Raw genomic sequence first — 237,051 nt, 5'->3', positions numbered from 1 at the left:
ACAATATTGAACTGAACAGCTGGCTGAATTACCCTCTGTAGCAACACATTACAGGAAAAATCATGAGAACTTTAGCTTCAGCAAGGTGACATTAGTATAATAGGAAGCTCTTTTCTTGCATTAACAAATTACAATAATGGTGCCTGGCATTCTTTTAAATAAAATTCACATAACAGCTTTATATATCAATAAATAATAATAAGCATCTTCAAGCATAAGTGGACACATCCCCCTTTATTGAAAAGTGATATTAGCTGCCTAATGCAACCCTAATAATATCTCAACTTACAGCTAATCTGCATCAAAAGCAGTCAGTCATACTTGGCCCGTGGTGATGATTTCTCTCCTTGTTTCAGAATAAGGCTTTCTTCTAAGCTTTCCAACTTCATTTTTTTCTCCCTCTTTTCTCTGTTGGATACGTGCAAAGAGGTAGCTTCACATGAGTAAGAGAGTCCCACCAGGTGTTTGGTTTTTTTTTTTTTTTTTTTTTTTGTAGTTAATGGAGAGAAGCTGGGAATTTAATGCAACGATCTTAACTGGGTCTTCTGCCTCATCCCCCAAAGCTTCCTGTACTTCTCAGGCCCCCTGTGGTGACCATTAGCTGCTGGGGCTGTCTCTCGAGGGCTGTGCTGAGGAACAGAGTGCTGCTGGCTGTGGAGAAATCCTCTGCTTGCAGAAGAGAGACAGGCCCTGGTGCTGGTGCAGAGACAGGAGCTGTGGTCCAGCAACGAGGGACACCAGGAGAATTACAGAATCATAAAGGATTCATAAAGGGAGAAAGCTCTGAAGACCTGAATTCATATCCCTGAAGGCGACATGTTGAGTGTCAGTGACTTTTGGCAAAGGTGTCCTCATCTTACCTGTTTCAGAAGATGAAACACTGTTTTTTCTCTCATATGAGAGAAAAAGCAATAGTTCTTCCTGCAGTCCTCAAGGACAAATACCTCAAGCCCCAGCAGACTTAGGCTACAGGAGGGACAAGGTGAACCGCTGACTTTACAGCTGCTGTGCTTCCACCCACCACGTTTAAGGACCACGGGGCTGCCCAGCCTCCATGGCTCATTCACTTGTTGGCTCTCCTGCCAACAGTGCCAGGTGTGATGCGGCTTTTGATGTCCCCAGCCCATTTCAGCGATGCCCACTGACCAGCTGGCAGGAGATACGGGGGGATTTCAGACGCCGCTGGCCCAGGAGCAGTTTCATACTCCATTACCAACGTCCTCTGCTCTGTGCTTGCAGTGCCATGGTAGGACTATGTTACCAACCTAAGAACAGCTATCCCAAACCAGCCTCCAGAAGCGGTCCATAAAATGAGTAGAGCATTTAGCTGAAAAAGAGATGTTTCAGCAACAGGTTTATTCTACCTTAGTAGAGCGAATAAAACATAGCATTTCTGCTAAGTAAGTTTTCTGGTCTTTTTATCAGTACCTTAAAACAGGCAACAATGTTGTTCAAACTCTTTTTTTTTTTTTTTTTTTTTTTTTTTGGAAAGGCTGTAATCAGCCTTATTTAAATTGGCTTGGTCTTTTGCCTCATGGCATCACCTCAGAACTTCTGTAATGTGCAGGATGATTTTATGAGAGATGTACGGGCAGACACCTTGGATTCTTTCAGTTTTCATTAATTTGATTCCTTCCAGGCAAGAAGAGGCTGTAATAATGTGATAAAATGAGGGAAGTGGTGACATTTAATATCATAAAAGAGCACAGAGAGGGGTTTGGTGTTTTTAAGTGTCACTAGCACATTTTTCGGAGACAGCCCAGCCCTGGGAATCAGAGCACTGAAATAACTTAATCCTGGCCTGATAAAAGGAATCACTAGAAATAATTCTTTCCTTGTCTTATTGCATAAAGGCTAATTTGGGAGCTCATTATTTATTTGGCAAGTATTTAGCATAACAAATCAATTTCTAGTGACATCTCAGATGAAGTAATTTAAACTGAAAGTCAAAAGAAGATGAGAAAAGGAAGATAAAAATTTGTTAGTTTATAAGCAGATGGTTTGGGTCCTGGTGTGCTATCCATTGCTTGCAGCAGAAAGGACAGGGGGGCCGGGACCTTGCGTATGCCCCTGCTCCTCCTCAGCCCCGTAGCAGGGCAGAGGCAACAAGCCCGGGGTACCAGCGAGCCAGCTCCGATGCCAGGTACAGCAGTGAGGCATTACGTGCCTCAAGCTGTACATCCCCCTAGGAGGAAAATCCCGTTAACTCCCAATTAGGCACCATCTCTTTTCACCTACTGCCACCAGCACCCAAGACTGAGCCATCTGAACACGCTGCCCAAGAGAGAATATTTGCCTCAGGGCAAGGCATGCGTCCTCCAGGCACACCATTTCACAGCTCTTTTCCTGCTTCTGGCGGGAGAAGTCAGACTACTGAAAGCAGTCTTCTGCATGTATAAAGTTGTTTTAAGGAAGTTTTAATGGAGACTAAAGGGTCTGCTGTAGGTGACGTTCAGATATCTTCTGAATTTGGTTCAGCAGTACAGGAGAGGAGTGGTTTCTCAAGTGCAGACCCCAGCAGTTTTTCATGTACGCTTGCACAGAACCACGTTAAGGGTGGCAAGAAGATGGACTGGGGACATCCCTGAAGGTAGCAGCAACACGTTCAAGTTTCATTGTTTGCTGCTGCTGCCAGCACAAAAGAGAGCATGAATCTATGGTGCTGGGGAAAGAGAGAGGGAGATAGAGTTGGAAGAGAAAGAGGAGACGAGTTTGTGCATCTGCTTCTGTGTTTTTCATTGCTAACAGCCCCGAGCAGCTGCAAGCAGGCAATACCAGAGCACATGGAAGCACAAATTCCCCGTCTGTGCTTGCACACGCCTAGCTCAGTGTGCAGGGAAGGGCTCAGATCCTCGGCCAAAGAACCACATCAGAGCAGACCAACTCACCAGCCCACCCTGCTGTGCTGCTACAGCCAGGAGTGAGCCATGGGTTTTTTGCCCAGTTGCAGGCAATTCACTGAAAGTCAGGTTTTTGCAAGGATCAGTGCCATTTGGATTTGCATTGTATTGGCAAAATGAGAGAAAATGTTTTAAACTAAAACTTTTCATGTCAATGTTATCTAACAGAAACTTCTTCCATTTTGTTTTGGGTTGATATTTTCAAATTAAAAAAGGAAGACTCCAAAATAATAAAAAAAAATCTTTTAGAGAACACAGAACACTTTGGGGGTGACATGAAGTGCTTTTCAGAAGCGTTCAGAAGCAGGTATTTGCCTTTTAATGACAACAGACTGTTTTCTGGTTTTCTTTGACCCAAACCATTTTTTCTCCGATGTCTCAGTTTGGCCACCAAAATGGAAGAAGAAAACACCTGTATCTGTCTAGCTTTAGACACATCTGGGAATTCACAGACAACTGCAAAGTGTCTTTTGCCCAAAGATGCTTACAGGACAATATTCCTAGAGAGCGAAGAGCACGGAACAGGTCTTCATGCAGCCCAGCTCCCTGCTGGCAGGGGACGACCAGGTCACAGATGAAAACAACCTGGAAATGTTCAGCCGTGGAAAACCATGGATTTCTCTGTCCTGTTTGGAGCCTCACATGTTGACAGAGAGCTACAGCTGCCATTACCCAGTTCAGTAGCCTGTTACATTATTTAAAGAAACGCAAATTCTGCAACCATCATGCAGACCACCTAAACGTGAAGTCAATGACGCCTCACGCAGAAGTGATGGAAGGAAGCAGGAGTGCTGCTCTCTTTATGACAACACATAATTTGTGGGTCCAGCTGAACTGAAGGACTAAATTGGTCATTGGTCTAATTAGGTGGTGAGCCCTAAACTTAACTGCAATAATCAGAATATACTTTGTGTTAGATTTCCTATGAAAACTTCAAAGATGGCTTCACTTGACTTGGAGAGGATCTGTTGCTTCCTCAGTAAAATACAGCAGCACTTGCTGTCTTAATGAAATGCCCCAAGATATCTCAGTTGTATTTTATTTCCACAGGTGTATTTTCTTTCCTGCAAGGTCTCGGAGTGATCAGGATATCCAGACTATGCCAGGGAGACACAAATGGTCTCACCCAAGTCTCTGTGTAAAGGACAACTAAAACCGACTCTGAGATGGGACCAGATCTCAGAGTGAACCGCTCTGAATTTGGGTTAGCTTGAATCCTGTGTCAGAAATGGCTTTTGGCCCTTGTCTTCTCTGATGAAATTGCTCCTCCTGCTTAAACATCCCCTCCACTTGCCATGAACCCCATGTGCACACTAACCCCACCGTGCCTTGGTTCCCAGCACAGTTTGGGAACCTTGGGAATCCTTAGATCCAGATCAGTTTTCACCAGATGCCTCAGTGACTACAGCATCATGTTCCCCAAAAGCAAGACCCCCTCCATTGCCAGCAACCCATGGGATTAAACTCCTTACGGCAGGTCACCGCTGCCAGCAGGGACACCTTTGGGTCCTGCAGGACAGCGACGGATATGGGGGGAGCAACGTGTGTGCATGCACACAAATGGTGTGTGTTCTTGCCTTCTCATATTTGCATCCAGTTGTTAATTAACAGCCACAGAAACTCTGCAAACATTTAAACAGGCTTTAAATAGCCATGAAAACGCAACTGCAATGTAAAGCGTGCCCACCTAATTAATGTAATTAAAGTATCAACCTCTGAGCCTGCATGGAGGATCGCTGCAGCTCCCCCCGAGCCCAGACCTGCCCCGTGCATTAAGCAGAGTTTAGCAGTCCTGACGACAGGTTTCCCAAGGGATGGCTCAGCAGTGGCAGCAAGCCCGGGCTGCTTTGCTTCATTGGAGAAGCCAGCAGGCACGGCTCAAAGGCGGGGATGCGCCTCCTGCACCCGCTCCCACGTGCTGCCCACCTCCTCTCTCTCCTCCAGATGCTGGCACCGTCCTCCACCTCGCCTGCTCCCTCAGCGCAAGCTGGGGACCACACTCTCCTGTCCTCCTTGGGAGGGATTCAGGGCTTCTGTCCCAGGGCATCAAAACCCTGAAACCCTGGAAAAACCATCAGGCTAGCTTAGTATTCAGGTGATCTCTTTTTAAGTGGGGATGGCTTATAGTTGCCTCTGATTTCTGCAGCAGCACTGTATGTGGAGGACCAGACTCAAGATTTTTCCAGGAAATCCCGGGAAAAGATTAAAGAAATACTCTGTGTTTCTTTAAAAAAGTCAGACCAGAGGAACACAGAAACAGGACTGGAGAAGCGTGCCCAACCTCACACATTGTGAGAAAGCCATGTAATGACTACGTATGGTTAACCTTGGAATAGATAATATCACCCAGGCTCTCCTTTTTGAAGGCAAAATCAAGGAGTAGAAACAAATGCAGTGCTTGATTTGACTATGCCCTTGAGAGAGATTTCTCTGTACTGCCATTGAGCCAGTTACACTAACAGTTGCAATAAAAGTTTTTCCAGCAGTAAATACCCCTGTTCTGGAACAGCTAACCCTGATGCTCCCTTATATCAGCTATCTTCTTTAGTCAGCCAAGACCACTTCATATGAGGTTGCTAAGCATCCCCTAACAACAAAAGCTTGTGCTTGTCACTAACTTGGATTAGGTTTAGTTTTAACTACCTCAAGTGAAATAAATTTGACCCTAAATCTCATTGTTAGTCATCTGGATTATCTATGTCCCCCCAGCTCTGCAGACAAATCGATCACCTGAAAACCCACATAACCTCCAGCAGGCACATGTAAGGAGACCTAGAGAGCCACTCCTGTGTCATTATCTCTTTGGAATTAAACAAACCTCCACCAATAACACTTCTGAGAGCCTTGTCTCTTTGTTAAGACCTATGCTATTTTCTTATACGTGTTTATTTGTTTAGTCATCTAAATTCAGACCACAAACTTCTGCCTTCGCCCACCCTCTCTTTCCCAATCCCTGGGACAAAGTCCTGCACAGGAGCAGAGCCAGGAGCTCTCTCAGGACTCTGTCCTCCACCTACAATAGATTTACAATAAAAGCAAATGTATAAAAGCTGATCCTGCAGATCAGCTCTTGTGCCCAGGGATCCCAAATCTCCTGACAAAGCCAAAAAACAGTTCTGAAATATTTCTTCCCAATGCCAGAAGTTCCCATTTTTTGCATGCAACGGTTGGTAACCCCCAAACCCAAAAGGGAAAAACATCACCATGCAGATGGTCAAACAGTGAAACAAGGGCCCTGACAAACTGGGATCTACATCCTTAGAGATATTCAAAACTCATCTGGACAAGGCCCCGAGCAACCTGATCTCGTTGGCTCTGATGGGTCACTGGAATGTGCTTGGACTACAGACCTCCTGAAGTCCCTTCCTACCCACCTTATTTTGTGTTTCCATGCATTTTGTGATTCTGTAAGGAGTTAAACAAACCCCCACTTTGAGACCTTGTCCTTAAGCCTCCAGATAACACTCATTACAGCAGCTGATGGACTTGCTGATGGAGTGAGCTGATTGATATCACTGACAGCAGCACCCGAGCATCTGATTTGGAGCAGAAGGCTGAAAGCAGGACTGTGTGTGGAGACACACCAGCAGTGAAGAGCTCTTATATCACATGGGCAGACATCAGTGGCAGTATCAGCCACATCGCTTTGGTGGCCCTGCGGTGTCAGTGCCTGCAGAAGAAGCAAGGCTCTAAACTAAGGACAAAAAAAGGAGGCTCAGCTCTACACTCGGTATCCTGTGTGTATAGGGTAATTAATCACACCAGATATTAGTAATTAAGAATAACTATCATATGTCTCCTGGTAGATAAGTATGCATACTCTCTGTGTCTCATTATGCCTCCCCTACATTGTGGCAAGTACACTGCCATTAACAGCACTACTTCAGACACAGTCCAAGTCTTCCCAAAGTGACAGGCAAGCAGGTTTTCCATGGGTTTCCATCTTCCTTGTAAATCACTTACATCCCTTACTGGAATGGATTTAGCAGCACAACCGTGCCTTACCCCAGGGTCTGTCCCCATTTCTGTCTTTGCAGCTCAGAGCACTGGATAATCACGGTTGGCTATGTTAAATGTGCCACTACGAATGTCAGTGCTGGGACCGCGAGGATAATCCCATGCCAGTCGAGCTTAATTAGGTAAAAGAGCAACATGCAGAGGGTTATTTCATTACATCCTTAGTTGTTTGTGTGATTAATAATGTAAACTGACACCTCATCAGCTTCTGAAGAGGGAGAGGATAGGTGCAGAAGTCTATCTATTAGTGGGAGATAAAAAGGAGCAGTATCATTTCAAAAGGCAGCAGTATTTATCACAATCCATTTGAAGTTGAAATATCTGAAATGCATGATGTTGTTCTATAAAACTACAAATGAGTATTCTTGCAATTGTAAAACACATCAGGGTCTTCGTGCTGCCTTTAATTTGTCAGTTCACCTTCAAGAATTTAATGAACTTGTCTAGGTTACGAAATGTTTTATTCAAGATGAAGGCTGATATTATCATTTAAGATGCAAATCCTAAACTAATAGAAGCTGAAGTTGATAAAATAGCCATTAATCCACACTGAGAGTAACAAAAATTAACAAACTGATGTTCAAATATTTATAGCAGGAAAGTTCTGTTACTTGCTCATTGATACTGTTTTGAAGACTGACTTTGAAAGTACAAAACCTGGCTTTCTGTCAAGCAGAGTGCTTTCCCATATGGAGCTGCCTGGCATTTACTGCAACAGAAACAGCCCCAGCAACAGCAACACCCACTTCCAGAGGGGACTCTGGGACCATTCATTTCTAATCTTCCCAATTTTCCTCTTGCTGTTTGCTATCCTGAAAGTTTAACCTCTTTTTCATTATAAATGGAGATCTGGGATGGGAAGGCTCAAATGATTCACTGAAGAGCTGTAATACTGCAGCTGGGGGGTGCCATACACACTTCACTGCACTTGGCTGGTCTGATTTAAAAATTTGATATGTCATATATCCAGAGCAGCTTTCTGACCCCAGAAATAGACTTTTTTCTCTCCTGAGCTTTGTAGACTTAGTGAAAAGAAAAAAATGCCAAATGTAAGCCTAGAAAAAGCTGCATGTTTCTTTACAATGAGGATCTGATCTATGTCACATTATGTTGTTCAAGGTGAGGCATCAGCAATACATGTAGATACCAGGGATGTGAATGCATATCAAGAAGACCACACAGAGTGGTAGGGCTAGAAAGGATCCAGTTTCTCTCCGTAAGGCAGGTACTGGCATGGACCAAGAGGAACCTTCCTGCACAGAGCAGTTACCCATTTCGGACCATCAAGCAGCTTGCCAGAATATTTGCACACCAAGCTTGAGCCTGGAAATGGCTCCTTTGGTTACAGAGGTGGGTTGTGAAGCTTCATGGCCTTGTTTCAATCACATAGCAATAGCAAGACATGCTGCACCATTAATGGGAAAGACAAAGTGAAAAGAGAGGGGAAGGCATCAGTCCTGTAACCCTACCCATTAAATCTGCCCCCAGGTAGATGGACCACCAGCCTCAGCTGCTGCATTTATTCTCTTCCTCCATCTGGATTACAGACTGTTCAGTTAAGATCTCCAAGGAATTCAAAAATCAGAGCTATACTTCCAGCCCCTTCCACAATTTCTCTGCTGGACCCAGATACCTAAACAAAGAGGAAAAAGAAGGTGGGTGCAAACATTTGCAGGTGGCTGCTCATCAATGCATGCAGTCATTTTCATCCCAGCCAGTTCTCTCAAGCCAAAGTAAAAATTAAAGTTGGCATTTCACTCTGCAGGCAGATGTGTTTCATAATGCATGGGCAGGATATATTTTATTAATTCTGTTTTTTTGTGGATCTCTGTTTGCATAAGTTTCATCCTTCCATGACGCTGCTTGGCTCCACGGGTTGTGTGTTTTTTCCCCTCCTGTGGGATGTTGTTAGAGGCTGATGCAGGGAGCTGAGCAGGTCCACAGAGCTCTGCAGGTGGGACAGCAGCAGCAGGGTCCTTGGGACAGAGGCATGGGAGTCCCAGCCTCCCGAATCCAGAGCTGGAGGTTGCTCTTCTGGCTGTGTAAGTCTTGTGAGTACAGAGTCACCTCTACCAGACTGCCAATTTACAGAGCTCCCTTGATATTCACCTAAAGCCTGTTTCACAGTGTTTTGTATTTTCCTTTAATAAGTTTTTTTGGAAGTATCATTTGCTTATAGGATATAACTGGTGAAGGGGAAGAAAAACAAGCATGGAGATTTCAGTGCCGAATGCTTCCTCTCTGTGGTGACAGATGTGTGATAAAACCCAGTTTCCTAGGAGGCCACGCTGCTCTCCCAATCCCCCTGCCAAACACATTCATTATGTTCAGGTAGTTGGCAGCGCTCATTGCGTGTGTCAAACTTCAAGACATTCAGCTGCTGGAAGCAGAAGAGCAGCTGGGGGGGAATTAACAGTGGTGGGGCCAAGGGGGAATTTGGGCAATGCTCTAGCCCTGTATGACCCTTGTCAGCTGCCCTTTACATCACTGCATTGCAGCACAGGCTCTCACAGCCCTGCGCTGGTGATGCCAAGGATATTTGCTCACTTCAGCCATCCCAGGCTTACTCTGATGTGAGCATGCAAATGGAGAATCCCCTCCCATTTCCAGTGAAGCACCAAGCTGTTTTCTCTTGTTATTCTGATTCATTTTTCTAAGCAAGGTGCCATAGTCCTTCTGAGCAGTTTCCTCCACTGGGATTTACTGTCAAGGGAACCCAGGGATGTAGGCATGAACCAGACACTCAACAGAGGGTGACCAGCACACAGCCAGTGCTGATAGTGAGGCTACGTGGGTTTTAACCTCTGTCTCTCCCACGCTGGAGAGTAGGCAACACATGGGCACCATCCCTGCAATGACTGTCTGCCTGACCTGGGCAGCTCTCCCTCCTGTACCCTTCACTTCCATTCCCACTTAGAGCTGTTTTTTGTTGTTGTTCTTTTTTTTTTCCTCCTGCAAGTTAAAAACAAACAAACAAACAAAAAATAAAACAGAGTCTGGAGGCAGGCAAAAGCACAAGTTAATAATGTACAAGTCATTTGGAAACAAGCGCAAGACCATCCACTAATGGTACCAGCTGGGGACCTGCACTTACTTTACATAAAGCAGCCCCAGGGCCAAGCTTTTGTGAGCTGGGGCTACTCAGGAGCATAATACAAACAGTTATTTTTGGAGCAGTATTTCTAGGCTGGTCTCTGAGTACTGTTTAGTTGTTGATTTTTGTTTGTTTGTTTGTTTCCCCTCTCTCTTCTCCTTTTCCAAAATCTTTTGGGCCATCTTTCAGTATTTCTCTCAGAAAGCAGTGCTGAGCACTGTGCTGTTCAGCTTTTTTTTTTTTCTTTTTTTTTTTTCTTGTGAAACTGCGCCATTTCACAAGGTCAGCCTAGAAAGTGAGTACAGAAATCTTCATACTCTCTCTTTAGGGACATGTTACACCAAATAACAGAGGAAGAATGATATGACGTTTAAGAAAGACACTCTCAGTAAGAACACATTGCATTAGAGAACATGAACAGACTCAAAGTGCCAAATCTGTGCTTGGGGCAAGCCAGGATTTAGGGAGACAAGTTGTCTTTCTGACCCAGAAGATGTTTTCAAGGTCAGCTTTTTAAAGCGTTTCTGAAAGAAACTGGAGGATATTTCTCAGAAGAACATGCCATACTTGAGATCACTGACATCTTATTTTGGTATGTCAAATCAGATCTCCCCACCCCTTACCTACTTTGACTAACTCTAATTATCAAATCAGTAAAACACCCTAAGGAGTTGAAGTGGATTTCCCCCCTACCCCAGAAAAAAAAAAAAAAGAATCTACCTTGGATTTTTTTATTTTTATTTTTTTAACCTAGACATCATTGGGAAAGATGGAAGAGTACCACAACCTATCCAGTTCACCACAAATCCCCTTTATGGTGTTGAACAATTCAGATCCAAAACATATGGGTTAAACTAAAAGAAAAAAAAAATATATGAAAAGGCATGATAAATAAAATACAAATAGCTATTGAAAGTTCATACAGAAATATAGAAATATGTATATTTTTCTCCTACATACATATACACTGTACATAGAAAGATTTGAAAATGGAGTTCCTGAGACTCTATACAAAACCTCAATATTTGCCAGTAAGACAAACGTTTTGGGAAGCATGCTGGATGACCCACAGCGCTGAGGAGCACGATAGCTGCAATGCTGCATGTTTAACAGATGGGATGTTCCTGCACTGGTCTCACACACAAAAGTGCAGGCAGCCCAGCACAAAGCCAGCATTTAAGTCATTGTTGCCAATGACAGGAATAAATAAAGTAGATTGATTGCTCTTTCCAGGCTTGTCCTCTGTGATTGTGTGCAGAGAGAACTGCTGAGTAACGCCATATACCTGCTTCTGGAGAAAGGGATTTTCAAGTTTGTGCCTTTTGTGGACACCTCATGGATGTGGCACTTAAGGGACATAGTTTAGTGGTGGACATGGGTTAGGTTGATGGTTGGACTCGATGATCTTCAGGGTCTTTTCCAACCTAAATGATTCTATTATTCTAAGCTTAATTTAACCTTCAGACAACTTCACACAGTGAACTCAAGGACTACTGTGCAGACAGATTTCATCTGTGCGATAAGTAGGGGCACGAAGTAACAACGGGTTACAGCAATCCATACTCCTCCTTGCCATCTTGTCTTTGCCCTTGAAGATGCTTGTAGTACACAGATAGGAAATACAGGTATTTCTCTGCATGTGTTCAGCCCCCTCTATCAATTAAGGTAGGAAAGAGTCCCTCTCTGTCAAAACACAGTTAAATTTTGGCTCCACACACTCAAAAGCCACTTGACTGTTTCACTCATGTTGGCATCTCACAACATTTTAAATGCTGCTGTAATATCCAGGTGGCAGAATCAAGACTAGGCAAAGCAAAACAACATCTTTTACTGTGATGAGCAGCAGGCATACTTCTAGCAAAGTGCACATTTTCAAGATGGAAAAGACATTTTATATTTTTTTTTTTTAATGCAGAAAGTATTGCTTATGCTATTATTTTGCATTTAATATTGAAAAAGTAAGGCTAACGTCAGGCCTCAAACTCCCCATATTGCCAGTGCCAGCTGTCTTCATCCCTTTAGTTAATGAACTTGTGATGAAAAAAATACTGGTAATCAAGTGTTAAGGCCAAGAGGCCATCATCTTACAAGAACAGAAAAAAATATTGAATAAATGAAAGTTCCAAGACACAGTTCTGATTTAAAAAGGCAAAATACTTAGTATTTCAAGCTTCTAGATAACCTTGACTTGGAAAAAACACAAGACAGTGAGAAAAAGGTGCCAATCAGCCCACATCACGAAATTGTAAAGAAAATAGTTTTACTTGATCAGAATTCAGCTTTTTTTTTTCCTGCCACAGAGTTTACAGAGTTTTTCTTTTTTTTTTTTTTTCAAAGAAACAACTTCTTGTTCTGACAAGACCTGTGCTACAAATAGATTATTCACAAAGTCTATTTTGAAGATCCACCCCAACAGGCCACTTGAATTTCATTTTTATGTTTAAGTAAGAACTTATCTACACTGTGTATTGTCCCAATATTCTTCACATAGAATATTTTTAAGTAAACAAAATTGTTATAGAATTGAAAAAAAAAATAGTAACAACAAGCTTAAGCTTTGAGTTAGAACATAAACAACAATAGACTTAAATAATAATAAACTCAAACAAAGAGCAAGACATTGGGAATCTAAATTTCTTCTTTGCATCACGTGCTTTTGGTATAAGTTGAATCAGTGCCTTGGCATTTAACCTGCATTTTGTTGTTACCTGGTAACAAAGGCAACCAGCCTTTTTTCACAAGGTCCAGATGCACATGGAAACATCCACTTTTCGCAGACAGATTTCACTTGTCCATCAGCCACACACATATACTATTAACATACAGATTTAATTTACTGCAAGCACTACTTGACAGGTGCAACAGGAATTAACCAGCACAACAGGACTATTTATGTGGTGTTAAATGAGACCTATTTATCAGCATGGAGTGTCCTTAAAACCTTTATGTTTTTCCTAATCTTGTTAAACTCCTTTCACTTGTGACAGCTCAGATGTGCCTGAGGTGTGCTAACAGAGCTGCCTGGTGCTTTACACCAGCTGGGAAGCAGGGTTCAGATTATTCTGAAAAGAAAAAGCACAACCCCACTCTTTGGGGTTGCAAGGGGAGTTCCATTTCCTGGCTAATATATTCTGCTTGACTTGTAGAAACTAAACAAAGCATAGTCAGTCATTGTTGGCAATCAACTGAATGTGAATGTTAGGACCACATAAGCAATAGCACCTTCATATCCTCGCTCTGCCTTTGAGCAGTGTTCCTAGCTGGGTGCCTGCTGGGATGGAGGATGGCCTCCTCAGCCCACTCACTCTTATTTTCTGATGGCAGCAATTGCATCCAGTCAGCTTCATGCTCAATTTGGCATCATTAAAATGACTACAAGAGAAATGAAATGCTTGGACATACATGTTTTCATGCACTCATTTGCTAATGCACCATACAGACCTGGCTGCTGCAAACAAAAGGCAGATCTAAGAGGCAAGTATTTATTACAGAAGTTCAAGCTCCAGGATCTTCTTTGCCTACTTCTATTCTTTCTTTAATTACTTTATTTCAGTTTATCAAACAGCCAAGTTGCAGAAAAAAAAAATCCTACAGAGAAAAGAGTTTCTGATTCTCTCCAAAAACCTATGCACTTCTCAACACTCACTCTGTTACCTGGTAAAGCGGAGGAGAAAGTTGAATTTATCTAATAATTGCAAACATAAATAACAGGTTACTAACCTAAGTGGAGATTTCTGCAGAGCAGTTACTCCACATTCCCGTGCAATTCCAGATTTAAAGAGCATCTACACATAAAACCATCTTGGGATGGGGCCCCTCTACCTGTCTTCTTCAGTTTCTATCTGTAATTCCCCAGGGAACCCCAGATCAGCATTTGGTGCAGATTTTGGAGAATTAAAGCCTCCTGCAGAGAAGTTACAATGTTCAGTTCAGAAAAATGGACTTCTGCTTGCCTGAAATTTCCTTTTTCCTTTGAGAAACGCAGCATGCAGGTCTTTTATAGCAGGTAGGTATGTTAGTGAGTGGAAGGAGAGTGACCAAACCTTGTCAATATGGGTCAGATGAGAATGTCTTTCACCCTTGCAATTCTTCTTGGCATCATGGCTTTTGGAGACACAGAAATGCGAACCCATCTCACACTGAGGCATTGTGCTAAAAGTATTTTAAAGAAATATGTAAGAACTTGTCCTGTTAGAGCCTTTATCATTGAAAAATGCAAACTTTCTAGTATCACACGTAGTGTGTCCTAATTTAATGCCTACCAACTCATTCTAAGGAGGGTTTATACCTACAAAGCCACGGGCAGCATCAAAGTTAAGTCAAGCCCCACATCTCCCCACCACCCTAGAAGCATTTCCTGGTGTGTGAGGATCCAACTGAGGGCAAGGACTTCTCCAGGATCCTTACAGGACAGCAGTTTCCAATATTAGGGTGTGAAGAACAGAGCCTAGAAAACAGGGGAGGACAAAGGACATGCAGTGAGAGTCTCCTACAGGACACATGGCATGCAGAAAAAAACGACAAAAAGAAGCCTGTGAGCTGAGAGTATGTTTAATCCTCAATGTCACAGATAGTCTTCCAACAGCTAAAATAAGAAACTATTAGCAAAGCTGCCAGAATTAGCAAAGGGAATGAAGCAGGGAGTGCGGCATGGCTCGCAGGAACTGCGCGTAGGTGGAAATGCAGCCTGTGAGTGAGGAGCAGTGAAGAAACACTTTGCTTTGGTGTCCAGCCTCAACAGGGCCTTGTTATCCTGAACAACTTAGCTCTAGCAAGCTGGAAGTGAAGGCCACTGCAGGAGACCAAAAGCCAGCAACCAACCCTCTGGAAGAGGAGATGACAGACCAGTTTGCCCTGATTTAGGTGCCAGGGAATGTTATCCTTTTCATCTGCCTGTTGGATTATTTTTCCCTTTAATAGAAATGTTTATATTAAGTCCTGTGGTTCTTTTTTTTTTTTTTTTTTTTTTTTCAAAAGGGGTAAACTAATTCCATGACCACAGGAAAATTAGATACACTTCTGCCAGGATTCTGGGTAGGTGCATTGGAACCCACTCATTAACGTGAGTCCTTATGATCCTAAAGAAATGAATCCTGAAGAAAAACCTTGCAAGGACCATCCACAGCTCCACCTTGTCATTGACTTCCCCACCAGGGTGGGTCTGTGTTTCTCTGGGGAACCTCATCGCTGTGTGTTCCCGTCATTGTTTGGTTTCATCTGAAATACTGCACAAGAAGAAATACGTACGTTTCCTACTTTAAAGTCAAAAGCATTGCTCCCAAAGCCCTGGGAAAGGATATTCAGAGTACATGTGATATCCAAGTGTAAAGACAGACTTTGGAATTGTATTTTTTCCCCGTTCATCTACAAATAGAAGAACTGCCCAAGACAGTAAAATGGGAACTTTTTGTCGTTGTCAGACAGCCTTCCCTGGGATGCTCATTGGCTCCTGAGGGTAATAGCAGGCTCCAAAGCTGCAATCCCAAATGGTTGGCAGACAGTTTCATCCTTCATAAGCATTTTGAGGTTACTCAGACCCAGAATGTAAGAAGCTGTTAGCATGAATCTGAAAGATAGTCCTGTCCCCTTGCACATACCAAGTAGCCAAGGCTTTAGATCATTTTCACTCCTACACCATGTTATTAGAAGGCAGTGACTGAACAGCTATTGCTCTTAGAAATGAAAAAGCTGGGAGCAACCAACTCAGGTGGTAGGATAAGGCATCCCATAGCAATGGCTTGTCCTTATTGGGAAGAGGTAGATCTCTTTCTTCGAGCACGCAGCCTCAAGGACCACTAAGAGGGCTAGAGTACGAGCCTATCATTTCTGCTAGCCTGCTCTCCTGGGTCCCTCACTGCTGTGGTGCTACAGCCCATGGAGGGCACCAAAGCCTTCCAGAAAGGGAGCTCACACCCTCAGGGTCATGTTCTTCAAGGCCTTCATTGCCCAAGGAGGAAGTCTGCTGTCCAGAGGAATGGGGAGGTGACATGGGCTCTTAGCACCAGTCACAGGGCCGCCTCCAAAAATGGCACTGACAGTTTCATTTTGTTCTTCTTTGAGAAGGAGCACCCAAATCCTACTACAGAAGGGCTGTGAAAGACAGCTCCAGAGACTGGACATGGCCCTGCTCTGCACAAATAGTTTTACCGTCTCTCCTCTCTGGCAGCAGCACTTCTTCCATCCCACAGGTAGGCATTAATTAGATAATCAGAACAGGGCTCCCTACAGTCTTCTCCCTGCACACGAAGTCCACCTGGCCAACTTCTGGCATCTCCACTGGCTGAGGAAGTGCGACACAGAGGTGGAAGCAAGGACAAACCCCAGACATCATAGAAAATGACAATGTGCCTCTAAATCAAAGCTGGCCCAGGAGTGAGGCTGGGAATTCAGTGCAATAACCAACAGAAGCAGGGTTCTAAACCATGAAAAACTGTTGGGGTTTCCCTCCAGACAGGCAGTGTGCAGAAAAGTCAGGCAGAGACCCCCAGCCCCAAGGAAGCTGAAGACACTAAAGAGGCAGAGGTGGGATGTACCCCAGCTTTTATCAGCTCCACCAAACTGCTTTGGCCACAAGCTGCAAGCAAAGCAAAGCACTTTTTGCCAAAGGATTACTTGGAAAAAAAAAAAAAAGGAATTCCCATGACAATATGAAGGGACAAGAGAAGAAATCCTCATTTTAATGGAGAAAGGTGGAAAAAAAATAGGATAGTATGATAAGAAAGTTTCTATTCAAACACAAATACCTCTTTCAGGAAGAGAAAAGAGTGGCAAACTCAGCAATTGCTTCTCCACTGCTGCACAGTCATTCACATCGTGAGCCTGAGCACCTCCTTTGCAGAAACACGATTAGACCATATATCCACAAGCGTAAAGCACTGGAATGAATGAGGATCCTATGGCAAGTGCATGGAACGATTCATTCCTCCCACAAAAGTGACAAATAAGGATAATCCTACCTCATTTCCGAGATGACTTTTTGGCCTGGCTGCAATATAACTGTAACAACTGTAATAGCATGGACACACAAATTATCTTTTGTGGAATTACGAATTAGGCATTTCAGTGCATATATCTGCTTGGGATTTATTTTAGGGCACTGCATGCAATACACAACTACCAGCCATTTGCAAGACAGTACACACAAACCAAGTAAGAGCAACCACATTTTCCAGAGCAATTGACTCAGTGGCAAAAAGGACCTGGACCACAACTCAGTCTTTATTAATAGTAACTTCAATCTTTCTGCCCCAGGAAAGATTTGTGATAAGGTTAAAGATACCTCGGACTCTTCTTACCTTCCCTTCACATAAATTTACAACCCCAAGGACACCTGTTAAGACTAGTGGAGATAAGAAAGGATAGTCATATTTCCTTATCTGGAGCTCTCTGGTTTATAGCACTTCAGTTTACAATATAGAAGTGGTTATATTCCCGGAGAAAAAGTCCCTGTGAACTTCATGAGCAGCTTTCTAAACATTCAGTAGCCTCTTGAGTAGATAGTATATGTCATTCATGCCTTTAAAAAAAAAAATAAAAAGGGCTCTTACCTGTCAGGAACACAGATACAGACTGAAAAGACTCGAGACTTTCCACCTTCCCCTAAAGAGAGGTTTTCCCATTGGATATAAGCACTCAAGCTTGTTTTGATCTCGGATACTGCCAAACCCTGGAGGGCCCATCCAGGCTCTCGTGGAGGCTTCCACATGGGATGCAGAGCATTAAGAGCTTAGCTGTGATTTAGCATGAGCAAGTGCAATAGCAAGCCAACAAGTCCTGCCGAGCCTGTCACTGTGTAACAGAATTAAGGTAATAGGAGCAACAACCACACAGAACATAAAGCCATATGAATTCCTCCAGGGAGCTACATAAGCTCCCACCTCTTTGCACAGATTTTTTCAATTACACCTATTTGCATGGCTGTTTGATGCCGTGCTTAATATATTGTTCTGAACACAGGTTAGCCTTTCTTTCATTATAACTGTACCACTGATTATAACTGTATTGTATAAATTCTTACAATTTATCCAACAATTTACAACAATCCAGTCTATCTCTTAGTGTCTCTGACTTTTGCTAAATTTGGTTTGGGATGCGATATTGAATTAGTTCTTTAGCAAGGCTTGACAAATGCTGAAACTTTAAAATTAGATGGCAGAAAAACGGGATTTGTGAAGACAATCTCAAATATAAAATGTTGGAAAGATTCAGATTGTGTTCAAACCCTCTTAAAGATTAATCTGCATGAGTAATTTCTTTTTCTCTGCAACAATAGATGAATAATTAGAATTGTCTCTTATGCTGAAAACTGCAAGGTTTCTTTCCTAGGCAGTATGTCCTGGTCTTACTGCAGGTATGTTCTGGTATGTCAGGAATGGGTGCAAGGGATTTTTCTTTTTCCTGGTGTACCAGTACAGCTGTGATTTGAATACACACACACACATGAAACTCAGCCAAGTGTTAAATAAAGTGCTTGCCTTAGCAATCCAGTGACCGTAGGTTCCCCAAAAGCTCCATGAATAGAGAAGGGCCTTCAGGAGGCAGTACAGATTTTGGGCAGACTCTCCATGTGACCCACTGGAGAGAATTCTTTGTCCACAGACTATCACAGCTGCTGAACTCAATTACATATATGTAACAACTAGGTCAGATGAATTACTCCCTAAAATGAGCTGTGCAGAACAGAACAGAACACCTCCAGTTGGAAGGGACCCCCAGGGATCACCATGTCCAGCTCCTGGCTCCGCACGGCACCACCCAGAAATCAGACCGTGTGTCTGAGCGCGGTGTCCAAATGCTCCTGAACTCCGGCAGCTCGGTGCTATGAGCACTGCCCTGGGCAGCCTGTCCCAGTGCCCGACCACCCTCTGGGTGCAGAACCTTTCCCTAACATCCAGCCTGACCCTCCCCTGTCCCAGCTCCATGCCGTTCCCTCGGGTCCTGTCGCTGTCCCCAGAGAGCAGAACTCAGCGCCTGCCCCTCCGCTCCCCTCGTGAGGGAGCTGCAGGCCGCCATGAGGCCTCCCCGCGGCCTGCTCTGCTCTGGGCTGATCATTTAGATGTGTAGATGCTTAAAGCTTGGTGAGACCAATCCCACTCTTGAAACGACTCTGTGCATATTGCTCAGACTTCTGATAAAGTGCGTGCTGTGACCGCAGCTAGGGTCAGACTCTGCAGCTCTTGGTCGTGTTGGACAGGACTTCAACTTATGAACCATCCCCTTGAACTCAGTCATGTTCTACACTTGGAGCAATTTCATCCGAAAAGCTGGTGAAATTCCTCCCCCAAAAAAGAACAGTGAACTGACACCATCACAAGACAAAGGCAAAGATCTGTGAATAAAGCCACTGTGCAGCTTCCCAGCAAGGCTGAACAGAGCCTCGAGCACGCAGCAAACCTGCAGCAGAGCTTTCACTTGTCTCTACTGGAAGGTGATGAAGAGATGCTGTTTTGCCACCCGACACCCACAAGATCTTGGGATTTCTCACAGACCTCAGAGGGGAAAAAAAGGCTATTTGCTCTAATCTGAGAATAAACTGCCCCTGGAGAGAAGCTCTGTGCTGTTGCGAGCAACCACAAATACATAAACACCAACTGGATGCAACGGGCTGGGACAAGAACCCACATTTGGCGGTTCCCAAAACAATACTCTGTCAGCTGAAACCCCCAGGAAGATGCACTCTGGGACTCTGATTTCCCCTATGGACAGATCCACCAGAGAAGATCACCTTATATTTCTGTCAATACAGCCAGTAATTTGTGTGTGTTTTGCTGCTAAGCAGATCCTGAGCTGTTTAACCCCAAACTTTGCAGAGAATAGGTCAGCTTCCGCAGAACCCCCATGATGAACAGCTTCTGAAATGCAGAATAAAATTTCTTATCAAAATCAGAGCAAGATTGACACTAGCGAGACATATGAGACGCAGATTCAATTCCCATTCTGCCTAAAATCACGCTTGCTTACTCCAGCTGAGATTTCCTTGTTTCTTCTAGTGTCATTCAAATTATTGCTACGAAACTCTAGGTTAAGGCTGCCTTATCTCTCCTGGCACCCTGCAAAAATATCTAAAAATACATACTACTCCTAAGAGAAATTGTATGTTTCAGAAGTAAGGAGTCTTGTGGCAGAGGCAGTGACCAGATCTCATGGTGATTTAGCCACTGGGCTGATGACCATTCCAGATTTTCTCATTTATGTAGGTCTTGGTGACTGGAGAAAATGTTTCCCATCATTTCTGCATCAGATCATCCCCAGCTCATTGATTTGCTCATAGATATTGTCAGTTGATCACTAGCTTGAAAATGAAGTGCTTTCTAAGGCACGGTTTTTACAGATACTTAGCAAAATCACTCTAAAGTCTTCTAACTCTACACTGCCCTGGGGAACCCTCCCCAGGACAAAGTTGTCTAAAAAGCATGCAAAGGTGAAGCCCAGAGCTGCAAAGCTCTGTTTCCAGGACAAGTAATTTTCATAATAGTCTGCAGGCAAACGTTCTTACAATATCTTGTCTGATTGCTTTAAAGTACATGAAGATTCAAACAGATGCCCTCACCTCGTACAGCTCTGGTTTTCCAGCTGGGCTGACTGATCCACCATCACTGCAAAAACTCCAAGCCAGCCCCTCTTCAAGCAGCTAAACCTCTTCTCTTTCAACTTCCCTGTGTTTCAGGTGAAAAGGGTTGGATCAGGTTTGCAATGTTGGAAGAGAAGGAGGAAGAAGGAAGGCAAAAGATAAAGGGGAAATCTCTGCTGTTTGATCTGCTGAAAAGAAAATGTCTAAGAGCTGTTCCTTGAAGTGCATGAGGATGAAAGGAACAGGAGCACAATTTGGTGTGCTTGTTTGCTTGCTTTTCAAAATAAAACTGCAAAGAATGGTGAAAAAAGAAAATGCCTTTTGCTTCATTTTATCTGAGGACAGAATGCAGACAGCAGGGTTCATATTTACCTCTCATTTAGACTCAATAAATGTGTCCTGTGAATACATTTTTGAAAACTATTTTTCTTAGGGAATACATTTTTTATTAGCTATTATTGCTCAATTTGTGCTGGTTTTTAAAGAACTCATGTGGCTTGTGGGGACAGATGAAGAGGAGTGATTCATGACTCTCTGCAAAGATCTCCTTTTTTATAAAACCTCATCAGTCAGTCATTTCACAGGTTTTTAAGCCCATATGAACACACTGGTGCAGCTGTGACCTGCCTGGAAGTGCCCTGGGAGGAGACATGGGAACACAAAACCAGTTTTTTCACAAATGCAGGAGAGATGATGGAGGGTGGCAGAGCCAGTAACACTGACATGACACCAATGTAGACACCCAGAGCTTGTGCAAATCCTTTAGCTGTCTTTAAACCAAAAACCAGTGGAGCTTTCCTTCCCTCCTGCTCCTCTATCCTCCCCTTCCCCTCTCTGTAGCCCAGCGGCTTACAGGATAAATTCAACCGCGTATTGGTATTTAACTAGCTTATTCACAGGGACATTTGATGGGCAAGACCAAGATGGAAGCACCAGAGGAAAAAAAAAATACCAAAAACAGCCCAGAAAGTGCTTTAAGCTCCCTGGTGCACTCAGAGTCAGGATATTTCAGGCTGTACAGGTTCCTCAGATTTCTCCTTCAGTGACAATAATACAGTCATACTGATGCATAAGTAGATGCTCTGCAATGCATATTCTCCATGCAAATACATTTTCTGTGTAGGGATATATATGAAAAATATTCTTATGGGAAATATGTATTTCTCCATCTAAAGATAACATTCTGGATGGCAGAGCCATTTTCTTGGTCATGCTAAATGACTTAACACTGAAATAAATCTTTAAGTTAAAAAAAAAATCCATTTTATTTTCCCATTATCCAGTGGAGAGGGAAAGGGAAAAAAAAAAAGGAAAAAAGAAAATCAAGTGAATAGAACAACTAAAAGGAAACAGAAGCAAAAGCCCCTCCTGCTCTGGCTACTCCTACTCATCCATCACCTGGAAGCTGGACTTTTCCAAGTACTTTGGCAAACAGGCTACCAGTACACACTGAGGTCATGGAAATGGCTTCTGGAGAGCTATCATTTTCTCCAGCAGCCCGAGGGAGTCTGGGCCGCTGAGGGAAGTGTAAGGTTTCCTTAAGGGACAATGACCATCTGCGAGAGGAGACACCACAGGTCCCAGCAGCCCTCCCCTTCCCACGCAGGGATGGGGCAGAGCACGGCACGGATGCAGGAGTGGGGGCAGATTCTGGCCGTAGAAAGTAGAGGACCTCTGCCATTTCTCCCAGCCTCTGAATTATGAGATTGAGAAACACATTTCTCTCTTTTTTTTTTTCCTCTCTGAAATAATAACTCAAACCTAGAGACAGTTTAGCAATAGCTCATGTACTAAATTGCTTCCATTTCCTGTTCACCTTACTTCTAATGTGTTAAAAAAATTGCATCTGAGGGATGTTTTTTGTTATCCTCTGCATTAGTTTGTGCAGGGGTGTAATATACTCTCATCTTTTACTGGAGGGAAACATAAATGAAAGGAGCATTTAGAGAAATACAAATTTGTACAACAAAAATCACCCTATGTGAGGAAAACTGCAAAATATTAATTAAACAAACAAACAAACAAAGAACTACAGAAGCAGGATACAGTCTGCTGTAGAATTCAGTTATCAAGAAGCACACCTGCTCGGTGGAGGACCAATTATTTTCCTTTTTTCTAAAGACTTTTATGGTATTGTAATTAAGGAGCTTGAAGAGTTAGGCGCACATTTTAATTGCTAGATAAATAAATGAAAGGCAACCATACTGCACTCTGAAGGTTGAAAGACTGATGAAATGGGAGGGCTGGGGGGAGGAATTCTATGTTACTATTTCAGAGAAGATGTAATATGAAAAGCCAGGGCTGAACCCAATAGTGCCCAACTTCCCTGCGCAGCCACTCGGGCCTTTAAAGAACAAGGCTCAGCAGGAGCAGATCCCAGCCCGGCAGAGACGGTGGGGATGGGCTGACACACAAAGCCCGCTGCACAAAGAACACCGCTGCATTTTATCTGCCTGTTTGTGAGGCAGCTGCAATCATCGGTGCTTTTCACAAGCAACAAATGTAGAAGTTGTAGGTGTCTAGCCAAGCAGGGGATTGCATTTTATCAGCTCAGTGGTACTTCAGTCAATTCTTGTGAATGAACATGGAAGCTTATTCCTCTAGTCACTGCAAACACACTGAAAATTTTTCAAGAGTGACAAGAGCACTCTTCAGTGGCAATGGCATCAGCAAAACAACCTGAGTAAGAGATAAGTATTGTGACAATGTCACTTCAGAAGACAGAAGGGGCCTAGATCTCCTTCCTGCTTGGGTTCTCAGAGTCTGGGAAGGGGACGACACACTTCTCTAAATCATCATGGCTGCACTTAAGCCAAGGGAAATAGGACACTGTCCACCAGTTGAAGACCTGCCCTCCCATGTTTAGCACTTGCTAAGAGCAAGTACAAACATTTAACTTAAAGAACAGGCTAGCTGAGGATCTATTTCATAGACTCACAGAATCACAGAACCATATGCCGAACTGGAACGGACCCACAAGGATCACCGAGGCCAGCTCCTGGCTCCACACAGGACCACCCAAAAATCAGACCATGTGTCTGAGAGTGGTGTCCTAAGGCTCCTTGAACTACAGCAGGTTCGGAGCCATGGCCACTGCGTTGGGGAGCCTCCACTCCCCCTCAGGAGGAAGCTGTAGACTATGATGAGGTCCTGAAATACATAGGCAGCAACAGATTAGAAGTAGGTGGAATTTCACTCTAAACTTTATATCTGTCATTTAGATGCATGAGCAAAGCATCCATAAGTGGTAATAAGAGAAGATATCATCAAAATTGCCCTACAGCATCAAACGGCAGGAAATCTGCTGGGGGTGCTGTCTCTTGGAAGCAAAAGGTATTGAAGACTTCAGGAAAAACCTGCATTTCTTCTGTTTCTGTCAAATATGTTGTTTTTGAAGCCAGCCTTGACAACTCCACTTCATTATAGATGAAAAATCAACAAAATCTGAAAATCATACACAGTACCTCCTAGTTGTATGGAAACATTTCCTTCAGCCTGTGCTCCATAAAGAAATCTGAGTGAAAGAATAAACTGTTCTGTAATGCAAGTAGGGGAGTCATGGTCTCCCATATCCTCTGTCACTCACTTTTCTCAAAAATATACCACAAATCAATGATAAGTCACAGCAAATCAGCACAATTTGCCCATTAAGGATGATAACGGATATGGAGCAGGATGGGCTTTCCAAAAGCTACACTCCAGTTCTACATCAAGTTATTGTTCCCCTCCAGCCCAGAAAAGTCTAACAGCATCTATCAGACGAAATTATTCTAGTAAGGAGTCATTTTACAGCCCACGGTGTGTAAGACCTTTGGCCATGTTGATCCCGAAAGATGGCATGGCTGACTCTTCCTTTTACAATTGCGCTCTGGCCATTAAAACCAGGCCGGAAGCTCACAAAATTTGCTCATCACTGATCTGAGATAGTGATTTTCTCCATGGATGCATTTCTTCATGGATACACAGCATAGTTCTGCTTATCCCCAGGCTCTGTCAAAGGCCAAGCCTGCCCATACCTTACATGTGCATTCTCCTTTTTTCTTAACCTCTTAGTATCTTCTTTTTGTGACTCTTTAGGTCCTGCCAGCCCTTTCTTCTAGCTGAAGAGAGACCTATTCAATGACATTCTTGTGCAACTACCCTGAACAAATGGTTCTCAGTTCATTTTTCTTTGTGCATCATTTTATTCAGAGCAAAGCTCATGTACTTGAATTGCAGATGTTTTAATGAGTGCATTCCATCAAGGATGCTCATAGGTAGCTGTCTAGGACAAGGCTGCTACCTATATGGCCTCGAAGAGGGTCTCCAGAACCACTTGTTAATAAAGATTGCAACTCAGATGTCCACTAAAACACCAATTCTTACACTATTGCATGCACCAGTGAGCAAACCTTCCAGGTCAAGAGTCCCTGCCCAGAGGACTTGGTACCCCTTGTAAATCCCTTGAAAGCCTTTGATACTGAGTTATGAAATGCTTCTACCAGCCCTGGTCTTTCTGCTTGAATGACTAATACCTCACCAATGCCAGATGGCTATGGCCCCAGTTACCCAGAGGCAAGATAGAAGAAGAGGGAGCAGGATAGCTAGCACTCTCAGATGGACAAATGTGCACTGTTGGTGCTGGCAGAAACTCCAGAAGGCTTTAGCTGGGTGAAACATGAGGAGAGCTCAGCTTTAGTGTCCTCTGAGTATTTCAGTCATGGGGCTGGTCAGCTCCTCAACAGGAAACACACAGACAGGGTGTGGGGAACCTGGCACATACCCATGCCCTAGCCCATGGACAGTATCCTCAGTCAGCCTCAGGTGGTAGACGAGCACTAAGCAATACTCTTGCTAATTCAAGATGATGATCCCAGAAGCCCTTAACCCATTTTCTGATGTTTCTCCAGTCTTGTACCCTGCAGGCTACATCTTCAGATAGGATCAAAGATGCTTTACGTACTTTAATTTTGCTCCGAGACATGGAAAACCAAGAAAAGAAGCCAGGACAAGCTCTCCTGTTATCACTAAGTGACAGAGTTAGACTGTCTTGAAGCACAGGAGGTACATGAGCTTTTACCTTGACAGAGCAGTGTTTAATTTTCCATAAGGAAGTTGCTGAGAAATGTCTCAGGGAAGATGTAGCAGATGAAGGATTTATAAAGTCACGTTTTTTCTGCTTCAGTTGCTGGATGCTTCCCTACCAACCTCTTCTTTGCTCTCCTTTGTGCACAGCTCTGCAGCTTTGCCAGGAACTGCAGTGCTGAGTTAACATCCCCAGTATGCAGCAGCAGAGATAAGCACCAGTATAACACAATACAGTACGGAAACAGGTACATGTACTACTGTGTCATTGCTGGCCTAAATGGGGAAAGGCAGAAGTACTGTGCAGGGTGGGAAATTTAAAAAATATTTTCTTCTGCGTTACCAAGCATTTCAGGAGCCCTTGTTCTGCAGCACAGCAACCAAACAGCACAGCAAGTGAGCTATGAGGTTTAGCAAGCCAAGATGCCTTATGTGGAGTTAGATTAACTTCTGCCCATTTATCCCTGTATGACTACTACATTTAACAGGATTAATTTATAAACATGTCCCTCTCCTCCAGGGACTCTGAATGCCAGGCTCTCTGGAAATTTTTTGCTCTGTTGTATTGAATTTTCTTCAATAGGTACAGATATGGCACAAAAGGATGGTGAAAGGCTTTAACTGGCAGGAGCTTATGCCATCACAGGAATTATTTTTTTTTTTTGATCATGGGGAAGTTTACTCGGCACCTGGCCTGATGGCTGCAGATGAGTCCCACCTGTCTCAAAGGGGGAAACGGATCCTAGCCCAGGTGCTGGCAGGGCTCATTGAGAGGGCTTTAAACCAAGTATGAAAGGGGATGGGGATGAAATGAGTCTCCATAGGGGTGAGCCTGGGGGAAGGGTCCCAGGGTTGTTGGTGAGGGCAATGGGACAACTGAAGTGCATCTACACCAATGCATGCAGCATGGGCAACAAACAGGAGGAGCTGGAAGCTGTTGTGTGGTAGTCAAACTATGACCTAGTCACCATCACTGAAATGTGGTGGGACCACTCCCACGACTGGAGTGCTGCAATGGATGGCTACAAGCTCCTCAGAAGGGAAAGGCAACTCAGGAGGGGAGGTGACGTGACTCTCTATGTTAGAGAGTGTTTCGATGTTGTCGAGCTTGGGGTTGGGAATGATAAGGTAGAGTCCCTGTGGGTGAGGATCAGGGGGTTGGCCAACAAGGCGGACATCCTGGTGGGGGTCTGTAATAGACCGCCAAACCGCGATGAAGAGGCGGATGAGGCGTTCTGTAAGCAGCTGGAGGAAGTCTCTCAGTCGCCAGTGCTTGTTCTCATGGGTGGTCCTTGTCTTGGGCAGAGGGACCACGAAATGGTAGAGTTCTCTATTCTTGGTGAAGTCACGATGGGGGTCAGTAAAACTGCTGCCTTGGCCTTCCAGATGGCAGACTTTGAATTGTTCAGGACACTGGTAGGAAGGGTCCCTTGGGAGTCAGTTCTGAAGGGCAGAGTGGTCCAGGAAGGCTGGATGCTCCTCAAGAAGGAAGTCTGAAAGGCTTAGGAGCCTTTCAGACTTCCACCACACACTAGCTGTGTCATTCCAAATACCATACTCAGACATTTCCTGGTCTATCTTCACTGTGCAATTGCCCCTGCCTGACACATCACACCATAAATGTCCTCTCTCCAGTAGTGCACCTTCTGTGCACCTTCCTTCCCCATCCAACACCCCTCAGTCTCCAGCAGCTATTCACACAGATCGCTCAGATCCTTTTCCAAAGGACCTACGTGTATGTCTCACCTCTGAAGGACAGAGATCACTGTCAGGTCAGGGAGATCTAAACAGGGACCATGACCTGCACAGCTGCATCACTGGATCATTTTAGTAGGTCTTACCCTTGACTGAAAGCACTGCGTAGCCTACATCCTGCCTTCCCTGAGAAAGGGCAGCTGGTGCCAACACAGCTAGCTCCAGAGAGTCAGTGCAGACAAGCCGCTCCAGTTTTGCCTTCGACATCGCTCATTCAGGTAAACCCCAGCGGTGGATATAATGCTGACAGGAATGAACCATGCCCTAAACACGATTTGACTGCTGATTAAGTTTGCTCTTCTCTGACTCACTTTTCTTGCCCTTAAAAGCCTTCCACTCTCCTCTCCCACAGGAGGAGCACTTCCAGAACTGAGCTCCTGGGGTGTGACCTCCTGGTCAAAGCCCAAGGCAGCCCAAAACATGTACTTCAGAGGACCAGCAGCAAAGGTCACGGGGAGTGGACTTCACTTGCCTTTTCACAAATAATTTCTGTCTTTTTAGTTTTCAAAGACCTTATCATAGCATTTTGAGACTGAAAAAACAGAAGGCAGAGAAGGCATCAAAGTCTTAATCAGATTAGTCGTCAAATCTCAGAATTGTATCATAAATAACAAGAAATCATTTTTCCTTTCTTGAGATTTAAGAGACTGAATAAACACTTCAGCTTTTAATAAAACATCTCTTTTCTAGTCTTATGGTAGCAGAGAGAATTTGGAATGATAGAAAAACTCAAAGCAGCCAACTTCAAGGTTAAATCAGGTTATTAAGTGCCCTGCTAAATGTGTTCTGAAAACCTCCAAAAATGAATATCCCACAAGCGCCGTGGGCAACTTACTCTGGTGCTTCACAACTCCTGTGACTGAACAGTTTCACCCAAGACTATGTAAAAGGATCAGCAACCAGCAGGTAACTAACTGAAGGAGCATAGAGAATGCTTCCTATTCTGGGAGGTCCTTATCTGTCTACCCATCATCGCAGAGCCTCTGTGGGGAGTGCAATCCAAAGCCCAGGAGCATCTGCTGAAAGGCTCTCCTGGCCTGCGTGATCTTTGCAAAAGCTGCAGTAGGCAGCATTGGACCAGCAGTCATCCCCCAGTGCAGTCTCACTTTTAACGTAGTGCCACACTCAGCAGGCCTTTTTGATGCTCTTATGGCTTTGTTCTTTCAGTTCTCAAGCTGACAGTTCATTTTCCTTCCTACAAGTTCCTGCCATCACACAAGAGAATATTTACAGCTGTCTAAACCCTGTGCCCAAGCATTCTTCCAGAAAACCGTACATGGCATGTGTGTTCTCATTGAAAGGAGAGACAGGGAAATGTAATTTACATTGAGGATGAGGTTCTCTGAGTGTGCAGTTTCCTTGTGGTTCCCCTAGTCTGCTTCCATCCTCTCCAGTGTTTTGAAACTAGATCCTGCATTACAAGAGTTCAAAAATTATATATAAAACTGATCACCTTGTGTTCAAAATCTGGAAAATTATGGAAAAAAACAGTTTGGGAGTTCTTTTAGTTAGCTTGATGATGTTTATAACACAAGGCTTGGGTCATACTTTCAAGCCAGTTTCTGCAAGGCAGATGGCCTGAAGCTTGTCAGGCATGCACACGGCCAACAGCTTGAAGAGAACACCCTGATGAGAAAGTCAAGAAACACCAGCGAAGGCTGGGAATCCTGCTTAACTCCAGAGGTGGGATTTTCCACGTATCTGTAGAAGATCTGAGGCAGTGCTTCCCAGTGGTCAGGACACCTCAGCCCATATCCCAGCCTCTTCACTTCTGCAAGCAAGAAAGCAGAACTGCTTCTTTGTACTCATAGAACGTTAATTTTGCCGACAGGGTAATAATAAGGCTACTAAATCAGTACTAAGATTTCTTACATTGCATACACTACTTAAATTACATGTCATTTTTACAAATTGTAAACTAGATAAATGACTACTCACAAGTTTACACGTGACTTGCAATTGAGATTTTCTAGCCATGGAAGTGGCATTACTGAAGAAAATTGTGCTGGACATAGTGGTAGTCCTCAGAACACAGCAATGGGAGAATAGGATAATTCACTCATGCTGAATTGGAACTATGTCTTTTGAAGTGTATAAATGCTAAGATCAAAATATGATCTCCTGAGCCAAGGTATAACCTACATCAAGAGGTGGAAATTAGGAAATCTGCTTAGAAAGCCTACTTTTTCTTTCTGGAAGCAATTGACCCCTCCCCCCAACCCCCACCTCCCTTAATTATGACAAAGCCCCAGTTTACTGGATTGCTCTACATCTGAAATGCCAGATTTTGGATTAGATCCCTATACATAAAACCACAATGATCAATGCAAAGCTAAATTCAAGTATTTACTTGAAGTCTATCACAGCCTTACTGCAAAATTAAGTTAAACCATTTCTGGACACACTATAGCTCTGGTCATTTTCCATTATTTTGCTATTTGTCAGAACCACAGTGTACAAAACAGTGCAAAATGCAAAACAAACAGGAAAAAAAAAAAAAAGCAACCACTTAGGATTAATTTTTAAGACATTTTTCATCAAACATGGAGAATGGAATAAACAACCTTGGGGACTGTTTCTTGTTTTTTACCTCCTAATATTATTACCTGAGGGAAATCATAGTTGAGAGAGGTGTTAGGTAAACAGGAAAAAAAAGTATTTTTCATATTCTTTCTCTAATAAAAATAATATATTTAGGTTGTTCTCTTCTTCAGGGATTTTAATCATTTTAAGAGTATTCAAACAGCTACAAAGTTATACAAAAAAAGGTTTGATTTTTAATTGCCCAAAATATACCAAGTAAAAGATAAATTAGACTATAGCTTACAAAAAGATACGTACTAAAAGGCATACACCCCAGTACCAAGAGAGTAAGTCTCCTGGCCTCCCCTGCTTCCTCTTCCAGACTGCCTGATCTCAGAGCTTTAGCTACAGCATATGGCTCTTGCTCAGTCTTGAAGTTATCACTATTAATATAGCATTTTAATATATCATAATATATCACTTGAATATATCATTTTTAATGCCTCCCCCCCCCCCCCCCCAGAATTCAGCATCAATCTGCCTAGAGCACAAGCAGCTCAAGCTCATTCTAGTAAATGAGAAAGTGGGGGACAACAGAAAGAAGACAAGGAAATGGGTGGAGAAAACAAAAACAAAACAAGAAAACACAAAACAACAGCTTAGATAGACAGATACAACAAGAAGTGTATCAGCACCAGCTGCCTATTCCTAGTCTAGAAAGCAATGCAGAAGTTCAACACTTTTTTTGGTTTTGATTTCCTGGGTTTTGTTTCAGAGCCCCATGGATATTTCAGGCCCCAGCAGATGGTCAAAGACAGGAAAGAGACTGCAGTCAAGTTCTGCTTGGGGTGTTGATGACATGCAGAGGATGAGCTCCTACTGAATATTCACAGAAACACCCCTTCCTTTTCTGAATGAATACATCCAGGGAAATCCTCCTGCAGGGAGGTGTCTGTATGAGCTGCCACATGCAATGGCCCCATCAATTCCCAACACTTTAGGAACTTCCAGTCTTCCTAAATCTGGCCAGTCATGCCTACAGAAGCCAGGAGAGCTCTTGTGCTGCAGCTCTGTAGTACGCAGTGCCATACATCCAGAAAACACCTGAAATACTTCTCTCCATCATGGCTTGGAAACTCTGTTCCCTCCACTAGTTGATACCTGTTTTACAAGCCTGGCAACGGTGCTACGTAGATCAAAGCTCATTCAACGAATTCCTGCAGAACCGTCTGGCCTAAATCCTCCTGCTCTTGATGTTCATCCTCCCTAACCTCCCAAGGCAATTTGGCTAACAATCTATGCTCTTCCAAAAACCATGGCAAATACAGATTACTGCAGCTGGCTTACAAAGCTCAGAGCATCCAGCCACAAGGTGTCAGCTCCACCTCTCCTCACCACCAAGTATTTACAACAACCAGCATCATTCTCTAAGTATACTTCAACCTCTCTTCAGTTGCTTCCCAATGGATGGGCTGGCTTACCAAAAAGCAGAAGCTGCACAGTATGTTCCAGAGAGAGGAATTATGGCATTAGGAGTTGTTGTCCAACATCTCAAAATTGTTCTGACCGGTTTCTGCTTTGCATCAGAGCATGTCTTATGAGAAAACTACCCTGTAGAAGGTCCAGCGACCAGGGGAGTACAGACAGAGGTCCCAACACACCACGCCCACCCTTTGGGCACAGGACATTGAGAACATTTCTGTATGCCAGGCAAGGATTCATGACTGTCAGAGGAACCACAGCATAACTGTATGATAATGCACCCCACCCTGCAAGCGTAGCCCAGGACAGGCTAAGGGAGCACACACATAAGGACTTATCCCATCTCTTTTGGTGAGGTCAGGTGTGATTTTTCATTCTGTTGTCCTGTGGCCAGCTCTGAATTGTGAGCAGGGCTCCCTGTCTGCTGGGCTTGCCAAGAGATGATTTGTACACATCAACCTAGCTGACTTTTGAGGTTGTCCCTACCCTGTTCAAGCTCGCCTTACCATCCCCTGTGCCTTTCTGGTTCTCCCAGGAGACAGCAGTTTGCTTTCCACAGGAACAGGTCCTTATGGTCCACATGATACAAGTAAGAAAAATTTCCACTCTTCCCTGTCTGCTGGACCACCGGCTCAACTAAATGACAGGGAGTTGTGTCTGGGCTGGCATTTATTCCTCTTAATGTCTGTGAGCTCTCATAAAAGATTTTGCCTTGATATTTCTTCTGGTGCACTTGGAGGGCATTAGATCAGATCTTCATGGGGCAGCACAAAGTCCTTTCCAACTGAGTGAGATTTCTGTCTATTTAGCAGCTCAGCCAAGTATTCCAGGGGGAGGCTTGCTTGAAAGAAAAAGATGTTTCTTTCAAGCCTCGCATCTTACTCTGTATGAAAGCAGCAAATGCAGTGAAAAGAGTGACCTGCCCCAGCAAGCATGTGTTTGGTAACAAGGTTCGGAGTTCAAACCATTTTGGCAGGGCATGAACATGACCTACGGCTAGCAGGTCCTGCTTTGCATCCCACACAATAACCATCATTTCAAGATTCTCAAGTGGATAACACCTATTGCTCAGTTTAAAACACTTAGAGCTGTCACAGAGGTAAGAGGGAATCACCTCTGGGACTAGAAGTTACTTACAAATGATTTCTTGGCTCTGCTGAAAGGAGAAAGATTTAGAGCACATGGCTAGACCTACTCTGTGAAGCAAGTCCTGACTGGAAGTGCCTGAGAGGCCACAAGGCTGTTCCAAGGGCAGTGGTGGAGCATCAGGATAGGGACGGAGATGGGCAGAACTGCGTGCCCAAGTGAAGGTGAGGCAGGAGGGGGACCTCCCCTCTTCGCTCTTCCCTCCCTATCCTTGCAATTAGAAGCAGAAGCAGCCTGCTGGCTTTGGGACAGACCCAGGACATGAAGTCCCCTCTAGTTTTCTGCCTGGCTCTGCCACCTCCCCAGGTGTGACCATCCAAAAGTCGCCATCATTCCCGCGCCTTCAGATACCCTTCCCCATCCCGCACAGCACTTGGACTATTCATAAGCTGAGCAAGGACTGTCTCAAACATACAGCACCACAGGGACACAGTCTTAGAAGGCGTAATCTTTGGCTGCACACAGGCAGATAAATCACATGGGAGTTGCTTGGTGGCCCCACTCTTTGCCAGATAAAGAGATTCTTACATGGCTGCCTCTTCTGAAGGAGAGGAGGCTGTGAAAGTGGGTAATAATGTGCGCTCATATAGACTCTGTCTAAGAGCTTGCTGTTCTGCTATCAGTTTAAACTTTGTCTCTATATTAAGCTACATATCTTTGATTCACCAGCCTTCCTGGGAAGTTTCCAAGGCTTCTTGCTTCTGAGCTCGTGCTATGGCACTGTTCCTGTTCCCAGCCAGAAAGATCTGGGAGTTCAGAGAGAGGTGAGGTTACACAAACTGTATTAAAAGAAAACCCACCACAGCAACAAGCTCTATTCTCTCAGTCCCAAGGACAATCACTCAGTTCACTTCTAGGAGAAAGTCTGGCTTAACTTTTTTGGCTGCATGAGCCTGAGCCCCTGGAGTTCGCCACCAGCTCTTCCCAACCATGGATTTCTGCTCCTTGCCGTGGCTGGCTGTTCACAGAGCAAAGTGGCTCTGATTTTTCGTGACCACTTGACTGCTGTGCTCGAGTTGCCTGGAAAAGCACAGCACACTGACTGGGACATGAGCCCACTTCTGTACGCGAACCTCTCACCTCAAAAGTTGTCTGCAGTGTGGTGGCCACGAACGACACATGGAGCTGTATTTGGGCAATGCTTAGTCCCAGGGGAGCACCTTGCTCCCAGTAAACCACAGGGAAGCTGAAACACCTGGGTAACAAAACCACGCACATACACACACTAAAAAAGGAGCAAGATTTCTCTTGCTGCTCTTCCACAAAAACAATGCAGCCTCCACGCAAAGCAGATGCAAGCATACACTGGCTTGGTCAAAAGATCTCCTCATTTCCTTTGCTTTTTTCTGTTTTTGTTTGTTTGTTTGTTTGTTTTTTATTTTTTTTTATTATTTTATTTTTGTTTCCTCGCATGCAGCTGTTTCACTTTAACAAACACGGCACAGCATGTGCCTGTCCCAGCACCCAGCTCAGTCCAGCTTGCTTGCTTCATGGCATCTCTCAGCCTCCCCAGACCTCCGTCTGCCACCAGCTGCTCCCCCTACATGGACCAGCACATTCCCCAGAACCACAGGATGAATCGGGCCGTTACTTACGTGAGCATCGTGTTACAAGCATTTGCAATGGGACCGCTGGCACCACAGCTGTTGCTGGCTTAAAATAAGCAGAGTTGCTAGGTCTGATCGCTGCTGCGACTGTGGCATACTAAAGAAAAGGTCCCAACAAGGTTTTGGTTCTGCTCTCAGCAGAACACTGAAGGAGAGCTAAACTTCAACATAATTTATCAGTGCTTTATAGACCTCTTAAAGCACCATGAAAGAAATACTTTCTGTAGTCAAGGTGGTGCATTTTATTACGCTCATCCAACAGCATAACCTTTGTTTAAATCCAGGTTAATGGAACTTATGGTAGTACTAAAAGAATAAAAATTACAAATGAGCAAAAAGAATCCTAAATCTACATTTTTTTTTCAGAGATCATTTAAAGTTGAACAACCTTAGATTTGACCTTAGGAACAGAGTTGCAAAAGCTTCTCTGGACAGCCCCAAATTTAACTTACCGGTGCAGAGGGCACTCTTGGCGTAGACTTGTCTTTTACTCTGCAATGAGAAGCTCATGTTGAAGAGTGCAGCCCATCTCTCTCACGTCATGGTGGCAGACAACAATTCCGCACCAAACTTGGAGCAGATTTCTACTGCACAGCTGAAATGAAATAAATACATCTACTCATCCTCCATTAAAATATGCCAGAAATACTATTCTTAAGAAACACTTTCATGGCCATTTTTTTAAATGAACAAAATTCATGAGAGACATAAATTGCTACAGGGGTATACTGGGAGTTAGAAAACACTTGTTCATTCTTGGCTAGGCCACGTGGTAACCTGAAGAGTTCGTAGCTGAATGCACCGAACCTTACGGTTGAATCTCCTCTCTGTGCCTCTCCCACAGCTGCTAAGTGGGTACCTGCTCAGGTGTAAGACCTGGCGCCCCACGCCAGAGTGCCCAGAGCTACTGAATTTCCAGAAGCAAAATAGAGGCACACAGCACAGGGAAAGCAGTCCTTGTCCTTATGCTAGATCCCGGGTACATCCTGAGACATGGGACTGTCCCCGTGATCTCCATACCAGCCATTCCTGCCCACAGCATTTAATTCCCCACATTTCTCCAACGCAGTCCCTCCCTCATCCTCCACCTCAGAGACTGCAGACTCCAGAGCCCTCAGCTCCCCACTCCTCTGGTCCCACATAATCCTCTCAGCTCCTTGTCCACTGAAGAGCCCAAACTCTACCACCCAAACTATCCATCCTACCTCAGATCTATCCTAGAGCTACTCCTGTCCTCCCCCTCTACCCCGGACACCTCCACTGTGTCCAGTGCCTGGACTCAAACCCGTATGTGACCAAAATAAGCTCCAGCCAGCCAGCTGGAGACACCAGCACCAGCTCCACTTCACAGCCCTGCCCAGATGTGCCCTCCTCCTAGGAGCAGAATGGTCATGGTCTCCTGTACCTTAGGCCGTAAGGACAGTGTGTACAAGAAAGGGACACGAATTCTAACATACTTGGCTTGCAGCTAGTGTCCCCAGCCCCGTGGCTGGCTGCGCACAAGTATCATTCGGCTGTCCCCCACCGTGACATTTACTGAGCGCTGCAGGAATGCACGGCAGACCTCTGGGCTCAGCTACACTCATCAGGCTGTAGGGCAGGTGTGATAAGACAGTTTGGGTTCCTGCAGAAGATGGGAAGAAATGAGAGAAAGCAGGCAGAGACAAGAGTTTTTGCCCAGCTGCTAGGCAGCTCTGCAGGTGTTGTCGCAGCTTCAGCTGACGGCAGGCACCACGGGACAGAAGAGGGATCCAGCTCCGACGTGAAGGTTGCTGTGCTGGGCTCTGGGACTCCGTCATGCTGTCTACTCAAGCAAAAACCCCTTACAGAGCAGTGGGGGCCTGCAGCAATCCATCTTTCTATTTAAGTCCTACCAATATATTTATTTGCTCTTGCCTTACCAGCCTACGACCGAGCTAACTACCACAATCCCCCCACTAGCCTTTTGGTGTATTTTTGTTCGTTTGTTTGTTTTGTGGGTTTTTGTTTGTTTTGTTTGTTTGTTGTAACGGGTAAATATGAGCCACCCAAGCCCCCCTATCTGGGACGCATGCTCTGCTCAGCAATCAGTAAACACTGCTTGGCAGGGCAGGACCGGGCTGCTGCAGCCACCTGGCACCCTGGCAGGCAGCGATCTTACATCGCCGGGCTGCGCTGCTGCGGCCGTGAGGAGAGCAGGGGCCAGACGCCACGTAAATCAGCTGAGCCCTTCAGATCAGTGCTGTGGCTCAAGGCCTGGGGGATACAGTGAGGGTCCTGTTGGCACCTCTACTTCCACAAAGTGTACAGAAAACAGGCAAAGTGAACTGTTTGCATGAACGTGATTGTTACTGTAGCTTGGCAGCATCTGTGAGCAAAAACCAAACCACAGCCATAAAGTATGGAAGCATCTGGCCCCTTTCTCCTGCTGTTTACATTTTTAATTTTGCCTGAAATGTCTTTCCAGGCAGTGGGAATCAGCTTTCCTTTTTCCCATACATGAGCAGTGGAAGCGCAAGGCATGCCACCTATGTGAGTTCCTGTATCTGTGGGGTGTTCACAGGCTGTGTTCACCTCCAAATTACAGAATACCAACCCAAATCAGGGCTCTGTTGTGCTAACAGTAAGAAATAAATGCTGTCACGCAGTGTTTGCTGCCTTTAGAGGAGAGAGAGTGCATTTACAATTTTATAGACTAGAAACACAGTCTGAAGAGCCTATTTAAACCACATTTAAGTTCCAAGAAAGACTCTCCTTGACTTCCCTGGGTTTTGGATCATGCTCAGGGAAATTAAGCAAGTTGCCAAAATTCACACAGTGAGTTTGTAGAAAAGCCAGAGACCAAAAGCTAGATTTGCCGAGCTCAAGCATTCGTACTCAAGCCACTCCACTGCTGGAGGTGCTGGAATGGCAACAACAATCTGCTCGAGTGTGAAATTCTAGCTGCCAACCTGGCAATGTTTTTATTTCTATGACCTATTCCATTGCTCATATCCAGGATTTTCCTTGAGCAGAAAAGAATTAGAGAAGACTCGGCATCATCACTGGACAGGCACTAACATGCCCATGATAATTCATTAGCCACAGAGGAGAAGGAAAGAAACTCTCATTTTCAGGAATCAGGACATACATCTGGGGCACTGGGCTGCTGAACGGTGAATCAAGGATGGAGCTTTATGTAGCTCAAGTGCCCAGCTTTCTGGGCTGCAAGCTCACGGATGCTTTTGCCTTCCTGGAGGCTGCTTGCAGGGGACGTTTGCTCCTCTGCTTGGCCACAACAAGCATGTCTAGTCCTGAGTGGTCAGCTGTCACTGCTTGCTCTGGTGACCCACATACTCAGCCACATTGTGGTAGAATAAGGTGATGGACATTACCCAGAAAATACATTCATTTTACCACACCAATTAAGTCCTGAGATCCTCCTCCTGTTTCATCCAGAAGTGAGTCTGGCATTGCTTTTTGTTTGTTAAGCTTCACATTCTGGCTAAGGGGCTTACTGTAAAGAAAAGCAGTTACTGCCATGGACAAGGGATCGTTTGGAATCATTTCATGTATCAACCAAATGCAGCCTTTTATGTGGGGAAATGCAGCAGCAATTTACCAGCAGTGGCTAGGGATGAAGACAACGACACCCAGTGAAAACTGCAGAGGAAACTGTATAGATATCTGCACGTACAGACACCTGATTTTGGCTAAGGTACTACAGTCAATTGTTAGAAAAGTATCACAAAAGGTTTTCTGAGTAAATGTCCTTTAGTTTCGGATCTGATAAAAGCATTTTCTGGAGAGAAAGAGAGGCTGTGAATCTATTTGAAGTAGGAAACTTGAAAATAGAGTGTTGTATTCTGAGGGGGTTTATTTAAAGATCTTCTTGCCACTGTTCTAAGTTCTGAAGATCTATTTTTATGCCTTTGTTTTCATTTGAAAGAGAACACATTATTCCAACTGCCCTATGACTAGCAAAGATGGTTATGAAAAGGAAAAGAAATGATCATTTCCTTCTCTTCATAGCCAAGGAATTTGCATCTTATAATAATGGGTGTAAATTTAACAGACTTTAACAAAGCAGAAAGCCTATACATCTGCTGAATGTGGTGGTATCCCCCCCATACAAGTCACTCTGTATGGAGGACACGAGATCAACTGGAGCACTTGAGAAAGGACGTGTATTTGGGGAGGGTCTCAAACAAGGAAATGCAGCAGAATGACAGACGTGCTTCATGATTATAAGTCTTTAATACTCATTTTATAAAGATCTGGACCACATCACAGATTTCAACCACCGCTCAGGGCCATGCCATGCTCTAGGAATGACATTTTAATTTGGACATGGCTGCCCTGTGGAGAGTCACATTTGAGATCCAGCTTTAAAACAAGTCATTTGTATGGTGTATATCAAATACATATTATTTTTACAGGGTCCAATGCTGCATTACAAATTTTAACATTTCAAATTTTCATCCTTGAGACCAATGGGAATTTAATGCATGTAACAAATAGCAAATATAGTTAGCAGTGCAGTATTTCCAGGCAAAAGAGTGGCTTGACCTCATCTGGACCTGCCTGGTGTCCAAGCACTGCAGAACAGCTAGTAAGACTTGGCAAAGAACCGAAGTGCAGTAATGGGAATGATTTTTTCCACTCCTACGGAGAGAGAACAAAAACACAAATTTACCTTAGAAAGGGAATGAGCAGGATAAGCAAAATCCTGAGATCGAGGAAGGGGAGAGCAAGCACTTTTCTTTGCTATTTCCCAACACTGGAACAAGCTAAAAACTGGTGAAACAGCATCGCGCCAAGTTCCAAACTCACGAGGAGACTGCCCTGCCCCTTCCCACACCATCGTGACTCCGTGGGAGCCTCCAGTGCAGGATGCCCAAGGCTTTGAACTTAGGAAACAAGAAGAGACTTGACATGTTAATGAAGTATGAATATTCCACACTAAAGAGATTCTTCTAAAAGAACATAAAATCTAGTTTACAAGATGTAGACAGACCTCAGCTATTAAAATGAAGGGCTCAGGGCTTCGTAGGGTTGGATTAGCCTCTAACACAGACAGTGAGGGAGTCTCAGGCTTTCCTCTTTTGCCTCAGAAAAGGGAGATGGAACTGAAGAAGGCTCAGGACTTACCATATTTGACCTGACCCATTTCTGGCAAAAAGAGGCAAGAGCCAGGTGAGATGGTAAGAGATGAAACTGCCAATCAGCATTTAGATGGCAGCAGGGTGCAGGACAGTGATTATGTGGCTGCTTGCTGTCAGCACATGCAGCTCTTTAGAAGCCATTAGATTTCTTTCATGGGGACTCTGTCGTGCTGCCTTCATAGCAAAATCAGCCTAATAAAGTATCTCAGTGAAGCAAACGAGATAGCCAGCAATGTATGGCTCAGTGTGAGCTTTTCACCAGTTGAGGTAAGCAAAGAAAAAAAGGCTAATATTTGGGAAGAAATAATTTTCTGACCAAACATGCTGTTTTAGAATAATCAGACCTACATGGATTTCCATTGCATCAGCAGCTAGTCCTCTAAGAAGGAGAATGGGGGGATGGATAAATTAGTGTCAAGTTTCAAGTTTTTGTAGATTAAATATTTTGATTTTTCTAAAGTGGTTCAAATAATCGTCTTGTATTTGACAGACATTGTCTGTAAAAAAGTACTATATCTGCTCCAATTTGAAATGTATGCTGTCAGTAAGGCAAGTGAAGAATGGATTCCATTTGTCACCATCAAAATACTCATGTTTTTGGTCACAGAGTTATAAAGCCAGCATCTCCACAGAACTATAGTTATAAGAGTGTTTAGGGAAGATTTTCAGAAGATTTTAACACTTGCTTTTCCCTTCCCTAGTACAGCCTTGCAGAGCTGACCTTGTGCATCGTGTGCACAACTGGACAAAAATAAATGTTTTTATCCACCCAGATTGTTTGCAAAGTGATTTGTCAAAACCAGCCTCCCTGCTCACCCATTTGTATCACATTATATTAATTTGCCTCAATAGTCCTAGCACGTTAAAGACCTCCGGAAACAGGCTGTTCTTCTCATATGGCTCAGTCATGCCAAAATTGAGCAGCTGAAGCACTGTAAAAAAAGGGGAATTCCCAAGTCTGCTTCACTTTTCTCCATGGCTTTGCTTATGTCTCTTAAACCTGAACCCTGCAACTAGAGACTATCATGTTCCTCCAAGAGCATCCCCCAGCCAGCTTCTCAGGCCAATTTACACTACTCACCATGACCAAGCGTGACAGAGTAAAGGTGCTTAATCCTTCAGGATTATCTCCTTGGACAATAGAACTGCACGCTTTAATGGGGCAGAGGAAAGCCACACAAACGGCTGTGAGTACAGGTCTTGCTGTAGGTCAGAGGAATGTAGCTTAAAAGGCAGAACTGAAAGTTGTTGTGCACAACCACTATACACACACAGGTCTGAAAATCTGTCCTGGGGAGGGCTATAGTACGTCCCTTCCAATGTCCCCTGAAGCCCACCCTTGCAGTGAAGCCCTGACGCTTTCCAGGGCACAGTTTGACAGGAAACATAAAAAGGTACTCTTTCTCTTGACTTTCAAACAGGCTACTTTCAAAGTAGCAAACTTTGAAAAAGCTGATAAAGCACAACTTAAATGATTCATATCTTCCAGTTCTGCAGGTTGGGTAGGGCTTCAAAATGCATCTGCTGCTGGTCCTCTTCTGCTCCTCTCCTGCTGTTTCATAGCTGGATAATCATCAGAAACTAGAGCTCAGTGCAGAAATGGGACCATGTCGATGAAAAGAATCAATCTACATGAAAACCACGTAGGATAGTGTATTCCCCAGAGATGAGAATAGCAAGGGGCCTTATCAGGAAAAAGAGGAAATGGACAGATTTAATAAGATGCATAATGCTGAAGCACAGCAGTAAGGAGCCGGACCAGATCCCAACAGCACTGAGCTCCGTCTTTTTTCCAGGAGTTGTCAGGAATCACTCTATGCTCTTTTCCTTCATTCCTCTCATCCCTTTGCTGGGATTGTTCCAGGCTGAGGACATGTGTTTTCTCTTGTGCAGATACATGGCACTTGACAGCTTCACTTGGGGTGACCTTTCAATCGACACTGCTTGTTTGCTTGTTCCCACTTAGAGTGCTCTTCTGCAGCTCCGTTTCACCATGAGAGAACAGTATTCTCTGTTCTCTGACCAGTTCTCTAACTCAGCTTCTGAAATAGGGGAAAGCGGAGATGTTTCAGTATGTAGTATAAAGACAGATGATATAGGAGAAAATGAAATAATGAGAATGTCCCAGAGCAGAGAAAGCAAGTTGAGACCTTCAGGAGTCAGAGAAGAATAGATAAGACAGAAAAATCAGTTAACTTTCTCAAAGAAACTATCATGCTTTTGGACACAGTGATGTTAATGTCTAAATTAATACTATAATTATTATATATAATTGCTCATGTGCAACGGTCAGTGAGAAGAAGCCAGCCCTTCAGATTTGCTCAGTTACTTTGTACTCTGTGCAATTCTGTTAATACAACAAATAGCTGATTTCAGTATTGCCATCCAGGCTTTGTTTTAAGAAATGGAAAGTCTAAAATGGGACATACAGAGGACTTTCTATTCTGCTTCCTTTCCTCATTCCCTTCCCTTCCCTTCCCTTCCCTTCCCTTCCCTTCCCTTCCCTTCCCTTCCCTTCCCTTCCCTTCCCTTCCCTTCCCTTCCCTTCCCTTCCCTTCCCTTTCCTTTCCTTTCCATAAGTCATTTAGCAGAGGGCTGCCTTGCATGCCCAGGACAGATGTCAGGCATGGCAGAGGAGAGAGGTGACTGATCTGCTCTGCAGTGTCTCCACAAGCACCGTTTATTTGCTGCACACACCCGATCTACTTCTGTACTCCATCACCACGGCAGCTTATTGACATCCAGACATCCTTGCAGACACCCTCACAGCATCTTCCCATGACTGCAAATGAGGGAAACACAGATGCCAGAAGGCATCCTGAGTGGGAGACAGTTCATAAAGGAGGGAATGTAAAGTGGGAACACATCTGAGCGGGTACTGAGAATTATCCCAGCACCTACAGCAAACTTCAACAAACACAGCTGCTGAAAGAGGACAAGGCCTGGACATGCTACAAGCTCCCTAAAATGCAAAGAAATCACAGCATTGTGCTTCCATTGCAAACACTGCACTCAGATCAGGCATGAGTTCTCCAGAGACTGGTGCAAGGACTAGGACCAGCGATGTCTTTGGTGACATCTGTCCCATCACACACATGAGCACATCACTCCTGTGGAGAAAAAGTGAGATGGTGGCTTGGGAAGGGTTCAAACACAGCACTTTTTGACCTTTCCTCTGAACATCTTGTATCAAGAGATGAAGGAAAAAGAGCTGAGCAGAGCCATGAAAAAAGAATCAAAAGAGATCTGCCTGCAGGTTGGCTTCTTTTGAACAGTCAGACACAGCCACAGAAATTTCCATTCCTAAAACCACCAGAACAACCAGAGTCTAGAAAAACAGTTTTTCTGGTGACACAACAGAAGCCAGTTGAACTTGATAGGAAAAAAACAACCAAATCTGGTTGTCCAAGCTGCCATGTCAAGATGACAAAGCCCCATTTCCCACCAGATCCCAGCTTCATCTTGTCAGTAGCCAGCAAAGCCCAGATTTATGAACACTAAAGGGACTGGAACAGCTCAAAATGCTGTGCTCACACCCGCAGCCCAGTCTAACACCTATCCTCTGCTGCTGGATACAGCATGGACAAGTCCCAAGTCCTTCAAGAGCCCCTTTTGGAGCCCTGAGAGCCCTGTTTGGACTGCTGTGCTTTGACAGAGGGTAGCACATTGCCAAAGAGGCATAACAGTACATCCACAGAAAAGCTAAAGAGCAGCAGACCCTTGGCTTGGAAATCAACACTACACCCCCTCTCACTCATCTCCGGCAGGGGAAACATGCCCAAACACCTCGGCCTCTGGGATCAGTAAGCAGCGTTTACTAAAACAGCTAGACAGGTTTTGCAATGGCATTGTTCACCTGCTCTCCGTGAAGCTATTTTTAGTAGGTCATTTATTTGAGAGCCGGCTCTGGGAGTATCAGTTTCCTAGTCAACTGGGCAAATTGGGCTGTGTTTGCTGTTTGCTGAATTTCTATAGGAAAAGCACTTAGGGGAAAGGAGAAACATGAGCGAGGCAAAGGGAACCGGCCTTCCAGATCTCACTGATAGCACAGAGCTCGCTGTGGCCATGCCATTTTGACCTGCTGCCCTCCAGCCACCTGTGCGTGAGCTTTGCATGGCCACTGCCATCGCTGCGTCGATGCTGGCATTGCGCTTTTTGACAAAGAAAGCAGCAAGGATTGTCCACGTGTCAGTAGAGAGATCATACATCAGTTACAGCCTCTGACCCAAATCCCCCTGGTTTGGCTCAGACTTGCTGCTTTCCCGGATCAGCCTTCAGCTGGAGGAAAATGGCAGCCATGCAAACACCCTGCACTGCATCGTGGAGGACCCAGCCTTTCCCTGTAGCGAAATTGTTCCTGTTTTGACTGATTTTACACATACAAAATAAGGGGAATGAAGGGCTGGTCCTGCCGTCTGGAGTCCTCCCGGCCCTGCTGCTGTTGCAAAGCTGTGTACCACGTACACCATCTGCAGCTCTGCACCGGCTGCAAGTCACGCCAGCTGCTCAGAGCCGCTTCTCGCTCAGGCAGGGTTAAACCTCAGCATCTGCTGCGCTGGTCCACGGAGGAGACCAACCGTGAGCCCCTTCGGATGCTCCCAGGGTATGGCACAGAGACAAATGCCCCACGCTGCAGCTGTCCAGCAGTCAGCTCCGAGCAGAACCGAGCCTGGCACAGCCTGCGTGAGCAGCAGCCCCAGCACGGCCAGCACACGCTGGTCTCCTGTTCGCACTTTGAAGCGACTGGAAAGGAGGCCCCCACTGGCAGTGCCCTCTGCTGGCCCCTCACAGACCGGCCAGCTTCCCCCTTGCACGCCACCAGCCATTACCCTGCCCGGTTTATTATTTCTCTCTTAATAGCCCTCCTCAGGTACCATCTGAGGATAGCACCACGGTGAACGCTTTCGGCTAAACACCCCCTCTATACCCCCATCCACCATCCCACTGGGTTACAGCCCACAGAAGGACAATCTTCCCTTACTATTTTCTCCCTCCTCCCCTTCAAAAGAGCCTTTTCTTCTTCTCCAGGCCCTCCCCAGCCCCTCTGAATTTCCTGAAAGGTCGCGACAGTCATTTCTCATGGCAGCCAAAGAAGCAGCCCTGTCTCAGCGAGCCACCTCTGTGTCCCCAGGCGCTTGCATCCTCCCGTGCAGCTGCCATGGGGCCGGAATTTGGGAGCCCCCCACTGCCCCCATCGGCAGGAGGCCTGGGGCACTCAGGGCACCCCCTGTGTTTCACGGGAGTTGCTTCTGCTGATCTTTCACTCCCCTTTAGTTCTGCAGCCCATTAGTGTAGTGAATGAGGCACATTTGGGGGCATCTTTGCAAGTCTTTGTGGGGGTAAAATGGAGAGTAGAAAAAGGCCTGAATCTCAGCCATGTTCTTCTGATCCTGTTTCAACACTGAAACCAGTGCAGTGGCATGGGTGTAATGCTCAAGCCTCACTGAGGATCAGCTCTCCATCCTCCTCTTCCATTTTGTCCTCACTAACATGGCTCAGCTCGAAAGTCTGGTGCCCTGGGTTCCTTCGGGTTGGCATACACAAGCACCAACTTCCAATTAGTGTCTCTTGCCTCGCTACCATTTCTGCATTAGTAGTCATGAGAATTAGGGGAAGACAAACGTTTTCGGACTCAGCTGATGGCAGAAGATGTGAAGGGAGAAAACCTCCCTGAACCTTTCCAAGGCAGAGCCTGCTCCTCAGACACCACCGATCTTGACAAGACCTCTGGTCTTTCATGCCTCGTGTCTCCATGGTCAGTGTCATGTTGAAAATCAGGTCAGCTGCCCTGCTGTCATGCATACCGAGTCCCTGCAGTCACCTTCAGACACTTCCCAGCCTTACCCCAGCAGAAAAAAATTGAGGTAAGCTTTCAGACAGCCTGTTTGAATAAAACTCAGTGATCTTTCCTGCTTTCATCGCTGCTCACTTTGTTCCATGCTGTGTGGCACATACGGCAGGCAGAAGTTCTGGGCAGGGGCAGCAGAGCATCTTGGTGGTCACACAGCCCAGCAGGTACCATCTGAGCACAGCACAGCAGTCTCCGCTGCCACATGGGCTAATTGTGGCCACGCGAGCTAATTGTGAGGACATGAGTACCTGGCCTAGGGAAAAGATCCTGCCTAGCATTTGCCTACACTTAGCATCCAGAAACCATTTAAAATGTCAGGGAAAGATAGAGTAATGTGGAATTTGCAAATACAGGCCCCTGACCTCAAACCAAAATGTGAGCAAGAAGACAAGAAAGTCACTTGCAGGGAAAAGGAAATTAAGAGAAAAAGATGGAATTTACACTTAATCATGTTTCCAGGGACTGGAACTTTGAAAAAAAAAAAAAGGAAAATCCTATAAAGAGATGAACAGAGCCAACACGGTGGACCCAGGTATATTTTGGTCTCCAGTACTCCTGCAGCACGGCTGTGGTGAACGTCCTCTCTGGGCAGTGTTTGCCAGCTACATCGTCAGTCGGTTGCCTTCCCTTTCACAGAAGTCACTCCAGAAATGTAACTCGACTATTCCTGCTCCAGCACAGAAGGGAAGACCAGATGCTAACCTGTTTGTTTCAGAAGCTGAGAAAGCAATGGAGAGAGAGCGTTACCCAAGGCAAGTCCGTAGGAGGCCCTGCACCGCCTGGCAGCTTCCCACTCCCCTCCCGCGTGAGCGTGCTACAGATAGCATTAACGCACCACACAGCGTAACTCGCCCACTCATCCAGTCGATGGCAAAAATACACCAGGAACAGAAAGAACAGGCTCAGCAGAAACTGCTCAGCCACTGCAAGAGGAGCAGCTCTGGCAATCAGAAGCAGCTGCAGGGCGAGTGATGAGCACGGAGGGGCCACCTCGGTGGCCGCGCACGGGCAGAGGAGCTTGCCGCAGCGTTTGCCTGGTTGCTGCATCCCTGTAGCTGTAGCCAAGCAGCATGGAGCTCAGAAAATACCCAGCTTTTCCGTCCCATCCGTTCTCTTCCACAAATGGAGGGCAGTATAGAAACCATTAAACAAGACATGGCTAAATGGGTGCTGGTGTGGGTGCTCGGGTCGTGGCAGTGGTGGAGGTAGAAGCCAGCTCCTTCTTGCTGGGACCGACCTCGTAGACGCTGCACGAGGACTGACTTTTCTCACTGTGATAAGTATTTCATCCAGCAGGCAGAGGCTCAGACTTACAGCCCTGAACCCATGACTGCTCCATGGCACTTACAGCCCACAGGCGCACAGCGTCCTTACACACGCAGAGACCATCCCATGCCGATGCACCCACAGGATCACTCAGACACGGTGCCAATCGAGCCGCTTTTACAAGCGAACCCTGTGCTCTCCCTTTATACACCTGAGGAATAGACCTGCAAATCCTTCCCAGCACGTACGGCTGAATTCCGCTCCTTGCAGACTCGTGTGTCCCAGCAGGAGATCAGTGCTGAATGAGCAACTCCCCTTACGTTTAAATCTTTTGATGAATAAGATGCTCGCCTGCAGCTGCCAGTCAGTACATCAGGCTCCTCATTATGTTTTAAAATATGAAATGAAGAAATTGACTGAAATGTCAGGCAGCAGCCTCTTGTCCTGCCTTTTATGAAAGAGTAAGTTTAAAATAATAAGAAGAAATAATAAAACCCTGTCACCTCTGCAGTTCTCTCCATTATGCAGGACTGAGTGTGATAAGAATTTACTGGAAGTAGAGGCTGCGTTGTCTCCGGCTGGGTTTACCAAAGGCCCTCTGGCAGCCCTCTATCACAAGGGCTTGCAGAGAAATACTGCAATGTCCCTGGGACCTGGGCAGACGGAGGCGTGCAATTTTTGCTCGAGTCCCCCAGTCCTCTCTCCGTCAGCGAGCCAGCTCAGGCCATGCCCCTGAAATGCTCACCAGGCAACGTCAGAGCAAGAGGAACTGCTGGCATCGGGGAGAGATTGAACTGATGGACCTCTCAGCAGCAGAAATTCAGCAGCACAACGCTTACAAATAGCCATGCTAATTACCAGCTACTGAGACAATAAATCAGGTTCGCTGGGTCTATAGTTCAAAATTTGTACCAATGTAGATTTGGCAGAACCCGCCCTTCTTTGCTTTTATTTCAGTTTAATGAGATGAATAGTCCAGCCAGAAGGACCTGGGGCCCAATCCTGCGACATTGCTCAGGAGGAGCCTGGGGTCTTTTGCAGAGTCAGGGAAGCGGTCTGGGGTTTCGACATATCTTCCTTCAGACTTCAGCTGTCCTTGATTAGCCTTGAAAGAGGAGTTTGGTACTGGAGGTGTTGGGAGCAGATCTGAAAGACCCTGAGCACATCAAGACCTCTGAGTTTAGCACATTAGTTTAGAATTCAAAGCCGTAAATATCTTCAAATACCTCAAATTACCAGAATGTTTAGATCAAAAATCAAAACAGACAGTGGAGAAAATTTAACTTCTTTTACACTTCATTTCAAAGCGCTGGGTTCTTCAAACTGATAAAATTTGACTATTTGAAATTTTAGCTTTGTACAGCACAGCAGAAACCCATGCCAATTAAAAGATGAAAAAGGTTTTTGCTGTTTTCCTGAAGATAGCAGAGTGGTAACTTTCTAAGGAGAAGATGATCCGAAACAAAATATTATCAAAATGGCAGTGTGGTGAGGCATTGTAATTTCAGCAGGACTGCCTTCAGCCGTAAAAAGCAAAGCACCAGAGCTCCTCCTGACCAGTTCTGTTCTGGGAAGTTTGCGTTTTTGAGATGTTCAACTCCAGACCCAAGGTCTGTGAGGGCAAGGAACGACTGAGTAACAGATAGGCTTCTCTTTGGAATTGAAAGTCAAAATTTTTTGACTCAAGGTAAATGATGACAAGTGCCGACCACAAATTCACCATTCATCTGAAGAATAAAAGACTGAAAATAGGACTCAGAGGCAAACACTATTAACCAGTGTTTTGTGTAAGCGGCGTCTTTCACATGAGTTCCCTGGGTCTTCTGCCTTCGGTGAGAAGATTCAGACTTGCTTTGGTTTAACTATTTCATCAAAGAAAATCAGCAGTATTGCCAGCACTGACAGATGCCCACACAAAGGCTGACAATTGGTAAGATTCGGCCAGACATGACAATGGTACAGGCACAAAGGAAAGCAGTGGCTGAATACAGAAGGAGAAATTCCAGCTTAAAAATTATTAACATTTGCAGCACCTTGCATGAAGCTGAACAAAAGCACTGCTTTTGAAAGGAGGAAAGCTGCCAGTGCAAGGAAGCATCTCTTTCATTGGAGTCCTCTAGTACTGGTTGGGCTTTAGTAAAGCGGGAAACATTTTCTTCCCCAACTATATACATATCCCATGACATATATTCTTTACAGCATTTTTATGAGCTTCTTTAGCTTCTTTTAGCATGGTAATTGTGTTGGCTGCATGTCCTGTCACTTAATTATAATCCTGTCATTGTCATTTGCCAGCTTATCTAACAGAATAACTTTGCCATGTGGATGACATCCAATTAAGGAGAAGGGGGGAGAAGGAAGGAAAAATATATAAAAATGTGATATCGATCTAAAATACAATTGCTTGATGGCCTTGTGATAAAGTCCCTAAGTTACAACTCTGATAAACAGTGTCCATTTTCATCCGCAGTGCTTTTCACATGTGTTGTGTATACAAGAAAGACTTAGCTTTCTGTAAGTATCCTTTTATTTATTTTTTCTGGGCCAGCACAAGCCAAGCTCCTGACTAGCTCTGGCAAATATTTGCTGCTGCTGCATGAATGGAGCTTTTCCCCTTCACCAAGTGTGTGCAGGTACAACTCCAACCTTAAAACAACCTCTGCTTGTGAAAAGAGCTGGCAGAAGGATTGGAAGGGAAAGTAGGGGCGGAGAGCAAAGAGACATCTCAGAGAAGTTTAAAACTCGGTCAGAAGGCAGTAATTAATTAATCCTTAATCCCTTGTATTTTTTATATGGGGTTTCTTTTCTATCTATCCATCCCTGCCTCTGCTGACTAGCAGACTCACATCTGATGAGGCTGACACCCTCCTCCACTGCAGCCTCCCTCACCAGCTCCCACCCAAGATCCAGCAGAGAAAATCTGGCAAGTCCTGCAACACCTCATCCACTGCCTCCAGGACGCTCGATATGTTCTAAGACCCAAACCAAGCCTTGAGGCAGTGTCACTTAATCAAAGCATTTAAAACACCGAACTAAGTTTACTTTGGCTATCCTATCTGTCCTTTCTAGCATGGGTGTCTCCAGTAAGCTGTCTCTACAACCACTTACACAAGCAAGTAGCAAGTAACGGTGCATTGGCTGTGCCACTTCACCCATCCGTGTGTGCTCTTAGCTCGCACATGGTCTCTTACAACAGCTCATTTCACATGTGGTAATTCATTAAGACTTTTATTTGTACTTCAGATATTAGCTGCAGAAGCCCAGGATATCCTCTTTAGCACAGATAAGGCAGTCAGATACATTTTGTTACACACTCGTAGCCATTAGAGGCTTACATGCATTATTAAATGATCACTACCCATACTTGAGCATCCCAAGAACTAAGGAGACATTACCACTGCTTCACTGCCATAGAAATTCCACCCCTAGAGACCTCATGGATTCCCTGCTGTATACTCAATGTCCTTTTCCACAATGAGTATGTAACTACAATTAACAGGGAGACAAAAAGCTCCCGACAAAGAATATACCAATAAAAGAATGAACTGTAGTACTGTAAGACACCAGGATTTCTTGCCGCTGAACAGCTAGGCAAAAGCTGGCCCTAAAAAATTTCCATAGCTCTTTAGGAGAAATTTTCCTCTCTCACCACTTCTTTCCTTTCTAAGCAAGAGGTTTGGGCAATGATCCCTTCCACATGCTCCACTTGCTGTTTTCTCCCCGCACCTACCACCTCTCAGCACCACTGTGTCCCCGGGTCGGTCTGGCTCTTGGACACAGGCAGAGGAGTACCCTGCGAGCAGTGCAGCGCTGCAAATCACTGCTTAAAGGCTTAGTAATTTGCTGTGGCAGTGTTTACTCTTCCCAGACTGCTTTGGCTGAGTAACTGTAAGAGATAAAATCCTGAAAGCAACAGGAAAAATGGAATAAGAGTGAGAACCAAGGGGTTTGGGGTAGGCTGTTTCACCCAGCTTAGCCATTGTACTTGGCCACGTGGAGAGAGAATTGCTGGAGTGTCTCCAGGTGGGAGCAGGAGCAAACAAGTTTTCTTTTTTCCTTCTTTCCTGGACTGATCACAGCTTTCTTCTGAACTCCTGCTTCTGCTCCCAAGGAGCTGCAAGAAGCCACACAGTGTGCAGAGTGCACGGGCTGACGGGGCCAAGAGGGAAACTCCAAGCAGGGAGGTTTGAGTTAATGGAGCATGGCAGAGAGAAGAAAGGCATGTTTTCCTCTTTTCTATCCAGAAAATCTCATGAGGATAAAATCAATGAATCAAAGCTGGACTTACAGGAGACTCGGGGTGAAAGCACCAGAAGCTGGGGAAGAAAAGGTAATCCCCAGCTGGCTTTGCCCAAGGCAAGGCTGACATTGTCGCACCTGAGAAGAGGGGGGAAGAAAAAATCTGCTGCTTTAATGCAGGTTACGCTAAGAGGGGACAGCGTGCCTTTAAATTGATTTATGAGTACACACACTGAGGTCTGCATCAACTTAACCAAAGCAATTAAAAACCTGATGTTAGCTTAATCAGTTCAAGGTTTACTACAAGCAAGGCTTAAATGCTGAGATGTTTCTCCAGAAGAACGGCACATTGAGCTATTTGTCAAGTGCTTCAAAGGCACAAGTCCATGTTAATGTCCTTTGTCTCTCTTGAGCACACCGGTACAGCAATTGACCTAGACAAGACATACTTGTGATAACTGAGGGCTCCTCCCAGGGTGATCAAAGTCTGTAACACCAAATTCACATTTTTCAGACAAGATCCTTGTGCCTCCCTTGGAACCTTTTCACCTAAAATGTGACCGTAAGTGCCTTCCCTTTCTATACGAAAACCTATCTGAAAATATATGAATATATATGAAAATATATATATGAATATATGTGAAAATATATGTGAAAACCTCAGATAAATAGAAAGCCAGTGTCAAAGTCAAATGTAACTTTGTTTCTGTAAATACAAAGCCAGGAGATGGTTAAGATATCCACAGATGGTTCATTAATACCCTCAATCTTAGCATCCAGAGGCTTCAATAAAAGCCTTTGATTTAGGCCATCTTAGCTGGCAACTCGATTTTCTTGTTCATCGTCAGTTCTTAGTGTCCTGTGAACAACTTCCCGTTCCCTTAGTGCAACATAAGTACCTTAATTAAATGGATGCAAACTGAACCACATACCTGCTAGCAGGGGTGAGCATGCCAAGCTGGGAGAAATAACATCTCTTGCTCCACTGATCTCATGTTCATTTGCAGATCTGAATAGGAGCCAAGTCTTTCACAAACATGCGTTCGCTGCTATTTCACAGCAATTGCTATGTAGCATTATAATAAGTGAAATCACTAGGTAGGCATTTCTCAACTACAACAAAATATTCTTCGGCTTAAAACGTTTTTGTCCATGTAGCTAACATACAGCCTGCACGTAAGGCCATTTCCCAGCATGAAATGCTCTCCTTTGCTAGTTAGAAGTATTTTCCTGGAAATGGATGATTTGATGCTAAAGGTGGGAAGGAAGAAGCTCTTAGTCTTGCTCATGTGAAAATCAAGGTTACAGAAAACTTTACTAAAGCCAAATTTTACCTTACCTCTTTAAAAAATTCTCCATGACTGCTGTCTGGTGACTATTTCCTTTGCCTGTGTTTCCATGCCATATGAGAATCTTGTCTGATTGAAATCTGCTTTGAAAGACAATGGTAGCATGCTGGTGAGAACAGGCCTTTTCTTACATCCAGACATGCTGGAACATGAACTACATCCTTAAGGGACCACTTCTCCGGGTACTTCTAGAAGTCCTTAAAAATCTCCAGCTGTTCTAAGATTGCCCATCCAAATTATACAATCTCAAATAGCTTGGAAAAAGAACATGCTTTTCCCATACCCTATTTCGTGTTCTGATCTATCTGGTCTATCTATTTAGAGATCTCATATGCAAACGCACACCCATCCTCTAAGTACTCCTGAAACTGAGCTGCAAATTTGGAATGAGTCACCACATTTTCCTTGGTTCCATACATCTGCTAGCAACCGGGAGCATTAATTAAACATCGGTGATATCAACACACATATTTTGCTGGCCCAGTTTATGGGCACAGGTACAAGGAAGAGGAAGAAGAGAACTAAAGCAAGCAGGAACAGGAGCTGACCACGCAGACCTGTCTGTCCTCAAGCAGGTCAGGTAGGTGAGGACACAGCCATTAACCACCACACAGACAGTGCTAGGAAAGGACAATTGACCTGTCCATAATAAAGAAGTTTGGCCATTACTTTACGTTGTCTCGCAGCAAAAGCAGAAATGCAGTTCATGTCCAAATAATTATCAACAGTAATTGTTTTTGCAACTACCATTCCAGCTTTTGCACTGGGGTCTGGTCTCACACGGTGAATCAGCCTCCGTGTTCAGAGAGCTCTCCTTGCCTTAAGCTGGTGTCGAGGGGTTATTCTGCTTCTATCCATTTGATGTGGGAAGTATTACTAGCCCCCATCACCCATGTGTTTTTCTTCATCCTCAGTATTTAAGGGAGCTTTTTCCACCTGATCCAGGCAAAAGCAGCTGGAGATCAAAGTTAATTTGCTCATATCAAAAGGCTTCACAAAAGCACAGTTACAAATATATCCTCCTAATCATAGTGGCCTTCTCAGAAGTGCAAACAAGTGAGGCAGGAGCAGAGCAAGTATCCCCTATACTAGATTTCTATCAGATGCCTCTCCAAGGTTTGGTCCCTGCCACCTGCCAAGGCCAGCACACAGAAAAAGCAGAAGAGACCTCTGCTAACAAAAGTGGGGGAGGTCAGCTCTTCCCCATGAATCTTTGGTCACCTTCAGTTATTCCAGCTTTGTATTCTCAGACGTGCTATTTCATATCCACTTTTCAGAATCACAGAATCACAGTATCATTAAGGTTGGAAAAGACCTCCAAGATCATCTGGTCCAACTGTCCCCCTACCACCACCATCACCCACTAAACCGTGTCCCTAAGCACCACGTCCAACCTTCCCTTGAACACCCCCATGGACGGTGACTCCACCACCTCCCTGGGCAACCCATCCCAATGCCTGACTGCTCTTCCTGAGAAGAAATGTCTCTTCATTTCCAACCTGAGCCTCCCCTGGTACAACTTGAGGCCATTCCCTCTAGTCCTATCACTAGTTACCTGTGAGAAGAGGCCGACCCCCAGCTCCCCACACCTTCCTTTCAGGTAGTTGCAGAGAGCAGTAAGGTCTCCCCTGAGCACCCTCTTCTCCAGACCAAACAACCCCAGCTCCCTCAGCCGCTCCTCACAGGACTTGTGTCCCAGGCCCCTCACCAGCTTCGTAGCCCTTCTCTGGACATGCTCCAGGGCCTCGATGTCCTTCTTGTAGTGAGGGGCCCAAAGCTGAACACAGCACTCGAGGTGCGGCCTCACCAGAGCAGAGCACAGGGGGACGATCACCTCCCTGCTCCTGCTGGCTGTACTATGCCTGACACAAGCCAGGATGTCGTTGGCTCTCCTGGCCACCTGGGCACACTGCTGGCTCATATTGAGACGAGCATCAATCAGCACCCCCAGATCCTTTTCCTCTGAACGGCTTTCGAGCCACTCTGCCCCAAGCCTGTAGCGCTGCATGGGGTTGTTGTGGCCAAAGTGCAGGACCCAGCACTGAGCCATGTTGAACCTCATCCCGTTGGCCTCTGCCCATTGACGCAACCTGTCCAGGTCCCTCTGCAGGGCCTTCCTGCCCTCTGGCAGATTGACACTTCCCCCAACTTGGTGTCATCTGCAAGCTTACTGAGGGTGCACTCAATTCCCTCATCCAAGTCATCAATAAAGATGTTAAAGAGGATGGGACCCAATACCGACCCCTGGGGAACACAAAGAAGTTGCCCTAAAAGATGTTGCAGTGAACAAGAGGTGCCATATCTTGACATCTTTCCATTCTCTGGGTGTAATTTCCTATCTCACCCACGGATCTGTTTCACTTGTTTTACTCTCTGTCTTTAAGTGGCAGGAACAGCAGCCACTATCTGCAGCATGTATATCCCACTCCACCACTCATTCTTCCTAGCCTTGTGCCTTCTAGCATTATCACCATTATTTTTTTTATTGCTGCTATTTAACTTAAAGGAAAACTTACAAAGCAAATCTTGTCAGGTGTCCTCAACTGGGGACGCTGTCCATCAGCACCTTTTCATTTTGGAAAGGCTTGAATTCCTTCAGCATCCCCAAAGCTGACAGACGCAGTAGTTTTGCACTTTCTTGGGCACAGCCTAGGTATGAACTTGGTGACAACCATACCTGAGCACTGGCTTTTTTTTTTCTTTTTATTTTAAACTACCTTTTGTGTCTTGTTTTGTTTGCTGTTATGCCATCTGAGAGCAACTGTGCAAGGAAATCTCTATACGGGAGAGAAGAGAAAAGCTTATCAGAACTTGCTTATCTATTTATGTCACAGAATCATCAAGATCCTCTCCATAATGTGGCTCCCTTTGGTAACGATCCATATAGCTGGAAGGCAATTTCCAGGCTTGAGTCCAAGCACAGAAAGCTTAACACTTTTGTATTAACCTTTAGCACAGCTTTTACTATGTTGCACTTCTCAACTAGCACAGTTTTCCACTGAGAGTCACAATTCTCCTGCATCGAGAAGGAAAAAGCCAACAAACTTGTTTTCTGCTTTCTTTCAAGCAAAGCCTGGGACTCTTCCCACTCATTTCAAAGGCAATTTTAGCATTGTCTTGAGATTTACAACCAGGATTTCATAGATTTCTTTATCATTCATGGTTGAGAATGATCTCAGGGTAGTTCTTCATTTTTGTCTGGGGTAACCAATGAAGTATTTTCCACTTTATCCTTTAAAAAGGACTGTAAATTCTTTAATTTTTAAGCTACTTTCCAATTTTGTTCTGAATGCTTCAAGTAGTAGCCAAGAGAAGAGAAACACTCTGCACAGATTTTTTACTTAAAGCCTGCCTACTCCAAAAAATGTTTACGTGTCCAACTTGACATCTGGTGTTTAAAGAGCTGCCTTGGCAGCATATGAATCAGAGGAGGAACTATAGATTAGGAGATGGGCATTGAAAGAAAACATGTCAACAGTACATCCCTAAATCTGTGACACTCTACCAAGAGAGACTTTGACAACTCAGCTTATGCCAAAATACACAGTGAAATCCCCTTCAGAGGTTTTTAAGAAAGGATAGTTAATCACTGTCCATCAGTGCAGACTTTGCTTTGGGCAATGTGGGTTGATGAACAGTTAGTCTTTCCGGAGACAAATTCAAAGGGGAATTTGATCTACTTAGTTATGCTGCCTGTGTTGCTCCTCCCAGCCCAATTTTCCAAAGATTTTCAAACTGGTTGGCTAAATTTTAATGAAGGGGCAAAGGAGAATCTGGTTTGTAGAAACATGATTATCTCACCAAGCTCCTGAAAGTCACAAGCAGGACAGAGGGAAGAGACCTAAATTGGCACCCACCAGAGAAAAAGCTTCAGCCCCCTTGTTACCCCATTTCATTTCACCTGCTGACCAGCAAAACCTCACTCAGAAGCAATGTGCAGCCGCTTGGTTTGCCAGTAGCTACAGGATGAGGAGAGTGCCGGAGGAGTCCGGAGGATGAGACTGTAAGGGATGTTGAGTGGGGCAGAGTGGTATGGACAACCCCAGAAGCACTAGGCTAGATAAGCTTCCGTGTTTCTACTGCCCTGTGGTATGGTCACTCTGTAATAAACCAGAGGTCTTACAGAGTCACGTTATCTCCAGGACCAGTGAAACATCAGATATCAAAGGGCTCACCAAAACAAATCACAGGCACTGGCTGGGGCTGATCTATTTGCTTACCTGCTTATCTGCATGTGTTTTCCTCCTTCTGCCACTTTCTGAAAAAAAATAAAATCCTACGGTCTACCTTGCATCAGCTTCAGGAGAGGAGCCGTCAGTTTAACAGCACTCCAATTAACCTTTATAACTGTTCTTTTCACTAAAGCGCAGGAGGAAAAAATGTATCAGGTGGACTTCAACTTGCATAACTGACAATCTGGCCGTCAAATCCCCCCCGCACCTCCCCAGTCAGGTACATGTTAGCTACCAAGTCGTTTACTAATTAGACCTTCAGGAGCATCCATCAGCATGGGGTAACAGCTCACAGGTTGCAAGCACATGCCAGCGACCACCTGTGCGCCCCACGGCACTGCAGGATGAGATCCCACAGAGGACAGCCCTTCCCTCCGGGCGGTGGAGGCCATTTGCTGTGCCAACGTCACAGAGCATCAGGAGAGCCCTGGCCCAAGGTCAACTGCTGGTGGACACCAGCTGGTGGAGAACATCAATGGGCAGGTGAAAAGGAGGACACAGGAGAGGTAAGCTACAGCTGATGGAAATGTTTGGAGCTGGGATGGCTCGAAGCCATTCTCTCGTTCTTCCTAAAAATTCCATTTTTAGCCAAATCCCAGCAGCCTGTTTTTAAGTGCCCCCATTCTTCCTCCATAAAATGCTTTATGAACATTTTCCATAATCAATACAATTCTGTTTCTTTCAAAAAGGCTTAACCAGAACTGCAATGAAAAACTGAGGTCATTTCACAAAGTTCACTATCCATAACAGAAAGAGATCATCCTGGCTAAATATTAGTGTGCAGTGACTGCTCTGGCAACCTCTGTTGAACTACCACAGAATTTACAGCATTGATTTAATTTGCAGGTTTGTCCATTTTCCCGTAAGGCTTTTTTAAATAGGTATCTAATATTTATATGTGCATATACAGTACTTTGCTGGAAGTGATTAAGCATTTATAATGAGACAACAATAAAATGCATTTACTTTATTTGGTGTACTAACTATTTCATTTTGAATGATTTAGTACATATTGTAATATCTGTTTATAAACACTGCTGTCCACCTGGGAATTACCACAAAACGTTTGTTCATCAGTTACAACATGTTACCAGCAGGTAGAAACAGGGATTTTGAAAACACTCCCTGTGTGCAGCAGGGAGAAAGAACAAGGTCAATGTGCTGTTAGAGGGCTTCTTCTGCAAAAATTACACTGGTTTATTAAAGTTGCGATCCATGCTGTGAACTTGTATCAGCACAGCTCTTCAGATACACCAGCTCTTGAGTAAAAATAAAATGCCCCTTGCCATGAATTTGATACTGCGTGCACAAACATTTGTGCATATCAGCATTAGCAGAGTTCTGGCCACTTTGTGGGCAGAGGTGGAAAACCTCACCCTGCAAATATTTTTGTTGAAAGTGCATTGTGACTCACCAGGCCACTGCATGAAACTATGACTCAAATTGTGCCTGTGATTAATCCATCGAGAAAACATCTGAAAATAGACTAAAATAGAAGTTGGAAAATAACTGAACTTGAGGCAGGATGCAAGTCATTCAGGTATACTGGCTTAATTCACTTGGCTTCTCATCTCATAGAATCATAAAATCATTACAGTTTTAAAAGACCTCCAAGATCACCTGGTCCAACCATCCCCCTACCACCAATGTCCGTCCTCTTGTGAAGCAGAAGGGATTTAGGGCAGTGGGCTTTCGTGGATCTGGAGGAAGAAAAGAGCCAAAAAGGAAAAGGTGATCCAGGAGGGCACTACAAGGCATGAGCAAGACAGAAGGTGACGTCTTCTAGTGATGACAGACATGGAAAGAGGAGAAAAGCATCGGAGAGGAAGAACATAACCAACAAAACTAAAGGAAGAGCTATATTGCTGATTTATAAGACAAGCTGCAGGGCTGGAAGCAAACTTGATTGAAGAAGCTGGTCAAAGAACCGGGTTTATTCATGCCTGGTGGAGTTTTCCTGGTATTTCCTATGACGTGACAGCGTCAGCAAGGGGTTGCCAGCCAAGGCATGCTTGCACAGTTCACCCAGGCACACCGCACCAGCGAACACGTTGCATGCAGCTGCAGTGCTTCCCAGACTGGGACATGCTCTAAAACCTGTCTGGGGACAACCTGGCCATTTCTTCCCCTGGCCTCACTCTTTGTATGGTAACAGCATTATACAGGCACAGGGGGGAACACACCGATGGCCGCTGCAGTAAGTGCCGATGTGAGATAACTGCTTCATTCATTTTTTATGAGGATATCTGCACAGGAGCGCTTAGTCTAAATAAGGCACCCTTAGGAGCAAAGCTGCAGAAGCATATGGTCAGTGTACAGCATTCAATGTTTGTTGATGAAACATCTGTATAATGACCACCTTCCTCTGTCCCGGAAGCCAGCTTAGCCCAGTTACTTCTGCCCTGAAAGAAATATTCATTTAAAAATGTATGGTAAGGGAGCAGAATTTTAATGGCAACCTGCAGTCAGGTACCAGAGTCCCACAATACATCGCTAGAAGATGGGCTTACAGTGCCTCTGAGTAGTCTCTGAATTTGCCTTTATGATCTAAAAAACATGCACTTTTTTCATTGTTACTTTTAAAAAAGGGCAGCGCTCACCAGGAATATGGGAAAGGGAATAGACTCAGTATTTTCTCTAATCTAAGTTTCTGCTGACCAATTTTTAAAACCGCCTTTTTCATAGATTTCAGGTGTATATTCAGCCATTTTGCAGTTGAACACTTCTCAAGGTTCCCAAGGACTAAACTTTTAATTTAAGTAAAAAAAAAAAAAAAAAAAAAAAAAAAAACAGATCACAACAACTAACAACAGTAACCATGTCTTCTACCCACATCCCAGCAGGAAACTAGAAAGAGACAGAAAAAGGAAGAGTGGAAATGATGGTGTAGACATCTCAGGCACAGAATATGTTAAATGTTAGAAGAAGATTGGCCACAGGGTATACAAAGAAAGAAAGAAAATTAAGAAGTTAAGATGTTCCCTTTTCCAGCTACTCTTACAACGAATAGCTGTAGGATGTTCAGAAAGCTGAACATGCCCTCTTTGGTCACTCCAAGGGAGGAATTACAGGATTCAGCTCCTGGAGTCATGTGATTACAAATGCCATTGCTGCCAAAACTAATTTTCCAGTGCTTGCAACTGCAAAGAAACCCTTAAAAAGCCTTTCATTTTTTTCCAGAATACTGTGTCTGCCTTGTTGCAAGTCCATAAAGAATTAGAAAAAAAACAACTGTTCTTTGTGCCAACAGCTATATATAAATGACGTATGAGTATTTATATATGTGTGGTCAGGTTTTTCGGGGACCAGCAAGCAGCTGTCCTGCCCACAGAGCTTTGAGATCCTTCCAGATGATAAGTATTAATAAAGCAAGGTATAGGAGCATTATTTTACGCTTTATTTCTTTAATTTAATTTCATGCCTCACTTTTGTTTTGTTGGTGTTTTGTGCACTGCAACATTTGTACTCATTCATTATTCTGGTTGATAGAGAATGCATAATGTTTTAGCAGTGATATGACATTTACATTCACTTATGAGTTATTAGATGTCTTCTTATAAGTGATGAAGAATGTCAGATCTTGACATCTTCTATTTTGCATATCAACTAAGATTCCTTTGTAGCTTCCTCTCAGTTGTTCACTGTCAGGACTCTTACCCTGAGATAGAAGCATTTATGCTGAGTTCATAATATGTACAGAAGTAATAATTACAGCATCCATGCAATAACTCACATGCAGCATGTACAATACGGATACAAGGCATGATTCTGCATCCTTACCCGTGTGACTGTTGCGTTATAGTCGCGGAACCTACTCCTGTAAGAAAGCATGACTCAAAGTTGCAAAAACAGGTCTTGAACGTATTGTAAAATAGAATTATAGCACAATTTAACTATCACTTATAAGCTGGAGCCTGCAGAGTAAAGAAACGGGTAGCTTTCTCATTTATTAAAATATTACTGTCATTGCCTACCATGAAAATGGTTATTAAAAACCTCAGATACCCGGTAGTTATCCACAGCCTGCTGCTCACAGCACTGCCACGGGCAGGAGGAGCCAGCAGTGCCCCCAGGTAACAGCCCCCGGCACGCTGTTCTGTGAAGGATCAGCTCCCAGCACAAACCAGAGCCCAGTGCTGTACTGGTGGGAGGAGGGCATCAGACATTTCCTGATAAAGGCACTGCCCCCACTCCTACAAGGTCCAGTAACGAGGGATTAGATATCCCTATGGATATTTGTACGCCCAACACCAACCTCCCCTCCCAGCTTCTGGGAAGAGACATCACGGGTGGCATCTCTTATCCCCTCATCTCTTGTCCCCTCTAAGAAGTTACTCATGAAAGGAAGTGAGATTTCTGGTTTGTTCCCATGTCCTCTCAGCTAGGCAGACAAACACTGAAAAAAAAAATCCTATGCTCTGTCTATACAATCTCTGTCTTTTCCTATGCATTAAACTGCATAAAATTTACACCAGAAGCATTTAAACACATTGTGGCAGGAGGTAAAACTGCATGTGGATGCCATACACTGTCCCCTTTATCTCTGTCTCTGTCTCTGAATGGCGCACAGAGGAAGAAGCAGTGTTCCAAGTCTAACTGCATATTACCGCTGACTCTTAGCAAGCCTGATAAACCAGCTCACTCCTCACCCAAGCTCTAGAGTGCTGGGAGACAAGCAACACTTAGACACAAGTCATTTTTCCATGTCAAGCAATTTTCCACAACCTGCTCAGCTGCTATGTCTTTGATTTAAGCCACTGCACCTCCAAAAAGAAGCATCAGAGCATCCTTTCTCAAGGCTATGGGATGCTGCAAGCAATTTCATGTTGCATTCATCATACATACAAACATGACAAACAATGGAATGAAGACTGTTAATGAAAGCAACTAGCAAATAAAGAACAGGCAGATGGAAAGACTGCACAAAGGAAGGAAGAAAAAAAAAAAAAAAAGCAAACACCACAACAGCTACGTGGAATAACATTCTTGCTAAGCAGATTATGTCCAGGTAATCTTTTCACTGCTATTCAGGTACTGAAAAGACATTTCTCTCTTAGTATTGGCAAGAGCTCTCCCTAATTTTGTACCAAAAGGTGGCAGCACTCTAACCACCTTTAATTTGTTTGTCCCTGTTCCTGCTTCTATTTCCCAAGACGCTGTAGAAAAGGACCTATGAATCACAGCTTTCACAGTCAAGCAAGTATTTCCAAATGTTCCAATGAACTTACACCCCAATAAATTAACCTTTGCCCTTTCATAGTTTTTTTTTTTTTAATTTTAAAAAACATTTTACAAGCAGCCTCATTTAAGCAGAAGTTACATCACATCTACAGAAAACAACTTTGGAGCCTGTAGGTTCAAAGAATGCCAGAAGCGTAGACCATTCAATAGACGAGCAGGAACAGCAATGCAGATAAGCTATTAGCACTCTTTTGAGATGAAATGAAATGAAACAGTTTCAAACACTTTGTCATTCAATATGAAAAAAGAAGTCAAGGGCAAACACAGTTTGAAAAAAAAAATACTTAGGAAATGATACTAAACAACACACTCCATCAATGGGAACATGCACCAAGCAAAGACCAGAGAGCAGCTGGTTAAGAAGGAGAGCACTACAGATCCATCTCTACTTTGGATTTAGCTAGAAGCTCAGGAGAAACTACGTGTAATACTGCAACTTAGGGTAACAGGGTTAATAACACACTTGTTCTAGCATATGCACTGTAACAGCACCTCAGCATCAGCATAATCACCCCACTGACTATCTGGGAGATGGAGGGGGAGTGAAAGTGAAATCATAAATCATAACCAAGATAGGCTGACACTGAGAGGTTACGTATTGATTCAAAACAGGAAAACAGTCCTGAAATCTAAAACACAGATTTTTATATATATTTATTGAGAGAGCCATTGCTTTGCCCTATTTTGTTGCTGGTTCATAATCTACTTGAAAGCAGCAGAAAAAACAGTCCAAGCCCAAGTATAAAATTCTCCATAGATGTTCAGTGACAGGATTAAGTAATAAATTCAGCTCTATTTTGTTCGCAAATTCAGTTCACAAATTGTGCACGAAGAATTTAAGGTAAAAACCTGACCTTCTTGAAGTCAGTACCTGTTTTCTCCACTGCTTACCCTAAAATCCTAGTAAAATATATGTATATTTATTTATTAGCTAAATGTTGGAAGCAAGAGAAATCTGAGCCAAAGATTTGCCCAAATTTCATTTACTTTGAATGTGAGCTACTTAGTGCCTGAAAGGCTTGATCAATCACCTGGTATTTGCACCCCCATTTGTTACTAGAGATGCTGCTGAGCGGTGCAGACACTACCAAGATCACGATGGGCACCCAAGTGCTTCTCATACTGATTTTGCACGTATAGTTGCATGTCATTTTTTGTAATTTCTATAAATATTCATGTGCTCTTTTCCTTACAAACGCTCTCACAAACAATATGTACTTCTGTGAATGCTGATGAGGAATGGACAGAAAGGATCAGAAAAAACTTGCTGGAAAAATTGTTATTTTGATTGGAGTAAGTGTTCACACACATCTCTTCACTTTCTTCATTCAAGCATATACTTTCATCCTTTTCATTATTAATTGGTTTTAGTTTCCTGATTTACAGAAGCTACCTTTCTGCCTAGCAGTACAAGACGCAAGTCAACGTGACACCATTAGGAATAATTACATCTCAGTTTTTGCAGTGAAATAACTTATAACCGTGGCAGCTGAAGCAAAATACGTCAGTCAGACAGTTTTACTTCCAAGACACTGAAACTTCCCTTATCAGAAGTATAACAGGCAGGATCTGATTGCTGTTTGCAGCCTATGACTGGCAAGGGATTCGTGTTAGCACTTCAGTAGCAAGTGATGATACACTGCAAAATACCTACCCTATTCTATGTCCCTCTGAGACCGTCACCCAGCCACTTCAAAGCAAGTCACTGCTCTCAGGTTCCTAACACTGCCATCAAAGGCTTTTGAGAGATCACTCTGGAATTAGAGATCCAGTGCAACAAAATCATTACAATGCGAGAAATCGGAAGGAAGAAATTAGAGACTGATTAAGAAAGATCGTCAGCACTTCTAGGCAGGGACCTCACCCATGTGCTGGGACCTCACCCATGTGCTGGGTAGTCTTACACTGTATGTCCAGAAGTGAGAGATGCTGTTCAATCATCTCTTGAATAACTATCATTTATGTCAACTATTTTGCTCACCTGAGCATTTTTTTTTGCTCAATCTGAGAATTGCTCACATCCTTTGGAACTCCAGTTCTGACCTACCTTAGGATATGATTCCCAAACACACTTTAGCGCATGCTGAAATAGTTTCCTGTCAAGGAAAGGTATATTGAATAACAGTTAATCAGCCATGTAACCTCTTGTTGCCCAGCCCCAAAGGAAATGGAGGATAACCAAACACCTGCAGGGGCTATGCTGTCAGCAGCACAAGCAGATGCAGGTCAGCCCTTGGATGCACACAAACAGTTCATTAAAATAGATAATATAATGCATAAGCAGAGAAGCAAATTCAGGCTTTTCAGACAGTGCCTAAGTTTTGAGATCTTGACATTGTCAACCTACTAATGCCCTCAGCTCTTTTTTTTTTTTAAAAAAAAAAAAAAAGTATTAAAGGCCAAGGAGAAGAACTATCCTACAGTCCAGCTGTACTGATTTCTCACATGTTTTATCAGCAGAATTTGAATGTTCAGAATTTGAATCCACCACAATTGTTTTAGTTGTTTCAGTTAAACTACAACAAGGAGCAGCAGAAAGCTGTTAGCTTCCTCACAGACCAAGGGATGGAGATAGTTTTCAGCTGTTTACCAGACAGCAGATGCAAACACCTGAGTAACAGGTCCAGTCGCTCGCGCGTCAGATGCTTCTGGCCATCCCCAGCCTCTCCCTAAACTCCCCTTTGCCTTCTGCCCACTTCCTCCTCAGATATCCTCCGCAGCTCCTCCCAAACTACCTCCCACCCCTGATACCTGCTCTTTCCTCCCTTTTTATTCCCCCCTTTATTTATCTATTCCCTTTTTATTCTAACATTCCCTATGAGTCAAACCCTAAGAGGCTGGTTTTTTTTTTTGGCAGCTTCTTCCATTATCTGGAATAAAAGGTGTTTCCAGTCACCCAGAAGCTCCAAGTTTAAAAGTGCTCGCCTAAAAATACATTTAATCTATTCCTCGTATTTTGTATCATGCAAATATAGCTCCTTTTGAAATATCTTGGTTCTCATGCACCTGGCATGTTTAAGTTATTTTACCCACGTGCTAAACATAAGCTCCCACTCGGCTCCTGCTGTATTTTAATGCACTTTTTGGACATTTCCCAGTCTGCACATTCTCCTCCTGTACCACCCCTGGGGTCTTGTACCAAATTCCACCAGGCCTTTGATGGAGAGCAGCCAGGCTGCTCATTAGCCTGTTACGAAGCTGCTCATCAGTCCCTCTCCCAAGCTCCCCATTACTTCAGCGGTATAGCTGCAGTAATTGGGCTGCATATTTTTCAGGCTTGTATTAGCATTGCTTCAGCCAAACGCTAATGGCCCGTCCTGCGGTGTATCCCACCAAGTCTCCCCCATGCTAATGCAGTTGCATTTTTGTCGCTGGTTTTGGGTTTATTTCTCATGTGAATGGGAGAGTTTTGACAAAGCGCTCGGCAGGCCTTGCTCCTGGCCCTGCCCCGGGCACTGCCTGAGATGGAAGGAGGGTGGGGGTAAAATGCTCTGCTCTGGAAATGACGCAGTCAGGACAAGATGATTAAACCACGCTAAATGATTAAAAGCAAGATTCAAACCTACCAGCAAATATTTCAAAGCTTCTAACACCTGTTATAAAAACAACTTCACGGGTGCTGTGCCAGCGTAGCTCATCAGCACTGGCCCCACAGACCACGCCTGAGGGAAACTTCATCAGAATCAGGCCCCTGCTTCAGTCAAAAATATCTGGGGTGCGTGAAGCCAACAAAAATCAGCAGGAGACAGAAAGGAAATAAAAGAGATGTAAATAAATGCAGTCCTACTGAGTGTGGTGATGGTGCCTCCCCCCCCCCCAAGGCTCCCCCTCACCTCAGCTGTGGGACAAGGATGGGCAGGGCAGGACGTGGGTATGGCTGGTTGGTGTGACAGGGCAGCTGGGGACAGCCCTGGGGCCCTGGGAGAGAGCAGACAGGCGTGGGGACAGGCTGTGGTCCCTGAGGTACAGCTGGGACAGGCCTGGAGTCAGGCCTCTGCCCACCAGCTGCGGGACAGGGGGACAGGGCTGTCACGGGCAGTGCCAGTACAGCTCAGGCCTGGTGCTGGGGTTGGAGCGGACACGGAGCCCCAGGGGGCTAGGTGGGGTCCCTCATCCTGCTGTCTTCACTCTGTTAAACTTTATTTGATGTCTGCTGGGAGGTTTGGGTAACAGGGTGGAAAGCTTAGTGCAAGCCTGGCCTGCACCCCACGGAGCACAGTGTGGGCCAGGGAAAACACTCTCTCACAAAACCAGCAAAATCAGAGTCCTCAGCGCTTCCCTCCAGTCCACTTTGCGCTTTGCTGTGCTCTGCAAAACTTATCTGGTCTCTTTGACTGTTTGCAGACTGTCCTTCAGCAAAAGGACCAACACTACTTGCTCCTGGCAAGGAAACATACGGGTCGCAATGGGATCCAGCCCTATGAAACTGTGACTGCAGTCGGACGCCGTGAGTATCGGGACACTTTTGCTCTGGCCAATGTTTGTTCTGAATGAAAAACCTGTCTTCCACAAATGATTGGAAAGCAAGGGGAAAAGCTCTGAAGCCCACCTCTAGGAATATGCAGTGTGTTGAACAGAATATTCATGAGTACTTTATTTTCTTCATACCTCTAGCTCTAAAACTTGGAAGTGAAATTCAGCCAAACTCTGTACAGCATGGTGAAGAGAAGAAGAAAATGTTTTTGTGCTCCCTGAGTTCTGGTGGGCTGCAGGGTCACAAATTCTGAGCCCCTGGAAATTAAATTCTAAAACTCATCAAGCTAAAGTAAAATTCCTTGCAGGGGTGCTGGTGAGCTTGTTACAGGAAAAGATCAGAGCAGTAGAATTTGCCATTTCCCCCACAACTGCACTAACAATAGGTCAGAAAAGGAGGAAATAACTTCCAGCTCCTGTTCCATAATGTTTTCGTTTGTCACTTTCAATACCCTCAGACTTCCAACTGGGCTTGGGCTCAGTATGTGAGCTGCTCAGGCATGTTTTCAGCTGCACAAGCAAATGCCCAGGGAGAGAGCTCAAACCTGTCTTCAGGGGAGACTTCCCCACGATAGCCAAGAGTGTGGTGAGAAACAGGACAAAGCAGCCACCGCATGGGATGGAGCTGGAACCATTTCATGAGCCCAGGAAGCAGACTGGAAAGATTAAAGTTCTTACATCTAATCCCCACTGAGCAAGTTGTACTTCTTTATTTACTAGGAAATACGCTGACTGCACTGAAGTTTCTGAAAATATGGAGAGAGTCTTTGCTGAACTGGGACTCTGCTGAAGGCAGGTATGTAGGAACATAAATGTATCAGAATTACTTCCATACATATTTGATCAAAAATACTTGTGCCACTCAGACCATTCTTTACTACTGTGCAAGGAATGTTAGAGTATGGAGGACTTAGAGATTAGCATGCAGGGATAAGGCGATACCTATGGAGAGGAACTGTGCCAAGGAAGCAGCATTGCAATTGCTGGTACAATGCAAAGGCACCATGGATCTGAAGGAATCAGTAGGTTGGATGTCATGCTGTACCTTCACAACAGTAATGATTCAGGCCACATCGACAGTTCAGGCATTTTCAGGCTGCACATAATCTAATGAACTCTTATGGGCTGCAGCCTGTTCTGCGTGGCTTCATATGGGTGCTGGAAGCCCCCTGTTCATTTCTTGCTGTTTTCGTTGGCACAGTGCTGGACCTGTCCTGTCTCTTTGAACACATCTGTTTTGCAGCTAGGAAAAGAGACAGAATGCCTGCCTCTGGGCTGCCTGCTTCTCAAAGTACCTTGTGTGGCACATCAGCCCACCTAGTCACAGAAAGCACACTGCCCAGCAGCTCCCCATAAGCCCACGGAAACCAGGACCCATCTTCTCATCCTGTGTGTGCTGTAGGGGACCTAACAGAGACAAGGTTGGGACACAGCAGTCTCAGGTTCATATTCCAGGAGATGGCTTTGAACCCAGTAGATTAAAGGTCTAGTGAGGGAGCAGAGCTACACTTTGTAACTTGCCTTCTGAGGGGTCTGTACGCAAAAGGAAAGAAGTGACAAAATTCTGCAGAAGAGAGAGACGTGTTCCTCTGACAGACAGCTCTTAAAAAATGGAGGTGACTGGAAGCAGGTGAAAGGAGATGAATTGATGGTCAGAGTCCAGAGGAGACTGTCAGAGGAGCTTGATAAATATAACCCGTCATAGCATCAGGGGCATATGAATGAAGGATGTAAAAGCGCGTTGTCTAAAACTCAGCAATCGTGAACACCTCCAGAGCACTCTCTGCCTCTCCCTCAGTGTTTTTCACCAGCCCCATTCCCAGTTTGCCTAGCGGAGAAGCGAAAGCCGCTTCTTAACAGATATTCCATGTATCCCCCAGAAGTCCTTTTTCAAGCATCGTCTCTTTTCCTGCTCTCCCTAAGGAACAAGACGGGCAAGTTTTTTGTTCTCTGTGTTTCTGTTCTCCCACTGGGAAAGAGACCCTGAATCCAAAGTGGTCCTCGGTAATTGCTCGGCCTTTCTCTGGGCTAAAAATTGTCACTAATTTCAGCTGACCCCTATAATTAAGCGTTCTGTATGGGAATGTCCTCTAGTTGTCACCTCTACATAATCTGGGAATGTCCTAGTAAGAAGAGGGTCTGTGTGAATCTCTGCTGGGGACAGATAGTAAAACTGTTTGTTCATATTCTCTGGACAGAGACATCGTGTCAAAGTGGTGGTGTGACGAGGCAGGAAGGGAAAGGCTGTCTGATCTCCTTGTCCTTGGTACTGGTGCATGGAGTGGAGATCTCTGAGAGCATGTTGGCTTGGAGATGGTGCTGAGAGCAAGAGGACAGGAGAAGGAGATGAAGAGCCATCAGCATGGCTAGGGGATGCATGGGGAAGTTCCTGGCCCGCAGCAGGGAACAGCTCACAGCCCAGATGTGGAGTTGACAGACAGAGAAGTACCCACAAAGAACTTATTTCAACCCAGAACATCAGGTATAATTTGAAAGGAAGATTTGTATTTGTGACTATAGTTATTTTTGCTAGTCTTGTTCCAGTTTATTATTTTTGTGTTCTAATAAGATGAAGCCTCAGCTATTAGGAGCCTTTGGTATTTCTTGCTACATTTATTTAAAACAACAGCAACAAACAGGAACACAAAGGTTCAAGCCCAGGGCTCTGGTATTGCTGCTGCCTGCTGTGTCAAGTGCCCACATTCAGCTTGGTGCTTAGTAACGAGCAGTGAGTGTGGGACTGGAGTTATATTAGTGATTAGTTTATGCCAGCAACTTGAGATTGCTTTATTCAGGTACCCTCTTTGCAAACTTTAAGGTATATGTGTTCAAGCAGATTTTTTTCTGAGGAAAGACATTAGTATCCCCTTTGTCTAAATGCACTCCTCAGTAGGGAAAGAAGATAACTCTTTGTCCCAGGGGTGCGTTAACTATAGCACTCCTGACATATCGTCCCTAGATCTTGCAGGCTTAGCTGGTCAGCACACATCCTGCACAGAAGATCCTGGCTTTGTATAAAAAAATATTAGCACTTCAGCGTGAGGTGCTCTTTGAGTGTTTGGCACTGACGTAATACTTTTGCTAAATGTGAGGTCCAGAAGAGTTTTAAGACTGTCCTTCAAAGGAGGCCTCACACAATGTCTGCTGTTCAAGAAGGTTGCTGGCCGCATCCAGTGTACATATTTGTCACTGGACAGATTCCCTTGTTTGTGTCTAAGCTCCTGCTAGACAGGATCTCTGGTTGCTCCTACAGAAGTGAGCTCCTCAATGAACAAAAGAAATGTCTCTTTTGGCCTGGAGCTTGGAGGTGCTGCATACATGCACAGCACACCACAGACTCCTACAATTCCAGTTACATTATCAGCCAGCCCTTTCTCTACACACCTGCTGAAGATTGGGTATCTCAGATCTGCTCTATGGATTGGACAGGTGAACTTGCTCAAAACCATTGATTTAATTGGAGATCAATACGCTGAAAATGGAACTATCAGTTTCTGCAAAGTGTGACATACAGTGGCATTTAAGTTAGAGCTAAGTAGAATTGCTTCTATTGCACGTGCAGAATACTAACAGGAATTGATTTCACCCTGCAAAGGCCTGTATTTGTTTATTCAATGGCAGAGGGCTTTTTTTTTTTTTTGGTGGTTGTTTCTGATTTTGAATGCTTTGCATAATCCTGTGTTTGAAGCAAATGAGATGAAGAATCAGCAGACCCTGTGTAAACTCAAGCCAACAGTGCAGGGACAAGGAGGATTCAGCTCCAAAGACATTGTTAGAAGCTGGAGTCCAAAGCAACTTCTGCATTTGTTTTCTCTCTCTCTCTGCCAACTCAGTGCTCTCACTGAGGGGAAAGTTGCTCCAGCCATGCAAAGCGGGAGTGTAGCTTTGTTTTATGTGTGCGTTGTAGAACAATGTACTAGGGCAATGCCTGCTCTAGACAAGCTGCTCATAAAGGCATCTACCTGGCTCTGCGTGGCTTGGGGATCTCTGCTGGCCCCTCAAGGCTCCTGGTGTGAGGTGACATTATGGCACCTTCCAGTATTCCTCACCTCTCAGAGAATTTTCCCTTCTGGAGGCTGCAGGAAGGGCCTGACAATAAAAACCTGCATAAAACCTGCTTGAGACAGGTCCTTTGACTACCCAGGGAGGAGGACAAATGGCTGCAAATGAGGGAAGCCTTATAAATGCAAACCACACGTTCAGAAAGTGAGCAAACCATCAACAGGGTCAGAGATCTAGGACTGAGAAACAGATTTCTCAGCTTTCCCATCTCCACCTAGTCCCAGCCTGGATCAACAAGGGTTTGAGCCAGCAGAGCATCTCCTGAGAACTTCTCAGGGGCTACAGGTCATACAGAAGAGTTTTGCAGGGTGCATATGTCTGCGTTATCACCTTTAAAATCCAATCCAACACCCCCTGGGGCTGGCAGAGAAGCTCCCAGTGACTCTCTGGAGTTCTTGCTGACCGCAGGCCTAGGCCATTTGCTGGAAGCTCAGAAGCCATCAGCACATAGTGGTGCTCTCAGTTTTTTTTATTACATTCATTACAAATAAGCTATCGTGATCTATCTGACACCCCTAATGTCCAGGCCAAGAATTAACTGAGCCCAAGATGCCCATCTTGTTAAGGAGATGGGGCATTAACAGCTCAGGCACGCAGAGGGAGTCAGGGGAAGTTCATGTCGCTGCTGCTGGTTTTGCAGGAACAAAACCAAAAAGTGGAACTCCCCACTCAAAGGGGACGTTCCTATTCACAAGTCCTAAACACAGCTACTTGTAGACAGGGGAAGAAGATGACTATGTCAGAAGATATTTTTTCTTCCTCATCTAAAGCTGATTTGCTCATCCTTTTCTTTTGTTCAGGGAATATTCATTAAACAGGGAAGAGAAGCAGGTGGCAACACTCTGGTTTGACAAATGCTGCAATCCAGAAGGGACCCACTTCTTTACTCAGTAAGGTTTGTTTCCCACTTCATGTCTGTTGCATTGTGTCCCTTTGTCCTCTAAGGCTATAGGGACTCTTGGGCCCCTACCTGGGTTCGACAGGTACAGAGTAGGAGTAGGCACAGCTTTATCTCATCCGCCTGGGGACTGCTCGAATCTCACAATAGATGCATGTCCTTATCTGTGATTATACACACATCTTTCTCCTGTATTGTGAGACTCAAGGAAAACATGGGTTATTTTTTGCATCCCCAGAGGCTGGAGTCTCACTCCATTCACTCTCACAAAAGCCTGGAGTCACTCCATTAGTTGGGCTAATTCCAGCCTGCCCAAAATCAGAGGGAAGCCAGGCACTGAGTGGGCTGCGAGCGTTCCTCTACTGTCGACAGTCAAAAAGAAAGGAATAAACCTCTTGATTATATCCCTAACACGACGCACAGCAATATTTTGCAATAATCTTGCTCAAAGAATTCTCCACAGATGCTTACTCTGGTGTGAGCTGCTGTGCTGATTCAGTTGCTGTCAAGAATTTCCATAGCTCAACTGCCCAAGAGAAGAGAGACATTAATGTCAGTGCCAAAAAATTCATACTCAGGTTCACAGCTTTGGCTTGCCAGGGTTTTTAAGGCCAAAATGGACCATTATGATTATCTGGCTTGATTTTCCCGATAACCCAGGCAAGCAAAGTTCACACCAGGATTTCTACATCAAAGCCAGTGACTGGCAGCAGAATGGGTGTTGGAAAAGGACACAGGACCTCAGTTCAAAGACTCTGTATCCATCTCTCAGTAACCTGAGTCCATAATCTAACTACCACCACTGCCCAAACATGAACTTTATTTCTATTTGAATATATCTAGCTTTTACATATAGCAAAATTGCTGTTATTTACCGGATTTAGGGCGTATTTTCTACTAAATTACACAATTCCCTGCATTCACAAATGAACCTACTGTTTTAGCAGTTATGGATCATATCTGCTTGTCAAGAAAGGAAATTAAAAGCTGTCATTTTACCTGACAAAAGATGAGTTAGAGGTTGCAGGTCTCTAGAGCCAAGTACAAGGACACTGATACATAAAGCAATGTTGAAATTGTAGTAGCAATGTTTCTGTGGTTGTTGTGAAGATCATGATTGATACAGGTGTAATCCAATGAAGGAAAAATGATTGATATGTTTATTATTTGAAGTTCAGTTTCAACCATTTTGACTCAGCCTTAAATGCATTAAGCTTTATTTCAACTTAGGAGACACTGCTCAGCTGGCTGAATTTGGAGGCTCAGGGCTCTGACTCTGAATTTAGAGAAGATCCAGCTGTGAGGGGGATGGAGTATTTCCCAGTGAGATACTGGTCAGGCTTTACAGCGTCACAGTCTGTTTCTGTAATGAATAACATCTAGGAACTAGCAGCAGCACTTTCCTTCTGAATGGGATATTGTTTCAAGAAAAATTGAAATAGAAAAATGAAATCTCTCTCTCTTTTTTTTTTTAACATTTTAAAGGGTTTTTATTGGAAAAAAAAATGCACAATGATCAATATGAAATATTTTGTCAAACCAAATCTGAGTTCCATGGTGTGTGTGGGGGGGGGGAGTAAGTAAATTTGGGTTAAAAACCAACACCTAGCAAGGGTCAAATACCCTTTTAATTTCCCACTGTTGTGCTCTCTGGGCCACTAATCAATGTACAGTTACCAGCTGACCTTCCCAGTTTTTTAAGACAGTCATTTAGGAATTCATGATTAATGCATAATCTTCTTCATGAAGCAGTTGCTGCTGCAACACCAACATACTCACAAAGGTTAGTCAACTAATGAGACTTCATCGCAAAACCTGTGAATGAGAGGGAGGAGGGAGATGATTTATTTAAGTGGGTAAATGTCTGTAAACAAAAGAAGGCATCTTCTTTTAAGCAATTCCTTAATTTAGTTATTTTCTTAAGAAAAAAATGTTTGGCTTCCTTTAAGGATAACATATCTATGACAGGATTTCTTTTTAAATGCTATTTTGTTTAATAAATCATGTAAATTCCAGCATGTAAACTAGAGCATTACAGACAGGCTTATAAATAATTAACAGCTTGCTTGCATGCAAGGGGAGAAAATATCAAATTCAGCAAATTGGACAGGAAGCTGATTGTTTACCCTCATGAGGAATAAAAGATTGGATCCTAAAATGCCTGTAGGTTTGCTGGTGTAAGGAGAGAGGTGTTTCTGTATTCAGTGTGCTGGTCTGAGGTGGGGAGGCTATTATCTTTTGAGCTGCTGCAGGCACAACAGCTGAGCTAGTAAGTCTGTGTTAAGGCTTTGCAAGCTGGGGTGATGATGTAGCTTTCCTTGTGTTTAGGGTTTTTTCGGGGGGAGGGGGGGGGGGTGTTTTCTGGTACTCTAACTCAACTTTCTGCTTTGGGAGGGATGAGGTGTAGGAGAGACAAGCAGCAGGGTGCTTCTGGTAGGTGGATGCTGCTAGTAGAAGGAACAAGACTGGTTTTAAGTAGGAATCATTAATAAATATGTTAACTCAGTCAGCTGTCCAAAAAACTGAGTGTGTTGTTTCAGGGCATCCTCTACTGTTTTTTTAAAGCAAAAGCAATAACGGTAATTCTTGTAGTGATGTTGCCTTCAGAAATGAAATCATTCAGGACTTTAGAGTGATCTGGGTAGGAAAAGCTCTTAGAAATATTTGTCTATCTCAGAAATCATGAAGAACTTTAATAGGCTTGAACTTCAGGCAGGGTGGGTTTTGATGTTGTTGGGTGAAGTGTTAAGTCATCTAATGCTAAAGCCAAAGATACTAAAGTTTTCTGTGATGCTGGATCTTGTTCTCTCCCCCTGGAGCTTCTCATCTTTGAACCTACTGTAACAGTAGCCTCTTATCTGGGTGATAAAAACAACAGAGTAGGGAATTATATAGACAGGAGGAAAAAATCTGCTCTGCCTTCGCAGGGCTTTCTGCATAAATGCCTCTAGACACATTAAAGTGAAATATGCCAGCCAAAGGTGCTACCTCTGCACTTAAATTGCAGTGGTGTGATTTATTTGTCAGAATCACAAGGTGCTACCAAGCCACTTACTGTAATATCTCAGTGAAAATAATAAAATTATCAGGAAGCAAAACACATTACAAAGAGAAAGTTGCTGCTTCCTTCAAAGTCCTTGGCTGCCCCAGCCCCCTCTGACCAAACACTGTTATTGCCTCTTAGGAAGCTGCCGATGGCTCTGTAATGCATGTGCATATTATTTGTACTGATTGGAAGCTGGATGTGGGAATAAATCGCTATATTATGCCAGACTGCCTGTGAAATGGGTTGTTCTTCGGGAAAAACAGCATCTGTGGACCCAGCAATGTGTCTTTGGTCTAACAGAGTTGGATGTATCAGCATGATAAAGATTTGCATTTCCATACTGCCAAGTAGCTAAGGATTTAAAAGCAGTATCTAAACATTGATTAGCTTGTGCCTAATTATGGAACAGCCTGGTCAGTCAGTGTTAGTTGCTGCTGCCTGTGGAGGACAGAAATAGGATAGTAGGGTGATCTGGGGATAGAGCAAATATCTGGCAGGGCTGCGATAAGAGCTCGCACCTGCTGATGCCTGGTATGTAATCTCTCCTCTGCTTTGCATACCTCTAGCTGGAGGGCTGCAGTACCCAAAGCTGCTTCTTGGCCTCTGGTACCTGTAACAGGTCCCTTGACGGAGACAAGGAGTCACAGCAGAGGAGAGCAGTGTCAGGATCCTTGTGCTCCAGGTGGGGAGATGTGGCTTGTGCAGAGTCTGTGTCTCGTTTGCCCCAGTGTAATGCCTTCAGAGTGCCCTTTGCATAGTCCTTCTGGTGAATACTCTTTTGGGGAAGTTTTGAAGTGCTGAAGCCTGTACTCTGGTTACGTAAATACCCATATCCACTTCTCTGTGCAGCACTGTGCTTCCTCTATTCCCTCCTTCCACCTGCTCTTCCAAGGGGACCACAGTCCTCCTAGCAAGATCAGTCTGTTGCTATGGAAATCTTTGTCACAAATGAAGACTTCACAGCGAGGCAGAGGTATTAAAACCAGACATTTACATATGCCTCTGGCTCCAGAGGGATTTGGGTCTTGTCATTTGCAGTGAAAGATGCAGCTGCTTTCCCTTTTCTCCCAGGGTGGTGCTGGCCAGGGAGGTGGTGGGGTCATATAGAGACACTGAAGAAACCTCCCCAGCTGTGCTGCATGGCCCCCACATCTCCCTGTTACTGTGGGGGTCAGCAACTAGTCCTGCAGCATTAACGCCTCTTCCTCAAAACATACTTGAGCTTTTCCTCGGAAGTGCTGCGGAGCAGGAATGTCGGCAGCTGATGGAGTGAAATCAGGGAAGAGCATTAGAAATAGATATGTAGGGAGGGCAGCTGCTGAACCCGAGCACACTGCGGGGGCATGCAGCCTCCTGAATGTCAGCGTGGGGGATTAAGAGTCCCCCCTGGGAAGGGGGTTAGGGGTAACAGGAGTAATCCAAATATGCCGTCTTCATGTAACTTCCCCCTAAGCGTTGCTAAGTTTAGCAGCTTCGCTTCCAAGAAGAACTGCTCATCTAAATCCCAGGGCCTGGCTTTGAAAATTTCAGCACATCCCCTGTACTGCAAAATCAAAGCTTCTTCCCTGCTGAATGCACCTTTGATCAGAACTGTGAGAAATATTTGCAACCATGTGAAACTTGAATGATTTGGGGTTTCATTACACACTTGAAACTCAGACCATTTTCATCAAAGGCATTGCTAAAGTTCACCAACCCTCTAACAGAACCTTTGATGGTTTATGGCTTGCATTTTGTGTGTAACTCACAGGTTTGCTAGACTTTCTTTAAGTGAAACTAGCTGAAAGTGGCTTTGACTGCGTTTTGAGAACTTGGAGTTACAGAAAAAGCAGCCAGCCAAATTTTGTTGCATTTACAGCTGCATGCTATAATCTTAACATAAGGGGTAATTCCACTGGAACAAGTATTCAGAGGTTATGATTATGCCTGGGTGAGAGTGTGGTAGAGAATACCGATAGGGCTCTGGTACCCTCCGGGCTGGGGATCCTGTTGCAGCAGCCGGACATGGCATTTCCAAGTGCCAAGTTTGCTGTTTCTTGGTGCTGGCAAGTCTCTTGTCCTAGCTCAGCCTGGGGAGCTGCCCCTTGCCCTGCTATTGGAGCACTTTGTGAGATCCCTGTTTCTGGGAACATGGGACTGTCTGGGGTCCAGCCTGTCCTTGAACTGGTTCTTGGTCCCCAGCCATCTCTGATGGTTCAGCCCACCAGCGTAGCCTCTGCTCTCTCTTCCCTTTCCTTTTTACTGGCTTCTGTGCCTCTTCCCCCTGCAGCCACCAACTCCAGGCCAGTGAGCTGTGACTTGGTACTGCTTGCGCAGGGCTGTGCCCTCCCTTTGGCCATGAGGTTCCTTCTGGATCAGCTGCCTGGACCAGTCCTGACTATGCTCGTCTGAGAAATATTCTGGTCCAGGTAAGCAGGCTTTCCCTGCTGCTCTTAATCACTGGAGGGGAAGAGTCTCACTGAATACAAAACGCTCCAGCTCCAGCGTTGGCCTGGTCAGCCTCTTTAACACCACTTTCCTGCTAACTGTGCTAACGTGCAGTGAGAAGCGTGAGGGAAAACAGCAGCTTACAATAAAGAGCTAGAGTACATGGGTGAATGTTAAAATGGCCATTTGCCTGGGCATTCACCACGTGTGCGTTACACTTGCAGGTGTGGGCTGTCTTCTAGAAATCACTGAAACAAGCATTCAGAGCAGTGTTCCCTACCTGGCACCATTTGGAAAACCAAGTCAGAGCATCCAGGGTCTCTGCTACATGTTTCCATTTCAGATTTTTCCTTTATGGATCTAACTTTCATTTGGATGGGCTGGAGTTTTTTTAGGTTTACCCTTTGTTCAAAGGCACAAATCTGAGGAAACAGCAGTGTTGCTCCTCTCTTCCAGCTTGAAAGAGAGCTGGGAGAGTTACATTTGCATTACTTATGCAAAGACTTCTCAGGTAGAAATGTTTGGATGCAAACTTGCTTTGATTCAATTGAAATAAGAACCTTTGAAAATCATGCATATAAATTGCAGTACGGCAAATGTTGGTACTGCGCTGCTGGTTGTGCCCCAAGGGACACCAGAAATGTCCAGCGCCTTGTATGTTGGGTAACAGTCAAGTTCTATGCCATGCAACTTGACCATCTTCAAGATTTCCTTATCTGCTACATGCAAACTACCACCAGTTTGTTTTAATTAGGTGTGTGTGCTTAGCCTGAATCAAAGCATTGTGCTTTGAAACGCAGCATTTGGTTTTAAGTGTGACCTGAAAAGGCACCTTCTGGGTACTGACAATGCAGTGGGGACATGGTGTGCTCACTTCTCCATCTTTCTCCAATTTTTTGACCATCTTATCTCACATGAGGCAGTTGCTCCTTGTCTCAGTGAAAACTGCAGGAGATTACAGCACAGTTCACAGCACTCATCTGTGGTGAAGAGCAGAGCTGTAAATAAAGCCCTGGGGAAGCACAGGAGCAAGCTGGATCAGGAAGCAGAGGGTCCTCTGGCTTTGGATTCCCCATGAGGTTGCTCTGTCCTACGGGGAAGGGGGAGGACAGGCAGCTGTAGCAGGGGCACCACGCAGAGCCCCTCTGATGCACAGCAGAAGACCTCTGGGCTGCTTCCCCAGCACACAGGCTGCTGCAGCAAAGGGAGCTGTTGCCTTTTGGGGCCAGCTGAGAAACTTGTGCCTGCTCATGGTGCTCATTTCTCCCATGGTTTCAGAGCACTCAGGCCCTGTTGCTAAGCCCTCCTTCCTTGGCTGCGCCTGAGCACAGTGAAGCAAGCAACCAGATTGCCCAGGGCTGGTGGTGCTGCATCTAATGAGGGCGTCAGGGATACAACCTCCCTGTTGCTGCCGTTAATGCACAAAGCAGACAGGAGCAAACCTGATTTGCATCACGTCACTTCAGTTCAGCTGAGAGCGAAGCAAAGTCATGTGTCCTCATTAGGAAGCTCAACAGAAAGGGATGAAAGTCATGAGGGACAGTAAACTCTTCAGGGCTTGTTTAGTTAACATGGTTACAGCCAGCCTCTCCATCTCTGCGTGTGTCCTTTTCTCCCATTACAAGAATGCTTTTCTGCTTTATGCCTTTTTTTTATTTAATACATCAGAAGGAAAACTACACTGATTTACTCCATCCGCTCCTCTTTGACTGCCTCTTCTCAGCACTGCACATATGCTGTGAGTGACCGCTGCATCGCATAACGGCCAGACAGAATAAATAACAGGCAAGTGGCAAGAGGTAGGCTAGATCTCACACCAAAGCAAATCCGAAGCTGAATTTGAGTCTGCACTGGAGCAGGCAGTGAGAAAATACCATTTGTACCTTTGTCCATGCGGGGCACAGTTTGCCTGGTGGATCTCCACCTCCCCAAATGTCAGAAATGTCAGAGGAGACAGATAGTGCTTGGGGAAGCCAGGTCAGGGCTACACATTGTGGACATGGGCAAAAATTCTCTCTCATCCAGACAAGATTAAAAAAAAAAAAAGGCAAGTTCAGGCTCCAGCTGCATCTGAATAAACTCCCTGTTGCTCACTTCCAAGTTAAAATCTGAAAGAACTCTAAGGCGAGGTTTTTGGGTGCTGGCTGTCCCCATTAGGTCTGCAAAGTTGGGCATCCCCAGAGTTAGGAACCTGTGGAGGTGCAGCAGGCTGGGAGGGCGCTCCCTTGTGCATGCAGTGACCTGAAGGCTTTGCACGTGGTGCTTGTTGAGCACTTGGCTTTGAGAGGCGCAGTCTCTGCAGCCGAGGGCTGTCTGCATGAGCGTGCTCCTGGCCCAGCACAGCTGAGCTTTTCTGCCTTAGGGATGCCCCTTCAGGAATGAGGACTTTTCACGGGTGTTGGTACACACACACAAGTAGTACACGAGTATTACTGTGGAGGTGCGTTTTGTTTGCGCAGAACTGGGGGTCAGATGGGGATAATCGTTCTGCAAATTTAAGAGCATGGGGAAATGGAAGCAGCAAACGTGTAAGTAGAATGAGGGTCAGTTATTGTGAATCCAGCTGATCTGAAGTGGTGAGATGAAGAGGAACAGCTCTGGTGTTCCCTCTGGGATGCTCTGCACACGCTGGGATGCATGAGGGAGGGTCACTGTGACAAGACTAGAGATGCGAGGGCATTATGGGCTTCTTAACCTGACAAGAAACACTATCAAGAAGGTGAGAGGGCATAGGACATGGTTTAGTATCCCAAATCAAAAGTTCAAGATGGGGTTTAGCCTACACGAAGTGACACTTCCTGTCACCTGGCTAGTGTGGAAGTTTGCTGAGCTGATGAGATCAAAGACAGCAAGAGACTGGCTGCCCGAACAGCAGTCCTGCTCAGTCACTGCCTAGAGATGCAATTTGGCCAAGCAAGGGACGAGGGAGTAAGAAAGGAGAGCACAGCTGAGGAGTCATAGAGGGAGAAGGTCTGGTATGCAGGAGGGAGCCGGTGCTACCAGAGGTGATCCCAAGATGTCTGGGATACCATGAAGGGTGCTAAGGCCGATCAGATTCACGATCTGAAACTTGAGACTAGGAGAGAATTTTTGAAGAAAGATGATAACCTAGGAAGTGCATTTACTGCCAACGCTGTGTCCCAGAATAACAAGGGATGTCCATGCAAGCAGCAGCAAAAGGCAGTGAGAGGATACTGCACAATATTGCATGCATGCGGGCTGCAAAAGTGGAAGAGGATGCTCAGACAGCCCTGTGTAATCCCATATGTGACAGTTCAGGGCCAGGCCACTCCGAAGTGTACGGTTTATAGCTGCGCCAGCTTTTGTGTGGGTGTGCACGCATAACGTGCATCCAGATCAGCCGCGATGTGTGTGTATGGCTCCTACCTCATGTGTGCAAACCATATGGCAAGTGAGAGCAAGTCAGCACATACATTGTCAAGAGGACAGTCAGAGAAAGCAATCCTCCCCACCCCGCATGAAGAATTTGTGCCCTACCTTATGCCAGAAAAGAGAGATTCAGAAGGAGCTAAGAGCAAAGCAGCAGGTCCATTGGGAAATGAGCGCCTGTCAGACTTGGAGATTAAATGGAAGCACGACAAATCTAGATTGTTCCTGCCAAAACCAACTTTGATTACTTTATAATTCAACATGTGTTACCAGCTCCTATTATTAGAAAGCCAAACTTACTCCACTGTGGGAAGAGGCTGAGATGGAGCTTTCTAGCCTTGTGTAAGTTAATTACAGTACACATGTTAAAAGCTGCATCTGTCTTAGTCAATCTAGTTGATTATTGCAGCACTTTATTTTTAGTTATCATCAAGGTGAAGGATGACACTAATATACGTGGAGAGCTTCCTGCAGATCTTGCTCAACTAAGTGTTCTCCAAAACCAGCTTTGTGAAGTCTGGTGGGACCTTCTCCCCTGGAGCTGGTCCAGGTGAAGCACTTGATGGACTTGTAGAGGAAAAATCTGTATGAAGTGCTTTGACTACGGAGTAACAACAAAGAGACTAAGACCTGGCTATTAAAGCTGGCTGTGAAAACACTAGGGTTGTTAAATCTTTGTAGTACTCCAGTGGCCAAAACTTGTGATGCTCCACTTCTATTCCGAGCTCCCTCTGATGCAAATCTTTCTGGCCTCGTGACTGAATGCTTTCATTTTTCAAATATCATCACCACGTTCTTTCCCTTTTTTTCTAATTCCACTGCCTACTGTTATTTCAACTTCTGGACCAGATCTACAATGCACGAGCATTAGGGTGACTGACAAAGCCCACAAAGGCATGCCAGCTGAGAAGCTTCCCACATTTGTGATGAAAAGTCCTGGACAAATGAGAGGTTTTGGGATCTGGCCCTGGCTAAAAGCTCAAAGTATGGCAACAACTGCTCCCTCCTGCCTTAGGGCCCATGGGCTGGTGTGGTACTGGTCTCACGTAGGAGGTAAAGAGTTGGCATTCATGGAATGTTTGAGTGCCCCTGGCTGTTGCAATGCTGACGGGGTTGGGAGACTGGCACTGACACTGTTCCTCGTGCCCTGCAGGCCTGGGGAGGCCTTGCCTTGCTTTGTCTCCTTTCCAAACTAAAATGAACAGATAAACAAGAAATAAAAAAGCTTGAGCAGGAAAACAAACAAACAACCAAAAAAAACCCTTTCCTTTGGGTTTTGAAACCATAGCTGGGCAGACTAGCAGCACCTGGAAGGCAGAGTCAATGAGCAGCCTGGAGAAGCAGAAGTCAGATGGCAGTGGCCATCTCCAGGGATGTTCCTCCTCGACCTGCTGTGCAGCTTCGTCAGGAAACCCAGCCAGGTGGTGATGGGGAAGGGAGAGAGTATTAGGAGATCCTCATCAGATGTAAAGCAGTAATACTTGGTGGACCTATATTTATTGTCCCAAGAACATTTCTCAAAATCCTGGCTTTCTGAGCTTGTATTTGTAAGAGCATAACTGCTAGCAATGTATCTTCTGTGTGTGGTTTCAACAGAGGCATAGCGTGTGCCAGCTGTGGTTTTGTGTGTTAGGTGTGTGTGTGACACCTTGTGCAGCAGATCAGCTCTCTCTTTTGACAAATCACAGGGAAATCTAAAGGGGCTGACTGTCACTGTGCCCTGTGCATGGCAGAGCAATGGTCTGATAACAGCTCAAACTTCCCTGGGTTGTGTGCAAGGACCCAGTGTGGGTTTGCCATTCTTATGATTCCTGTATTTTGCTTTTTTGCTTTTGCTCTGTCATTTATGGAAAGATGCAGCTGGAAAAGCAATGCTACAGGTTGGGTTTTAAATGTACAGCAAGGGTCATCAGAGTGACCACAATTCCCCATGCTTCATCCGCACCTTATCAGAATAAAATCCCCATCATCACTGCTTCTATAGATCAGGAGAATACGCAGGGTGGTGTACAGCCACCAGCCCCTTCTCTGAGCCCCTGTGCAGGGGCTGAAGCAAGAGCAGTGCCATGCCCCGCGGTTATGGTACATGCCGGGACGCACTGAAGTTTCTGCCCACCTCCTTTGAGCTGTGAACTGGACTTGAGTTTGCACCTGTGATGGGACATAGAGTTTACTTACAGGGAGAGGTGACACACCTGCCAGCACCATAACTGAATGTGGTCTCCGTGTTCTTCTGCAGAGATAAGTGTGAGCACACAGGTCAGGCATGGAGGTTGGCTCTTTGGATGCTTCTGACCCAGCAGCTCTTGAGGAGTACTCATGAAATACTTTGAGGAGCCACCAGCTGGCTTTCCAGGCACAATGCAGACAAATAAAGCTAAATGAGAAGTTTGGGAGGGGAGTTAATGTCCCTTGGGGCGCCATCATTGTAAGATGTAGTAACCCAGTCCCCTTTCACCCCTCTGTTTTCAGGGGGGCTGGCCCCACGCAGAGCGTGTCTCTGGGCTCAGGACCACCGGTGCGGCGGGAGCAGAGCCGTCCTCCTGGGCAGCGGAGCCGCTGTGTCCAACTCCCACTGGCTGAGCAGCGTGCTTCTTACAGAGCAATTAATGGCTGTGTGATTAGAGACAACTATTGCTCAGAGGAAGACAAGCTTCGAAAGGTCATGGTTGCTGTGTTTACTCCCAGGAGGTCTGCGATGCCACTGTGGTGTGAGGGATGGGGAACGTCACGTCCCCGCCTGTGTGGGGATGGCTCCCGCAGCCTGCGTGCCCCTCCTCAGCTAGCCCTGCCTCTCCCTCCGGCCTGGTGCCGGGCTGACCTGAGCGTGAGGGGAGCTTTGTTCTTCCTGTAGTTTGGCCGTTCAGTAGGTGCCCGCAGTGGCTGGGGCTCCTGCTGGTGCTGCGGCCACCCCGGGGAGCCAGGCACGCAGCTGCTGCTGGCGCCGTGTGCGAGCGCGCCCGCGCGCAGCGGGGGTATTAGACTTGACTTTAGTGTTCCTGTAAGCCAGGAGGAGTGACTGACATGGTGAAAATGCCTCTGCTCAGCGTGAGCCTTTGTAGTGCTGCAGCACGGGGATAAAGTGTTCAAATGCACTCCCTGGGGGAGCCTTCACCCATCTGACACGAGCCAGAGCCATCGGCAGAGACTCCTCACCTGCAGCTGGATGCCTGCCCTCCTCCTCTGCTCGCCAGCACTCCGGAGCGGTGCCAGGTGAAAGCAGATGAAAGATTGCTTCTCATTTGGTAACAAATAACTTCCAAGCCCATCCAAGAGACTTTCAACTTAGCTGCTCTCTTTGCACCTTTCATGTCGTCTTTGTGTAGCGGGTGCACTAATGCAAGCTCCAAATAAGCATCTGTACTCGTAAGACATGAACAAACAGGGAAAGGATAATAATATCCAAGGGTTTTACAGGAGAGGTTAAAAAGGAGCCAGACTACAGAGACGGCTGAATAGTGGTTTGCTTGACTGATGTTACAAAGGCGAAAGACACAAAAATCCTTGGAAAATGCCTCTGAGCAGTGATTGCTTTCTCAGAAAGCTTTGCAATTAGGCATGAAAGGAATCCTTCCAAGCTTCTAAGATGCATTAAAGATGCTATTATGAAATAATTAAGGAACGTGGAATAACTAGAGATCTGTTCCGTGCCCCATCTCCCCCGTCTCTTGAGGTCCTTACGCAGAAGGCAGTGTAGCAACTCTGAGCAGCACTACTCAGACCCTTTGGATGGTCCTGGCTTTCCACTGCCCTGCGTGCTGCCAGCTATCTGCATTGCATGCTGGCCTGCCTAACCTGGGCAGGAAAGGTGCAGTGAGCCGTGTGTGTTTGCTCAGGATGATGCTGTACCAGCTGGAGCCCACTGACTCCTGACCTCAGGGTCTATCCGTGCCCTCAGGATGCATCAGAGCTGCCTTCCCTTGCACAGCAGGTTAGTCTCATCGCATGCACAGCGTAAGGAGAGTGCAAGTGTAGGTGCTGGCCAGTATCTCCTTGTTTCTCCAGGGGTCTTTTGTGTAGACTAACCATTGTTGAACTTAGAAATGACAAGACTAGATTAATCCATTCTTAAATCCATTCCATAGCTGACTGGAGAACACAAATAGAAGATATATTTACTCTGCTGCTGAGAACTAGAAGCTAGAGCTTTTTCAACCAAGTCGTGCCTTTGAGAGCTGGGAAACTTTTTAAAAAAAAAAATAGTTGCTTGAATACCCATCATGTCAGTGATGAGTCTGGGGTATTTATTAGAGTAAGTTTTCTTCTCCCACCTTACTGTGCACTCCACGCAGACCCGCTGTCGGTGCCAGCCCCCGATGGCACCGGCTGATGCAGGGCAGCTCCTCCAGCACTGCCTGCCCTCGGTGCCAGCAGCTGCTGGCAGCGATGTGGGAGCTGCATCCCCACGGGCTGCCCTGCAAGTCAGGGCTTGCAGCACGGATGTAGCTGATGCACAGTGATATAGGGGATTGTTTCCACTCCTGCTGGCCACCTGATGCGTTCCCTGCAGTGAAACCCTGGCTCACGCTGAGGGGATGCAGCAGGGCTGCATTTAGCCCCCTTAGCTGGGCTCGGCTCCCAGCCAGCTCCCACCTGTGCAAGGTGTAGGGGCAGCTGCAGCCCCAGGATGGGGGGTGCCCATTCATGGGGTGCTCATTTGAGGGGTGCCTGAGGGCCAGGCACTTCATTTCCCTTCAGGTGCCATCAAGATTGAGCCTGTGGTTCAGGTGCGAGAGCTTGAAGGTCCCTGTGCTGGGGAACTTACTGATGGAGAAGAAATGGCACCAGCACTATTATCCTTCATATTCCTTTTCCCTGTCCTCATTATCTGGTCAGCTTTTAAACCTCACACGGTCAAGCCAGAACTCTGTGAACAGCCTGATTTGTTGACAAAGGCGATGAGCAATATAATTGCACAATACAGCTATAAACTGAATTATTGAACCTACAGAAGCACCATAAAACCAATGAACAATAAATTCTTACTGTCTCCAAATCTCACTCAGAGAATTAAGCAGAGCACTTTCCTGCTTGCTATGGAAAGCAAGGGGCAGCACTCTTCATGACATGGAGCCCACTGGGGTCACACTTACGACTGCTGCCATTTCTGAGATCTCCAGGCTGCTACCTCTTTGTACTTTCTCCCCCTTGCCAAGTATCATTGTGTTCCTGGGATGTTGTTATGCTTTGCTTAGTTTCTCTCATCATGAGAGCTCACAGCTTTCTGCCCATTGCTAGAGGTGCCTATAGAGTGGAAGGCTTTACTGGATGCAGAGATCATCAGTACTTACAGGGAGCATTAGCTGAACTGGCACAGCTCCCACAGTCGTGCTATTAGAGACAGCCCATGGCTGTAGCACCTGCTGTAACAAGCTGGATTGAAGCAAGCAGGGGCCTTACTTCCCTTTTGCGCTGTAGTCTCCAATCTCCTTTGCTGCCACTTTGCTTTTTCTTGAAGACTGGGGAAGTTAGCGAGTCGCTTATATAAGATCCATCTTCTCATTAAAAAGCCATCCTCTCTGCTGACCAGGTCTCTCCATCCTATCCGTTCCCACAACGGGGCTGGAAATCCTCCAAAGGACAAGGGGCTCAGCCCTGCACAGGGCATTGTGCTGCTGCTGCGGCAGCCGTGGGGTGCTGGTGTGAGAGCCCAAGCCCAGAGCTGCACCTGAGCGAACCAGCACTCAGTGCTGCGTCTCCACTGCCCACCAGCCGGATCCTTCTCCTCTTTGTGCCAGCCAGTGTGGTGGTTTTACCGTGCTAGGCAGCTGGACTCCCCCACAACCTCTCGGAAGAGGAGGGGAAGAAGTAAAGGAAAGAACAACTCACAGGTTGAGATAAGGATAATTTAATTAAAGGGAAAAATAATTATTAAGGAAAGATTATTATTAATTAAACAATTTAACTAAAGGGAAAAAAGGGGAAAGGAGAAAAGGGAGGGGAAGAGGAAAAAAAAAAAGTAAAGGCTGTGTGGAAGTGCAGAGGAAAGAAATTCCTCTCTACTTCCCACAAATGAGTGATGCTTGACCACGTCCTTGAAGCAGGGCCTCAACACACGTAGCCGGTGTTTGGGAGGACAGGCGTTTTCACAACGAGAGCCCACTCCTCCCCTCTCCTTCCTTTTTCCACCTTTTATTGCTGTGTGACACCATATGGTGTGGAATATCCCTTTGGTTGGTTTAGGTCAGCTGCCCTGGTGACGTTCCTTCCTCACTTTTTGCCCACCCCCTGGGGGGGTCAGAGGGAGTCCTGATGCGGTGCCAGCCCTGCTCCGCAGCAGACACAACACCGGGGTGATACCAGGGCTGTTCCAGCTACAAGTGCAGAGCACAGCGCTGTATGGGAAAGTTAACTCCATCCCAGCCAGACCCAGTACAGCCAGGCACTCAGCCCCACCGCTGTGTGTTCGAGGACAAGTCCTGCATCGTGTCCCTCTGCACTCCAACACTCACAGCTCCACCGCGTGCTGCACCGGAGTGAGGGCCTTTCCCAAGTGAACTCCTGATAAGTCAGTGTTGGAGGACCTGGAGTCCTCACGTGGGGTTTTCACATTCACAAGGTCAGTGGGCTGAGTAAAATAACAATGATAATACAAAACAGGTTAATATGGGATTTTACTGAAGGGAAAAAGAAATAAAACAACTGAGGTTTCTTTCTGGGATTTGCTGCTAAGGAGAAATGTTATGGACCAGAGATGTGTAGGTTTCCTCTTCTGGTATTTTCTTCCATAACCTGAACTCTGTTGAACTGTGTGTAGTGTCAAGCATTTATTTCGTAAATGTATGGATTAATTAGCTGCAGGACGTGATATGTGTCCCGAGAAAAACACTTTGTGCTCTCTGATACTGCCTTTAATGTAAAGTCTTTGACAGGAGGAACGTGCTCTGACTTTCAGGAACGTTCGTCTGGTGACTCATCTGTACACGGGGGGAGCCTGCGGCCCCGTTTACCTGGATGGAAAATGGTACCCTCCCGCTAGTGCATGAGCAGGCTTTGATGAATCAGTTTCTTTGAAAGGAAATTTCACCCTTCTAGCAGATTTCAAGTCTTTAGGGCAGGGCTTAGCAACCCACACCAGGTACAGCCTTCTTCAAAGTCAGTGATGACTCCCAAGCCCTGCTGATGGAGGGGAGTTGCAGGGGGCACCTTGTGCAGCCCCTGTAGCCCTATTTGTGACTGCTGACCCATTCAGTGCTGCTGTGCCTCCAGCCGGACTCCCTGGTGTGGGTGAGACTTCTGCCTATCGCAAACCATCCTCTGGGATGGTTCTGCAAAGTCTTGGGGGACCTTCTGCATCCTCAGAGAGCAGAGGTCTGCCTTACACCTGCTAGGATGTGTGCGGGAGGAGAGAAAGCAGGTCCTGGAGTAGTCCTGTGGGAGAAAAGACAGCCTCTCTTGTCTTTCACCCTGAAGAGGTCCAAGCGGAAGGCAGCGCTGATGCAGAGGAGCATATCGAGGTCCCTCCCATGCAGGATGGAAGTGAGGACTGGGCGGCACTCCTCGCCAGGACCTGCTCAGCGCTCAGGTGAGCCACATGGAGACGGTGAAGGAGGGCCTCTTCATCCTGTGTTGAGTTTATGTGGTGAGGTGCTGGTAGCAGGGGGACTGTGACAGTGGCCTCTGCGAACAGAGCCCTGGAGCTGCCATGTGTTAGAGCAGAGCCAGCTCCAGCTTCTCCAAAAGGGCCGAGGTGAGGAACGCTGCTGCACCTCTGTGCAACAGCAGCTGGGAGAGAGGAGCAAGGAAATGCAGAGAGACCCAGCCCTGCAGCCACCAAGGTCAGTGCAGAAGGAGGGCAGGAGGTGCTCCAGGTGCCAGGACAGAAGGAGAGGACCCGGTTGAGCCGACTGTCCCCCTGCAGCCCATGGGTCCCACATGGAGCAGATCTCCACGCTGCAGCCCGTGGAGAGGAGCCCATGCAGGAGCAGGGGTCTGGGAGGAGCTGCCGCCCGTGGGGGACCCGTGCTGGAGCAGTTTGCTCCTGATGGACGGACCCCGTGGTACGGAGCCGTGTGGGAGCAGTTCTTGAAGAGCTGCTGCCTGTGGGCAGCCCCCATGGGATCAGTTCGGGAAGGACGGCATCCCGTGGGAGGGACCCCACGGGGAGCAGGGACAGGGAGTGACCAAGAAGGAGCGGTGGAGACAAACTGTCAGGGACTGACCGCAGCCCCCATTGCCCATTCCCCTGCTCGGGGGGAGGACGTAGAAGAGGGTGGATGGGAGGCAGGCGTTTTTAGCTTGCTTTGAGTTCTCACTGCTCTGGTCTGCTGCCAACAGGCAACACGTTACATTAATCTCCCTGTGCTGAGTCTGTTTTCCCCCCCAACAGTAACTGGTGAGCGATCTCCTTGTCCTTATCTCAGCCGATGAGGTTTTTTCATCTTTTTTCCCTCTGTTTTGCTGAGGAGGGGCAGGGAGGGAGAGGTGTGGTGGAGCATGGCTGCCCGTCAGTGTGAAACCACCACGGCAGCCTTGGCACTTTGTTATTCCAAGGTCCCAGCATCACCAGGGAGAGAAAGAGGCCACTTCAGCTCAGGTAGTTCAGGGAGGCTTGGTATTTAGATACAGAAAATTAGTTTCACCATTAAAAGGGCAAGACACCTCTTAAAGAATAGAATCTATGGGGATATCATAAAACCTCAGAATTTGTGGATTTTTCCGTGCTTGAACAATTCATGTGAAATGAATTAAAGGTTTCAGTCCAGTTCCTGGTGGAAAAAGTGCTCACGTAACAACTGGCACTAATTGGCTCCCTTGTTAACAGCCTCGGAGCGAAGGCAAGGAGCGAGCTGCCACACAGCCCAAATCTCCCGCAAGCACCAGCACCTCGTGTGACTGCTGCGAGGCAGGGGAAGCGTCTTGATGTTTTACCTCTTCCGAGGATCCTAACATTAGACTTCACTTTCCAGGCCTGCCAATTTAGCGTTAAATTCTCTTTGAAATCTTTGTTTGTGATGGAAATGTCACCCTGACAGATTAATTGAGCTATAACATATGCAAAATAATGTGAGAAAAGAATGCAGTTGCATTACCCACTGTTAATGCTGCAAATAGGCACTGCTACCTGCAGTGATGACTGTCTTGAATGCTAAAGGATCGCAATCCTGGGCGCATCAAATGAGATATTTTAATGGGGAAAAACATCATTCTCATCTCACCTACAGTTGAAGGAAGGGGAAAAACATCTGGGAAGTGGTTCTGTGGTGAGTACTGTGGTTCATCTATCAATATTAATAATAACACATAAAACTGTGGCTTGCATATTATCTCCCAATGAACAGAGGACAGATACTGAGTTCCATGTAATTTAATTTCAATTAGTGCATTGGAGCTTTTTAAAGAATGGACTATATATTCTTCTACAGTTACTCACAGACTATTAAACACAATGCAGAAAAATTATTATGTAAATGAGAATTATCTTATTGGCCTTAGTGTCTTTCTCCTTCTTCCTTCCCCAGGTAATTGGGTAGGTAGATGTTGGGGAAAAAATAGATGATGAGAAATGTGAATAATGAAATCTCTGCAGCACTCTCTCTCCTTAGATGCAGAAGCCCAAAATATATGTGTGTGTCAGTTTAATTTAATTCGCTGTTAATTAGCTTAAATAGTAGTCTTACCTTCCTTTGCTTTCACTGCATTTCTGTCCGCGCTCTCATTAGGCAGTGTGATGAAGCAGGTGCTTGTTTGAAATACCGTAAGTGCCTATTTACATTACAACGCTATTCCTAGCACCCCCGATAAAGGAAACTGAAGTCTTGTCCCTGGATACAGCTGATGGGAGAAGGGAAGCAGCACCTTGTTTTCGTGTATTTAAGCCACCAAACACTGATTCCCTGTACTACTAAGACCGGAATTTGAAATACAAGGTACAGAAGCATCCAGTAAACAAACAGGCGTGTGGCTTTCTCCAAAGCAAGGTGCACAGTAGACCTTCTGAGATCTGCCTGGAGGATTTGTATGTTCAGTTCCCACCAATTTCTAATGCATGCAAAGGACTAGAACCTAGACAGGGATATGAAGATCCCCTTTTAATGAACATAATTTGGAAAGAAAGTTGCCAATTATTTAATTCAAGCCAACAAAGGAAGCATAAAATCTATGGTTGATTTTATTGGCATGGATAAACCTGGGAGAGGGCAAACTGTGGACAAAAAGGGAAGAGAAAAAAGATGGAAAAGGCAGCAGGGAGGGAAAAAGGGAAAGAATTCAGCATAGGGCAGTGTGCTTTCAAATATTGATATGGAAAAGTTATAAATAGAAACAAACGCATGCTTGTGGAGCTAATAAGGTTCTTGTTTACAAGTGAGCAGCATGATTCATTAGGAATGGGAACAAGCAACTGCTCTGAAAGTAAGGGAACTGCTTTGTGAAGGAACTGAGAGACCAGAGGAAGGGCTTTGGGTGCAAGTGAGCTCAAAAAGAGAAGTTCTGCAGCTCCCAGCGCCGTTGTGTGCAGCGTGTCCCCTCGACGTGCAGAGGCTCAGAGGCAGCGGGTGGTGGGGAAGGCACGAGCAGCTCAGAAAGGGGATCGCTAGCTCTCGCCTCTTTTGTTCCAAGCACTGTAAAAACTGAGCAAACCTTTCTCATTTTCAATTCAGTAGCCTTTCCAGTTCCTTGTTTTCATTTTACAGACAGGGCAAAGTCTAACCCTGCTGGCAAGCATCCTGGTTCCCTTTGCGCGGCAGATGTCCCCAGGTGCACCTCGGCTCTGCAGGTGTGGGGATTAGGTGTCAGTGCTGCCAGATCGGATCCTTCCTCACCTCCATCTTCAGGAGGGCACAGCTCCTTGGATGTGTCCATGACCCAGCTTTATGGAGGCATTTATGTTTGATAAGCCTGTGAGATAGCAGTGTTGGCTAAGAAGGAAGGAAGATGGCCAAACAACCTCAAAAATAAGCATGGAGGTGAATGGGGAGCAGAGTAAGAAAGAATGTCTGTCTCTCTCTGACTGCCCCCCAGAGCAGCATTTCCCTGGTACATTGGGAATCTTCTCTTTCCTCCCTGCCAGAAAGCTCTGCCTGGTTCAGCTTGAGGAAATAATTCAGGGGGGGCTCCCGGGAGAGCAGCAGCAGCCTTGGAGAAAGGGGTTGGAACCATGCCTGTTGGCGACCCAGGCTCTTCACCATCTCATCTGTGACCTGACGTTGGAGGTGAGGTTAATCAGGTCCCATCCCTGCAAGTAACTGCCGTCGTGCTCACAAAACATGGTCGGGCCAGCAGCAATGGCTGAGCAGCAGCAATGTTGATGTTTTGGTAGGCTGTGCTGTTGGCATCCACGTTGGTTTTGTAACAGTTAAATTGAGCGGCCCCATGGGGTGAGCAGGATTATTCACTCACACCGCTGAGAGCAGCTGCCTTGCCGGGTCTGCCCACAGCCTCAGGAAGGTGCCTGCATTATCCCAAACCCCACCCCTGCAGCCAAAGCAGTGCTGGGCATCCGTGTGGGCAGCGAGATAGCTGGCACGGTGCCTGGGCGCCTTGCCTGTTCACCTTCTTCTGTCTTTCCTACTGCCCTTGTGCTCTTTGGGATCTTGGTTGTAACACAGGCACCACTCACTGCTGGGGTCCCCTGCCTTCTGCCTGGCTTCTGCCTGCTTTCTGGCCCTGCTCTACCAGCCCACGCTGTTTCCAGACAGCCTGGAAGAGCACTGCAGCAGAAGTCTATACAGGCAGTGTAGCACAGGTTTGACGCTCCACCAGGGACCTGAGCATCAAGCCCTACAGCTCATGCTAAAATCCTGCCTTGCCTGGGGCTCCGCGGGGGAGAAAAGCCCGAGCTTTGATCGCAGGAGCCGCATTGACAAGCTGCTGGCAGGGCTTAAAGCGCTCCAGACCCACCTCCCCTGGGCTGGTGCCTTCCCTCTGAGGGCACCCCCAGCCAGCACACAGAGCAGTGGGACTAGCTGGTTCCCCATGCGTCTTCCTTCCCCTGGGTTTGCTGGCCCATTGCAGGGGTGCTGCCCATTTTCAAAGAGCGACGAGCACCCCACCCACCCCGCAGCACTTGGCAGCAGGTATTTACACTCAGGGTGGGGAGGGTCTCTTGCAATAGCTGTGTCCGATGTAGCATAAAGCGGCTGTGATGGCTCTGACAGGCAACCACCCTGTGTCTGCACGGCAAAGGGATCCTGCTGTCCCAGCCTGTTAAGAGGCTTGGCCTTGTTATACGCTACCATCGTGGGTGGGTTTGTAGGGCAGATGGACAGCGACGTCTCCCCTAACAGCCCAGTTGTGAGGATAACCCCTAAAAGAGTCCGTTTGTTCAGGCTGTCTGTATGATCTGACTTCATACCCCGTGTTTAGCACAGCAGCTCTTTCCCCTTGAGCAGCACCATGCACTTTGCAGTTACATCTTTAAAACGACTTAGTTATACACTTGGTACATGTTATTTTGAATTCTCTTGAAGATCAAGGATGCTACAAAGCCAGCAAGATAAAATTAGCATCTGAGCTGTAGCCTCTGCCTGGTATAAGAAATGCAGATCAGCCTCACTTGCAGTGAATGCTGGAAGGTGAATTTCATTTACGTCTTCCTTTCAGCAGACCTAGTTCTGCCACCCTTATTTGCTTAGAGTAAGACAGCCCGTGAGCTGTCCCCACAGCTCCTGCAAGGCAGCTTCCAAAGGAAAGTATCAGGCAGTAGCACGGGCGTAGAATCGGACCCCAAACTGATAAGAAATCAGTTTGTTCAGATCGGTTCTTATCTACCCACAATGTGGAAGTTTCAACAGGGAGCCGAGGGGGACCAGCTAGGCTGAGGCGTGCCATTCAGCCCTCAGGAAGCCAGCCCTTTTCAGCACCAAGCGCTAGCACCGGACATTTTAAAAGGCTGCAAGAGGTGAGAGCATGTGCAAAGCCAAGCCCTCAAAGGACCCGAAGCCTGGAGAAGGGCCGTGAGGTGGGGACTGTAGGGGCCCCTGATATTATGTCAGGAGGCACCTGGCTGCGGTGGGCAAGTGATCCCAGTGGGAGAAAACGGTGGGGGCTGAAGGCTTCAGCACAGCCGAGGTAAGCCCTGCAGCCTCTGCAGGAAACAAGACACATTTTAAAAGCCAGATTAACCAGAAGGGGCCACCACGATGCTGGCCTAAAGACCTTCTCTTGATTACCCTCTCCTTGAAGTAAATTTTAGCTGGGTTCTTTTCAGTTTCTTGGTTGTGTTCTTTTCAGTGAGGTAAGTTTAAACCTGTAAGAGCAGGTCCTGCACGAGCCAAGTGCTAGGAGAAACCTGAGGCTGCTGCTGACGTCTGCCGCACACCTCATGGCATTGCCAGCACAGGCCTGGGCCCAAACTCAGGTCCAGCCTTGTTTTGTGCCACGTGGCTGCAAACTATCACTGGATAAATCTGAGAAGCAGAGGCCAGGTCTCTGTTCCTCAACCCAGCGCTGCTCTGGCACAAAGTGCCCCCTCCTTGTGCTCAGGTGCAGGGCTGGAGCAGACTGGGCCAAGAAATGCAGGGCAGAAATTCAAAGCTTAGATCCTTAAATCTTTCCTGTAACCACCTATCAAGTCTTCACCCAATGTGCCTTCCTAGGCATTTGCAGGTGAAATACCCTGCTATCTGTTTGAGAACAGGCTTGAAATTGGCAGCCTTCACAGCATTGCCTTGGTCCCATTGGGGCTCACGGGCACGTCGTTATCTTCTCAACTGGATCAGGAGGCAACTGCAGGCTCACTTACACGATGGAGACCTGAGTTGGACCCTTGGGGCTCTGCAGTCTTCTTGCCCGACGAGTCAGGAGTGAGAACATCCAACCCAGAAGCAAATGTTGTGTTTGAACATGGTACATCCTTAGCTTTTAACCACAGAGGGTCATCCATGGTGACAGAGTCAAAAGGGCAGGGGGAGGACATTGGAAGAAGAGCAGTGGAGCTGCCTGGAGGTGTAGATGGGCTTTCAGAGGGGACAGTCAGGGTTAAGAGATCTGTTTTCAAAGCTGTCTAATGGCTGGAGGTGCTTGATTGGGCATCCAAAAATTAAGGAGCCCCATACTTCTAGTGAATTAATTCCTACTGAATTAGGGGACATGTTTTCTCTCTCTTTCTTTGCAGATGTTCCGGAACAGTTCCATCTTTTTCCACAGTATTTGAGGTGATTTACTGAGTGAGATCTAAGCTGAGTCACCGATTGTCGTAAGTGGGTATCAGTCCCTTGATCTTTGTTAATTCTTACCCATCTAAGCCAACGAAGGATTATTCTTTAAAAAAGGTGTCTATGAGTATCCAAATTTTAAAGCCAAAGTTGTTTTAATTGGACTTACGGGTAACGTGTTTCATATTTCCAAAGTGAATACTCAGTAGGATGAATTCAAAGCCACTTTAAGAAAGTTACAGATACACACTTAAAAGTAGGTGTTTCTGGGAACATCTCTGCCTTTTATGCTAGTGTATTTACACCAAACCAGCCAGAAGCAACAGAAGGGCAGTCCGTCTGAGCCACTGGCACTGACGTCCGTTCAATAGCAACAGCCAGCCAGGCCTGGGTAATATTGCATGCAACTGCTTTCTTTGTTAATGAAGGTAACATCGTGCATTGAACTAAAGGTGGATACCTGCCACAAACTTCATACCTCATCCAGGCTTCAGGATGTGGCTTTTCAGATCCAGATTTTTGTTTTTCCCACTAGAGAAATATGACTGCCAGGGAATTAAATCTGGAGCCAACTTCTGCAAAATCTGAAGGAGGTGGGAAGCTGGATTCAGGCTGATGCATCTCTCCTCCGCTGAGTACCCCAGAACACTTTGCCTTCATTCAGAAATCCCCAGGCTATAGTGCAGAGGAGATGTGCTGCATGTGAAACAGCCCTGCATTGCCTCTGGTCACAGGGCATTAAAACATGAAAGTGAGGACCCAAAGGAGAGAACAGGGCAAGCTGTCACAAGTCACAGAGTTTGCTGTCCCAGCATAGCAGAGACTGGGAGAACTGATGAATTGATGATATATTAAGGATTTCTGCTGGTATATTCAAGTATTTCATTTCTAGGGAAAAGGAGAAAGTCCTTATGGACCATGGATGACTGGTGTTCCCCGTACAGTAGTAAGTATCCAGCAGGTTTCTGCCTTACTGCTTTATGCTGAGGTTGAAATACACAGATAAAAGACAGCCAAGGGAGAGGCAGGTTGCCTCAGATTCCACTGCTCAGGATTTTCATTTGTGAAATGTATAGAAAAATAAGCAGACAACAGTTTTCACAAGTAAGTAGGTTGGTTGCTTGCCTTCTCTCCTTCCCTTAGTATTTGTGAGTTACCAAAAATAGTTTACTCCTATTGTTTATTCTTGGTACTCTGTCATCAACAAAATCCATTCAGTGCTGCGCTAAGCACTGAAATGAATGTGAGGGAGATGGGCCCCAGCCCTAGAAGGTCAGCAAATACAGGAGGCTGACAAAACAAAAAAAAACCAAAACAAAACAATAAAAATTTAAAAAAAGCTCAGAACAGGGGAAGGACTAGGATTTAAAAAATAGACCGTGAAGAGAGGGATTGTATTTCAGCTCCCTAGCATCTCTGTAACAACATTGAAATGGTTTACTTGATCCCCAAGTCACCATCATTTGAGGCCTCACACTTTTCTTTCTGCTGTTATTTTACATTTCATTATCTTGGTGTTTTCAGATGAAAGTAGTCCTGCTCCAACAAATTACTGGAAGTGTTTTTCCTCTGTTGCAAACAGATTGTTTCCCTGCTCTTCCTCAGCATTCAGCGTACAGCAGCAACAATACGCCTTTCATTAGGCGGACCAGGAGAGCTCTGCATCCTGCATAATGGTTTCCTCCTCTGATGCTGGGATTGATGTGATGGCAATTTCTGTGAGTTCTGTTACCTGTCCTAAGAGAAAATGCATACATGTGTGGGCGCACCCACACATTGCTTTTCACTGCCTGCTTTCAAGCTGATGTGGAAGCTGTAGGGAAAAAATGAATCTTATTTGCCAGTTAGGTCTACTAATTACAGGACTTTTTTTTTTTTTTTTTTAAGAAAAATTGTTTTCACTTACAGCCTTTGCAATCTGTTTTGAATTAGGAAACACTCAGGATGAGAAAGTGTTTTCTCATTAGAACAAATGCCATAGATTTAAAAACCTCTTCATTTAAATTCCTCCTAATGTTCTTTGGCTTGAACAAGTGAGCTCTTAATGTCCATTTTAATTAAAGCATTTCAGTGGGATTCCAGCTGGGCACCTAATGATAGCAGGTCTCTGACAAGTGGACGTGGTCCAACTAAGAAAGGGAACTCCAGGGTGGGAACTTCAGCAGAAGCTGTCCTTTTTAAGGAGAAGTGCTAAGGGAAACATAAATTAAGGTCTGCCTAGAAAAGCGATCCCACACTTAGAGTGGGTGCAAGTATCGCATAGTTTGTGAGGCGCTGCCTGGGGGTGCTGGGTTTTGCACTGGGGCAGACGTACGTTGCCCTGAGCCACTCTGTACTTCTGTCTCCTTGCTGCTGTACCAGTTTGCAAAGCGTCAGCGCAGGCTCTCGCAGTTAGTGGGATTGCTGGCCATATGCTTTAGCACCCGACCTCTGCTGTCAGGTTCCTCTTCTTTTATCCACTGCCCCCCAAATTTCTAATTTCTTGCTTTAAAGTGCTGGAAAATAAAGCCTCATCCAGCATATTTACATTCCTTTCCTAGAGCATGGAAAAGGCACAGAGCAGCACACTGATGGGGATTATCCAGCACCTCAGTGCTCTTCTTTCCCAGCTACTTTGCCCCCCTTTCCTTGGGAGCAGCCTGGGGCAGCGTGGAGAGAAGGAGCCCATCACTGTCCTCTTCAGCGTGCAGCTGCCATCCCAGAGGGAGCCAGGGATGGAGAAGGACCAGGCAGCTATGAGCCAGCAGGCAGTGAGAGCATCATATGGCCAGTGTTCCTCTGCAGGCAGCGTACGTAATGGAAGAGAAGCAAACTGCAAGGTCAGATTTGCACTGATGGAAATCAGACAGCTCCAGTAAAGTCAGAAACTTTGCCTGAGTTCACACCAGCATCGTGTCTGGCTTGCTCTCTCCTGCATTGAGTGATGAATAAATCCGGAGACAGTTAATAATGAAAGACTATTAAGAAAAGATTTAGTCATTATTGTTCTTGTGCTTCTATGCCCTGTCATTTGTCAGGCACTTGAACCAAACATGGGAAATGTCAGTCCCAGAAACGCTGCTGATACCCACCCCAGTCACAGATTTATTGGTGCTTGTGCCCAGACAGCATCCAGGGGAGGAGGAGTGCGACCTGGGCAGGAGTTTGCCATGTGTAACTGCTCCCTTCCCTTGGCACAACCCTTTAAACCAGTCACCTTCACTCATAAACAGTTACCAGTATAGGAGCTGAGCAGCATTTCTGGGCCAAAAAGCACCTTGTGTTATGATTTTAAGAAGGAAATGTTCTCAGCTCAATTGTTTAACCTCCAAAGTCCAGGCAAAGAGATTCATTTTGAACAATCCTTGGAAGTAATATTCTTTATTTGCTCCCCACTCCCTACCATGTTAATTGTTTTTCTTTCTTTTCAGAGAGAATCCTGTTCCTGCTCTCACGTTCACACCTTATGAGTTGGTGCATATCGTGGGTGAGGTGGAGCAAGTGTGTAAGAGCGTATCTTTGACAACAGTAAGAAAACATAAAAATAAGCACACGTTTTGTTTTCAGACCATCTTCAGCCACATGTAGTTTACAGTTCCTGGAAGGAAAAACACTTGGATATACACGGTGTGTACACAGGAACAAAAAAATAATGCCAGTAATAATGTCATATTGCGCAGGCGTTCCTGCACTCGCGGCAGCAGCATTGTGCAGGACTGACCCAAAATGTGTGTTCCTTCCCCATGAGGGCAGCTGTGTGCGTATAGCAGGGCCATGCAAGCGTCATCTGCTTTTTGTGTCTGTGTTCGCTGAGTTTTTCTCTGTTAACACAAAGTCGGATGAGCCCCAGCTTCCCCCTTCCAACATCCTTTTATTGCTTTTAGAGTGACTTTGAGACGGGGTGGAAAAAGAAATCTGACAGCGGTAAGTTCCAAGGTCAGTGCTGCTCACCCGTCTCTGTCATCCCACTGAGCTCATAAATTGGTGTTAACGCCTCCTGGAAAAAAAAAAAAAAGAAAAAAAAAAAGACATATAAAAAGAGAACCTTGTTCACACTTGGAGGCATACCCGTCACTAGGGCAGACTCTGTGAAGCGTGACTACAGCAGGACTGCGAGTGTAGACAAAATCCAAGGCCCATTCAGTCCAGCTGTGATCCCCAGCCCCAGCAAGCATCCATCACCCAGCACCCAGAGCAACCAGTGAAAGAGCTGCCTTTTTAGGCAAACTGTTTTCTTTTTAAACTCCATAAAGCACCCGTATATTTTTGTTCCCCTTTTATTAGAAATCCTCTTTTGCAGATGGATCGTTTTTGCTCGTTCTTCAAATAGCTGCTTATAACAGGGTTTCATGGTGGGGAAAGTACAAATAACTTAGGACCTTTTGAGATGCACCCCTAGCCCCCTCCACTAACAATTCTCTTTAGTGGGATTCATAAAATCTATTACTGTTTCTGCAGATTGGCCACGGTGTGACTTTGGAGATTTTTTTTTTTCTGTGTTGACACTGTTGCTTCATTGTTATTCTTTCTGTACTGGTGGAACAAAATGAAAAATTCATTAAAAACAGAGAAAAAAGAGAAGGAAAGAAAAGCACTGGCATTTCTCTATCTCCCAGCACAAGAATCAAATGTAGGAGATTGAAAGCAGGGCCATGGGAAGAAAGGGGTGAGAGGGTTAAATGTCTGAAAGGTTCATAGCCACACACTCAGTGTCCTGGGCAAGCAATCCATGCTGATAAACAGGAACAGTCACCTCCTTTCCAGGGTACCACTGTCCAACTAGGAGCTGAAAAAGGGTCTCACAGGAGGACTTGCTTCTTTCAGCGGCTTTCTGCAGGCTGTGATCCCTTAGAGGAGCTCCAGCAGCCATGCAGCTCGTACCAGATCCACAGCTCTGGAGCTCAGATGTCCCCCATCCACCCCTCCTGGCCATGCAGGGAGCAGACACGTACGAGGAGCATCATCTGCTGTTCCTTATGGGATCCCACCCCATGCCACGGGTGCCATTCACCTTGGGGCCAGCGATGATTTTGACATGGTCTCCCACAGTGTCCTGGCATGCAAGCTGGGGCTGGATGGAGGGCTTTGTACAGCACTGAAAAATGAGCTGAGTGCTTGGGCTCCAAAGGGGTTGGGGTGGGTTGTACCCTACCTGGAGGCCAGTTACAAGGAGTGTTTCTCAGCGATCTTCCCAGGGACGTGTCCTAACAGCCCTAGCGATAACCTAAGGAGGAGATAAAACGCAACCGCAGGGTTGCAGGGAATACCAAAGAGGCGTGTGCAGGTGCTTGAGAGCATGGCTGCCACTGAGCAAGGTGTGCGTGGGCTGGAGGAACGGGGATCTCCTCGGCATGTACCAGCCACGTCTGGCACAGCTCGTGCCACAAGGACCCACCGGGGCGCGAGACATGGTGCTAAACTGGAGTAAGTCCAGAGAGCCCCCCAGGAGAGACCTCCAGAGTCCCTTCCAACCTGAACTCTCCTGGAGTTCTGTGGATCCTCAATCCTCTTCCCAAATATCTGCTGCGGGTTTGATTTACAGTGCCGTAGCTTTTTTTTTTTTTTTTTTTTCCTCATGAGAGGCCTCAATTTCTGTAATTACCCCTACGTTACTTTTCCACCCCATGACAGGGACAGCCCCCCAGACAAGGACCTAAATCTTTTGAAACAATAAAAATGACAATCCAAAACATTTCCCAGGATCTTTGCTTAGGAATGTCACAGGGAAAGAATAAATCTTTTTGTGATCAAGAGACTTAACTTCAAAAGCATCCAACCTGCAGCTCTCCGTGGGACACCTTTCTGCAGGGTTATTAATAAGAAATAATTGTTTTAAGTGCAGAAAAGTATGTGTACTTTACATTCTCCTCCAGAACCCCTGCATCATTTGTCCTTAATAAATAATGAAAGATGTTTTCGTATTGCTTCCCCCCCTTAGACCGTAAAGTGATTGTTAAGCAATAATGAATAGGACTTTAAAGAAAATTGGGTAAAGTTGTTTTGGATGCAAACTTAACTCTGGACTAATACAAATAGCACCTGCTTTTGCAGAAGGTTAAAGATGTTACAGGGGCTTTTGTGGGTGGTGAATTTTGGTCAGAAAGCTGAATGCCCCAACGCCGGATGGTCATGATGCTGGCAAGAGAATTCGCCTCATTAGGGGTTCTCCTGCAACTGAACCTCCCGGTCTTCAGAGGAATCTTCTGAACACGGCGTCACTGCCACCAGGCTCGGCAGCAGCAAGCCTTGGGCTGGGACCTTCCATAAGACTGGTTTTGTAGAATCACCAAATGTTAGGGCCTGGAAGGGGCCTTGGAAGATCATCAAGTCCAATCCCCCTACTGGAGCAGGAACACCTCGATCGGGTCACACAGGAACGGGTCCAGGCGGGTTTTGGATGTCTCCAGAGAAGGAGACCCCACACCCCCCCCGGGCAGCCCGTCCCAGTGCTCCGTCACCCTCACCGCGAAGTTTCTCCTCACATTTAAGTGGAATCGACCATTTAAATACCCGCACGGCACGGCAGGAGGCTGCGGCCAGGCGGTGCCAGCCTCTTTTCCCAGGTGACGAGGGACCTGAGGGACGGGGCTGAGGCGGCAGCCCCAAGTCACGCCAGGGGAGGCCTGGCCGACACGAGGAAGAACTTCCTCACGGAGAGCGTGCTGAGGTGTTGTGTGTGGCGGGCTGCCCGGCGGGTGGCGGTGCAGTCCCCGTCCCTAGGGGGGTTTGAGGCGGGGATGTGGTGCTTGGGGACACGGCGTGGTGGCAGCCTGGGCTCAGCGGGACCCTTGGTCGCTCCCGGGGGACCCCGCCGCGCTCTCACGGCCGAAGCCCGGCGGGGCTCAGATGAGGCTCCGGGGCGCTGAGGCCGCGCGGCTGACGGGGGAGGCGCCGCCCCTCAGCCCCGCCTCAGCCCCCGCCTCCCCTCAGCGCCGCACCCGCCCCCCGCGCCGGACTCTTCCATCGCGCCGGCTGCGGGGGGGCACAGCGGGCGGGCGGAGGTGGCGGCGTGGGGCGGGCGCCGCTTTCCCTCGGCCGTGTCCCGGCGGCGCGGCTCGACCCCGCTGGGCACAGCTCCGTGCTGGCGGAGCGGGGAGGGGCGGGGCGGGGCGGGCAGCAGAGGCTGGCGTTGCTCAGCGCCCCCCCCCCCCGCCGCGCCGCTGTGGTACGGTCGGCGGGAGGGGCGGGGCGGGGGAGAAAGGAGGCGTGGCTTGGCGGGAGAGGGGCGTGGTCCGGCGGGGGGGCGGGGCTCCGCCGCCCGCGGGTGCTGCGGGGCGCGGCGTGCCCGGGAGCGGCCGGAGCCGGCGTGGCGCTGCGCGTGAGTCGGGCTCCCGGTGGGCTTCGCTTTTTTTCTCCCCTCCTTTAAACCTTCCTCCGCGTTAATTCCGTTTGGTTTGCGGTTGTTTTTTTTTACTCTCGCGTTTGGGGGTTTTTCCCTTAATCCGGCGTTTAACGGGAATTGCTGGGAGGCGCGGCCGGAGGGAGCCGGGCGCTGGCGGGGCTCGGCCCGGGCTCCGCGCTGCCCCCCGGTGCCCCGGGGGCGAAGCAGCGGGAGGAGGAAGGGAAGGAGAGAGGCAGCCTCCCGGGGCCGGCGCCTCCTGCTGCCGTCCGGAGGGGGCCGGGGGCGGGCTCGGGGGCGGCTCCGTGGCAGGAGGGGGTCCCCGGGAGTCGCGGTGCTCGCAGAGCCCCTGCTCCGGGCGGCTCGCTGGGGTCGTGCACGGAGGGGCCGAGCCCCGGCAGACGTCGGGCTGCCCGGGGCGAGCCGCGGCACCGATCCTGCCCAACAACCGGCCCCGAGCGCGTCCCGGCAAAGCCGCCGCGCCCGTCCCGAGCGCCCCCGGGGGAAGCCGCGGAGCGCCCCGGGTTTGCCGTGCCCGCTCGCGGCCTGGGGGGGGAAAATCTTGGGGATGCCACAGCGGGTACCGGCGGGCTGCCCGCCTGTGGGGAGGACGGGGCCGTGCCCGGAGAGGGCTGCGGGTGTTTGTTCCCTGCCCGCTGAGTTACCGTCCTGCGCGGCTCGGGGCTGGGAGAGGCCGGCGGCGCTGCCGGAGCTACCGGGACAGGGAGGGCTGGGGGCGAAGCGAGGAGTTAAATCTCGGGCTCCCGTTACGATTCCGTTGTTGTTCAGGTCGTGGGCTGAGGTTTGTGGTGGAAAGGTTAAAAATGCCTGGAGAACGCGCTCGGAGGAAAGGGACCGAACGGAGGTAACTTAAGAGTGAGTCGTTATCAGGGGTTGCTAAAAAATGCAGGAACCTGCTGGTGAACAGGGAGGGAGGGAGGAATCGTTCCGATCAATAACGAGTTGGGTTTTTTTTTTAAATATATATATATAACTGTAGAGTTTTTATTATATCACATAAAGCACACGTTTATATTTATTTTTTATACCTGTGTTTGTAGTCAAGGCTAAATCGGCAGAGTTCCTGCTGATGTGGGTAATCAGCATGAACTCTGATCTGAATCAAGCTGAACAGCAAAGAGGCTCTTAGGAGAATCTGAAACCCAGGAGGCATTTTTCAGACCTGAGTTATGTCACTTTTTTTTTAGAGGTGCCTCAGGCAATTGCATTTTAAGAAGACAAAGCTTTTGTTTTCCAGCTGGCCTAGAAAAACGTCAAGGATGAATCCAAAGCAGAGGCTTGCAGAAGTTGTCATTTGTGTTTAAGTTGATTTTGCTGTTGTGCACAAGAACGCGGCTGCCTTCCTTGCAGGAGTGCGAACAGGGTCTATTTTTATTTTTGCCACCAGTCCCTGTCTACCTGTTTCAGCTCAATTCAAGTGAGTAATGTTCTCTGGTGCTTCTCCTCTGTGAGTGTGTATTTAATTAGCAGGTCAGGTGTCTGCAGCTGCATCTCAGTTATAAAATTAATTGTATGTACTTTACAAAAGGCAGAGCGGAGGTGACACCAGGGCAGAGATTGACACAAAAGCCCTGTTCGGGGGAATTAACACCTGCATGCCAGTCTCTGGTTTTGCATCTGAAATACTGGAATTTTCAAGGCAAAGGCTTGTAACAATGAGCAAAGACTGCTTTCCTTTGCACATCCTAGGAAATCCACAGTTTGCATGGAAACAAGAAGTATGCATGCTAATAGGAGGTCTTAAGCTTTTCTTGTGGCTAGTGGTGTTTCTTGCAGCTGAAAACAATCGCAGTTGGCATCCCACGGTTGCTGGGCTGTGGGCAAACAGCAGAAGCTGTGTGGAGGGTACCACAGGGGATGCCCCAGCCTGGATGTGGAAAAGCATATTGCCTGCAATCTGCAGTTCTGTAAGCTCTCAGCGAGGTCCCTCTTGTTTAAGAAGCACTGGCAGTGTTGATGATGACTTATTTTTCTCAAATAAAATGGGAACGGGTTTTGTCTTTGGGAAAGCTAACAACCTTAAAGAAGCAGCATTTACCCCGTTAACGGGGTCCAAAGCTGTATGGCTGGAGGAGACAGTGTGGGAATTAACCTCACCCTCCGACTTCTGTTGCCCTGCCTTGCTTTGTTCTGGATATCCAGGGAGAGGCTATACGGGCGGTGTGAGTCATCTTTTGGCTCTCGTGTGGCACTGTTCAACACAAACAGTCCTGTTTGCTCCCCTTACTGAGGGCGCTCGTATCTTCCTGCGTGGGAGGGCCCGGAGTGGGTGCACCAGCTCTGCTGGAGAGGCGGCTGCTGCTTCCACGGGAGAGGGTGGGTCCTGCTCTTGCAGCACCTAACAGGAATAGATTTTTTTTAAAACAAACCTTTGCAATATGTAGAAAGCCATGCATGAGGCACGACTCGGCCTTGGCTTTGTGGGGAAGGTTCCCCCACTGATTTCGGGGGGCCCGTGCTACAAGGCAGGATGCCAGGCTCCAGCAGCGTTCCCACATCTGCAGCAGAGCACTTCCTTCACTTAACGTATCCGTTTGCAGGCTCTACCAGTCATGTTGCACAACAGTCTCTTTTTTTTTGGGGTGTGTGTGTGTGGGGGGCTGGTTCTGAAAAGTCAGTTTTTAAAATAGAAACACAGTGCCAGTTTGTTTTTAGAGAAGAGGAATGAGGTGAACGGCATGGGCGCCTCCGGGCTGCGTCCGCATGAATGCAGCGATTCCCAGGTGAAGCCTGCGGCATCGGCTGCCCTGCGGTGGGATGGCACGGAGCAGAGGGAGGTGGGACGCGGTTTATCTGGTGCTTTTGCAAGCAGATTGTATTTTGACAAACGTGGCCACGGGAGGGAAGAATATGAACTTGTCTTCTGGCTGCTGCTGCAGGCTGGGGGACGGACAGACCGGCTGGAGCCGAGTGTCCCCTGCGGTGTCCTCCCGCTGTGCCCGACACCCCCGGGGGAGGACGGCCTTCCGCGCGGGGCCTGCCTTCTGGTGGCAGCAGGGTGTGGAAATAAGGGTGGCAGTTCTGCCAAAAAAAAAAAGATATTTTGATGAAATGAGGGCAGTGGCCGCTTGCTCTGGAAGCTGGGAGTAGATCGGCCGTGTCATTTGTATTGGTGTGCGGATTCCTGAGCTGGGGACCAGACTGGAACTGACGCAAGGTAGGGGTAGGAAGCTGGTGATCCTCACCTGGGCTCCCAGTGCCTTTACAAGACTGCTTAAACCTCGTGCTTTTTTCCTGCCTTTAGCGAACTCTTCTGGAAAGCTGTTCTAGGAATATTTGTGAGGGGGAAAATGCTGCTTTACGACATGGGACCTGCCGCTTCTGCCGGCTGCCCAGTGCAGGTGCCGTGGCTCATAGGCAAGGGCTCTGTTTGAACGCAGCTTGTAGACGAAGCCGAGTGCCTTGGAGAAGTGAGGGCTGTCCGGTGCCAGCATTTGGCCCTTGGCTGCGTGGGAGTGCGTGGCAGCAAGCATCCCTCCGGGTCGGGGAGAGCGCACTGCAGGTGTTGGGTGCCAGGCACGGGGCAGCTTCCCCGGGGAGCGGGGTCCCCTTGAGCCTCGGCAGCTCCCAGCCGTGCTCGGGTGCTCCAGAGCACGCTGCTGCAGCCCCAGCTGCACGTCCCAGTGCCCAGGGACGGGCACCTTGCAGGGAAAGGTGCTGCAGGGCTGCTGTCGAGGGGTGGTGAGAGCTGTAAGCGCTGTGAAAATCCTTTTGAGCCTCTCCAGCAACTGAGGCTTTGTTCTCTTTGCTCTTGCTACCAGGTTTATTCTGTTGCATGAATTCTTGCTTGCTCATTTCAGCAGGGCAACGAAGCTTTGCCTTGTGCATGTCCCAGCTGCATCAGGGATGTGTTGGAAGGTCCGGCGTGTTCTCGCCACCTCCCCACAGCCTTGCAGTGAGTTTCCGTGCAGGCACAGGAGCTCTCACTGCAGATTACATCACAAGAGGAGCGAGACTGCGGAGCTGGTTTGGAAACTTCTATGCCTATAAAACTCCTGGAGAAGCTCTGGTGCAGCTCATCTCATGCAGGCAGGGTGTGTGTTTTACCTCCAGTAGTTATCTCGGCACCCACGGGGCATAGGCTGGTGAAGAGAAGCTTCTGAAGGTGAAGTCTGCTGAAGGATGCCCCGTGAAGCTAATACTGGAGAACAGCTTCACAGGCACATGGGGAATGACTGTTGCGATGGATGTACATCAAAAGTAGGCACTGGACTTTTTTGGCTCGTAATTAGGAGCAGAGTGCTTGCCTGCAGAAGGGCTCCCCAGCCATTTTACTGCGGTATAAACAGCGTTTTCAGGGAGGGCACGTTAATAAGCCGGGGTTTGCTAATACCTCCTGTGAGCAGAACCACACCTTGTGGCAGGAGAGGGATAGGAAGTGCTTAGATGATTTTAATTAAAGTCATTGTGAGGAAGAAATTAAACATGGTCTCTTGCCCTGCTTGTATGATGAGTGGAGAGGGCTCAGCCTCCCTGCACCGAGCTATTAGCTGCCTTCTGTTTGCACAGGAAAAAAAGCAATTTCTTTGTCAGCTTTTACCCCTGCTCCTGGGCCCTGTTTGCTTGTTTGTTTTTGGCAGCTCATCACTTTGAAGATGGACATGAACACTGTTCACCCAAATAGTCCTTCATCTTTGTTGGCGAACGTTACAAAACCTGTCTTAAATTGCCTCTTCTCTCAGAATGAACGGGCTGCGTATGTATTCCCGGCGAACGAAGTGCTTTCAGCCCAAGTAGAAGCCAGGCAGTGCTGCTGCTCCGTGCGCTGCTCCAGCCTCTCCTGAATTCCCCTTCCAGCACAGCCTCTGAACCTGTACATCTGAAAAGCAGCAGTGGGTGGGGGAAAGCAGAAAGCCTCAGCGCTTCTTCGTTTCGCAGCAAAACCTGCCGGTGCTCCAGCTGGTGAGCTGGGTCCCATGTCCACATCCTTTGCTCCCCGCTTGTGGCAGCGATAGGGCTGCTGCTCCTTGCTGCCCCACAGCGCTGCGTGCCTGGCGCTGGCAGCGTGGGCTGCTTTGTTTATGGTCCGGAGAACTTCCAGCCTCTGCCTTCCTTTCTCTCTCAAGCCCTGCCACACGTGTGGTGGGCCGGGGCTGGAATGAAACGTCCTGCCACAGCAAGGTGTTCTGTATAAAGCAGAAGATGGTAGAGGGGGCTAATTCAGTGTGGAAAAGCCCAGAAGCTACAGTTGAACAGAAATAAGATTTAATAAATCATTGCGTAGCGTGCTTCTGGTGGCTACTTTGTGCACGCAGGTTTTTTTTTTTCTTGTAGCATTTCACACCTGACCTCTTTCCTGAGCTCAGCTGGAGGGAGTGTGTTGCTGACTTGTCATGCAGGTGCGTGCTCATCCTTGCTCCCATCCCGTGTCTCAAAATGACAGCGAGAGGAGCTTCTGGACAGCTCGGAGCAGAGGGGTGGGTTTGACAGCCTGAGCAGCCAAGGAGGGCAGCTTGTGAAGTGGTGTTTCAGGCTTTCCTCTGCATTCATTGCTTTTATTATCATTTCAATTTGCAGATGTCGTATCGCTCTCCAATTTTTTTGTGCTTCTGGCTGATGATATATGTCTGTTCAAGTACTGATTTGCAAGAGGGAAAAACACTGTGCTCATGACCTCAGAATTGATAGATTCTAGCCTTACGTATAGTGTAAACATCTATCTTTTATAGCTTGTTGTGAGGGAGTGGTGCATGGGATTGCAGCTTTGCAAGTTGGAGGCTCTGGCCCATTGAGGGGTGCAGGTGATTTATAGTTTGTCCCAAGTCTTCACAGCTGGGTTGCTGATCTTTGGCACGTGTAGGGAGTATATAGTGTGTGATTACTCAAAGCCTTTTCTCCAGAAGCCTAAAAAAAGGGGGTGGGATAAGCTTTGCATCCTACCAAGCTGCTCAGGTTGGGAACTTGTCATGTCTTGGGATGAAATGCAGCAGCCCGTGCAACATGTGATAAATACAGATGCTTTTTATTTTTTCATGATTGTGAGAGAAGGGCGGTATTGCCAAGTGTGTCTGTGACCTGGGACAGAGATGGGAGTGTGCCATGATGGAAAGCAGTGTTAGATCTGGTAAATGGATGTCTGAGGAAAAAACACTTCTGGAAGCGCAGGTCCTCTGATGGTGTCCTGTCCCGCGAGAAGCAGGCTGATGCTGGGGAGGTGCTTGTGCCTGAACACAGCGAGGACTTCTGCTTCTGGGGGCTGGCTTTTAAAATCCCAGACGGCAGGAGGCAGTAAGTCTGGGTTTTTCTGACCCTAAAATTTCTTTCTTCATTTTGCCTCCAGAGCCTCACTGTCATGAGCAAGGGAAGTCTCTAGCAAGTAGACTAAAGACCAGCTGATGAAATAAATGCAAACTGATTAATCTGCTTGTTCTTGTTTATTCCTTGAACTTTATTTCTATTTGAGGTCGTCCAGTAGGAATAAAGGAGAACAGGAAGCAACTGGTAAGGTTCCCTGCCACCCTCCCCCCCAAAAAGAACCCCATGTGGTTCTTTTCCCTTTGTGGGGGGGGAACTGAGCAGATACCAGCGGTCTGGAGGCCTTATGTAGGTGTCCTTCCATACAGTACAAGAGTGCATGAAGATCTGTGTCTATAACCCATGAGAAGCAGCCGTGGCTCCAGAATTTATGCCTTAAACACATACAGGCAGGGGGGCACGTACATGGACGGAATGTGGCGGTGGCAGGGCTGGGAGCAGCGCCAGGCCCCTTGCTCGTGGTTCAGCCTCTCGGGGTCTGTCGGGCTCTCTCTCAGCCCTCCTTCCGCACCCCTGCCACCAGAACCTGACTTGGGGGAGCGGTGGTGGCGTTCTGCCTGCCCCAGCCCGGCCTCCCCCCTCACCCTGTGGCTCCCTGTCCCAGTGGCTTCGCCCTGCCTTGGGCTGGCACCCTGCAGGGGGGGGGACGGGAGTCTCAGCAATGCTTGGCGTGTGACATTTCGCTTGGCCCAGGAGCGTACAGTCATTTCTGCGAGCCTTGGCGGTGGCTGGCAAGGAGGTGACCTCTGCTATAAGCCGCCCCGGTGTAGGAATGTGGCAGCTCTGTCTGGGTGGCCTTAATTTTGTTTCGTGCTGCTGCATCTGCTTATCTACTTCTTACCTCAAGATTAAACTGGTACAGAAACAGACGCCTAACGCAATGAGCCTTTCGATGGGTCATCCAGGCGCCGCCGTGGTGCGCAGCTTACTTGGAGTGAAAGCTGGCATATCCTGGTGCTGGGGCTCTGGGTTCCCTCTGGTTCAGCAGGCCCAGTGCTCTGCTCCGGGCTTGTGCCGTGATGCCAAATGGCCGAGGTCCTCGTGGGGCTTCTGCCCTCAGTCGCTCAGCTCGGAGCAGCTCCATGTGGGGAGCCTGTGGGGTTCAGGGCGGCCCACTGGGGCCTTGCCTCCTGCTGGCCTGGCTGGGGCCTCGGGGCCGGGCATGTCGCTTGGTGGGGGGAGACGTCCTCGTGCAGGGGCAGGGATGGGAGCACCAGAACAGAACCTGGGCTCTGTGCGGTGCTCGATGGCCGAAGGGGCTTCTTGAGGTGGTCTTCAGTGCAGCTGGGGGTATGCAGCGCTCCCTGCAGCTGACTCGCTCGTTGGTGCTTCCAGTCTCGGTACAACAGTTACCTTGATCTTGAAAAACATCTGCTGAAGTGTATTAAGAGGGATGTGGTGGTACCAAGCTCCAGCTTGTAACCCGGTGAAGCCTCTCTCTGCGCGGCCGCCTCTTCCTCACGTGCGTTTCCAGGCCGAGCAGGTGGTGCTTAATTTTTTTTGTGTAAAAACCCGGGCAGCGCTGTGCGTGTCTACTCGCATCTGTGTGCTCTATGTAGGTCAGGCGTGTGTTCGCTGCTTTGTGAAGACCGAACCTGACAGCGCGTCCTTTCTGCGGCGAGGGGGGAGCGCTGCGCTGGCGTGCCGGCCCCGGCGGGGCTGTTCTCGAGGGCAGAGCCCCGGCGGGGCCGCGGGTGAGGTGCGTGCTCCTTGGCACGTGCTGCGGGTTTGGGACAGAGCCTCGCTGCTGAAAGATTAATGCAAGCTGTGCATCGAGGGATGACGGAGCGTCGTATCAGATTAGCCTTACGGTTCAAAATACTAAATGCTTCTATGCTGCGTGTCTAGCAGATGCCTCTTGCTTTGCTCTGAATAAAGAGCCTGTTTCCCGACCTCTGAAGCCTGTGTTTCTGCAGCAGGAGTTATTAAAACACAAATCACTCTCCTTCCTCCTCCCTCTCTCCCCAGCCAATCTCGTTCTGGTATTTCTTGACCTTTGCTCGCTCAGGTTGTGTTGGTGGAGGATAAAGCGGGTTGAAAACAAGCAGCTTTCCTAACAGAAGCATGTGAGGAACCCAGTCTAGCACCCTTTAAAACGGCTGAGTCTCCTTTTTGCTTCGATGGACACAGGTCAGAGAGAGATGTGTGTGGTCCCATGGAAGATGCTGTCCTGGGGTTAAATCAGCGGGCATCAAAGCTATGGCTGCTGCTGATCTCCCAGCTGGAGCTTTGTCCTCTGATCGTAGTTTGATTCTGGTCCGTGCAGTAGGTGACCTAAACCCACCTGGTTGTTTTTTGCATGGTTGGCAATTTTTGTCTTGAAGGCATGTGAGGATGCAAGAACTTTTGTTTCTCACAGAAGGAAACTCCTAGCTTTGTGGAAGGAGAACCTGGAGGCGTGACACCACGGGACTCCTAGCATCCATTGAAAACAGATACGTAGGGGACCTAGTGTTTATTTTACAGCTGAAGCGGGAACTTTGGGAGGTTCTCTCTGGGAGCCTTCATGTGGAGACACTGCTCCCTGAATTACGTTTCCCAGATGAGATGAGCCTGTGAGCAATCACAATTGAAATAGTAGCAGGCAAGGATCAGAGTAGATGAAGGTGGATATATGGATGTCCTTGCAATCCAGTGCAGTGCGGAAGATATTTCTAGCGTTAAAGCTGATCTGCTTGCTCTACTGTACTATCAAGAAACACTTGAAATGGAAGAAGGGCTGCACCTGTCGTTCCTTCCTTCAGCAGATGACAAGCGCCTACAAGCACTGCAGGCTCCTGAGAGTCTCAAAACTGAATATGAAGTTCTGCACTCTGAAGCAGCTGGATCAGTAGCCAGCACTTGGAGGCCTCTCAGCAGTGAACAGATCCTTGCGACTGAACAGTAAATATCAGGAGGTGGGAGCCCTCGGCGGACTTGGCTGTCGTTGAGTTATGGATTTAGGAGTATTGGTCTTAGAGGCTGGGTGGGGGTTGTACCAGGCCACCAGCGCGGGAGATGAGCTCTGGAATACATGGAATTGTTTAAAGTTGCTTGGAAAAGAGGAATTATGGAGCATTTAAAGGGAAATTGGAGCTAAACTTCTGTATGTCGTGTGCAGGAATTCTGGCTGGAATCCTATTCTCGGTGTGTAAGTATGTGAACTGAGCGTGTGGAGATGTCTCGGGACTGACGTCTCTGCTGGCGAGACCGCTTTGCTAAGTGCTCTCGTGCTGTGCTCAGCTGGCAATCAAGGGGTGAGATGTATCCTACAACTGCTCTTTCCCTTCATCCTAAATAATATGAACTGTGCATTGTTGTGGAAGCTCCAGAGTGCAACCAATTTTTGCTTAAGTCCCTGCTGACCAACAGAAACTAAGAGGAAACTAATGAAATCCCTATTGTCACTACGTATTTTTTTGACCTTTAAAAGGAAAACGCGCTGGTGAGTCAGGAGACCCTCTGGGAAATCTGTTCAATTTGTTTCGGGCGGAAGGTGAACTGAGATGCAGTGGTGACAGTGCCAGTTTAAAAATAAAGGCAGGGATCAGAGCCGTGCAGAAATCTTGCCATGCTTTTGTCTCTGGTTTATGCATGAGCACAGAAGTGGAGTCCCCAGAGCTGTCAGGTGTCTCTCAGCTATTCTGGTTACAAAGCAAACAGAGATGCTGAAGTGTCTTGCAATTTTCACCTGACCTGGTTCTAAACACAGGGTGTAAAATCCTTGTTTTCTGAGTGTAAAAAAGAGAGTAAAGAAGGCTGTTTCCTGCTCTGCATCTACATAAGAAATGAAATGGTGGTTTTGGCTGAAACCAGTGAACTTGAACAGTTTTGTGGCAATAAATGCCATTTGAGAGTAGTTTGGATGAAGCTTGCCCATGAAGGGGAGTGACCTTGGCTGAGCCTTCCAGCAGCTCAAAAAAGCCTTTATTATCTTTGTGTAAATTCAGAGTTAGATTGGAGATGATTGGGGTAAGGCTGAGTTCTGATGCTGCCAATAGTCCCAGAGTTTGGAGGAGAGCAGATTTTCTTAGTCTTGCTCGTTCATCAGGACTTCTAGTCGTGGGTAAGTGACCGTTGCTTTGCCTACAGATCTTAAGGTTGGTTTTCCCTAGCAAAGACTCTTGGCTTGAAGGTCTCAACTGCTAAAAGTGCTGAAGTTCAAGTGTTGGAAAATGTAGCTTTTGGTGTACTGACACTTCCAAGAAATCTGTCCCTTGCTGCTGTCACACTCACAGCTGCTCGGGGCAGGCAGCTCTGCATCAGGCGTGCTTGTAGCTCCTGTGTTGGTTGGGCTTCGGGCCGGTTCGTGCTCTCCCTCCTTATAATTAAAAGGAAATTGCAGTCCTGGGCTGGTACAGTAGCCTCCCTGGCAACCAAGAGTGACATCTCATGTAGGGGGCAAGGACCGCCGAAGTCCTGGGGTGTCGCAGGCCTGCAGAGCTCTGCTCCTGCTCCCTGGGGTGACCGATGCCGCCAGCCTCACAGCATGCCCCCAGCTGCTGTGCAAGGACTTTGTAAACCTCCTGCAGTTATTTTCTGTCCGGTCCCTCCCTGCTCGAAGCAGCTGGGGCAGCGTGAGACCCTTGGCTGGTTGCACAGGGATGGGTGGGAAATGCCCTGCCCATGCAGCCTCGCCAAACCCGGCTTCCCGGTGGGAGCCGAATGCGTCCCTGCCGCCGAGGTGGGAGAGAGTCAGAGCTGTCACGGTCGGTCCGGGAGGTGCTTGTGTGGTTCCAGTGCTTCAGTGAGCTTGTCCCTGTTGGCCCGTGGCACTCAGGTAACCAGCAGTATGAGTTCAAGTGGTGTGCTGGGCCAGAGGGTCCAGCCCGTGCTGCTGCTGCTCTCCCTGTCGGTACGCCAGTCCGCAGCCAGGGGTGTGCTTTGATTTGGCTCTGAACATGTGGATTGCTTTGACCTAAATCATATGAATGCTACTAGAGCTGGAAATCCTGTGTTCCCTGCTGGCTCCAGTTTATTAAAATAACAAATTCATAAACAATAACTCTTCAAAGCAGTGTGCTAGAGACACTGCAGTGCTGGATCATGTATAAAACATGACCCTGCAGAAACCAGCCTGTTCCTCCTTGGGCAACTTGTAGTTCTGACCACCCTTGAAATGATGTTTAAAGCAAGGTATCTCCTGCTCCTTTAGCATAGCCTGAGACTTTGTAAGATAAGAATATGATGCTGGATGCAGTCTGTGGGGTCTTATTTGTCCCCTGGAATACGAATCATACCTTTACAGATGTCAGCAATGTCTCCTGTATTGTGTGATTTGGCAGCAAATTAGCATGAGTTATTTGGTTTAAAGGTATTAAAATACGCCAGACCAAGCAATTTGGCAAAACTTTAATTTTATCTGCACTGCAGTGTACCCCAGCTCGCCAGTGGTGGTGGTTGTGTGTGCATCCACATCCAGGTTCCCCCTTGGGACAGGTTTCTGGAGATGAGAAAAGCGGCTTCTCCTGTCTCGTACAGGTGGGGGAATGAAATGGTTTCACCAGGCTGTGTCGGTCCTGGTGGGGCTGAGCTGGGGCCACCCCAGTGTCAGCTCAGGGGCTTCTCAAGCTCCCCTGTGCCCCGTCCTTAGAGGAAAACATGAGCTGCGATTTCAGGAGGGATGGGAATCCCCACCTGGGGACAGCGTCTCACCCTCCTGCAGGCCAGCTGGCAGGACTGGGTCCCTAAGGAGGACGCAAAACGGGAGCTCAAAGCCCTGTATGAAACTTCAGCCAGAACCCTGCACGTCTGTGCTGTCCCCTCGCAATTGCACCATTCCCCTTGGGGGGAATTTTGTACGTGTGGAGGTAATAATTTTGCATAACCTACTAGGAAGTTGAGTCAAACAACATTTCCTACTTCTCACACTCCCAGAGTAAAAATACCTTTCATTAACCTCTTTTTCTCAGTAGAGGCCTCTTACATGCTTTTTTCTACCCTTTTCTGTTCCAAGACAACAAATTTCTCCTAAATAACAAGTGCTCTCGTGACTACTAATTCTGTGCTATTTGAGTGTTGCACTTTTCTCCTCTGTCTCCCTTTTGCTGCCTGAACTTCTCCAGGGATCTTTCTTCTACAATTTATTCAAGATATATGCAAGATTTATTCTTGCAGCCATTTTAGCATGATGGCCAGCAACAGGCTGAGGTAAAAACCCTCAGCACTTCACATCGCTTGACCTCAGGAGCCCCAGGTGTCAAAACCCAGCAAGAAACCCTGCGGAATCTCTGGGAAGGTGCTGGGAGCTGGTGACCCCGTGCCACGCGCGTGCGTTTGGACAGAGTTGCGTGGCGCTTCCAGGTCTCTGCTGTGGAGGTGCACGCTGTGTTTTCTGAAATGCAGTGCTGCACCTCTGCGTAGGGTCAAGTCAAGGGGGTTTAGATTGAAAGAAAAATACCAGCCTGTTCTAGGCCCCAAGAGCCAATGCTAGGTGCCTTTCTTTGCAATCCTGAGGCTCCTTGCAGCTCCTCTGGTCTGAGTGCGTTTTAACTGTTATTTTGATGTCTCTGTGAACAGCTGTAATGTAGATGACAGCAGTGATCTTGGAAAGACAGCATGGGAAAATGATTGTGGCAGATAGGAAAAAGTTTCATAAGGATAGTTTGGGGAGCTCTGGGGTATCAGGGCAGGATGTGTTATCGGCCGTGCCCTCTGTGGGAGCAGCGTGTGTCTGCTTCAGCGTGGTGTCTCCGTGCTGTAAGGGCCCCTCACAGCCCTCCTTCCCGTTCAGTTTGGCTGCCTGCTGTCCGGGAGCGAACTGACGACTTCGTTGGCGCTCTCCCACGTCGTGCGGATGGAACTGGAGCCTGGCGGCTGAATCTCCCAGCTGAGCTGGTGAGCAAGCCCCTCCAGCGCTGGCACTGCAAGGTGGCTTTTATGACTCCAGCGTTTTGTTCCAATTCATGGCGTTGCTTGTGTGGGTATAATAAATGACTTGAGTGACTAAAATGCTGTAGGCCTGATGTTAAGCTTTTTCCTCTGTCTTTTGCATGGATCTTTGGCAGTGCAGGAGCAGCGTACGAGAAAGTGAGCGTAGCTTGGCATTAGTAACACAGTGCTCATGTCTAGACAATGAGCAGAAGTTGCATGGGTCAGGGTGGATATGGATAGCTGCAGAACATGTTGGCTTTGATCCAGCCTCATCCGCTACTCGTTATTCCCTCTCGAGTAGCAGGGTTGACCTCGTTCCTAGAAAGGCAGACGAAATGCCAAACAGAGGTGACTCTGCGTGATGGCTCTATGGGTGTCACTTTGTCCCCTTCTTAAAGAACACGCCGGTGAGCAGCCTGATGTTCATCCTAGCTCACTCCTTAGCCGAAGGAATTGGGTGCCTGAGGTTTGTCTTGCGCAGCTATGGGGGTTATTTAGGATGTAGTACTTGGACTGTTCTCCTGACCCATGCCATAGATCTTCAGGATTAGGATCCTGTCTCATGGGGATTAGCACAAAAATGGCAGAGGAAGGTACTTCTGTTTGTTGAAGATACCCGTGCTTGTTGGCTTTCTCTCTAGAACAGACCAATTTGACTTCAAAGTTTGCTGAATTCTTGGTCTTCGTGGTGGCAGTCCATTCTGCTCTGGAAGAATGGCCTCCAGGCCAAATTTCTCATTTATCTCTATCACTTATGCACTGGAGCACGTAACTGCCTGTGCAAGCCCCGTTGGTGTTCCAGGGGAAATCTTAGCTGTCTCCATCTCTCGCTGTCTGCATTGTGGACGGGCCGTGATAATCTGCCCTGCTATTTTGCTTGCTCATGGCATGTGTCAGATGTTGGACAGACTGGGAGGCGCAGTGCTCATCCTCAAAGGGCTGCGGCCGCCTACTGCGGACCGGGCTTCCAGGCAAGCCAAAATCCAGCTGATCTCAGGCTGCCTACGGAGGCAGCATTGATATGGGGAGCCAGGTAGAGCACACAAAAAGAGCTATTTCCTTTCATCAAGAATATTTTATTCACTGTGTAACTTTTTTTCATCCCAAAACACTTTTACAGCTGACAAGCCAGATTTAGCTTTCTGATACTCTGGTATGAATTGGGTGTTATTCTTCTGATTTCACTAGAGCTGCTTTGATTTCACAATAATGTAATAGAAGAATGGAGCTCTGTGATAAATAGTGCCCTGGTGGAGCCAGAGCAGCTGCCAGTAGTCCTGGGCCACACTACTCAAAAGACATCATCTGACCTCCGAAGTCAGCCTGAGTATTATATTATTCATGCAGAAATGGACATCTCCTCTTCTTTGTCCAGAAGTCTCCCTGCTCCTTTCTGTGTGCGTGACAGACCTCGTGTTTCAGGGGATGGGGTAGCTGCGTGCTTCTGGGGTGATCCACATGCTCCAAGTTTGTGTCAAACCAGCTTTGTCACGTCGTTGGATGGTGAGAGGTTCATTTCGGCTCGGTGATGGTCAAAGTGAGTTCCCAGAGCTGGTCGGGCAAGGTGGATGTCCCAGCCCTCAAAGCAGGGCTGCAGGAAGGCTCTTCCACAGGGTTGGTGCAGCACAGCCCTAGCAGGACGCGCACATATGTGCTGTTGCAGGAGCTTTGGTCATCGTTACAACGCTGCTTGGTCTCCGCTCCGATGGGCTCATCAAGCGCGGTATTATACCAGCAAAGGATGTGGCACTTCCCAGGCCTTTATTTCACAGTATTTCGTTAATTGCTTAATTCTTTGTTTTGAATGCGCGCTGGAAGTGTGTGAATCTGTCTGATCCGAAGCGATTGAAACCTTTGGAAAGTCTCACTAGCTTCCTGGTTCTTGGATGTGATTCTCGCTGTGTATGGCAAATGTGAGCGCATTCTGCCAGCCAGTGCAGGCTGGCCCAGAGCCCACAAGCAGGCGTTCTCCATCCCCTCTTGTGAGCCTCTCCCCCCAGAATCTATGGAAAAGGCAGGAGGAGCTGATGGGGTTGAAATGCCCTGTGCTTTCCAGGTGCCTCCTCTTCCCCCTTGGTATCTTTTTCCATCGTCAAGAGAGTCTACCCCTATAGCCAGCAGCTTTCTGATGAGCAGAATCTCTGGAATGTGAAATTCAAGAATTAAATCCATCCGTGTTTGCAGAAGCTCCTGCCTTCCATCCAGGCCAGCTCTGGTCGCAGTAGTGTCAGTTATCTTCTTCCTAATGTGTAATGAAGAAAATCCTAATATATTTTTGCAACTACAATTAATAAAGAGAGGATACTTGATTGTTGTTGTTTGTTTTTTTTTTAATACAACATCCAGTAGCATCTTTAGAGAGGAAAGAAGTTACTGAAACTTCATTTCCTTGCATGTCTTTGTTATGTGGTTAATAATTATTTTTTAACTGACCATGATGTTGTGAGTTGGGTTGTTGTAGGTTTTTTATGCTTGTCAAAATGTCAGTTGTAATGAAAGACTTCACAGACATGCTGTACCTGAGTGATTTAAGCCTCTAGGCGAATCAGGCTGCTGATAGCATTTTTGGATGAGTCAGAAAGGTTTGTTTCTCTCTTTTTATATTCCTTTTTGTTTGGTTGGAATGTCTTCATCAAAATTAGTTGTTGAAGTTTTTTTTTGTGTGTTTTTTTTGTCTTTTTTTTTTTTTCTTTTTAAAGGCTAATCTGCTGCCTGTCAGCTTACCACAGAGCTATTTGGAATTCAGCATCTTACATTGCACTCATATCGGGGGAAAAGGAAGTGCCTGTGTAATAACAATAATTGAAAATTAATAGTAGATTAAATTAATACATAATTAGAAAACACTAATGCTCCCTGCGAACAAAGGCTGATTCCTATAGGAATTTTATGAATAGAAGGGGAAAATTATGTGGCGCTTTCCCTGGGCCCTGTCTATTCCAGCCTGCAGATCATTAAAGCAATTATAATTTCACAGAGGTTTGATCTGGAATTGATTTCTTTGTGATAATTCAATTTAGAGGCTTGCTTCCTCCAGGGTAGAAAATGACAGAAGATGAAGTGTATAAATCCTCAGTACTGTCCAGAGGCATGCATGGAAGCTGGCGGCGAGCCAGTGAGGAGTCACTCCAGAGAGCAGTCTGCGTGTGACCTTATGGTTGGAGGGGTAGATGTTTTTGTGCTTAATTAGGAAATGATCAATACCATCTCAGTGCCAGGCTGTGTGGGAAGGCGACCCATCAGGGTACGGACCTGAGGACAACGACACTTTGTCACACAAGGTGCGGTTAAAACTGGGCACGGACTCGTGTTGGCAGGAAGTATCTCAGGACACCGATCTTAGCAAAGCCATTGCGTCTGCCTTGCCTTCCACCAGAACTGGCGTCGTGAAAGAACGACTTCTTTGGTGAAGAAAAGCAGCCGAGGTGGGGCTGCTGATCACCTTTCCATCTCTGCTGGGAGGGACAGAGAGAGAGGTCTGCTGCGGGGAGGACCTTGGTGATGCAGGACCCAAGTGATGCAGAGAGTGGAGCGCAGCCAAGACCTTGTTGGAGAGGTGTGAGGTGCTGTCCGCCCTGGTCTTGTTTCCTTTTCCTGATGCTGGAGTGCCTTTTCCACTTGTACACATGCTGATGGCCGTGCCACCTACAGCACACCTCTGCCGTGCCTGGTGCATGCATTGATGCAGATACAGATGAACAATTCGTTTATTTTATGGCTTCAGCTTTTGCTTGACTCTTACCTCTGCTATCTTCAGACCATCTGCTCTTGCCATAACACAGAGGCACGTGCAGGATGCTCCTTCCACGTATGCAAAGCCACCTGCTCCATGGGGTTGTGCAGGGAGGAGAAGGGCTGCCTTGGACTGGCAAGCACAGCCTTCGCTTACGGATAGTCACAGCGTAACTGGCCTTGGATGCAGCCTTGTAGCTGCGTTCATAAAGCAAATGGCATCCTACCGCACGGTGATGCTCCAGCGTGCTGTCCTGCTGCTTCTCGTGGGGCTGGACAGGAGAATTTCTCCAGCCCGGTCCTATAGGGATTAGGAAGGCTTCTGGGTAGCCAGACCTGGATGTCACAGTAAAATGAGGGGAGGCACATGAGGAAGGAGAACAGACTGAAAAACAGTAGAGTATGCCAAGGCACAGTGAATTCAATGTAGCAGGGAAAATTGGGACCTTGTGGAATATAATGATAAAGTTTACTAAGCAACTGCTGGGCTACCTGCCTCCCCTCCCAGTTAGACTTGCAGGAAGTAACACAGCCAGCTGAAACTGGTACTTGCAGAAAGCAATACCCTTATTAATTTGCTTTCTTCTTGGCCCAACACAACATTTCATTTTTATTTTGTAGCTTTGTGCACAAAGCCCCTCCGCTCCCTGGATCTCTAAGACTGTGTGTCTGGGAATCCTGGAGGAACAGCTATTCAGTCAGGCTGGGGTTTTGTTCCTGCATATCAACTTGTGTTTGTTGAAGTTTTGACTTCAGTTGCTATTCCATTTCAGGGCTTTTTATTTAAAAAAATAAATAACAAAGATGATGAAACCTGTTCAAAAGAAGGGAAAGAATTTAAGAGAGACTTTTACTTTTAATTGCATTTGGTAGGCTTGGCAGTTGTTATAAGAGAATGTCAGGGGAAGATAAAATATGTATATATATACATATGCATGATTTCAATCAGAAGTAGGCAGGAAGGGTTCATGGCTGGGTTACGCAACTCTTCTTCACAGCAGTGAGCACTTATTCAATGAGTGTGTTTGCTTTGGTCTATTTCACGTATATATTTAGTGGGGGTGTAAGGGGGGAAGCCACCCCAGCCCTGCACAAGTTGCATCTTCAGCTCTAACTCTTGCCTTTGGGGACCAGGGAGAGGTGAGACCCTGACCAGGCCCTCCCTCCGTGGTAGGTGCTGCTGATGCAAGGAGCTGGGGGCCGCCCCGCGCTGCAGGAGGGCATGCCAGCTCTGTCAGTCCTGCGGCGGCGCGGGAAGCCCTAGGAGGGGACCTCGGGCATCCAAGCCCAGGGATTTAGGGGTGCCAGATGAATGCAGGGAGGTGGAGTGACCTCCCATAGGAAGGCCATGTGTGAGGCCCTGTTGCACGACGCCTCCTTGCTATGAGAGATGAGGCTTAGGGCTGGCTTTTAGCGAGTCAGAGGCGTAGCACCCAACAGGCTGCAGCAAGAAACACGGAGGCTGAGCTGTGTCTTTTCTAACGTGGCACAGAGAAGTTGTGGACCCAGTTGTCCCCATCCTTGGAAGCGTTCAGGGTCAGGTTGGATGGGGCTTTGGACAATCCAGCCTAGCAGAAGGTGTCCCTTCTGGACAGGAGCGGGGTGGTCTCCTGCTGTGGGCTGCGGCCCTACCCAGAGCTGCTGCTGCTGGCAGGCGGAGAGCAGCACCCCACCACCCTCTTCAGAGGTTTTCTGGAAATGGGAACTTGTCTGCAGGAGAGGCTAAAGCTTCAATATCTGACATTTTGACAAGAACACCTGAAAGAGGAAAAGCAGTCATTGCAGAATAAAAATAAATTCAGAGGATCTGCTGTTTCTTGTTGCAGTGTTTTGTTTTGCAGCACCATCCTAGAACACGCTGCTGAATGCCATTAAACAGCATATCAAAATGGGGATGAGTTTGATGTTTTGAAATACTAGTTCATAAAAAAAAACACAAACAGCTCTTTTTTTCTGTTGTATTTCTTATTGCAGAGAGGGGAGAGGAAAAAAAGTAACAACAACAACATAGTAGCACATATTCTCAGGAAAATGGAAACTGTTCTGTTGAAGATTTATTTATTTTTATTTTTTTGCCAAAACCCCTGTTGTCCAGGATTGCTGTGAGCTTGGTGACGTGATCTGTGTCGGTCCAGCTGAAGTTGTGACTTCTCATTTGACAGCGTCAGCGTTAGCATTTACCTTTGTGTCCGCTGCTCGTCCTCCAAAGATATCCTTGCTGTTCCCTCAATTTTCTCCTCGCCTGCTAATCTTTTAGGAGTTTCCTCCTTGTAAGGAGAAGAGGTTCACGTGGTGTGGCTAACACACGTCCCTTAGGTGCCTAAATGTTTGTGGCTGCTGCTGGTGACTGCTGTTAGCGCCTCTGGGATGTGGAGGGGAGCGGTGCGGCCTGCTGCGCCTGCGCCAGGTGCTGTCACCTCCCGGCAGCTGCCCCTTGGTACTGAGAAACCTCTTCAGCTCTCTGGAGTTTTCTTAGGGCCAGCTGCTGCAAGAAGTGTGTTTCTCCTTCCTCCGGCTCTGAATTTCAGTGGAAATGGAAAGAGTGCTCCCTTGAGGTGCTGCAGAGTCTGGGTAGCGGTGGCTGTGGGGCTGCCCCCCCCCACCCAAGGGATGACAAGGCGCCCAAGGGTCAGCGAGGCGCACGTGGAAAGGCTGCTCTGAGATGGATCACTTTTCTACTTGGGGCAGAGGTGAATTTGCATGATAACGAGCTCCCGTATATTAGAAAAATGTTGGTTAAAGCATCTGGGTCAAATTGAGGTAATTGGATCTAACCTCGCTAATTCAATACCCCAATTAATTCATTGTGCTCTGAGAAGCCTGCAGAAGAGCTAGGACCAAAATGAGCAATGGCCTTAAAGATAGCTGTAAAGTAATTACTTTTTTTTTTTTTTTTGTAACATCAATTGCTGATTTATGAAAGGCTCAATATTTGGTGTTTATCTTTTGTATAAAGTTGGGGAGCCAAGGCTTCGTCCTGGCTCTCAAGAGGTGTTAGCTCTGAGACTGGAACCTCGAATTTGGGGGTGGGGCGAGCACAATACCATCCCAAATGCTGTCTTGAGCTATACCAGATTTTTTTCAGCCTACAAAGTTGCAGCAAAAGGAAATTCATTGTCCAGAGGAATGGCTCTGAATGCAGAGGAGTTTGTGTTTGTGAGGATCAATGCCTGTACCCAGACTTCTCTTGGAAATCAAGGTGTTCGAGTGCAGAGCCTTGCTTTGAGGCCCGTGAATCTCATCCTCATCCTTGCCTGTCTGTGGGTGAGCAGTCAACAAAGAGTCTGAAACCTGCAGGTGAGAGTGCCGTGGAAACAAAAAAAAAGAGGAGAAGCTTGCTGGACTTGTAGCAGAGGCATTGCAAGGGGTCCAAAGAGCTGAGTTCTCATCCTGCTTCTCCTAAAGATGTTGGACAAAGCTACCTATTTCTATCTGAGTATATATCTCATATCTATACGGTAAATAATACCCTCAAGGCGCCACCGTGTCCCTTGGGTTCTGCAGCTGGACCTGGAGAGCCATGTGTACCCAGGTTGGCTCCCCAGGGTCTCCCTCCAAACCATTTTTCCTTGTGATGCTTATATGGATGCTGCTATCCGGACCCAAGAGCAGTGAATTGGTAGGAAAATGCCCTTTACTACTATATTTCTAAGCCTTGTTTCTCCTGCTTTGTGTGCACTTAGGGGTGGTTGTGCATGTCTGTGTTGCATCAAAGCAAGATATTGTGCTGCTGGAGACAAGGTTTGGATTTGAGTCCTTTGCCGTTTGGTAAAATTAGAGGGTGGTGGGTTCAATGAGAGATTGACAGAGGGACGTCCCACACCCAGCATCTTGGGGGAATACATGCGGTGTTCCAAGCTTTACTGTCATGCTTGGCTTGCATAGGCCCCTTGATAAGGCTCCATGCGACTGCATTTGTGATTAGAAGTGCTGAGCTGCTTTTAAGACCATCTAAAGACAAGGAGGACTGAAAGATTGCAGGTTGTGTGTGTGAATCCTGCCTCTGGCTGGGTGCAAGGCTGAGCTTGCACCGTTTGCTGGGGTGAGTTAAGGGCAGCAGCCCCCAGGATGGGGGGCTGTCAGGTCTCTGCCCGTCCCGAGCGCTGAGCGAGGAGAAGAGGTGGCAGGGCCTGGATGGGGCCAGGAGCTGGGCTGTCAGCTGCTGCCTGTGCTTTCATAAGGGAACAGAAAGTCAGCACCGATTCCCTTCTCCATGCAGGTCCAGCTGCTTGGACCCGTCTGTGACCTTCTGAAGTGTGTGCTTCAGAGGGATGCTCATGCTGAACAGCCCTGTGGGTGCAGTGCGTGCCCTGCCTCTGCAGCACGAGGGGCTTCGGGATGCAAGTAGCAAGCGAGTGCTTGCATTTGCTCTGCTTCCAGCTGCCTTCTCTGAACCGTTCTCCTTTACCTCTCCCTACCAGCCTTTTCTGTACACCACCCCACCCCCCAAAATCTTCCATTTCTTGGTGAATTAGTGCTGTCTTCATGCTTTATGGTGAGCATTTTTATTTTGCTGCCTTGCTCTGAAGTATTGCTGTGTCACGCTCCAGCCTGCCAGCAACAGGCAGAGGTATTGAGTAGAGGAGGGTTGCATCGGTTTGCAACCACCTGGGTGTTGCTGTGGCTCTTGTCTCCCTACCCCAGACTGGATGTGGCCAAACTATCCTTGCTGCCATCTCTGCCTTTGGTGCTGCTAGTTGGAGATGGCCAGGTCACCATCTGTCCAGCGGAGACATCTCCAGACGCAGGAGCCAAAGGCAGGGAGTTGCCTCTAGTTGCAGTAGAGAGAAGCCCAGTAAAAAGCAGCTGCGGAGAGAGATGGCTTTGCAAGTCACAGGGGTTCATAGCTTAAAATGTGGGTGTGAATTGATCCACACAGTTCGGCGAGCTATTGCCTGATTATCTGGCCGTGATCAGTCTGAGCCCCAGAGAAGCCCTTTTCTGGTGTCACAGAAGATTTCCGGGCTCCTGGTGTAAGCAAAATGCTTTGTTGCTGCTCATCTGTGCAACTTGCTTTCATGGTGGAAAAATGCCCATTTGAGACTGCTGAGATAATGGACTGGAGTGACAGCGATACAGATAAGTCTGGCATCTCTGTAGCATTTCTGCATCAGTGATGAGGCAGAGACAAAAGATCGCAGGGAGGTTTGAGGTGGACTGGCACAAAAATCCCAAGGAAGTGCTCAGTTCTTGCAGTTTTAAGGAGGCGCTGTGGCCAGAGGTTGGGTGAAAATAATGGATGGACTTTAGAGTCCAGGGTAATTTTAGCACCATTCACACTATTAAAAAGAGATGAGGTTAAAAGCATCTTTCCTATGAATGGGAAGAAATAAGAAAAATAATTTTCAGGTGCCTGGCAGCTAGTAGGGTCTCTGTGGACCTCTCTGGTTCTCTGCGGAGACATGGTGCAGTCAGAGAAACGTCTCAAGCCTGTCTGATCTTTCCTTCTCCGGTGAGCCCTGGATTTCTAATGCTTGTCTGTGCAGTGTCAATCTATGCAACACTTTCTAATCTGTGTAGCAGAAAAGTACATTAAAAAAAAATTATATATCTGTAATTGTTATTCCTCCTGTCCATAGACCCCAGGAAGAAAGTCAGCCTTGAACTTCAGTGGTGATTGTATGTAGAAGAGCCTTTGTGCCCTGTAAGCAGATGGGCTGAGAAACTTGGCTGAGCATAATTTCTCATGGAAGCTTTTTTCATTGAAAGCCTATGGTTTTTTGTTTGTTTGTTTTTTTTTTTGGTTTTTCGTTTTTTGTTTTTTTATGCAAGAGGAGGAGCAGCAGCCTGGCAGGCAGGAGGAGGCCGGGGGTGCCTGGGATGCTGCCCTGCTGATGGCTAATCAGTGGCTCTGGGGAAGGTCAGTTCTGCACTGTCACGGGGGATGCTGAGTAGCAGCCTGACTGCAGTCCAGGTGTGCCTCAACAGGTGAAGATCAGGCAGCGTATGTCGTGTTTGCAAAGTGTTTGGGGCTCCCTTGCAATGCAAGGCATAATATGAAGGCAAGATTGAATTTAATACACCGTGTTTAACGGCAGGACTTTCAGTAGAGCCCAAGTGTCTACTGACTTGCATCTTAGTGACTTCCAAGGGTATTTAGTAGTCCCATCTACCTTCCCTGGGCACTTCTGAAAAGCCAAGCCTAACAACAGATGGAGGGAAGGCAGAAAGACAAGCCGTGTGTAATGCCAGCAATAAAGTTAGGTGCTGAACCTTATATGTAGACATTTGTCATATAAAGATACGTGGCTTCCTCTCTAATGTATTCTGCCGTACGTTTACCACAGCACTTAGTACCAATAAAATTTGTTTAAACTGGATTCTGGGAGAATGGGCAGAAAGGCAAACAGAGCAAGAGGCTGCCCTTTGCTAAATCACAATCTCCTGGGCTGGCTGGGAGCAGGCACTGGCTCCTACTAGTGCAGGGCCGTGGTCCTGCCTTCCTCCCGAAAGCACGGGGACACCAGGGATGTTCTTTATTTGCCAGATATAACTGGAAATTATAGACTGCAGACATCATGGGGTGGCTGGGCATAAGGCAAGAGCAGCAGTGTAAATGTAGCTGGTTGGTGTCCCTGGAGGAAGGTCCTGCTGCAGGAACAGCGTTACAGGCCCTGTTCAGACTGACGTGGCTCCGAGAGATCCATGGATATCAATCACTTGTGTGCCTGTGTCCGGACTTTCCTTTTTAAATCTTGGAGGGGTGCTGCCGTGGCCTTTCTTCCTCTTGCCTGGCCCCAGCAGCCCTCCGTCCATCAATCACTGGGAGAAAAATTGAGAGCAAATAGAAGCTTACAACCGCTTTTCCCTGTTCTTTTACTCGGCTGAGAGTCTCAGTCCCTATCAGCAGATCCTTGTATCTGATACTGCATTATTTTTCTTGGCTATTTTTCCCTTTATTTTGCTCCAGAGACCCTCATTCAAGAAGTGCTCTCACTGGACCAAGTGCTCCTAGTCTGTACTTTGATCTGGCAAGTAAATAATGATTTGGAAGGAGTGAAAGTCCCTGTTATGGTGGCTTGAATTTTGTATTATTTTTATTTTCTTGTTGGCAGCTAAAACCCACCTTTCTTGCACACAAGTGCAATTCCCATATGGGACTAAGACCATAACTAAGATTTTATCAAGGAATCGTATGTCCTACAGCTGCTTTCACATGCCTCATGCACATGGGTCTGGAAGTCTGCTCTGTTTGTATTTAGAGCAGAAGTGATGGGGAAAGCTGCTTGTCCCACAGGGGACTCCTGGGTTTGTGGAGACCAGTCCTCACCCTTGGGGGGTTTCTGGGCTGTTGGCTGCATGAATGATCTTGATCTTTTATTTCTCAGCATTCTAGCTCTATGTTGAACAGACAGTGGCACGTGAAGGGCCAGCTCCTCACATCTCCGTGCCCAGAGCTGCTCACCGAGCTGCTGAGCTGGGCATCTGTGGACTGCTGCCATGTGTGCTGAGCTCTTTCTGGAGGATGCCAGAAGTCCCACTGAAGTCTGGGGGAGCTGCAAGCACTTACTGCTTGTGTTTGAAGAGGGACGTGATCCTAAGAAACAGACATCAGTGTGTTTTCTCTCCTGGGACAAGGCTGCCTGGGAGAATGGCGTGACTGTAGTCCATGAAAGGCACAGGCTTGTGACCATAGAAAGCAGGGCAGATTTTGGCTGGCAGCAACCACTACATTTATTAGCCATGCTCTCTCCTGCAAGCTCGTTACGGCATCGTTACACCTCCCCATCTTGCTGGGACTGTTCCATTTGGCTATGCAGACACATACTTAGCATCCTTCTCTCTTCCTAAAGACACAACAGTGATGGGCAGTCAGCCTGCCCAGGAGAGAAGGGAGGGATGTTGGGGCAATGTGTCAGGACCCCTGCAGGGCTGGGCTGTCACATCTGCTGGGTGCAGAAACAGAAGGCAGCAGGTGGTGACAAACTCCCATTAATCCGTGGCAGCTCCACCCTCGCTGAAGGGCACAGCAGGACTGTCATCGCGGAGATGGCAGCGGGGGCTGCCTCTCCCACTCTCTGAGATAGTGTTCCCAGGATCCCAGCTCGTGTCCGTGCATGGGGTCGCGTAGCCTGGTGTGAACTGTAATGGCTCGCCCCTGCTGTGTGCTGAGGCGTCTGGAAAGCAGGGGCCCAACAGCTGGGGGTCTGGGGGAGCCAGTGTTGGCAGAGGGAGGAGGCGAGTGCTGCGGCTGTTGCAGGAGCTCGGCTGGCATCAGAAACTGCTCAGGTGAAGGAAGGAGCTCAGGACTCGGGTTAGCTCTTTCAAAGTCATGGTAGGTATTTCCTATGGGAAAGAAACTCATGTTGGGGTGCTCCCTAAGCAAGACCCTTTCCAAAATGTTGGATGTCTGCTTGAGGATGTTCCCTCTGTGCACAGCTGCTTCTGTCTGTCCTGGCAGGGTTTAAACCGTTTGTGTCAGTAAAGTGAGCCAGGAGAACCCAGCTGAAAGCTGCTGAGCAAGCAGGGGACGGTTGCGGTTGCCTCATTGCTTTGACCTCGGCTGAACTGCCGGGGCTCTCCAGACCCCGCTGTCTCGCCAGGGAGAGCGCCTCGCCTCACCTGCGGGAGTTTTCCAACTGCTGGAGCCACTCCTGCTGCGACCATGAGCTGCAGGATTCACACCAGGTCCCTGAATGTGAACCAGCTGCGAAATCTGCTATCGAGTCATGGGGCTTAGCGAGCAATTTGTGTTTTGGATTTCATGGAAGTTTTGAGTTGCTTTGTAGACGATGCACAATGCAGAAACCAGGGTGGGGGACAGGACTGCTCTAGTTCTTGTGGTAGGGATTGTATTACAGGTGACACGTGGTATTCTGAACGAAGGGCTGGCATTTCGTTTAGGGGTCTGTCATTCCCTCTGATTTCAACAGTGTGTTCAGGAAGCCCTTTGTAGCCCTTCAGAAAAGACATTCACATTTAATTACAATTAAAATGTTCCCTGTTGGTTTGCCTGTTGCTCTGCAGATGAAGGACTGCTGTCCTTCAGGCATCTCGGGACCAAGAGGAAGGTTCTGCCACCCCAATACGGTTCTCCTAACCTCACAGGATGGAGTAGTTTAGGTAGGAGAGGGCCTGTGGCGGTCCCTGGTTGAGTCCCTTCTCAAAACAGAAACAGATTAGAACAGATTGCTCAAAATATGTCCAGCCATGGGCGTATCACCACTCCTGTGGGCCTGTGCTCCAACGTTTGACAGCTGTCATGGTAAACGTGCTTGTCCATGTGCCAGCTCGTGCTCAGGGCCTCCTGTGGTGTCTGCGCGCACCGCTGAGGGGAGCCTGGCTCCATCTTCTCCCCGGCCTCCTGCTGTGCAGCTGAGGACAGTGAGATCCTCCCTGTGCCTTATCCAGGCAGACCCGATGCTGCTCTCCCCTAGCAAACCGCATTTCCTACGTCGTTTCCAAAGAACTCGTCTAGGTGCCAGGGTGACATTCCCAAAGACATGGTGGAGAGATCTGGGAATGGTGTTGTAGGCTGGTGCTCACTTGAAAGGCCCTGTGGTTGTCAGCAGCCTGCGAGGGCTGCCTCGTGCCTGACTCGGGTGGTCCCTCCCCGCTGGGCTTCCCCATCTCAGTCCCGCCGGCCCTTTCCTGCAGGCCTTGCTGCACCGCACCGAGTGCGCAGCTGAGTCTCGCCTAGGTCCTGTAAGTGGAAGACAACTGGAGAGGGGTGAAGCTGTCCTGCGTCACTGGAGGGTAGTGGGCCTGCTCCCAGCAGCCGCAGGAAGCTCCGGTGACTGGTTCCAGCGTGGTTAGCAACAAAAAGAAACAAAACCCCAAAATCTTAAGAAAGCAGGAAATTCCTGAGTACACTGCAATAGCAACTGAAAGGTTACTACCTTACTGGGCAAGGATTTTTGGCAAGGGCAGACCTATTCTGGTGGCCCTGTGGTGGTGTTATGCGCCATGTGGGATGCACTGTCGTGAACATGCATTTCTCCTGAGTGTATAAAAAGCTGCCCTCTTCTAATTACCACCCACTTACTACCTTTAGGTAAATCAATACTTAGTCATTGCAAGATTGTTTCACGTAATCGGTCCAAAAGAAACCCTGAATGCCATCTTTTTCATAAAATAGTTTCTTACATCAAATTTGAAATGCTTGGAAAAACATAGATGATTTCAGTGCCAGTTTCCTGCAGGAAAAACGTTGAACTGAAAATAAAAAAGTCCCACCCCACTCCAAAGTCTGTTTTGTAAATTCAGCTTCTTTGTTTCAAGTTACAGCTTGTGGTAGAGGTTTTTTTCATGTTTGTATTTCTATTATTAGGGCATCGTGGTGAATCTAAGCAATTTCAAATGTCCTCAGGTAGAAGTTTGGGGTTCTCAAATAGAATTTACCTAAACCATGCCTTCTCAGCGTTTTTGGTTTACAGGGAATTTGGAAGACACTTTTTGCTTTATCTTTTTTTTTCGTAAGCATTAAATTCAAATCAGGCAGAAAAAATGGTATGCTGAGATGTGAAAAGCTTCTCTGGGTTAGGAATTCAGTCCCTGGTCTATGGAAGAGGGGCTTAGTGGTGATCATTGGCTTTGTCCCTTGAGGTCCTAAGTGCCCAGTGCAGGTGGGGAGGCCACCAGAGGCGCGGTGCAAGAGCCCAGCATGGGTTCAGGTTGGGACACAGTGGCTAAAGTGGCCAAACTCTTTGTCATGGGGCTGGTTCCAGAGACCTAAGCGTGGCCAGCACTCTGCCCAGACCTTGGCAATTGTGGGCAATCCAGCTAGTCATTTATGAAAAATGACCCTTTGTTTTAGTCCTGAACAGAGGAAACTATTCCAGAGGAAAACCACCAGAGAGCTGTGAAGTTCTGAAAGACTGAGTATTTGAATATCCGGGATTCATTCTTGGATGTCATAGAAACAGAGGGTCAAAGGTCTGTCTCAGGTGTGTGGGTCTGAGTTCTGCTGGGACCAGCTGATTACTCAGCCCCGATTTATTCTATTTATTTATTTTTGCAATCTCATCTTCATTTTCCTCCTTTTAGAACCATTCACCTCACGTATGTTTTGTAGTGACTGTTTTGAGGGGTAGCTTTGTGCTACAATTCAGTATTTCTGCTTTTAAGTAAAGTGAAATTGCACTCTCCTAAGTCCCAGCTTACTGTACAAATACCTTTTGCACCTACGCTTTGTTTACTGTTATTGTTTTATTGTTACATTACTTTGTGAAGCATCCTGCACAAAGACGTAGGCTGTTCGGAGGAAGAGAAACTTGGAAAAACTTAAGTCATTTGATGGCTGCCCAAGATTTTGGTACTGCACTAAAGCACTAGATTTCTGTGCTCCCACGATGCTTTCTTTGTTGTTTTTTTCTTCTTTTGTGGGAGGGAGACATGGTTTAATGTGCCTAATGCTGGGGTAAGCAGCTACACTGCATAGCCAGGAGCTCCTGTGGATACTGCTGCCTTTGCTGTACCAGCCACGGCTTCAGAGATGAGACTTCTGCCAGACTTGTTCGTCTGTTCTCCCAGACATGTTCATCAAGTGGCTTTCAGCTTCAAAAAATGTTTGAAATTCAAGCTGCGCTGCTTATTTGTGATTGGCCTGATAAGTTAAGAGGGTTTCTAAGATTTACTCTGCCTTGTGATTGCAATGAGCAAATGAGCACTTCTGGCCTAAAAGCTTGCAGGTGGGAAGGGAGAGTCCGATCCCTGCAGACAGGGCTGGGAGATGTGGGAGGAGCAGGGACCTGGGGGAAGGCTCTGGAAGAGGAAGAAAACAAGACTTCGCTTCATAATTTGACCCTTCCTTGGTTGTGCAAATAAACGTTTTGTTTAAATTAGCTCCAAATATGACTGCAAACATCTATGAGGGGTCCTTCAAATGTTTGTTAAGGAGTTTCTTTAAAGTGCTCCTTAATCAAATGCTGTGCTGTGTATCGTTGTTGTTTGTGTAATTGGCTCCCCGTTTTCCCACCCACCACAGCACTGGTCCTTGAGAGGCAGTGTAATGGAAAACATCTAAGAAGAAGGCTCATGAGGAGCTTTAGGGGAGAACTCATTGCTCTCTGCAACTACCTGAAAGGAAGGATTTGTGGGAGCTGGGGTCGGCCTCTTCTCACAGGTAACTAGTGATAGGACTAGAGGGAATGGCCTCAAGTTGCGCCAGGGGAGGCTCAGGTTGGAAATGAAGAGACATTTCTTCTCAGAAAGAGCAGTCAGGCATTGGGATGGGTTGCCCAGGGAGGTGGTGGAGTCACCGTCCCTGGGGGTGTTCAAAGGAAGGTTGGACGTGGTGCTTAGGGCCGTGGGCTAGTGGGTGATGGTGGTGATAGGGGGATGGTTGGACCAGAAGATCTTGGAGGGGTTTTCCAACCTTAATGATTCTAAGATTCCACAGGTTAGAGCATCCTTTTTCTGTCTTTTCCAGCGTCTTTCAAATCCTGCCTTACCTCAGCACAGACAGAGCTGAGCCAGAGTGTAGATTTCAGAGCTCTCAGGAACGAGACTTGAGACATCCAGGGGCTCCATGAACACTTCAAGAGAAATCAGTAACCACTGGGTTGGGTCCACTGCAAACATATGGAGATGCAAGGTTGGTGTTGCTCGCAGCAGCACTGTTAAGAGATACACATAAAGTGAAGGAAAAAATGCTGAGTTTATGCTTTCCCGTGTCCTTCAGCTGACAATTTCCCTGCTATTCCATCCTTTGTTCCCTTAGCTTGTGCGCTGCACCAGGTAAGCCCTTTGGGGAATCAGTGGGGGCGTTTTTAGTGGGCAGGCCTGCAAAGAACATTGCCAGAGGGTCCCCACATGTGCTGATCAGACAGAGGGGACGAACAAGGCAGTGCTTGATGCCAGCTTGGACTTCCCTCCACATTTTTGGCCGAGCACAGTAATATTTAAAGTGAGACACCATTTCTTTGGTGGCAGGACACTGAGGCTGGTGCTATCCAGAGGGTGACGTGTAGTGTCAGCTGGCTTTTCTCCAGCAGTGGCACTTCGTCCATGCCTCCGTGTGAGATGTGGAGGTAAAACATGAGTTATGCGGCGTTTCCACAAGTGTGAGGCTAGATTAAGTTGATCTCAAATTTAGAAATACTCCTTCAAGAAAGAGGGGATTTAGGGGAAAGCTCTATACTAGGTATGTCCAAAGAAAGTTGATCAGATAACCTTTTTATGTTGTCTTGGTTTTATGTTAATGTTTCTTTGTGGCGGGCAGGTTATCTTGAAATTAGTGAACTCCTCTGCTACAAAGCCAGTGGTGCCTGGTGATCCAGGACAGAGAGAGGAGGATAGTGCTCTGAAGAGAGGTGGTTGCGTCAGGAAGGGCAGTGTTGAGGTGAAGGGCAGTAAGGTGGTTTTGACAGGAGGCCATGAAGGAACTCGTTCTCTCACATGCACACTTAGGGGCTCCAAGCTGTATTTATATATATATAGCTATTATAATGTGTATATATATTATAAATATAGCTGTTCACTCTGTATCTGGACCTTTAACAAGTATTGTATTTGTTGGAAAAAATGTCCTCTCTCTTCTATCTTGGTGATAGGATTTGATGGACGGATGGAGGTATTTTCCTGAAAATGACCTTAGAGTAAGAAATATATTTTCAGGATTATTTTTCTGATTAGTAATGCCTGAAGACAGTAAATGAATGAATTAAAAATTTCTGAACACTAAAACAGACGTGGCTTGGACTGGCATACGCTTCGCTGGGTTAGAAACTGGCTGGATGGCCGGGCCCAGAGAGTTGTGGTGAATGGAGTCAAATCTGGTTGGAGGCCGGTCACTAGTGGAGTCCCCCAGGGCTCGGTACTGGGGCCGGTCCTCTTTAATATCTTTATCGATGATCTGGATGAGGGCGTCCAGTACACCCTCAGTAAGTTTGCAGATGACACCAAGCTAAGTGCGTGTGTCGATCTGCTCGAGGGCAGGAAGGCTCTGCAGGAGGATCTGGATAGGCTGGAGCGATGGGCTGAGGTCAACTGCATGAAGTTCAACAAGGCCAAGTGCCGGGTCCTGCACCTGGGCTGCAACAACCCCAAGCAGCGCTACAGGCTGGGAGATGAGTGGCTGGAAAGCTGCCTGGCAGAGAAGGACCTGGGAGTATTGGTGGATAGTCGGCTGAGTATGAGCCAGCAGTGTGCTCAGGTGGCCAAGAAGGCCAACGGCATCCTGGCCTGTATAAGAAGCAGTGTGGCCAGCAGGTCGAGGGAAGTGATTGTGCCCCTGTACTCGGCTCTGGTGAGGCCGCACCTCGAGTACTGTGTTCAGTTTTGGGCCCCTCGCTACAGGAAGGACATGGACGTGCTCGAGCGAGTCCAGAGAAGGGCGACCAAGCTGGTGAGGGGTCTGGAGAACAAGTCTTACGAGGAGCGGCTGAGGGAGCTGGGGTTGTTCAGCCTGGAGAAGAGGAGGCTCAGGGGCGACCTCATCGCTCTCTACAGTTACCTGAAAGGAGGCTGTAGAGAGGTGGGGGTTGGTCTATTCTCCCACGTGCCTGGTGACAGGACGAGGGGGAATGGGCTAAAGTTGCGCCAGGGGAGTTTTAGGTTGGATGTTAGGAAGTACTTCTTTACCGAAAGGGTTATTAAGCATTGGAACGGGCTGCCCAGGGAGGTGGTGGAGTCACCATCCCTGGAGGTCTTTAAAAGACGTTTAGATGTAGAGCTTAGGGATATGGTTTAGTGGAGTACTTAGTGTTAGGTCGGAGGTTGGACTCGATGATCTTGAGGTCTCTTCCAACCTAGAGAAATCTGTGAATCTGTGAATCTGTGAACCTCTTGCACTGGTGCACGTTGCACGTGGGCTCGAAGGACTGCAAGGCAGCACCCAACTTGGAGTGTCAGGTCTTCTGTATCACAGCTGCCCACGAGCAACCCCAAGCATGTGCTTTGGGGGCTTTTCTTAGACATCTCCGCCTCCTTACATGGGAGGGGAGCCTGTCCAGCTCTCCTGCGCTGGTAGCTGCGTGCTGTACTGCTCGAGTGTTCACCGCCAGCTTGTGGCTGTGTGGCAAACCTTACTTTAGCTCCAATGTGAAGGTCTGATGCCTAGCCTGTTGGAAAGCAGCTGTGTCACCTCTTAGCCTTCCTTTCGTAGGCTAAACAAGCCCAAATCAGGCAACCACTTTCTTGATATCGTTGCTTTTCAGCTCTGGAACATGAAGCCGACTGCTTTCCAGCCCAGCTCCGGGACCAGTGCCCTGGCGGCTGCAGCACTGTCCAGTCTGCAGGCTGGGCTGGGCTCACTTCTTTGTGCAGTGGAGGTATCTCAGCCCCCTGGGGACGTTTTCATTCAGCCCTGTGCTCCTGCTGGCACCGGCCATTGCAGCGAGCCCAGATTGTGCTTCCCGTGCAGCTGCTGCATCAACGTCCCCAGGTGGGCAGGTGACGAGCTGAGCAGTAAACACCAGTAGGAACGGGCCGTCATATTTTCCACTTGCTCCTGCCTGATTTCTGCCTCTTAGCCATGCAGAAGCTGCCAGAAGTAAAGAATTACGCGCCCTGTATGATGGCTTCAAAATGGAAGATGTCATTTGTCTCAGGTTATCAGTCAGCCCTGAGAGCTACGGCGGGATCTGCCGCGATGTTATATAACCCCATCCAAGCAATATTTTTTCCACTCTGTGAAATAATTTGGTGAATTTCTAATTACACAAATCTAATTAAAGGCTGAATGGAACGACTATGCCTAATCATAATGATACACCCATTTCATTAAAAAAAGAAATTGCTTGTGTACAACAAACCATCCAATTTAGTGCAGAATTAATATAAGCCTCCCCAGCTGGAGCGGTGCAAGCACCAGCTTGGGCACGTGTTCCCGGGAGGCCCACACAGCCCCACTGCTGCGTGGGGCTGGAAACTCTGCCTCTGCTGCAGGTGGGGTCCCAGCAGGTGTCTGCGTGGCGTGGGGGATAAAAGACCCTGCTGGGTGGGCAGAGGGTGCTCGGCTTGGAGGGACCGTGGTCTGCGGTGCACGTGGGGCTGTGCACGAGCATCTGGGTGGGCACTGAGCTGGGGTTTAGTGAGTTTTCTGTCCAAAGCTCAGCAGCTGTGGAGCAGTGGATGCGCCTTTGCTGAATTTCCGTGTCAGCTCTCCTGGAAGCTCTGGTGAGCCACCACCGACCGCAGCGGGGAGCTGGTCAGGGCTCGGCTGCCCTGTGTGCCGGGCTCTCGATTCCTCCCGTCGGCTCCCAGGAGTTCTGCAGCGTCCCGACCAGGAGGCAATTTTCTATAGCAAGACACAAGCCTTAATCCATGCAATCGAGCGCCAGTTGCAGGGGCAACGGATGCACTTGTGGGCCTGAGTGGAGTTTTCTATTAATATTGCTGCAGTAGCTTCTTGCTGAAATCACTCTAGCAAGAGCGACTTGGGCTCTGTGCTTTCCTTAACGGTTGTGCAGCGTGAAGCTATCCTAGAGCATGGAGTCTGCGCCCGAATTTCTGGCAGGTCTGCAAGAATTCAGCTCTCAGGTGGGGAGCCAGATATTGGGCGGAGGAAATAATATCAGGGCAATGAGGTTAAATAGATAATTGATTTTTTTTTTCAGCGCTGGTCTCGGGTGTGAATCCATTGAGGTTAATGAAGTAAGGCAAATTAAATTGAATTGCCCTGTATGGAAAGCTTAGGCTGGCATGTAGCCTGTTTAAGGGGGCTCCTTGTGGTAATCCTTTGCTATTTTTGATGGCTGTTGGTGTCAGCTCTTGTTTGCGCTGGCTGAAAGGAGCTGAATGCCTACAACAATTTTAACTCTCAACAAGGAAAACTGCAAGTCATAAGCAAGCCTCCCACTTTGTTTCCTTACTTAAACACTTGGATCTGTGTGCTCACTGGGTTTGGTTCTGATCTTGCAGTGGTTTCGCGGACCTGTGGGGCACTCAGTCTGGTGATCTTGCCAAGCCCCACAGCTAGATGTGCCCAGCCCTGAGCCAGAGCCTTTCCATCCCCGCATTGCTGCGATTCCATGAGAAGCCGTGCAAGGCGTCGCTATAAGTAGCCTCTCCTGGATGAGGTGTCAAATATTTGCTGCAGAAGTACTCGTGGCATCTTGGCAAGTCTTAGCTCTGGAGCCCAGATTAAATTCTGATTTGGATCGTGATATCCAGCCCTCCCCTGGTTCAGGCTGGCCGTGTTTGTTTGACTTCCCGGTCTGAGCAGGTGGGAAGCAGACATGTGCTGGTAGCAGCTGTGTGTCTCAGGTGGCACGGGGGGTTTGTCGACCCGCTTTATTAAAATGCTTGGGTAATATTTTGGTTGTGATGGGTCTGTTCACACTGGAGCTTCCCCTGGTGATGCAGCCCTCTCTGCGTCCCTGTTCATTGTAGTGAAGGATAAAACGCCAGCGAGCTCGGGGCAGCTGGGGCACGCTGTAACCAGCTCTTCTTGCAGAATTTGAGATTGGAAGGGACCTCTGGAGAGCGCCTGGTCCAACCACCCTGCTCAGGCAGGGCCAGATTGTTGCCCAGGAAGGAAATTGCCGTGAAGTTCATCGCTCCAGGTGGAAGAAGAAAAGCAGGAGGGAAGTGACTTAGGAGGAGGACACAGGTCCCCGCACGTCTCCTAGGGGACGGTTCAGGACATGTTCCCAGACTTGCCGTGTGGCTATGCTACTCCAAAGCCTCTCTGAGAGCTTTGCTCTGAGTTAACAGGTGGGATGGATTTTCAGCGTGGATGCCCCAAACTCTTGACAGGTCTGAGCACGGGCCATGTAGGGGCTTGGATTTTACGGGCTTTACCAGCAGCTCATGGGGTTGATGCACCCAGCACCTCCTGGCAAGTCCCTGGTTGCTCTGGCACCGAGTCAGTGCAACCCCAGGGAGCAGCAGTACCCATCCTGTGCTGTTTCACAGTGTTCCTGCACAATGTCCTGCGTGGTGCCACAGCTAGAAATAATCACAGGAACGGCTGTGAGCCTGCAGTGAGGGAAGGGGAGAGGGAAGCCCCGGGTCTGCATGAGAAATTTGACTCCTGCAGTTGGCAGGAGCCTGTCAGTCATGCAAGCAGCATGTGTGAGGAGGTTTCAGTCTCCCTTGCTGGATAGTCACTGGCTAGATAAATAAACAGGATCTGTTTTTGTCTTCAGCCACCACTGCCTCCTGCTAGCCTTGACTTTTTGACTTGTCTCTGTATTTTTAGCTGCAGGACACCCTGTCCCCAAAGCCGGCGAGGACCTGAGGTTTCTCATACCTCCCTGAACACGTGAAGCCAGCTCTCGCCCTTCACCACGTCCTACCTAGGAGAAGGGGAGGTGTCGGTCAGCACGGCGTCTTCCCCCCTGCGCCCTAACATGTAACTGAGCTGAGGACCTGGGGTGTGAATCTCCCTTTGGAGTTTGTCTTATCGGTGGTTGTGCTGAGTAAATGTGTGGGGACGGTTTCTGTCCTCCCTGTGAGATGTGGCGGAGTAGTGGTGGAGGAGCCCTGTGTGCAGCCCAGCTTGGCAGTCGCAAGGTGGGACGTTGTGGGTGTGCGGGGCCGGGTACAAGCTGCAGGGGGTTGGTCCGGGGGCTGTCTCCATCACCACCCGTAGGTCTGCACGGAGCAGAGACCTTGCCGTGTGCCCACCCGGGGCTGCAGCTGCGGGCAGTGGTCCCACAGGACATCTGCCACCTGTGGCATTGGGACAGGCACCGTGCAGGTGGCGTGCTCAGCCCACGGGTGGCCGGGGGACACGTCAGCTGTGTCCCTCCCAGCACTTCTGCCCACGGCCAGTCCTTCCCTGGGGTGGAGCCGTTCAAGCCTCGTGCTTGCACCGTGAGCCTGTCCGCGCTGCGCACCTCCTCCTGGGCTGGGATTATAGAATATAATTATAGAATTATAGAATATCCCGAGTTAGAAGGGACCCATAAGGATCATCGAGTCCAACTCCTAACTATACGTCATGCCACAACCCGCGAGATCCAGCATGTCAGAGGCCCTCTTTCCTCCCTCAAGTCTAGAACTGAGAGGGCCCGAATTGTTTTCCCTTTCTATCTTTTGCCTTATTCGTGTATGAAGAAATAGAGTAAAAGAGACATTTTATTACATTCGGCGAAACATGATGTTTCTTTGTGTCTTACAGAGAGTGGAGGGGGTTGGCAGTTTATTCTCTTTTATTTAAAAGTAGAAAACAATTCAGCATAATGCAAAATTAAACATCACTGGCTAACTGATCAAATGTTTTCCATGTGGGAAGCGCTGAAGCTAGCGTGCTTTTCACCGTGGTGCTTCTGGTGCTTTGCTGCTGCGGGTGGGACTTGGGAAGGAGCATCCCTGGTTTTGGCAAGTTCAGCGTCTGCGTTTACCCACACCTGCCTTCTGAGCTCCCCTGATCCTCAGCTCCATGGGGCTGCAGGCTCAGCTCTCCACCATCCTTTCACCTCCTTTATCTCCACTGAAGTCCTCATTCAGACACTCACTGCAGCCTGGACTTCAGTTTAAGCATCTGAGCAGTTGCCTTGATGTAATTAGGGCTATCTGTGTGCCTGGGGGGAAGCAGACGCTGAAGCACTTTGGATGGAGGTATGGAGGCTCATGCATTTCAACCGAGCCGCAAAATCGGTTGTATGGGGGCACCTGGGCTGCCAGCCCCGTTGCTCACCCCAGTAGCTGTGGGTGTAAGCTGAGCCTGTGATTGTGACCTCTCCCCGCTGCCGAAGGCTGAATGTCCCGCGGGCTGTTGTTTGCGCTGCGCTGACACGTGTCTGCGTGAGATTGTGTGACCACCTTGTCCCTTGGGAGAGCCATCCAAGGTCACCAGCTGCTCTCTTGCGGCACCCGAGGTGGCACATCTGCCTGCTGGGGTCCGGCTGTGCCTGGGGGCTTGGCCTCTGCGTCCCCACCCTGGCATCACGGGAAGATGCAGAGAGGGAAAAGTGAGACCAAGCAGATGCAGGCTTAGGTTTTACTGGGCGTGAGGTGGAGGTACAAGGGGCTTCTGGAGAGAGTCCAGACGTAGGACCGCAGAGACGGGGAAGGGACTGCGGCGCCTCTCCTGGCAGAGAGCTGGGAGCGGGGACTTCTCAGCATGGAAGAGAGGAGGCTCAGGGCGATCTCACCGCTGTCTGTACCTGCCCGAAGGGAGCGTGCGGAGGGGATGGAGCCAGGATCCACTCAGCGGTGCCCGGGGCCAGGCGTGGAGGCAGTGGCTGCTGCTGGATTTGCATGGGCAGCGTTACCTGACCTTCCTGTGCAGCCGGGGCGACCCAAGGTGGTAATTTACCATCCGAGTGCCAATCCAAACAGCTGAGATATTTTGCATTTTTTAATGGTTCTCTACTGCGCCTGAATTAACAGGAAAATGGACTGAAACTAAAGTGAGGCAGTTGAAGGCAGAGAATGACAAATTGGCTTTAGAGCGTGGCAGCGATGCGCACTGTCAGGGGTTCACACACTGACCTTTATCTAAACAGAACTGTGTGTAACAGATAAGAATATTTAACAATAATTAATGTCACATCATCGCAGAGAACAAAACGACTACATCAAACAGGCAAGAAATCCACTGCAAATTACTCAAAAGGGAAATGTCAGCTTCTTCATATCTGCAACCTGCCTTGTGCTGATGGTGCTGGAATGAGAAGGGAGGGCATCCGAGTAAAAAAGCTATTAAAATGATTTAAGGAGTGGATAATATATATATAAATGGGCGAGAGAGGCGGAATGGAGCAGAACAACAGCCAGCCTGCCGGACCGGACTTGTGGAAAATCAAACACTAAACTGAGCTGATAATTGGGTGCAGGGATAAATGTGTGTAAGCCAATTATCTCCGCTGCTGGGGTTTTGACGGGTGGCTGAGGTTTCCCTTTCCTTTCCCCGCTGTCTCTGCGGGCTCCTGCTGCGCTGTGCTTCAGCAGCACCTCTTGCACGGGTAGGATCTAGCTGCTTGGGCTTTGTATTCGGGAGAATCACCGCTGGCAGTGGATGCTGAGATGATTTTCATTCTGTTGCCAAAGTGGGGCTGTCCCACGAGGTGTGGGGAGGGCAGCGGGGCTGGAGCATGGGCCCCACGTGTGTTGCTGGCTGCAGCAGGCAGTGCCAGTGCTGGGTGAGGGCTGGCGAGCATGGCCGGAGCTCTGGGGCTGCAGGGGTCTGTGCCACAGACCAGGGGGTGTTCTTATTTTCATTTTTAAGAAATTATAATAATATGGAGGCTTTTAAAGTTATTTTTGCTTTCCCTGGGACTGGACCAGGGAAATGCACCAGGCGTTAGGGGAGGTGCAACGATGCAGCCTCCTGGGTGAACAAGAGCTTGCGAAGGTCAGTTGGGCAATTGCAAAAGTCTCTTCACAAGCAGGGTCCGGAGGCCTGCAGAGGAATGAGACCAAAGTTTTGTCTCTTTGGCTGACCCCAGCAGCCCCTCCAAGGGGTGGTGGGACCCCACTGCTCCACCAGCTTTCCTGCATGCCTGCAGCACCTGAGCCACTGCAGAGGTATTGGCCTCTCCTTGTGCCATGCAGCTGCTCCTCCTTGGAAATATTTATCGCCAAGAAATGATGGCAGGTGATGGGAGAAGATCCTGGAGCTGAGCCTGCACAAATCTCATAAAAATCTCAGCCCTAGACACGAAGTGTTACAGTCGTCCTTGGCTTCGTTCCTCTAAAGCTGGTGGTGATGCAAGGGAAAAAATATCCCTTTATTCTAACAGGGCCCTTGTGCCCATTATAGTAAACTATTTCCTAAACAAAAATTAATTTATCTGCATGACCAATTGTGGGAAGTGCTGTTAGCCTCAGTTAGTAGAGATGAGGTTGAAGCACAGAGCTGGAGCCCAAGGTCAAGCAGGACAGCTGGGGAGGAGCCGGGAACTGATCCTGGGTCTCCTGGATTCCTCGCTGGTACTGTAAAGGCCAGTCCTCCCTGCAATGCCATGCCCAACCTGCAGTCCTGCTGGCCACCAGTCAGTTTTGTTGTCAGCATTTTCCTGGTGGGAGGAGGCAGCAAGGTGCCTCTGGATTAGCAAGGTTGTGAAAAATAGCTTTCCAGCTGGCCTGGTGACCTTCTGGCAGCAGGAGAGAATTTATAGGCAGAAGATGGAGATGTGATTTAAAATTAGCAGCAGTGGGGAGCTGTGCCTTTACTTCTTGAAGTGGAGCAGGAAAACTGACTTGTCCCTGATCCCATCCTGGGCTGAGAAATGGTTTTGGGTTTCACGTCTCCATTACAGAAAGCACTCAGCATCTCACCTTGCTTTCCTGCAAAGCAGCCACGGTGCAAAGCTGGGCTCTGCCGATGCAGTCAGTGAGAGCGTCTGATAAGCTCAGCTGGTGAGCAAACCTAGCCCAAGGCTGGGCGAGCAGATAAGTTCCAATTAGGGGATCTGAATATTGATTCACTGGGGAGAAGATATGACATTAAAGAATCACTGGAAGACTAAAACCATGCCGGTGTATTGCTTAAAATGAAAGGCAGTGAATTTGCATTACAGTGTGGGGCAGGACTTTGAAAATGAGGGGCAGCTACTAATTAGAGCGCATTAGCTAACATAGTTCACCCCTATTGTATCTCCCATGGCCAGAGACACAGAAATGGCACTTGTTAGAGAAATAGTATTTAGCTCCAGAGTGTTACCGATACCATCCAGAATGACACAAAGGCCTTTGAGAGATCTTACATTTCAGTCATTCCTTTTTTCAGGAGACACGCCGTCGTGTAAAGCCAACCCAGCCAACAACCCGGGAGCCTGGAAACACAGCTCCGAGCTGAACCAGGCTGCGGTGGTTTTGAAGTCAAATGGTTGAGCTCGTCCACGTTTTCTGCCTGCCTGTCTTAGCACTTGGGTGGCACTTTTTCACTGGCAGGTATTGAAAGTACCCTGGCGGGCAGCTGGGTGCCACAGGCACCATCGTTACGGCAGAGCAGAGCTGGGGCACAGGCAGGTCCAAGCCCCCAGCCCTCGTGCAAAGCCCGTGCTGGAGCACGCCTCGGAGCGGAGGGGCACATGTGGCACGTCTGACTTTGGGCATCCTCAGACTGAAAGCCTCAGTGGTGGAGGCTGTTCTGCGAAGGCTTGAGCCAAACAAGCTGCCCTAAACCCCCAGACTCTCTGTCAGTACAAGAGGTGAACTCCAGGTCTCCTTCCCCCTGTAACCCTCCTGTGTTAACAGAACCCGCAGTGAGCAGCATCACCTGTCCTCCGAGCTCTCCTTGCTCCTCCTTGCTTCTGCTCTCTGCACAAGGTCAACTTGTATCCTCAATGGTGACTTGACAAGAGCGTTTCATCACTTTTTTCCCTACTCCTGGAGCGTGAAGGAAGGGTTTGGGCAACCCGAGGGAAAGCAGAGCCCTCTCCCACCCGACTCGATTCCCAGGGCAGTTTCCGCGCCCTGGGGTCACTTCTGCGGCTGTGTGCTGCGGTGCAACCTGCGAGCAGGAGGGGGTGCATCAGACCCTGTCAGACACTTCATCCATCAGGGCATGGGGAAGCAAAGCAATGCCCGGCGAGGAAGAAGCAGGAGCAGCAGCTTCAGTGTTAGCACCTCGGTGTGAGGTGAAGGCTGTGCTGGGGTACCTCTGCTCGCCTGCCCTCTGTGCCATCGCTAGCCCTGCACCACGAGGTTTTGGCAAGGGCTGGTACTGCCCGAGGGTAACGTCCTGAAGCTGGCTCCTCTTCTTTTCAAACCACTTGGCTTCACGAAGTTGTCATTTCTTCTATCCCATATCAAAAGGATTTGTATCTGAGGAAAAAAAAAAAAGAAAGAAAAGAGAAAAGGAGTTTTCAGGTCGCACCACCTGATTCTTGCTGCTGGTGTCAGCCTTTTTTATGTGCATCCAGAGCCCGTGCCATTTCACACCTGCTCCGTGCTTGTTTTTAAATGACACATAATGATGATAGGCAGTGTAAAGATGAAGCTTCATCCCCAATTAAATTGCATTTTCTGTCTTTTCATTTCCTGCCCCAGTTGAGGAGGAAACCCCTGGAGAGCAAGATCTTTAAGTTTAATGAAGTAGGAGGTGCCTGCAAAACTAAAGGTGATCTTGTTTGTAAGAAGAAGATCGGTGCTGATACAGAATGTTTCCAGAATATTGTGCTTCTGTGTGATGCCCCAGGGAGTGTTTCAGGTTATTGGAAATGCAAATGTAGGAACTTCAGGTCATCGGGTGAGAGCGTTCAGCCTGTGACAGCTGCTGCTCAGAGCTGCCAGCAGCCCCAGTTCTGCGTGGGACTGGACCTTCTTCACTGTCTCTGGAGATCCCAGTTGATCCCACTGGTGCCAGCGCAGTGGGTCATGTTTGGCACGTGGTCTTCGCATCCCTCCGGACTTCATCCCAGCATGAAGTGGGGATGCGATCGGGGTGCTGGGGTGAGGTTCTCCGTGCCCTCTGATTCCAGCCCCACCGCTTCTCGCTGCAAGTTCCCTTTGCTTCTTTATCAAAATTCAGCCCACTGTGGTGAATCCCCTGCCCTGAAGATGAGTTCTTGGTTTTGTAAGGGTCTATGATATATCTTAGTCAATATCTATGCTATTTCATCCTTTATTCCTTCCCCCAACTTCCTCTGAATGCCATCCAGTACTGGTGATTTATTACCCTTCAGTGCGTTTCGCTTTTTGTTGGAGAATTTATATTTAATTTTTATGCCCGTTATCATTCAGGGAGAGAAGGGAAATGCTTTGGGAGCCCAGAGTGAAAATAAAACAGCACATTTTGGTGCAGTTACTTAGTTTGAAAGATGTTGTTGTATGTTGGCAGGATATTTACCTCCTTCCTCCTTTTCCATCATCAGTTGAAGTGATTCTAGAAAAATCACAGGATGCTGCACTGCACTGCACAGGTGGACTCCAGCATTGCAAAGGCTGGAGCCTGCTGCTCCTCCTGCCTGAGTTCATTAGGACTCATGCGATAAAGAAGGAGTTAGAATAAGAGCAGGGCAATTTGGTCTTCAAAGTAGCTGTGCGTGGAGAAACGAGGAGTTACGGAGCAACAGAGGGGGACTTCCTTTTCTTAGCCCCCATGACCTTGCTAGTGGTGAGATTCTTCTGTGCCACCTCCTGTACACCTGTAATCTGAGGTTAATTTCGCAGAGCTCATCTGAGTCAAACTTCACATCCTAAGGAGCACAGAGGTGAGTAATTTGGCCCTTGGTCTCACGGCAACACCAGCGCATGGTGCCAATACCACAACTAAGTGCTTCTGATGCTCTTTGCACAGTGTCCCTCTGCTCCTCGTAATTCCGTAATTCCTCCCTCCAGCCCCCACTGAGAAAAACATTGTTTTTTTCTTATCAAAAGTGGAAGATTTTAGGAGCAAGATAAAACTCTTTTGCCTGAGCCAAGGGACCTGGGTGAGTTTGGGAGGAGGATGGGGGAAGGCGTTTAGAAGTTCATCCAGATGTCTGGTAAAAATTCTGCTCCTTCTTCCTTACTGGGATTTGCTCCTGTAATTCTCTGTTTGCCACATCCCCAGCGTCACTGAGAGTTTTGATGTTCAGGGCTCTACTCCCACACAGTTTGACTCCAAATTTCTCTTATTCATTCCTCTCTTCTACATCTTTCTTGCACGAATGCCCATTCTCGTGGTATCTCTGAACTCATGGAGTACTGAGAGATGCAACCAGATGTCTTGAGAGGTCCAATAAACCTGGTTGATGGGTCCATTGAAACGGAGGGGAACTGAGGAAACAGCACTGTCAAGTTCATCAGCTTGGACTCTTTATCGGGTTCTTGGTTGACAGCAAAAGTGGCCCCATGGCCACCTGGTTTTAGCCTGTGTCACTGTGGTGGCTTCTTCATGCAGAGCTTTGAATCCCCGTGCACGAGGGGTTGTCCCTTCTGCGCTGAGACTTCTGCTGCGAAAGCCGCCGTTTGGTCACTGATCGACACACTGAGTTGTCCTTGGTGGTGGTTTAAGCCCAGCGGTTCATTTCTCTGTGTCCTTAGTACTTTCTCTGTTTTAATTAAAAGCTTCACTCCAGTTTGACCTTCTGCAGTGCTGTGGCGTATCTGAGGCTGAAGTGAGCCTCTAATTACGGGGGGCCGCTGGTGGTGGCTGCACTCACCGCTCACCCCGCTGTTAGCCACGGCTGGCAGATCCCTGCCTGCTGCCCCCCGTCGGAGCAGGCAGCCCAGGTGCCAAGTATTTCACAGAGCAGAGTGTAAAAAGTACTGCTCCATCAGTGAGAGCCCTGGGAACTCATTCAGGAGACATTGCTGGGAATCATCACTGACTTCAGGAGGGTGGAGGAGGAGGAGCAGGAACCTCACCTTGCTCTGTTGCCTGTTTGTACATTGTCAGCTAGCCCAGGCTGATTTGAAGGAATTGGTTCCAATTACTGGATTTGTTAATGGTTTAGAACTCGGAGTATGGGGTCTGGGTCCAGTTCCTGAACGCTCGGGACTGTTTGGGCTGCAAGCTCAGAGACGCGGCCGCTGCCTGGGGGCCGGAGAGCAGGGGGACGTCTCGCTGCACCCCGGCTGTTTGACCGCAGCTCCTGCGTCCTCGCTCAGGACTTGCGGAGCTGAGGCCGTGTTCGGTGGGCAGCTGGTTGCAGAGGAGGGGTGTTTTGGTGGAATCTGGATCCCACCACTGAAAAAGCAGTCAGCCCACTTTTGGGATGAGCAGTCATCTCCGCTGTCTTGGCCACAGCCTTCCCAGCGAGCAGAGCCACTTGCTGGGCCGACAGTGCCGATGGTGCTGCACCAGCAGCGTGCTGAGCGGGCACTTGGTGCTGCCCAATGTAACAAATGCCGTGGATAATCCTGTAGCTTCCACTTCTGAATCGTAACTCCCTGGGTTAGTTTCTGCCTCCCAGGCTTCTCAAGGTGACAAAGCAGCGCGTTGGACAGCCCAACCGGGTATCCCAGCCTGTGGGAGGAAAGGGAAGGCACCCTAGCTGCAGTCCTGGAAGGTGTCCTGGCAGTTCAAACGGAACCCAGAGGAACTGGCTTAAAGGAGAGCATTTCAGTTCAATGAACAAAATGTTTGCTTTACTGTGAAATATTTAATTTTGAAGAAACCCTCTTTTCCCTTAACAAATCCCAGGCATCGTGACCGAAAATTCCCGTCCTCTATCCATCAGGTACCTCGTTCTCTGCAAGCACTTACACGATGTAGCAGGTTTTGTGGGATTTCCCGAGCCTGAGCCAATCTGAAGCAAGCTATCCCAAGTATTCAGCCCTGCAAACACAACTGCCTCTGTCTCCGGCTTTGAGCCCCTTGCTAAGCAGCTCAGAGTCTTAAGTCCAAAGGTCTTGGGTCTGATCCGTGCAGACAACCAGCCAGAGGCTTATCTTCCCAATGCGGCATACCCTCCTCTGCCGTGGATTAGAAAGTACTGGATTATCTGCTTGCCACAACCGGTAGAAAACTGTGTGTCCTGCTTCTTGTAGGGCGAAGCTGAGACCGCAGAGGGGTGCTGCGCCTGCTCCCGGACCTGGTGACGGGAAGGACTAACAAACACAAGTGCCCACACCATTCCCGGTGAGTAGCTGCGTCCTGCGTTACACGCGGAGGTGGTGAGCGGTACGGGAGCGCCCTGCCATTAGTTCCTGCTGCGGCTCTGCAAGGAGAGGCTCGCCACAAGCCTCTAAGGACACCTGGCTTCGTACGCCAGCTGGTCCAAGTGGGTTTTGCTCTGCAGTCAGGCTGAAGGCTTTCCTTTTGAGCCTGCTGGGTGCGTGCTCGTCCTGGCCTGGTGCAAGCATTCAGGGGGTCGGAGGCTGGTGGCTGCGGTGAGGACCTGCTGCTCCCCCCTGTGCCACTGGCACTAGAGGCGAGAGTGCCTTCATCACGCCTGGATGCGCGGATAGTGATGGTTCGGATGTGGTGGGGTTCAGCACGTTTTAATTCCTCATTCTGCCGTGTCAGGGCTTGGGAAGATGAAAGCCGAGCCCCAGTCTGTGGTATTTCCAGGGTAAGGCAGAAGAGCGCGGCTGTGACGGGCACGTGGGAGGGCGTGAGGAAAGCACTGAGGCGGCACTCGGACAGCTCTGGTCCAAGGGCAGCCAGGACACAGGCTGCTGTGCCCCCCGGGCAGGCCGGGCTGAAAGCACCTCATGGAAGAAGAGGTTTTGTGGAGGGATGGAAGAGGGTTTGGGGATCGGTGATGCTGTGCCCTAAGTATTGGGAATGCTGCTCCAGGAAGCGCTGGGGTGATCAGAAACTCATTGTGCTTGCCGAGCGACTGAAGTCCGTGTAGTCCGGAGCTGGGAGATCTCTTGCTGTGTTTGTGGGAGTTCTCTTTCACTGAGCACACAGTAAAAGGGCTCCAGCTGAATAAAAACTGGAGTTTGCTTCAGCAGAGACTGAATGAAGATTTCAGGACTCACTGGAAGCAATTGTACAATGCACAATGCGTGATATGAGCATGAGGTAGTGAAATGTTTTCAGCAATGGACTTTCCCCTCCGGTTCCCAGGCAGATAAAAGCAGCTCCTCAGTTTCCAGTTCTGCTGGGCTTGCAGCCATGGTGTAACACATTTGTTTTAATTGGTAGCATGGTTGCGTTTTTCCTTGGGAACTTAACGTAGGAGAGAGAAAAAATAAATGTTATCAGGTGGAACCTCCTGCCATATGGGTAAGAGCTCTGCTGTTGCTTGGTGGACACCAAGGGATACCACACTCAGGTTTACACCTTTTATCTTCTTTGGAAATCTGATAGATGACACCCCAAAATAACAGAGGGCTACCCCCGATTCACCTGAATGTTTTCAAACCAAAACCAGGGTGTTGAAGGAGAAGGGGAATTTGGCCTGGTTTACGATTTGGCTGAAACCTCTTCTTCTAGCTTAATATACCTCCCTTTAGTAGTAACAAAAACATCTTGTCGACTAACGAATTCTGACATGTGGATATGTTAAGCAAACAAGTGGACTAAAAGTCACCTTGTTCATGAACAAGAGAAGTACTATACCCTAATTCCAGAGACCTAGATTTAACTCAGCAAATTAAGTTATGGGATTCAGCAGCGTGGAAGAATCATAGGATCACAGAATATCCTGGGTGGGAAGAGACCCGCAGGGATCAAGTCCAACTCCCGGCTCTTCAGAAATATGTCATTTTTTAACATTCAGGGCATTTTAAGAAGAGTTCTGCCAGAAGTTTTTCAAACTTTTGTTTTGGTCATTGGCATATTAAACATTGCTTTCAACTATGGAGCCTTCTTTTCCTACAGGGTATTTATTGTAGCTAGGTGCAGCTGTGCTGTCCCCTAAGCAGAAGAAAGTCTCTTTTATCCTGCATACAGAGGCTGCAGGGCTTGAGCTGCAGCACCTTCTTCAATTGGCGAGCCCTGTGCTTTCACAGGGCTTCTGAACCCTTGAATGCTGCTGGCTGATTATTTGTTGCAATTATGGGGAGCTCACAGAATAAAGGTTGATTCCAGAGGGAGCTCTGAAACTGCCGGTTTCTTGGGGGATATACAAAAAGCTGTGAAAATATCTGTTATTCAGGCAGCTCAAGGAGAGCATTGAGAGTAACTCCGGAGGATGAGGAGGGCTGATGAAAATGCCTATTATTTCAGCAATGCTGGGAAGATCACAGAAATACCTGTTTCAGGGCTGACCCATTGAGGTTTGGAAGTGTCCCATAGCGAGAGGACACAGAGCATCCTAAAAGGGTTTTGGTAGTTCAATGAAAACTGTGGATGAAGGTTTCCGTCTGTCGTCTCAGAAGCAGCCAGCGTCAGAGGGGGCCATCACAAATAAATCCAGACTGTAATCACTTGCTCAGGTCATTTATCAGCTCCGGCAGTTCCTGTCCTCTCTGGATTAGGACGGGGCTCGGTCGCACTTAAAGCTACGATCTGGCAGTGACCTTCTTAGCACCCCGTGGGCCAAGGAAGGAAGCGATGTAACAGGTTGCTTAATTTAGAAGAGATGCTGTGGGTCAGAGGGGACTCGCAGGTGCCAGTCCCAGGTGCAGGAGACGTGGGCGAGGGGCAGGCATGGCGCTGCCCTGGCTGGCGCTGCAGCACCCGCGGTGGCAGTGGCCGCGGGACATGGGGGCTGCAATCCTAGGGGCTGTGCACGAGGCTACAAAACCCTAAACGTGGGACTGAGTTACCCTCTGTGCCTAAGATACTTTGGTCAAGGAAAAGAATAGGCTTGAGGAACTGATGTACCTCGAGTGACTATAAAGTTGTTACTCTTCCCAGAGGCTCTACAGGTGCTGTGAGCCTCGAGAAGACAACCTGAGCCCATCGGGAGCAGCGATAGCGTGCAAAGCCCTGAGAGCAGGTTCAGCCGCTGTCAGCTGCTGGGCCCGTTGCCTGCAGCGAGCACTTTGCAGCACTCACATTTCAGCCAGCGTGGGCAGGCGCTTCGCACCCAGCGCTGACCTGCTTTGCCCCTCGTGGGTTGTTTCCTTTTTAAAAAATTCGTATTCTTCTGCAGGCAATTAGATTACGTGATTTCTGCAGTGTGGGTCCTGAGGTGTCCTCGCACAAGGCCTTTATTTATTTTTACATTGGCAAACATGTGCAGAGGAAATTTTCGAATGCAATTGCCTTGCCAGCAGCATCCCTTTCCGGCACAGGGTTACTCCAGCGGAGCCGTGCAGGTGGAGATGAAGCACGGAGTCGTTCGGAGCAGGGTGTGTTGTGCTTGGCTTCCCGAGCCCTGTTAGCGGCCCCACGTGTTTGTGACCATGGGCAGACATCTTCTGTCTGCAGGAGTGCCATAACCTTGGTTTGTCCACGGTGCTTCGTGTGTGTTTGCAAATCCTTAGGGAAGGGAGAAGAAACCCAAATAACTGAAAGCACCCTCAGACGATTCCCAGGAGGTAAAACGAAGCATGGGGTTTGGTTTGAAAGGGAGGCAGCGATTCAGACCTGTTACCGCTGTCTCCTGCAGAGCCCGGGAGGGAGATGAGGCCCTGCTCTGTGACCGCTCTCACAGCGGGCTGGGTGAGTGTTGAGCTAGAAAAGCCGTGTTCTTGGCAGTGAAGCTGTCTTTGGCTGTCATGGAAGCAGAGCTCGTCAAGAGTGGTTTTGATGGATGATTATTATTAAGGAGTTGTTTTATGGTTGCAAGCACCACGAGCACTCTCTGCAAAACGTAGATCCTGCTGTTGGCCAGCACCGAATTCCCCAGGACGGAGACGTCCCTTGCCCTTGCCCCCTCATCTCTTCGACCTGCGCAGAGCTGGGCTTAGCTGGCTCCGAGTAGGAACCTGAGCAGCCCCGACCACGGGCTGGGTTTTCCAGCAAGAGCCAAACCTGGCGTGCCGAGCTCCCAGAGGTGGGCACTGACCTTGGCTGGGGAGCTCGGTCCTCGCTTCTGCCTGCGCCAAGCTTCCGTTGCTCTGCTGGGGGTGAGCAGAACATGAGAAATGCCTTCACACAGCGTATGTGATCCAGTGCACTGCGCCTGCTGGGGGTTAAAGCACCTCCCCGAGTCAGCGATTGAATGCGAGAGCTGAGGTGGTTTTCTGCGATCGACCGAAATGAGCAAGTGATCCATAGTGAGTGCTGGAGCTGAGAGCTGAGTTCTCTGCAAATCTCGAACGTATCAAAATAACACGTCAGTGTAAATTATCTGATTTGGGAGGCAAGGGGGGGTTGCTTTTTAATTCTGGGATTTGCTGCTTGAAATTATCTTTGCTTCTCAGAGCTTCTTCACGCTTGAAGGTTAATTCAGACTGAGGTAGTGCATGAATCAAAAATGTAAAATCTTTTCCCGAGTAACTGCTTGTGTAAGCACCAGCTGACAGATGATGACACGAGTCGCTTCTGTGGCTAAGGGTAGCTCCCATGCTCAAAGTTCAGGCACAAATGCTTGCAGAATGAAACTTTAAAGGTTTCTAAGCTTCGAGTGATCAGTCACGGACGTGTCCCCCAGCTGCACGTAGGCGTTCATTGAACTTTGCAGAGCCCAAAGAAGTGCTCACAGGCTTGGCACGGGGAGGTTGTATTTACTGACACCCTGGCTTCTTAGAGAAACAAGCTGATAGCCAGGAGGACTGAGGACAGGTTCTTCTCACCTGTGTCTGAACCACCAGGTCCCAACCATCTTGGCTTGTTTCTCCTTCACCCAGGAGGCATTTTCTCCCTCTCCTGGCAAGAGCCAGTTGCTGCCCACTCAAGGATTATTATATGTTATAAGATAAGCCAGAGATAAGCCAGGGAACAGGATTTAATACCAGATGAAGACAGGTTCAAGTCTACGCCTCACAGTTCAAGTTCTCCACCGTAATTTTCCCAAGTTCCCTGCCCAGTCATCCTTCATCCTTAATCCTTCAAAGGTATCCAGTCACCTTTGAGGGTCTGGGCCTGAATTTCTCAATCCTAAACCTTTATAAGGGAATATTTTTTCTGCTCCAGCTTCATCTGCTGTTGTACCTGTGAAGACATTACCCCATGCAGTGCTCAGACTCTGGGCTCAGACCAGGTGCAGTTTTCTGGCTGCCCCTCTGAGTACCAGAGCTGGAAGGGGAGTCAGAAAGTAGAAGGCAAGGGGATGCCTTAAAATGAAAACCTGAAAATAAATCTCTTTTTGTACATCTTTTCTTGGCTTCCCCTTGCAAGGCTGTATCGGCGTGCGCTTGATGGGATGTGATGGCTCTGACCTTGTCAGATGCATCAAACATGACATGTGAGCGTGGATTTTCTTAAACAGAGAAATAAGAATTAGCAAGAAATGCAGAGAAGACAAACAAACAGATGGCTGCGTCCTTCATCAATAGAAATCTGGGCCTGGGATTTGCTTTCAGCGAGGTTTGAATTGGGGATTTTAGGAAATTAGCCAAAAAGTCGCTTATTTTACCACCCCCCTTATGTAGCATTTCATCTTCATGCACGTTTCCCCTGTGAGGCGGTGACCTTTCGCAGGCTGCGGTGACACAGAGAAGTGGCACTGATGTGGGGGACCTCGTGCTGCCGGGGCTGGGGCTGGGCTCCTGTCCCCTGCGTGCTGTGACAGCCAGCGAACGCTCGGTGCCGCGCGTCCCCGCGCCGATGGTCCGTGCCTTGGGAAGGGCAGTTTCCTTCCACAATTCTGGGGTGAGGGGGGAGATTTCTTCCTGGGGTTAGAAGTTGCACTAAAAAACAGGGTCAGAGGGTCAGTGAGGGTGGCCTCGGGGTGGCCTGTCCAGCCCTGGGGGACAGGTCTGTGTCCTTGGTGGGTGAGCTCTGCAGGGACAAGCTCTGCCACGGGCTCTTCCTGATGCCTTCAGAGCAGAGGGACAAACAGGTACCATGTCAGCTTTGGTCTTCTGCTTGCTCGTTCTTTCTGGAGCGACAGGGGAAAGCCTTGTAATCAAACCCTCGTTTGTTCTTCGGCATCTGTCCCTACAACCTGGGCTTTGCTTTCTGGCAAGGCACAGGTCTCACACCCACATCCCATTGACCTCCCTTGGGTTACCTCCTCCTCCGGATGAAACAACCCCACCTGCAGACTGTGACCGACGGTTGAACACATGCCTGTGTTGCATCAAGGCCCAGACTGAATACAGTTGGGTTTTGGGGTTCCCCGTGCCATGGCATGATAGCTTGCAGCAAGTATTAGGAATTGCTTAGCTGGAAGCATTAGGAATTACTCATCTCAGCGCGTGTGTGTGTGGGAAGATACAGGCACTATTCTTGAATTTCTTCTAATTCAGATAGAATTGGGAAATAACACAGATTTTGTGTGAATCCTCTTGAATAACATTTCTTTTTGAAAGTGCTGCAGTGGAGCAGCAGGTCAGGAGGGCAGACTCACGCCTCTGGAGCTGGATTGAACCACGCACAGTCTGAGTGGAAGGTGACACACACACCACGCCGCTGAACAGTGACTCCTTGTAGCTAGGAGGGTTGCTAATTACAGGAATTAGTGTTTTAAAGGGTGTAAGTTTAAAACACAGGTGTAGTCAGAGAAGTAACGTTGGAAGGGGACGTTTTCCTCCTCAGACCTGCCTCCCACGTGAGTTCAGGGACGTCTTGCTGCAGTACGGGTCTGGGGGAAGCACTGCAAGCGGTGTCCCCACGTGTCCTGCAGCTGCTGAGCAAGCTCCCACATCCCAGGTGAGCCGCAGGGATGCTGTGCTGGCGCCTGCCCTGCGCTGTGGTGTTAATTTAAAGCACTGCGAAGTTGGGGGCCAGCTGCTGGGCTGCAAAACCTCACCCCGCGACAACCCAGAGGCTCTCCGTCATCTGCTTGTGCCTTCATATATGAGAATAAGGCAGCTTTTGTTGTTGTCAAGTGATGAAATTCCCCTGAGTCCCAGTAGCAAATCCTGAAGGGGGTGTTGAAGGCGCGGAGAGAAGACTCCAGGGGTCTATGTTTGCATTCTGGATTTGTGCATTTTAAGAAATGCACACAAAAAGGGGACGGGTGGTGTCTGGTGTGGATGCTGAGCGGGGTCAGGTCCAGTGCAGGCTCCCTGGGGTATCAGCATCCCGCAGTGCCCATCTCAGCCCAATGCTGGCCTGTGATTACACCACAACTGAAATTTCCTTGATCCGAGCCTTACTGCTCTGTGTGGCTCTGCTCTGGTGTGTTAAAAGGGACTGGGAATACACCCTTTGCCTTGTCTCTCTGCACTACGATGTCCCTGAGAAGTTACCTGCTTCCTAGTATCTGTCAGGTAAAACACACCATCAACTTAGCTATTTATAATCCAGCTTAACCAGAAGCCAAAGACAAGTTTGTGAGGCTGGAGAGAGGTCAGGGAACCCACTTAGCTGTCTGCAGCGTTATTAATTATCCATGGCTTTTTGTCCTACTTCCCTTCCGAGTGCTCGCTGTGACACGTGGGGGCCTGCTGCCGCCGGCTGAGCCGCGGTGCTGCTCCTTGTCCAACTTCAGCTGCCACCATCAGTGCGTTGATCTTGCTCTTTGAAAATAATCTGCCTTTTTTTTTTTTTAATTTACCTCTCATAGCTTTGGATGTCATTATTATTTCTTCTCCCCTCCTCCGGCACGTGTACCTTTTGCTTAAGATCTCAACCTTCCCCAGGCACCAGGCACCAGGGCAGACCATTCATTTTGAAGGATGCTGATTTAAAGACGAGATGAGATCCAGGCTTGCCCAATTTGTTCTTTTCCTCTGTGATTTGAAGGGCCTGAAAATACCCGCACAATTATTTGCCATCTCCACACATGCCCCTAGATGCTTTTCTAAAAACTGCCCCCCTGCTCCTGAGAAAAGCGAGGCGCCACGTGCAGTGCGGTGGCAACTGAGAGCCGTCTGGTGAAATATTGCTTTAGGGGGCTATCTTGGCCAAAATATTCCATCTTGCAATGCCTCATCCCACGGGCAGCCCCTGTGCAGTCTCCTTTGGGGGCACAGGGGTGGATGGAGACCACTTGCAGGCAGGTGAGGGGAGTGCACAAGCCGAGGAGTGAGGCTCGGTGTACCAGCACCCCAGCACCGGCCATGCTGTCTCCTTTTGGAAGATGCTTACTTTCTTCTTCAATGGTTTTGTGCTTCTCATCCTCTTAAAAACGCATCTGCATTGTTTATCTGGCTGTTGCACGTGGTCACAGCCTTTACAGCCTCTGCCTTGGTTCTTATTACACTTTCCAAAGCCTCTTCATTCCCTGAGTTCTCTAATCTTTCCACCAGCACCCATGTTTTATGCTTTGGTTATGCCTCCCTTCCTTTTAATTAATTTTTCACACTACCTTGCTCGTCCCTGTTGCCCTCTTTTGTTTAATTTATTGTTCACTAGCCATCATAACCCCTGGGCAAGCCTTTAATTTATCTCTTCCTGCGTCCCATCGCCCCCCCTCTGTCCTTTCCCTTTATTGATTTCTCCAGCTTGATTTCACCCTGTGCTTGCCAGCATCATCTCCTGCTCTTCTCTCCCCCCCCCCCCCCCCAAAAAAAAAAATTGCTCGGCTGAATTTCTCCCCCCGTTAGCGACCTTGCTTCCTTGTCGGCACTATCCCAACAGGGCTGAGCCTGCTCTTTGGTAGGTAGGTCCCCACCTTGCTCACAGTTATTTTTTGCACTGTCCTCCACTAACTAACCGTAATTTCCATCCAAGTTGCCGTAAGGAAATGGTCCTTCTCCTACAAGCCTCTGCCAAACCGAGGAGCCTTGGTGGCCGCCGCCCAGCACAACATCTCTGCTGAGCACGGAGGCAGCCTGGGGGCAAAGAAGAACTCCCCGGGGGCAGATGCCACCAGGTTTCAGCTCTGACCAAGGGCAGAGGTTGGCACGCTCAGGGGCTCTTTGTTCCTGCCATTATCACGGTGCTGACGAAGTGTTCCTTGTCCTGGAGAGGCCTGGGCTGCCCGCCGCCCAGCTGTCCCTCTGGTCTGAAGCTGTTGCCAGTCTGCACTTAAGTGGTGAGGAAGGGGAGAGGGAATAAAAGACCCTTCGGTGCTCCAGCTGCCCCCTGCCAGCCACAGCCCAGATCGCAGGAACTGGGTGTGCATGGGCTGGGACAGGGAACCTTCAACTTGGCTTTCTGTTGGGAAGAACTTATGTATGATCTGTAAATAAACGGCCCATCTACCTACAGACCAGCTCCTTCCATTACCACAGTGGGTTTGGAAAACAGTTACTGCGGGTACACGGGTTATTTTGTCATCTGTAGCTGTGTGATCTGCAGTCAGAGCCCAGGAGCAGGAGCGGGACGGTGGCAGGAACCATGGTTTTAAGATCTAGAGCAAGCGTAAGATATAGGCATGCTGTGGCTCAAAACTGCGATAATGTACCCACATTTCTAGAGCTGTCCACACAAGAGAACACTCTGTTTAGAGTCTTGCTCGCATACGTGGTGTCTGTCTGCATGAACACTGGTCGTGTCCGATGAAGGGCCAGAGCAAAGCTAGGAGGATTTGATGCTCTGTACAAAGGACTGTTTGGATGTACCACCTCCTGTCTCCCGGCTATGGGGTCGGTAAGAGCAGATGTCGAAGTAACGAGGTGGGTACTGAGGAGTCTGCAGGGTTGCTCTCCAGTCCCTGTGTCGTGCTGTTAAATCGCAGGGCAGCAACGCTGATGCACGGGTTATCACCTGCTTGCTTTTCGTGAAGAAGAAAGCTCAGAACAGGAGTACCTGCACTGAGAGATCAGGCCAAGAAAGTAAACACCTCTGGAGAAGGGTGGTCCTGAACACGTCTGCCCCAGGGACAGCAGAGCTTTGGCAAAGGACAGTCCCCATGAAGGTCTCTGCCCTGGGACACAAATTGGATGCGATTGAATTGATGGGTCGGTTGTAAATACTTCTAATTCTGTGGTGAGGTGTTAGCATTGTTTGGCTAGGAAATGAAATATGGTACCTGTATAAGGTGCTGTATTCAGCAGAGGTTTGTAGATGGGGGCTGAGAAGCGTGAGCTCAGCTCCAGCCCCAGGCTGGCCGTCCGTCTGCCGGCACGACCCGAAGGTAAACGCCGCAGCGCCTTGTTGCACTGTTTCCTTCTCCCCTTCTCTGTGCACAGTTATTTTGGTTCTTCCTAATTTCTGTTCTCCCTTCTTCATCCGAGTTCAACGTGATGGAGAAAATCCTTCGGATAAACTCTGAAAACAGATCGCTTCCTGGTGCTTTCAGGGAAATTCAAAGGTGTCCATGAAGTGCTGGCCTTTTTTTCCAAATTAAGAATCCCTCCCTGTCTATCTTGCAACAATTTTTACCATTACACAGGAAAAGCAGCCCAGCTCCCTGCTACCTCTCCTGCGTTGTGTCTACAGATACAGGAATATCTCTTTTTTAACGTAGGCAGAGCCCTTGCCCTGCCACTAAGAGCAGTTTTACACCGATTTGTGCTGGCAGATTTTTTTCCCAACCTGCTAAAGGAAACGTAAAGCCCACTTGGGTGGTCAATGAGCGCTACCCATCTCACGTCACACGCCATTAGATGAGGCTCGAGATCAAAACCTTGGTGTAATCTCAACAGCTGGGTAAATACAGAGACAATTCCTTTTTTGTTTGCAGTTTGGTCAGGTTCAAGGCTGAGGAACAGATCTAGAGCTAGAAAAAGGGGCTTTGCCGTATTTTTTGCCAACTTTGTATTGAGACAGCATCTGACAGGAAGGGATGCATAAAGGTTTGGGTAATTTATCTTACATTGTGAATTGTGGTTCTTTTGTGAAATACCCCAGGCCCCTCGGCACAGTGATTGATTCAGTACATCTGCCTTCCCCAGTAAATGACATTTCTGTTTGTCTCCGTAGGTTCTCTGCAAATAAGGAACTATAAATAAACAACAATATCTGTATTTGCAGGGGGTGGAAAGCTGCATTTAAGCTTTTCCTTTGCACATTGTAAACAAAAATGGACAATTAAGGCATACAGTAAGTCAAAGCTGTGTGGAAATCAGGAATGCACACAGATGCTGCTTTATGGCACATAAAACCTACGGTACTGTAAAAACACTTTATATTATTTTGCAGTTAGGGGAAAAAGTTTAAGGGTGTGCAGAATTTATAATGGGGAGCCGCCAAGCCTTCCAGTAAGTTTTGTGTTTCTGAGCCCACAAGCAGAGTACAGACGGAGTCCTCTGTGGTCCCGGAGGTTCGAGTCTCGATGGGCAACGCGAGGAGTGAGGATTTGGCAAAGAGCGTGGTGTCGCAGGGGCTCGGTGCTGCTAGCTGGAGTTGTTGCTGGCACCTCCTGCGCACCGAATGCAGTGAATTAGGGCTGTGCACAATGGAGCAGCATTAATGAGAGTTGCGGGAAGGTTTGACGAGCAGCATACAATTGAGTTTCGTCCCTGATTTTTGGCTTTTGGGCTCTGCGATGAGGCATTGCCTGAGGTGTCCGCGCCCTGCAGGTGCAGCCCGTGGATGCATGGTGCATCGGGAGACGAGTTTGTCCGCCCGGTGCGGCTCTCAGAGCGATGAGGGCAGCATGCAGGTCTTGCAGACAGGCCCTAGTGCAGCAGTTCCCATCAGCTTTAAAAGGATTTCCCAACCTATGTGCTGAATTTGGGTTAGAAGAACTTGTTTTAACATGGAACCAGGCTCAGACATTGTTAGTAAGCTACTTCACAGTTAGTTACCTGCTTGACTTTTCAAGAGTATCATTCATTTTGCGCTGCGGTCACAGATTTTGAATACAAGATGCTTGTAGCTGTGGATAAGTCAATGGTAAATATTTTAATCAGAGAAGGAGGCTGATCTTCTGCAAGTCTCGATATCTGGTACACGGCTTTTTATTCAGATGAGTATTTGCCTAAGTAAATTCAAAAGGTCAGAGGCATGCCTGGCTGTCAAAAAGATACAAGATTAATTCGCAGCACAAGCCACGAATGGGCCATTGCAGGCAGATACTAGGGCCATTGCTTGCTCAGTATCAGCTCAGCAGTAAAACCACGCAGCCTTGGTTTTATTCCTTTGACAAAGTGCTTGAGAGAAAGCTTGGTCCCGCTGGCCTCAAGGTGGGTGACCGAGTCTAAGAGCCGAACCTCACGGGGTACAGGGGGGTTGTCCCGTTCTGAGCAGGGTGCCGAGTCCCTCAGAGCCTGCCTGTGCTCAACATGTCACGTTATAGGGTGTTCCAAGAGAAATGGCCGTAGAAAAATGGTTCCCTCAGCTTCTCTTTACAACAGTAGCATTTCTTCCTCATAAGCGTTTTTCCACCGAGCTGTCTCCTCGGCAATCTATAGGCCTGGGCCTGCATCGCAGGGCTGCGTGCAGTACAAAAATCCTTCACCATCTTGTATCAGCATCTACTTCAACTGCAAGGAAAAACAAAGCCACGGGATGGGCTCTGCTGGCAGCTCATCCCGTCCTGCTTGTTCCTTGTCTCTGCTTTCACCGCTGCCTTTCACACTCCAACTGGTGGCATCCAGAGGGAGAAAACGTGGCACCAGCTGCAGGCAGGGACCCGTGTCACCTGTGGCTGCACACCTGAAAGTGTCCCCTCCAGGTGGCACAGCGCCGTAGCGGAGCCAGCCAAGCACAGTGCCTCAAGTTCAGGTTCTTTAGATGCAGCGTGGTGGGGCCTGTGTTGGAAACCTTGCATGAAGGCAAGATGGGGAGCAGCGGTGCTGTCTCTGGCCTAGAGGGTTTGTGTGTCTCCGTGAGCTGCGGAGGCACTAGCTGAGCCATGCGGGAGCAGGGAGTACTCCGATGGCTAATCCCAAATTCCTTCCCCCCTGCGAGCTTCAGCAGGGACCAATGCCACCGCAGCTCCAGGGATGACAGGCGGGGGAGTCCATGAGGTCTGTGACCATGACCTGACATCAGTCATCTCCGTGCTGCAGAAACTGGATGCTCCGTGCTGCATCACAAACAAGGCTCCTGCCTGGTCAGGGAGGCCTTCTCACCTCTGCCTTCCGTTCTCTGTTCCTCGGTCCCTATAATCTGCCTAAGCGGATTCCCCTCAGTTCTGTAGTGCCTACAGTAGTGCATCAGTCCCTCAAGCATGCTTTGGGTTTCTTTGTCTTCATCTTCTGTAGTGTCTGTGTCCACCAGCACAATGCTGGAGCTGCCGCCTTAGTGCAGTGAAGCTTGTCCACGGGGAATGGCCTGGCCAAACTGGAAGAACCGTCTGTACTCAGCTGACTCCTACTTTCTTCTTAAGCCCTGGTATTAATATCATGCTTGTAAAATTGCAAGGTATTAAGTTTTTGTGGAGATGCTGCTCTTTGTGTTTTGAGACAGCTGATGGAAGTCTTAATACTGCAGGTGGTGTGCCGCCAATCCCTGTAATGCTGCACTGTATTAGCACTGTGGTATCAGAAATATCCCTCCAGCAGGGAGCTTTGGAAGGCAGAGTGCATTGCCTTTATTCCTGGGCATGTGTATGCACGCTGCTCTTCTGGGTTCATGTTTGAATTTGCAAAGGATCTGTCACATCAGTAATGCCTCCTATGAATTTGGATATTAGTGTGAAAAAAAAGAAGAACATCCCATCTCCAAAAACGTTGGGTGGCAAGACAGCCGCCAAGGTGGGAGGGGGACAGTGTGAAGGAGGGGACACCACCGGGGTGGCTGTTCCCTGTTTGTTGCATCTGCAGGACTGGCGGGCTCAGGAGCAGCCCCTTCTGACAAAGATGCTCACTTTTGTTATTTTTTTTTTTTTCACTCTTATCATATTCCTTCTCTGTATCCATCTTCTCCCTTTCCTTGTGCATGACAGGACCGTGGGGCCCAGAGCCGAGAGCCGAGACCCCTGCCCGCCTTGGGGGTCCTGCCCCCAGACCTGTGCCAGCAGGGGCAGCAGAAGGGGTTGCAGGGACTTTGGCTCGGGCGGCTCTGAAAGGAGGCTGGGGCTGGTAGCTAGACCAGAGGGTTTCAGCACCGAGAACTGGCCTTTATTGGTCTGCTTGTATTTTTCAGTTTTAAAAAATAACCCAGAACAGTAAGCAGAAAACACGATGTATAATTTATGAAATGAAACGATGGTGGTTATTGTGGATGAAAACGTTTTTGGAAGGCTCTTCCTTTCTCACTAAAATTCTCCATAAGGAACAGGCTGTCTTTTTCCCACCTCATTGCAATCAGAAAATGCAGTTCAAGGAAAATCCTGCTCGTCCCGCTGCGGTGCCTCACGCCTCCTCCCTGTGCCGGATCCGTCCCTTGCCTCCTGGCACTGAAAGCAGGAGCCCGGCTGGGAGGAAGGGCTGGGGAGGGAGGGACGTGGCGCTCTGAAATCACAGCTGCAGCAGCACCTCCAGCAGTTAGGGCAAAGCATGCAAGTCAGAAAATATGCAGTATGTTCTGTGAAGTAACTTGGTGATTCTCAATCCTAACTGCCTTAAAAAAAAAAAAAAAAAAGCTCCAAAATTACTAGGCTGAGTTTCATATGCTATGGAATATAAAAGTGAAGGGCTCTTATTGACATTTTGGAATTAAAAATTATGTTTGTTGTGAAAAAATGAGAAACCGCCTGTTTAATTGGTTGTAGGCTGCAATTTGTGTGCACTTAGGTAAGAAAAATACAGCTATCTAGGGGCCCGTTAAAGATCACTTTCCTTTGAGTCAGCAAAGTGGAGAGTGGTGAGGGAAGCGGATCCATATTCTCCGAAAGCTAAGACTGACGAGGAGCTGTGAGAGATGCACTGCCTCAGGTGGGCTGGTGGTGGCTGGACAAAGAGAAGAAAATGGAGCTTTGGGGGGTTTGAACCTCAGGAAGAAAAAACGAGCAGCTCCCAGCTAAGGTGGCCTGAGCTTAAACGCTTGGCAAGATCCGCGCTGAGCTCCTGGCACAGGAGAAGCTGTAGGTTTCTGGCTGCAAAGAGCGATTTGAGCTTCATCTCCCACGAAAAATCAATGGCAAAGGCTGACCTGCTTATCCAGGAGGCCGTTCTGGTCCGTGGAGAACTAGAAACGTCTCCAAGCAGTGGTTCCTCCCATCTCACACAGGTTTCCCATGGGAAGGGAAACCTTCTGCCTACAGAGCTCTGCTTTCCTGTGCTGATGGAGGAGAGTAAAGTTTGTAAACTGGGGGATGAAACCGGGACACCTTCTGAAGGCACAGGAGGAAGAGGAGGTCTCCGGAGCAGAACTGCCTTGGTCCAGGCATCCCAGCACGGAGCAGGAGGGTCCAAGCACAGCACCGGGGGCTGCAGTGGCCCAAACGGCTTCCCCTGGTGGGGCTCCGCAGGGGCACAGCGGGGCACCTGGCTCCGGGGTCTCCTGACAGAGCCCTGGGAAAAAACACCACTGAGCACGTCCTAGTGCAGAAAGGTTCGTCAACACCGTTAATTGGAAGTGAAGCTTATATTCCAGGTGGGAAAGGCCTCTGTAGACTAAAAGGCCAACGTTTAGACTAAGAAGAGGCTCGGCTCTTACTCATATGGTGAATCATAATATTTAGCAAAGGATTTCTTTGCAGAGAAAGCAATTGGAGTGGCTCTCTGTAATCATTTTCAGTCGAGGAGGAGGAGGGAGATGCCAAAGGAATGGATGTGAGATCCCAGCGGTGAAATAAGGCGATGTCGGGAAGGGAGCAGGAACGAAGGAAAGGCACGCTGGAGTACAAACCTGGCTCTCCTGGCTGCTTTTCCCTCTCGCGTATTTCCTCCTTGTGAGTCCACTGCGGTTCTGAGGGCTCATGAACTACAACGTGCATGGGGTTATTGGAGAAGGATGGGAAAAGCCAAAAGCCAGGGCCCTCCGGCCTTGCTGGCAGAGGCTGCCAGGCATGTGTTAGGGAGGCAGGTGCCATGACGGAGCGCGCCAGAACGTGGCTCTCCTGCCTTCCCGCTGCTCACCGGCGTGCTTCGTGAGCTTCCAGCTTGCTTTGCCTCTTCGGACTCCATTTTCTAGATCCTTCAGGCCAGCTCTGCATCCGTCTGGGTGGCTGGACGGGCAATCCAGGCAGGGCCGAGCCTGGCTACCTCTGCGCCCAGCTCTGGGTTGGGCATAAACACTTCTGATCATGCACCCCGAAAGTGAAGGAGGGCTTTGCTGTTAGCTTCAGAACAACACTGAGCCGCCGCTGGGGAGCGTGAAATCCCTGCCGTCCCACGGCAGCTGTCTGTTACACCGTCTAATTAATAGCAGTACCTCCTGCCTGAGGCGGAGATGTAGTTGACGAGCCACTGTAAGTTTCTCCTGTGATTCTTTTCCTCTTTGTTTTAACCAGATCTGATCAATACTATAAAGGGCAAAGTGGCAGTATTATTTACTTATCGCGGGAGCAGCGCAGCAAACAGTCTATCACTTTGCAGTTTGCTGACCGACGCTACAGATAATCTGTGCTTATCACTCTCTTTGCAGGGAAGTCCTGTAGAGCGTAATACATCAATAATGCAATGATCGTAGGCATTTGGTGGGAAATACACCTTTTTAATAGATTTTGTAACTCTCGGTAACAGTAACATTGTTCTGCGGAAGAAAAAATAAAGAGGGTGAGTTTTAATTCAAGGAGTTTTTAAATTCAAAATGACTTTTTCAGTACAAATTGTTGTAGGAAATATTTAATTTCAAAGCCGTCATGTTTGTAGTAAGAAGAAGGAAAGCCATAGCATTTACCTGAGAAACAACAAATTGTAACTTGGGTTTTAGTCTAAGAAAGAAGATAATTGAGTAAATATGTTTTTCTATGAGCTTTGTGATCGTATATCAGGTATTTCATGGAAAGCCCTTTCCAGTTCCTGCCAGCTGCTCTCTGCCAGGCCGTGGTAATTCTCTAACCCATGTGAGCAGACACCTCTGCAAAGCCACACATTGTGCCGTGATGCTCCTGACCCGGGGCAGCGTTCGCGGTCTCCAGCAAGCGCCGCTTCGTTCCAGCAGACACTTGTGCATCTCATTTTGGAGGATCCCTTTTCACAGCACACACTTATTTTTCAAGGGCAAAATTTGCTTTCAAGCTCAGCCAGAAGAGCGTGGGCTGCAGAAGATAAGAGTGACAAATCGGCACACGGGGAATAAACTTGGGTCCTTCAGCTCCATCACCGTACCCCAGCCACTCCTCAGATCAACACAAGCAGGGGCACTGCACTTTCACAGACCACAGCTTAATAAACGCCCTCCTTAAGATGCTTTGGAGACTTCTGCTTTGTTTCCCTAGCGGTGTGCTTCACCTGTGCTCAGGTTCACATACCCGCAGCCTTTCGTCTCCACCCGGTCCCTGTGGACCCAGCTCCTCACGGCAGCCCACGGGTACAGGGAAGGGGCCGGATCCAGTTACTGCCAGCAGCAACCTCCAGCATCTTGTAGGGAGGGGAACAACTTGCTTTGATGGAGACTCCAAAGCCTTCTGCCCCCTGGCACCAACAGCTCCGAGGAGCTTTTCCCAGGATGTTTTATGCATCGTGCCTTTGGAAAGATTTTTAAGCTTCTCACTTTCGGCTGTTGTTTTTCAGAAGGGAATTGTTAACATCCAGTTGTGTCCTGTCTGTTCAACGATGGATTTTTGGGAAGCCCAGCAGCATCCTTGTACTGGGGACCAGCCCTACAGCAGCAAGGAGCAGCCTCGGGGCTTCCCCAGAGGTTTCCCTGAGATGTCCCCAGGCGTGTCCCCCACCCCGCTACTGGCTTTGAGCGACAATGCCCAAATGAGTTGCTCCAGGTCATTAGTTTATTTTCCAGCCCACAGCTCCCATACCCTCAGGGATAAACCCCAGGGATGTCCAAGGCAGCTGAGAAAACCAAGTTAGCAGCACATAGGAAACCTCTGAGGGTGGTTAAGGGTTTATATACGGAAAAAGTTGCAAGGTGGTGCAATGCACAGGACATGGTGATGCTCTCTGTGGTCAGTGAGACAGTTGGGGATGTAATGCACAAATATTTGCTCTGCTGAGAAGCCAACAAGCATTATTAGAGCCATGAGTACCAGCGACTCTGCTGATGCAGCCCCGGGGATGCAGACCCATCCTCTGCCAGCACAGATGTGGCTGGGCCAAGCGGAGCAGCGTGGGGTTGCACTGCGGTGGGTGTAGCGCTGGGGCTCGGCGTGGGTCCCTGCGGTGCCCCGTGGCCATGGGTGCCTGCAGGGTGGTGGCAGCAGGGTGGGCAGGGACTGGGTGGCAGTGACAGGAGAAGCAGCGGGCAGGGGCTCGTGCACCTCTGACTCCAGCAACACAGGCGACTGCGTTTTAGCGAGCGGGTTTGCGGTGTCTGTGGCGCACAGATCAGCAACGTGCTGCGCGGCAGCTGCTGTCGGTAAAGCACATCGACGAGCCTCATTAACGCTGCCTTATGAGCGCAGTTGAGTGTAATTGTTCACTGTATTTAAAAACCAGAACGGGGAAAAATTGCCGGAATATATCCTCTGTGCGTGTGAAATGCTGGAAATAATGGTAGGCATTCATGTTTAGAGCAGTGTGAAAAAGGCAGGACTGTGATTTTAGGAAGCAAATAAAATGTCTCACCTGGAGCTGCAGTTTTATGGGGACAGGCACATGCTTACGGCTGCTCCTGTACACAGCGCATCCCAGCTGCCCGTCCCGCTGCTCACCGTGCACCCAGGAACCTGTGCTTGATCCAAGTATCTCCCCCCGCAAAAATCACAGTTAAGATGTCAACAAAGACTCCCCTGCCTCACCTTGTAACTTGTGCCTGTGGTTAATCACGTCCCTGTTAAAATGTGAGCCCTATATCCTGTTTGAATTTGGCCTCAGTTTCCAGATGTTTGTTCCTGTTCCATCTTTACCCTCTTGATTAAAGAGCTCTCATGTACCCGATATTGTCTGCACATGGAAGTTCTCACCTAGTGTAATCAAATCACTTTCCAGTCTCCTTTGTGATAAGCTAAACAGCACAAAGTCATTAATTTTTCTATGTCGAGTATTTCCTTCAGCCCTGGGATCATTTTGTGGCTGCATTCTGCACTTTCTTCCTTTTCTTTGATCTGTAAACAGGAGGTACTAAATTGTGCACTGAAGTTTTGAATTCAGAAGTGATGAGGTGTTTACCCAAACCTGCCCTGGGCATCTGCCAGGCTAGGGTGGCCGCACCAGGCTGCCCGTGCCGAGTGGTGCTCCCTTGTTGTGGGCAACAAGGGCACCTCCAGCTCTACGTCAGCATTTTGCTTTCTGATCTCAGAAAACTCAACGAGGAGAGCCAAGGAAGTGACCCAAACTTCCCTGAAACTCTCTCAGGGTTGCCGCAATGGCTGTTGTGTGTTTCCTGTTCCTGTGACATGATTCACCCAAGGGCAGCATTTTCCCTGCCTGTGAATATAGCTAGGGAAAGGGGGCTGCAGCAAGCAGCACGCTGGTACCACGGTCCGTGCAGCAGGCCGAAATCCAGGGTATGCTCTTGAAATCAAAAAAGCTTTGGAGCTCTGCAGCCACTGAGGACCAGCCCCATGGTAAGTAACTCCCATCGCAGTTTCAGAGCCATTCCAGGGGTGGCGCATCCTCATCTCTTTTCAGCAAACCTTACAGTGGACCCAAAGAAGGGTTATATTTGCATAATCTTGACTTTTTTTTTTATCACCCTCTCATGATTTTTGAAAGCTTAGATATCTGAAGCGCTTAGCTCAGTGTTGAGTGCCTCATTAAATTTCAGAACCCTGCTTTCCTAGGCTCCGTTAATTAGGCACTTGATTGAAAGTCTGAATCTGAAGGCTTGGGTATTGACTACAGCTTTGCTAACCTAAGGTGATCTGTTCAGTGTAGTTAAAGCTTGCCCAGCCAATTTCTTTTCTTAACGTCCTTCACCCTGCTATTAAAGAGGCATCACAGATTGCTGGAAAACCCTCATGTTTCTACTGCGGTAGCTGGAGAGCCTCAAAGATTTATTTTAGCTCTTGAGCTCCATTGTTACTTGAGTTTTCTGCTGCAGTTGTTGTTTAATAAAGACTGCCTGTCCGTTTAACAGGCAGCACTTAAAGGCCAGCCAGAATATTGTCTTGAATGCTCTTGTAGCCTGTTAGGCTTTTTTTCTTCTTTTTAAGTACTGGAGAATCTTTTAGGTGTTTGTATAACATGCAAGGAGCCCCTTGTCAGATGCCAGCGTGCTTTTCTTGTCTGCAATGTCGGCTTCAGTATTTCCATCTGCCAGACACGGAGCTGTTTAGAGGCAGTCTCCCCACGGGCACGCAGGTTTCTAGGTGGAAGGCAGGTACTGACAACACATGGACCTGCCCTGCGGATCACACGCTGGTTCTCCTTTCCCCATGCAGTTATGGGGTGTGCAGCAAGGAGACTGGGCAGCCAAAACCAAGCAGCATGTGCTGCTCCTCCACCCCACATCGCTTTTGCATCGGCCACAGGGAGAGATCTGCCAAGCTGGGAGGGCAGATGGAGGGGAGCGAAGGACGGGCGACCCGAGATGTCCCTGCTGCCAGCTGAGCCTGCACTGCCAGGAGGAGGAGACAAGGGAAATACTCCCAAAATGAGCTGTCCTGGCTGCACAGCTTGGACTGGAGACAAAGAGGTGCTGGGTTAGAAGGGGAGGGTGTGCGGAGCTCTCGGGGGGAAAACAAGGTTGGGTGGTGAGAGAACCCCCAGGGCAGTGAATCGCAGTGAGATGTCTGCAGGTGTGCCACTTGTCTGGGTTTGTGTGTGCCCCCTGCTTTTTCCCATCGGCCACATGCCAGCGACACGCGGAGACATCACCCAGCTTTGCTATCAGTGACCAGCTCCGGGAGGACGTGGTATTGCAGGGGCAGCTGTAGCCATTACCTCCCTAGCTTGCTGCGTCCCGAGCTGGCATCTCCCCGCAGATTCCCAGGCTTTTTGTTGCTGTAGGCTCTAGTAGAGATGGTATTGGTATTAAGATATCTCTTAGAGATATTACCTATGTCTGTCTCATAATTCCCTCCTTTAAATTGTCTCCTGTCAGTGTTATGTGGCAGCTGCTCCAGTTTCTGCTTTAGGCTGCACATCTCCTCCCTCCAGTCCCTCGACACACAACCTTTTTCCTTCTCATTCTCCTCCCCTGCAGCACACACTGTCTCGATTCAATTAGTTGGCCCAGACTGGCCTTCCTTTGCGTGCCTGTTTTGTCCTGACAAAGGTGGCAGTCAAGGTAGACAGTAATTTAATTTAATTTTCTTCTGAGGCTTTAAGTGGGATAATCCTGAAGTTTAATCTTGCCTCTGAGTCACAGCTATTGGCCTTGGTCACTTGTGAAAGGTTGTTTTTAGTTTCTTGGTCTGCTCAACAGCTCTCATTTGTTACTCTCTGCTCCTGGTAGATGTTTCTGACCTGTTTGTAGGCAGAGGATTGCTGAGACTACACAGCTCCCTCTCTGAACAGCGCTGTGGATGTGTGCCCATTGAGGAAGATGCAAAAATGGCTTGGAGGTGAAAAAAGTTACTACTTCTTCATGCAAATGTGGCATTTTTATTTTCTGAAGGTAGTAGGCATTTCCCCCTCTTACCTACTGAACATGACATTATGAAATACCTTAACACGTACAGTGATATGAATGTGTTGCAAAGTGCAAGTCTGCAAGACCTGTGCGCAAAGCAAAAAAAATAAGTAAGAACAGAGCAGCACTTGATGGGGGGTTGCTGCTCACCTGTTGACCTTTGTAAAAAAGTTTTCACATTGCCATCGGAGCATCCCTGCACAAGGGACATGCAGTCATAACCAGTTACAGACACAGCAGCGTTAGCTCCATTTGTAGATGGGAATTGAGGCCCAGGAAGGGTTAAATAGCTGGCAAAAGTTGCCCATGAGGACCTGAATGCAGATCCCCCGGTTACCCTCTGGCAGCTGCCTCTCTGCTAAGAGGCTGCCGGTGTGTCGGGGATGGACACCCGCCGGCAGGCAAGAAGGGACGGGTTAGTGGAGGCAAAACGGTGCAGGAGGTGCCTTGGGATGAAGGAAGAACTGGGATACAAATGAATTCACAGCAGCAAAATTTGGCGAAAGATGGCAGTGTTCACGTGCACAAGCTTGGTTTCGGGTTTAGTGCTGGTCACTTGCAGTGCATTCAAATCGTGCAGAAGGATAAAAAAATGTCAGTAAAAAATAAAAATATAAATATAAAAAATATAAAAAATATAAATATATAAATATACATAAAAATATAAATATATAAATATACATAAAAATATAAAAATATAAATAATAAAAATAATAAATAATAAATAAATAAAATAAATAAAATAAAAATATAATAAATAAAAAATAATAAATAAAATATTCATAAAAATAAATAAAAACCATGCAACAACCGAAAAAAAACACTACTGAAGTGTTGGTGGAAACACCCAGGAGGGAGTTGGTGCCTTGCAGAAGCTGAAGTGCTGCTGGTTTCCAGCAGAGCCGAGTGCCTGTGTTGGGGCGAGGGCTGCGCATCCTCGTCCCACTGCCCCACCGACTCCGGGGCAGCAGCTGGCAGGACGGAAAGCAGGGAGCTGGAATGGGGTCGGTTCTGCCCGTCCAGGGTTGCAGGCTGTTGATTCATACACGGGTGGAGACTTTGGGGGTTGCTGGTTGGTGGAGATAATCCCTTGGTATCATCCTGCACAATGGGCAAATCCAGCACCTTCAGGATGCGCAGCAACTCTGCCTTCAATGAAGCCTCCACATGTGCAGCATCTTCCCCACGCGCTGTGCTTAGCCCCAGGTGAGGCTGGCGGCGGAGGTGGAGGTGGCCGTGCTCCGCAGGACGTGCTCTTGGTGGTCTTCAGGGCTCGCTCCTCCAGACCAGCTTTCTGCAGGCGTGTGCGTGTCCTTGGGGGCATCCAAAATCAGCCAGGAAGCTTTGGTCGCAAGCTCTCATCTCTGTTTTGGTGAAGCGTGAGCCTTCAGATTTTTCTTTTCCGCAGAAAAGACGAGACAAGGTTGATTCCTCTTTAGATTTCATGTCAGTGCCGCGTGGTGGGCAGAGAGGGACGGATGCCATGGGCAATGCAGATCCCTTCTTTTTGTAGTTAGTATGATAGCTTGCAGCTTTTTGGAAGATAAATTGTAAACTGAGGAGGGTGTTGAATAAAGGCTACACTTCTCCCTGCCTCCTACTCATCAGAAGAATTTAATCAAAAGCCTTCTGTATTCTGCACAGAGCCCCTGGCTTTATTCATTTTATATCAGGGACCTGGTCCAGCAAAACACTTAGGCTGAAGGGGTATCCTGCTGCATATAATTAGGCTGCTCATCTGCATGGATTTAAACAAATAATTAACTGATTTTCTGAATCAGCATCAGGGTACTGAGCACCTTGTAAAGTGCCCCTTGGTCATGTTTTGGAGCAGAGCATTGTCTATGAATTGAGCTGGACCGTACGGCTTCTGGTCTATGCATGCAGACCTACCAGGGTGTAGGACTCCTGTAATTTCCTTCCTGCGGACGGGCTTGTGCCAGCCCCTCTCTCTGGAGACAGCAGAAGGGAGCAAGCCCAGCGAAGGAGAACTCATTGAAAAGTCCATAGTCACACTCAGAGGAAATGTGTAAGCGTTTTGCTTTGCTCAGCCAGCTGCTGTCCCAGCTCACGCCATTACTCTGCAGAACACGGTGTCTGTCTGTCAGAGCTGCCAGCCGGGCTCCATCCCCAGTACCCAGCCCAGGGCAGCCGCGGGAGGCATAGTTTCCATCCAGCCTGGGGCAGAGGGGCTTGAATTTTATTACTAGCACGTGGCAGATGTTCAGTGACCTGTGGTAAGTGAATGGCATAGTTGCAATAAAATTGTGAATGCTCATTGATCTGTATTTATAGGATGAGGTAGTTAATATACTCGGTTTACAGGTTTGATGAGGTTTTCACTCTTTGAGAGAGATGGAACATGCAGTAACACGCAGTGTCTTCATTTCAGTGATGGCTTTGAGGGAATGTTTTCAAAAATGCCAGCACTTTGGATAACAAGGCAGTTGAGTGGTGTTTTATGGGTGCAAAGCCTTGGAAAAAGTGCTGGGAAATGACATGTGGAATGAGCATGCGTGGGGAACAGCTGAGCAGTGCAGATGAGGCCAGGCCACCAGCAAGATTCAAGGGGACCATTAGGATTATTCTGTGGATATGAGCTTGTAACAAAGAATTAGGTGGAGTTAGGATCCTATCTTTTATGTTCTTTCCACTGAAGGAACAAGGAGGGGTAATAGGCCCTTGATCTGGGAATATAATTAATCACAATCTAATCTGAGGCCAGAATTAAGATGTAGCCCGGTCTGAAGGCTGTGTCCACCTTGCTGTGCTAATGGAAGTGGAAATCAATGACAGTTTATCTGAACACTGCGGGCTGTGAACAGTGGCTGCTGAGGCATAGGTTGTGTTTGGTCTCCACTGTGGAGGTGGCAGCCTCCAGCCTTCAGCAGGGAGCAGGGCAGGGCTGTGAGGGCAGCAGGTGAAGGTGCTGAGGAGCCAGAAATTTGGGAACTCACTCCTCCTGGAAGGGATTCGGACCATCATCACTCAAGCCCACATCTCCCGTTCATGGAGCAGAGGGACTTTTGTTTTGTCCCTGAGTCTGGCGCTGTGTTCTCTTGTAGGGTTTGCAGGAGGTGATATGCTGGGAAGATGTTGAAGAATGGATCTACTTAGCAAGGTGTGGATTTAGTAGAAACGATGCTGTATTATTTTTCATTATTAGATCTGATTTGTTATACGCCAGAGTGGCACCTGGCCCTGTAGATGGTCAAAGCAATGGTCCATGGTCGAGAAACAGTGCAGTTAGATGGCCCACGGGGTGTTGGTTGCCATCAGGTGCCAGGCTTTCCCCACCTCTCCGTGGATGACAGGCTGACAGTTCAGGAAAAATAGCAGAAAGGGGAGGACAGGGAGGGAAGAGTCTGCAACAGCTCTACTTTCCTGTCCCGTGAGTGGAAAAAGGTGGCCTTCTTGTGGGACAAGCATGTTGTTGCAGTGTCCAGGTTGTGCTTGTTAGGTGCCGCGACCAGATTTGCAAGGACAAATTGGTGAGGGTTCAGTTACCTGCAGCAGAACCTCTCCTGTGTCACTGCTGTGGCCACCTCTGAAGGACTGCAGTCACACATCCTGCCTTCTCTGCCACGTTTCTTCAGTTTCTCCATTAAATTAATCGATATACTCAGTGCCACCCTGCGCATGTGATATCTCATATCCTCTTCTCCAGGCCTTGGATACATGGACAGATCTTTGGCCACAGTTCAGCAGTCTGGATGTTCCTGTGGTTGGTGGTGCTAGCAGGAGATGTCAGGTTTCTCTAAGTGGTTTTGAAGCTGGCTGATGTCTTTGTGCTGTGACCTGGGGTCTGAAGGCTGTCTCACAACAGGCATCCAACAGTAACTTCAAGGTCCCATTGAAAGAGAGTGAAATGGACGTACGCATGGACTCTTTCACTGACCACCTTCTCTGATCACCCTTACTGTGAATATTAGGCTTACACATATTTCTGGGACTAAAACTTGGGCATGTTCTGCTTTATGCTTCGGGTTCAGAGCTTTCTTCATGCAGTGCATCACACCACATCACACCAGGAAAGGCAGACTTTGTGACCTGTGTCAGTGAGACCTCCCTGTGGGTATTCCAGCAACGATCCCCTGCCTTCCTTGTCTGAGGAAGATCTCTTTTTACTCGGATGACACTGAAGGGCTTTGTCTACGTGTGACTGCAAAAATCTCTGGATAGGTTCAGCAGTCAGTGAGAAGTATTCATTGTGCAGGACATTTATCATTTTTCTTTTGTAGGTTATACACCAAAATATGTATTATAAGCCAGAAAAAGAAAGCTGCTCCCCAGAGCTTTCTGCTGGGGCATTCAGCATCTTATCTGAGTAAGCGAAATCGCAGCAAAGCAAACACAGGCGGGGTCAGGCAGCGTATAGAGCAGCTGGGAACTGCAGAACAAAAGCCTCTTTGCGCTCCCAATAAATTGGTCCCATAGGAACTTTGCTTTGAAATTATAATTGACCCAGCGAAGAAAACTATTTCATAGACTTTGAACTCATTAAAAAACTCCATCACTCATCTGCAGTTTATTCTAGACACTTATTCAAAAGAAATTTAATGATCTTTCTAACGAACTTAGCTTAATGTTGCTTGGAATGTATCTTAACCAAAGTGCACAGCACTGATTGTAGGAGTGGAAGGTGTTATTAGCTCTGTCAGTTGTGGCCACTAAGAACCTCTCAGGAATTTCAAAAGCTTCCACAATTAGGAACAACAATTTTGGCATCTTTTTTTTTTAACCAACGGTTTCCTGTGGAATTTCGTATCTTTAAAACCTTCTTTTTAAAAAAGTGAAAAATAACAGTATCAAGGTAAACCCCAGATTAAGGAATATTTAGAAGAGATTTTTTAAAACAAACTTTGAGTGGACTTGCATTATATTACAGGATATTCACAGCACAGTAGGATTTGCCTTCAGCCATCAAACCTTCTAATATGGCCCCCGTGTAGGAAAACATCCCTATTCAGGAAATCATTTCTGTGTGCAGCCGTTTTATAGGTGCCGACCCTTTTCTCCTAGGGAACTGCTGCAATTGCATTGACTTCAGGCTATGAAAACATCGCGTGTCCTGCCCCAGCAGAGCGTATCGAGGCACAGGCTCAGCCACGTGGCCGGCTGTGTGGGACACGCCAACCCGCTGCCCAGGACCTCAGGACAGGCAAGGGCTGGGTGAAAGCGTGCAGCCAGGCACCGTGCTTCCCGTTTTTCCTCCTCGTGTTAAATCTCGTTGGTGTTCAGACTGTGGCCGCTGTCCGAGCGGGTTTGTTTCCTGGGTGCCCTGGGAGCCCCGAGGACCTGCAGGCCTGTGTGCTCAGCCCCGGCCCTTCCCCGGCCCCGGCCCAGCTGTGCGTGCGTGAGGAGCCCCCAGCGCCTGCTCCTTCTGGCTGTGCTTTACCATCACTGCTGTGCCTGCGCTTCTGGGTCTGTTTCTGTTGTCTTTGGATCAGGCTCAATGCTTTTTCACCCCCGGTGAAAATCAAAAATTCGGTAAAGAATAAGGTACGAACAGCTGGCCGAGCTACTGGCATTGAGGGGCCCATTCCTTAAGTGAGGTTTACTCTCAGTTTATTTTTCCTGGCATTTAGCTTAAGGCACTTCAGTGAGAGAAGATGTTTTCACTTTGGACAATCCTCAAGGAGATTCAATTTCGGGGGAAAAAAAATTACGCTTCCTTCTCAAACTAGCTCTTGAAATACTCAGAAGGCCTCTTTTGCAGCCGCCTTTAGGTGGTGGGGTGTCCTCCTGAACAAGTGCTGTCTGCACACAGCTGTGACACTTGCTCAGTTGTACAGTCCCCCTGGCTTTTGGGAACCATTATCACTAGTCAGACTTTCTGAATGTCACAGTAGGCAGTGTTTCACCCAAACAGTGAACCCTGGGATGGCAAGAGGTTCTGGGGAAGGTGGTTAACGTACCTCGAGTGGACGGGCTGTAAATGCAGGTTGGCAATGATTCTGTAGTAATTTCTTAACTGAGCATTGTCACCTGGCAGTGTTTTCCAGAGGTGAATGACACCAAACGAAGTCTTTTTGGTGTTTCATTAAGGACTAATTGTGCACTGCTGATGTTAACGGTATAGTTAATTGACTTCTGTGAGCACCGGGCAGAATCAGGAGTTTCACGAGCACTTGGTGCCACTGAAGGTCATGTAGAGTAGCTTTTGGTCTCAGTTAATCGACTTTTTGACTGAATTGTACCGAGGTATCAGCACAAACTGAACTTCTTGTAGAAACTGGGGGATCTAAGTGAGTATTCTCTGATGTCTAAAGAGGGTTGTACTCATGTTAGAGTCCTACCCAGGAGAGTCTCTGAGACCTTCTTAGCAGTCTTCTCTTCCCACCACTGGTAGGAACTCAGGTCTAAGATGAAGTAGCATGAGCAGCCAGCAGGTTTGCTGTGAGCAGGTTCAGAATACACACGCTGCCCCAGTCTGATGCTTTTCTCTTGGATTTCATCCCTGACATGTGCTTTTCCCCATGTCCATCTTCTGAAGGTCCCGAGAACCACCGTATTGTACACACCTGGGAGAGATGAGAAGAGAGGTGGTGCAGGGAAACCACCCAGCCCTTTGAGAGAGGTGGCCCTGTCCCACCCCAGCTCTTGGCCACCTCCAGCACATGTGTGGGTTAACCCTGGCACTGGGCATCTCCTTGGGCACCCAGTGAGAAACAGAGCCTAAAGCCTCCCCCAAGGTGCCTCCTGCATCCTGGAGCTCCTTCTGGAGCTGCAGCTCCTAAGTGCACCTGCACAAATCCCTGTGATGCCTCTGGCCCTGCGTACTGTGGGGACCCTGCCAGGTGCGTTTCATTGGGGTGCACAGGAGTGGGGCCTGCTTGTATGCTTAACACTTTTAAAAAATTAAAAGCACGCAGCCTGCTTGCTGTTAATCCCCAAGCTGGGTGTCTCTAAGAGCACGTGCAGATGTGAGGCTGGAAACCAGGTCAGTAAATACAAAATGACACTTTTTAAAGTAAAAATGTTTAAATTTCCCACGGTTTCTTTCCCCAGCTCCTGCCTGTGCCTAAATCTTGCCAGTGCTGGGAAGCAGCAGGGCTCCCCTCCGCTTTCAGAGCTTCTCAAAATGACAAAAATCCCTCAGTGGCAAATCCTGGCATTAGGGGGGGACGGCTACTCAGATTTGCATCGTCACATGCAGAATCAGGAGGCGCTGGGGATTTATTGTGGCTAGCGGGGGGGACATTGAGCAGGATTTCTGCTCATTGCAGAAAGGGAAGGGAACAAATCATGTGCCAGCCATAAAGTGCCCAAGAGTAATGTCTTTGGAGGAGTCATTTGCTGTCCCTTGGAAAGGTGATGCCTGATTTTGTTTTGATTCCTCATCTGGATGTCTCTACCCAGAGCAATTTACTCATTTTTTTCTGTGTTGCAAGACTGATTTAGCAGAGGAGCCGTGGAAGATAACAGAGCACAGATGAAGATCACGTCAGATTCAGGCTGTTGTTAACTGTCCTCAGCAGCTAAAAGCATTCTGGGCTCTGCTTCACTGGGAGGAAGATTGTCCAAGATAACCAAAGAGGTCCCCTTCATAAACCCCATTGCCTGATCCCACTCATCCTGTAGAAACAGACCTACATTTTCTCTAACAGGTATTTCTCATATGTGCTTCTCTCGCAACAAAGAAGGATAATTATTGTTGTGTAGCTTGTGCACAAAACTCTCCTATGTGTTTTAAACATGTGACATTTTTCCAAGAATGAACAATAGGATGGCTCTGAAATGTTCACAAACCTTTTCTTTCCACTTTCTAACCTCTAGAGAGCAAGCAGAAATATACAGTGCTTTCAAATGTTAATGAAATTTTGTATTTTGAAAGAAAAGAAAACAAACAGAAAAATATTCCCCAAATAATGCTGTGACTCTGTCCCTGCATTGTGCCATCTCCAGTCACTTAGTTCCCTTCATCTCATTGAGAAGTTCATCCTCGTGTCACACGTTACTGTTTCTGCTGGCAGGTTGAGTAGCTGAGCTTCTTTAAACAAAGGGTAATAATGTTTATTCCAGTCCATGCGGGACAGAGTCAGTCTGCAGTGGCGATGCACAGGGGAGGAGTGTTGAGGAGTGAGGAACACTGGTCTGAGTTGGACTGGGAACTACTCAGCCCTGTAGGACAGGACCTGTCATCTCCTATGTCCTTGAGCATCATAGGCCATTTTGCAGTCACATCCTTTTTTTTAGCTCTCAAGAGCAAAAGCACCATAAAGAATAACCCAAAAGAAAACTGGAATGTGGTACTTTTAATTCAATTTTAAAATAAAACAAGCAACAGCAACAACAACAACAAAAAACTGCTGGACACATCAATCTGCCTCCTTCTCAGTGTTGAACTCTGCTTAGCCAAAAGAAGACTATTTTTTACCGTAGCTAGATTCACATCCCTGTCCCGGTGACACAGCATTGCAGCCCTCTGCACTGGGACCCAGCAGCGCAAGCTGCACGGTCACCCCTGGGCAGGAGGAGGGCAGAGACGGGTTTCTGGCTGGGCTGATAGACCTGTGAAAAATCAGCGGAATGTTAACCTGAGGATTTGACCCATAGCCCATGCTACAGGGACTGGAACAAAGGTGAAGAGAGCAGAGGGAGCTGGCTCTCCACCTGTTTTCAGCCCACCAGCATGCTGGCTTTTCTCTCTTATACATGTGAAACCTGAACATCTTGCATCTTTGTAAAATCCAGGCAGGTTGCTGGTGCTGGTGTGGATGACAATGGTTGTGCATCCTTATTTTTAATGGTTCAATCCGGGCTGTTGCTATGGTTTCAGCACTAACAGATCAGGTTGTAGGAGGCAAAGCAACCCCTGAGAGGAAATAAACCAGTGCTGCTTTGGGAAGGTATTATTAAATATTACTTTGTTGTTATTATTGCTGCTGGTTTCATTCCTTCATCTGCTGGGTGTTAGCAGGGGTGGTGATTAAAAGCACCCGCCCCTGGTGTGCCGTGTGGGTGGTTTGTGTCCTACTGCCTCCAGTGCTGCCTGCAGATCCTATAGCTGCTCTTGAGAAAACCCCAGGACTGACCAACCGCAGTCTCCATGGCCAAATCCAAGCATCAATCTCATTCCTTTTCAGTCACCTACCGTGAGTGTATCTGCATGTGTTACCCCACAGGAGATCAGCCCATTTTACAGATGGGAAAAACAAAGCACAGAGCTGCAGGGTGACTCACCAGGGTCCCCAGAGAGAGAAGCAGAAATCAGCTCTAGGTCTTTTCAATCTCAAGTCAATGCTTTATTCGTTTCATTAAAATGAGCATCTCTCATCTCCCGTGTCAGCCATTTCCCCTGGGTGCAATGCAAAGCTTTAGGCTGTTTTGGTCTTGGAAGAGCTTTGTACAACCCCTCCAAGATTGCCTGTTCTCACCTTGGCCAAGACCTTGGGATGACCTGGGTCAGTGTTTCTATGTGGAAGCCTTTGATTTAGCAGTAAATGGTGCACCCCTGCTGCAGCCTGTCACTAACCCATTATAAAAGCACCCTTTTGCTGCTTGCTTACCTCTGAGTGTGCTAGTGAAAGAAAAATAAGTGCTGGGGGATTACTCTGCTAATGAATAGACCTGTGTGTGCATGCATGTAGCGCAGCATCTTACAAGTCCATCTCAGTGCTTTTTAGGTCTAAGAATGAAAGTTATAATGAGTAAAATATTGATTTCCCATAAAAGGGTTTTAATCAAATGCCCTGACATCCCAAGGGGGACAGAACTCTGCTACAACACCAAATTGCACTTCATATGCCATCTATTTTTCAACCACTGTACAAATGAGCCTGCCCACCGGATATTTTAGCGTTCCCAGATGTCATGCATCATGGGAAGCAGGGAGAGCTGAGGGTTAGCCAGCGCTGCCTGGCTGTGGAAGAGTAAGGTCTGACAAACCTGCTAGGGGGCTAGGGAGAAAGCAAGACAGGAGAAGAGATCCGTGGTGCAGACCAAGGACAAGAGGGTTGCCTTTAATTGCTGTCATTACCAATATATTCAGCTGACCTTTGGCATCAACTCAGGTATGAATTGTTACACCTGTTCCTTGTCCCCCGTCGTCCGTTGCCTACATGAGGCTGGCTGCTGACATCCCCTTTGAGCTCCCCTCTCCAGAAGGTGCCCAGAGATCTCCTGCAAACTTTGGGCAGAGAGCATGTGCTCATGGAGACAGTTCCTGCCTGCTGAGAGCGGTGCCAGCTTGTCACAGGTTATTCCCTTACGCTTCAGGCGAAGTGTGAGCCTTGAACAAGGGCTGAAACAACAGAGAGCAGCAAAAAACAACTCTTAGAAAGAAAGAGAGGATTAGGTGAGCAGTCCAATGTCTCCTGGGAGTAGCACCAGATAGGACAGCCTTCTGGGCTTGCAGAGCTTGGTAATGAAGAAGCTCTGCTTGGACCTGGGGACCAGGATTTGGAGACCCTGAGGCAGGAGGCGCAGGCTCTCCTCGTCTGTGCTGATTTGCCGCAGGGCTCTAGGTATGCCACAGGTCTTCTGGAGGGCCTGAAGCTAGGTCGTACCACTGGAAATCTGCTTGCCAGTCCTGTCCTAATATTATACGTCTCCAGCCATGGCCAAATCTTTTTTATCAGTAGGTTTCTATTTTTTGTATCTTCATTAATGTTTTCATATTTTTATTAGTATTGTAGCTATGAGAATTGTGTGTTGGGGTGTGGCAGGGTTAATAATAAAGTATGACTAGAAGCAATGTAAATTTTATAAATACGTAATTTCAGTTCTAGAATAAATTACCCAAAGGGGGGAAATGTGTCTTGCTGCAGTCTCCGTCTCCTGCAGGTTTGTCAGCCCTTGTGGTTTTACCGTGGACCTCAAGTCTGTTTTCTCAAAACTTGAGTTCCTATAGGGGTATCAGTTGCAAATTTCCTCCTTTTCAAAAAAGTAGTAGTGTATTTTTGGCCTATCATGGGGAAAAGCTTGAAAACTCAACCTTGTCTTGCAGGTTGGGGAAAAAAAAATAGGAAGGCAAATGAAAACAACTCAGAAACTCTAAGACAAGTTTTTAAGAATATCAAGAATCTAAATTCACAAGATCTTAGCACGTAGAGGTTGCTGAGAGATAAGATGGGACCGGTGAGATGGTAAAACACCCACATTGCACAAATGGGATGGGAAAGAACATTCAGTTTTGTGTCATGCTTCATGGCAGACCAGATACAGGATCTACATTTTTAAACGAAAGGGGTTGTTCACATTAAGCTCTTGGCTGGATTTCAGTCCCCCCCAACTTCTGTGGCATTTGAAGGCTGGGAGCCCGGGGAGCCTGGGCTGGACCTCGTGCCCATCCAAGGAGGTGAGCTCTTCTGGCTGTGGGACACCAGCGAAGACCCAGGCAAGAGACTCAGAAATCAAAAAAGTTTAGAAAATCATCATATGCTGGCATGGCCACAGAAACACAGAATGGTTGAGGTTGGAAGGGACTTCTGGAGGCCATCTGGTCCGACTCCCCTGCTCAAGCAGGGCCTCATAGAGCAGGCTGCCCAGGACCACGTGCAGATGGCTTTTGAATACACCCAGCGTGATCACCTGTGTGTAAGGGCAGGGAAGAGCGATGCCTGCCTCCTGGCTCGCTCAGGGGGTGTGTGCCAGCAAAACTACCAAACCCGATTTGCTCTTCAGAGGGGATGGTCCAGTGCTCAGCCCCAGCCTGCTGTCTGCATGATGTGCTCTCCTCATTCAAAGCTGATCTGTGTGGACTGGGACAAGTCACATCAGTCAAAGATGGCAAAAGGACATAGGGCTCAACTCCAGATTTTGTACCTTGTCACAGGCAAAGGCAAAGAAAGCATCAAAGAGCATTGGCAATGGGAGATCGGCTGTTCCCATGAAGCGTGGTCTGCTTGCTTCTTCACTTCTCCAGGCAAAATCAAACAGCCTGAGGTCCCAGCTGATTTCTGGGATAGCTGAAAATAAACAGACTTGAAACATAAGTACAAATTTCAGCATCCAAATCACTCTGACCTTTCCAAATAGTTTGATTTAGACTCAGGTGGTGCCTGGGTCTTTGTTCCATGATCTGGATTAAGGTCTGGACTGTTCTTCAGATAGTTGTCTCCTAGATTCTGCCTCTTCTCTGAACCTGTTCCCCAATCAAACTTTATAGCAGGGGCTACTAACTGGCATCCAAACAGGGGTTAAGGAAAATGTAGTTCAAGTTGACATGCACTCCCAACATACCCTCACCTGTCCAGTCATCTCTTTCCATCATAAAAAGATAGAAACCTGGCTGGGTCTGGGATGTGGTTGTTTCTAGCAGTGGCAGAAGGCATTTCTCTGCTTCTTAGGAATCAGCTAACTTGAGAGGACCTTCATGGTATTTCTGTGTACCCAAGGTTCACACTTCACTTGAGTAAAATAAGCAGTGCATTGGGAACCCGGATGAAAGCATTGCCCTTAGGAACCACTTCAAGCATTTCTGGGAGCCCGTCGTTCTCACTGACTTGCACTACTGTCTTTTGTTTTCATTGCTTTCTTATTTACTCCCCACCCTCCTCTTCTGCCTTTACGGCTGGGAAGTTCTCATTTATTTATTGTGCTTTGGTTTAACTCAAATTGCCTTGGCTTTGTATCAGAGAGCCAGAAAACATTATCACCAGGCAATCAGTATGCTGGAGTGCTCCCCTGCCTGCTTTCTTTCTGAATACTTATTTATCCATCCTGGAGGAGGTGAGGGTGTGCAGTGTCACCATCTGTGCCTTGCTGTCCTGCCAGGAGCGTCCTCCTGGTCCAATATCCCCAAATGGAGTCAGACGCCTGTGGCTGGGTTCTTCCAGGAGTTATCTGAACTGCTCTTGTTTTGATTAGAGTGGTTTGTCCTTCCCTGTCACACATAATTTCTGTTACGATGGCTCATTTTTCTTGGCTGTAAGTGGAATTGCAGAAAACAGATAAGTTGTCTTGCTCTTCCTGGCTGATGAATCATGCTGCCTTCCTTTTCACGTCGCACACTCTCTAGGTTCACTGTTGCTTCTTCTCCACAATAAATACTTTCCTACACCCAGTGCTCTGTAAATCTCACCCAAGGCCTGGAAAGCTTTAAAAGCACTCTCTTAAGTCACCCCGTGGTTGCTATGAGAGCCAGCAGAGATGGTGCCCTAAGCGGGAGCATTTCGGCCTTTTACATGGTTTTTGCAAATAAGTGGAAAAGGCAAGAGTGGGAATAAAGCAGGGGTAAGGATGACTGGTGTGAGAGCCAGCACATCTCCGGAGCTGCAGGGCAGTGGGGAAGACATGCCTGCCCCGTGCGGATGTGCCTGCCAGCTTCTGGCGAGGAGGCCAATGCTCCCCCAGGTACCTCTGTCCTGTCTCGCGCTTTCTTGCAGGTTGGCCCTGGGATGGGAGCTGATGGTGCAGCCCCAGCAGCTGCATGGCTCAGCCAGTTCATCACTGTTCTCCATCCCCTCTCCAGGGCTTCTTCTGCAAGGCAGATCTTCAGGTTGGTGTGGCAGCCTTGTTCCTGCAGCTCGTCTGGGCTGAACTGCTTACTGGGAAAAGCCTACTCTCTGCATTTCTCTGCTCAGGCTGGCCCTCAGCACAGAGCAGGGCTGAGTGCTGCTGGCAGTGAGTGTGGCCCTGGCCTGCTCCCAGGGAGGCATGAAAGCCACCCTAGGGCTTGGACCCCTAGAGAATAGGACTCTGTGCTCAGCCAGTGAACATTTGGTCCCCTGCTCTAGCCCAGCTCTTCAGACATGGCCACCCGACTTGGTCTTAGGTGTGGTGGGGTGGAGGATGCTCTTCCTCTGGAGCCACAGCACCCGGTACCCTGGGTGGGGACCACTGCCTTCACAGCCGGGCTCCCCTGGAGCCACCACCAAGTCCCCTCTGAACGCTGGAGGCATCTGGAAAGCAGTAAGTGACAGCTCAAGAAAAAAATCAGTGTCAAGTCATGGATATCGGCAAAGTTGCACCACCTCCAGAATTAAGGTAATGAGAGAATGAGACCAGGAGCAATGAGATATCTGCTGTCACTGCTAGGATGTGATTAGAATAATTGCTGTTTTTTCTGCAGGTGTGAATTGCAGGACAGATTAGGAAATAAGGCCCCTTTGTGTTTGGCATGGGGAAGTGAACCAGGGGACAGTCTTGCTGCAATCCTGCGGCCCTTGGTGGGCAGTTGGGAACTGGAGACCCTGGTGAGCAGCCCTGCCTGCTGCCCACCTCCTGGGCTTTGCAGCCAGGTCTTTGAAATTTAACCAGAACACCTGAAACCATTACATTCTATTAACAGCAGCAATCTGTCTTAATTTCTTACAGCTTTGCATGGGGTATTTGAAGTATAAATAGGTTAACAGGTTTAATGCTCCAGTTCATACTCTCTGGCATGGGCCTATTTTCATTATGGTTTATGACAGTAGGCAAGACTGAACTACATAAAATTAGTAGACACAACCATAAAATCATGGAGACATTTCTTTTTATGTCACATTTTATATGACTCTGCACTCCTGTTGCTACTTTAAAACAAAGGCTGAATTATTGGTGCAGTCACTTTAGCTCTGCTGCTGCCATGAGCTTTGGTGCCATCCGTGCCTATCAGGGCTCCTCAGCAAGGTCGCACACTGGCTACGTGTGGTTTGCACCAGGAGGAGATTTTAACAAATGCTGAGTTAGCTACAGGGGCAGAGGAAGACGGGATCAACCAGGTTGAGGATGTGGAGGTTTTCTGATGAAAATCTGACTGTATCTGCATTACAACAAAAATACTGATTCATTTAAAAAGTACATCTGAACCTCTCACACTGTCGGCTGTGGAGAAGTGTCACAAGGTTGATCACAGATAGCCAGGTCTTTCTCACTTGCTAACTTTCACCACTGTCCCTTCCTTTCTGATGCCACATCAGTTTTCTGTGCACCAAAGTATCTGGACTTCAGGCATTTTTTACTGGCAGAAGTGATGTGTGACTCCAGACGCATGCCGCACGTCCTCGTGAGAACACTAGGACATGAGGCAAAGGCCCCACGTTGTGCCATGGGGAGGTTTAGAATGGATGTCAGGAAGAGTTTCTTCATGGAACGGGTGGCTAGGCATTGCAATGGGCTGCCCAGGGAGGTGGTGGGGTTGCCATCCCTGGACGTATTTAAGAGACGTGGAGATGTGGTGCTTAGGGACATGGTTTAGCGGTGGGCTTTCAGTCTTAGGTGGATGGTCGGACTTGATGTTCTTAGAAGTCTTTTCCAACCCAAATCATTCTAATGATTAGGTAAGCCTTAGGAGGACTGCTTCCAGGAGCTGGTACCAAGGCAGGGATTTTCCAGCCTCTGCAGGGGACTCCTATCCCTGACCATTCCCCTCTGCCAGATCTGTGCCTGGGGAGAATGGAGAGGGGAAAATAAAATAAGCGCACCTTATTCCTTCTGCAAGTGCTCATTTTGTAATCAGACTTCTTGCATGCTTTGGCAGTAGTTGTTAGCCTACCCCAAAATCTTAATTTTTAGTCAATGAACTACTCATCTGGAAACTTGTTTCCCAGCTTTACTCTAGCAGTGCTTCATTCATTGTGTTTGTATAACCATACTCTCTACCCAGCCTACTAACCCTGTTCACTCTTCACCTAATTTGTACAAGAGCAAATGAGAGATGTCTTTGTCTCCGTACTGTATAAAATATACATTAGTACTTTCACGTGGGATGAGCAAACCGCTTTATTGGTCAAATAATCTTACTTCAGAGTAAATTCTCCCACTTTTCCTGTGGGAGAAAATCCTCAGTCCATTCATTTTTCAAACATCTCTTGCAAATTAAGACCTTGGTATTTTCTAAAGCCCCTCACTTTCCTGCCTCATCATTTGTAAGCTTCTAATCCCTTTAATCTTTCTCGTCAGGAGATGTCCAGGCAGCAGGGAACTGTGTAAAGGTGTGGAAATCTCACCAAATTCCTGTGTAATGCCCTCCGGCTCTGTGCTCCTGGTCGCTCTGCAGTGACACATTGCCCGGCTGCTGAAGGCAGGTCAAGGAAGGGCGATGCCTAAACACCTGTTTAATATCTGCAGCTATTTCGTGTCTGTATTTGTCTATCTCCATTCAGCTACAGTGCGTTTCCCTGAGATTTGAACTGGTTCATTAAAGGGTAAATAGTGGAATTTCCAGAAGTGTTTTGTTACCCAAATGGGCAACTAAGCTCAAAAGGACAGACCACTAATTTGCTGGAAGCATGAATTGCCTAGTCCATGGCTTAATGATGTGGTTACTGCATAAGACCACTCAGCCTCTCGGTCTGGCAATGGTGGATCTTTGTTTTGGCAAAGATGAGTCCCACCTTCCAGGGAATTTTGCCTGAGCAAAGATCACAAGCTCAGCAGTCCCCTTTCCCAGTAGTACTGCTGAGACTGCACCAAGCAGGTTGTCCTGGGAGACTCCCCACACCAAGCCAGTCCTGACTGCCTGTGCTGGCAGGTGGCAGGTGACAGTCCCTAGGTGGGCACACGGAAGGGTTCATCAGTCAGGAAAGGAGCAGTTGAAAGTACCCGTATCTCTTTGCATAGGTGGCTCCCAATGTTCAACCATACAGCTCTTTGTTCCTGCTGGATGAGAACTGAACCGTTAACAAAACAAGAGCATCCCTTCCCTTCCCAGTTGTAGGGATGCCAACAGCATCATTGGTGCTGAACTGAAATTAGGATTCATCTGTAGTAATGACTGTCAGAAATTGAATGAAAATGTGGATTTAGCTTCACAGACACTTGGAAGTAGGACCTGAGCATCCTTTAAATGGGGAAGCTTGGCTTTAAAGTGTAATTTGACAGCCAAGGGCACATTCTTGTAGATACTACAGGTCCAGGTAAAGTGGTAAAACCAACATCAGCCATAGCAAGGCAACAGGATCACCTCCTGCTGGGTCACCAGCATGTCCTGGTGGTGACAAAGGGAGAAGTACTGGAGGGAAACAGATGCAGCATGTGCATGAGCAGTCATGTATAATAAGGTGCTAAATAAATTTATCAAGTCAAATTATCCCTTCATCTGACCACTGATAGGTCCTGGGACTGCCCTGAATTCCGTACTGAGCTAACCAATAAGTGGTAGCAGTTTTTTTTAGGAGAATAATCCATCTGGCTTTAAAAACGTGAAAGAAACTATCAAAACAAGTAGTCTCTCAGGCTGATTACCCGCAATGTTAAGCATTAGTACTTTAGTTTGTTATCTGGGTCTGTCTAGTTTCAACTTCAGGCTGATGGATTGTGTTGCATTTTGGGCTATTTGAAGGATAAATTCTCTTTCTGTTTGTGGTCTTTGTAATGGCACTTACAGCCCCTGGTCAAGTCATCATGGAACATCATCTTTGTCAAGCTACAGAGATTTTGTTCTGGAGATGTCAAAAAAAAAAAAAAAGTTTTCCAATCCTGAAATAGTTCTTATGCCTGAGCTGGCTCCAGTCTGTCTGTGTTTTTCTTGTGAACCTTGGAGTTTGCCTAGGAATATTCTACCAGAGCCAAAAGCAGAATTATTGATGCCTCCTCAAAGCATTGCCTCATCTGATCACCCCAGCACTTCATAAGCTCTTTGGGGTCCAGTTAATTTTCCACAATAAGCGCAAAGACTTTCCTAAGTTTCTACTACCCAAAACAGGTCGCCTCACCACGTGTGTCCTGCCCACAAGCTGTACTCCAGGCACCGTGCATTTGGTTGTGACCCACTCTCTTTATTATTCTCCGCTTCCCCCAGTTTTGTCTCACCCGCAGACAGCAGCAGTGATGGTTTAATGTCTTCCTGCAAATCATTACTAAAGACAGAAAACCTCTTGGGTGCAAAACCCACTTGTGGTGAGATACCAGGAGCTGCTGCGTGCTGTTGGTTTCCTCTCAGAGTTCTACATGGAGACCTCTCTGTTTAGCTGGATGTTAGTCCAAGATGATGTTATAGTGTTCAGATTTCTCAACAAAAGCATGTCCCCAAGTCAGACAACTTAAGTCTCAGTTTATCACATTGATACTATTATTGACTCTCTACAAGGAACTTAGGATCTTATTGTGGTATGATCTTGCTATGCTTTGACAAGATCAGTTTTCTATATGTGTATGTTGATTGACATTAATTATCTTAAAGACATTATATATAGCAGCTATCGCTGTCATCATTTGCATTTACAGGTTTCTGTTCATCAAGGTAATTTGCAACCATGATCAAATCTTCATGCCTTTATATTGAACCCAAAAAACCAACCTCTTTATGCAAATGTGGGCATAGGTGGGTTAAAAATGAGAGTGAAAGAAAGAGGATTTCTCCCAGCTTTCCCGTGTGAGGTGTTCTCATGGGTGCTTGAAAGGCCGAGGTTCTGACCTCCTCACATTAAGGATGATCAGCACCCGTAATGCAGAGCCCTGATGGCATGTATGTCCACCTTCCAGTTTCAGTTGGCCTCCTGGACTGGCAGCCAGTTGCAGAGACAAAGTATATCTGAGCCATATGGACCAAGTTAAGAAATCCTAACTTCGGGAAAGTAGTGCAGTGATATTTAGTCCTCCATGCTCAGGAGCGAGAGGTCAGCTGGCCATGAAAAAAGACACTGCAAAACCAGAAAGATAGACATCACTGCTTGTGAATTCCTACTCTGTGGGGAAAAAATGTTTTAAATAGCCTGATGTGATAAAAGCTGAAGCTGCAGGTATCAGAAAGCAAGCCATCTTTTTTACCATCACATCTCTGGTCCAGCTGTGCTCACAATGAGTCCATCCCAAAAGCTCCCATGGGGTGCTGGTCTCGTGGAGCTGCAGAATGTACCCGGGGCTGGGACATCCTCAGCCAGTTATGCAAAGCACGAACTCCCACCAGCATGGGACCAATTCCCTTGGGGCAGCCTAGTGCAGACCCCCAAGGGCCGATGCGTTCAGTAGGTGACCTTGGTGAAGCCTCCTGAGCCCACCCCGCCTCTTCCAGAAACACAGAGAGAGTTCTTCCAAGCTCACGGAGATCACCTGCCTTGCACCAGCTGATGAGGAGAGTTCTCGCCAACCTCGTGGGCTCAGGATCTGGTCTTGCCCTCCTCACCTCCTTATTTTGGCTTTAAAAAGAGATTTTTTTTTTAAGTGAACTTTCTTTTATTTTTATTCCTGCCAAAGTATTTAGGGTGCGTTTGCTGTTCTCCACTGCAAATGCACAGCGGGAGTTACCTTTAGCAAAATCAAATCAGAAGGTCTCACAATATCACTGGGTGCCATGAGAAAATGCAGTGGGTTCCCAATACAGTCATGAAATGTGAACACCAAGCGCTTCCCTTTTTCCATTACACACTCCAGCTGCAAAGAATAAAACACCTATCACGTCAACCTATCAAAATTAAAGTCTTAGGGTGGATGAGAGGTTGGAAAACACTTAAAAATGAATTATCCTTGATTTCTCCATCTCTATTGAAATTACTGATGGTGTTCTGCAGTAGTGAGTTCCAAGCAGTAACCGGTGATGTAGAGAGATGTTGGCATGTTTCAGACTCTTCTATGAAATATAAGTGCATAAAATTACAAAACCTTCCCCTTGCCGTTCCCAGAGACAGACAAAGGCACTTTGTGTATCACGAGGGTTTGGCCGTCTCGTGGCTCTGGGCAGGTACGTCAGTGTGTGCACAACCAGCACCCTTGAAAAGTGGAAAAGGAGGGACTGGCTGACACCCCGCCACGCTCAGCCGTGGAGCTTTCATAAACCGGCCTGAATTCCCGGTTTAACTTCATGAGCTTTTAGCTCATCCAAAAACGGGGCAGCACAGGGCTGAACAGGGTGAACTCCCTCGCTGTGGTGCAACGCCCGGCCTAACGGGGCAGCGCGCCTCGCACCCGGCTCAGCCAGCACTTCCACAGGAGCACTGACTGGAGGATGCAGGTTGGCCACCCAGGGGTTATCTGTTAGGGCCATTAGCAGATGGGGCTTTCCTGGGGGCTTTCGTCAACTGTTAGACTGGAACAAGCCCTGGGCATCCAAGAACTGAGACGAAACCTTTGGCATCTGAGAGATGCCTGGTATGCGCTGCTGTAGTAGCAGCACGGTGTCTGAGTTCCTGGGAGGTGAGAGTGATGCAGACAAACTCATCCAAGCAGGGCAGGGGGAACTCAAGGTTACAAAAATGAAATTATTCTTCTTCTTTTGCTGTTCCAAAGACTGCTACTGTTAAAATGAGTAGTTGTGGAGCAGCCATGTCCAGACAGATGTGTTCCTGCTCACAGTTCTTGGTGATAGTCAGAGATGCCCTGCATGGTGAGGAAAGCAAACAGCATGTTTGAGTCATGCTGGCTCAAGTAAGCCTCCAAAGATCTGTGGGTCAGGGATGGTAGAGCCCCAGGCAGCTGGTTAGCTCACAGGAGGTGAGATTGGATAGGGTGTGTTACCCAGGGCAGGATAAATTCTTGCCTGCTATTGTGCATGGGCAGCGAGGGTGCATGGAAGGTCATCAACCCTCGTGGATGTCAGCCGGTCACTCCAGGGGACACCAAGGCAGCTCGTTGCCCAGACCAGGAGGAACATTGGTCCTCTCTACCGGCATTGCGGGAGGCGGTTAGGTGTTGGCCACTGCCAAATGCAGGACACAGAGTTCCTGACACAGCGGCCTGGTCCTTCATGACATCCCCGTGACCAAGTCACAACTGCGGTACCGCAACCCTGCTCTGGCGTCACTCCTCCAGGACACCTCCAATGGGCTCAGATAGGGAAAAGCTTGGGAAGAATCTTAGATCTTACTAGATTGACCAAGTGATGTCAGGGTGGAGGATCTTGCTACCCCATACTTCCCTTATTGATGACAGGGACCAAGCTGCCTGGTCACCATCCTCGTGTCCCCTCACCTACCCCTGCCCTGGGCCACCAACCACCTCCTTGATGATGTGGAGGGAGTTGTGAGGGGCAGCTGGGCCTTAACCCAGGAGTCAGGCATCCATACCTGCCTGCTAGCACGGTGTCCAAGTGGTGCTCCCCCTCTTCTCAAGGCCAGGAAGAGGCTTCGTTGCCTGGGAAAGCAAGCTCAGCCATTGCGATGCTCCTTCCACCGTGCCCAACAAATTAAAGCCAAATAGGCAGCAAACTGCCACGGACCATTACCCCTCTCACAGAGGAGGTTAAGTTTGATGAGGACCAAATTGGCATGTAATGTGATCTAATTGATTTTATAAGCTGTTGTGTTAACAAGAGGCTCGATGTCATTCCCCCTGCATCACCCAGGTATTTCGGTGACATCTGCCGCGTGGCCTTCCCAGCGGTGGGCTCGGATCTCGATCCAAGACCCGCTCTCATCCTGGTAGGTCCCAGCTTGGCACGTAAACCACACGCCAGGCCTGGTCCCCAGGGGAGGGCTAGAGGGAGGGCACTCGTGAGGCCCAGGGAGCTTCTCCCGCCCTACGTGGTCAGGGACCAGGATCTTGGTCCTGACTTCTCCAGAGTATTTGGGAGCTCTGCGTGGTGGGGGCAGAAAGAGTGCTCGTCTGGTGCAGGAAAGCTGTTCAGCATCCCCTGAGAAGGGCAAGGTGAGCAGCCCGTGTTGTAAAGGAGCTACAGCATTCCCGTGGAGCTGGTGAGGGCTGGCTGCCAGCCTTGGTCCCTGCCCCTGCAGGGCACTGTGGCCTGGGCTGGCTGCCTCCATCAGGGTGGGCTGCGGGGAGCGGTGCCCCCATCCCAAAGCAGAGACACGGGGCCATGCCGGGACAGGAAAGGTGGCCCAGTGTCCTGCACCCAAAACACATCTCCTGTACTGCGCACAACGGGGTTGCTGCTCTCCCAGCAAGCACAGACTCTGTGCTTCACGTTCCTCCCCCCTGATGCTGTCCTGACGCGCAGGTGGGCTTTATGTGGACTTGTGCTCCAGCTCCCCCAGCAGGGCCGTAACTGGTCCCAGTGCTACAGGCCAGTGTTTCTGTGGACAGGTGCAAGCAAAGCCTGGTGCTCCGTTATGTACGTGAAACAGGGCAAAGTGGACGTGGGAAGCAGGAACAGCCTCCCAGGCCCCCCAGAAGGCTGGTGGAGCAGCTTCCCGAGGCAGGGTGTGAGGCAAGCCAGGCTCCGCTGCCCACTGGGGTTGCTGGCACCCAGGGCACAGCACTGAGCCCATCACAGCTTCAGTGGTTGCTCCAGGGCAAAATGCTTTGTTGCAAGTGGCAGACGAGGCCGGGCACTGGCTGTACCCATTGCTGCTGTGCTGCAAGAAAAAAAAAAAAAAAAAAAAAAAAGCTGGTAGTTTTTTATTTCGTAAAAAAAATGGCTATATATATATAAAAAAAATATATATATATAAAAAATATATATATATAAATATATATATATATAAAATGGCATATATATATACACATATATATATACATATATATACATATATACATATATATATACATATATATATACATATATATATATGGTAGCTGGGCTATCGTGCTTCTGCTCCTGACCTGCCATCTGATGCTGGTCATTTCCCAGGGGCCCAACATCCTGCAGCCCATCAACCCTGTCTTCTGCGTGGGAAACCAGGAATTACCCAGCTCCCCAGAAGCAGGCACAAGGCATAATTAACGTTGATAAAGCCACGTGCGGTAGCCAGCGATGCCCTGCACACATGCAAAGTGTTATTTATTGCTAACTCCCTCTCAGCCTGACGCTGCGCAGTGAAACCCGCCAGCTCTGACTAATGGTCCCAGCAGCTGCGTAGGATATTTGAGTTGCTTTTCGTTTACAGATTCAGTGGGTCCCTGGTAATTGGAACACGGCAACTTCTAACACATAACAGATGATACAGCGGTGGAGGGCATTTGTCAATGCTTCACTCCCCTGCAGCAAGAAGGGCTCATAAGTCACAGCTGACAAATCTTTTAATGACTTTTAAACTTCATTTATAGGAAAGGATGACCGTAATCAACAAACAATGATGGGTTACTAATCTTCCTGTATTACTAAAGCAGGGGCCTGTGTTTTTAACCCCCCTTAAGAAGCATAACGCTGCAAAGGGGAAGGTGATGGTGCCTGGAGAAGGGCTGGCAGTGTGAAGGGGCGAGAACAGCACCGGCGGGGAGCTGAGTCCTTGCAGTCCTGAGCCATCACCCATAAGCACAGTGTACAAGAGGGAATCTGTCACTGGCAGGACGTTACTGATGTTATTGATGGAGAATTAGAGCAGCAAATGACATGCCTTCATCTCCAGCTCTGGCCCAAACCCGCTGACACCAGTGGGAAGGTGGCCAGACCATCAGTGCCCGTGGGCATCAGGCAGGCAGATGCAGAGGGCAGCGTGGCACATGGCAGCGGGTGTCCCCATCACAAAGCCGGGCTTTCTTTGAATCTGTGCATCTGTGTAGAACCAGAGAGGCAAAGATGAGTAGACAGGGAGCAGGATTTATTATTTTTAAAGAGAAAAGGTAATGGTAGCCAACATAGGTCTTCCCACAGCATTCACCCCAAACAGCTCAGTTGCTTTTCAGGTCTCCCTGTCCTATCACCGCTGGCTGCAGGATACCACTCATCCCTCCCATCTGAGATGCTTTCCTTCGGCTGAGGGTGCCACTGCCTCCCCAGTCTCTTCAGAGCCTTCGATGTAGCGTTCAGGCAAACGGACTTGAGCAAATCCCACTGCCAGTGAAGTAGGAGACCACGTCCCATTGACTGTACAGAGATATGTATCTTAATCATTGGTGTCATTCTGAGTATTTAGAGTGTCTGAAATAATTTTCAAAGGCAGTCAGCTGATAATTGACTCTGAGAGAGGAAAAGAATATGTCAAAAACCTCAGCTGCTGAAAAATAGAGGGTTAGTGTGCCAAGGACCCGTATCATGCTCTTGCTCTAAGCTCCTAAGGCTTCCCATCCCAGGCTCTGCTCCCCCCACTGCAAGCACTTGGCCTCAATGGTGCTAATGGTGATAATTCCCGCGGCAGTCCCGGGAGAGCAGGACCCGTCTCACCGGGCGTTTGCACACTGGAGGAGCCATCGCACGCAGCAGCTGTGCATGGTGGTGAATGACGACAACTGCATCAGCGAAGCCCCACCTTTGGGAACTCCTCTTCAGGAGCGGTGTGGCCCTGATGGGTGATTAAATTATCATTACAGGGTCGCACCTGCAGCCCAGATTTCCCCCCTAGTTCAGCGTCGTCCTGGGGTAAGGGTCCACATGTGCCCCACGCAGGAGCCAGCAGCGAAGGGGGTGCTGCAGCATCCTGCCCTGTGCTGGAGCCAGAGGGTGCTCTGGGTCTCTGCCAGAGGGGGCTGAGCTGAGGACCTGAGCACCCGGCTCCTGGTTTGGGCTAGGCAGCTCTTCTGCAGCCAAAGCATCATGCTCCCTGCGCAGGAAACCTCTCTGCTGCCGTCAGAGAGCCGCAAAAAGCAGCAGCGACGGTGCCAGTTCGTTAAGCTAAGGAAGTTCCCAGAAAGTTCGCTGGCTGAAGATCCCACTTTCCTCATGAATAAATCATTTGCTGTTAAAACAACATTTGGGCTGGTGTGGGGGGCTGTTCATTAAGGAACATCAAGTCAATAGGCGGCTGATGGGAACCTGTCTGCAATGCGCGCAGGTGGAGGAGAGGGGGATGGAAACATTGTGTTTTCCCATTAGGCTGTGAATGATAAAGAATTAAAGTATAATTCTCAAGAAATTAGTCATGGCCAGCCATTAATGAGCATCTCGGTAACACACTAATGAGCTGGCTTCAGATGCCTGTAAAAAAGGGCTTTAATTAGATTAATACATGTACTGTTGTCCATAGCCCAGTAGGTAATCATCAGGTTTTGCACCAGTGGGACTACAGATGACATTCTATTTAATTGCTGTTTCCTTTTCATTTTCTTCTTCTTTTTTTTCTTTTAAAGTTTCTTTCCTCCAAAGAATTTTGTTTCTGTTCTTGAACATAACGTAAATGTTATCCATGGAATTCTGCATCTGCAAGTGCTGCCAGACTGGGCTTATCTGATTCAATTGACCTTTAAAATTTATTTTGCTGCTGTCAAAAAGAATGTGAGTCTGTTCACAAGAGATTCCCAAGACGATTAGAAGCAGAGACTCCTGAAAAGTGTACTTGTTGCATACTCTGCAATCAAAGGATGGTATGAACTCTTTTTTTTAGGAGAAAAATGCCTTCATTTAAAAAATATATCCATGGAAGAAGCAGAGCCCAGAAAAGTTTGGTGTGAGTGGGGAGCCCACGTTCAGGGAGACAAAGAGCTGCTGAGGAGCTGCGTCTCACAGGTTGAAACCCGTAGGCTGGTCTGCGTAGGCTCCAGAACATGCCCAAATTTTTGCTTCTAGCACAGCACTGATAGTGTGTTTTAGGAGTTTTTTTTGGTTGTTTGGGTTTGTGTGTGTTTTTTTGTTTGTTTGTTTTGGGGTGGGGGGAGTGGGATGTTATGCTGTCAGGACTCTGCTCGTGTTTTAAATGCATGTTGTTAGCTTGGGAGTGGAAACCCAAATTTAACCTGATGAGGCTTATACCTGCCAGCCTCCGGCCTAGATTCTGCTTTTGTGACGACCCTGCTCGGTGCCCAGCAGACAGCTTTATCTTCAGAGAACTTGAGCTCAGAGCTGAGGGGCTGGGCTGAGGGGCAGGGGGCTGTTGGACGCCCCTCGCTGCCGCCCTGTGCTGTGCGGGACAGCGCTGGCATGTCGGGGAGTCCTCCTCCAAGGAGAGACCTTGGTTTGCCAGGCAGGTGGGCGACAGCACTGCTTCCAAAGCCGGCACAGATCAGCAGCCTTGGGGTAAAGGCCGAGCATCGTGAGCCCAAGGTGAGGAGCAGGTCCATGTGCTCAGCTTCTGGGCTTACGTAGGGTTAGGTGCTCGCCCGGGGGAGCCGTGCCCTGCCCGCAGGAGCCCACCAGCTCCAGCACGGCCACACTCACCTGCACTGGGCTGGGCAGCGCTTGGCTTCAGCGAGGGAACGGGCAGACACGTGGGCAGGGCTGGTGCTGCTGCACTTGAATTTATCTCAGGGTTTCAAGCCATAGGTCATGCCTTTTTCATACTTACTGGGATTTAAGTCCCTGACAAATAGATTTTTAAGCTTTCCATAGGCATGAATTCTATGTAGGACAGATGGTTACGAGCCACAGCTATAAACTGCATGCTGACCTGATAGACTTCGTAACCATTGTAGTTTAACAACTCATTAAATACTTATTAAAACAGCTACTGATTATTTATTGCTCCTTTATGAGGGATTTGCCAGTTGCACTGAAATTTAAATCAGGGCCGTGTTTTCAAAGGATTGGCAGTATTTCTCCAGTTCAAAATGGCTTGTTGTTTTAATTAAAAATTTAAAAAGAAGGCTCTTTGCGTAGCAAGACTGATAGCTGAAGGAAGATTATAAAGCAGCTCATTCTGTCCACGCTGCTATGCACGCAGCATCCGCCCGTCTGGGCAGGAGCACCCTGTGTCAACTGCCGTGGGCCCCAAATTTGTGGAGATAACCACACAAAACCAGAGAGGTTAAGGAAACTGATTCAGTGGAGTAAATGCTGACCATTTGGAGCAAGCTCCATCTCTGGTTGATTTGGGGTCAGGTGGAGTCTTCAGACATCCCCTTGCTGACCATCCTGCATGCTTTGTTAAGAGGAGACGTGAACACACATGTAATTACTGCAGTGTGCTGCAGGCATGCCAGCCCCAGGGCAGCTCCAGGAGAGGATGCGCCAATGTAAAAGTTCCCAGTGCACCTACAGCAAGGTGGGACGGTGGGACAGAGTCACCCCCTCCTGGCAGAGCCCTGCAGAACTCGGGATCTTCTATAAAATCATGGTGTCGCTCTTGATTATTTTTTCTGCATCGTACAGCAGATGTGCTTTAATGAACCAGACTGAGCTGATGTTTTGGCGCTCTCCTGCTCAGTAGCTTCTTGTCTCCCTCTGTACCACCCAGGTTGGATGCACCTTCCATCTAAGCAGGGCTGAAGGAGATGGAGGGCAGGCAACAGCCCCTTGCCCGCCCCATCAGTTCAGTCCTGAGAGCTTGGTGGAGAGCAAGCAGCGATTCACTGCTGACGTCCTCCAGCTAAAACACCTCGAGTGCCAGGGGACAGGGAGGATGTGCGGTGGGCTCCTTCGTCTTCAGTGCCTCCTCCATCTCCGGACTTGCAAAGGGAACCTGCAGCTTCCCAGCACACCAGTCCGTAACCCAACCCGCTGAGCTGATTGCCAGCTTTTCGCCCTCCCAGCTCGCTTGGAATAGCAGAGATTTCCCCACAGGCAGCAACCCTGGTCCAGAAGTAGTGCAATAACTTGACATCTTTGTTTACCCCCTTCTTTTAATAACCTTCTGGTCCCATAACAATCACATGTGGGAGAATCAAAACCATTTTCCCCAGAAAACCCGAGGACTGGTATATTTCCAGTTTATTCTATTTATTGAACCACACGACGGTACAAAGGGGAGCTCCACTCTCCAGGAGAAAGGCTGAGACCCTCTGGATCTCCGTGGAGGAGCTGCTGGGGACTCAGAAGCTATTAAAAAGATTGTAGGGCTTGTGATGGTTATTAAACCAGTGCTTCGGAGCTCGGCTCCGGTGTGTGGGGACTCACCAGCAAATTACTCCCAGGTCTCGCGGGAGGAATGATTGGCACCAGGGGTAGCAGCAAGTTTACTTTTAGATGCATCTGCATTTCTGTGCTATTGATGGGTCTGTGCCAAGGCAATCAGTGGAGTCCCCGTGTCTTGCAGCGGGCATTTCTTTTTAAAACTGCTCTTCAGATACAAGAAGGGCTGTCTGAGTCAGAAATGGCTCCATCGCTGTGCAACAGCTGCCCCAGCTTGTTGGTGCTGGGGTGGGTTAATGGCCCTGTTCCTCCCCAGAAATAATAATGCAGGGGCTCCGTGCCAGCAAGATGTATGGGTGTTAATGGTTTGGGATGGAAGCAGGGAGTTAACCCCCAAAAGGTGGTGCAGAGTTGGGTTGTGTCCTGTGTGAGCATACAGGGGATGCACAAAGACCTGAGCCAAGCTGCACAGCTGTGGCTTCCTCCAGCAAGGGAGATGGAGGATTCAGGGACACGCCACCTCCAGCCCTCAGATCTGGTGCTGGGGACCCTCTGGCTGGCCGGGGCACCCCAAAACACCAACATTTCCCGGAGCCCGGGGCTGTGGCAGCAACGCAAGGAGCAGGTTTGCCCGCGCCCCCTCCCCGAGGTCTCTGCAGGACCTTGTTCGTCACCTGCCTCCGAGCACAAAGTCACCAAATTGAGGAAACTTGGACGGAGCCAGGGACAGGATGAAAAACCATGTTTCCCGTTTTGTGAACAAGCATGATAAGAGGAAAATAACAGCCTGCCTGCGTGTCGCCGTCACACAAATAAAGAGAGCTTTCTGCAAAGAGAGAGTGGTGGGGCTCACTTGTTTTTCTTCGCCGCCTTCTTCTCTGACAGTTCATCACTAAGATGAAGGCCTCTGGGGTTTTTAGACACCTGGCTCTCAATTAAACAGCTAATCTGTGCAGCAAGGCACTTAAAGCAGGAAGGAAAAATGGCTTATCAAGTAAACCAGCTCTGGCCTTGGGCCGCTACCAGATTGAATATCAATATCTTTAAGGGATTCTTGAACATGAGCGGCAGTGGGGACCATGACATTGCTTCCAGCTGTGCTCTTTCCTAGGACGTGAGGAGAACAGGGAGGGGATGCTGCTGGAGGCACCCATGTGCCTCGAATGCAGCAGCATCCAGCCCAGGGGCTCCAGGGATGCCCCAGGCAGTCCCCATTGCTGTGACCCCCAGAAACTGCACCAGGGTTCCTGGGGCTTTGGGGGTTATATTTTATTTTATTTTATTTTATTTTATTTTATTTTATTTTATTTTATTTTATTTATTTTATTTTATTTTACTGTGTTTTACTGTTTTTATTTTTAAGGGTTATCATTTTGCTTAGCCTGGCAGCCGCCAAAAGGTTCCTTGTGCCGTGCGGAGTCGGGTGTTGAATCCATGGGGATTTTTGGTAGGGTCAGGTTGCAGGGAGGGGAAGGGAGCATGGCCAGGGACCCGCAGCCATGGGGGCAAAAAGACGCGTCAGTGGGATTTCACATCATCACGTGAACCTGGCAGCTGAAGCTTTAAGCAAAACAGCAAATGTCAGGGACTTCCCAGAAAAATGGCAAGATCTACCGAGACTGCCAGCGTTCCTTAGTAACTGGAAGGAAACTGTCCCTCAGTTTCCCTTCCAGAGAGCAGAGATACTCGTATTAATGTTTCCTCTGTTTCCTTTGAGGTCTACAGCTGAAGGATTGATTGATTTACCTATGTCCAAGTGACAAGTATCATTGCAAGTTACTTTTTTTTTTTTTCTTACTCTCTTTTGTGACTCAGATCTGGCTTGTTGCAGTCCGGGGCTAGGGGTGGAAAAGTAAAATAATAGCTGTGAAAATGCGTCCCCTGAAGACAGCTGTAGTTATTAGAATATTAACACATCACCAGCGGTACGTGTCTCTGTTGTATATATCTTTCTAATCAGAGACATTGCCAAGATGCTCTGTGGGGGCTCCCGCGGGTTTTTACATGGCATTATCACAGAATCACAGAACTGTAGGGGTTGGAAGGGACCTCAGGAGATCACCGGGTCCAACCCCGCTGCCAAAGCAGGTTCCCTAGAGCAGGTTGCCCAGGTAGGCGTCCAGACGGGCCTTGAATATCTCCAGAGGAGACCCCACAACCTCCCTGGGCAGCCTGTCCCAGTGCTCCGTCACCCTCACCGTGAAGAATTTCTTTCGCATGTTGGTGCGGAACTTCCTGGGCTCCATTTTGTGGCCATTGCCCCTTGTCCTGTCCCCACAGACCACTGAAAAGAGGTTGGCCGTGTCCCTCTGTCTCCCACACTTCAGGCAAAAAAGGCAAAGGGGGCAGGTTTCTCCAGGAGTGCAGGTGTTGTGTGAGGGCCGCAGGAGAGTGCTTGGCCCCAGCCTGTTAAACTCCAGGATGTCGCTGATGGGGCTCGACACCTTGGGGTTGGACCCCAGCCTTGGACACGGGCCTTGTGGCTGAGGCTGTGGCTCCATCCCTGCCGGGGCAGGGGCAGGTATCAGTGGGCAGATGGCACTCGGAGAGCATCTCATCTGCAGAGCCCTCGGGTCTGGGTTGGTTTCCTGCCAAGTCCTCCCAATGATGTGGCCATCACCTGGCCTCACCTTCAGTTTGCCACCTGTCCCTGTCCCCCCGTCTGTCAGATGCTGCCATGGATCCCCAAGGGAAGCACCTGCGGGTGCTGCAGTGACACTCTTCACCACTGGCACCCTCTGGAGCGTGGCTACAGGATAAGGAAGGTGCTTGAGGAGTTTGGGCTGAAGACATGAAGGCCTCAGACCTGAGAGTGGGAGCACGGTCTTGCCTCTACACTTCAGGGTGGGCAGTGCAGAGGGAGCTGGAGGCTTCGCAAGGGCTTCAGGGGTCTCTCCTCAAGTCACTGGGTTATCTGGTTCCTGCCTGTAAAAGGGGGGGGTTTCATGGCTCGCCTTCATGAAGGAGATGTCAGGGGGTTGTTCCTGGCAATTTATCCCTCCTCAAAGTGAAGATACTTATGATACCTGAGTGCCCACCTGAGAAACATCCTCATCCAGCTCCTTTGTTTTTAGAGAAGACAAAGAGTGTGGACCAGATCCACTGGCAGCAGCAGAGCCGAGTCATGTTGTCCCCATTGAGAGGAGGCAGCCCTCTACATTTGAGAGGAAAAGCCCTGATTTACCCTGATTTACCCTGATTTACCTCCCGCCAGACCTTTCTGTTCTGCGCACTCTTTGCACGGAGGCAGCTTAACCCACATCCCTCCCACGCCGGCTTAAGGAGCTCAGCACTGATGTAATTGGTGTTTACAGCTGCAAACAGCTGGCCAGAGATCAGACGGATGCAAATAACCCACTTCTGGGCTCGCCACAATTGGGGAAGTGTTTGGGCTTAACGAAGCTTTAGGGGTTTCCCTAAGGGGGTAGCAGCCTTTAGGGAAACCCTACCTTAAGCTGCTACCTTTAGGGGTAGCGGCTTAAAATTGGTCGGGGTGCGGAAAGGAGGTGTTGAGAGCCGGGGTTATGTTTTGGGTTGTTTAGTGCTGAAGCTGGAAGATGCAAATGCCCATTTTTGCCATCGCAGCCCAGACGAGGGCAGCTTCAGAGACGCTTTTGCAGGGAGACCACACAGGAGACCGAGAGACAGGCTTTAACAGCAGGTCCTAAAGGCACCCAGAATTTCTTGCAGTTTCTCAGGTGGGAGCCCCGGGTGCCACAACAAGCTGCAGCAGGGCAGGGGCGTCCCAGCGCAGTGCTGCTGGCTCTGCAGGGCTCGGATTTAGCTTCAGCACATAGGGTCGTGGGCGGCTATCAGAAGGGGTTGGGGACTTGCATAATCTCTGCCAGACAAGCAAGGATGGTGTGAGGTCGAGAGCTCTGGAGACCACACACCAGGGCAGAGCTGCTCTGAGGTAGAAATACGGGGACATCAGCAAAGGGAGTCACCGAGAGTAAAGTTACACGGGGAAGCCAGTGCCCTGTGACATTGCTGACACCACGGGGCAGGGAGAGCCAGGGATGCTCAGCGGGTCGGGCACATCCTTGGGAAGCAAGAACATCCAGGGCTACCAGGGCATGGGCACCCTCTGCGTGTGCAGGCTCCTGAAGGTCCCTCACAGCCTCAGCTGTCCCAGGGGGGGTTAGTACGGCAATTTCCTAGGGAAAAAAAAAAAAATCCTGTTCTTAATTATTACTTCCAGGGATTTTAGGAGCACTGTGTCTGCTAGGAATTGTTTTAAAAATAATACAATAAAAGTCTCTGGCTATTGTAATCTGTAAGGGTGAAAAGGAAAATGTAATGAGCCAGGCTCAAAGTCCACCTTTTTTTTTTTCAATTGGATTTAGCAGGGAGATCATTTCCAGCTTCAATGGCAGGTTAATAAAATCACGGGGGTGAGAGCTGGGTAAGATTTATTGCACGGTCACGTCCTCCCCTGCTCCGCGTGGAGCATCTGCCCTGCCAGGCGTCCCCAGCGCTCTGTTGGGTCTGGCTTTAAACGATGAGAGGAACTGAGTGCCTGGTCCTTTGTGCTCTGAGAATCCAAAAGGCAGAGAGGTCTGGCAGCCCCAGCGTGTCCGGATAGAGCCAGTGACTGCAGTCAGTGTTAACCGTCTCCCTGTCTGCCTGGGTCTGGCTGCAGGCACCTTCTGGGTCAGGCAACTCTCCTCGGTTGCCTCATTGAAGCTGCAGATCCTGGATATAGAGAGCTAGCGGTGACAAGCCCTAAAACACTGATGCTTGTCTGTCTGCATAGAAAAGCCGTCAGGCAGAATGGACTATAGGAAGAAGCAGCCCATCTGGGTGTCCCAAGGGGCCGGTAGCTGAGCAGCCTCCTTCAGAAGGACATCCGTCACCTGAGGAGCCAAAATGGGGCACACCTGGTGAAGGGGTGGCATGGATAGTGACCCCCTGCCCTCCTCCTGCAGGTTTAGGGGGAGAGAGGAGCAACCGGGGAGTTTGTGTCCTATGGGAGAAGTTCTTTGCAGGAGAAGAAGGGGAAGGAGGACTTTGGTTCTTTGAAAGTCCTGGTGCAACTCCAAAGCACATGTCAGGAAGTGCCTCTGTGCCCAGCGAGGACCGGGGGACAGACACTGGCCCTGCCTTGGGGCAGGCAGCCCAGACAAACCCGCTTCTTCAGCCTGGAGAGCCGAAGGCCCACATCGGGTCAGATGCCGGGGTCCCTGGGAGGGGATGGGATGGCTCTGTGAGAGCCAGGGGGACCTGGGGGAGAGCAACACCACGGTGTGCCTCATGAAGTAAGTACCTTCCCCAGTTCTGAGCTGCCTTTTCCCAGGTGAATATCACACTGTGCGTGTGCAGTGCTCAATAGCGATCCCAAAACAGCCCCTCTGTTTCTGAGAGATCAAAATCAAACTGGTATCTTTGGACAGCTGTAATTTTGGCTGCAACAACAATAGCAAGCCGCCTGATAGGCAGCAAGACTAGATTTGTCTTACTATACTTCCCAGCCCTGTCCCTTCCTCCTCTTTGTCCTGAGAATAGAAGAGGTGAAGCCTTTCCTCGGGGGCTGCCCGTGAAACACCCCAGGCAAGGAACACGGAGGGTATTGCCTTGCAGCTGTGCGAAGCGGGTTGCAGCAGGCGCAAGCAGGCAGCTTGCAATTCCCAGGCTAACAGTGACACCTCCTGTTCGCACAGAATTCAGCTCGAAGCCCAGCGTGGCAATGCGAGAGTCCAGGTATCAGCTAGGAGCACGCGGGGTCCTTCGCCACGTAAACCTCTTCGTGTGCACCCAGGAAAACGAAGCCCTCTCCTAGCCGCAGGTGCAGCCCTGCAGGGTCAGGGCTGTCCCTGTGCACGGCGAGACCCAGCCTGCTCCGGGGGGTGCTGGGCAGAGGGGAGCCACAGGAGCCGGGCACGAGCACAAATGCTGAATGCAGACTGCTGTAAAAAGAGCAGTCCTTGAGTTGTAATTAAGTATAGGCAGGTAAAAGCTTTCCTTTAATAGCATTCAAGCTTTTATTTGGATGTAAAATGTATTTAAATACTGTTTTGTCCCCCAGGAGCAACCAGCTTACGCTCAAGAGGATCAGCCTGATAAATAACATTTATTTCCATTGAGTTCTGTGTGTGACAGAGTCCCCTCCCCAACACAGAGAGGTCTCCAGAGACCAGCTGAAGTTGAGGAGCTGGTTCCCTTGCTCCAGGCTTGCTGGGAGATTTATCCCCCACCTCTCTTTGTAGGACTCAGGAGATTCCCTTGCGCACCTCCCTGACTCCCCATTTGTTCATTCAGGTGTTCAAGATGTCATTGAAGGTGCAGACAAGCAACATCACGAACAAGAATGACCCCAAGTCCATCAACTCCAGAGTCTTCATTGGCAATCTCAACACAGCCGTGGTCAAGAAGTCGGATGTGGAGACCATTTTCTCCAAGTACGGACGAGTGGTGGGCTGCTCTGTTCACAAGGGCTATGCCTTCGTACAGTACTCCAACGAGAGGCACGCACGTGCCGCGGTCCTGGGAGAGAACGGGCGCGTGCTTGCTGGCCAGACACTGGGTAAGTCGTTCCTTCAGATTCTGTAGGTTTCCAGGTGCAACAAGGACGGGCTGATCCCTGAACGATGGTCGAGGGATGGCCGGTCCAAGGCCAAGCTGCAGGTCAGGGTCAGGTCCGGTGCTGGTCAGGGGGTCAGACACAACCCCCAGTGACCCAGCAGGCACAGGCGGGGCTGTGACAGAGCTGGAGACCAGCAACAAAGCTGTCCTACAGCACAGCTCAACGGGGACTTGATGAAGGTTCCTGGGCCCCGCAGGGGTGGCAGTCACCGTGAGGCTGGTCGTGGCCACTGGGCACATTGACACCCGCAGGGCTGTGACTGCAGCACTGCCTGGGCTTAGGAGAGGCAGTGGGGGATCCGGATAAAAGCCTAGCCCTGAAGACACTGGTGTGGAACCCTTAATTTCAGGGTGCCTGGACCGAAATGACAGCAGCACAGCACCTGTATGGGTTCCCCTAGCATGACAAGAGACTTCATCTCCCCTTCTTTCACCATTCAAAAGCCAGGTGTCTCGTTGTGTCCCATTACCTGGGCATCCTCTGTGGTCAGCAGAGACAGGCTCCTCTGGGTTTGAGCCTGGGACACCTGGCTCAGGCTGGGATGGAGGTACCAGCCTTAGCCTTAGCCTGTCAAGAGAGGCAGTAGTCCCGCTTGGACTATCACAGACTAGCTTTAGCCAGCTGATGTTAAATGAGGTAACTCTCCCCCCACCAGATATGTGACAGTCTCTCCTCTGTGCTGCTGTGTGATAAGAAATAACAAACAAAACCACCCCAACTGCTCCCAGCTGCATCATTATTTTGCAGATTGCTCTGAAGGGTCACATGCTGAGAAGCCCTTGTCACCAACTCTAAGCTGAGAATTGGAACTGAAGACAGTATTTTTAATGAAAATTTGTTATTTCCTAGCCTGCTACAGGCAGCGGTCACTGGACAATCAGGAAAGCGATTTGCAGCCCATTCCCACTTTGCTTCCAGCACAGCAGTCAGAAAGAAGTTACGTGCTTGGTCTGGTCTTTAAGCCAGTGTGCTGCTTCCATCCATGGTTTATTCAAATACCAGAAACTTTTCTTTACTTCTCTTCCCATCAGCACAAAGCCGGGCTGAGGTGAGGGGCAGTGTGCCAGCTGTTCCAGCCCAGACGTTGCCCACGTGCACAGGGCTGGTCGACATGAGAGCAAGGCGCTGGGGAGCCAAGGAGCCCGTAGTGGCACTCCAGTCAGACACCAGTCTGACCTCTTACTGTCCTCTCAGTGCCGGTTCCAGAGGCCTGGCGTGCTGCAAAAGGTCCATGCTGCACGCCTGCTGGAGCAGGGGCACACTCGTCTCCCCTTCACCTGCCTTCTCTTCGTGAACGCGTCCTGCCACAGAGGAGCTCAGCGTGCTTTCCTATGATATCCATGGCCCGGTATAAACCTGGGTGTGCTCCCCTTTCCGTAGAACCCAGCGGAAAGGAAGAGGTGAATATGCCATACAATGTGGTTCGAAAATGTCTTTACACAAAAGAAGGCACAAAAAGAGGCAGCCACGGCCGCATAGGCCGTGCTGATGCGGAGAGGAAGGATGGGATCGGACAGGCAGGGGGCACAATAGGCACATTGCTGAAGAGGCTGCCCCTGCCTCTTTTCGTGGTAGGACTGCCCTCCCCAGCCCACCTGCTTCCTGCCCTGGCAGGCACTAGCATCTTCAAGCCGGAACCCGTGGATACAACCAGAACTGTCAAGCTTCAAAAGGAGGGTTCTGAATGTGCATCTCGGGCTGTGACACTTGGTCCTCCAAGCTCCTCGACCATGGTTGTTGGAACCGATGTCCCTTTCCAGGCCCATCCAGTGCAGGCACAAACCATCGCAGCTGCATCCTACGTGGCAGGAGGTCGTGGGGAGTCACCACCCACACACTCAGGACAGTGCCCGGTGCAGGGGCAAAGCACCCCCAACGGGGATACTGGGGCACTGGTGTGCTAGTGCCTCCTGTCCCCACTGCCAGCAGGTCCCTCAGCAGCACAGCGTCCCCACCCAAAGCCAGAGCCACTCCTGCACGCCAGGCGCCAGCTGTGGTGTCCCAGTTCAGGTGGCACTACGTGGCACAGTTTGCATAATCCAAGGAGCACGTATTCCACCCAGCTTCCCCTTAGGGCTCTTGCAACCCCTTCAAATAGACTGTAGAAAAGCCAAGACTTGCAGAGCCCCTCAGGTGGAGGACTGCGGCTGTCAGTGGCTCCTGCTCCCTCCAGGAGCACAGCTGGCTGCGCTGCTGTGGGAATTGCACGGTGGCGTGGGGCCCAGCCCTCTGTCTGTTCCTGAGCACCAGCAGCGATCTGCTCCCTGCCATCTCTGATGCCATGGCAGAACAAATGAGCAAGGCAGCAGCTCATCTTTCTAGCTGTCTTCTGTCACGTAAGGTCAGCTCTCAAGCTAGGTGGTCTAGTAGCATTTATTCCATCTTGTCTTTTTGATTCTTCTTCCTTTATCAGTGGACAGGCATACTGTCAGGCTTCCATTTTAACTGATCAGCAAGATGCATCACGAAATGGAGGTGTCTGGAAGCCACGTCTGTAGCCCATCGTGGGTCACGGACTGCTTTGCCAGGCAGTTCCTGGCTACCTCTGTGGACAGCCCAGCCACTGCAGGAGGCCATCACCATTTCAGTGGGGGAGCTCTGCACTGGAATCTGGATCCACACCAGTAAGCTTGCCCTGCCATCTCCGCTTTCGGTGTGGGCAGAGATGCCTGGTTATGAGCAGAGGGCACATATACTGCCATGGGCTGAGCAGATGGATACAGAGATGCTGAGGAGGGAGCCAGAATGGCAATGGGTTGCAAAATCTGTCCAGGCTGGTGTGCATGCTGAGCTCTTGTCTCTCCTTGTTCACTGTCAAGGGAATCCCGGGGGATCTTACTGCTCATCACCACTACGGGTTGAAAGTACAAATTTCCTGCTCTGACTGCATGCCCTGATGAAGGCTCTGTAGTGCTATTTCTAGCAGCGCGTACCAACAAATTGAGCTAATTGTTGTCATTATCCACCGTTGGGCTTCCGTTGCATCTCCCTTGAAGGGTGTTGATCAGCATGGTGCTGTCATTAGTTCTGTTTTGCAAGAAAAGTGACTGGCAGCTGGCAAGATGCACCCTGACAGCAGAAAGGGTTCACAGCAGGGGAACTGGAGCTGAACAGGGATGTGTTCTGGGATGCACCAAAGAAAAGTTTATTCCTCTCTTCCTTTATAGCATTGCCAAAAGCACTGCATTGCTCCAACAGGCCCACACTGGCAGCAGCTGCCCTCAGAGCTGGCCTGTTTCCATGCACATCCTTGTTCAGGCTCAACACTCTTCTGGATGAAGGATGAAGGGTGAAAGGCCGCAAAGAAAACGAGCACTTACTTCTGGTCACTTTGCCAGCTGTTTATTTTGATGGTGAGCAGCTCAGCTGGGCCCCATTATTTCCCCATGAAGTCCCGTGCTCACTTCATGCAGCGTGAAAAAGGCAGTGATTGGTAGGACTAGGATATAAGCCTGTTGAGTTTCACAGCATATCCTGCAAGTCCTGAAGAGGTGAGAACTTAAATCCCCCAGCTGGCAATCCCAGCTCCACAATCCCTGAGCCCCAGGTGTACATCTTCAGGTCCACCTGCACCTCAGAGGCTGCAGCCCGTGCAGCTGGCTCAGCACACAGACCTGCACCAGTGCTGTGGGGCAGCCCATGCCCAGCCCCATGCAAATGGTACTTTTGGGCTACCTGAGGACATCCAGCCTCATGTGCTTGGATCTGCCGTGCCCAGAGGCACTTATACAGAGGCTGACCTGTGGTCGCTGTCAGCACTGGGTTGCCAGGCTCTTTGCAGGTTCCATGAAATTGGCTCTATCTGTTTATTCTCACGTCAAAAGCACATTTGACAGTGAAGCCGAGGAGAGGAATTTCCTCTGCGGATTAGAGCAGCTCATTCTCACCTTCCCTCATTGAAGATGTGCCTGCGAGATCAACTGGGGTGACTGCAGGCGTGCACCTGCACTCTGTGCACCTTTTAATGCATCCCAGTCCAAAGCGATGCCTGGGTGGCTTGTGCTTAACATTCATTTTTATTCTAGAAGGAGCAAGGGGTAAATCGTAACTACCAGTTAGCAGCATGCAGCAGTTTTCTGTAGTCTGTGCTTTATCACAACAGCACTGAGTTCTCCTGGGAAGCCTGCCCTGAATTTGTGTACACGGGTTAGATCGTGTCCAGGGGGCTTGATTTTGAAAATAAGTGCTTAGAAGTTTTGTAAAAGAAAAGGGAGAGGCTTGCTAAGTGCAGGAATGTGTGCCCAGCAGGGACCAGCTAAAGGCAGACAGGAGCGCAGTGGGTCTGTCTGACCTTGCCTTGATCCGCGGTCGGGCACGGCTCCCGGTGGGCACAGCCGTGTAACGCTGCAGCTTTGTTCATTGCAGATATCAACATGGCCGGGGAACCCAAACCCAACAGACCTAAAGGGCTGAAGAGAGCAGCCTCCGCGTTATACAGGTAGGTCTCCGCTGTGCCACCTCCCTGCAGCGAGGTCTCTGGGCAGGTATTTCCTTCTGGCCAGGGCTGATTTTCCTGAACTGCCCCCTGGGCCATTCGTGCACATTCAGATTTTCTCCTCCCGTGGCCTTTTCTGAGCCTGGCCTTTGCAACACCCCTCAGGGCTAGGCTGAAGGGAAAAGAGCCAGCAGGAAGCCACACGGCAGACCCAAGGTTGGCCGAGACCTGTGGTGTTGTGAGACTGCACCTGGGCATGGCCTGGCCCATGGGCCGTGCTGGGCCTGGAGCACACTGGAGGAGCGCAGGCAGTAGTGGCTCTTGCCAGGTGTTGGGGACAACAGGGGTAATTTAGGGAAAGATGCTGGAGAAAAGGGGCAAGAGAAGAATAACACAGAAAGGGAGACAAGAAAGGAAGAAGGTGGGAAGGCATTGGAGCAACAAGTGGAGGTGGACCAAGGAGGTGGCCAGGAGAGGCCCTGAGGGAACCTGTGCTGGCAGCAGCAGTGAAGAGGGCAGAGAACAAGGGACAGAAGGGACAATGGTACATGACGTAGGTCTGTGGGAGATGTAGGGTGTCACAGATGTCAGAGCCTTCGGTGCCACTGTTGCCAACTCTAGAGACTTCATCATAATTCTCACAATAATTGAAGATTTTCATTGAAGCCTCACCGCCTGGAGTCGTGGGGGTGTGGGAGAAATTCATTATGTTCTTGCTCCTGAGGTTACAGAAAGGAAAACTTAAAAAGGTATTTTGAGAGCGCCCCACAGGTTCGAGAACCAAAAAAACAAATAACAAGATCCCAAAATGTGTTTTATTTCTAAATTCTCATGATCTTTGTACCAGTTTCATGGTATCGAGACTGGGGCACTGAGTCAGGATTTAGAATGTGTGGTGTTGGGAATAAAATTAGTATCAGGGCTATAGATGGGTGTTACAACAAAAGAAAATCATGAGAGAACTGTGGCTTTTTCTATGAAAAGAAAATAAGTGAGAGGGATAAAGAGAAATGAAAAAACTGTGATCAAGACTCAGTCCAACACCAGTGTGCAACCACATGGCAAACCTTAGCAGTAGCAACGTGCTTCTGATACAGGCAAACCCACCAGAGCTTCCGAAACCCTCCTGTGACACCCCCAAGGCACCTGCTGAGTCCTTCCCTGGGCCTCGCAGCTGAGTTCTTTCTTTGCAGCTTTCACCAGGCAAACGTTTCCTGCCATCCTGGACCCGCACTTCCTTCCCCACTTTGCCACCCACCTGGGCTCATAGGACTTATTGACTGGCCAGACCCAGCTGAGAGGATCACATCTGCCCCCTGCATCCCGTGGTCCAGCAGCCCCAGCTTCTCTTTTTGCTAGGCTCCCAGGGTGACCGGGGCCACACCAGGCAGACTGTGGGTATCCCATGTAGCTGGCATTGGCTCAGCTGTTTTCTGTCTCCCCAGCTACAACGAGGAAAGAAGTGCTGGGAGAAGGAGCAGCATCACCCATTTCCTGCAGGTTTCCCTTGGACAGATGGCATGGGGCACCTGGGCTGCCAGTCCGAGAGCTTCCACCTGCAAAAACACTCTGAGACAAAAGACCCCAGAAAACTGCGCCGAAATCCCGAGCTCTTCGAGCTGGGTCTCACGCGCTTCACGCTGGCTGCAAATCACTCAGAAGGCTTATTGTGGATGTCAGCCAGCTTGGCCCTTAGCCAGAGTTTGGCCCTCTGGATTTACAGGGGGAAAATGTGCATCTGTGCATCATCTGCACTGACGTATGGAAATGGGCACGACACAAATCCTTCTATTTATTTGCACATGCATGACTTGCGTGGTGCTGGTAGCCGTACTGCAAATCACTTCATTCCATACATCATGTGATAAAGAGCATTTTTTGTCAGCATTTACTTCTCATCCATTCCTTGACTACTAATCCTCTCCTGTTGGAATGACCAGTATTTCAGACTTCCAGGCTGCCACGTAGATGAAGAGAGAGAAGTTTGCTTCCTCCCACAAATATATGCTAAAATATGGGCCAGAGAACTACACTGCTCTGAGCTTCAGCGATATTTCATCCCAGATTGGTGACAGATTTAAACTTTGCCATCTGGATTAGCAAAACTTATGATACCTCATGGAAAGCCAGGAATCCAGGTTTGCAGTGAGCTGTGGTTATAGCTTCTCCTAATGGTCATAAATTTTTCTAAATGTTAGACATCAAAAATCACAGCACTATCATTTATAGAAGTGCCGTGTTAAACACCTAAGATTAGTTTTTCAATGGTTGCATTTTATTTTGCCTAACTCTAACTCTGCATGAGAGAATCAAGTACTACAGAAGGCAAGGCAAGGGTTATCTCATTTTGGACACAGAGGAAGCAAAAATGGTGGCAGTATTAGTTGATCCATCAGCCCCAGGATAATATTTGGGTGTTTAATGGAAATCCCTTGGGATGTAGTCTCCCATCTACCTCTAGCAGGTAAAACATACCCCAGGTTCACACCATCATGAGTTTTCTAAGATGTCTCTACAAAACCTAGACCTTCAGTCAGTGTAAAGCCTTGCTGCCATCACTGTTCTGCCTAGATCCGTTCAGGGCCACACTCCCGCAGCCTGTGCCTTTGCCCGAGCATCTCCTTGCACACAGAAAGTCCCCTCCATGACCCCGACCTATGCCCCGGCCACCGCTGCTCAACACGAACATGCCTGGAAATGCTGCAAACAAGTTAGCGAGGCTGGCTGCAAAACGAGCTTGTCTTTTGACCATGTCCCCCAGGTATTCACATGCTGTGTCTCAAAACCGTTTGCCTTCTGGCAGGACATTTTTCACCTGCCTAGCACACATCCAGACAGGGTTTCCTGGGGCATTTTGGGCCCCAGCCAGGTCGGTGCCAGTGCCCCTGCCATGCTGTGTTTTGGCTGCTCCTTGCTGGGGGCTGTGCAGAGAAGATGGCTCTGCAGTGGGACCAGCTGCGGGGCGCTGGGGTGGGCAGTGCTGTGGCTCTCCATGGGTCCCTGCCCGTCCCAGTGGTGTTGGTGCCCATGTTGCTCTGTAGCCGAAGGACAGCCAGCTTTGGGACAACCTAAGCAAGTCTTGCAAGGGGCACCAAGTGCCAAGCAGCTCGGTGGACACAAACCTCCGCAGACACCTTCACAGCCCGTGGATGCAAGTGAACAATGACCTCGCAGCCCAGCTGGCATCTGCGTCCTTTGCTGTACCCACTGCAGTCAAAAAGCTGGTGTCGAACCACCTGCAGCCAGCTGACCCACTCCTCCCATGTCTCAGCTGTGGTGCTCGGATCAGTGACAGCCCTGTAAGCCCTGGTGCCAAACCCATGCACAGGGCTGAGAAGCAACCCCAGAGCAGAGCAGGAGGTGAGCAATTGCACTGTCGGGTCCAGCACTGGTGAAGAGGACTGGTGCATGCTGTCCCAGCGCCTCTGCAGACCCAGCATCTTGGAATTGCTGTGTTCCCTTCCAGCATTTCTCTCCCAGCTTCCTGCTACTTTAGCTAGTTGCAGGAGAAAAGAATCTCACACCAGATGTGCAGGATTTTAAAAGCTCACTATTTAATTATGGCTGGATATTCCAAGTAGCGTTTCAGCAGATATTGTTTCTACTACTGCAATAATTAAGACTGTGCAATCGTTAATAGGAGGATCTGAGCTGAGCACAACATGTCAATTGTGATTATCAGTGCAGGGCTGCCAGCCAGGTAATTAAAAGCACAGCCACTCAGCTTTACGTTTACTGTTCAGGTGTGTGCTCAGAAACGGCACTACAAATGTAATGTAAATGCAGCACCTAAAAACAATTGCCCTTCAATTAGAAATGTGTGGATTTTGAACCTTTGTGATTCAGTTATAAATGTTGTTTAATTGCTATAGGAAAACAATGCAGAAGAAATGCATCACGAGCTGGAAGCATCATGCTACTTGCCATGGCCTTATAGGCTTCTGCTGCCTCTCTCTCTGATTGTCCCTGCTCTAGTAGTAAAGGGCACGATGTCACCAGCTGACTGAAAAATGGCAGAAATTATTCCTGTACACAAAGGAGGCCCTGCCAGTTCACTGAATAATGATCCATCCATTTCAGGAAGGTGTATCTTATGTGCCGTGAAATTGTCAGCACACAGGTTCCAGGTAAACCACTGAAGCTAGGCACTCGCTTTTTACTCGTATTCTTCTGTATTCCTGTTGTAAGACCTGACTTTTCCTCTGCACCTGACTTCCAAGGATGCTGGTAAAGGCACCCAGCCACTGCCTCCCTCCTTTCACAGCCTCCTGCAGGACTGGCTTTGTCTGTTAAGCTGTGACCTGACTCATGTTATAGCAGCGTCCCACAGTCACAGACTTCAGAAAAATCCCTGACTTAAGCCCGCTGCCTTCTTCTTTGAGGGCTGTGTCATGCTTTGCAGGTGTTGAAAGAGGCTGGGGTCAGAGTTTTTGCCATCCCACGCTGCCCTGAGTCTAAGGCGGACTCATCTCACGTATGTTCAGCCTGGCTTGGATTTATGTGATTACATTCCCAGCATCTGAAGCTCAGCGAGATGAATCCCTCTGGCTTTGGGGAAGTCAGAAGTCCAGGAGTTGCTGGCCATGTGCTGAGCCCGTAGTGTCCACGCCCCAACTGATGGGGCCTGGAGGAAAAGCCGGCTCGGGCTGAGTCCCAGAAGCATGACAGCAATGAGGGTGTTTCAGAGTTGTGCCAAATTCCCCCTAAACTTTGTGTCACTCATCAGGAAATGATCTAAAGCTGCCCCATGGTCTCAAGTGAGCTTCCCAGCGAGAGGCGGTCCTGCTTCTTCCCACTCAGAGTCCGCGAGCTTTACGGAGAGGTTACCTCTGTCTTCTGCTGCCTGTGGATACAGAGAACATTGGTGGCATTGTTAGAGCTAGCCAGAAGCATTTCACCAGAGCCCATCAGGTTTGACAAATATTACAGAATTGTATCAATTTCATTTTAGTTGCACCTAAAGAAACAAAAAGAAGAGTGAGAGCCTGACATTGTAGAAGCACCCTTGTTCAGTTTTCCTTTCAAATGACATCCTATTTTGATTTGATTCTGTGTTTATTGGATTCAAACAGAATTGGAGTCAAACATACTTGGTGTTTAAAATAGATTGAAGTTCTGAGGGGAGCTGCTGTTCTATAGCATTTTCTATATTTCCAAGTTTCATCCTGGGGCCGAATGAAAATCAAGTTATCAGTCTTGAAATGCCACATGAAAATACATTTCCTCTGTCCATATGAACACGCTGGTTAGATTCCAGCAAGAGTTGGCGTGGTAGGAATTGCCTTTCCCTTTCAGCTGAGAAAAGCATACCAGGGAATAAATGCAGATCACACAGCGTTTGGGTGGAAGGCTGCTGGGACAGCTGTTTCTGCTCTTTGAGGCCAGCAGGTACCATGTCCACAAGTCAGGTCAGAAGGGGAGGATGCCGAGGCTGAAAATACACTGAAATTCATCTATACTGAGGCTTTCAGCAAAATGTTTTTTTTTTTTTTTTTTTGTGATGAAATTGAATTTGGAAGGCTTTTGGAGATAACAGCTCTCTAGTCACACCTTTCCTGTCCCTCAGTGCTCAGCAGCGGGAACTCGCACCCAGCACCCCAGCCCAGGCGCAGAGCTGGCCATGGACGGTCAGTGGGTCAGCATCTGCTCAGAGACAAGGTTCAGCACAAAACCACTTCCAGCTGCCAAAAGAGGCAGTAGGTGCAAATGCTGCCTCGTTGTCTGTAACTTGCACCAAGTCTCCTTGGCTCCAAGCGAGCCCAGCTGTCCTCAGCCAGCCAGAGGTGTGCTTCGGGTCCCCAGAGGCACAGGCTGTCCCTGCACGTGGCTTCAGGTGACCAGGGAACTCAGGGGCATCCAAGGGATGGGGAAAGTCCCATGCTGGAAACCAGCCGGGTTGCTGAAACCAAAATATTAGGTGGGAAGCCCAGTGCCAGTGTAGGCAGGACAGACATCCTGGGTCAGCATGAGCCACGCTTTCTGCCAGCCAGCCATCCTTTTTTCACTTCTTGCCTAAGATGCAGGGCACCAACTTTACCCCCCCAGGCTACATCTTGAGTGCTCATCCTTCCCTCTTCCCATCACTGTCTTCTTCTTCCCATTAGTGTTGTTTATTTATAAGCCACTAAATGGTTTCATGACACAGGACAGAGCTTTTGCTTTCAGGGGCTGTGATAGCCATTCTCTTTGTTCGGAGCAGAGCAGAGGGAACGTCATCATAACTTCCTCATAAAGCAGCAGCAATTCGGGCAGCAGCACACGAGGGAACCAGATGCTGTGCCCAGCTGGGGGTACCCGCTCTGTTCAGCAGCATCGCTCTTCCCCAGCGTGCCTCTGCTGCAAGCATGCTGGGGCATCAGCCAGCACAAGGGCACTCTGAAAAGCTGTGATTGCCCTCTGCAATCACCTGTTTTGTCTTGCCTTGTGAAAAAAAATCAGATGCAGCAAGAGAGAAAACACATTACTGGGCCTCCAGGGAGTGTCAGAGGTGAGAAATGTATTGGTCTGACCTTGGGTTAAAATGCAGCTCAAGCCTAAGAAAACAGGAGGTGGGCAGGGTCTTGCTGAGAGGAGGGAGATTTAAACATCCTTGATAGCAAAAATGTTAAATTAATAAATACCCCCTTCTTCCTGACTTCTCCCTCAACAATTACATACGGTATGGAAAAATCTCACCCCAGCAGAGCAGGTAAAGCTATGTCCTCCTGGCACGGGTGCAGTTCCCACCACACAAAATGGAAGGATATCAGCAATGCCCTGAGAACAAGTTAAACCAATGTAGTACAGTGCATTACTGGCTTCCACAATTACTGGCCTCCACAATTACCAGCGCAATCCATCAGCCATTCTTTGAAGTTCTCCACAAGGTGGCCTGGAGATGGAGAGCTGGCCCCCAGGAGCTCCCCAGACTCAGCCATCACTTCGGACATCCCTCAGGGAGTTGGTGGACATTTGTCCCCGGCCCCAGTTTGTAGCTTTTAATTCATCTGCACTTCTTCTTGTTTCTCCTCCAGATAGCCAGGTTCATGCCAACATCACACCTCCAGTGTGTTCAGCCCCCAGGTCTTTCTCCAGGCTCAGACCGGCCCCGTGGGCCAGTCAGGACCATGGAGGGGGGGTGGATGTGGTGGTGCGTTATCAGCGTTAATTAACATGTGCCATCCTGACTCTGTTTCTGCAGCGGCTACGACTTCGACTATGACTATTACAGAGACGACTTCTACGACAGGTGAGCTGGGGAGGCGGCAGCCAGAGGGGCTTTCTGTGGGGCAGGCGGTGCAGAGAGGCCACAGCTCCAGCCGTGGGGAGCGAGGCGGGGTGGGCACAGGCCGTAGCAGTGGCATCCAACATTCAGGCTTTGCAGGGCCTGGGCTGGGGGTGCTTCAGCTCCTGCTTCACCCTCTGCTTCCTCCCCGCAGGCTCTTCGAGTACCGGGGCCGAGTGTCTCCAGTGCCCAGGGTGGTCCCGGTGAAGCGGCCGCGGGTCACTATCCCCCTTGTCCGGCGCGTCAAGGCGACGCTCCCCGTCAAGCTCTTCTCCCGATCGGCTGCCATTGCCAACAGCTCGGCCAAGCTGAAGCGTGAGTATGTGCGTGCAGCCCGGGGACGGGCCGTGCCACCCAGCCCTGTCCCCAGCCTCCAGCCAGGTACCTGCAGGGCTGGGTGCTCCCAGGGAAAAACCTTAAAAACCCCAAAACATCTGCAGCAAAAGCCCAGTGAGGGCTTTTCAGAAGCCTGTGGGCTGCAAATGGGGCAGGGGAAGGTACAAGGGATCATCCTTCAATAAGCGTGCAGTCACCACCAGTGCTGTAACGGGAGTGACGAGCTGTCGAGGGGCTGTGGTGCAGGAGAGCTCATTGCTGGTCCCAGCAAAGTTTCTGCCCCCCTTTCAGCAAAGCCCGTGCCAGCTGACACCTCTCTGTCCTTTTCCTTCCAAGTGAAGTGCAGCGAGCTGCAAACGATCAAAACCGAGCTGACGCAGATCAAGTCCAACATCGATGCTCTGCTGGGCCGGCTGGAGCAGATTGCTGAGGAACAGAAACTGTCCACAGGTCAGTTGGGTGTGTACAGGTCCCTGAGGGCTGGCCTGAGGCAAAGACCCCACCAGAGCTGGTCTTCAGACCCATCACAACTTGTAACGTCCTCTGGGCACCAGCACTGAAGCGTCTCCCCCATGATCCAGGTTAGGGGGGGGGGGGGCTCAGACACAGTACAGGAGGTTTCTGTAGCCCCAGCCCGGATAAGGGAACTTTGCTAATAAACATGAAGATAAAAGTCCCTGCCCTGAGGAGTTTAGCATTCTTCTCAATGGTAAGTTCTCAGCTCCAAGCTCTCAGTTGTGTCTTGGAGAGGGAGGGTGCTGCTTTCTAAGGGTACTTCATTCTTCTCTTGTCATCGAAATTCAAAGCTGGAGCAACGGACTTCATTGAACACACCGATCTGTTTCTCTCAGGAGAAAACATCACAGAAATACTAGGTAGTGTTGAAGCATCACTGCGAAAAAAATGGTCAAGATTCGGAAAACGTCTTTGCTGACAGTTAAATGGGCTGCCAAAATCACATGCCAAAATTCCCCAAATTATGGAATTGGGTTTAGAATTGTGAGATTTTTTTTTCTTTTGTAGTACAGTTTTTATTTTTTTAATTTGCTTTCTTGTTTGGGTCACTTCTGCCTCCTACACACACTCCAGTTGGCCTGCTCTGCCCACTCCTGGTTTTCTATCTAGCAGCTCCTTCAAAAGCAGCAAAGCTTCGCACTGTGAACTAAACCCTAGATCCATTATTTACATACTGACTCAATTCTGGGGCCTCTGGGTGAGTCTGATCAGGCTGCAGCCACCACCTCCCCCAGCCCCTGATCCTGCTCACTTGGCTCTTGCTCTCACAGAGGTACGGAAGAAGGCAGATGGCAGCAAAAGTGAAGTCTCGCAGGAAGACACAGCGTCAGAGGCAGAGGTCAACACGGAGGAGCCGCTGAACGGGGATGAGGGAGAGGAAGAGGGGCTCGCACGGGATGAGTGTGAAGATGAACTGGTAAGAGCAGTTGGGTGCTATGTTCCTCCAGCCAGGGGAGTTCAGTAATGGACCACAGTTTTACTGTAACGTATTAAACCCCCAGGAAAATAGTTTTTCCTTCCTAAAAGGAAATTGTTGTATTTAATCCCATGATTGTTCACAGCTTGTTCTTCCTAACTGTTAAGCTGCTTGCAAAAGCTTTGACCTAGCAAATGGTGGAGAAACACAGTTGGCTCCTGAAATACGGACTGTATTTATCCTTGATTTCACAACATTTAATTAATGGTTAAAATAAGTTGCTTTGCTCCAGAGGAAGTGGATCTCGAATGAATTGAAACATATGCCAAAGGCAGGCCATGTTATATTAACCACACTTTCTTAACAACGGGCATTTGCAAGGGCCTTTTGTCTGGATGGGCACCAAATTGCACAAGTGTAGTAGCACAAGTCTCAGCAAGCCGCTGTGCATGAAGCTGTACATACATGGCAAGGGCAGCACTTTTCTCTGAGCGTGGCTAGCCTGATTTTATCCATGTCAGCCCCATTGCCTTTTGTTCTGCCCTGAACGGGGACTGAAGAACCCAGTGAGCAGGTTTTACGGGGTGCTCCCAGATGCCACTGCACTGGTGGCAGCAGAAGTGAGGATGGAGCTCACCATCCCTTGCTCCATCCTCACCCCATGACCGCTGGGCTGACCACACAGCACTTCACACCTGCAGCACTCTGCCTATGGCCAAAGATCTCAAAACTCTTGCCAGCTGATTGCAGTCTTCCACTTCACCCCACCATAGTTATGATGGATGCAGGATCTGAACGGCATATTTCAAGTGTTTCAGTTTCTGGGACCTCACAGCTGAAGTCCATGACCCCTGCTAAATCTGAAAAGAGTTGGTTAAGGGGAGAAATAACAGACCACTGTAAAGAAGAAAGGCAAAAGCTGGCTTCCATCTCTGTGTCAGTTAGGATAAGGAAGGCCAGGTTTAAATTACGTCAAGGGAAACAGATGGTAGAAACTAGGGGAAAGCTTACTGATGCTAATGATGATAAAGCAGCTCGCAGACTGTCAACAGAAATCATGGACCTTGCCATTGGTGGGATGAGAACACAGAATGGACAGACATCCACTGGGTGTGATTTAAGCATCACAGAATGGCTTGGTCTGGAAGGGGTCTTAACGACCATTCAGTTCCCCATGCCCTCCCACCTTGTCCTATCACTATATGTCCTTGTAAGTAGTCCCTCTCCATCTCCTTCTCCAAGAAGAGCTGATCCTCATTAGGGATAGATGAAAATCACTATTTCAGGTCCCTACCACTTCTGATTTTCTGTAATTCTCTGGTTTTAAAGTGACATTGAGTTTGGAAATATTTTACTGCCATCATCAGGTTCAGATGTGCTCAGCATGGGGCAGGTTAATCTATGGAGCTCATCTGCAGGGGTGTTTTCTTAAACACTGCAAGGCAAACCACAGAAGCTGTCCTTTAAATCTTGCTCCTGACCTTAGAGCACTGAGCAGCAAGTCATTCAATTTCCTAGGGAGTGGCTGTCTCTTTTACAGACATCAGCATAACCTTCACCTTCTGCTGCCCATGGACACCGTACCCACAACGGTAGCAGGGCACTAGAAAGACCTAGCAAGGCAGGACCCAGCAAGCCCCATCAGTAACACTGAGGTCAAGTATGTACAGATGCACCGTGGTGGTAGTGCTGGGTGAGCAGCTTTGTAGAGCCCAAGGAAATCAGGCACATGATATCCATTGAAGGCAATGAGAGCTGAACAGATGCTTCTTTTCAGCCCTACATCCAGGCTAAAGTTGGCTGCCTGGTTTTGTGCACAAATCTCTGCTTGGCCTTGGTGAAGGCTCCAGCGTTGGCTGGGGAAATGATGTCCAAAATGTACACTCCAGCCCCGAGCAAGGAGGAGGAAGGGGGCCTCTCCCAAAACAAGTTTGTGCCCTTTCCGGAGAGGCTGGGCAGCAAAGGAGCTCTGAAGCTGCTGCTGTGCCCAAAGTTTACAGACTTGTAAAATAATTTAGGTTGGAAGGGCCCTGTGGAGGTCTCTTCCCTCATCCTGCCAGCTGATGCACCCCAGGATGTGGTAGGGTCTCTTTGGTAGGGTCTCTTTGCCCCAGGGACATTCTGCTGACTGCTGCCCAACTTGTTTGCCAGCATCTGAAGTCTTTTCTTTTTTTGCAAAGCTGCTTTCTTGCCAGCCGTCCCCTATGTGTCCTGCTCCACAGCATCATTCCTATTGCATTCCCACAGACTCTAGCACTCAGCTCAGGGGGTCTGGGAGGCCAGGAGACAGACCTGACCAGGGAAAACTGGGGGGGAAAATAAGCCTTGAGTACCTTGGCCTTTTCCATCTGCTTGGTCAGCAGGTGCCTGTGTCCCCTGCCCCACTGAGCAGTGGGCTTACGTTTTTGTTATCCTTCCTTTTCCTGCTGGTGTACCTACGGAAGCTCTTCCTGTTGCACTTCGTATCCCTCACTAGTTCCAACTTCTGCCTACCTTTGGCTTTCTTAACACCACCACTGCACACGGGAATTTTGGCTTTATCTTCCTCCTTGGTGGCCCAGCCCTGCTTTCACCTTCTGGGTTCTGCTTTTTGTGTAGGAAAAAGCTCGTTTTGGAGTTTGCTGCTCATCCTCCTGCCATGGCTGCCCCACTCTCTGCACAGCAGAATGGGCTGTTCCTGTGCTCCAAGGCAGGTGTGCTGGAAGGTGGCCCCGCTGCCCTGGGCTCTGTGGGCTTCCAGAGCAGTCTCCTGTGGGATTCTGCCAAGCAGATCTCTGAACATCCCCAGATCTGTTCTCTTAAGTCCAAGGATTTGATTCTGCTATTTCTCTCGGTCACTTCTCTCAGGATACTCTTTCCACCATCACATCACTGTCCAGCTCTTCCTTGTTCATTGGTAAGAAGGTCAAGAAGCACATCTCACTGACCCTAGTCAGCTTGTCAATCAGCTGTGTCAAGAAACCTTTCTTGATGTTTCCAGAAGTCTCCCGGCTTGCTTGCCCCCAGCCCCGTTGACTTTCCAGAAGATACCAGGTTGGATGAGGTCCCACAGGAGTACAAAGGCCTCCAACCAGGAGGCTTCCCCCAGACATCCAGAGCAGGTTTCCTGTCGGGTGGTCTGTAGTAGATGCCTGCCATGATGTCGCCCACGTTGTTCTGCCCCCTGCCCTTCAACCGCGTGCTCTCAGCTGACTCATCCCCGTTCCAATGCACGTCCCCATGCACCTGAGCCCTTCCTTTGCCCAGAGCAAACACCACCTCACCTGGTTTTCCTGACGAGCCTGTTCCCAGGGCACTATACCTGCTTTGTAATTGCAGCTCTGCAGGCAGAGGAGCCTTTGTTCTGCTGCCAGAAGTCACAAGCCTCCACACTTGCCCATCTTGAGAGTCTCCATCCCCAGCTCCTGTGAGCAGTTTCCAGCTTCCCTTCTGCATGCCTTGCAGTCCTCAGGCTTTTGCCCGTGCAGGATCTCTGCAAAGACCCTGCTGAGCTCCCCAGTAGCACACACCTATTTCCCTTCCCCAGCGCCCTGCTGCTAACTGGGTTGGGACTGGTCTCCCTCGCCTTTCCTTCTGGATCATCTGGTATTACCTGCAAACATCTGGCTCCATTTCCATCTGTTCATCATAAAATGGAGCCTGTGTAGGAAATTAAATATTACTGCTGAACACCTTATTTTAATGTGTATTGCAGAATGGCTCCAGGAGGGCAACTTCCATGTGCCTTATTTACAAACCCACTCTTGTATGGGGAGCAGTTCAGCATGGTGTGCTGTCACTGTGACCTTGGGAGTGGTGAATATTAGGAGTATTATTCTGGATGATGAGCTGTACTGCAAACTGGAACCGGTTTCTCTGTTCACCAGCAGAATCACTGCACTGTGCATGATTTGCCGCTGCAGACCAACTCCCCCTGAGCATCCTGGGCAGTTCCAGTAACCACAGGAACTGTGCTCTCAGTGTGGGTCCTTGCCAGGTCCCAGGTAAACTTCTCACAGTGCTAAAACAAGGAAGAGCTGTGAAAACACACATAATAAGGCCCACTTTATACAGATGCTGTGGCTACTTGCTAAGTATGGGGCTTCTCCTTTAACCTGGCCATGTGAAAACTAGGGATCCAGTCTAAGCGTTCACCTAGCAATGATGAGTGCTTACCATTTAGCACCCACGCCCCAGGCTTAAGACCTTCCCTGGGGACATGCAGCCTGCCCAGTGGAGGTGCTGGCTCTGTAGCAGCACAGATCAGACACCTGACTTTACACCACCAAGGGAAGGTGGGCCTGACTTTATCCCGGTCCCTTTGAGGTTCAGCCAGACGTCAAAATCAAAGGCGAAATCACACATCCCAGGTCTGTTCAGCAGAGGCTTGCTAGCATAAGGATATTTCTGGTTTTGCCTGGAATTGTCTTTTCCAATCACTCCCCACAGTCCCCACGTTGGCATGTTCTGCAGCTCCTCCGCCACGGAGCAGTCTGACCCTGCCGCAGCGTGCAAGCTGTCCTGCCCATGATGGACCGGGCTGGTCCCTGCTTGTGACACAGCACGGTGTCTTGGGCAGGGCAGGGGGGGCACGTGGTGATTTCCTGTTTCTGTCTCCCTGCAGGAGAACAGCCATTACACAGATGTGGAGGATGCCAGACTACAGTAACCAGGTACGGCTCACACACTGCTTTTTAGAGACTGATCCTGAGCAAAAGTTTTCATCCCATGCAAGACGTTGGGATCTTTTGCTGCTTCAGAAGATGCTCTTTCGCACTGATCCTCTGTGCTTTCTAGCACTGAGCCTGGCTGCTCAGCCGGGTCGCTGATCAGCCCCTCGCTCCTTTTCCTACGTCACACACTACCTCTCTGAGGTTCAAGGAAAATGATGTACCTTTTTTTTCATCACTGCCTCTTGTCTCTCCTTGCAGCCCATTCAGAACAGCAGTGAGCAATGGTGTGAGGAAAGCACGAGACTAAACCCTGTCCTGGCACACTGAGCAAGACACGCTAAATTGAAGTGCTGCTGTCATCTCTACCTGGCATTCGAAAGGAGAAACATGGCCCGACATCTTCCATCCATCTGTAAAGCAAAGACGACTAAAACTCATCATACCAGTGAATCCCCACGACCCTCTGCAATGGATTCAGAGCTCTGCAGCCAGCCCGGGCAGCAGCCAAACCCTGTGCAATCCATACCCACCACTGACTGGGTAATGGGAGAGCGGTTGTGTCACCCCACGAGTCAGAGATGCTACAGGGCTTTTTCTAAGAGAGGAGGGAGAACTAAGCCCAACCCCATAAGGACTTTTTCTCATGCTAGGTGAGAGACAGAGCATTTGCTAACTGGGGGAAAGTACTGTCTCAGTTTGGACAATTTGTGTTCTCACGCTCGAGGTCATGTTGAGGAAGAGGGTGTGGGGTGAGCTCTGCTCCTGGAGTGGCCACCTCCTGTTGTGGCTCTTGTCCCATGCGCCACCGCGGGTACCCGGTCACTTCCAGGCAGAGAGGAGCCGGTGCCTGTGCATGTGCTGTGCTGCTCCAAGAGGGGAAGGTGAGAGGAGCCTGTGGGACAGCAAGCGATCCCAGGCAGGAGGAACAAAGCCTGCATCGTCTTCAGCAGTTTGGCCTCCTTGTTCGCCACTGGGAAACCACCATGGGAAGGCTGAGCAAGTCCCTGAGGAACGAGAAGATGCAAGCATGTGTCAAACAGGCGGATAAGACCCTTTTGGACTCGCCACTCCCTGGAAGGGCTCTGACCCACCTGCTTCCCCAGCCAGAGGAGCTAGCCCCTTCCCCTGGGTGTTCGTACCCCCTGCCCCAGCTCCCCTGGGTCTCCACGCCTGCCGGGGGGCCAGGAGGCAGCGTGCTAGCTCCTGCTCGTGGCAGCAAGGTCTGTCACCAGTCTGGCAGGGCTGCAGCACGCCTGGGCGCAGTGATCCCGGTGACTGCCCTGAGCACAGCGCCTGTGGGTGTGCAGGCACCCCCCTCTGCTGCCCAAATTCAGCCTGCTTCTGACCCATGCCACGTCCTGCGAGCACAAGGCTGCGGCAGCCTTTTCGCACCACAACACCCAAGAGGTCTCTCGGCCTTTCTCGTCTTGTTCCTTCCTCTTCCGCGGGCTTATGCAATTTTTCTGAGTTCAGAGGTATATGGGACTGAGACTCACACAGCACTTTATTCAGAGCAGTTGTGTCCTGCCCATCTCCCCTGTGTCTGCCCAAAACACCCCTCCCAAAACACACACACACACACACACATCGGCGCTTTGAGTCCAGAACGGTGCCCGCACCTTCTCCTCGGCCAAACTCTCCCACAAACCACGTGGCCCCCTGATTGTACAGGGTGCTCTGAAAGGGGACTCCTGCTTTCTGCTCCAGCACTCAAAGCCAGACTTCCTGTACAGCATCTCTCTTTGAAGGGTGGAGGGGAAAACAGGTCGTGGGGGCAACGCTTCCCTGCCCAGAGGGCCATCCTGGAGCAAGCATGGCTCTTGAAGCACAATGTTTTATTTGCATTTCTTAGTTTCGAATAAGTCATGAAGGAATTAAGGGATAACCGTGCTTTCCCCTACCTTTTTCTGGTTCCTGTACAATTTATCCATTGTGTTGTACTGAGCCGTCGTAGAGCTGTTTTCTAGGCTTTGAGAGATGAGCTGCGGATTTTGCTATGAACTGACTGTGATGCTGATGTCTGGGAGAAAGGTGACCTTGTACATATGATCCTGTATAATAAAAGAAAGAAGTCTAATTTGCTTTTGCTCTCTTCTCTGTCATGCACATACACGTTTTTTTTCCTGTTTCAGACAAGCAAGCTTTCTTTTCCCTGTCTGAGCTTCAGCTCTGCCTGCAGGACTGCCTTTCCCTTGCACAAGGGGCAAGCGAAGCAGCTGGCTCGTAGTGGCTCTTCCTCTGGGTGCCTGGGAACTCTTTCAGTGCAGGAAGAGACAAATGCAGGACAAATCCAGAACTTTAATCGCATTAGCTGTTTGCACTACTCCAGCTAATAACAGGCTGGAAAAACATGATTGATGTTCTAGTTTGCACAAGCCAGCAGTAGGAATAAATGCCCCTAAAGCACAGTACCTCTGACTGTCTCCCCAGCCACTGCCCCAGCAGAGCAAAGCTCATGCTGCATTGCCAGCTGTGTTCATTGGGGCCAAACCCCAGCACCTGCGCTGCGTCCGAAGGGCACCAGTGACTACACAAGGAGAATCCAGCCACTACCTCACCTTCAGGCTCTAATTTCGTGGTCCCAAAAAGCCGTCTGCTGAGCCTGGCCCAAGCCATCATCCACTACTGAAGGGCGAAGCTGCCTGTTGGGTCTGTTCATGTCCATGATGATTTTGGGGATGCTTGGGCATCCATCCATCCTGCGATCAGTCCCTGGGTCAGTTCAGGATGAGGAAAGCAGCATGTTCAGACTAATTGTTGGGCGTCTGTGCGCCTGGGAAGGGGAAGAGAGGAAAAAATATTAGGAAGCAGTTTGGAGTGTTTGGCACTTGGCTATTGAGATCAAAATCAGTGCAGCGTTAGGTCAAACCTGGGCCTAGAGGGTGGCCATGGCGCAGTGCCTTGGGGGCAGGATGCGTCCATGCTCCATCCCCACAGCCCTGCCCTCGCTGGCCTGAAACCAGTCTGGGCCTGGGTACCTGTACGTGGTGCTGCAAGTGGGTGCTGGGTCCTCAGAGCCTGATCACAGCCTCCTAGCACAAAACTGTTCTGGTTTTGGTAATAATTTTTTGTCGAGCATGGGACTTTGGGAGCTCATGCAGGCCCCTGTATGGCAATTATCTTTGCTATTAGCCACAGAGAGGTCTTTAACAAGATGAGTTTCTGTGTTTTTTTGTGCTAAATGAGTTCTGGATGCGGCCATGCAGCAAATCTTCTCATGAAGAGGCAAAGACAGCGCAGTGGGGTGGGGAAAGGGGACACACACACACACACCTCCCCTTTCACCACGTCAGGCCATAAAGCAGGTGAATGGCATCCCGTTGGCTTTGCTGTGCAGGACCCCCAGCAGGAGAGGAGCAGAGGGAAGGAGGCCTCACCTCCTCCTCCTGAGCACTGCTTTCCACAGCCAGGGCCCCAGCCCTCCTCCCACAGCCCAGCTCTGCCCCCCAGCCCTCCCACCCCACTTCCCATGCTTGAAGGCACCCAGAGGTGCGTGGTGGGGTGCTGGGTGCTCAGAGCACAGAGCAGCACCCAAATCTCCAAGCCTCCTCCCAGACTCTCTGTGGTGGCAGGGAGCGGGCTGCAGGGAAGAGCAGAGGCCCCATTGCTGGGCCCGTCCTGGTGAACAGAAGGACTCCTGGTCCCCCCCCAGGCCTGCTATCCACAATGCAAAATAGTCTGTCAGGTCTCGTTAGCTCTTGAATGAATGTAAAGGGGGTCCCACCCAGCCTCCCTGGGAACATCTTTTCCACGATGTCCCCATGCAGTCGCTCCCTGTAAATCGTCCCGGCCCTGCCGGGATGTGCCAAGACAAGGGCTGGGCGAGCCCGTTCTCCCCAGCGTTTCCCCCAGGGCAGCAGTTCATTCAACATCTGCATGTCCTGAAGAGAAGCCACCGCTGTAGGCCGAGCAACTCAGCGGAGCATACATCCAGTTTCCATCGGACGAACTGGAAGAAACTGCTTTGTTCAAGCGTCTCCCCACCACCCGCGAAGGCCAGAGCTCACTGCCCAGTTCAATGGCCCTCACTTGCCTTCTCGTAATTTCTGCTCCTCTTGTCATCACAGCTGCTTTTGATGGTGGCAGCAACATTGCCTGTGCTGGAAACAAACCCAAACACTTCAATCCCCTGTCACCATGCCTGCACCTCTGCAAGGGAAACATGGAACAACGGAGATTTAAACATGGACTTAAAAGTGCTGCTCTGGATGAAAAGAGCAGATGTGCAAGGGTTTCTGGTGCTCTGCTTTTTTGTAGAAGTAGACATTAGAGCAGTGTTAGTCCAGTCCCAAATCTTCCTTTTATGAGTTTCTGGATATGTGAAGACAATCTGTCAGGCCAAAATATCTGCAATCTTGCATTCAGTTTCAGTCAGGAGATGCAAAAAAAAAAAAAAAACCCACAGACTTTAATAAATCCCTTTAAGTTTAATGGGCATCACATGGTTAAAGTCCATTCAGAGCTTTGGAAATATTTAGGTTACTGCCAGTGTAATGGGAACAATTCTTTAGGGAGTTCAAAAATGCTAGTTGCTGCCTCTGAAAATTATCACATCCCTCCTGCATCGTCTTCCCATTATCTGCAGGAGATTTAATTCCATATTTTTCCCCTCTCTTAATAAAGCTGTGCAGACATTTGGAGATGTGCTCAAGAACCCCAACGGCTCCCAGTGGGGACTGTTCATTCTCCTCCAGGACAGCACAAACCAAACCATGGATCAGATGCAATATCACAGGAGTACTTGTGAGAATTTGTGAGGACTGGGGCAGGCGCATTTGTGAGAACATGCATGTCCCCCCAGACCCCATCCAGGTGCCACACATGGGGCTGATCAACACAGGACACACAAGGCACATGCATGAGACCCAGTCTGGTGTCAGCACCAACGGGTTCCTCTCCTTGCAGGGTCCCTCACGGCCACCCTTGTAGTGCTGCTTACATGGGGCTTGGTGCTTCTGCCCCTTGTCCCCAGCAGCACAGGGCACTGCTGCATCCCCAGGGGGCATCACATCCTCCCGCAGGCTGGCACAGGGCAGTGCTGCACTCCCAGCCCCACAGAGATGCTCCAAGTGAGACCTGCACAAGCGGGGGTCTCACCTTTCGGAGGACAGGGCTTGGAGAAAACCAAGGTGAGCCACAGCAGGTTCGGAGCAGGCTCCAACAGCCTTGTGAGCCATGAATGAATGCATTTCCCCAAGCCAGTGACCACAGGGGTGGATTCACCAGTGCCACAGAGAGCATTGCCGCCAGCGCAGCGCCACGGAGTGCTCAGCACGGGGAAAGGGGCACTGGGGGAGCTGAAATCCAGCACAAGGCCATGGGAAAGGTCCAGAGGCAGCCCTCGAGCAGATGCTGGGGAGCAAAGCGGAACCTTGATGAGAGTCCTGAACACAGCTAGAAAAGTGTGAAAACGGGGAGGTGCACACTTAGAAATGCCTGCTGGTCTTCGGGATCTGCCTGGAAGAGCCCAGGGACCAGAATAACAATGAAACAGCTTGAACATCAACCCCTTTGAAGCCTTTTCTTGGGGTTGCTCCACATTTCGTGGTACTCCCTCACTGGCACAATCCCTCATGCTGAAGCCTCCTTTGAGGTGGTCCCAATGTTTCTGGGGCCACTGCAGTCCTTCAGGCATCAGGAGGAGCAGCCTGGGGCTCAGCACATTGCGGAGATCAACGCTCATCGGTGGGCAGGAAAATGTGGGCTCCAGCCATGCGGAGCATCATCCCTCCTGTCTCCATGGTACATTTTAAAAGCAGTGCAAGCCTTTAAAATAATGGTCCATGTGATGTAGGGAGCTTGGCTGGCTGGGGTGGAAGAATGGGGGAAGAATCAGGATTCAGGAAATCCCATCTTTAGTGAGAAACCCCACAAATTCAGCACCTATTCATCATCCAGACTTGCTTCCTAGCAGGTGGATTATTTTCTTTGTTGGATTAGAGAGGGTTCCTCAAACATGACTTCCTACGGATGTCAGCTTCAGGCACACACACATGAGCTCACAGCTGCTCCAATTCAGCGAAAAACAACATAAGCAGCTCCGTGAGGCCACGGCAGGCAATTTCCTCCCTTAGCACCACGACTGAGACCTGGGAGGCTTTGGGACCTTTCATCTGCACGTCTCCTTTAATAAAACCCCTTTGGGCGCTGCGAGGTGTTATCCACACTAAAACACATCCATTTCAACTGCTTAAAAACCAGTGTGGGCACGAGTCCCAGGGATCCGAGCGCAGCACCCTGCCCCATTGCAAGGCAGGAGCCCAGTAGCACAGGAGGCTCATCCCCACTGGCAGGTCCAGCCCCAACCCCGGATCCAGCACGCAGCCAGCACAGCCAGCCCCGCGTCCCCAGAGACAAAAGCAGTGACATCCAAGTGCCACCAAAGCTGGATATTAATGCTGTGGCACAGAGGATGAGAGTGCATTCATGGGCTGGTAGCACAAGAAATTAGGAGTTTGTTTGCATATCAGCATCTACTGTAGTATTTGAATAAAAACATTGAGAGCTTTATGTGAAGAGAGGAGTTTGGGTTGGGCAGGAAGCAGGCAGCTGTCAGGAGGAATAAGGAAAAAACAAGAATAATCTTCAATAGACCATAAAGCACTATTTCTGTGCCTAAAAGCTCTTCTAAAATAAATCACATACTCCTGGCTGATTGGGTGTGAGTGAGGAATCAGAAATCGCTGTTAGTACTCAGCTCTCATGGCCAACACAGCCACCCGGGACATGCATTTGCATTCAAAAGCCTAAACTTCAAGAGACAATCAAGAGATTAAAAAGAGCAACAAAGACATGTTAACAGCAATGTGGGATGGTGGATTTAAAGTAAAACCACAAGAAAAAAAGCAGGAGGCATTAATAAAAGCGACGGCACGGATGCCCGGCTCTGGGACACCTCAGCTCACTGCCCAAGGAGTAACCCAGAGGACGTTTGTGACATACTCAAGTGCTTGTGGCTCAGGCACACAAGACGTCCCAGGAACAAGAAGCATAACAAAATGAAAGGTATCCAGGGATTATGCTGAAGCAAAAATATAATACATATCAGTTTTACTTGTAACTGTTTGCTTTCAACCTTTCATGAAGGATCCTGGATTTAAACCTTACCAGGCAGCTGGTATTTGTTTCACAGCTACGCTTGTCCCACGCAGGGAGGGAATGAATCGGCGTGGAGCCAGCGGGCGCTGCCTGCCCCGTGCAGAGCGTGACCCAAGAAGGCAACAAGGGGAGGAGGCCTGGTGGCCGTGCCGTGTGTCCACTGGAAATTCAGGCTGGGCACCATTTCTCCTCCCGGGAAGAAAGCAGAGGGACACCCACAATGGCCGAGGCAGCACAGCTGGTGTTTTGTCTTGTTCTTGCCCTTCTCTCCCCAAAACAAGCCAATGATGGAGCAACGCAGCCTTGCTCCAGCCCCACTGCTGTCTGTAACACATTCCTGCGCGTTACGTAGTTTCCCCAGGTGCTCTTCTATCGCTGTAGCACTGGGAAGGCTCAGCCCTGGCCAGGGTAGCAAGGGCGGCAGGAGCGTGGGGACCACAGCAGTGCTGTGCTCACAAGAACACCGCTGGGGGAGCAACCCAAGGCACGAGGGAGGTGAACAATGCTAACACCACAAAAACAACACTAGAAGCTAAATGCTTCAGAAACTTAATAGCAAAAACAAGGACCAAAAATGTGTTTGGCTTCTCTAATTTACTCCAGACCCAGCTTTCAAAGCCACTTGATATATTAGCTGGTTTTTTTTGGTTTTTTTTTTTGAAAAACAGATCCCAGCTGCAGATGGAGCTGTGCTACAAAAAGCTTTTGAGAAATCTGCTCTTATATGAATCAAAGCAACGATCCACTGGGAATTGTTCTCATCTACAAAAAAAAACTTAATAATGCATTTGAGGAGTATTCAGCAGGGCATAACAACACTCACCCACCCATCCTCACTGGGGCTGGTTATCTCACCCAGACACTGCACTGGAAGAAGGAAGCCAGAGGAGATACCAGGGGTGCGTGGTGGGGCAGCATCAGGCAGCACACAAGCAGCACTTTGCTGTTAATTTATGGAACAACACACGCTTCCCATGACATTAGATCACAATCCTTCACTGCAATAATTTTAAATGAAGACACAAATATCACGTACTGCTTTTGCAACTGCTCCTCACGGCTTTCATCTCATGCCTGAATAGGTCTGAATTATCCCCCCAGCAGGAAAAGCATTTCCCAGCAGCAGAGCATGCAAAACCAGCGCTTGTCTGTGGGAGCCAGGTACTGCAGCTGCTGGAGCCAACGCAGAACCAGCCAGGCTGAAGAACAGCACTCACCTATGAGAGTCACACTCGATCTGTCCTGCTTTTAAGACTATTTCTGTCTCTCAAAATTGCTGCCTCACCTCCCTGTAATAAACAGAACATCTTGTTTTGTTGCCATTGTTTCAGCTGTTCTGGTAGCAGGGAGCTTTTTCAATTAGATAAAAAGAGATAAGTTGAAAATAGTCTGCATGTTGCTTTCTTTCTACAATCACAGAGACCTTTTCCCACAATAGAATTTTTGCTAGGAGATCATTTTCCAGTCTAAGACATCTCTGCTATTTCCCCTCCCAAACAGCATTGTCAAGTGAGCAACAAGGCTCCCTGACTTTCTCCCAGACAACAGCCAGGAACTTTCTGAATTTGTAGTTTAGCAACCCAACTGATGGGTCTGGGGGTGATGTTTGGAGAAGATCTGCTCTGGCTAGCTGCTATACACACGTTGGGGACCAGCACAAAGAGCCTGTTGAATGTGCTCTCACAAAGTAGAAAGGTAAATCTGATACACGCAATCACCTTTTTAACAGCTGTGCTCTCAAACAACAGTATTCCGAGCCAGCAGGAATCCTAACCCAGAACCAGCACCTCTGCACACACAAAGCGATACTTTTCTCTTTGCATTCATTTTTTTTTTTCACAGCATTTGCCCACTTGCCCAACCCTCACCGTTTGTTCTTTTTATGTTTTAAGGTTAATCATATTTTCTCATTACCTATGCATCACAGTGGCTGGTATGGTGCCAGGGTTTGGATGGAGGAAAAAAAACAACGCCGATAACACACGGCTGTTTTAGTTGCTGCAAAGCAGTGCTTGCACAGAGCCAAGGACTTCTCAGCTCCCCGTGCTGCTGCCCTGCCAGCGAGCAGGCTGGGGGGGCACAGCCAGGACAGCTGGCCCAAGTGGTCCAAGGGACACCCCGTGCCACAGGGTGCCCTGGGGAACAATAAAACTGGGGGGAGGATGCTGCTGCTCAGGTACTGCTGGCTGGGCACCAGTCAGCAAGCCGTGATCACAACTGCATTCTGCATCACTTGTTTTGTATGTTCTATTATAATTTCCCTTCCTTTTCTGTCCTGTTAAACTGTCCTTATCTCAACCCGTGAGTTTTACCTTTTTTCTGATTCCCTCCCCATCCCACTGGAGGTGAGGGGTGTGAGCAAAGGGCTGGGTGGTGCTGAGCTGCCTGTCGGGTTAAAGCACAGCAGTCCTTTTGGCAACCCAAGATGGAGCACAAAGGTTTGGGTTAATGACAGATCTGACCAGAGCATGTTAGAGAGAACAAACTTGCCTGCTGTATTTGTTTAATAGTTGCTGTGATGTTGCTTTTTTTGCTCTCACTGTTGGATGAGTTCTGAGAGTTGTGTTACGTGACCCCTTACGTGCTGTGTACGCTCCCTGTTTTGCTTTTATCATCTTTGGGGTCTGGTTTAGGGTTGCTTTTAGTTTTATCACTTTGCTGTGCTGTGTGACACTGGTTTATAATATGATCAAAGCACAGGTTGTGAGCCTAATCTGGTATTTGTACTCAGCATTGTCGTCATCTCTGTACTTCGGGAACCATCTCTTGGGAGCTGTCAACAATTGCACCCCGTACCTTTTCTCCTCAGAGAGCTAATCTGTGGGAAAGACAAGGGAGGACACTTTCCCCTGCTCCTTCACCTTTCCTCCCTTCTTCATCCTCCTCCTCTCCCCCAGGCTCATCACCACAGCTCTCGAGAATTTTGGATGTTCCAACCAGCACGATCCTATTGCTGTGTATCCTGGATGTGTTCCTGGTTTTGTCTAAGATCAAACAAATATTTAAGAATACTACCCAGAGGTCTGCCCCAAGGCAGGATGGATCTGGGTGGCAAGGTATGTGGAAAGATACAGGCAGGCATCTATCACTGTTGTCACCTCCAATAGTTCTGGACTTCACTCCTGATCAAGTGTGGAATCCTAAAAAACTGATAGAATGAACAAAAAAAAAAAAGTTATGCCTTGATCCTGGCAATGCCAAAGGGCTTCAGCTTGCACTGTGCTGGGGTCTGACCCACGCCTATCATACAGTAACAGATGCCAGTAAGCACCCCCACGAGGAGGAGCTTGCCTCTGGATGTGACCCACCTCTGGTGACGGATCCTGAGGCTGAAGCAGAGCGCCAACCCGGGCTGGTGCCAGCCCCCCTGTGCACGAGAAGGAACAGTGGAAGCAAAAGTCAGCATAGTAAGGAAGGAAACTCCTGCTAAGAAGGGGAAGGATTCACATTTACAAGAAGTGAGTAACGAATGCTATGACGAGGAGCAAAGAGGCCCTGCCTCCAGCCCAGCGGAGGAAGGGGACGAGCAGGTTTGTTGGCTGCGTGGATCCATCTTGGATGTGCCTGGCCCCTCCGACCACAGGAGCGTAAGGCTCTGGTGGACAGCAGCGCACAGCATACCCTAATGCCACCAAGCTGTAAAGGGGAAGAACCCATCTGTATTTCTGGAGTGACAGGGGGATCCCCAGTTAACTGTACTGGAGGCCGAAGCTGGTCTAACTGGGAACAAGTGGCACGAGCACCCCGTGGGACTGGCCCAGAGGCTCCGTGCTCAGCAAAAACTGCATCAGGAGAGGGAAGTTCAAGGACCCCAGAGGGTAACAGAGGTCTTTTAGCATAGCTGCCTTGGAGACAGAGTACATCAAACAGCTATGTGCCTGTCCTGGTCTCTCGAAGAACCTTTCTCTTGTGGGGTTGCTGAGGGCTGAAGAAGAGCAGGTGCCCATCGCTACCACAACTGTGCACCGGCAGCAATATCACAGCGTCTGAGTAATTAACACCCAGAAAATGAATCAATATGCCCTGTTTGCTGATGGGTCCTTTCTTAGTGTGGGAAAGCCTCAGAGGTGGAAGGCTGCTGTATGGAGTCCTACACGGCAAGTTGCAGAAATTGGTGGAGGAGAAGGTGAATGGAGCCAATGTGCAGAAGCAACGGCCATCCAGCTGGCTTTAGATATTGCTGAACAAGAAAAAGGGCCAGTGCTCTGCTTCTGTACTGACTCCTGGATGGCAGCAAATGCCCTGCAGGTGTTGTTCCAGCAATGGAAACAGAGGAAGTGGCAGCACAGAGGCAAAGCCATCTATCTGGGCTGCCCCGCTGTGGCATGATATTGCTGCCCAGGTAGAGAACCTGGTTGTGAAAGCACACCACATAGATGCTCACGTACCTGTCAGGCCACTGAAGCACACCAAAACAACCAGCAGGTGGTTCAAGCTGCTAAGATTGAGGTGGCTCAGGTGGATCTGGCCTGGCACCATAAGGGTGAATTATTTATAGCTCGATGGGCTCAGCAAGCAAAAAAATGAGAGATCACATGCTTTGAAGACCAGCCCATTATTATCCTCTCCAGAACAGGGAAACCCCTCAATGGGGACCACAGCCTCAAATCTATGCAACCACTTCAAGAGAACCCAGGAGATCTTTGCACAGCTTCTTTAGTAGGAAAAAAAGAATAAATTTCCATGCCCCTGATGGCTGGGACTCATAGGAGAGGAATCCATTGTTCAAGGTGTCAGGAAGTATGGGGACAATGCAGAGAAGGAAAATGATTTAAATTTCATCCCAGATGAACCCATGTTTCCCCAAACTGTTTTCTTTTTCCCCCCACATTCATGCTGGAAAAAGGCTATTTCAGTGCTGAAGAGAAAACACAGGGTAAGGCTTGCAACAGGCTCTGAGGACCATAAAGACAGTTCAGTACACAAAACTAAAAAGAACCAGACTATTTTTTTTAAACGTGCCTTTTGTGCCATGACCCCTAACACAGCAGTTATATTGGACAATTTAGGGCATATGCATGTTCAGGCATCAAGGCACACAGCTGTGCTCCATCCCAAGCAAAACAGTTCCACATGGAAGAAAGAAATACAGGAAAGAAGAAATACAGGAAAGCTTTGGAATAATTACCCAAAGCAGCAAGCAAGGCTGGAGGGAAGAAAAAAACAGGGGTTTAAAATGTATTTGTGTTGGTAGAGAATTCAGAAAGACCTTGCCTGTAACCTGACACAAAAACTACAGGTCACAGCTGTATAAATCCAGATACTATGGTTAATTTTGTTCGTTGTTACAGAAACTTTTCTCCTTCCAACATCTCAGTTTCTGAAGATGTTGCTAGTTTCTGAAAATCTCTGAGACCCACAGATTCACCATAGAAAATGGAAGGGACTGAGGCCAGAGGTATCCACGCATTTCTGTCGAGTATTCAGCAGAAAAGTGATTAATAGCATAGACACATTTTTCTTGGTTTGGGCTGGAGGATCTTTTGCATCTTTAATGCTGACGAGACCTGCAAGAGCTTAGATTCTTCTTACACCTTTAAATACTCACAACACAGCAGATGTGGAGAGGAGCAAGCCAGCTGTACCAGTGTGTTCTTTGTTAGCTCCCCAGCTCTTTCCCAATCCATTAAAACAGGGATTTTATTCTGCTCCACACAGTCTGTCAGTGCCAAATAAAAACCTGGTTACCACATCTTCACCAGCTCCATACAGACAAGTTTTAACTCATAAAGTAGAAATCATGGAGAAACAACTGTGTGCAGCCAAATACTCCATGCAGTCCTAAGGCAAAGCTACCACCTTACTGTTACAAAATCCATCCCTAAACTGCTTACTTATAATCAGCAGGAGCACATAACCTTTTTTTTTTTTGCCTCTGAACATGTGACTACACTTCAAACACAGCAGTCTGGCAAGCAGCAATATGCATACAACACATACAGTGGACTATATTTGGTTTTGAACATACACTGGGAAGTTTTTTTTCCCTTTTATTATTGGTGTTTTAAATCTAAAACCTGCTCTTCGACACAGAAGACTTTTCATGTGCCAGTGAAGTTCCTCCATGAGTAAATTGAAGTCCACACCTCGAGATATTTCAGTCAAATATTAGTCACCAAAACCAATGCCTTTAGGTTTTCATGAAGGCATTCAAAATACACCTATAAAGCATATGTACTCACCAGGACACCAGGAAACCTCCCATGACAGCTCTGAACAGTGATTTACTTCTTCATTAACATAATCTTTCTGATCCAAATACAACTAAGTCAAATTTTGTATTTAACATACTAATACACAGTACCAGCTCAAGGCCATACTGTATTTTTTAAAAAGACATTAGTTTTTTAAAAAGGACAATAAAGGTATTTGACCCAGGAAAGCACACATGTAAAAACAGAATCATTGTTCTTTAGCTATTTCAGCATGCCCAACAGCATGTCACTGAAAGAAGGCATCTAACACTTCTCCAAAAAGTTTTACTTCCAAGTAGAAGGCTATTTGCTAGAGGAAAACAAACAAACAAACAAAAGAATACAACAATAATGTTACAAGAGGCACTGATCCTGGCTTTATTCACTTAAAGATACATCCAACATTTGTTATAGCTCACTTGAAATTCAAAATGCTTTTAAGAAACCAACTATAAAACTTTGATTTTTGTCTTGCAGTGCTGTCAAGTTTTCAAATAGCAAGTGACTTCCCAGCAAAACTGTGCTGTGTATTAACATACATACAAAGATTAAAACTTGGTAGAAACCTTTCAGTTTCTGATATTTGATGAATCATGTTCAAAGTGACCACCATTTTCTCTGGGGAGGAAGCTACTCTGCTTACCGGCAGGGATGGGTGCCAGCAGTCCTGAGCTATTGCACCTTATCCTAACCCTGCACTGTTTTAAGGAGTGGTTAAGTGAGAATTGACTTCTGTTCCCCTCCATTACAGTACTCACAAGGGATTTCACTCCCCATTTGCATCTTCACACTTGGCAGCTGGAACAAATTTTTCTCAGCACTAAAAAACTAGTTAGGACAGCATTATGCACATCCCCTAGAGATTACAGATACTGACTGCTAGCAGAGATAAGTACATATTTTATAATCAAAAGACGTCAATGTGTTAATTTGGAATAAAAACTACTTGGCAGTATCTTCTGTTAGATTCAATATATATATAACTGTTGCAGCCATCATACAGTGATGTTTCCTACAATCTTTTTTGCTGCATTTAGATTTTTTTTTAAAGTGATAAAGAGTGCAGGACTTAAGAAATATAAACATTTTTCTATTAGAAACTGCAAAGTTTAGTACTATGACACTATGAAAGCTTACAATACAGCAATTGTTATCAATTCCATGTTAATACTCAGCATCAATATGGTGTCTGAACTAGCTCAAAGCTCTATTCTGCCTTATAAAGCAGTATCAACCTGTCTTGATGTCACTTTCTGTGCAAAATGTGTTCCCATACTAATGCAGCTATAAAAGCACAAGCAGTTCTTATGTTGGTGTATCATCCTTGTTTTGTGAATGGCTTCTCTGTTTAATAATAGCCTACCTAGAAATCAGCCATCATATACAGGCAAAATAACTTTAAACTTCTGTCTGGGTATTAGGCATAGTTCAGTGACATGATCTGAAAGGACAACACACCAACCATTCCCATGAACTGTTTAAATAGGAAACTGAAGGAAAAATCCAAATCGAAGACACTCACTGTTACAGTATCTTTAATTTATCTCGTGTTTTACAGAAGTCTGAATGGATTAAAAAGCACCTCCTTTCCCATCACGTTCCTTATAGTTGGTAAAATATATTCAATGAGCAAATGTATGTGAACAGCTTGAGGATCTGCATCTTGCAAGGATTTCACAGACCAATCAATCAAAAGCCAAATTTCTTGTAGTTTTTACAATCTTGTTTTAATACAATGGTAAATCCATTCCGATTGTAAACCTGTCCAGTCATATCTCCCCAGAACACTTTGCAAAATCCAGTGTTGATTAGCAAACTAGTTAGCTTTGGCACGGAGCTGTGCTCTCTTGCCTGTGACAGCCTGGAAACCAGTTTTGATGCTGGCGACGGAGCAGCGAGAGTGGCAGGTCTCACACTGCAAGAAATATAATCTGGTGTCCTTCTGTAGGATTGTGTCTGGTGACCGACATGTATGACAGGTGACATATTCCTCTGCAGAAAAGGAATTAAGTTGCGGTTAAAAAAAATAATGCATTACCATCAGAAAAAAAAAATCACTTCAGCCTTTAGTTTAACAGTTGTCTTGAAAGGATGTTCAAATTCATCTACTGATTTAGAAGTGGCTTACTATGAAAGTCACAGAGGTTCAAAAAGACTAAAAATGCTTCCTTGCTCCTAAGTTAACAAAGAGCAGGTTTTGTACATCTGGTACATTGTGCCCTGACACCAGTGTTTTAAGAAGTAATAACCAGCTAAGGCTTCCCACTGGCTTTCCATGACTTCCTCTGCTGAAAAAGCATTCCCAAATGTCAGCAACTCTTACATAGACACTGTCTGAAACAGCATTTTGTTGCATATAAACTGCAAGCACACACACTGTATTTGTTAACTAATATGTACAACAGACTTTAAGAGTAATTACCATTATTTTCCATAATCCTCATCAAAACTAAGAAGTTAAAGTCAGATGAAAAACTATTTTCAACCACTCTTACTGTCCTTCTTGGTACATCTCTGCACCTGGACAGAGTATGTCCTAGGTGCTCACTATACGATATAACCACCTTCACTTGCATTATTCCATCACAAAGCAGAAAAGTCATAGTTTGTTAGCACAGAACCTCTACAGCATGCGTACTTGCAGAGGGGCATGTTGGGCCTCTGGTCGTTAGAAAAATGTGTAGCGGAAAATGGAGTTATACTTACTGATATATCTTCTCAAGACATTTTCTATCTGTTTTTGCTGGAACCTTCCTTTGATTACAAGTTGGTTGTTACCATCTATTGAGCCACTAATTTGAAAGAAAAATAAATTTGAAGTAATTGATTTGCAGAAGACATCAAATAAAAAAAGTATATGAAGTCAGCAACTTGAAACAAGTTAACTGAGGCATTCTTCAAGGTAAGAGCAAGCCAGAATTACTTTGTGGGAAAAAAGAAATATGTAAAATTCTGACAGCACTTGAAAACCTATACACAGTTTTGCCCAAACAGAACTCATTGCAATAAAAGCAGACTCCAGCAGAGATCAGCCTCATAGTTAAGCTGCCCTACCAGGAGAAATGTACAGAATTGAGAATAAGCATCCGTTTGTCTCAAAGAAATGACCGAGACAACTCTTTTAAGGTAGAATACTACTACAATCCTCTTCTAGCTATTCTGATGTAATAAATTGAATGTTTTTTTCAGACTGCAGTTTTTAAGTTTGAGTTTAAGTTATCTGAAGTTGAAGAGATCTCAATGTCCAGAGGAACAGGCATTTGTTATAACCACATTGCAATTAGATGGCTAGATTCTGTACATCTACATGTAACAGTATTTTAATCTTCAAGACAGAAATAGACAGAGTATATTGTCACAGAATTAGATCTTTTTATCAAAAGCATTTAAAAGCAACAGAGCAGCTTTTATGCTAAGACAACTGGATTTAACTGTGGCATTAGACAGAGTCACTAGCTACAGGCCCTCAAAACTTCCCCTAGGCAGGCAGGCATTCTCTCTTCCTCGGCAATCCTACGGCTTAAGTTGAACGTGAGCCAAAGAGCCATCCTCACCAATTGAGACAAACAGCACTGCTATCAGATCATTTTTTGAGAAAGGTCCCAGACAAGGGATTCAAAGTGCTATCCAAACTGTTCCCTGGAACTTATAGCTTGCCTCTGTACCTCTTCTGCGAAATGGTGTCTCTTCAATCACCCAGGACAGCATCTGGGTGCAGGGAAGAAGAGCCTGATGTTCAAGCACATAAAAGTACAGACCTAAAACCAGGAATCTTATTTTTGATCAATGGCAACTATGTTGCCAATGCTTCCTACTAATACGCACACGCACAGCCCAATAACCTTACCTTGTACCCAATTCTGCCAACAAAAACGCCAGGAGATGTTTTGGCTGACGATGTAATCTAAAAATAAAGTATGGATATCTTTAACCTCCCTCCTTCAGAGAAATTTGATATCTATACAGGAATGGTGGGTTAAAATGATCTTAAAGTACAAAGTTTAAAAGGGCAGTGCCATAAGGTCTGTACCAAAGAGCATAGGCAATGAACTAAGACACTATAATAAAGCTGCACAGTCCACAAAACAGAAATTGCAATTTCAGTAATTATTCTCTAAATTGAGAGTTTTATACTTCAGATTTTCCATTCTTAACCCTCCACACACTCCCATTGCCCTTCCATTGGAGCATTATAAGCTATTATTAAAATTTTAGTTTAGTATATTACCCAGGTCTTCTATATGATCATGCCAGAAAACCGTCCTCGCTTATGAAACAAATCAGATAGACATTCCTAGAAGCGCCCACAAAGAATAGAACTGACTTCACAAGAAATACTCAGATAGAGAAAGCATAGGGGAAAAAAAACTGAAATCCATACTATTTACCAAGAGAACAGTATTTGTAGTTCATCTCAAGATTAGAATTCACCCCTGCCATCCCAACCCAAGTCTTGCAAATAAACACCACTGAAGACCCAACTACGCACACTTGCTAGAAGTGAGAAAACTCAAAACAGCTTTAGGTTTGGTTTCAGTCCATGAGGCCCATGAAACAAGCCTACCATTTTGATATGTACAAAGTTAGAAACTGTCTCCATAAATCACCTTCATAAATACCTTAACACATAAACAGAGGAAAAGAACAGTATGATTGGAAGAGCTTTCACTTTGGTTTGTCAGTTTTTCAGTTTTTTTTTTTTTTTTGCCAAAAAGCATTCATTCAACAGCCAACAACACAGAAAATTCCACTATTCCTGGGAAATATTAAGAGTAAAACTTACAATTTGCAGATATCTGTAAAGTTGACAAAAGATGTTTTCTTGGTCCCTACTCTTACAACCTGCGGAGGCTTCATGACAAATTTCCTTTTTTCTCCAGCTACCATATCTGGGTTTTTTTCCCGCATGATGTTAAATACCCTATTGAGTAACTGCAAAAATAAGAAAGAGGGGGGGTTCACATCATTTGAGACATGTAAGGTATTCATGCTGAAGTACACCGTTAATGCTATCTCAGATGTTTAGAAGCAATGAATATTAGGTAGTCTTTGTCCATTGACACTTCCCCATAAGCTTTTCAATGCACACTTCA

The 237,051-nt window shown here is 48.2% G+C and overlaps 2 protein-coding genes and 3 long non-coding RNA genes across 17 annotated transcripts in view; 3 read left to right on the top strand and 2 right to left on the bottom strand.

The window, feature by feature from the left end:
• Positions 1-15,371: 15,371 nt before the first annotated feature.
• On the bottom strand, positions 15,372-65,418 carry LOC136786494 (uncharacterized). The gene is made up of 4 exons (XR_010825343.1): positions 65,293-65,418; positions 40,363-41,323; positions 34,611-34,753; positions 15,372-20,666 (listed from the first exon to the last, which is right to left on the bottom strand). It is a non-coding gene; the product is annotated as an uncharacterized lncRNA (long non-coding RNA).
• A 79-nt stretch (positions 65,419-65,497) lies between these two features.
• LOC106041003 (uncharacterized) lies at positions 65,498-71,031 on the top strand. The gene is made up of 4 exons (XR_001210228.3): positions 65,498-65,906; positions 66,653-66,728; positions 68,131-68,414; positions 70,795-71,031. It is a non-coding gene; the product is annotated as an uncharacterized lncRNA (long non-coding RNA).
• An 18,510-nt stretch (positions 71,032-89,541) lies between these two features.
• On the top strand, positions 89,542-97,596 carry LOC125183795 (uncharacterized). Of its 9 annotated transcripts, none has more exons than XR_010825353.1 (6): positions 89,542-90,908; positions 93,812-93,851; positions 94,744-94,797; positions 95,457-95,569; positions 96,392-96,670; positions 97,262-97,596. It is a non-coding gene; the product is annotated as an uncharacterized lncRNA (long non-coding RNA). The 9 variants fall into 9 exon arrangements; XR_010825351.1 differs by having other exon boundaries at positions 93,812-93,892; positions 95,434-95,569; XR_010825354.1 differs by lacking the exon at positions 89,542-90,908 and adding an exon at positions 92,559-92,766 and having other exon boundaries at positions 95,434-95,569.
• Positions 97,597-101,046: 3,450 nt separating this feature from the next.
• Positions 101,047-220,743, top strand: RALY (RALY heterogeneous nuclear ribonucleoprotein). 5 transcript variants are annotated; one of them, XM_048072514.2, is made up of 10 exons: positions 101,047-101,148; positions 145,285-145,375; positions 200,223-200,487; positions 204,913-204,985; positions 212,163-212,210; positions 212,401-212,561; positions 212,919-213,032; positions 213,869-214,014; positions 218,618-218,666; positions 218,925-220,743. In XM_048072514.2, exons 3-9 carry the CDS (start codon positions 200,232-200,234, stop codon positions 218,660-218,662), a joined length of 843 nt encoding a protein of 280 aa, XP_047928471.1. In that variant the 5' UTR covers positions 101,047-101,148; positions 145,285-145,375; positions 200,223-200,231; the 3' UTR covers positions 218,663-218,666; positions 218,925-220,743. The 5 variants fall into 5 exon arrangements, with proteins under 5 accessions (XP_047928471.1, XP_047928470.1, XP_047928473.1 ...); XM_048072513.2 differs by having other exon boundaries at positions 101,056-101,164; XM_048072515.2 differs by lacking the exon at positions 101,047-101,148 and adding an exon at positions 102,428-102,607.
• An 11,569-nt stretch (positions 220,744-232,312) lies between these two features.
• The window catches only part of EIF2S2 (eukaryotic translation initiation factor 2 subunit beta), a 12,333-nt gene continuing 7,594 nt past the window's right edge, over positions 232,313-237,051 (bottom strand). The window contains exons 6-9 of the mRNA XM_048072512.2: positions 236,742-236,890; positions 235,806-235,862; positions 234,665-234,750; positions 232,313-233,950 (exon numbers count right to left, since the gene is read on the bottom strand). Coding sequence (XP_047928469.1) covers positions 233,775-233,950; positions 234,665-234,750; positions 235,806-235,862; positions 236,742-236,890 — 468 coding nt within the window. The 3' untranslated portion in view covers positions 232,313-233,774. The remainder of the gene's footprint in view (positions 233,951-234,664; positions 234,751-235,805; positions 235,863-236,741; positions 236,891-237,051) is intronic.

This window comes from Anser cygnoides, chromosome 16 (assembly GCF_040182565.1).
Source record: "Anser cygnoides isolate HZ-2024a breed goose chromosome 16, Taihu_goose_T2T_genome, whole genome shotgun sequence".
NCBI lineage: Eukaryota > Metazoa > Chordata > Aves > Anseriformes > Anatidae > Anser > Anser cygnoides.
This window is presented reverse-complemented; position numbering and strand designations above follow the sequence as displayed.

What these genes read in the sequence shown, in the direction of transcription:
- RALY (XM_048072514.2), top strand. Translation starts at nt 200,232, where the DNA reads ATGTCATTGAAGGTGCAGACAAGCAACATCACGAACAAGAATGACCCC. An exon ending in GCAGCCTCCGCGTTATACAG is followed by an intron (nt 204,986 to 212,162) that starts GTAGGTCTCCGC and finishes CTGTTTCTGCAG; the next exon opens with CGGCTACGACTTCGACTATG. An exon ending in CAGCTCGGCCAAGCTGAAGC is followed by an intron (nt 212,562 to 212,918) that starts GTGAGTATGTGC and finishes TTTCCTTCCAAG; the next exon opens with TGAAGTGCAGCGAGCTGCAA.